At 39.0% G+C, this 234,375-nt stretch overlaps 17 protein-coding genes and 1 long non-coding RNA gene across 38 annotated transcripts in view; 9 read left to right on the top strand and 9 right to left on the bottom strand.

Moving 5' to 3' along the window:
* The first annotated feature begins 12,310 nt into the window (after positions 1 to 12,310).
* Positions 12,311 to 13,528, top strand: LOC103702033 (NDR1/HIN1-like protein 6). Its single transcript, XM_008784316.6, has one exon. It carries the CDS (start codon positions 12,501 to 12,503, stop codon positions 13,266 to 13,268), a length of 768 nt encoding a protein of 255 aa, XP_008782538.1. The 5' UTR covers positions 12,311 to 12,500; the 3' UTR covers positions 13,269 to 13,528.
* An 11,572-nt stretch (positions 13,529 to 25,100) lies between these two features.
* On the top strand, positions 25,101 to 26,600 carry LOC148703590 (uncharacterized). The gene has a single exon (XM_088723050.2). The coding sequence runs from the start codon at positions 25,146 to 25,148 to the stop codon at positions 25,674 to 25,676; it is 531 nt and encodes a 176-aa protein (XP_088579176.2). The 5' UTR covers positions 25,101 to 25,145; the 3' UTR covers positions 25,677 to 26,600.
* A 2,403-nt stretch (positions 26,601 to 29,003) lies between these two features.
* On the top strand, positions 29,004 to 43,327 carry LOC103702032 (putative sugar phosphate/phosphate translocator At3g17430). Of its 4 annotated transcripts, none has more exons than XM_008784315.6 (12): positions 29,004 to 29,313; positions 29,412 to 29,570; positions 30,540 to 30,862; positions 32,242 to 32,349; positions 36,334 to 36,365; positions 36,436 to 36,486; positions 37,134 to 37,195; positions 37,291 to 37,552; positions 39,910 to 40,175; positions 40,283 to 40,380; positions 42,846 to 43,010; positions 43,086 to 43,327. In XM_008784315.6, the coding sequence occupies exons 3-12, from the start codon at positions 30,779 to 30,781 to the stop codon at positions 43,092 to 43,094; spliced, it is 1,137 nt and encodes a 378-aa protein (XP_008782537.1). In that variant the 5' UTR covers positions 29,004 to 29,313; positions 29,412 to 29,570; positions 30,540 to 30,778; the 3' UTR covers positions 43,095 to 43,327. The 4 variants fall into 4 exon arrangements, with proteins under 4 accessions (XP_008782537.1, XP_008782535.1, XP_088578802.1 ...); XM_088722676.2 differs by having other exon boundaries at positions 29,114 to 29,313; positions 30,626 to 30,862; XM_008784313.6 differs by having other exon boundaries at positions 29,018 to 29,313; positions 42,846 to 43,270.
* An 8,154-nt stretch (positions 43,328 to 51,481) lies between these two features.
* LOC103702071 (putative mitochondrial adenine nucleotide transporter BTL3) lies at positions 51,482 to 55,050 on the top strand. The gene is made up of 4 exons (XM_008784358.6): positions 51,482 to 52,304; positions 53,214 to 53,517; positions 53,940 to 54,362; positions 54,848 to 55,050. The coding sequence occupies exons 1-4, from the start codon at positions 51,871 to 51,873 to the stop codon at positions 54,914 to 54,916; spliced, it is 1,230 nt and encodes a 409-aa protein (XP_008782580.6). The 5' UTR covers positions 51,482 to 51,870; the 3' UTR covers positions 54,917 to 55,050.
* A 200-nt stretch (positions 55,051 to 55,250) lies between these two features.
* Positions 55,251 to 58,205, bottom strand: LOC103702031 (zinc transporter 4, chloroplastic-like). Its single transcript, XM_008784312.6, has 3 exons — positions 57,486 to 58,205; positions 55,884 to 56,033; positions 55,251 to 55,790 (listed from the first exon to the last, which is right to left on the bottom strand). The coding sequence occupies exons 1-3, from the start codon at positions 58,038 to 58,040 to the stop codon at positions 55,485 to 55,487; spliced, it is 1,011 nt and encodes a 336-aa protein (XP_008782534.3). The 5' UTR covers positions 58,041 to 58,205; the 3' UTR covers positions 55,251 to 55,484.
* A 6,510-nt stretch (positions 58,206 to 64,715) lies between these two features.
* Positions 64,716 to 66,906, bottom strand: LOC103702030 (zinc transporter 4, chloroplastic-like). Its single transcript, XM_008784311.6, has 5 exons — positions 66,648 to 66,906; positions 66,481 to 66,538; positions 65,675 to 66,378; positions 65,429 to 65,578; positions 64,716 to 65,350 (listed from the first exon to the last, which is right to left on the bottom strand). The coding sequence occupies exons 1-5, from the start codon at positions 66,660 to 66,662 to the stop codon at positions 65,045 to 65,047; spliced, it is 1,233 nt and encodes a 410-aa protein (XP_008782533.4). The 5' UTR covers positions 66,663 to 66,906; the 3' UTR covers positions 64,716 to 65,044.
* Positions 66,907 to 78,511: 11,605 nt separating this feature from the next.
* On the top strand, positions 78,512 to 87,257 carry LOC103702029 (receptor-like serine/threonine-protein kinase ALE2). 3 transcript variants are annotated; one of them, XM_008784308.6, is made up of 15 exons: positions 78,512 to 79,201; positions 81,460 to 81,588; positions 81,682 to 81,819; positions 81,936 to 82,037; positions 82,111 to 82,245; positions 82,365 to 82,493; positions 82,569 to 82,790; positions 82,902 to 82,985; positions 83,066 to 83,137; positions 83,225 to 83,320; positions 83,471 to 83,842; positions 84,295 to 84,579; positions 85,283 to 85,669; positions 85,890 to 86,133; positions 86,216 to 87,257. In XM_008784308.6, the coding sequence occupies exons 1-15, from the start codon at positions 79,123 to 79,125 to the stop codon at positions 86,856 to 86,858; spliced, it is 3,117 nt and encodes a 1,038-aa protein (XP_008782530.3). In that variant the 5' UTR covers positions 78,512 to 79,122; the 3' UTR covers positions 86,859 to 87,257. The 3 variants fall into 3 exon arrangements, with proteins under 3 accessions (XP_008782530.3, XP_008782532.3, XP_026658399.2); XM_008784310.6 differs by having other exon boundaries at positions 78,536 to 79,201; positions 82,569 to 82,721; XM_026802598.4 differs by lacking the exon at positions 78,512 to 79,201 and having other exon boundaries at positions 81,908 to 82,037.
* A 2,670-nt stretch (positions 87,258 to 89,927) lies between these two features.
* Positions 89,928 to 100,312, bottom strand: LOC103702027 (heterogeneous nuclear ribonucleoprotein 1-like). 4 transcript variants are annotated; one of them, XM_008784306.4, is made up of 7 exons: positions 100,167 to 100,312; positions 99,749 to 100,043; positions 99,525 to 99,565; positions 92,701 to 92,864; positions 92,509 to 92,611; positions 92,269 to 92,438; positions 89,928 to 90,474 (listed from the first exon to the last, which is right to left on the bottom strand). In XM_008784306.4, exons 2-7 carry the CDS (start codon positions 100,015 to 100,017, stop codon positions 90,121 to 90,123), a joined length of 1,101 nt encoding a protein of 366 aa, XP_008782528.1. In that variant the 5' UTR covers positions 100,018 to 100,043; positions 100,167 to 100,312; the 3' UTR covers positions 89,928 to 90,120. The 4 variants fall into 4 exon arrangements, with proteins under 4 accessions (XP_008782528.1, XP_008782527.1, XP_008782526.1 ...); XM_008784305.5 differs by having other exon boundaries at positions 100,154 to 100,283; XM_008784304.5 differs by having other exon boundaries at positions 100,139 to 100,277.
* Positions 100,313 to 104,066: 3,754 nt separating this feature from the next.
* On the top strand, positions 104,067 to 115,531 carry LOC103702026 (uncharacterized). 4 transcript variants are annotated; one of them, XM_017841550.5, is made up of 8 exons: positions 104,067 to 104,706; positions 106,312 to 106,414; positions 106,495 to 106,560; positions 112,571 to 112,741; positions 112,824 to 112,920; positions 114,911 to 115,040; positions 115,129 to 115,197; positions 115,300 to 115,531. In XM_017841550.5, exons 1-6 carry the CDS (start codon positions 104,148 to 104,150, stop codon positions 115,028 to 115,030), a joined length of 1,116 nt encoding a protein of 371 aa, XP_017697039.2. In that variant the 5' UTR covers positions 104,067 to 104,147; the 3' UTR covers positions 115,031 to 115,040; positions 115,129 to 115,197; positions 115,300 to 115,531. The 4 variants fall into 4 exon arrangements, with proteins under 4 accessions (XP_017697039.2, XP_088578801.2, XP_017697040.2 ...); XM_017841551.5 differs by having other exon boundaries at positions 104,085 to 104,706; positions 115,297 to 115,531; XM_088722675.2 differs by lacking the exon at positions 112,824 to 112,920 and having other exon boundaries at positions 104,084 to 104,706.
* An 8,719-nt stretch (positions 115,532 to 124,250) lies between these two features.
* Positions 124,251 to 125,574, top strand: LOC149753566 (ethylene-responsive transcription factor ERF107-like). Its single transcript, XM_089923566.1, has 2 exons — positions 124,251 to 125,010; positions 125,531 to 125,574. The coding sequence occupies exons 1-2, from the start codon at positions 124,251 to 124,253 to the stop codon at positions 125,572 to 125,574; spliced, it is 804 nt and encodes a 267-aa protein (XP_089779692.1).
* A 1,540-nt stretch (positions 125,575 to 127,114) lies between these two features.
* Positions 127,115 to 127,837, bottom strand: LOC149753565 (uncharacterized). The gene is made up of 2 exons (XR_016413377.1): positions 127,719 to 127,837; positions 127,115 to 127,573 (listed from the first exon to the last, which is right to left on the bottom strand). It is a non-coding gene; the product is annotated as an uncharacterized LOC149753565 (long non-coding RNA).
* A 39-nt stretch (positions 127,838 to 127,876) lies between these two features.
* On the bottom strand, positions 127,877 to 132,250 carry LOC103702025 (zinc finger protein GAI-ASSOCIATED FACTOR 1-like). 2 transcript variants are annotated; one of them, XR_001879152.5, is made up of 5 exons: positions 131,900 to 132,248; positions 130,990 to 131,281; positions 130,476 to 130,872; positions 129,017 to 130,021; positions 127,877 to 128,064 (listed from the first exon to the last, which is right to left on the bottom strand). XR_001879152.5 is itself a non-coding variant. In XM_008784300.6 (4 exons), exons 2-4 carry the CDS (start codon positions 131,153 to 131,155, stop codon positions 129,085 to 129,087), a joined length of 1,500 nt encoding a protein of 499 aa, XP_008782522.4. In that variant the 5' UTR covers positions 131,156 to 131,281; positions 131,900 to 132,250; the 3' UTR covers positions 128,772 to 129,084. The 2 variants fall into 2 exon arrangements, 1 of the variants encoding a protein (XP_008782522.4); XM_008784300.6 differs by lacking the exon at positions 127,877 to 128,064 and having other exon boundaries at positions 128,772 to 130,021; positions 131,900 to 132,250.
* A 7,640-nt stretch (positions 132,251 to 139,890) lies between these two features.
* Positions 139,891 to 145,920, bottom strand: LOC103702024 (putative phospholipid-transporting ATPase 4). 2 transcript variants are annotated; one of them, XM_008784297.6, is made up of 12 exons: positions 145,731 to 145,920; positions 143,228 to 145,224; positions 143,009 to 143,119; positions 142,538 to 142,814; positions 142,372 to 142,460; positions 142,171 to 142,258; positions 141,861 to 142,070; positions 141,638 to 141,763; positions 141,389 to 141,487; positions 141,081 to 141,272; positions 140,778 to 140,824; positions 139,891 to 140,692 (listed from the first exon to the last, which is right to left on the bottom strand). In XM_008784297.6, the coding sequence occupies exons 2-12, from the start codon at positions 145,042 to 145,044 to the stop codon at positions 140,596 to 140,598; spliced, it is 3,153 nt and encodes a 1,050-aa protein (XP_008782519.4). In that variant the 5' UTR covers positions 145,045 to 145,224; positions 145,731 to 145,920; the 3' UTR covers positions 139,891 to 140,595. The 2 variants fall into 2 exon arrangements, with proteins under 2 accessions (XP_008782519.4, XP_008782517.4); XM_008784295.6 differs by having other exon boundaries at positions 139,891 to 140,824; positions 145,731 to 145,880.
* An 8,276-nt stretch (positions 145,921 to 154,196) lies between these two features.
* Positions 154,197 to 170,546, bottom strand: LOC103702023 (WPP domain-interacting tail-anchored protein 1). Of its 3 annotated transcripts, XM_088722672.2 has the most exons (6): positions 170,334 to 170,545; positions 166,706 to 170,132; positions 161,162 to 161,669; positions 159,886 to 161,063; positions 157,883 to 158,050; positions 154,197 to 154,587 (listed from the first exon to the last, which is right to left on the bottom strand). In XM_088722672.2, exons 2-6 carry the CDS (start codon positions 166,796 to 166,798, stop codon positions 154,372 to 154,374), a joined length of 2,163 nt encoding a protein of 720 aa, XP_088578798.2. In that variant the 5' UTR covers positions 166,799 to 170,132; positions 170,334 to 170,545; the 3' UTR covers positions 154,197 to 154,371. The 3 variants fall into 3 exon arrangements, with proteins under 3 accessions (XP_088578798.2, XP_089787097.1, XP_008782515.4); XM_089930971.1 differs by having other exon boundaries at positions 166,706 to 170,546; XM_008784293.6 differs by lacking the exons at positions 166,706 to 170,132; positions 170,334 to 170,545 and adding an exon at positions 161,889 to 162,257.
* Positions 170,547 to 175,311: 4,765 nt separating this feature from the next.
* LOC103702022 (glutaredoxin-C7-like) lies at positions 175,312 to 177,123 on the bottom strand. The gene has a single exon (XM_088722671.2). It carries the CDS (start codon positions 177,000 to 177,002, stop codon positions 176,586 to 176,588), a length of 417 nt encoding a protein of 138 aa, XP_088578797.1. The 5' UTR covers positions 177,003 to 177,123; the 3' UTR covers positions 175,312 to 176,585.
* Positions 177,124 to 197,728: 20,605 nt separating this feature from the next.
* On the top strand, positions 197,729 to 204,478 carry NPR1 (regulatory protein (NPR1)). 2 transcript variants are annotated; one of them, XR_003384666.4, is made up of 5 exons: positions 197,982 to 198,759; positions 200,197 to 200,944; positions 202,474 to 202,674; positions 203,150 to 203,919; positions 204,025 to 204,478. XR_003384666.4 is itself a non-coding variant. In XM_008784291.5 (4 exons), exons 1-4 carry the CDS (start codon positions 198,223 to 198,225, stop codon positions 203,374 to 203,376), a joined length of 1,713 nt encoding a protein of 570 aa, XP_008782513.3. In that variant the 5' UTR covers positions 197,729 to 198,222; the 3' UTR covers positions 203,377 to 204,478. The 2 variants fall into 2 exon arrangements, 1 of the variants encoding a protein (XP_008782513.3); XM_008784291.5 differs by having other exon boundaries at positions 197,729 to 198,759; positions 203,150 to 204,478.
* A 5,424-nt stretch (positions 204,479 to 209,902) lies between these two features.
* Positions 209,903 to 213,961, bottom strand: LOC103702020 (heat shock factor protein HSF30-like). Of its 5 annotated transcripts, XR_005513050.3 has the most exons (5): positions 213,424 to 213,887; positions 212,099 to 212,968; positions 211,932 to 211,992; positions 211,362 to 211,759; positions 209,903 to 211,259 (listed from the first exon to the last, which is right to left on the bottom strand). XR_005513050.3 is itself a non-coding variant. In XM_008784290.6 (2 exons), exons 1-2 carry the CDS (start codon positions 213,685 to 213,687, stop codon positions 212,180 to 212,182), a joined length of 1,053 nt encoding a protein of 350 aa, XP_008782512.2. In that variant the 5' UTR covers positions 213,688 to 213,961; the 3' UTR covers positions 211,800 to 212,179. The 5 variants fall into 5 exon arrangements, 1 of the variants encoding a protein (XP_008782512.2); XR_603243.6 differs by having other exon boundaries at positions 211,932 to 212,968; positions 213,424 to 213,886; XR_603242.6 differs by having other exon boundaries at positions 209,903 to 211,759; positions 211,932 to 212,968; positions 213,424 to 213,894.
* Positions 213,962 to 230,281: 16,320 nt separating this feature from the next.
* LOC103702019 (IQ domain-containing protein IQM4-like) overlaps positions 230,282 to 234,375 on the top strand; it is a 4,980-nt gene continuing 886 nt past the window's right edge. The window contains exons 1-9 of the mRNA XM_039129284.2: positions 230,282 to 230,729; positions 231,793 to 232,327; positions 232,427 to 232,541; positions 232,658 to 232,723; positions 233,041 to 233,129; positions 233,254 to 233,341; positions 233,483 to 233,620; positions 233,863 to 233,955; positions 234,130 to 234,231. Of these exons, the coding sequence (XP_038985212.2) occupies positions 231,972 to 232,327; positions 232,427 to 232,541; positions 232,658 to 232,723; positions 233,041 to 233,129; positions 233,254 to 233,341; positions 233,483 to 233,620; positions 233,863 to 233,955; positions 234,130 to 234,231 (1,047 nt within the window). The 5' untranslated portion in view covers positions 230,282 to 230,729; positions 231,793 to 231,971. The remainder of the gene's footprint in view (positions 230,730 to 231,792; positions 232,328 to 232,426; positions 232,542 to 232,657; positions 232,724 to 233,040; positions 233,130 to 233,253; positions 233,342 to 233,482; positions 233,621 to 233,862; positions 233,956 to 234,129; positions 234,232 to 234,375) is intronic.

Here is a 234,375-nt window from a genome sequence, read left to right as displayed (position 1 = left end):
AAAAGGAAGGTGAGGGTCTACCGTCCAAAGTGGTGCAACTTGAAGACGATTCTGGCACCGGAGCGTTCAAGGCTTCCAAGTGATCGGCCAGGTTTATTTTGTTGGAAGTTTGATTTTCCCTTTTGATATTGTCATCCAAGCAGTCTATATCCCCTGGATCCGGTATAATATGACATTATACATCAATGATTTTTATTTTTTGATGCTTTGGTCTGCTTATGTTGGAAAATGAAAGATAAATAAAAGAAAGTAAGAATAATGGTGAGTAGAGAGAAGAAAGCTTATCAATTGAGACATGCTCTATGATCCTATATTTTTTTTTAAAAAAAATTGCTTCCACAAAGTACGCAGGTTGCTTAGCAATTTTTTCCAAGAAAAACATCTCCATTGAACATGCAATAAATGGTACGTACGCAATATCCAAACAGTATTGCAGCAGTCACCTGGAACTTAGAAAAATGTTTTATAGAATGCAAAGAGAAGTTTCAAGGCTTCAATGAACATCTCATGGAGACGCCAATATTTGCTGAATGAAATTTTTATAATCAATCCTCGAGTTAAGTATCCACTCAAATAAAGAATAACTAGCTCTTAATAGAATAAATCACTGATAGATTGAGCCAATCATGCAAATATAATAATCCTATAGGAGTAAAAAAGATAAAACCATGTGATAAAGTCAAGTCAAATCTTATTTGTTAAATATTTTTAAAATCATAAATAAATAGGAAGATCCCAGTAGGGTACAGTGCATGGTTACTGGGACATGGAGAGCACAGATCTACATGCACCACGATATGCTATTCATATGGCCATATATTTTTAATTTCACCAACTCACCCCATATTATGCATCATACACAATGTGCATATGGGGTGGCGCATCTCAACAATTTCAAATTTCTTAAAACATCTATAAAATCCTTAACAAAATTGCAAAGATAACAAAAGGTTTTAATGATTTAATCACTTAATTTGTGGTGGTTTCTCACATTATCACAGGGAACTTACTTTAGACCAAGGCCTGCTAGGTTTAAAAAATTATTGGTCATAAAAAATTTAAATGACGTTACATTTCTCATAGATGCATTTGAAAGGATTTTTTACATTCTTGTTATATTATTTTTCTTAATTTTTGTTTATGCCTAGGTGTAAACACTGTCACAATCCCACAACAACGACCTTTTCATAAAACTGTTACGGGTTGGTGTTATAGTTATAGTAATCGTAATTTGTCCAAATCTGTCTCCGTGCTACAGTGGAATTGTTTGGAAATAAGATGCGACTATTATAAACATAACAACAAATGATGATGATAATAATAATAAAATATTATTTGCACAAATATTAGTCATTATATAAAATTTATTTTATTAGCTGGTACAAACATTTGAATTTAAAAAATCCTATTCACTTAATGTGACAAAAATGACAAAAATTTGAAGACTGCCATATTCTTCATTCTAAGCAAACATGTATGGCAACATGGCATGTTTTTTCTCATATACTTCAGAGAATATATTCTAAGATGCTAACTGAAGACTGAAGCATAAGCGAAATAGCTTCGTTCCTTTTTTTTTTTTTTTGACGTGCAATGGAGGAAGCAAATGTTGGAGTAGGCTCGCTGAAATCTTGTCTTATTATAACATTTTCGCGATCTAGTTTAAAATAATAAGTCATTACTTCCACCAACTTTGAAAAGTCATCCACACCACCTAATATATAAAAAGACTTCAAGTCACCGTCCCAAGTCTTCTGCTTGTGCCTTTGAGGTCCCATGAACGGGTTGCCGGCATGGAGCCGTCACTGTCTCTAACATCAACTTTTTCCCGGTTTGGTTCTTATCTTCAGCGTAAGATTGTACCTAGTCGTAGAAAGGGATTAAAACCAGAGAGAAATGATCACTTGGTAAATGGGAAACAGTACGGTGAACATTTCCCTCCGTCTTTGATGTCATTTGCAACTATTTCAAGTACATTGACGGAGTATATATATAATGATTGCCTTCCTACGTATAGCTGATGCACCTCCTCTTGCGTGATTGGATTTTTTTTTCAAATTCTGAGAACCTTAGCATGCAAGAATGGCGGTATTTCAGCAGAGATAGAAGCGAAAATACCAGTAGAAAAATGTCCGAAATAAATTATATTCTGCAGCAGAGAGGAGACAGGCGATGGACTCCTAGTCTCCGGGAAAGCGATAATGTTGGGGACGAGAGCGATGCCGCTCAGAGATGAATCCATACACGTAATGGCGGTCCCTGGAGCCAGCAATGCCCTGACGGTCACTCCAGTGTCGGGTTGCGCGTCAGTGGTTTCGTGCATCCTTCGCAAGTCGCAGCCAGACTGATACCTAAACGAGTGTTCTATTTTATTATTACAAAGAGGGAGGCAAAACTAGCTGGCAGAAAAATAGGATTTACAAAAATTATTTATAAAAAATTTGTAAAAAAATAAAATTAATAAATTAATAAATAAATTATATATGGTAATGATTTGTAAGTAGACATGTTAAACTATTCAACAAGAGAAAATGAGTGCCTTTTAAACACTAGAATGTAACTGAAAAAAGGGTCTATCTAGCCGAGGAATTTAAAGATATTTTCAGCTCGATCTACTTCTGAATGTCTTCGATATTGAAACTTGTAATGCTTATTTTTTTCTTCTGATGAATGGTGGGGGATAATTTTTTGCTCCCTCCCTCTTTGACCTTAAAAAAGAAAAAAGAAAAAAAAGAAATAGGCCTAAAAAAGCAACCAAACCAACTGATTATTTTATTAGTTTCTTGAATGTAAATTTATGCCCTTCTTTTTTTCTTTTTTTTTTTTTGAGAGGGGGGGGGGGGGGGGGGGGGGTAAATACATACGATAAAAATACTAGAAGATACAATATTGCAAACTCAAAGACTGGAGTCTTTGAACAAATGGAGGTTCTAGAATCTAGACTCGTACCCCAGGAGGATATGAATCACAAGAACTTGCATTTACCTGACCGGATCCAACTTAATAAATTGTAAGGGAATTTGAGTATTGGGTGCCAAAATATCTAATTACCAGTTTTCCAAGAGACTTGAAATTCCCTACCAACCATGTCTGTGCTACAAAGGTCCAGCCTAAAACTTAATCCATCCCATATACCATTTTTTTTCCCGATAATAATCTAGTTGGCTTAAATTGCAGAAGAATCCAAGAAAAGTATATAACAATTTGAATTGATCCACCAGTGTAGCATGCCGTTAGCCCAGAACACTCTTTTCAATTCGAACTGCAAGGTCATAAAAAATTGTTCGCTTGGTTGGTGTGGCTCCTCTCTTAAAAAAAAAAAAAAAAAAAAAAAAAAAAAAAAAAAAAACTTGCTCGGGGTGGAGATTCAGAATTCGAATCTTAGATATTATTTTTTTCAAAAAAAAAATCTCCGAGATCGGTCATCTAGTTCGAGACCACCATCTCATGTAGTTTTGTGGGTGTGTACTCTAAGATGCATTACAATGTTGGCTTTAAATTTGGTAACAAAGGATGGTACTCTAGGAAGACATTTTCACCATGCGATCTAAGATATAAAGGTGGAGGCACCTGTTAAGTTATAACAATACACTCACTTGTGATTTTGTTAGGTGATAGATGATATATTCAGGTGCCTTAGACTTATATAATATTATCATGATGAAAGCCTTCATATGTCTATTTACAGCCATGCGTGCGTGGAAAGTTCAGCCGAGAGAAAAAAGAAAGCTTGCAAATTTGCTTGGTTCACAGCGTTTTCATTTAAGTTTCTCCAAAGAAAGAAAGCTTTTGCACCCGAGGACCACAAGATGAAAGGCTAGTATTAGTAATTGATGGCTTGATGCCTCTCAAAGTGCTTTTCCCAATGTTCACTGCGTTTTTTTCCCTCATAATGGAGCTAAAAGGCATTCGATTGAGAAGCACAGAAGGGTGGGGCTTCCCTGTTCCAACCTCATAAAGACTAGCTACGGTACAAGGCAGGTCATGTTCGCAATAGAGAATCTCTTTCTACCTCGCATATGTTTGGAATGATGCTCCATATGATCGCAGACGAAGGGAGAAAGGCATATAATATCAATTAGAATATCCTAATGGATCATTCATGGCAGAAGGAAGGTGTTATGGGGCCGTGATGGCTATTTGATGGAAGAATATTAATCCTAACTCTATAAGAGAGCCAAGCCTATTGCAAGATTAGGATAACATGGAGACAAAACATTGAACGTCGGCATTGGCACTAGGCCAATTTCAAAGGCCATTTGGTTCTTTAACAAATATTTGCATTTTTACTTGGTCTTATCTCACTTATGAAACATTGATCCTCAGTGGATGGAATCTAGAATTTTTTAGGAACGAGACTGATGGTATGCAAGCCTGAATACTTCAGTATTTGGAAACCTTGTCATTTTGGGTAGCTAGTCAGTTTGTGTTTCTTTGATACCTCAATTTGAAGTTTGTTCTTTTGTGGGGTTTTTAATCAAGCATGTCCAAAAGATTGAACAGAACCATGCATTATATATATTTCTGGTCATCCTTTAGACCTAAATTTCATTTCAAGCATTAAATATCTAGGAGGCAGATGTAGACTATAATATGCATAGTGATGCTGGTGAAAATAGTAAACTTGCGTACCAGTTGAATGTCTAGCTCATTTCCAGTAGCACTATTACATGAAAAGTGGAAGTGGAATAAGAAATGACCTTTCAATTAAATGACAAGTAAAAATATTAATTTGGGTTGTGTTGGGGGAATAAGATTTTTCCCCCCAAGTGACACGAATGCCCCCAAGAAGCCGCACAATCGCCGACCCTGAACAGCCAAAGTCGGCGTCCGACCTCGGAACGCCCGACCTCAAGACATCCGACCTCGAGACCTCCGACCTAGGAAAATCCTGATGCTCAAGGTCTACCCTTGTCAGCCACCTACTACGGCCGTACTCCTCCGAGGTCCAACTGAGGACCATATCCTGCCGCTGCTTCAGCATTTATTGCGCATGGCTACTGTAAACCTCCAGTTCACTCAACAATCAATGCGGATCTCCGGCTTACTCCACAATTAATGCGGATCTCCGGCTTACTCCACAATTAATGCGGATCTCCGACTTACTCCACAATTAATGCGGATCTCCGGCTTACGCCACAATTAATGCGGATCTCCGGCTTAATCCACATTTAATGCGTATGGCTCCTGTCATCTACGGACTCTCAGCTCTCTACGGCAAGTTAGCCCAGCAGAGTCTGGTCAACCATGACAAGTCTCTGATCTCGGCCATACCTCCGACACCAATACAATGATTCGCATGGTAGCGTACTGGTTCGGGTCGTACGACGCCCTCACCGCCGACATCAGCACAATGATTCGCCTGACCGTGCGCCGACCTGAGCCACATGCCGAGCCGTACTATGGCCTCGCCCTGTTACATCACAGGTAAACCGACCCCCACCTATAAAAGGGAGCCTTGGCTTCTCAGGAGGGGGTTGGAAAATTCCGCGCCCTACAAACACTGTTTATCTCCTCTCTACACACTTTGCCCCCTCCCTGACTTGAGCGTCGGAGGGCCGGCGCCGGAAAACCCGGCCACCGGCTTGCCTGCAGGCACCCCAGACGGTGGACGCCGCCCGCTGACGGATCGCCGCCCCGCCGTGAGGACCCCCTGCTCCCTCTCTCCGACCACCCCAAACGGAGGACGCCGCCCGCCGACTGGTCGCTGCCCCGCCGTGGTGACCCGCAGCTCCCTCTCCCTCGACCGAAGATTGCCCCCGGGTCCAATTTCCAGCAACAGGTTGAATTTAATCTGGATTTTGCTTATCCAAGTGGAACAAGCACTCTTTCTCCCCTAGAGAAAGACGGAACAGGCATTCACAGGATCCAAATATATATTACTATGAATCTTGTAAGGACTATGGTACGCAAAACGGGCCCTGATAGCCTCCAGTTTCTTGGATCCGTATCCAGTATATATTTTACATTGGATTCAGGTTGAACATCGGCAGAACCAAAGCTATTTTCAGGCTTCATCAATGGTTTCGCCCTCACCTGGAGGCCTCAACTTATTTGCAAATAATTCTCGAATAGTTGTTACCGCAGGATCTAGACCGACATTGGAGCGTAGTTTGGATGACTTTGAGGTCCGCTGGAGGCGAGCTGAGCAAGCTGGTAGGACTGTCGGACAACATATGGTACTGGCAGTACGCCAAATGCAGTACTACCACAATGGCCAGTCACTGTCACGAGAGCCGATTGCTAGAACTGTCGGTTCTTGTCGGCACGTGTCGATAAGCTCTTCGGTCAGAGACAAAATCGTTTATCTCAGTTGGTCGGCTCCTTGACTGGGATTGAAGTTGTCCGAGATCGGCTTATGCCAAAATCACGGAGAGGTCGATCTTGTCCGAGTTCAAGTGCCCAATATTTTTTCTTGACAAATATGAAAAAGTATGTTTTCATGCAAGTGAAATATACGTGGACTTTGAGACGCGGCTGTTGAGAAGTACGTTACAGTTATGAAGCTATCTATGCATTTCAAGGTCCAGGTGTATCTCATGCTCATCAAACTCTCTAACATGCACAGCTAGCAAAAAAAAAAAAGGTAAAAGTTACATAGAGATAACAGTGGAGAAGATATAAATTGAACATATATCGATCACCGAATGACCCGTCTTGATTCTTTAGGAAAATGAACAAGGAAATCAGATCGAGTGGGCGAGCCTATTGGACGATGGCCTCCTCTGTTTCAATCCAAAGATTTGCATCCCGGCATTAAAAACTTTGCATTTATGAAAGAGTTGCATCCCAAAATGGCATCCACCGAAAACGGGACTTCTTCTGATGCCAGAAAAATTCCTGCCGCCTCAGTAATCTGTAATACTCTGCAAGCTTCCTTCTGAGATTATGTAGTTCGTCCTGATGCAAACTGCGCCATTTTATTCGCCAACTCTGTTGCCTCGTTGAATGTATTCCCTACAAAGGATTTCTTCCAATTTTGCAGTGTTTTCTTAGTGCTCTTCAACTTCTGAGTAGTTCTAAACATGTAGGAGACAAGTGCCATGCATGCAGATTAAACCACGTTCCTTGACTGAGCACACATCCAAATATTTTCAATCCTGAACGGAGTTTGGCCAGATTGAATTGCCTCGATAGAAAAAAGAGAAAGGAACGGTGATTCAAATTTGCTCGAGGTGAGTGTTTAACATAAGTTTCTGTGAAATTGTGTAATTTTTTGTTATCAAAAACTCCGGACGAACCTCGGCCCTGAAAATCCAAGATCAATTTCTGAATTATCACGTAGGAATGCTCTGAATTCAGTGATCTAGGATTACTAGGTGTTATAGGGTCCTTTAATGGGCTGACTCGCTAGGCTAATAATTGGCAGCCCATTATGCCTGTTCCCATGCAACACTTGTGAGCTCTAAGGAGAGCTTTGATGGGCTACACTCCACAAGGCCTTAATTCTGAGCGGGGAAGTTACTGGACCTGGGCATATAGCATAGAGCCCAATTCTCTGTACTCTGCATAACCAAAGAGATCAAATTCCTCTGAAAAGTGTTATTTCCTTTTTCTGCAGAGTCTCTTCCTTCCATTCTCTTATTTTTCAGCATCCCTTTTTCTTGTTGCGTTATAACTCACACACTGTTTGCATATGTTTTATTCTGGGTGATTGAAGAAGTCATTAAGTCTCTACCTCCACATGCTTGGGCTGCACTTGGAGACTGTTTGGATGACGCTGGGATCTGTTGTACCTTAGAAGCATCTTTGTGTCACTTGCATGAGAGACACAATCTTGTTCTTAGGGCAGTGCTTAACACTCATCCAGTCCCCACCATTTTACTAGATTCTTTTTTTTCTTGAGAACTTTCAAATGTTCATATTAAGTTTTTAAACATGATTTTCCAAAAAAATTCAATTTATAGTAATATTTATCTAACATCTCCAAGGTCTAGCTAGTAGCTAGGATGACAGCTATTTTATTTGATTGCATACCACGGCATTTTTTTTTGATTTTTTGGATGAAAAAGCATATCAATAAGTTGTTGCTTGTCTACTGAACAACTACTTTTTTTTTTTAATTAAGATTTGGTTATTTAGATAAAATATATGAAAAAATTAGCCAACACGTTGTATGCATGCTAAAAAATATCTTAAAGAAAGGAAAATCTACAACCACTGTAATTATTTAAGGGCTCGTTTGGTTCGCGGGAAGCATTTTTCTTCCTAGAAATATGATTCCTGGGAAACAAATTCCTAGGAAGAGGATGCCTAGGAAGTACTTTTGGCATGTTTGGTTGACCATGGGAAAGTGACAAATTTCCAAGATGCTTATGTTTGGTTGGCCATCCACTTTCCTAGGAAAGTTATATATAATTCCTATTATGCCCTTAATAAAAATTAGGTTTTTAATGCCTCTTTAATGTTTCTTTAATGCTGAAGGGACTTTTTGGAAAAAAGTAAAAATGGAGTGATTCCCGCCTCATGGGAAAGTAACTTTCCCATGTTTCTCATGGGAAAGGCTTTCCCATGAAATGTGGGAATCACATTCCCATGGAAATACAACTTTCCCTTCTCTCTCCTTTGAAAACTCCAACCAAACAAGAGGCATCTCATTACTTTCCCGTTGACCACACTTTCCCCCCTTCTTTTCCCGCGAACCAAACGAGCCCTAAGTAGGTTTTTGGAGATGCTTGATGAAGAATCAAATATAGGGCTTGTTGCTCCTAAATTTTAAACTAAAGTGGGAACATTGCTCGGCTCGCCTTAAGGTTGGTAAGAACCAAGCTGAATGAGGTCGAATGAGACCAAAGTGAGAAAAATTTGGTCGCCTTAGAGGCTAACCTGCAAGAAATCTACTTGCCGAAAAGTTTCCAACGAGGGATTCTCCATTGCTTAAGTTGGAAAATAGAGCAACAACATAAAAAAAAAAAAAAAAAAATTGTAGAGAGTAGTCTTCAAGATAAGCTTACCTTAGAATCTCCAAGCTATCCCTTTATATAGGATAGAATACTGATCTTATACCTGATTTGGTGTGATGTGCCTTAATTGTAAGGTAACGGTCGGTTGCACGTTAACAAGCAGATGACAACTACGTTAATCACGCATTGACTGCAGTATCATTATAACTGCCGGTCATTATTAACACGGATACAGTGACATCTCGATTATCACCGAAGTTGTTCACGGTTAATACCGAAGTCAAGAAGGTCGGTCTAAACCGAGGTCAAGATGTCTAATATTTTTTCCATCAAAACTATTAGTTGCTAAGTAAAAGAGTACAATCAGCAAAACGAGTCCAATTTCATGTTTTGTGAAATGAGATGCGCAACAATCCCCTATAGCAATTGATTCGCACCTTAAAAATCACTTAATGTGCATCTCAATAAAAGCTTGGCAACGTTCATGCCTGACATAGTGAACTGACTAAACAACCAAAACCAACGTACGGATCCGGTCTAACCCAACCCAACCCAACCCATAACTCGACCCAATGTGAGATTGGCAACTGATTACAAAAAGTTTCAACTCGAACACGGGCATACGACGGGCAATCTTGCACCTTTTACCTTCACCTCGCCGTCCTCCTCCTCGATTCCTCTTCCTCATCCTCACCCAGGACCCATCTGATCTCCAACCATGGGAAGGGTAAGGAGAGAGGGACGAGGAAACTACCAATTCGACACACTCCTTCCTCGTCGCTCTCTCCTGGTCCTCCACCTCGTAGTGGGTGGATTGGTGTGGGGATTAGAGGGCTCCTCCACGCTTTCCTACGACGAACCACGTACATAATGAATGGTGGAGATGAGGTGTCGGCTTGGGTCACTTGGAGGTGCAGAGGGTGAGAAGAGGCGAGGAGACAAAGGGTTTGTTTGTTTGCCTGCAATGCAAGTGCAGGGTGTAATTTAGTTTGTTATACTTGGAGCCATAGTTTCCAAAAGAGAAATCTTGTTTGGTTGTTCATAGTTGAAAACTATAGATGCAATTGCGGTTGTTTGATTATTTAATGTATAAAGAGATATGGTTACACTATAACTGAGCCAATAAAGTTATCCTTGAGAAATTATTCATATTTTTCATAATAATATAATACTTATCATATTATTTTTGATAATTATATGGAAAAATAATATCATGATAATTAGATATAATACTATAATCATAAACACATATATACATATTTATAATATGTGTTATAACAACTAGTAGTTATTTTATTATTTAATTTTTATATATTATTATATATAATAATATTATATTATAATAATAATAATGTCCTATAGTGTTATGATCATATTATATTATTGTTATAATATCATTGTAATATAATTATAATTAAAAGAACATTGTGGAGAAGGAGAATTGAAATGATTGAAGTGGTGAGGAGACTCAATCGAAGAACTTTTTCAATTATAAGTAATCTTGTAATTGAAACTACAACCAATTTTAGTTACCGGACTGATAATAAGTTTGGACCACTCTTTGTCATTGGACTCGTTCTCATACTTGCATATATTCAAACACTTTATTTAGATACCCATGATTTTATTGAAACCAACTACAAGTGCAGCTTGCCGCTTACAAGAAAATAAACAGCGGCATTGGTTTCTCAGCTGAATCAAGCATGAGTCACAATTTCTTTTTTTTTCTTTTTAGTCAAAAACGACTTTTTATTTCATATAACTCTAACGTAAGCATAATTAGCCAGATCAAGTGAAATTAAACAGGACAATGGGTGTGGAGTACAATTTACACTCGTTTAGAGAACCTCCTCGGAGTGTCGAGCTATATAAGAAGCAATCCAATCAGCTACGTTGTTCGTCTCCCGATACACATGAGCTATCTGACAAGAGGTCAGCTCCCTTACCAATCTGTGAGTATTCCGTATCAACGAATGGTCGTCTCCGTATTTATCTGCTCTCCGAAACCAATCAATCACCAAGAAGAAGTTCCTTTCAAGGCATTGACAGTCGGCTCCAGCACCTGCCTAACATACTAAATAATTTTTCAGGTTGCTCGTAGTTCCGCTTCCACTACGATCATATCTGGTGTACTCCGTTCTCCCACCACGGTCCTGAACACAATTCCTTCAGAGCTCAGCACCGGCATAGTATTACATTGGCATGTGCCATGTGAGCAAGGGTTAACCCTGGATGATGGGGCCGAGTGCAGAAACTTGGAGATGGCTACTTCTTATTTTAATATTTAATTTACGGAAGGTGGCTACCACTCGAATGTATTTAGAAAGGTTCGAGAAAAAAATTGATGACGATTGGGTTAGTTCAAGCATTCAATCATTTTATATATTAATTAATATTTAAAGAATAACATCATGATTGACGGCCGTAAAATGACCCGCGGGAGCTTGCCGGATCAAACCGAGCTTTCATGCGTCACTTTTTCACTTTTATTCTCTTTGGCCGTCAATGGAATTGGGGTTTAAGATAACACTACGAAACAAATTCAAATAAAATATTATATCCAATTATGATTCAATTATTGTACATTACAAATAGAAATAACTAAGACAGGATGACTATTTCACCCGATCGAGACACGGTATCTAACATGTTCATACTTAAGAATTTTTCATATAGAGGCGACGAAACGTATAACTGGTACAAATTTTTTCATTCCAATCCAATTCATTCGTTCGTAAAACTATTTATTCGATCGTAGATATTTCTGCACCACTTCTAATAAAAAATAAATAAATAATTTGGAAAGAACTTATTGTCATGCATATAATACTAACCTCAACAAAATAAGATCATGTTTATTCTATAAATGATCGGCATTAACCTGACGTGATAGGAAAATTTATTTTATTGATACGAGATTTAGATAAATAACATCATAAGTATCATATGAATGATTTTTAGTTCCCTCACGCTACAGGCTACAGCGATAAATAAAGGTCATTTTAATTACCACAACATAGCAGCCGGCTCCAGTGAATATTTGTTACAAATAGAACAACAGCCGCTATGCCTGATTTTGCTTATTAAACTACAAGGTTAAGTACACCAACAACTAAAATGTAGATGTCTGAACGGCCAGACTGAAGCCGGACCAAACTTGCCTCCTAATTTCCTTGTCCGCCCGTCGATAGATGATTGGCTAGAACACTTACCTGGCTAAGTAACATCCGAATCTGAGACAATCTCGCTTCCTGTTGTCCCGAAACTAAATCACTCACGACCCAAGGATCCATCAGCCACCATCTGATCAATATCGGATGAACATAAGCTGCTCTGAGTCGGTGCTCCCATATACGACCAAGGAATTCCTCTGAGGCTTATTTTAGTGGCGAACTTAAAAGAAGGAAGGGATAGGAGATGCCGAATTAGGTAGGAGGGAACCATCTCCGTAGGGTGAGGTGTTATTTTCTCCTCACCTCCCTTCATTCTTCTTCCTCTCCCCTCTCCTATAGATCCATCCACCTCTTCCTCCCCTCGCCAAATCCTAACCCTAGTTTTTCGTCGGAGAGTGGAGAGAGTAATAGAGTTGAGGGGGGAATGGCGGACAGAGTGTTTCCTTCCTCCAAGCCGAACCCTCAGCCGCCCCAGGCCGTCAACGGCAGCGGAGGGCCGCCGTCGTTTCCGACGACCAAGGCACAGGCGTATGGCGCCACGCGACCCCGCTACCGCCCCCAGCCCATGAAGCCTCGCCGCCGGAGCAGCCGGAGTTGCTGCTGCGCCTGCTGTCTCTGGCTCACTCTCATCCTTATCGCCCTCGTCCTCCTCGCCGCCATCGCTGGCGGCGTCTTCTACTTCCTCTACCGCCCCCGCCGCCCCGACTTCACCGTTTCCTCCCTCCGCCTCGCCGCGCTCAACGTCACCGCCTCCAACCATCTCGCCTCCCGCCTCGACCTCTCCGTCACCGCCCGCAATCCCAACAAGAAGCTCGTCTACCTCTACGACCCCATCTCCATCGCCGTCTCCTCCGGCGGCGTCGACGTCGGCGACGGGTCCTTCCCGGCTTTCGTCCACGACACCAAGAACACCACCATTCTCAAGACGACCGTGTCGAGTTCCGGCGAGAGCGTGGACCCGTCGGCGGCGGCGGATCTGAAGAAGAAGAGCAAGCTGCCGCTGGAGATCGATCTGGAGACGAAGGCCGGGGTGAAGATCGGGGGACTTAAGACCAAGAAGATCGGCATCAAGGTCCACTGCGAGGGTATCGACGTCGCCGTGCCCAAGGGGAAGACCGCCCCCTCCCCGTCTTCCCCTGACGTCATGTGTAAGGTCAAGCTGCGTATCAAGATCTGGAAGTGGACTTTCTAGACGAAATTTTTGCTTGGTTCCAAAGAGAATGCTGCAAAATGGAAATGGACAGTTTATGGTACTGGTGTGTAAAATTTAGGAAAAATTGGGGTAAACAAAGGTTTGATACTTGTTTTTGTTCAGTTAAATCCGGGCGGGGATATTATTTGTATTTCTTGTACTCCGACTGCGATGTAATTTTCTCTTCTTCTTTTCTGTTTATTTGTTGTGGAATTGTTGTGAGTTCTATAATAATAATGAGCCGAAGGAAACTTGGGACACTGTTGCCCTCCCTCCTCTCTCTCTCTCTCTCTCTCTCTCTCTCTCTCTCTCTCTCTCTCTCTCTCTTTTTTTTTTTTTTTTTTTTTTCAAAACAAGCATTTCATACATCATGGATACAAATACATCCAATAGAATCAGAAAACAAAAGGTCCTAAAGTGCTTCGGACAGCTCTCTCTCCCCAGACCATAAGGTACCTCCTGAGTCGGCCGCTCCGTTAGCCTCACGATATACATGCATGGCCTAGAATGTGACCTCCCTCGCCATCTCCCAAATGTCACGGAGCAGGGGATAAACTCTCCCATAGCTACTCGAGCCCTTTCGGACCCAGTTGATCACAATGGCCGAATCTTCCTTCAATAAGACTGAACTCGCCTGAAGCACTCGCCGCACATAACGCATACCCATTCAGGCCGCCTGTAACTCTGCCCCAGGAACCAAGGTGTTAAAAATCTGATTGCTCCTCTGCCGCCACCACACTAGAGCTCAGCCCCCTCCCTCTCTTTTACTAGCGGCGTCGTGCAGTGGAAGCTCCTAAATAGTTTTTTTTTTTATGATGGATAGTTCATACCAGATGAGTACAAATGCACTTAATAAAATTAACTTCTCATCTCCAGCCCACACGATACTACTGGAGTGATTGGCAACATAAGCGGTCATCCAGTCTGCAGCCCCATTAACTTTACGGAAGATATGTTTGGCCTGAAAAGCTGCTCCATCCTTTACCATTGCCCAGATATCTAGAGTGACTGACTACATAAGCAGCTACCTAACCCGCAGCTTCTAAATAGTTTTCGCTTTTTATTTAATGCCTGCCTGCTTGCTATCACACTTATAACGCCGAGCGGAAGGGTGGAGAACGGGAAATGGAGACGGGAAGGAAGAGAATTATGTTATAAGAGTTTTTTTATATGTCTTATTATTACAACGTGCGGTGGGTGTCGGTGTGCTGCGGAATGAGATCGTTTTTTTTTTTTTTTTTTGCTTCTCCCTCCTTTTCCGTTTCAACCACAATGGAGATTGGAGGCGGTGGAACACGATTCCAAAGAAAGGAGGCGGCGATAAAGGCGATGGAAATGGGCCAGGTCCAGCTGTGCGATCATATATTAATTGTTTGGAAAAGGAATCGCGTTCGCACGTGCGTAGCAAGTGGTGAAGGGTGGACTTTACTCAGGCTGGGCTGCATTAGTGGCACGCGTGTGATAAAAGTAGCGCAGGAGATGATTGCTCTGGCTCGGAGACTGGGAGCTGAGAGAGAAGGGGACAGACGGGCAGACGCGGTTTTGCCATGTGCAGTAGGCGATTGGAACCCAGAATCGCACGTCCGTGTCTCCGATCTCGCCCGCAGTAAACGCTCGCTAGATGTCCGGCGAGAACCAACGAGAGAAATGCAGACACAGCTAGTTGCTTGACACCTATGCTTCATCACACTAGCCTTTTATATTGATCTCTTCTTCTAAGTTTGTGTCGATTTGAGATTTGATTAGTTAATTATCAACAAGACACAAAGATAACTATGATACGATGAGATTTTATAACCCATGAACAAATCTCTGACCATTTATTTAAGCTGAAGCTACACTACTTCCCTGGCTCTAGCATTTAAAACAGGCGCTTAATCAAAGAAACGCGTTCGCATGTTTATAATTGGTGAGTTAAATTCGACGGTCTTAACTCCTCCTGCCCACAAATGCTGTTAGTTTGCAGGGGTCTGGCGAAGATGAAAGGAAGCACTTGCACGGTAGAGAAGACGCAACTACCGTGTGTATGTGTGAAGTTTTTGGGTTACAGCTAGGAAGCTTAGAACCAAAGGAAACGACAATAAAGCCAAAAAAACAAAAGAAGGAAGAGAGACGCTGCATAGCATAAACATTAAGTAAGACAACTTGGTGATTGAGACGCATAAGAATTAGGTCCCCGTTTCGGAATAGTTTCTTTACCTTTGGTTGATAGTGGCCTTCTCTCTTCCCTCCCTCTACTAAATTTCTCCCACTGAATTATGTCTCACGTTCAAAATGACAACCACTAGAATCATACTTTGCTGAAGCGGAACGCTATTACCCTATACCAATGCCCGTGAGATAACCAAATTGATAGGCAATGCTTGTGTAACAAAATAACCTCAGAAGTCTCCCAATCAGGCACGAATCTCGGGCATGAGCGACTCTGGGCCGTGAATTCTTCGCAACCCCGAACCGCTCTCTTTCTCCCTCTCATGGGCCCCCTCAGTAATGTGCGGCTCCACGTACGGAGTCGGTGGTCGGATGAGGTCGGCCCTACTTCGGGTTCTGGCCCATGATCGACCCCTTGAACACCCTCCCACTATTTTTGGGCCCGGTTCAGACATTGCCACCGCTATCTCTTCATCATGCTAAGAAATCATATGCCAGTTAGTAATTTCGAGATTATTTAATTGTCAAGCAAAGTTAGTAATCAGTAAGTTGAAAGGTAGGTTGAATTGACTAATTGGTTCTTTATTCTTAGGACGGAGGTTGGTTGTATCTTTGGAGCGAAAGAAGGATTCACCTTACTTCCAGCGAATCCGTCGTTGGATCGCTCAATAGTCACTTTGAGATTTATGCAGGTGGGTGAATGAAGAGTTTGTGGTGCTTGGCAATATGTGCGGATCACGATCCAACATCCGACGTCATGAAAGAAGATCAGTTATTCTTTGGCACGAAAGATACAGCTCAAAACCTTACTCTTAAGCCAGTTTGAACTTCTGGATCCTTGAGTAATGACAGTATCATCACAGTATTTCAACTTTGATATGGACTTTTCAAAGCACGAAGACCTACTCAATTACTAACAAATAAATAAACAGATAAAACTACTCACAACGGTCAATATGACTGCACGGATGTATTCATACATCCCTGAATCTTAATCATGTAGAGCGGGTATTCTATTGATTGAACATGAAATTGCTATAATTGTAGTCTAAAAAGGATCTGTAATTATATAATATCTATCATAGTTCTCCCTTCTTCTGAAAATGACCAGGATATAAGGGGGTCCAGAATGAGTCCCAAGTTAATAGCCAACTTTCATTAAGTTGGCTAAAGATCTACAACTTAAATTGAAATTGGAACAGAACAAACCCAAATCAAGCATATCAAAATTGTGTCAAAAATTTGGACCATGTTTCTCACTTATCGAAATCCTCTATGCTGCATGTTTTACATTATAGAGTGCTGTACAGATCTCGATCACCATCAATGACAGCAGATCAGGAGATAGACATCTATTTGGCATCCAATGGTGATGCACTATGCTTATCATGCAATGTGATGCATAATGTTTTCTATCCATCTCCATTATCAGATAATGTGGCGACATATACCGTATTCTGCAGTGCAAAACATGCACCAGAGAGAGAGAGAGAGAGAGAGGTTTAGATCTAATTTATTTTCATGGCCAGTTCAAGAGGGACCCAAACGCACTAGCAGCAATACCAGTAAGGAGCCACCTGAATCAGCACATGAAGCGCGAAAGATCAGCCCACGTATCAAGTCTGGAGGCTGGCCCAAGGCCTAAGAAATTGAAGTAGGAGAATATTTGGGCTCGAAGTGGGATCTCGACAAATGTAACGTGGACGTTTCTGAAATGGCCCGTCTAGATGAACTGCCTTAGGTCATCCTAGTTTGAGTCCAGTGAGTTCAACACTAGGCTTCTCTTATGTAGACTTGAGGACAGGCCAGTTCTACTCTGGCTCACGACAACTCTGTGAACTGGGTATTCATGGTTGGGATTTTTCCTTGTGAAATTTGTTCAAGGGAAAAAAAAAAACAAAAAAAGCCTTTGACCGCTAAAAGTTTATGCTTGCACATTGAAACCCTCAACTACAAAAATTTGCAATCTGATCCTTCGAGTTACTTGAGTAATCCACTATAACCCTACCATTCCATCTTCGTTAGCCAAATGTTAGAAGATAGCATCATGTTACAATTACATGATAGCTTACGAATACTTTTAAGACTAACATACCTTCTATAATTCAATGATCAAGGGAAAAATAAGTGGATTTGTATTCGCCCTCCCCCCGCCCGCCCCACCCAGAGCCCGACTTCTCCTCCGATAACTGCATGCCAATGATGGTGAACAAGATCAAGGAGGCCATGGAGAGGAATGATGTCCCGACTAAGATCGACGCTATGAAGAAGGCCATTATGCTCCTCAATGGTGAGACCCTCCCCATCTCTCTGTCACCATGGTGAGTTCTACTCATTTGCCAAAAAGGTCCACCATGTTGCTACAACAAGTTCCTCTGCCATTGACTTGAACAACATCCATCCTTGATTAATTAAGCTAGCATGATTGCAAGCTAATAAGATACTAACGAGAGTTGTATCTTTTGGCTCCAACCCTGCTTCTTTTACCTTTAAGAAGAGAAAGAAAGGTAGCTGCACCATCCCCATGCATCTCATAACCATCCATCATCTCAATCCACGTGGTTGGGTCCTTTTCTTTCAGCCACCAAACAGCTCTCTTGCAAGTTGATATGCTCCCAAATGTTGCAAACACGACTGTAAGAGAACTGCTTACAAACATGCTCTTCCTAATTGCAAGGATGCTGACATCGATATTAACATTGTTGCAGAGTCAGGCTTTATGTCCATTCGAAGCATTTACATATGTTTGCTTCGAACATAAAAGGATATCAGATTATTGCATGCTGCAACATTCCTTTATCCACCATCAAAGAGAGTAGTTGACATTTGTCTTCCATGCTACGACAGCCGACAAGTACATTAACACAAGGGCAGGATCCAAGAATTTGATTTCAATGGATGAATGCTAAAGAGATCGTTTCAAGAGGGAAGAACGGACACCACTGTAACTAAAGTAGGCCTTGTATCAGTACTATGCAAGAGTTGAAAACTTCAAAGGTTTCATCCCATTTCCCATTCCATCCATGGTAACATCCCAAACGACTAAATCCTTGATATGTAATTCAGACAAGTTCCCGATGGGTTTTCCTCTCATTTTCATCCAAAAAAACATATTGACAAAAGGTGCTCGAATAGGCAAGAAACCGTTCTCCTAAGTCATCTGGAGAACCTCAGATCGAAGCTTCTCGGCCAGACGTGTTTTGAACAGTATCCTGAAATCGGCATATCATCGAACACTCTGTGTGATATTTGTGGTATTGACAGAGAAGAGATTCTTCTATTTCAGGGTGTTTGGGCTGGTGATCAGCGGTAGAATACCGCCGGTGGACTACCGAGAGTAGAGGTGATAGGGGCCCATCTCCATATCAGCGGCATTTTTAAGTTAAGGCTTAGATTTGTGACAAAACCAGCCAGATCCACGTAGGATTAGGTTTTATCTCTGCCGACTTCTTAGTAAACCCGGTATTTGTATCGAGAAACTATTTTCCATACTTTTTCCTCTGTGTTTGTGAGGACTGTATTGGAGTAAGTTTAGCCCCATATTGGTTATGCAGTAAGTACATTTTGAGTAATTACATAGTATCATGAACCTAAATGATATTTTCTAGCTAGTTTTTTTAAATGAAATTCTAAATCGTTACAAATAGTATCAGGGTGAATTCAATTCATAGTCTATGCGGACCAGAGGCACTACAGTGTGAATTCATTTGAATTAACCGTATTGCAGTATGGGTCCATTTAAACCGATCACTAACTAATCAATGTATTTGTGATACTTATGATTAGATTTGAATGAATTTTAGATGCTTAGTATGGCGAGGATGCTATGGCATAAATGAAAAGAGTATGTGAAGAATTTGATATTTATACAAGGCCAATGAACCCAAATAATACTTTACGGCATTCATGGCCTCCTCCATTTACTTCGTTATGCTGTATTGTTTCTTTTAATGGTTTATTAGATTCTTCTACTGTTTTTTAAAATATTAAGGGGTACTTTTGGACTTTTGAACCACTAATAGTGTTATATCACATTCAATCAAATATCGAAGATCAGGAATATGATTGCAAAATTTTATAGTCAGAGGAACCTTGTGCACAGCAAATAAACTTTAAGAGGTCAAAGGGTACTTTTTTTCTTTTTCCGAATGTAGCAGCGAATATCATAATCAATGTAGCAGTTTTGGAGAGACATTTTGTTATGTTACATAGGCACCGGCACATATAATGCATAAGGTTGCTCTTTGGCCCTTTTTTTATTCAATAATTATTTCTTAGAAAAATATTTTTTTCTGAAATATATTGATTTCGATTTGTTTTTGTAATTAGGTTTTTTTCTCTCCCAGTTCCGTAGTTAGTTGCCATGATAGAGAATGCTGCTTTCGTACCTATTTCAAGTATTTCCAAGGACTTCATTTTGAGCAGCCGTGACTTGAAGGAAATCCTAGCTTTGTGATGAACTGGATATCGAAACGCCAGCACCTTATTCTTACCTTCAAGGTACCGTTTCCTTCAAATTTATTGGTGCAAGACAGCGAGTGCTGAATGTTTTTCATGAAAAAAAAGTGGCGGGTGATATAGCGATCATTAACCAGCAAAGTCCACCATATGATTGTGCGATTGTTTGGACTAAGTTTTCTGTGAAAAAGAAAGAAAAAACCTTGTTCACTAAGAAAACCGAAGCAGATGTTATATCCATTCTTTTGAAAAAGATGGTATTGGGGTGGGGTTCAAAAAATACAAATAAAAATAAAAATACATATACATTCCTCCGAGTTACGGTTATTTATATTTTGATCCCCAAAATTTGAAAAAATATTAATTAGTCACTTGATAACTAAGTTTTTATAAAATTTCAAAACTGCCATTCTCACTAATTTAGCATGGAAATTTTGTTTTGGCATGAATTGAAAGGGAGCATTTTGAGATCTATGCACATAGATGAATGATAGAGAATGGAGCGCTTTGAGATCTATGCAGATGGATGGACGATAGAGGATGAAGTGCTTTGAGATATGTACAGACGAAGGATGATAAAGAAAGAATTGAGTGCTTTGAAATCTGCACATATAGATGGATGTTAGAGAATGGAGCGCTTTGAGATCTGTGCGGGTGGATGGATGAGAAGATGGAGTGCTTTGAAATCTATATAGGTGGATGGATGATAGAATATGAAATAGTTTAAGATCTATGCAGATGGACGAATAACCTAGGATAGTATGCTTTAAGATTTGTGCAAGTACATTGATGATAGAGGATGGAGCGCTTTGAGATTTATGCGAGTGAACAGATGACAAATAAAGTGCTTTTAGATCTATGCAGGTGGATGAATGAAAAATGAGAGAGCGTTTTGAGATCATTGCAAGCATATTGATGATAAAGGATGGGACGCTTTGAGATATGTGCAGGGTGATTAGATGAAAGAGGACGGATCGTTTTGAGATATGAGCAGATGGAGCGTTTTAAGATCGGATAAATGATTAGGTTAGACAAAGTTTGATGGCTAATTGAAATTTTTTAAGCTTTTGAAGTTCAAATGTGTCGGGTTGAAATTTAAATGAATGTCTCTGTAACTTTTTCTACCATTAATGAAGAACTTTATAGTTGATGGAGCTTTTTTTTTTTGTAATATCGAAAGTTTGGTTGGCAAAAATGCATCATTTCTATCTTTCAAAAAAAAAAATTATTTGATACAACAGTTTCTATAAGTGCATTGTATAGATGATAGGCGTGTAACAATAACAGATACAAATATAAAACATATAGATCTATGGATCTATGTATAAAATTATTTAACCATATTTATAAAGGAAAGGAAGGGGAAAATTAAAAAAAATAATTAGAAAAAACCCAAAAAAATAGAATAATGTTATTTCTGAATTTCGAACGGTGGCGATAAAAAGAAGTAACATTTAGTTGTGAAAGCGACCTGAAACCGCAGGACCAGGCCGTCGGGAACAGTCTCGCGACGCGCCGACCGCCACCCTACGAAAAGATGAACAATAAGTGCTGGAGAGCTCCCAGAAATCCTTATATGCGGGGATTCGACCGGACCCCGACTTTGTCGTCATCCACAAAAGGTTGTCGCGGCGATGCCGGCACTCCTGCCGTGCGATCCGACTGCCACGTGGCACCGAGAAACGGCCACGCTACCAGAAAGCGATGGACGGATCTCCTGTGCCCCGTCCTTTTTCCGTTTTCTTCACCCCCGAGCCCCAGCGCAATTGACCCTCCACTCCCTGCCTATCTTCCTAAATTACACATATGACACTATTGGGCCTCGGAATTTCTTTAAGAGACGAGTCTCACGTTCTCCATTAAACATACTAGTTGTTGGGCTACCTGGCTAAAATAAACAAAGCCTACATTTTTCTTGGGGATTAAAGCGAAAGGATAGGAATCATGTTGAGTTTTTATCTCTATATATGTCGTCAGGTTGTTTATCACCAATTACTTGCAGGTTAAATGTGTATGAGAAGTTAAATGCAGCAATGAGTTATGTTATCTTGAGATTGAGGGTTTGAACATTAATGGTTTGTTGTCAAAAACGTCCCCTCGTAAAAAAAAAAGTATAGTAGCCAAAGATTTTTTTTTTAAAAAAAAGCTGCAAATAATAATGGGGGTTAATGCTTTACGGCACGCCACTTGCAGTGTATTATGCCCATGATTTTGTCTGCAATAATCATCTATTTATGACTTGCAATATAAATTTTTTGCTTTTCGTCTTCAATATCATGGCTATGACATGTAGTCATATTTGTCCATCTTTAAATACTTCTCAAAAGGAAAACACATTAAAGATGGTTTCTTTTTTTCTTTCTCATGATATGTCAAAAAATGATTATCTTATTTATTAAAGTAAAAGAGATTTTTATTACGAGATCCTAAAGACAATGAAACTTTGTTATTGGGGTGTGTGCGCGCGTGTTTAGATTAAGTCATTATGAATGTGGAATATCTCTACGACCGTTACTCTTTGGATACCTAATATCTTTGGACCTAATAGCATCATTATATCGCACACATTAAACTTTTTGCAACTTAAAATTTTGAAATAAAACTTTAATCCATAAATCAGTTGCCTGCAAGTTCGTTTATAAGAAATCGGCACTTTTGGCGGACTGAAGCTTGAGATATGCACGGGGCATTAGACAAGTTGTCGAGATTAAGTTCAACATAATCATCTTTGAAACTAGCTTGCTCATCCCTATATTTGTAATTAAGAAGGTTGAAAGAATTCCTTGAGGGATCAAAATATATATTATCGTTAACAAATCTTGATATAACAATTTAAGGAGTTTATGATTCAGATTACACACACATATACATGTATACATACATGCATACATACATATGTACATATATACGTACATGTGGAGAGAGACTTGGTTACTCTTGAGTGGATCCCTAAATTTGGTTGAGTTTATATTAGACAACATGGATCTCGCATCGATAATCCAAGCTCTTGGATGTGATCTACTATCGTTTAATAAAAATTGAACCTACGAATTGCCAATTAAGAGTTGAACACTTTAACCATTCAACCATAAATGCTTAACAGGGATCATCATATACCATGAATAACCAAATTCTAATTGAAATGATAACTTTAGGAGGAAGCGATGAAAGGACATCAATTCAAATCATGGATCTTTGAATTGAGAGATATATTGAGAGAGTTCAACAATTCTTGGCATTTCTTAGATTCACGAATCGAATTCAATTTATTGCAACCTTTCACTCACATTTTTTCCACCAAGAACCTCTAAATTTTTTACACACTAAAACCCATATGATTTGAAGACTCACCAGCACATGCATCAAGCAATAAAAATATATATTATTTTATAATATTTATTTATTTTTATCATATCAATATTGGTCTAGGGATCTCCAAATTACATGATTTTTACTATGTAAATAGTTAAGGGATAGTATCTTACATCCATCAACTTAGATCATCAATATGGGATAATATCTTATATTATATACCTGATCAAATCTGATTCGAAATCTACTTATGTGTAGCCAGGTCTAGCTATATGTATGTATATATAAAGAGATAAGTGGCGGGACCATTAATTGATTTGCAAATTTTGGAACAAAATATAAAATGGATGTGCATTAATCGATCTTAATGTTTTCTCAATTTTGTCAAAATTTAAGTTTTGACACTCTTGGTATGTTTTTGCAATGGCATGAAATCAATTGACTTTAGTTGAGATAGTCGTTTGCTCTTTATTCAGAGAAAAAAAGTGTTTCACCACTTGGTGCTAAATCACACACACATATATTATAACTTCAAAAATAGCTAATACGACAAAACTTGATACATAACCAAAATATCTACAATTAAATTATAATGCATAAAAACCAAATATGACTATCTCATTATCATGCGATTTCAATTTTTCACCATTTTTGAAATAAAATAGCTTGATTATATCTCCTCCAATGCTATGGGATTGTTAAGTTTTTAAGATGTAAAAATAAAATCGTATAAAAAAATGAATGTGAAGTAGCATGTCACTGATAATGTCAGTATTTAGTCTTTATACTTCGAGATCTACTAGTCGTTTGCAAGAACACGTTGATTGCCATTTTAAAATAGTATATCTTGTTCGTATTTCATGTATGATTTTATCGAAAAATTGTATTCATAACTTCAGTTTCACTTCAAAGAAAGAATGCATATAATTTGTGGATGCATAGTAGATTTTTATTGACAATAGCATGATCTACCATCTGCGCTTTGAGATTACACAATAGATAGCATAGATTCACTAATTTTTATTTTTTAAATAGTATATCATATCCGTATCTCGTATGATTCTATTGCAAGATTGCGTTCAAGCTTTATAGATTTACTTTAGATTCGTACTTGCTAGCTGTCGTAATATGAGAGTAGAAGCCAAAAAAAATCTAAATGGATAGATGTGCCATTCATATAAATTTCATCCATCTTTTTCTTTTTAATATTTTTTATGAATTTCATCCAAATTATAAATAAATAAATAAATCAAGATTGATAAAAAAATATAAGAAAATTAATAAAAATTACCATGCTAAAAAAAAAGAAAAAAAAAGGAAGACAAAGGAAGTAAAGGCGGCCAGCCTTAACCTGCAAGTAATTCCGGTATTTCCACGAATAAAAGATTTTTTTTATGAAAAAAAAAGGGCATGGAATGGAAGGCATGACGCTCGGGGGGATAGCCAGGCGCCTCAGGGACAGAAAGGTAAATTTGAGCAACAACGCTCTCCTCAAGATTCTAAAAGATTTCCTCACCATAAACGGCTTTCCAACGTAATCCTGAAAAGTGCGCAGGTCTTCGGACCGTCCGATGGGCCGTGGATCAGATCCAACGGCTAGATTAAATGCTCAGTCCTTGGCCAGGGCCCGGGGCTATTGGCGAGAGCCGTCCGATCTGATATAGACCCCCATCGGACGGTTTCGAGTACCTGCGAACCAAAACTGTATCCTGCCTTCCACTGTTTCCATACAAGTTCCCGCCTTTTCTGCCCCCTACGCCTCAACGCCACGTTACAGAAGAAGCTCACAGGCCTCACCCATTCACCGACCCCATCCTACGTGTCAACTCCGTACGCTCCACGTGGTCTTCCCCTCCCCCGCTATTTAAAACCCCTCCATCCCCTGTCCATCTCCATCCCTGCTCATCGAGCTCTCTCTCCGTTCCTCTCGTCTCTTCTGTTCAATCGATAGAATAGATGGAAGAAGAGGAGAACCGGCAGTGCCGAAAGAGAAAGGAGTGCGACGAGGATGATCTGGAGAAGTTCCTGAAGATCTCCGACGACGAGGACGGGGCATACGACGTGGAGAAGTTCCAGATAAGCGAGGAGGCGGTGACGGAGATGATGAGGTGGCTGCAGCAGGAGATCGGTCTCGGCGGCTCCTCCTCGCCATCGCCGTCCCAGGAGACGACCTTCGCGACCCTCAACGGCAACGAGGAGAGCTGCGGCTCCTCCTTCTCCGGCCCCGCCTCCACCGTGATGGCCAGCATAGACACGCGCGGCGTGGCCTGCGCGTCCTGCCTCATCGGAGGGCCCAGCGATCGGGCGCCGCTGTTCTGGCCCTGGCCCTGGCCCGTGAGCTCCGTGGAGGATGGAGGCTACTGGCTGGCGCCGGCGGGGACGGCGGGGCCCTCCGCCGCCGCCGCCGCCGCCACGAAGGAGGACGAGGAGGACTGGCTGGCGCGTGTCCTCGATGAGCCCGGGTTTGATTTCGAAGGCCTGCTGTAGTGAGAGAGTGTCGGCGAGCAGGACAGTGTGAGCAAAGAAGTTTTTGTCTTTTTATATAGAAGGGCAATTTGGTCTTTAATGGTTTTCTTCCTTGCGGATGGGGACAGGCTAGGTGTTTTGGGAGGAGCGAGGAAGTGTTACAACCTTTTCTTCTGTCCTTTTTCTTTTTCCAATAAGCCTTTTCTGTACCCTCTTCCCCTCTCGCGGCCGCGAGTTTTCTTCTCCACGTGTTCTCTCTGTTTTAAATTTTTTTAATCTTGAACCTCGTATTCGTTGAAATAGACGGCGGTGATCGAAGTATCGCGGCTTCATCTCGATTGCTGGATGCCGATAAAACGGTGATACGGTTCATGCACCGACTCCTGAAGCACTCAGCGCCTGACCCGTGTGGGCCCCTCATGCCAGCCAGCGACCGGACGTGGGAGGGAAGAGTAGCTCAGCCTCGGCCATCGGGGAGTACCAGCGGATCGGGAACCGCAGACTGGTACAACGAAGCAACCTTAAAACAGACTGGGATTTGAGAATATTAACCACCATGCCATTTCGGCGATGCGGGTTAGATTAGCAAATGACTCGGTGCACCTTTCCGATGCGGGCCAGCGAATCCTCAAGGCCACTTCTTGATTACTTTTCCATTTTAACTTATGGTAATTGATAAAATCTAGCCCGAGAATTTTTTTCCCCTTCCATAACTCGGACTGGTTGATAGCAGTGGGTCACGTTTGACTCGTCTGCTGACCTGGCATTTTAAAATAAAAAATATTTGATTTTTTTGGGTAAAAAAAAATCTTGAGTTTGATTTGCTTTCTAAATTCAGTAATATCCAAACTCCAGCGGAGGCGATAAAACAATTGGATATTACCTCTATATTTTGATTTTTTTTTTGAACAATGTTGCAGTTGTATTAATTTTTGTAACTTATTATTTCTTACCCCACCTCCTTCTCTCACACAAGAAAATTAATTATATAACGTTTGCAACTTGTGACGGACTCTATCCTCAAAGCCTCCCTCTTCTCTCCTCTTCCAAGGTGGTAGCACAGTTGGAACGGAATTTTGCTTCCATCGATGTAGTCCAAATTCGAAACGCACGAGCGTCGATTAAATATTGGGTATCGGATGCTCTTCGCTTGAATACGCTTGGTGGGAACGCTGTCTGGTGCAGGTGGCACTGGAATAACGTGTTGGGTGACCCACGGTCGGAGAGGATATGAGCAAAATTTCTACCTGTATCAAACATTTTTTTTGGTAGAAGGAGAGCTCAGTGGAAGCTGCTACACGAACGAGATTTTCACTTCCTCCTTCTATTTTTTTTTTTTTTAAAAAATTCATGATGATCAATCCCCACTGACAAGTGACATCATGGTTAGGTGCAACAATAATCCCTTATCCTCCCCCTCTCTCTTGTTCCCATTTATTGGTGAAAATAGTGGATACGGACGATTCTTATTTTTCTTTAGGACTTTCAGGTTTTTTTTTTTGGTAAAAGACTTTCAGGTTTTGGCTCTTCCATATATGTTCTTGTTCGGTGACAAGACATCATCACTTGAAAAGACAATAACTACATGACGCGGCAAGGAAGGGCAGGTGCAATGAGTTCTGAAAATTTTGACCATTCAATGCTGCACGGTAACATGTGCCATGTGGGGATGCATGGCAAAGCAAACTTGATAGGCATGTGCCATGTGCATTCTATGCATCATGGATATTGATGCAGCACGTGGCAATCAGTTAGCGCACTTATCATGTTTTTCAAAACCTACAGTTGTAGACAAAAGAGGCATTACAATTACGGGATTTATGGTTTCCAACTTAAATGAAGAGAATGTAGTTGTGGATGCACGAGAAGGATTAATGTCTTGAGATAACAGCAGATGTGGGCTTGGCTGGCGCTATAGCAACAAGTTGGGTCCCGTCGTTATAGTTTCAAGATCACAAATTAATCCGAACAAAAACTAGTAACTTTCTAACTCACTCCCCTTCCTAATATTGCTCTTCTAACAATTATTAAGTAATTACATGGAAAATGCTTTCTACTTCAATCTCAACCCAAGCTGCAAATCTACCTTTCTCTATGCCATAACCCAGCAAGAGGACTCCGGCTTCATCCCAAGTTCACCTCTTCTCTCTAGCTCTCTCTCTCTTCTTCTTCTTTTTATTTTTTTTCTTTTCTTTTTTTTTCTCTCCTGCATGAATACATGCACCCTTGCCAACCTGATCTCGTTAAATCTAAGCACACCACTGCACGTTCTCAACATCAAGTCCATCCTGCATAAGGCACATACACGTACAAATATAAACAAAAGTCATATGGGACGAGACTCATTTTTAGCCATGTTTCTTCCGGTGCCCAGCTTAAAGAGAAAATCCAAAAATCGAATAAGAATAAGACTCTTGCTACTAGCAGAATTCGTTAATTTTATAACTTAAAAAAAATATATACGAGTTGATTAATTACTTGATGTATATCACGCCGTATAGTGAGTACCAATAAAAATCTTATTCTAAAAACTGTAAATCGATTTGCTTGGAAATGTATATTGGATCACTGCTAAAAGTGTATCAGATAAGCTTGCAGTATGCATCACAAAGTCGACGTATGTATCGCTGGTCATGTAGTGTGTTGGTGAATATGATATTTTGGAAACTATGTATTAATTTATTTGAAAGTATGTATTAGGTTGCTAGATGACTAATTTGATAAGTATGTATTATCTGACTATGTACTATATACTAGTGAACACTATGTTCTAAAAATTATATATTGATTTATCTAAATGTGTGTATTGACTTGTTAAATAACTAATTTATTTGGTGTGTATTACTTGGCAATACAATATGTACTGTAATTTTTTTTTAATCACATAATTGACGACTAAGAAATTTATAATTTTTGGATTTTTTTTAAAAATACATACTAAAAAAAGTTGTAAAATAACAAGCTACTTTTTTTTTCTTTCTTTCTTTAGTGCCTGATCTCATATAATTTTTGTCCTACAAATAGTGCTTACGTCAACATTGTTGTCTTCGATTTATGTGAAAATCTCAGCATACTTCATTCTTTTCTTTTTATTGGTATCTAGCGGAGAAACTAATATTGATGGTTGGTAGAAAATACCTAAGGTATTAAGACACGGAAACTAGAGATTGCCATAGCCTTCTCCCGCCGAACCCTTAAACTATGGGAATTCCATTGAACATCTGGAACCTACTTAATTTACTCTGCATCATAACGCTAATAAAATTCTTGGAAACGTGCATTTAGGGTAAAAGGGGGAAATTATACTAATTTCTGGAATTATAATTCTAATTTCTCACGAGGAAGGCCGGTGTTTCGCCGACAACCAATGAGGAACGAGGAGGGTCTGGGTAACAGCGATGAGCGGATGAGTTGGATCCCTTCGGGCACGGATCTCTTTGGGTCCAGCAAATCCGTCTGACCAAACGCTCCGGAGTCATATTACTTGGAAAGTTCACTCCTTCAATCAGAGGGCGGCGCTCTGCTACGGGCTCCGGCTGTTCGGCACGGGCAAGGCCCTAGGTCCTCCCTTCTCCTCCGCTCCCCGCCGGCGTTGCCGCAGATCAACCCTTCTCTCCGCCTTCCTACGGCAACCGGACCCTCGTGTTCTCCGTCGCAGGTCCATCTCTCCTTCATCTCAGTTCTGTGAGTGGTTTCTTGGTGCCTCAAACCCTAATTCAAGATCTGTGATTTTCTTGACATCGGCTTCCTTGACAGATCCCTTCTTCTCTCCTCCTTCCGCGGCCTGGCCAATCTTTTTGTTCCCTCCTGACGGAGCCGCAAATTTGAGAAAAAAAGTGGTTATTTGTCTTTCTTCGTGGAGCCCTCTGTCGCTACAGCTCTTCCCAGGGGCGAAGATGCGAAGAAAGAGGACGGGTAAGGGTTACGAAGTTATTTTTGCCCGGATTCAAAAGTTAGTAATCCCTAGATCGGTATTTTCTTGGGGGGACAAAACGCAAGTATTCGAGGAAAATACGAATTTTGAACCGACATTTCATAGTTGAAAGCAGTTTCACGGATTAGGAGAAGTTCTGGAACCTGTAGCTGTTCAAGAACCCTTGTCTTTCTGAAAGACAGCATAGGCGGGAAGTAAATTATTAAGGCTTAATCAAAGTCAAGATATTAAACTGGACCGAGCTCAAGTATGGTATTTGAAGACACCAGAGTCTATGTTCAATCCCCTCTTTTAGCCCATTACCTGGTTTCAATTTCTTTGGCTGACAATTTGCTCGGCATAGTAATAAGAAGGTTCTTCTTGCTTGTCACCCTGGTGCTAAGTTATTCCTTATTGGCTGCTAGATTTTGGATTTGACTTATCTATTTAGCTTCTCTCTTGTTGGTTTGGTTTGTAGCCTGAAACAGGAACGTTTTCACAAAATTTTATTTTACATGCTGATTTATCCTAACTTTCGGTGTTAATGGTATATGTTCCACCAAGTGATAATTGTCTATCTTAGGCCACTTTCTGCTATCATTAGTTTAGGGGTTCAAGGCTATGTTTGATTGGTGTTGCATTACCATGGAACCGAGAAAGAGTTATATATGCAAACAAACAAGCCATGTCAGAGGATTCATATGAGATTTGTGGATAATAACAAGATATTGGCAAGCAAAGTAACAAGTGAAGATATTAATAATGAACAAAAACAATTAAAGAAGGAAATGCATGGACCAATAATCTTTCTTTTTGCTGACAATTTAGTAGCCTTCCATGAAAACCTTTCATATTGTTTTAAAAGGTTCCTGTAAATCATGCTATCACATGATACTTGCTGCTGTATTCTAAGCTGCAAGGTCTTCCCCGCATGTTGTGCTATTCTCTCTTACTCTCTTAATATTTTTCAGATACGCAATTGCCTTCTGGATTTTAAAAATACGACCAATCAACCTCAAGAATTGATATGAATTGTTGTGGATGCTGAGGCTTGCAGATAAACAAGATGAACTTGCTTTGTTGTGGGAAGAGAACTCATATTATTTTGATGTTTTTTATATCAAAATGGATAACTTCATCTGTTCGGATGGTTGATTAGTCACGTCTCAGAGATTGGAACAACATTATTCGTTAATAACAGGCAGGCACAATGATCAGCAAACAACTTTTGCTGACTTACTTTTATCTACTTATTTATGTTTGCCTCTCATCTGGAGTTATCTTGTATAACAAGGTAATACATCTTAATGATGTTTCATCAGTCTTTTTATTTTCTTGCTGCAGCAAATATTTTTAGTATTTCATTTTCATAAGCATATGGATTACTTATAGTTGTTTACTTTCTGGTGAAATCTGGATTATACTTTCTTTCTTTTCCGCTCTTTTTTTTTTTGAAATGTTATTATATTCATTGCCTGGTTGACTTGTACTATATTTTTATAAAAAATATTTGTGCTATTTGCTGATTAGATGCTTTTGAAATGTGATGTGCTGCCATTTTTTTCAGTACTCTTTGAGTCAACCAGTATTTTTTTAATAATTTGCTTCAAATATCTGCTTTAGAGTTCCTGCTTATCAAGAGCTTTTCATAATACCTGGGCTTTTACTTGGAACTGTGTTGGATGGTGCTACTTGAATAACAAAAATAGTTATATGATGGGTCAATTTTAGGTTATATCACACATCCATGATACTCATGCATTCTATTTAACTACAGGTCATGATTCCTGGGCACTCTTTATTGCTCAAATAATCTTTAGATTAGAAGTGCTTCCAAAATTCTAATTAGGGAAATATGGGAAATAGGCACATTTGCCGAAATGAGGAACTACTCTAGAGGAGCCTAGAGGTTTCACCCCAACCTGAAATTTTCTTAGCCAATCTGGGTTCTATCACTTTCCAAAATTTTCTTACAACTGTACCAAATTTACTCGTGACAGTTGAATGTAGTGTAAGGTGTTACGGCACTGTTAGGAGATCTGTAGACCCTGAAGAGAATTATGTAACAAAAAAGGCTACTTCTGCGGATGTCTAGTAAATTACTAATATATGAAAATACAAAAATAACAAAGTCGCTGCTGTTGCTGACTAATTGTAATTCTGATCTAACTGAAATTTTGATTGACTTAGATCAGTTTATGTACAAACAGTGCTGTAGGATAAAGTTTAAGATTTCATCTTTAGAGTGTGAGATCACTGAAGATGCCTTACTCCACTGTCCTTTTCAATGCCAAAGAAGAAGACAGCCGATGCTTTATAAAATTTCTTATGGTTCCATAACTTGGGGTGTTGGCTGGCAAAGTCATATTGGATAGATAGCAATGTTTGGCTCTGTAATATGATAAACAAAAGCTGTGATTGTCATATGCAATTGTGTTGTGAATATTCTGGGTTATGTTTTTTGAGCTTCTCTACAAAATCATTTGGTAATGCCTTTTAGAATGGTTATTATATGATATGGTAGTTTTTGTGTTTGTCAATCTGATATCCTGCATATTGGACCAGGTATTGTAGAAAAAATGATTACTTTATAGTCTGCTTTATAAGATCCAGACTTATGGATATCTGAGTAAAACAAGTCTGAGGATATTTTCTATTTTTGTCCTTTTGCAGTGGGTTCTATCTCCAAAATATTTCAAATTTCCCTTTCCTATCACTCTTACTATGATTCACATGGGATTTTCTGGTGTCGTAGCATTCTTTCTTATTCGTGTTTTTAAGGTATGCTTCTATAACTCTTTTGGCTGTCATGCAAACTTCTTTTTTTAATTTTTATTTTTCCGGCTTACATTATTTTTCTGTGTTACTAGCTTATTATTACACCTTCCATTGAACCAAAAATTGAATAAATGCATGAGACACAAAATTTATTTTTTCCTAAAATTTATTCCTTTTAAAGATTCAACATTCTAAAGCTTTGACTTCCTCGATGGCACATGATATGTTGAAAATACTAGAAAATTAACATTAACCACAATATAGGCTTAGGCAGGTTCACATGACCTGTATATTGCTTCTAGAATGTAGTTAACAATAGCAAGGGGAGGTGGTCTAGGGAAGGAGCCATGCGACACTATTACTCACTCATTGGGCGGGAGTGTAGATGCACGCAAGATGGAAGTCATCATAACGTATTGGTGCTAAAAGAGCATCATACCCCTGTTTTATGAACAGGTCTCTTTTCTTCTAATAATAGGAGCAAGTGGGGGAAATTTTTGTTGTACATAGAAGAGAAATCCCAACTTATATGCCTCCTGGCCAAAGTTTTAGCCACGTTTTTCCACATTCACTCATCAACCTCCTAAGCGTCAAGGCCTCTGCCACTTTTTTCTGCCTCAACGAAAAATCCACCATATCAATCAACAATGAACTTTCTTTATCTATCTATATGATACATCAATCCAAGGTAATTTCTAAGTAGTTCCGTTCACATTACAGGAAAGCTGAGTGTAAAACCACTGACGGCACCAGAGGTAGCACTCAACAACTCTTTATAGAGCCAGTCAGCTGGCTGATGGCTTCCTACATGTGAGGCCTACTTGGAGAGAGTGCCTGCAGGAAAATATCAACAATGCCCTCTGGTTGGTTGGTAGGATATATCTTTTATACAGGGGCTTAGTGGTGGCATACAATTTATCAAATAATCATCTCCACCTTTATGATTACTGCCCCTTGGATATGACACATTGTAAAGTTGATAATCGTCATTCACAGGCTTATTACTTGCCTGGTTAACTAGCTACATGGAGTTAAATTAGCTGAGGATCTCCAAGTATATAATAGTCATGATTAGGAAACACAAACATCCATAAGAAACTCATCTGTTTGTGCTTTTAAGAGCCTATTATGGAAGTTTCCAGTGCCTTACATGGTCATGATGGCACTGGAACCTTGAGTGTGATACCAAAAGTAAATGTAGCTAAGGACTAAGGCTATGTTTGGTAAAGCTTTTGGAGAGTCAGAAAGCACTTTCTGACCCTCCAAAAGCACTTTTGAATTGCATAGTGGTGTTTGGTAAAAATTTAGAAGCTATTTTGGCTTTTTTGCCAAAAAAGCTAAAAAAGTCTACTTGGGATAAGTTCTATTTAATGGAGCTTCTTCTTAAAAGCGTTCTCTAGCAAATGTCGGAAAGCTGTTTTAGCTTTGATTAAATTTTCATGGCAACCAAAATACATTATAATAATATAATAATACATTACTATATTATATCATATCATATTATTGTATTATAAATATAATATTATATTATACTAAAATACTATATGATATTTTATATCATATTATGTTATATTATTATTCTATAGTATGCAATATTATATTACACTATCTTATAATAATATTATATTATATTATATTACAATATCATATTACATTATATCATGTTATAATAATGTTTATTATATAATGATATATAATATTACATTGTATTATACTCTATTGTACAAATATTGTACAATATTTTTTATTGCCATTTTGTCATACCAAATGCGTTTTTCCAGTTTGGTTACCAAACACATGTTAAAATTTCATCGCATTTTAGAAATATAGTTACCAAACAACAAACAGGAAACAACTTTTTATAAAAGCTCTACTTCCTAAAAGCTCCAAAAGCTCTACAACTAATAGTAATCCCTGACAAGGCCTAAATAATATAAATATTCAAGCTCTTGTTAGATTGGAGGAAGGGTCATCCAAACTTCAAGGATTTAAGGTTTTGAAAATTATTGGGAAATTGTGAAAGACTAGTCTAAAGCTTAGATTCTCAAAGTAGATGGAAATTTTCTGCATGCTTGTTATTTTATATATGTTTAACCACCATCTCTCAAATATGAAGACATGACTATGTGGAAGGGTAATATTGTGGTTTGGGAATAGGAATGCAAAGGATGTTCATTGTTGATGATCTTGGGTAGATGCACAAATTGTTTAGGGTGGTAACCAGCAGAAGATTAGAAGTATATGTCTGGCAGAGTCATTTTTATGGGTTAACCCAGTCATCAACAAGAAGTTGAAGTTGTGACCATCAGTGATGAAGTTGCCACCCTCAGAAAAGAAAAGAAACAATTCTTTTGTTATAACTGCGACCTGGTTTGATACATATGAAGTTGGCAATTATACAGATCCTGAAACCCTACCATAACTCCTATTTTTATCAGTTTTTTTTCCTGAATACAAAAGAAAGAAAGAAAAGAAAGAAAATGCAGAAAACAGAGCTTGTTGCAGCACTTAAGGTGTCATAGTCTAAAAGAACATCGTTAGAGGTGTCTAGCCTCTTTTAAAACCAGAACTTATTCTTTCAAGAAACTCATTGATTTAAAAATTAAAGGAACTAGGAGTCAAGTCCCTGTCAGGACCAAGGACCTCAACCACCTTCATTTAATATATTCAATCACTTCTCCAATTTGGAGCCGAACACCTAAACTAAGCGAACATGCTGTCTTATTCTCACAAGGACCCAGCCACACTTCTTTCTCCATTTTCCTCATGCTGATTCCATATTAAAGAAAAGGTTTTTTTTGCATATTATTCCTTGAAATCTTCTTTATTTGCCTGTAGTCCTTTTTCCTCAAATTACATCCATGAGGAGATATTCCATGAATATTTATGTCAACCATGGTTCATCAGACCAGAAACAGTTATAGGCAATAAATTATATAATTTAGGGATCAATATGCAAATTTAAATAATTGAGAAATTAACATGCAAACTAAGAAAATTTGAAGCAGTGGTATCCCTAGGATTCCTGCCCCATATTGGTACTGCAGTCTTCCTTTTACTTTTTTTTTGACTTCTATCATTATCGTCGTCGTTATCAGATCATCTTCTCAGTGATATCCATATCTTCTTTTTTTCTCCTTTTTCAGAATTATAGGATCAGTTCCATTGAGACTCAAAAATACTTCCATATATTTTTTTCTTAAATCAACAACTTATTATTCCTAAGAAAAGGGAAGAAAGGCCGCAAATTCAACTTGAATTAAGTCTCCAACATGGATTTATGGGCCGTGATTTAAGAAATCCAACTTTGGATATTATAACATGATTCATTAAATAGATGGAAGCGGCTAATTTTGAGTTAAGAAGTCTGTGCAACTATGCAGTCATCAAAAAATGTTGCCTTTGGGCAGATGCCAACTGAACCATTTAATGAAACTACAAGCAATATTAACGTAACACCACACATATACTTTATGCGGTGATGTAGGCAACCGTGTATAACATATTTATCCATGAAAGATGAGTCAAGACTTTCTCATTGATAGATTTTCTTATTTCGCTATTTGCTTTCAAGTATCCTTGCAAATGCTACACTATTCATTCTTGACATATATGAGCTTTAATTGTGTCATTTTCTCCATTAACAGTGCCAATTTTTTTTTGTTGTTTGTTCTTTAATATTCATTTCCCCCTGCAGATATAATATATATGTTATCATACTAAATGAGGAGTTCCATATATTTTAGCATTAATAAGAAAATAAATATTGTTTTCATCCAGTGTAGAATATTACTATTTAAGATGATAAATATCTCTTTATTTACCACATGGACTCGATGCTGTTTTCTGGTGGCTATTTTCAGATATCAATTGCTGTACTGATAACCTAGAATCATGGCAAATTGTTTGCACTTTATATGATGCATTCTGCCTCTAAGAACAATAAATTTGACTTTTGTTTGATGGTGACATGATGTGGCTGTACAGGTTGTTGCACCTGTCAAGATGACTTTTCAGATGTAAGGGGTCTATTCTGATGTTTTTATTTTTTTAATCTATTCCTCAGTGTATAATTTGTATCTTTTGCAGATATGCAACATGTGTGATTCCCATTAGTGCGTTCTTTGCATCAAGTCTTTGGTAAACACCTTGGCATCATTGCTCTACTATTTTTATGTCAAATGATAAGTTCGTTTGAAATCCCAAATAATGTTGATTTGCTCTTAGGTATACTCAATTATATTTCCACACAATAAATATGCAGTAGAATTCATTGACAATATGATTTCCCTCTCTTAAAACCATTTTTAGAGGTTGTTCTATTTGCATAGTTGATTAGGCAGAAATTAATGCTTATCTTCTATTTCTCAAGGTCCTGCTTGGTTGAGGGATAAAGTTGGATGAACAGGATCAATCCACTTTTTTTTCCAGTGTAATCCACTTTATCCTACCAGATGCCTTTTTTGCTTCTAGAGCTTGCAAAAGTTGGCGGAGGGCAAAATGGAATCTTGGAAAAGTCTACCTTTTTTGACAAACTTTATGGTAACAATACACATATTCATAACTAGAAAAGCACTTTGCTGTTGGATATGTAATCAAATGTCTAGACTTTTTTTTTTATTAAGCTGACATCTATGATTCGCCTATTTAGTTGTTGTAAAGTTGAAGTGCAGACTTTCTTTTATGATGATCAGCGATGTAAAGTTAGGGTATTTGTTATTGTAGGCAAGTAAACCTTTTGTTTTATATCTTTAGAGTTTCTAACAAAGTATGGTCCACTATCGCAGGTTTGGCAACACAGCTTATTTGCATATATCAGTCGCTTTTATTCAGATGCTTAAGGCCTTAAGTGAGTCATCTTGTACATACTCCTACACCGGTTTTCCAGTAATCTTATTAAAAGCTACTAATTTTCTATATTTTTATGCACATGATCTGTAACAGTGCCTGTGGCAACGTTCCTCGTGGCTGTAATATGTGGCACTGACAAATTAAGGTGTGATGTCTTCTTGAACATGGTGCTGGTCAGTGTTGGGGTTGTAATTTCGTCATATGGAGAGATTCACTTTAATGTAATTGGAACAGCTTACCAGGTAACTGGTATATTTGCAGAAGCTTTAAGGCTGGTCTTAACTCAAGTCCTCCTTCAGCAAAAGGGCTTGACTCTAAATCCTGTCACCAGTCTATATTACATAGCCCCTTGCAGGTATTTTATATAGAAGACTCTGTCACTTCTTTTTTTTTGTAAGAAAAATCAACTTTAGTTCTCTTTTTAGTTTCTCCTTAAATTTATATGAAAAATTGTCATCTCATCATATATTGTAAAGTTATCACACTTGAATGCCGAGAAAAGAGACAAGATGCAGCTCAATGCAGTTTCAAGTTCTTCTGTGTTGCATATTTAATTATGGCAGCATTCATATATTTGATTATGAAAACAGCAATCACAGTTGTTAAAGTTTTTTCTTTTTAAAAATATAATGCAACCAGCTGGCATTTCTTGGCTCTAAGATTGAGTCTCTGTGATGTTTAACTTTCTATAGAACTACATTTTTGTTACACAATTGTTTTAGCTTCCCTTAGCCACTTTACTCAGAAGAAACTTTTAAGTTGCATGCTACATTCTTTTCTGTTTTCCTAGTTAGTTTATTTTTGGTAAAAAAGGATGTGGAGAGATTTTTCTTGCAAGGGTAAAGGAGTTGAAAAGAGGCAACCACTTTGTCAAGTGGAATGGGGTTTGTTGAGTAAAAAGAGAGGCAGGGTAAGGTTCCAGATACATTGAGATCTGAATCTGGCTTTACTGGGGACATCAGCTTGGGAGATTAAAGTCATTGCTGACAATGAATGGGGGCTTTGTCTAGGCAATTAGGGCCTGATTTTACAAGAGGTTCCCCTCTAGTTTGTCGAAAGGAATCTTGAAAGATCGAAGAGCTGTTACAATTCAGGTTATCTTTGTGCAGGGAAGGATGGAGGGTTTTTTTGTTGTACAAGGAAGGAGTTTAGAGTGTGGATTCGGATGCACTTTGAAGTGGTTTAGGTTAGAATCTTATTTGGACTTAGTTATTTGTTATATTTTGGATTTTATTTTTACCTAATTTGCTGTTTTATTGAGTCTTGGGAGTCCTTTACGTTAGACTTTGGAGAGAAAGGGTTAGTATTTCTATTTTCTTGTGATTTTGGTATTTGATATTAGGACAACTTATCTGTCGGGTTTTGGAGGTCTTATATTAGGAAAAATTAACATCATGTTAGGCCCAGGTGAAGTTATGATAAGGTTTTGTTTTTGGGGTTGTGATTTAACTTGATTTTGATGGCTTTCTAGATTGAGTTTTAGGAAGATAGAACTTTTGCTATTCTTTATAAGGATCTTATTTGTTTTCTTTATTTTCTTCTTCTTTATCAGGGAGAAAGTCTAGGGGAGTTGGATTTAGTTACCATCTTTAGCTACAGAAAGAATGGAGACAGAAGCTGATCGGGTTTTGATAATGTTGAAAGAAACTAAACTTTCTTCCCCCATTGTTTCCTCTCTTCTCATCTTCTTTCTTTGGGCAGGAGCCCCAGATCACAAAAACAATTGCCTTGGGGAGCATATACATATAATTGTTCCTTGTGCAGGTTTTCTGCGCACAAAATTTAAAGATATTTCAGATTTCATATTTTTTTGAGATCTGAAATTTTTATCAGATCCCCACATATAGCAAACTTGACATTTTGGATTGAATCTGCATTACCTTTGAAAGCTGAAGGTTGAAGTGCCCAATGTTTGAACATAATCTCAAGCTTGCGGAAAGGATGTCTATGAAATTGGAACAAATCCAAGTGGGATCAGATCAAAGTTTTGTACAGAACATTCAATCTGGAGTGGGAGAGGTCATGGTGGTTTTTCATAGTCATTCCTAGGATGTAATGGTGGAAATGGCTTTAATTCAGAGTCCCTTAGAGCAAAGAGGGACAAAATGGTTTTATGCCTGCTTGTATAAGGAAATCAGGGATGGGAATTCATGGAGTTGGATCCTGCTTTATTATTCTAAGATGTTACTCTCTATTGTGAAGTGCAGGGAATAGGGAAATGAGAAGCCAAGGGAAGATTCAAGGTGATGCTTTTCTTCCACAATTGATGGATCGTAGAAGTCAAATTTCTGAAAGTGACTTGAAAACCTTAAAACTTAAGGGAAATCCAAGCAATTTCCTAGTTAGTTGTCTGATAGTAGATCCGCACCCATACAAGGTCCAAATACTATAATGGTCTTATAGGATGAGTTTAATATATGTTCCTTTTTTTTCAATTTTTTGTATGCTCTTCGTGCTTTATCTCTGAACCTCTATATTTATATGGTGCAGTCCCACTTTACTTTATCCTGGCTAGGAGCCATACATATCTTTCCAAAGACTGATTTTGTGCGTCTTCAATGTCTTTGCTTGCAGATCTGTGTTTATACTTGGGCATCTTTTATACTGTATTTTTTTTGTTCCTCCTTTGTTTCTGATACTAGTTCTTCCCTTTCTGCAAGTATCCTGGTTCTATTTCTGTAAGATTCTTATCTTGGAATTTGCCTTATGCAGTTTCCTCTTTCTATTTGTACCTTGGTATCTATTGGAGAAACCAGGGATGGAGATTTCACAGATTCAGTTCAACTTGTCGATATTTTTCTCAAATGCACTATGTGCTTTAGCCTTGAATTTGTCTATATTTTTGGTAATTGGTAGAACTGGGGCAGTCACCATCCGTGTTGCTGGGGTACTCAAGGACTGGATATTAATTGCATTATCCACGATTGTATTTCCTGAATCTACTATTACCGGTCTTAATATAATTGGCTATGCAATTGGTAATTTTCTCAATGTTTTAGAGCAATCTTAGTCTACAACTACATTTTTTTTCCAAAGTATTCTCAATAAGCTTCAGTTGTTCATTTATGAGTATGCTTTGCTTCAGCTCTTTGTGGTGTTGTCATGTACAACTATTTGAAGGTTAAGGATGTCCGAGCGTCAAATCAACTTCCTGCAGATAGCATCCCTGAAAGATCTACAAAGGTGACAAATACTAAATCCCATTGATTTTAATCTTTCTATTGCTTCCAGCAGAACAAGTTAATTTGCCTACAAGTGTCAACTTTATCTGGAAACTTTGCCTTATTGTATTTGTCTATACTACACTGCCAATAGAATCGGATCATGTGCGCCCCCCACTCCGACCCAAAAAAAAAACCAATTTGTATTATCTAATCTAATTACTAAGCAGATGTAGCATTGAGAAAGAAAATGTTTTTAAATTTCCGCTTGGTTGAAGTTGAAATCTTCAAGTGTACCACAATTGGAGTTACCATACTTCTCGATATATGTCCTGCAGTGCTGACTGATCAGCATGAGGCTTTTAGATCCTTAACATTTTGGTTTTAAGATTTTGATTTAGTGGAGATTCTATGGAATCTATGGATTTTCTCCGAAGTGAGTTTTTTTATGTAAGTTTTCAGAAGAAAAGCTTTCTATTTTGATAAAAAAGACCAAAAAATTGTAACATGGAAATGGTTGGGCATGCAAAAAAATATTTTTAAAGTATTATAGAATATCAATAGAAAAGCTGATGGACACTTAAGTCTTGCTTCAAATTAAGGCATGGGCGGGTATGTTTGATTTTTGATCATATCTTCAATATTGTGGGCGCACCCAATCTCATTTACTACACATTCATTTTGTTTTGACTTTGTGTGAAAGTTTCACATTTTTCTGCCTGACAGCCGTCTTATGAAATAGTGTAGTCACCAAATCTCATTGGAATACTCCAGTTTAATATGCTTGTAAGTGTTATATCCTCAGATATGGTTCATCATAGAGATTTTTCCCTCGTGTGTAAAAGATGGTGTAAACAAAAACAAAGTTTTATTAAAATGCTTTAGTTAGTCAGCAAAACATTTTAAGAAAACATTTTTTGGTCTTGGTTTCAGAACTCCTCTTAACCCAGTTGCTTTCTAGTCTCTATCCAGGTGCGAGACTTCTTGTTAACTGGTGCTTAACTAGTATTTCAAATTTTTATAAAATAATCTTTTGATTAGTGACTATATTTTCTGTCCCTATATGTGCATGATTATCATAATTTTCTGAAAATATTATCCTTTAGTAAAATAACCAAGTTTTGCAGTTTTTTCCTCCATAGATTTTATAAGAATTTTATTGATCCTGTCCAACCTATTTGCTTAATTTGGTTGTTTACCATTTGCTTCTTCTGTAGTTGTTTGACTAGAAAGCAATACAAACAACATATAACCAAAGAACTAGAGGAACTCATTAACTGTTTTCGTAGAAAGATAACTAGGTAGGAAAGCCTTGTCCTGATTACATTGTTTTTAAAATTGTCCAAATAGTAACTAAATATCATTCTAACCAAGCACTGTTTTCTGATCATTCAATACAACCCAAGGCCTGTTTTCTATGAAGGCCTTCTCTAAATCTTTTTGTTGCAGAAGTGTGCCATTATAATAATAGGCCATCCATTACTGGGTATTCTCATACCTTTCAGATCTATACTTTAAACATGCTTATTTAGGCAATTCTCATTCTTTGTGCCCCCACTACATTCATCGTCCGATATTGGTAGCCTTTTTGCCTTCTTTACTGTGAATGTTATAAAAGAAGTCTACCATTAAGCAGTTAAAAAGCTTACCAGCCATATGATATCAGAGATTGTCCCATTGTTATCTAGGTGCCTGCGATAGCTTGCTGTCATTAAAGCTATGCTGAATGCCTTCTAATTCCTAATTAATCTACTAACATTTTGTGCCAACCGTGTAAATTGTACATGGCAGTTGATTCTATTCAATTATTTTTAGTGTTGCATCAGATGAAGGGGTACAATGGTAAGTTTTGATATAGGGGGTAGGCTTCATCTCAAAGCATAAATAAACTGAAAAGTGAAAACATACTTCGATACATCAATGAAAATATTCGTACCTGCATGAAGTGATGAGTTGCAATACACCAAGAACAAGGTGGGGTGGTGGCATACATGTTTCTTCTTTAACGTTATAAGGAATCGAGTCTTGTTCTGCTTTGGAGAACAGAATATCACATTGGTAATTATCAATCAGCTAGTTGGCATATGATTGCGCCATTCAGTTAAAATTGTTCTTTCAAACTTCGACGACTGCATATATACACTTTCAAGAACAAATGGTTCTTGGCAGGACACCCTATTGTTGCATGCACTTGAGCTAATGTAACCATTAAAGTTTGGTTGCTTATGAATTGATCATCTAAATTTATTTTTGGGACCAATTCATAGGGGACTAGGAAATTGAGAGCTTTTGACAGAATATTCACAAACAATGATGGATCCTGACTGCAAGTTTAATTGAGAGCTTTTGACAGAATATTCAAACTGTGATGTATCCTGATTGCAAGTTCTTAGTGTCTACAGTGTATGGACAAGTCTTGTTGGTTAAGAAAATATTGCGCGTCTTCTAATGCTTGCATTGGGTTTCATGGCTTCCAACTGTCTGCAGGAGTGGAAGTTGGATAAGAAGTCATTGGATATATATACTGATGATGGTAACAACAGCAACAATGTGGGAAACAAAGCTGGTTCTGCTGCTTCAGAGTCAATTGTGGTGGATGAAGAAGCACCCCTTCTTCCATCATCCAGATTGTCATACGTTGGTAGAAGCCAAGTGAGCAGCCACACTGCATAGTCCAATACATGGTCGTTTCCCCCCTCCCCCCTAAAAAATGCATTTTTTTTGCAGAGAAATTGAATCTAGGAGCAGAAGAATTGCATCCTGAAGTTTGATACTAAAATGATTCATCGGACATTTTAGTAGTTTTTTTTTTATTATTATTGGTTATGATTCAATAGAAACAGTGTGGGAGAACATAGGGAGTTTTTGGGCTCTATCATGTGAACAAGGGAGGTAGGCTCTGTTTGGGGTTACCGTTGGCAGTAGAGCTTTTGGAAGTCGAGTTTTTATAAAACTTATTTGCTGTTTGGTAATTACATTTTTAAAGTGTAACATATGTTTCGTAACTAAAATGAAAAAGTGCTTTTAAAATGATAAAGAATGTTACATAGTATTGCATAGTAAAGTATAATATAATATAATATAATATTACATATTATTACATTTTAAGATATTATTATTTTGTACAATATTATTATAATATAGTATAATATAATATTGAATACTATAGAATAACAATATAACATAATATACTATGATATGATATAATTTATTAGTACAATATTACTACAATATAATATAATTATGACATAATATAATATTATATTAGATAATAATATTATGATATAATATAATAATATAATTTAATAGATTAGAATCTAAACTAATAATAGATTGCAATATAATAGATTATGTTATATTCTTGTATAATATTATTATATTATTATTAAATTGTATTATTGTAATACAATAATATTATATTATATTATATTATATGTTTATATCATAATAATATAACATTATTATAATATAATCGTATAATATAATATATCTTGTTATTTTAATAATAGATGATGATGATATATTATATTATCATAACATAACTATTATTTTAATAATAATATAATATTATGATTGTAATAATGTCATTATGCTTATAATATAATATAAAATAGATTATATTATAATTATATATTACTACAATAATATAATATATTATTGTATTATAATATAAATAAAAAATAATATAATATTTTTATTAATTTATTATTATATTGTATTTATAGTCTAATAATATATTATGATATGATATAATATAAAATGTAATTACGAGATTTGTAGGTAGGCATTTTGGTCATAAAAAAATTTTATTAAAATCAAAACAGCTTTCCGACGTTGGCTAGAAAATACTTTTGGAGAGCTCCAAAATAGAGTTTTTTTTAAATAGACTTTTTCAGCTTTCAAACAGAGCTAAAACTGCTTGATATTTTATCAAGCACCACTATAAGTGCTTTCTAGCCCACTAAAAGTTTTGCTAAATGGGTCTTATTGATCATCCATAAAAGTTGTCCTTTTGTAAGTATACCAGATAATTTTTTACTTATCGGTTCATTTCTCTTTTTTCCATCGTGAAGGCGGTAGGCCTATAAACTAATTTTATCAAAAAAATTCAACTTTGTTTCAAGAATGAGCGGTTCAAATGAAGGTTCTACTTTGTCATGTTCCTTTGCTGGGTTCTTCTAATTTATGCTTGAGGAGTTTGTCAAGGTAGAACGAATTCAATTTTCTGTTTACTCATTTGGATTATAATGAATGCCGTTCTAATTTTATCATAATTTGAGTCATTTTTTCTCAATTTAAATCAAAGATTTCCAAAGCCGGCTCTTGCTAAGCAAGTCAGTTCACAATAAGAATGTTGACAAATTGCAATAATATCATAAGTTGCAATTATCAGAATGCAAGTAACCATTGATGCATAAAAATGTCAGATCAGAAATGAGCAGCACTAGTTTGCCAATCATATAAGCTGGCAGTTTTATGTACATGTATATCCACAATGGCCTGTCCAGAACTCTTAATATTGACAGAGAAAAATCACTTTTTATGAATCCAAGTAAATTCCTTAAGCTTACCATGTATTCTTTGATAAAATTTAAAATACGATTGCATATATTTTACTTGACTGTAATGTCAGACATTGGAATTCCAAGTTTCATTCTATTTATGCAGCTCAAGTGTACCATACATGATTGAATCTTACGAAACCTTTGTATTGCTGAAAAAACTTCACACTGTGTTGATGTTTACAACAACATTTAAGGTTGGGTCAAGTTGACTTATGACCCGACCCAACCTGATCCGTTTTGGAGGACCTATGAGGTCGGGTCGGATTCTAAAATTGGAAACGTTATATTTTCTAGGTCAGGCTTGGATTTATTGAATTCAGACTCGACTCGACTCATTTAAAATTTAAGTAATTTTAGATTTTCAATCTTATGATCCGATCCCACTTGAATCTTAATTATTTGTAGAAACAAAAGGGGTTGCATTATTATAAAAATAATTAAGCTGCTGATGACTAAACACCCGAGCATAACAGAAAAATTGTAACATATATAGCACGCTAATTAACAAAACAGTGGCAGAAATATCAGATATTAAAGGTCCTTGTAAACCAGCTTTTAAGGCATATGTGGCAGCCCAATGCTCCACTCGATTCTTTATGCTGGAGGTGCGAGAGGCTCGAATTGCAAAACAAGACTACGTCCAACACAAAATATCCTGCACCAGAGGAGAAGCCAAGCACCATATATATAGTTAGGTTCATTAAACATAGAGATAATAGCCATTAAATCCCCCTCGATCCAAATCTGCGAAGCTTGGAACTTCATTATAGCACATTTAAAACCTTCTCACAATCCCAGTAACTTTGCATATGGAACAAAACATTGAGGGGCCACCAAGATGGTAGCCTAGTGGTACTGGGCAGCAATTCTAACCACAAGGTCCCAAGTTCGAATCGCTGCGGCGACGATTAAATTGTGGACCGGAGCTCACTACTTTGGCCACTGCTTGGACTTGTGGTGTATGACCGCTCTTGAACCGCTAGTAGCCGGGGTGGTGCCGGGTGTGACGTACTCACACGTGGGACTCGAGCCAGAGCTCAGAGGAGTAGCTGAGCCGGGCCCATGGGTGGGGAGGGTATGAGTAAAACTGGTCGGGGTGCCCAACACACGGCCATTTCTACCCGCATCGAACATTTTCCTGGCGGGGCGGGGGCCCAGTGGGGGCTGCTACGCAGGGATGGGCTTGTCCCTTCCTCCCCCCTACCTTTTTCCTTAAGCAAAAAAAAAAAAAAAAACATTGAGGGAGGGGGCGTCCAGCCACCCACATCAGCCAGCTTGAATGATCTCATAGGATGAATCTTGCTGTTGCTGTCAAACCTCTTAGGGCTCCATCAAAATTCAGTTTCAAGACACCAAGGGGACTTGAAAACCACACTTACATTGCAAAGGAGAAGGGCCAACAAGTTCTATAATATTTTTCCTGTTCTTTGACTGTGTATGAACATAAACTTGAGCACTAGGGGAATCATCATTCAGCAAGTAACACAAAATATTCCTTCCCATTATTCATATATTCGCTGATGATGAAACCTCACATGTTGGCATGTCCCCACAGTTTACGAGGATGAGTACAATAAAAGTGCTAGCCTTTGATTTTGGAATAATAATTGTTATCATTACAATAATAGCTGTCATCTCTACAGATATTATGAAAATTTTTCGCCAAGACCCAAACCCGAACTGGACCCAAATCGGATCCGAATTTATTGGGTTGGGTCCGGGTTATACATGGACCCAACTAGATCTGAATGATCCGTTAGTTCAAAAATTGTAGCCATGGACCCGATCCGACCAGACCTGATTTTCTATTAGGTTGTGTCTGGGTCCAATATTAGGACCTAAACAAGAAACCAGATTGGGTCAAGGTCACTCATGACCTGGTCCGACCCGACCCATTTGCTTTCGTAGCTGGATTCCATTTTGATATTATCTACATCTGGAATGAAGGTTAGTTTGATGTATCGATACTTAGTACGTCCCCCGGACCATATATTGGTTCAACCAATACGATAGAGTACATCAGTACATATTTATATGGTTTACCATATAATTTAACTAAATCTCAATCCTAAACTAGTTATGATTGGCTACAAGAATGCTTTCCTCCCTTTGGAACTGTACTTTCTAAAAGATGTAGCAGCATCGAGTTTTTATTTCTAGTTCATCTTATATGATTTTTGGTCTATCTCAACTCTCTTTCTCTTATATACCTATCAAATTACTCTTTTATATTGGTACATCTCTCGGGTTGTAATGTACATGTCTAAGTTATTTAAGTTATGTTTCTTTTAATTTATTCTTAATTGGTATCATCTCTACTTTTCTTTGGATGACTTCATTCCTTGTTTTATTTTTCCTTGAATAATTACTTCCATCTCAACATTCTTATTTTCGTCACACTCATGTGTGCATATTATTTTCTAACGGCCGAACATTCCATACCATAAAGCATACTTAATCATGCCCGTCCTATAAATTTTTTCCTTCAACTTAACAACAAATATCCTACAATCATATAATATCCCAGCTGTGCTTCTCTATTTTATTTGACCCACTTTAAGTCTATAGATAACAGAGTTTTCACTCTCTCCTTTTTTATGATTATTGATCATAAATATTAAAAATAATCACTCTTAGAAGTTTTATGATTCTTGGATTTCCCTCCACCTTCATCGCTATTTTTAATTTTACTAAAACTACATTTAATATGTTTCATCTTGGTCATATTTAACCTACTATGTCACCTGTTGATAGTATACTTATTAATAATGAACTTAAAAATATTTTTATTTAGTGAAAATGGTGAACTGCTGATCACTCTTTCACCATAACTATAATTTTCCACCTGAATATTAGGTTGGTGATCATTCCTCTCTTGTAATCTAGGTTCAATTCTTGGTTTGTATTATCCCCATTCCCCCAACGTTCACTCCAAATATGAGCAATAATTCCCTCGATTGAAAATCTAAAATACGAGTCTCTATCTAGTCCATATATTTATATATCGGGTGAGGCTTCATCCCTAGTTTCATAGTTTTTATTGTTAGTAGTACCAGCAGCAACAGCAATACCAGTAGCAGTAGCTATCTTTCCCTTCCTTGTGATTGAACTTGGATAGAATACACATAAATTATTGTTGGGATGGAAGATCTTTAACCTCCCTGCAGTGCATGTATATTCTAGCAATGCACCAGCCTTCATGCATATAGACTACGGATCAGATAAGTTGATAACAGCCATTTTCTCTATCATGATGGCATATATATAATAAATTTTAAAGCTTAAATTATATGGGGGTATTGACATTTCTTGAAACATTGATCCAATAATGTAACGCACATGCAAAGCATATAAAGGCAAATGCATTCTTATTTGATTACAACCATTTTTATTTTTTATGTAATTCATAGATATTTTACTCGGGTCTTTGGAGGTATGCTCCTTCATTCTCTTGGAGCAACAATAAAGCTATAAATAGTAGTAATTATAAAAGTAGGAAAATCTCGAATTAGATCCAAAATTGACGGGTTGGCGTGAGCTTATCCATGCGATTATGCACTCTTCAAATAGGAATCAATTTTTTGGCCTAACTTTCACAAATAGGTACAAAAGCTTCTACAATCGCACCCTCTCAGCTAATTCGCAAGGGTCAGTATGGAGGTCCCACCTCAGGGCTAGCTACATGTTATTGCAAGGCGACAATGATTCCTTTCACGAGCTTCTCGATTTGAAAGAGATACCTGATATGAGATGCTTGTTTAGTTGTGTCCACATCGCACATTTTGCTTTCTAAAACAGCCAAAACGTATATTATCACAACTACCATCTATTTAACTCCAATCCACGTTCCATGAGAACTCTCTCAATTTCTCTTCATAAGACTGCGAGAGAACGAGTCAACAATTTATGCCTAACAACTAGTTACTAATATGTAGCTGTTGCATGATGGTAGCATGCACAGTTACAATCTTAATGAGAGGCTGGATATCGGGATGTTGATGCATTACATGGACCTTAAAATGGATAGAAAAGCTTGCATGAATCACACCATCACATAAGACAAATGTGTCCAACTTTCATATTAGTCATTGCACGTTTGTGAATGCTAGGCGCGTTTGTCACGCTCTGTGGTTAGATTGGCCGGCTTTTCAAACTTAGATCACTAGCCGAGCATCGGTGTCATGCTGATCCCAACGGCATGATTCATATTAGATTTCTCAAAAGTAAATTTAATAAAATTCTGAACTCCATTCAAATATTCTTTGTTGGATCTCGACTTATTTATCTAACTTTTGTCCATGCTATTAGAATACTGGTTGTAATGCAGCTTATCTAAAAAGAAACGACAAAATTAGTCACCAAGTGAAAAAGTGGAGGATAAGGAATATACAAATTCACCAAACATACTAGCCATTGATATCTCAAAGATTTAAATTTAATTATTTTTAATTATTTTTATAATATTTAACTTATATGCTTCAAGCTAAATGCAGGTAGTTGTTACATGGTTCATTCACGATAAATTCATCTATGGTAACTTTTGTTTATTGTTCTATGATTAACTATGCAGCCACTTTTGAGACACTAGGTCATGCAATTAGCAAGACATGATCACTGAACGTATGAGGATTCTTAGCTGGGTTTCGGCAATTTAGTTAAAGAAGAGTCTTCATGTCTCGTGACACAAGAAGACAATCAGCAATTCAAGCCCATATGGTGGATACCTTGGAGTACTGTGGTGTCTTGTTGTTCCTGCTGTTGTATCATTCAAGAGATGATGCCTAATCATTTAAATGGAGCCAGGTGTATATACTTGGTTTTTGAGAGCTGGATTGTCCATGGGGTCTCGGAAAATGCAATAAATACATCCCATTCCAAATGAAATCAGATACTATCTCAATGATTCAATTTGATATTAACCATTTTATTGTCAATGGATAACTCGCATGTAATCATGAGTAAAACCCTTCTCTTTTTCTTTGGCGTAAAGATCGAAAGACCAAAGCATCGCTTGTAGACACAAAAGCTAACTTGATTTTAAGATGTTGGATGCTAGAGCCATTTTGTGCTGTCAGATTAAGGGATTTTATTCTTGGCGACAAACAAGTTTGGTACCTGAGACATGTCTGACAACTTTGCAAGGACTAATTTATTTATTGCATTAAGGTTTTCTAAAATTCTAGGCAAAAATTTAAGTAAAGGCGAGACTCAAGCGACGGTCTTTTTGGAAACGTGTGAAACATCCATCCCCTATAGAAATTGTTTGCAGAAAATAGGACATAATAGGCAGTAAGAAAGATTGAAGATAAGGCACACCACAGTTTCATAGTCTTAATTAATCATGATACTAAAAACCGCTTTCTTATTTGATTTTTACTAATTTTAGAAAAATAGAATATTAGGGCATCAAGCAACAACTCAAAAGGAAAATATTCTGGAAATAGAAAATTACTAGCGTAGAGGAAGACCGGCTGAGATCCGCAATGAAAGAGGCAATCGATCAGAGGAGGGCGTTCGGCTGGATCTTTGAAGAACACCGCAGATTGGCGGTGAATACGGGCAATGAGAAGGAGGAGAAAAAGAAGGAAGTTAGCAAAGGAGGAGGGGGCGATGAAGAGGGGGAGGAGGAGAAGGAGATCTGCACGAAGAGGTGGAGGCGAAGCTTGACGGGTTAGTCGATCGATTTGGATGTTAGAGAGGAAAGGGGGCTGAAAGGAGGATGATAGGAATGCTGGGTCGGTCGGTCGATCGATTTGGGGAGATATATGGAATCCGATGATGTTTATAAGCGTCGTCTTCTTGTTAGCTTTGGACGATGCTTATTCGCATTGTCTTATTATTTGTTCCTAACGACACTTACCAAAAAGCATTGAAAAATCCTTTTTCTTCACTTTCGATGCTTTGTACCGATACTAGTAAAAAGCGTCGGCAAATTTTGACGCGGTAACTAAATTATCGATACTTCTTTCTAGCATCAGCAAATCACAGTCGCGAAATTCTATTTTTTCTATAGTGTGGGCATCAAAGCTTCCACAATCACGCCCCTCTCAGCTAATTCGCAAGGGTGAGTACTAGGTCCCACTTTAGGGCTACAAGGCGACAATGATTCCTTTCACGAGCTGATGTAGTTTCATGCTTCTAATTCTTCTCGATTTGAAAGAGATACCTGATATGACATGCTTGTTTGCGTCCATTTTTTTTGGGCACAATGTTTGTGTGCGCATGGCACATTCTGCTTTCTAAAACAGCCGAAACGTTCCATAAGAACTCTCTCAATTTCCCCTCATAAGACTGCGAGAGAACGACTCAACAATTTCGCATCTTAATGAGAGGTTGGATATCGGGATGTTGATGCACTGCATGGACCATAAAATGGATATAAAAGCTTGCATGAATCACACCATCACGTAAGACAAATGTGTCCAACTTTCACACTAGTCGTTGCGCGCTTGTGCATGCAAGGCGCGTGCCACGCTGTGTGGTCGTTGAGCGCTTAGGTTGGCGGCTTTCCAAACTTTTGATCACTGGCCGAGCATGGGTGTCACGCCAAGGCACCAGAAAGGGCAATAGGGGTATGCCTCCATCGGCGACTACTACCTGTTTGGCCCCAGTCTTTAACATTCCGTGAGGACTCCTCTTTCCCCGCAAGAGAATTCGAGGCCATAAGCACCTCTGAACGAGGCACCATCCTCCACCACAGAACTAGGATTCCCTCATTTCTAATGCCCACCACAAAGCTATTGATTCAGTTGAGTTGCTCCTGCTGAACTCGCTTACACAAGTAGAAGAGCCAAGGACATCTCATCCCTTCTCGGGCGCGAGTCTCTGTCTTATTCAACGGACGCTTGTCTACTCTTATCCGGACGCCCCTTGCATAGGTGAAAGCTAGAGCTAGACGATTGCAGGGGAACCAATCTACTCTCCTTGTCTTCCCATTGGAGGATAGCATGCAATATTGTTTTCAATCCACAAACACTTTCCACAAATATTTTCCAGGCCTTGGCCTGGGAAAAGATGCTCCCCTCCTCATAGAACCCCCATATGATCTCTTCTTCCCAAACTTCTCCATCTCCCTCTTGGCTTCTGAGATTCTTCAGCCCGATGCTTCCAAAAGAGCCAGTTGTTTGGTAGAACTGAATTGTTTATTCCATTTTAGGACCCTTGCTAGTAGAGCATCAGTTCCCACGACTCTGCAATTGGCTTGTATCCCGAGGATTGGAAGCGTACCAACTCACTTTGCGGATGCCAGTGAACAGAACGAAGAGGAGAAGTGCTGCAGTAAAAAATTGGCGTCTGAGGAAGGGAAAGCTAAAGGGAAGAATTCTTGGAATGATCTGCCTAAATTCCTCCTGGCAGGTGCAGTGTCCACAATCATTTCCAGGTCCATCTTCTTGTTCTTACACTATATTTTAAGGTTGTCAGTATTTGTAAGTTAATGAAACCTTATGGATGTTTGATGGATGGTGAGAAGTTTGAAATCCTTGCTGATCCATGTTAGGGTTGTGCACGGTTTAGAGTTATTTTTATAATTAAATTGATTTAAACTGCTTTCTTGACATTGAAACTGAAACCGAATCCGTTTATTAAAAAAAAATGTTCTAACAATCTAAAAAATTCGGTTCGGTTTATCAGATTGATGTTCAATAAGTTAGGCTATATAGATTGGGCAAGTTTAAATATAAAAATTTTAATTTATATAGAATTGATGTTCAATGAGCTAAACTAAATAAGTTGAATTAAGTCTAAGCATATATAGAAAAAATTAAAGTATATGTATACATAGTTTGAATTGGTTTTCTGAAAACTCAAATCCAAACGGAATCTCTTTTTTTTCGGCTCAAAATTTTATCAAACCAATACCAAATTAAAATTTAAAAAATCAATATAAACTGAATCAGAAAGACCGGGTTTAATTTAGGTTTACAGTTTGACCGATTTTTTACGCAGATCTATATTAAACTGCAGTTCTAAGGTGCATAGCAGAACAGGACTTTACAGAGTCAGCATTAGTATAGGTGGGGCCCCCAGGAAGACAGGACTCTTTTAGTATTATTGCGGCCGCTGCTGCCGCTGTTGTTACTCTTATCATCTATTATTATTATTATTAAGAGAAGGGCTCTTGTGGCGGGGGCCTAAAGCTCTACTCATTGGCAGAATTCAGGAAAACGATCCGAAGCACAAGATAACTTCAGAAAGATTTTCTAGTTAGAATTAATCAAACGATGTTCTTTTTATCCGACATTTTGAATTAGATCAATACTGACATCTACAAGCTCGTTGCTGCATTCAGGACATGCATTGCACCCTTGGAGAGGATAAAGCTGGAGTGCCTTGTCCATGGATCAAAGTATTCATGTGTGAAATTAATCAGATGGATCTGGGTTACTGAAGGATTCAGAGGATTTTGGAAGGGCAATGCTCTAAATCTCTTCCGCATGGTTCCCTTCAAATCAATCAACTTCATATCCTATGACATGTACCTGGCTCATCTCCTCAGCATCCCAGGAAAAGAAGGGATCACAAATCATGATAGACTCATTGGTGGCGGTCTATCGGGTGTTCTTGCGACTGTGCTCTGCATACCCATTGACACGGTACGTATTTATTGCCATATAATTTATTCTCTGGTATTGGAGCTAGTAAAGCTTTCATTTGTTTAGACGATACCTTTTCTCTATATAGTTATTATTTGGGGTTGACTGCTTTGGTCATGAGGGTGTGCCGCTGCCATGAGACTGCTTTATAGATTGTTTCCAACTTCCGACGGTAAACTAACTAAGGTTATATACCCTTTCGAAAAGTGCAAGTAGATCTTATTTTACGTATTGGAATTTATGGGTAACCAGTGTTTTTATGTTCAGCCGAAAACTGGATGATGGTTGGGCTGGAAAAACCTCAAATGAGAGCTTTGAAGCAAATGGGTCTAGTCATGGACAGAATAACTCGAAACTGAATGGCTATTTGCTTTTCTTGCTTTTCTTGTGCATTCATCTTGAGATTATTAGGCTTTTGACAGATTCGAACAAGACTGGTCGCTCCAGGTGGCAAAGTTCTCGGAGGCGTGGCAGGGTGCTTCTGTCATATGGTACAGAAAGAGGGCTTCCTTTCCCTCTACAAGGGCCTTACTCCGGCGCTCTTAAGCATGGGTCCGGCCAGTGCTGTCTTTTATACGGTCTATGACATCCTCAAGAGTTCCTATCTCTCTCATAGGAAGAAGATGAGTGGAGATGAGACTGAATTAGGACCTATAAGGACCTTAATTTACGGTGCCATCGCTGGGGCCTGTGCGGAGACAGTAACATACCCCTTGGAAGTCGTAAGGAGGCAGCTCCAGCTCCAACAGGCTACCAACTTGGGTCTGGCTTCAGTCTTCACTCAGCTGATGGAAAGAGATGGAGTCGGATCACTTTTTGCAGGCCTGTTTCCGAGCACGCTTCAGGTTCTGATCCTTCAGACTCTCTCATAATTCTTTTTTTTTTGTTTTTGCTAGATGACTCATAATTCTCCAATGAAACATTTTGTACCGTAGTACGAAAGTTGCTTCTCATTAGCTAAATTAGATTTGCCAACCTGTTACTGTGTGCGTTCTCCTTAGATAATAAGTTACTCAATGGGCCTCTCTGCTCAAGCCCTGGGTCTGGAGGCTGAGACCCATTATACGGCCCGAATTTTTGAGTTTTTATTTATTACATGTATGAGTTTCACCTGTCCTAGAGCTTTTAGTATTACACCTTTGATATATATACACACACACACACACATACATACATACATATACATGTATACACGTGTTTATACGTGTACGTATGTGTGTATACATGTATGTATGTGTAAAGATGTGTATATATATATATATATATTACTATTTGTTTGTCATCTCCATCATAATCATTTCTACTAATCAGTGGCCTTTTGTTTTAACAGGTATTGCCATCAGCAGCTTTCAGTTATTTCTTCTACGAGATGATGAAGTCAACTCTGAAAATCAACTAACTTCTTGCTCTTCTTGTGTAACATTCGTTTGTTTACCTTGTTACGCCTATTGATTGTTTGCAAAAACATTGCAGTGATTTTTTTTTCCTGATAATAAGGGAGGCCGTAAGCCACCCAAAGTTGCAGTGAAATTAGATGGTGTTAAAGATCATATTCGCCCATGCCAAGGTCAATACATGTCCTTCTCACCATCCAAAAGTATGCTTACTTATTCTCTGTCAATACATCATACTTGCAGGCGGAGTTTCCATTCCCTTTGTGCTTATATAACTGAACCCAATATTTAAAAATAAATTAACACTCTAATCATTTAGCGAAATACATATTCGATAGCGATCCATAGCTAAGCTAGCATGCCATGCATATAACAGCAGTTTTTAGTTATCCCCTCCAAAAACCGCAGCATTTTTTTTTCTTTGATCGAACGGGAGGATCTACCACCCTGCTTTTATTACTAGAGGAAAAAAAAAAAAACAAATCTGTTCGACCAAATGCTGGAAGCCATGATCCGGCCCAGAAGGGAAATTTTAGGCCTGGGTCTTTCAAAAACCGCAGCATCGCGTATCCTTCATGCCCATAAGGCCAAGAGAGACATGAGTCCGGCACCCAAGAAGAGGGCGACGTAGGAACCAACCCGGAGGGATGTGCTGCCGTTCTTGAGGCGGTCGAGGAAGTCGGCAGCGACCAAATCCACCAGCGCCATGTAGATCAGGATGCCTGCGGAGATCGAGTCCAGAAGGCCCTCCGCCGCCATGGCTGTCGGGCTGTCAGGATCGTAAAATGATGCCGCTGAGAGCCCCAGGCCGATCCCTCCAGGTGTTGTCAAGGCAAAGAAGCACGCCATCACCGCTTCCTTGAGACTGCTAAAACGAGCCTGCAGCAGATGATTACACACGAACAGAGGACCAGCTAAAACTATATATAAGTTGGTAGAGAATCTTAGCACGGTAATGACGATTAGTCTTACCTGAGAGATGTATGCTCCCAGCGCAAATCCCTCGAAGAACTGGTGGAAGGACAAGGCAGCTATTAGGGGCCTAATAGTGCATGGGTTTTGTGATACTCCCAAGGATAAGCCTATGGTCACTGAGTGCGAGACAATCCCAAGCTCCAGTATCTGAATAATATTAAAAAATCGGATTGTGAATATTAAAATGACAAATAACTTAGTTTAAGGATATGAGTTTGTCATTTATGATAATCACTGCTACGTAACATAATTCTGGCAGATTCAGGTCTTATTAGCTAGTGATGCTCAAAAGTTGAATCAGCTTCAGTCATTTTAAATTGACATATTAGTAATTGGTTTACCTTGTTACATGTTAAACAAACAGAGCATTGATTACCTCCCACCCGCCCCTCCAATCCATTTTTTTTCGGGAGAAAAAAAAAAAAGAAGAAAGGAGCTTTGCATACTCGATGACTTCAACTTGATCTTGCCGCAATGTGTGCGTGTGCGATTTCTTCTTGCCACAGAAACAGGGTGACTCCCAACTTCATTCAGTGACCTAACATTTAAAATATACCACATTCGAAATAAATATTAAATTGCCCGATTCAGCTCTGGATCACTTTCATCAAATTTGTTTTTGGATCCTTTCTTAAAGGATGTAAGCATGTAACGGATTAAATTTGTATATGGTTATATTCGATCACAATGACTCAATATTCAAAAATCAATTCAATAATTGTTAGCTTTCTTTTTTAAAAAAAATCAATAATAATTAGGTCACCAACATGACTTTAACGCATATGCCATAGCACATGATTTTATGCATTATAAAGATGTAAAAGACATAACACTTGTACTTAAAAAAAAAAAAAAAAAAAAAAAAGCGAAGAGATGATAATTTTCCAAAGAGTGAAAATGGTAATAAGTTAGGGAATGGAATTAACATTGAATCTTCTCAACATTATAAATTTATACTACCTACCAAGCAAAGTAAAAAGTAATTACTAATTCACGGCCTATTTAGTATTGCTTTTATTTTTTGTTGTTGCCTTCAGGAAGCGAAGAAGACAAAAGAACTCGATTGAACACTAGATATGTACGATGAAATATTTTTATTTTAAAAATCTAAAATTCTGATGAAAAGATATATTGTTTCTAAAAAAATGAAAATAAAAATAAAAAATAGCGAAAATTGTGTTCAGGTACTATTTTCAATATAATATTTTATAGATGTATAGAGAAACAAAACAGCCTGTTATTAATAGAATGTTTATCTATGCTCCGAACTTTTTATTTTCTGATGGAAAGGAGTTTAAGGCGCCATGAGCTCTTCAAGTCAAGCGATTTATTAACAGAAAAGTATATGCATCAGTATATAAGAAGGACTAAAATAACTGAGAACAAGAGTCTGAAAAAAAAAAAGAAGAAGAGAGAAGTACAAGATTTGAGCATGAAAAAGACGGCAACTGCAAAAGTGAAGACAGAAGCCCCTGAACTAAAGAAGAGAAAAGATAAGCGCATGCAACATCCCATATTTGATCGGGCTGTATTAAGCCCATAAACCCTAACCCTTTGTGATACAAGTACACCTCTGGAGTTAGTCGAGATTCACCGCACCTGAGATACGACGACGTGCCGCACGTGCGAAGATACCCCTCCGCCATCCACCTCCCCATGCGCCGCGGCGTGTGCGTGCACCCCGATGATGTGCATCGCGTCGTCGTTAAACTCGTCGCTCCCTGGTGAGGGTGACCAGACTCCAACCCTCTCCGCTTTCTGCTTCCCCTTCTCCGCCCCGTGCTTCCGCTCGTAGAACGTCGTTCCGATGAAGTCCAGCGCGAGCGTCCCGAGGGCGGCGACCATCGCCGCAAAGCCCGCGAATGGGAACTCAGTCCACGCCCGCGCTGGCATGGCGGCGTCCGCCAGCGACTCCTCCGCCTCGGGGAGCATGTGGACGAAGCCCGTCGCCAGGATCACGCCCGCTCCAAAGGCCTCGACGAAGGCGAACCCCCCACCGTCGGAGCGGAGGAACCGCTGTCGTCTCCCGGCGAGCGGAATCGCCACGCCGGCGATGCTGGCGACGAGGATCGCGGCGATCGCAACCAGTTTCAGGTGCATCGCCGCCTCTTCGTCACGGCATTCTCCATCGCCCGCCACCATGGGGACTTCCATAGCTTCTTCCTTTCTCCTTGAGATAAGAATATCGATAGATAAAACAAGGGGTAGAGGAAAGAAGTGGATGTCGTCATTTTGATCACAGAAAGGAAGGTTGAGCTCTGAGAATGTCGACACCTCCGTCGCCGCTCTCCAGAGAAGGTTGCTAAACGACGTTTTAGGCATCAAATTTTGTCTTCGTTTTTTTTTTTTAAATCCCTCCCCCGCCTCAGGTGAAAATGGTGGCCATTTTTAAACTTCACGGAATGCTGAGGGTAAGTTCTTCCCCTTGGACCCGTCGGTTAGATTTTTTTGGTTAAATAATGATTAAAAGTTTTTATACTTTAAAATATATATATATATATATATATATATATATATATATATATATATATATATATATTAAAATGAGAGTTTGGCTTAGTTGGTGTGCGCGATGCCCTCTTTTCCTAGAGACACGACCTCTCCTCGCGACACGCTTTCTTCCTAGGGACACGATCTCCTTTTTGCGACCGACCTCACATCTGCTGGCTCTACTAATGTTTTTTCAAACTTTCTTATCAATTTTGACCATTGGATTGATTTTTAGTCACGTCTATCCCGAAAAAGCCTATAAATAGATCTCTACGAATTAGACAGAGAAGAATCGAAAGCAGAGAACTTTTATTCTTCCTTTCTACTCTTTTTCTTTCAATCAACGGGCTTGCTGCATACTGATTCTGGGTTCGAAGGCTTCATCCATGCAAATCATTGAGGCAGAATGTGAGACCCTGGAACTGAGCTGGTCCAGTGGACCGGCAGCCCCAAGGTTTTGGCCTCACGTGCGTCGCACGTGAGGGGGCGTGAAGAAGGGGAGATCCGAAGAAGCCGGCATCTGGTTGTTTTTAGGGCTTCTCCTCCTCTCGTTGAAGCCATTGGAAGAGGAGCCGCAAACCCAAGTCCCTTCCTGGTTGGGGGTTCTTCTTCCTTGGGCTGCCGGCCGAGAGAGAGGGAGAGAGAGAAAGAGAGAGCCGAGCCATAGCACGGACGACCCTTTCCTCCTCTATTTGCCGCCAGAAAGAAGCCGTCGGACCATCGTCGGGGCCGAGGTAAGGACTCCCAATTTTCCTCCCTTCCTTTCGTGATGTTTAGCCATGATTTATTGTGGTTTTTGAGCCGATCAATCGCCGGAAATTGGGTTCAAAATGGGAGCTCTATTGGCCCGAGAACACTCGCCGCCGGCCGTGTTCGCTGCTGCTAGCCGCCGGGGGTGGTCGGTTTTGCTCCGCCACCTCCTGCCGCCGTCAAGGCCGGCCACCGTGGCCGCCTTTGGGATCGATCGAGGAGGGAAGAAGACGAAGAAGGGGGGTCACGGGCCCCTGTTTGGTCAAAGAAGAAAAGAAGAGACAAGTCGGGAGAAGAGGGAAAGAGAAGAAGAAAAAGAAAAGAAAAGAAAAGAAAAGAAAGAAAATGAAAAGAAAGAAAAAAAAGAAAAAAAAAAAGAGAAAGGGGGGTGGTTTACGGGTATGAACCCGAACCCAAACCCAAACTCAGGGTGCTAGGCACTTCTGCAGGGTCGGCCATGGGAAAATATTAAATTTAAGTTTTTATATACATTGTGATGAATTTTAAAAGAAAAATATGATTTTTGGATATTAGGTTCTGCGAGGAATTTGTGAGATTAATTGGATTTATTGGGAATTGCGTTTAATGTAAGTTATGAACTGCCTTCTCTAGACTCTTCATTTATATAATATTATTTTTGTATCAAATAAATTGTTAATGAATTTATATGTGATTTATGAATTTTACGAGATGATGATTTGAATGAAAATGGATATGTGAATTGGAATAACATTTTTTGGATATAATTACTGTTCTTGCATCGTATATGTATATTTAGATCGGATTATGATATATCTATTTGCTACAAAAGAATTTTGATGTTCATCAGATTTAGAACTCTCAGCCTGACTATGTTCTGGACCCTGCCAATTGGGGGTTATGCATTGGCAATTCTGGCCCCACCACAGGGTATAAGTGTGGTATTCTGGCCCACTCCGCAGGGTATAAGTGCGGTATTCTGTCCCATTCCGCAGGGTATAAGTGCGGTTCTGTTTCTGGCCTAGCCACAGGGTATAAGTGTGGTCGTAGTTAAAGGCTGATGAGATGAATGTGATTTGTTTCGAATCAGATTTATGATTATGTATATGGATATTTGAAAGATACATATTTCAATGAATTTGTGTTTGAAAATGAATTGATTATGTTATTATGTTGATTCATCGTAATTTGTGTTCATATTTTATGTTAGTATATGAATTGACTAGTTAAGGTGTTTATTACTTACTCGGCTGTCTAGTTCATTATACAATTTCTTGTTATTTTTGCAGATTCCGAGAACTAACCTATCAGGGATTTAAAATCGGAGAGCGACTAGAAGAACTGAAGCACAAGTTATCCTAGATTAGGCTTTATTTAAATTGATGTTTTATCTTTATTGTTCCGCTGCGTATTTAAAACTGTGAGACTATATAATTTGGATCAGTCAATGGAGTAAGATTGCATTTATTTCAGTTGAATTATTTTAGATATATATATATATATATATATATATATATATATATATATATAATTGAGATGTTTGGTTAAGATGCTTTGCATGCTCGTGGAGAGAATTTCCTACTGGTGTGCGGCGGTTGGCGTGGACCCCCGGCTCGCAATCTCGGGCCGGGGGCGTGACACAGAAGAAACTTTGCGAGAGGCTGTTGTATCTTAGGAGTAGAACGCTATCCAAGCCTAATTTAATATAAGGCGACGAAATCTACTTCAAGGAAAGTGACCAACATACCACGTCTCAGCATCTCGGGTTCCATTTTTCCACTTTCTCTATTTATTTTCTTTAAGCCTATTACTACCTATTATTTGTTGAAGTAGAATATTTTAGATTTTAATTTTCCTGAGGCAGAATTCCCAACACCGCCATGGCGCCATCTTAATGAAGGCTGAATTAGATTCCAGATTTAACAAGTCGGATTCTATATTTTTGTAACTGCAACTAAGATGGTTTCTAACAGGCCATTGAATTCTAAGAAAATAGCAGCTGGCCAGAGAATTCTTGAAAAAAAGAAAAATCATCATCAAATTTAACGGCTATATCCGAGAACTCAGAGATACTATTCCTCTGTTTCGATGAGCTATCGACCATGCGCCAGTAGCCCATGGGTTATCGCTCCCTGGCTGTACCTTGCCGTGGTTGCGCAGCTCGCACACTCGTATAACGTGCAAATAGACTTCCCTGTTTCCGTAATCAAAGAGATTTCGGAGTAGGGATGAAAAGCAGGGGAATCGCCAATCCTATTTCATTGTTTGAGACTGCCAATGAGATGGGGAAAAAAGAAAAAAAAATTCTCTATTCTAATTTTTAATTTAGCTGCTCATATATTAGAATACACCATCTAATATTATTTTATTTTTAATTGATATTTTTATTTTTACTTTTTTTGGTTATTATGACTAATAATTTTCTTACGCTGTTTGTTTTTAGTTTTGTCTCTTTATTAATTGATGTTTTGCTTTTCTTTGTAATTAGTATTGTATTTTATTTATTTAATTGTATTTCTTATTGTTAATTGGCATATATTATATTTTGATGTATATAATATTTAGTTAGATACACTCTACTCTTTATTTTTTTATTTTTATTTTATTTAATTTATTTATTATTTTAGTTGTTTTTCTTATATTTATGAAATATATATTTATTTTGATATTCAACACTATTATTTAATAATTTATATTTATTTTTTTTCATCAATTGCTTCGTTTAACATACATTATTGAATGCTCATTTATCAATATCTTACATAGTAAATCTTTAAATTATAATTGATATAATATTATAATATATATATATATATATATAACTTGATTTTTTATGCTTTTAGTAGAATACTAGTTTCATTTGAATATTAATTATATTATTTACCTTTTATTTTATACCACAGTTGTTGATAATTAACTAACATTAGATTATATTATTTGTTGCTTTTTTATATAATAAATATGACTAATTGATTCACTTTTAGAAATATTATTCATTTTCATTCTCATGAAAATAACCATTTTCCATTTAAGAGCAGGATCACCATCTTTATAATTGGAGAAGTAGTGCCTTCGAAGGTAATTTGATTCCTAAATATATTGTCATATCAAACATCTGTATTTGTTAAAGCTGGAATTTCTACCCCATTCTGGGAGGTACTTTCCACTCCATTCCATGAAACACCTATTCCAATGCACCAAATGCAGTCCCTTGATAATTTATGGATAAATCAAGGCATAGTTTTCGTAGGTCCTTGGCATCACAGATTCTTAGTCCACTCCAAAACTTTAAGTTATTGGAAGGAACACTAGCCTAGACTAATAAACCCATATAGCATCTCTTTTATTAGTTAATATGGGACCATGACAATCTCCTCCATATAATTTTGTAGTGCTTTTGTCACGATTGATACCTGCTTTAAAGAGTGAGGCCATCCGAGGCCCTAATCTTACCTGACCCTACCAAGTCTTCCTCAACCATGGTATCCTTTAGCGAGAAGTCCGTATGGTTAATAAAGATTGTGACGCATAATAGATTTGGCTCTAACACCTCTTATCACAGGCTCAAAGCTCAAAAATTTAGGCCGGCATTTCTTTCATTATTCAATATGGGATTATGACACTGGGCAGTCCTGCTGGCTCTGCCAGCCCCAAAGCTTACCAAGCTCTCCTTGGGCCAGTTATCTGCCAGGCCTGCGAATGAGGTATGAGCCCTTCTATGTTGGTTCAGTGCCCCTAGGTACATGCGTTCAGCTATCTATCGAAGACCCTTTGCAATGTTAGATGCTTGATGAGAACGGATCATGCGTGAAAGGCAAAACCACGAATACGTTCTATGCATCATCTATTTTAGTAACAAACTCAAAACACCAGAGTAGTACTTTGACCCGTAACTTTGCATGGTGTGCGCGTTTATCTTTACACTGATACAACTACTTTCTCTCAGACTACAGCACGGGTGTTTCTAATTAGTATCTCTTATTTGTATTTCATATCCCAAAATTTAATATATGCAAATGAATAAACCTGAGAGTTGAGTCCGAAAGCATATACAAGTGGATTAGCTAATAGCTAGGAAAGGAACTAGGGAATCGGATCATTAAAGCAACCTAGACAGCTCACCTTAGAGATAAAGAAAAAGTAGAGATGTGACAGCCTGAACGACCCCCACGAGAAGCGACACCAAAAATAATTGAATTTTGTTCAGCCGATGACCCTCCAAAAATTTAAATCAGGCAAAACTAATGTGGAACAACAGGAGGTTTAAAAATAGTGAAAACAAGAGTGTCCGCATGAGCGAGAGAACACAACAGAAATCAATAATATAGACGAGGGCCGGTATTCGTTGCAGAAGGAGGCAGATGTGTGCTTTAACTACTCGATAAGTAATAACCGTATGCACATAATATATGTTGCAGAGTTTAAATCATGCAAGTCGTGCAGTAATTGCTAGATCGCGCCGTGCCTTATAAGCATGTAGGATCATAGCTATTTTTTAAATAGGATTTAATCATCCCAAATATGCTTGAATTTGGATACACGTGACTTATTGCCACTGGTGGCAGCTTGGTCGATTGCTCGGATTGGTAGATTGGTATGAGTCGGCAAATCCATGCCGCATTAAGGGATTTGTTTATCTTATAAAATTTCTTTTTGGATAGAAGGATAGATCCGCTTCGAAGGCTAGCCTGGTTAAGTCACCGTGAAAAGATAATATCATGTTCCTTATATCCTAAGAAGATCAAGGGATTATGCGAAGTCGAAGCTTACCTTTACTTAAACAGGATCCAGTTCAAGTTAGTTTCGAATATCCCAAGGAGATGTGCTAAGTTCTTAGATCTTTATGCTTAGAAGTCTGCCATCACAGCAACACTTGGTACCACCAGAGACTTGAAATCACGACCATCTAAGGCAACTGTGAAGTGAAGGCGTTCACAGCTTACACTCCCTTTTTCGATTTTTCTTTTTCCCTTTGCTGGTTTTCTCGGTCATAGCTGATGCCGCACTTGAAAATTCCAACCCAATAAAGTCGTAAATTAAGGTCTTTGACATCCCTAACCACATGAGCGTTTGCACTCCGAGCCAATAAAGTTGTCCGTTAAGGTGTTTGCCATCCCCAACCACATGTATGTTTGTACTCCGAGCATGCATCTCCCATCTTGGAACAGAATCTAACATGGGGACAGGGGAGCAAAAGGGCTTTTCTAAGATTAGAAGTTTACCAGGGTGCTGCAGATACTGAACCAGTTTTTATAGGAAGCAGAAAGCTCATGGCACAGAACTACGGCTACGCCGTCGTTCCAAGTGCATTTTTAATTTAATATAATTAAATCTTTAAAATTTTAAATTCGGACCTGACTATGAATACGATCTGGCTACCATAACGAAATTGTCATAGGATTGCACGAGGCATCATCATTTTTCACGATATAAGCTAATCATGCAACGTAACAATTCCGTCCTAGGACGAAATTCATCGTCAGAATTTAAATCGAACGGTTCAATTTAAAAGTTCAACGATCTACTAAATTAAAGTTCGGAAAAAGAAAAAAAAATCTGTTGGCCTGAGAGCTCTGCTCCAGAAAAAGTTCCGCTTGCAAACTCATGAAATGCTCGACACACTGCAATTTATCTTTGCTCTCAATGCAATCCACATGCAGCCATTATAATGACTCACAACTACAGCTCCGTGGGATCGGGGCCATTGGGATTGTATAGTCTGTTTCTTCCCACAAAACAACTAAAATTTAAGAACAATCGTTAATTGAAAGCGAGCTCTAAAATATACATCATCCATTTCCGCTTTGAAGAGCAGAGGCTTTGTCCAGACGACCAGAGCCTTCTTCCAAAACCAAAAGCAGATAACGACATTTGTACGAGACCTGGCCGTCCCAGCTTTGTGAGTCAGTGAGCTAGCCTTCAGCCACCAGCATTACGAGTCACGCCCAGATTGCGAGGGCCGACATGGAGCCAGCGCCAAGAAAAAGCGCCATGTAAGACGCCACCTGAAGCCTAAGATTGCAGCTCATCCTCCTGCTCAGAAAATCCGCTGCAATTAGATCAACCAATGCCATGTAGATGAGAATGCCGGCCGAGATCGAGTCCAGTATCCCCTCCACCACCAGCGCCCTCGGGCTATTCGCATTGTAGAACGATGCAGCAGCCGCTCCAACGCCGATGCCGGTCGGCGTCGTGATCGCAAAGAAGCACGCCATCAGCGCCGCCGACAAGTTCCTGAATTGTGCCTGAAACAATACCAACAGCACCAAATGAGACCCATGCTTAGAAGAGCAAGACTAATTAACTACGTAGCAATTACCAACCTGGGAGATGCATCCTCCCAGTGCGAAGCCTTCGAAGAATTGGTGGAAGGATAGAGCAGCAATGAGAGGCCTTATGGTGCAGGGACTCTGCGATACCCCGAGTGACAACCCAATGATCACTGAGTGGGACACGATTCCGAGTTCCAGTATCTGACCACATCCAAGAATCAAATAAGCACACCCCTCCTTCCCAAAAGTTTTAAGATTTAGATGAAGGAAGGGATCAAAGATTGGAGTCCATCGAACCTGGGAGACGACCACGTGGCGCACGTGAGAAGAGACCTCGCCCTCGTCCTCGTGGGCGTGGCCAGGGCCGCCCTCCCGCCGCGCTGGGCCATCGCACGCCCCGTGCTCGTGCGGGTGGCTGTGCCGATGCGCCGCCGCGTGGGCGTGCATCCCGACAATGTGCATCGGGCTCTTGACGTTGTCGGCCGCCGCCGCCTCCGGCTCCGGCGCGATGGAGATGACGGTGATACCTTCCTCGGCCGCTGCCGCCGCCGCCGCAGCAGCAGCAGCCGCAGCGGCTGACTTGACCCCCATGGCCTCCTCCCGGTGCTTCCGCTCGTAGAACTGGGTGCCGACAAAGTCGACCACAAGGGTCCCGAGGGCCGCCGTCATCGCCACGAAGCCGGAGAACGGGAACCGCCGCCACGGCGACTCCGGGAGGCAGGGGTCCGTCAGCGCCGACTGGGCATCGTGGAGCATATGGACGAACCCCGTCGCGAGGATGACGCCGGCCGCGAAGGCCTTGGCGAAGACGAAGAGGCTGCCGTCGGTTCGCAGGAATCGCCGCTTGCGCCCCACCAGGGGGATCGCCACGCCGGTAATCCCCGCCACCAGGATCGCCACCATCGCCACCATCTTCAGCCGCAGCGCCGCCTCGTCGTCCCGGCACTCGTTCGCCGCGCGGTCGGTGCAGCTCGCCGTCGCCATCGATGCTAACATCGTTCCTTCCACACGACAAAAGATCGAACCAGATCAATACTTAGAAATACAAAATCATACATTCCCCAACCCAGAAAAAAGGAGAAAAAAAAGTCGAGAATCTTTACTAGAGAAACCGTTCAGTTGGTCGCGGAAGCGAGTAACGTAGAACCAGGGCTCAAGATCCTGACAATAAAACAATAGGTGATTGTTAAAAATTCGAAAAGCTTCGATCTTGTATTCGAATTAGGGATGCTACGAGCTTCCATTTTCGCCGGAAATTTTGGCATCCTACCTCGAAGAAAGACATCTCGATTTCTCTAGAAATCGTCGGAATTTCGAAAGCTCTCCGTTTTACCCTATTTCTTTCTCCCGGATGTCAGAGCGTGGCGCGATGCCGGGCCGCAGATGGAAGACAGAGACGGGGGCCGCAGGACCATGCCGCGTTCGAAATGAATGTCGTCATCGGGTCTCCAACCACGGGAGGAAGGATATCGCCTCTGTCACGTGCGGATCACGTGATAAATATCTGAACGCTTCCGTTATTTGATCGGACGGCTCCAAGCGAACCACAAAAGCATCTTAACTATAATTTCTCCATATGGGTCGGTTTCAGCCACTAAACATGCTCTCCTCGGCTTACGTCAGAGAGGGGTTGGAACCACTACGACCCACAACTTACGGGCCCACTAGTAGTGGGCCCGGAATTGGGCATCAGAAGGGTTTGGATCGTCGGATCGTGGTGAGGCGGTGGGCGGTGTCGTCAGGATGTCGACATAATGGTTGCGGACTAGTTCATGCCGGCTCGGTCTCCGGTGGACCCTCTTCCTAGAGTGCACTCGCGCATGCCGCCTCCTCCTCCTCTTCTTCTTTATTTATTTTTTTATTTTATTTTCTTATTTTTTAAATCACCATATCTGCCACAGGGCTGAGCAGGGACAGCTTGCGCTGGCATGAGTTATGCTCAGCAGGCGCTGCAGGCTAGAACTATACTGCTCGAGGGCAATTCGGTAATAGTCATTGATTGAATGCATTAGAGTGCGGGTGGAGTAGGTAGGTGATATCATCCGCTGCTTAGGAACATCCGAACTATGGCCAGTCGTGAAATGGACTTGTAGGTGAAGTATATGTATAGACAGATCCATGGGGCAGCAGATTGGATGGTATGTGGTCGAAATACTATTTGGGTGAAAAAGAGGAAGTTACTTGGTGCGCTCCAACGCCTATTATTTTTAAATTTTTTTTATTATATCCATACCCATGATACATGATCCATCCATTTTTGCAAAAAAAAATAATATCATATTAAATAAATAAATTAATAACAGGTGCGGTATTAGATTTTTTTTTTTTAAAAAAAAGAAAAACAATCTTCCTCCATGTGGGACGGTTCTGGGAGTCTGGAATCTGGATGTAACATTCGTGCCATTTGTTTGAGGATCCATGGGTCTTCACACCAAAATGAACCTGAACACGTCTCAAAGACGGTGGAGCACGACTTTCAACGATTTCTGCTAGGCTTATGGGCCTGTTTTATATTCAAAAGAAACGCAAGCCGTCTTGTCTAATTTCAAAGTCAAATCCAAGCTATTCACAAACACTTTGGTTAAAAGGTCGAGTGAGAAATGAGATCATGCAAGACATTCATTTATATAATTTAAAGTAATAATTTTGATTGTATTTTAATTCTATAATTGAAATAATAATATTTAAATAATCTATATTTTAATTCATGATAAATAATTATGAAATAATTATATTCCTAACTCTAGCTCAGCTAGATTCTTAACCGAGTTTGCCGAACTAGAGTCAACTCCAAACAACTTGCTTGTTTGCCGAACGTACACGCATCACAAATAAAATCCATGAGAATACGAATATATATTTTTAAAATAAATATTTTTGTTTTCTAGTTCAAATATTCTAAATACAACTGTCATGATCGGTTAAAAGAAAATAATAAAGCAGCCGAGAAGATAGTGGAGATAGAAAGCAATAGAATGGATGGCGACAATGGTATCGGCATTGATGGTGGTGGGGATCGGGATATTGATAGTTGTGGCAAAAGGCAACGATGATAACGATTATGGTGGGGTGATAATGGTGGTGTGGAGAAGATCATTGCGGGAATCTGTGCGGATGTGTGTACGTTTGGTCTTACTTTTACGTCGTTTATAAATTTTAGATACTTATATGAAAATAAAAAATTTATGTAATATGTTCTAATTATTATTTTTTGGATGAATTCTTAAGTTGTGATGAATGATATTAGAGTGAATTCGGCCCATCGTCTATGCGGATTAAAGAACACTACAACACAAGTTCATGGGTGCTGATCACGAGCCGATCATGATGTTTGTGATTAGATTTGGACATATTTATATTCTTAGTCTGACAAAGACGCTATGGCTTAAACAAAATGCATATATTTAGTCCTAGATTGGCTATGCATTGAGTAGATATTGGGTATTTATACAAGACCAAAGAAATCCAAATAACACCTTCTGACTTGTCTTTTTGGATAAGATCCTGAGTTGCAGCAATAGTGGTAATGGCATGATTGTGCGGGGGAAGGGGGGAGGCAATGGTGGTGAAGATGACAATGATGGTAGTGGTGGATGTACCAATGATGTGGCGAAGATGGCTATATTGATGGCAATGGTGGTAGTGTGGCACAAGCATTGATTGTGGTACAGGTGGTGGTATAAAAAAAATATCGAATTAGGGCCGCACACATACTATTGAAAAATAAAGAGTAAAATGGCCAAAACCAAGGGCTGATTTAACTAGACTATGGTTTCTTGATTTGTTTTAGAGCCTCTCTTTGATTAACTAAAGTGGATCCCACTCTTTGGCACGACCACCATACGGCATATTATAATAATGAGAGCCGATTTGCTTAAAGGATCGATGAAAACATACTCTCAGTGATCGTTTTGTGATTATATTATATTACTCAGAAAAGGATCTTATCTTAGCCATCCATGCAACAACACATGCATCGAAACATGTCTAATAATGACAAAAAGCGAAACTATGATATAAATTTTCAAGCATTACAAATGTTATCGAGAATTTGCTGTTGTCAATTATGGACGAGTTTTTCATGACATTATGATTTAATTTGTCAAGGTGGCATGCGCAAACAGTATCCTACTCTCTAATCAAGCACATAAATATATTTAAGAAATTAATTCAGTCATCCTTTTCTCTTCATCAACCATTATTGTCTACTCACTTGCTGTAAGGAAATATTGAAATGACATGTATTCTTTTACATCTTTTTATATGGTGTATGTTTTTTTTCTGGGAAAAGACAAGGATATTTAGCAATGCACGATTTAAATTTCGAATCTAGGACCCTTCATCACCAAAGCATAAGGATGTGATGATTGGGAGAAGCTCTAATTCACTTTTTGCATCAATGCTTGCAAAATAGAGCTTACATTTATTAGACAGTTAAAAACACTAGACAGTATTATATTCCACACTATTTACTTATGAAATCAAACTTATGTATAAATTATAATATCTCTAGTCGATTAAGAGCACTGCATGTTCTGTATGATGAGAAAACAAAGCGAGTTATTATATAGGTTACGGCTGCAATCTGCAACAATTACACTCGCGACAACAGTAGCAACAGTAATAATAAGAACACATAGTTATTGCTGTTAAGTGTCTCAACGTCACTATCATAATGCACAACATTAATTCTGAACACATTTCTGAAAACACGTAAAGGTAGATGGTAACACAAATTATATATTCAATGCGTTACAGGTTCACTGTTATCTCGTACACACAATCCTTTGCGAAAACATGTGCAGAACCAATAACTCTCCCATTTGGTTTACAGACAAAAAAAAAATTCTTGTTGAAATATGTTTCATGAGAAGATGATTACTAAAAATATAATATCTAAAAAAATAATTTTAGCATATTTAATTAATCATGTAAAGAAGACATGTCGCAGAGTGGCTTATATTTGGTTGAGCATCTAATTTTTTGAAAGAGTTGTATTAAATATATATTATATTCTTAATAAAAGAAAAAAGTTTACTCAGGCTTAAAAATATTTTTTTAAAAAAAAACTCAATTCACAACAGGTGAAAAAATAGTTTTTTCATATTTTTCATAGAATATTTTTTTCATGAAATATAAAAATTTTATTTTATAGAAATACTATTTTTTATTTTTCTTCTTTAAAAATTTCAACCAAATAAGAAATTTTTTTTTTTTTTTTTGTTGGCCACGCTTTTTCTCCGCCTTCTTTCGTGAACTAAATAAATCGTCGAAGAGAGAAGGGTATGTGAGGGTGCCGAGGAAGGGGGGATTGCCGGATTGCATTGCTTGCAAATATTTATTATTGCAATAGCAAACTATGGAACTAATTGCACTTCAGACGTCATTCAAATAACTCATCAAAAAGAAAGTCGTTTCAAGTCTAACCATCAGGGCGATGCTGTGACACCGAGGGCGAAGCCTGTGCAACCTGGGTACGCCGTTTGTATCCAAGCAGCAGGAAGGATTGAGTGTTCCAAATTTGCAGAATTTATTTGGGCTCCCTGTGCAAGTGGTGCAGGAGATTGTCTAATAATGAATCTCAAGATGCCACCAAAGTGGTAGCTCAGTAGAATTGGACGTAGTCTTCTAACTGCAGGGTTCCAAGTTTGAATCGCCCTGCGCGTCGATTAAAATGGGGTGACACTGCTTGAACTTGGTGTCTAGGAGCGCTTATTCGTCCGCTGGTGGTGCCAGATGTGATGTGCTCATCTTTGGATAGAGAGGGTATGAGTAAAACGGTGTCTACCCGTATCAAACATTCTTCTGGCGGGGCGGAGGCCCAGTGGGGGCTGCTACACGGGGGTGGGCTTGTCCCTTCATCCCCCGTACCCCTTTTGATGTACCAAAAAAAAAAAAATGAACCTCAGGACCTATGGTAGGAACTTGTTTGGTGCTTCTGTTATAATTGAAGACTGCCTCTCTGTGATAAGTTTCCTTCCTCCCTCAACCTCTCATGTTTGGAAAGGAGCCTATAAAGGTTGCACTACCATCGACATGTCTATCGACAGTGTCAAGCTCAAAGCTGTATGGAAGGGCATCACGCATATGAGGCATGTGTTGGGTGCGGATCACATTCTCCTCAAGAGGGATTCGGCCACGGTGATCGAGTAGGTTCAGGGTCGGAGATGCACTGCTGGCAGAAGGCTGCTGCTCCACGACATTCGCAGACTTCTGAAAAAGTGTTGGTCTTATCGAGCCATACATACCTACAAAAAAACGAATGGTATTGCTGACTGGATTATTTCATTTGTGGTGCAGTACTTCGGAGGCTTCATCTGAGAGAACTATGCGTTTGTGCCTCAGCCCTTGTGTGGTTTTTTTTTTTTTTTTTTTTTTTTTTTTGATTTTGTTGGCCATACTTACATTTCTCCGATGTGAGCTACCGTTGTACCCAAAAAAAAAAAAAAAAATTGCACTGCCATTTTTTGTTAGCTCCAATTTCATTGGAGTTCACCTTGGTCTCTGGACTTTAATCACATTAAATCTAACCCGTGACTTGGTGTGGCCTATTCAAAGTGACATGATCACTCAGCAATTTTATACTCAGAATCCGGCGTTATACCTTATCTGAAAAGGACGGCGGAATTGCTCAATTGAATGGAAAGAAAAAAAATAGAAAAAGGTGGCTTGAGTTTGTGTGTGGGGATTGCTTATTTAAGATGAGTTAAATGATACCACCGTATGGAATGAATTTTTCCTCTTTAAGGTACCTTATAGTAATTTATAACAAAATAATTATTAAAAGTATTAAATTATTTGTAACAAAATTATTAAATGATCATATCCTAAATATTTTTATTCATATCGCTGATGGGGGAGGGCTTGATCCAAGCTTGGCCACCATCCACGCTTTAATAAAGGCTTCTTTCAGAAAAATATAACAAAATGATTGTAGACCTGAGATGGAGGTCTTTTTTTTTGTTTAAGAAAAAAAAGAAAAACTCACCGAGGGAAAATTTTCCCTGGTTGCCAAGCATGTCACGTGGCACGAGGGGATTGGTACATTACAGCACCAACCTTCGTGTGAATGACTGACACTAAGAGTAATCTCATGCCGCACAGCATGCCAGAAGTGAATTTTGGATATGGGCTGGGCCTTATCATTCTTGCAATTGGCCCAGTTCGAGTTCATAGTTAGAGATTCATATGTGGGCCTAACTGCAAAGTCTCTGCGATGTTGAAACTTAGTAGCGGAGAGCACCGCAAGCCCAATGGTCTATCGTGGCCTTGGACTTAGAAAAGGCACTTCGCTTGTTAAACATTGGGCTTCTTGTCTCATGAATGATCGCTAATTGAAAAGTATGGTCATATACGGATTCATAATTGGAAGTCTCCGTGGAGTGAAATGGAGTTTAAGTATATGAGACATCTTCGTCAAGCTAAGAGAATATGTGCTGCAGTGTCTTCTAGTCTATATAGATTATGGGCCAGAGTTCGTTTTGATATCATTTGTAATAATTCAGGACCTCACCCAAAAAGACTAGTCGAAAAAAAATTATTTAGGTTCCTGGATATCATGTATAAGTATCCAAGATATACCCAACGAATAACCGATGTGGGACTAAACACACGCCCGCATAGATTCTCACAAAAAAAAAGCTTGGGTTCTCAGGCTAATCCCACTTCGTTCCTCATCTTGCTCGGTTCATCCATCTTGGTCTATGTTCTTTTACTCTTTTAACTTTTTATCCCATGCTCTCTTCTCTATGATTAGAGGGTCCCCCGCCACCCAAACAAAAAGTTCTTAAAAATTGTTCTCTTTGGATTGCCCTTTATTAAAGAACGAAACACCCTCTTTGGTCCCCTATTGTGGAGCGATTATTAGGTAAGTGTTGCTCTCGTACTACCATTTATGCTTCAGAAAGCTCCCTTGAAAGGTAGAATTAGAAGGCTATTGCAGTAGTCATGAGAGTCGAATATCCATTAGAGGGCATCTGCATGTCCTCTTTTGGTCTTTACAGCTTGTCGACGGAGCGAGCAAAAGCACAGAACAAATTACTTTGGGCTTACAGAATGACTGAGGAGGTGCGCTTGCACATGGCTGCCAGGTTGCAAAGAAGTTCCCTTTAGTTGGTCCACTTTCCTTTTATCCGAGAGTTGTATCCACCTTATTAGTTAAAAGCACCTCATTTATGGGCGATAGTCATCCGCTGCTAAGAGACATTCGGGCTATGATGTGTGGAGAGATGGCCGTTCAGACTAAGCATGTGTACTGTAAGGCCAATGAGATAGCAAATTGGCTAGCCTTTTACGTGGCTAACCATTCTGACGAGACTCTTTAGCTGGAGGAGGAGGACTTACCCAGAGCGCTCCGAAAATTATTATCTTTTAAATTTTTTCGGATGTATTCATACCTGCCATGTATGTTACCGCCGTTTTAGCGGGAAAAAAAAAAGGCACCTCATGGGTAGATTACAGGCTGCTAAGCTACACAAAATAGAGAAGTAGAAAGTTGAGTGGAAGACGGCAACATTGCAAGAAAGATGGGCCACATGAAATAATACGCCTTTTGATTTTTATGCAGTGGTACATCAGGGGACTATGGGGGCAGTTGGCTTCAGACAAAAGCTCACCTAAAGCTCGGAGTCTAGCGATCATGGAGCTGGCCCATGTTACTCTCTTTTCGTAAATCACGAGTTGCCTAGCTGTCAACTTCCCCATCCAAATGACTCCATTCCCAGGGACGCATGAAGGAGCTAGGACGGTTTTGGACCTCTTGTGAAGGAAGTTATCCGAGAGATGTCGGGGAAAGCTTAGAGTTCCACATGAGACTGACCTAAACTATACATCCTGCAGCATTACAATAACTTTGGTCCGAAAAACAAGATGGCAATGTGCAAGTCTTATTACCCAATAGCACTCTCTCATTTGCTTAGAATCGAGCGAAGGCTCGTGTATTACTTGCATATGAATGCCATAAGTTGACTAAATTATTCTATATTTTCTCAATCACCTCTTTAAGTAATAGCGAAGCATCTAATATTTTGCGAACATGAGTAATGAAGATCCAAGAAGTGAGCTCTGAAGATGTCCAAAGGGCCAGGAATATGAAGCATAATAACATGAATTGAAAATGTGATGATAATATTAATATGGCCGTTAACAGCAACAGAGCACCAAGAATGGGGCTCTGAACTAACTGGAAAATGCTATCACTTTTTTTTGAAAGGTCTGATTGCAAAATAGCAGCAATAATTTGTATCCATGACTGGTATGATTGAGATCGAGGAAAGCGGTTTTATCTTTCAGACGAATTTATCATTAAATCATCCACCGCACTCTTTGAATTCATCATACTCATCATTCATCCGCTTGCATAAATTTCGATGCGACCAACAGACGGTTTAATAGTGATTCACGCCAAAAATACAATCCGTACTACCCAATATGGGAGAGGACCTCTCGACATGTAACTATTTTTTACCTCTGCATCATTTTATTATTTAAATTTTTTTGGCTGTGCTAATACTAGATTTTTATAAGCAGCATTGTAAAGTAAAAAAAAAAAAAAACAATCCGTAGGGTGATGGAGACTTTTCCACCGCAGGCCAACGTACGGATCCATGCGTCGGTAGCGGTGCACGTCACGTAAATTTTGTACATCCCTAGTCCTCGATCCAGCCGAAGTGGGGCCGACGACCGCGGTGCGCACCGCTCGGAAGGCTCCCCGCGCCTTTACCGCCCGACCTTCTGGGACCCACGCCTTTGATCTCACCGAATCCTTAATCTTCGGATGCTAAATTCACCAGTATTACAGCAGCAGTTAAAAATTTCTTAACCGCACATAGTTGTTGAATTGTCCGACGTTGATTTCTCCTCTAACAACTGTTTTAATTGACTCCAATCTGTCTTGCCAAACTTACTGAAATAAAGAATTTTAAGTACCTCTTAAATAAGTCTTGGATCAGAGAAAACACTGTGTACGAATGCTCGAATCTTAATTACGGTATCTAATTGATGGGTCCGACAAGATCTGGTTGCTATCTTGCCTGGGCTCACTAGACGGTGAACAGTAGTACAGTGTGACCGTGACTCTAGTGAATATCGACGGTAGGACGTAAGAGCACTGGAGAAGAAACCATGGGACGGAAAGCTCAGAAATTGAAGGGCCAGGATATGAACTCAGAAGACATGGATGATCCAGATTGTCTGATTCTTCAGGGATCACCTAGAAACAGTCCCTTCGCAACTGTTTGGCGCCCCCCACTGAAGGCAGTAGGTAGGCTACAGACCAAGAATTTTCCAACCCAGCAAAACACCTTCCTTTCCAGCCCTTCGTGAGGATATTGCAGCATCTCATAATTCAAACAATAAAGAAAAAAATTTTATCTCTTGCCGCCCTCGAGTTTTATCCAAGTTCCACTTATCTCCCTTCCTGTTTAAAAGTTTTAATCAGATCCTTTAAGTTCATTAACTGATCGAATATAATTTCAAACCCCACCTGCCATCCAACATTGTGAAGATACCACCAAAAGTAACAAAATTACTGTTGCCGTCATTTTGATTTCTAATCATGACAGGCTCTAGTGCAATCGCATGGCTCCGAGGCCCCAACCTCTGAGCTTTGTATAGCATCGATGCCTCAAGGGTGCCGATGATTTCGTAAGTGATGTTTCTGGCCTCGCCATCCGATTTCCTGATGTAAATCCTAGGGAAGTTCTTAGTGGTGCTGATGCTTACTCTCTTTGTTGCTCAATCCATCAATAATGTCTTCCTCCATGGAGAATAGCAGCCACATCAACAATTCACTAGTGGTGGTGAGAAGGAGCTTCTCCCTTCTCTAGTGATCTTCTTTCATTTACCAGCAATAACAGCTGGGTAGTCGGTGCCACCGAGGGTCTTTGGCTCCTTGCTCTTCCATAGCCAGCTTACATAGTAGTTGCTGTTGGGCCAGGTGTAAATGTTGCTCCCCTTAAGAATGCCATTGGCCATTGTAGCGATTGCTGTTGACCTAGAAGAGAATCCTGCAGAGCCAGAGAGATATGGAGGAGGTCACCGGTCCTACTACCCGACTTGATAGTCTCTGTGCAGGATATGATTCAGATGCTGAGAGCTTCCATGCAGAGTCCCCAATCTACAGAGGCAGGGATTTTGATGGCATACCTGTCCTACCACATTTGGTTGGACAGGAATGCCGGCCTATTTGAGGGGAGCAGGTTGTCCCCGAGGAGGGTGGTGGATAAAGCTGCGCTATATGCGAGGAAGGTTATAGCGGCTATCGTTCGATTCTCTTCTGGGATAGTCAGGGACACCTGGGGTACTCTCCACGCTGCTTCAGCGCCCCGGTTTGCTCTTGTTTCTTGGGTACCCCCACCCCTTGACTATCTCAAAGTAAATTTCGACGGCAGTCGGTCGGTGGATGGTGCAGCTGGAGGGGTTGGATTTGTGATTAGGGACCACCTTGGCAGGTTGATAGCAGCAGGAGGGAGGCGCACGCCAGGACTCACAGTGGTTGGGGCAGAGCTGCAGGCAGCCTGGGAGGGTATATCCTATGCGTGGCAGGTACTTGGTGTGGAGCAGGTCTGCCTTGAGGGAGATTCATCTGTGGTTATCGACTGGCTCCGAGGGGCGGACCGGCTTGGGGATGGTCACCCCCTCATCCGAGAGATCCGTAGGGTGGTGCTGCTGTTGGGCGAGGTTCAGATAGGACATGTGTTCAGGAAGGCGAACAGGGCTACAGACTGGGTCGCCTCTTATGTTGCTCGGCATTCCGGAGATTTTACTTGGACGTCTGTTTCTGACGTTCACCCTTTTTTGCATCTTTTACTTTCCCGCGATTTAGCAGGTTGTACTCACGTTAGAGCTATATGAAATGAGTAACCGCTTTTACCAAAAAAAAAAAAAAGAGAATCCTGCAACGAAAGATGTGCACCCATTTTTCCACTTCTCGATGTGCACTCTTTTTTTTGTAGGAGTCCCTTTCATTTGGTGAACATCCTGAAACCCTCAGCAGGCACTCTGGAGACTTTGTCCACGATCGCTGATATTCTTATTTTTTTTGTATTTTTTTTTTTTGACTTAGCTGGCTGTACTCATTTAAGAGTTATATGAAACGCCGGATTTACCAAGAAAAAAAAACCCTTCGGTATTACTCCCCATAGCCACGAGAACTTCCTTTTCTCCGTAGCCTTCTCTTGCCACCATTCCACATCGTATATACACCCATTCGCCTACAAGTACTTCCCCTACTCAGCAAGTTCCCAACAAAATTCCCATCCATAGCACCACCTCTCCCACGACTCCGCCCTGACACCCACCACCTCCTATGATGGTGGTGGTGTGCTATAAAATATTTATTTCATGCAACAACTAAGTAAGTATCTAGGCCGTTCATAATAATTTCATAATTATTCTCTCTTTTTGACTAACTAGAAATTCTCTCACCATATCTCGATTGTCACTGCAGCCACTTACCTTCCTATTCCTCCTCCTCCTCCAATGTTTCGTATTGCCCTCGAATTTCTCTAGATCTCTATTCGAAACCTCTTTTACCTCCCAAAAAAGAGAGAGAAAGAAACGAAACCAAACTATAGGGAGGAACGGGACTACTTCGATTTCTAAATCTTAACTATATAAAAAATTATTTTATTAGCAGTTTATAATTTTTTTTGGCACATCGGCTGCTTACATTGCTCTCGCATGAGCACAGCCAGCTACATCACTATGAAAAACACTACATAATCTAGAAGGAACATATAACTGATGGGTCCACAAAAAATTCTCAGAATGATGAGTAACAAATAAGGCGATCAATCCGCAGCTTGGTTTGCTTCTCAAAAGATGTGTCTGGTCTGGGCAACACAGCACTCTCGCAGTATATGTCGTATGTCCCTCTTCCGACCTAGGCAACACAACACTCCCGCCGTTTACATTTTCATAGTTAAGAAATGCTACTAACCGGAGGATATGTTGGTTTTAAAACTGTCACGAGACAAGATCAAGCAAACAAAGATAAACAGTGGACCCTATTGGATTACTTAATGAATCTAAAAATTTAATTGAAAATTTTTAAACAAAACGAGGAGCTAATCGTAGGTCGATGAAATGTGAGGGGTCAAACCGTCAAAAGGGTATTTTATCCAGCAAAAGGCCAAACCCCGCGGGTCACGCCTCCTCCCGCTAAACAAACCCCAAATCCTTGCATAAATCAATGCTCCTTTCCTTCGGAATCTTTTCCTCCTACGGATCTGGTTTCTTGCCCTTACACTTCCCCTCTCTCTCTCACTCTCTCCGCACTGTGCCTCGGAGAGGAGGGACGAGCATTCTCCCTCTCTCTCACTCTCTCAGCACTGTGTCTCAGAGAAGAGAGGATGAGCATTCTCATTCAGGAGTTCTCTTTGAATAGTTTTAATTACAATGACCGGGGGAGCTATCCCTCTTGATTATAGTATTGCTCGCAAGCTGATTTCCTTCTCAAATAGCAGAAGGTCCCGTTCGCCGTTCTCCTGAAAACCCCTCTTTGAATTTTCCCCAAATCCAAGCATCCATTTTTCCAACATGGGGTTTGGTTAAGTTTGTCTCTTGTGGCACCGCCCAACTCTGATTCCCAATGGGCACGTCTTTTGTGTTGTTTTCTGGGTTCCTTTGTTCTTCTGAGGTGTGTTTGGGGATGAAAGGTTTGCTGTGTAACGAAAGATGCTAGCGCTTTGTGGGCTGTTCGATTTGGGGTTGGAAATCGGAATTTATGAAAGGAAAGCAGTAGGATGGGTCGGCGAGTCACGACTCTCCATCGGTGGATTCTCGGAACTGTGATTTTTTTTACAGCAATCTGGGGATCAAGAGGTAACAAATTTCAGTATTTAGGTGTTTATTTCTTCGTATGAAATAAAGCCTGCGCTTTTGATGTTTACTGAAATAATGGATCTTTTTCATATCTGGCTGTCCAATTTTTGGTTCGCAAAGTTGCAGCTCGTGTTGTTGGTTTTGATATGGCAAGAAATGTCTCATGGAAAGAAGAAAGAAGAAGAAAAGTAGAACTTTTTTTCACTGCAGATGGATCCAAAGATCTTGCGCACGATTCAATTTATTTTAACTTTTATTGACTTCATTTGATACATATTTGCTTTTTATGTGAATTCATGGAGTCTAATGGAAATGTTTAGTTGAACTCATTCTGGGAGAAATGTTTTACCGGCCCAAGGTTGAAAAATGTGACTTCTTTCAGGAATGCTCTTTTTGCCAAACCCTGTATCTTGCGCTGAGGCTTCCAACTTGTAAAAGTGGCGCATCATCCCCTTGACATATTTCCTATTTTGTGTTCAAGTGCTCTGGCTTGCTTAGGGAGCAGCATGCATTGGAGAATTAGGAAGCCCGCCCAATTATCAAGAGATGCAAGCTTTATTTCCTTTCAGAATCAAACTTGAGATTGCTGTGTCATCTTCAATTTACCTTAAAATTGGTGTAACCACTTTGCCTCAATTTGTTTAGGACTATGCGTTTGCTACAGTCTCTTCCCTGCGGCCTTAAATTCTTTGAGATGCCTTTTGTATATTCGTGCATGGGGTTATATTCTATCCTTTTTTTTTGAAGACTGGTTCATAGTTCATAATGTCTCCCATGAAAATGATAACTTGTCAAATAATTAAGGATGGCAATTATTTGGTGAAAACAGCGCTTACCTAGAGGTCCTTGTAGCCTTGGTCACAATCTTGCAGTCAATTGATGTTCATGAACTTGATCTAAAATGTGGATCTTGAATTGTTTAAATATGGCAGTGGTGACCAACAAAATATCTTCTTGTTATACCTCTCCTTGCTTAGCCATGTTTAGAGACAAAGAAACATACAGAAAAAGGCAAATATTCTTCCACAAGTGCAAAGAATATTGAGTTGCACATTAAAATTCCACCAAACATCCAATCCATTTCAATTGCATCTTTGGAGGATACCACCTTATTAGCACTAAATAACATAAGTGAATGGTATATGTATCTTGAAGATCAAAAACAAAAAAAAAATGACACCTTCGCAACAACAATGGAGGTTTCTCCAAAGTCAATAGTATGCTATTAGGCAGAGCCACAATCCACCAATCAAGCTCAATGATGCTCTTTCCAACCAAGCAAGGGAAATAGAGGAAGTTTTGTGATTATATTATTCACCAGTTACTCTCGTAGAACTCTTTAAAACTGTTCTATTTATTATCTCTGATGAATTGTCATTCCCTCAGACTATGCACTCATTCTGTTCATGGTGCCTGTAGTATTTGTTGGATTGCTTTTTCTAGATTGTAAAATTTCATGGTGAACAGTGAATTTGTTTGTTCTTAGTAGCTTTCCTGGAATTTCATTAATTTAGCCATGCTAGCATTTGCAAGTTTTGTGTGAAAATTTTATTAAGTACAAGTGATCAAGGTAGGAACGGCAAAAGAAGCTAGTCTCACCCCACTCCCTCCTTTGAAAAAGTTGATTTTGATAGCATCATCAGCTTTGCAAAAACAATTAGTCTTCCATTATTTAATATATGTTGTTGAAACCATATGATTAGTCCACCCAGATGAGAGGGCTGTCGAAGTCTTAAGTAGGGAGGAAGAAGGCGCTGAACTATGTCTAAACTCTAAAGCATGAGAATCTTCTAATATATTTTTTGTTCGCTTGAGATACTCTAAACTTTCAAAGAGTCAAGGAATTATGGCGCACAAGAAAAAAGGATATACCAATATTGACTTAGAGTTCCTGTCAGATTCTGCGGTGATTCTGTTGGATGAGTTCTTGGGAATGCTTGACCCAATATGCAGATGTATTTGGCACGAGGAAAACTGACTTTTTTAATTCTCATATTTGCACAATTGAATACACCTTTTTTCATAGTTTTTTTGAAGCTCACATTTATGAATTGATAATGTTCATGTAAGATCATCTGTTTAAAGGAATATTTTCAAAATATTATGCAGGATCATTCACTTAAATAGCACTATTAATGGTAATATCTGAATCAGCAAGCAACGCAATAAGCATGAACTTCAACCCTCAAGAGCTGTAGTCCCATCTATCCTTCAATGGATAACTTTGTGAATTTGTTGATAGTACTCTTTTCTTGCAGGGCTTGTTGTAGCTTTGTCTCCAGCCATACATGCTGATCCTCCACATATAAAAGAGAGAGCATACAGTCCTGTGTATCTTACCAAGTCACCAAGCACATATGCACCTAGTCCAGTAAGTCTCCCAAAAGGTAATGTTGATGCTATCATGAAGAATTGGCATTTCAACTTTTAAAACTCTTGTTCGTGGTAAAATGGAGTTTACGTTTTAGGATCTCTTTCAGATCCTCCTGCTGTATTGCCACCTACAATCAAGGTCGTGCCCCCTGCCATCCATGCGGAACCATCTCCGCAGCCTCCTCCTCTGTCTCATCATGTCAGCATGGAGCATAGATCTCCTAGAACAGTACCTCCTTCTATAGGTAATCAACCAGATGGTCCCATTGGATCAGCTACATCTCATTTTTGCGCACAACTCCAACAAACTTTTTGTTATGTTACTGATATCAGGATCCTTCCCTCCCCACTCATTTAACAGCCCATGACCTTTCTCCTTCCTATACATTTGCTCCACCCAAAGGTGGTGCTCATGGAAGAGCGCCTAACAGTAATTCTCCAGTCATATTGCCACATGCTCCAGGTATGTTGTCAATTAACAGCAGCTAGATGGGTGGATGTATGGTGGCGTTTCTAATTTTATGTTGTTACACCAGCTTCAGCTTCGCCAATACATATTCCAAACAATACCGCCAACAAACCACCAAGTATTGCAAGAATGGCTCCACCACCAATTGTTGCAAGAATAGCTCCATCAGCAGCACTTCCTCCTCCGAATAGAGATTTTTATCGTAAGCATAATAACATTACTTTTCATCTTGTAGGATCTCCTGTGGAATATATTATTTACTTTGTTTTATTTTCTGATCATGTTATCGATCTTGCTTGATCTTGGTTGTATAATGCGTAGGACCTGCAATTCGTCCAACTTTGAATATCTCCCCTGTCAGCCATGGGAAGAGGTATGGCATGCCAGTTGCTGCACCACCGCAAGATATACACAACCATATATCTCCTGTAACTAACAAACACTTCAAAGGTAAGTTGGTACGGCTTTTGAAGTCTTCTAGGCAGAATGTTAAGTGATGCATGCCATGACTAATCTTGCCTTCAGGTTCTTCTCCTGTGATCAGCCCTATGCCACATGAAGTTAAGGGGCCATCAAATACAACACAAGCTCCTATGATTTCACACCCCCGACCTCCTGCAGCACGAGTACCTCATGGCCCTGCATTTGCACCTGCAATTCCAAGTCGCCAGCAACAAGGTAGGAAAAGAGTAGGAAACCCTGCAACTGCTCCATTTTCCCTGTTTCCTCCACCATCATCCCAACCAGGTTGGATATTATAACTGGTCTTTTATAATTTTGATCAGTTGTCCACTTTTAACTGGACATCTGCTTGTAAGCTTTCAATAATCAAGCACTTTGGCTCATTTTGTGTTTTAGTTGAAAGCCCTGTGGTCTCTCCAGCTCCAACAGTGTTCCCAAAGAATAGGCGAAGGCATCATGCTCCTCTGCCCTATTTTCAAGGTCTCACATGTTAAATGTAAATTACTGGAAGGAAAAATTGGTAGTATTGTTTTAGCTTTTGACTCTCTTCTACTTTTCAGCCCCTTCTCGTCCTCCATTTCAAGCTCCAGCTCCTTCACCATCATCGCTAATTCCTTCGGGCCCAAATGAATGTATTGCTAGTCATTCTCCTTTTTTTTCAATCTTTTTTTCTTTTCTTCTGGTTTGAAATTTGAATGTGATTATGTTCATGTTTTCAGGGCCCAGCCCGTCTCCTTCTGTGTCTGTTTCTAAGGAGCCAAGGACACCATCGCCACAACCTGTGTGGTCTTTACCACCACCACCTCCTAATCTGGGTATGGACATACCCAGCGCATATGCCAGTCATTCAGTTGTCATCTTCTCTTCTAACTCGATCAGCAATTTTTAAGGAGAAGTCGATGGCTTATAAGATTTCCACTTTAGATATGCATGACCAATGACAACTTACTATTGTTTGCTTGCAGATTGTAGTTCTTTGACATGTACAGAGCCTTTAACAAATCCTGTTCCAAGATCGCCATGTTTCTGCGTTTTGCCAATTAAAGTTGGACTTCGTCTGAGTGTTGCATTATACACATTCTTTCCCTTGGTTTCTGAGTTTTCCCAAGAAGTTGCCTCTGGAATTTTTATGAAACAAAGCCAGGTCCGCATTATGGGAGCAAATGCAGCAAGTGAACAACTTGAGAAGACAGATATCCTTGTCGATCTGGTGCCATATGGAGACAAATTTGACAACACTACAGCACTTTTAACTTATAAGAAATTCTGGCTAAAGCAGGTTGTCATAAAAACATCACTTTTTGGGGATTATGATGTTTTATATGTTCTCTATCCAGGTTAGCATTTTTTTGTTCAATAATCATTTTTTGGATGGTCGGTACTTTGTTCTCAATAACACATGGCAAGAGGCCACCTGGCAGGTCCTTAAATGGAGGCTTAGGAACTTTTATTTTGCAATATATGCAAAATTGAAGATCTTCTCTCTACTTTCCCCCCCAATTTTGGACATTGCTGAAACATTCCATAAAGAAAGGATCTGATATAGGATGGCCATAAAAACCCTAGGGATTGAGATGCCACTTTTCACTAACAGGTTGCTGTCCATCCTTTTTGCAGTAACAGAAGTGGGAAAACCAAACCTATAGTCATTTGTATTGGAAACACAAATCACTTATTGCTTACACAGGATCCAGGAATAATGCATATCCCTATCAGTTGTGTGGTGGTTGAAATATCACTTAGTTGTTCTGGTGAATGTTATTCTTTTTGAATCTGCTGATTTATGCAGGGCTTCCTCCATCTCCACCAGCATCACCCGCAAACAATAATGTTGGCTATGGGACAATGGGCAGCAGTAATGCAAGGACAATAAAACCTCTAGGAGTTGATGTGAGAAAGCAAAACAAAAAACTTAGTGGCAGAATAGTTGCTGTTATAGTGCTATCATCTTTCATAGCTTTGATTTTATGTGTTGGAGCTGCGTGGCTTCTGTTGGTGAAACGAAGAGATCATACTTGTCTACCTGCAGCAAGAGTTCCACATACTTTGCTACCATATTTTGGAAAGCAATCAGGTATAGTAATTGCTTAATGTTTAGAGTGCTCATTTAAAAAGTCAATTGATGTATGAGGAAGAACCGTTAAGACTAAATTTTCTCTTGATAATGGAACATGGCCCTTTTTTCTCTTCTATTGTGGTAAATCCTTAATTTCTTCTGCAAGTCAGGTTGCTTTCAACCTTCATCTGTTAGCTGGAAAGGAAGCATTACTACAAATATTCCCCATCTCATCGAACTATCTATTTATTAGTTCATTAACAGGGTTGTTAAAGCATGCTCATATATTTCCTAATTCTTTTGAGTCCGTTGTCTGTATGGCCTTACCATTTAAATTGTACCGCTATGGCAACTTCTGAGGATAGTAGTTATGTAATTTAAAAGAGTAGATTGGAAATCAATTTGACTGTCAGTGGAATGTTCCAAGTCCGAGGACATGGATTTCTCCGTAGATATTTGTAGATAGGTAAAAGATTAAAGATTTTCAAGGATCCTATTATAGTATAATAAATATGTTTATCTTTTTGAGCAAAAAATGCAGACTGTCTTCTTTAGTAACAGAAAGCATTACTATTGCTAATATAAACACCCTGGGGGTTAAGGGTGGGTTATGAATGGCAGCTATGTTCTGTTTCTTAATGTCCTGTTGCCTTTGTTGATTTATAGTTCTTGTAATTTTCTTCTAAAATAAATGCTGCCTCCACCAACAAAAAAATTGCAGGAACTGGACATGTGATTCTTGGAAGCAGGTCTAGTTCAGCATCAGCTTCCTTCAATTCCAGCATCACATATAAAGGATCAGCACAAACATTCAGTATCGCTGAGATTGAAAGAGCTACAAACAGATTTGATAGTTCTAGAATAATTGGAGAAGGTGGTTTTGGGCGTGTATATCGGGGTGTGCTCGAGGATGGAACCAAGGTGGCTGTAAAGGTTCTCAAGAGAGATGACTTGCAAGGTGGAAGGGAATTTTTGGCAGAGGTTGAGATGCTTAGCCGTTTGCATCATAGGAACTTGGTCAAGTTGATAGGTATATGCACGGAGGAGCACATCCGTTGCCTGGTCTATGAACTTATTTCTAATGGCAGTCTGGAATCTCACTTGCATGGTAACTAAAAACAGACTTGATGTTGTTTGTCAGTAACCATTTTTTCAAATGCCTTTTTTTGTTTGGCTTCTATTTGGACTGTGGCCTATTTATGCAGCAACTTGTTGACCTGCGAGCTTAGAGATTACTGCCCTTGCTACTATTTGTACTCTTCAATTATGCAATTTCTGATGTTTTCATCCTCTTCCAGAATTGACTTCGATTTTCTGTTGGCTCCCAGGTGTAGACAAGGAAACTGCTCTCCTTGATTGGAACACCCGTTTGAAGATTGCACTTGGTGCAGCTCGAGGCCTAGCCTATCTTCATGAAGATTCAAGCCCTCCGGTAATACATCGGGATTTCAAGTCTAGCAACATTTTATTGGGGCATGATTATATGCCAAAAGTGTCTGATTTTGGCCTGGCCAGAACGGCTATGAAGGAGGGGAATGAGCATATCTCCACACGTGTTATGGGTACATTTGGGTAAGGACCTCGCAATCATTATTCTCTTTTTGTTTCGTAAAAACTGGATATCATCTTTAAAATGATCTCTTTCTATCTTTAGTTATGTGGCCCCTGAATATGCAATGACTGGGCATCTTCTTGTTAAGAGCGATGTCTATAGCTATGGTGTCGTTCTTCTTGAGCTCCTTACTGGAAGGAAGCCAGTGGACATGTCAAAACCCCCTGGGCAAGAAAACCTAGTTGCATGGGCTCGTCCACTTCTTACAAGCGTGGATGGTTTAGCGGCGATTATTGATCCAGCTCTTGGCACTAATATACCATTAGACACTCTGGCAAAAGTAGCAGCCATTGCATCAATGTGCGTTCAACCGGAAGTCTCTCACCGTCCATTTATGGGAGAGGTAGTTCAGGCCTTAAAATTAGTCTGCAACGAGTGCAATGAATATAGAGGACCTGAAAGCTGCAGCCAGGGGTCGTCGACTCAAGAGAAAGCAATCAAGGTCAGTAGGGGGTGGAGTCTGGAAGCAGAGAGAATTCTATTAGCATCTGACATATCCAGTATGCCAACAAGGTTAACCAGTGACGAGTCTGGTTCCTTTCAGGGGCACTCTAGTTCCGGTCCTTTGAAGACAAGCAGGAGAAGACAATTTTGGCAGAGACTAAGAAGTTTGTCAACAGGAAGCATGAGGGGCCATGGGGTTGCACTCAGGTATGAGACAGGTTCGGACAGAGGGTGCCCTTAGAGAATTGATCCCTGTTCATCTTTAGAGATGTATTTGGAAATCTGGCATGGCAACTCCAAGGCAAGTGAGACATGAAAGGTCCAAGGAGTTGGCTATGAACAACTTTTTCATCAACAATAGCAAAGTCTGCAAACTGTTGGGGAAATAAAAAGGGAAGCTTGGTGTGGGAATGCGGAATAAGATGGTGAACTACTGTTTTGAGCTTATTGAAGAGTGTTGCTTAAGCTCGTGGCTTGCTTGTGGGGCCTTAACAGAGAGCTGCAAGATTTGAAAAGGCTGCGTTTCTTATTCTGAACTCAAGAGTCATGTTCATGGAGCTCGTAATCAATTGTCAGTTTCCTCTAATCACCTTTTTTCAATAAAATTTGATACACAGGAGATCGTTCTTATCCCAGCAAATTTAGTTCGTGAGACTGTTGGATCTCTATTGTCTGATCAGTTTAGTCTATTGGCCAAATATTTCTATTTTTTCTTTTAAGATTAAGATCAAAAGCCTTGCAATTCATATATATTTTTTGATTTACCTCGCACATGAGGGATTGACAGATCTATTTAGTAGAGATGGGCATCCGGCCCGGCCTGGCCCAGGCCCACCAGGTCATAGACCAAATGGGCCATGCCTGGCCCGGCCTGTTACTAAACGGCACGGTCCGCTTAATCTAAAGGCTAAGCCCGGCACGGCCCTAGGCCCGTGGGGTGGCGGGCCATGCCGGGCCCGGCACGGGCCGTGCCAGGCACGAGTCCAAAAAAAATAGCCGTTACTCATTTTGCCCTTCTCAACAGCCATAAAATGGCTAATTTGAGGGGTATTTTGGGGAAAAAAATGGAGTCATATAAATACCTCTTTCCTCCCTCATTCTCATCATACCAAACCAACTCTTCTTTCCTTTTCTACTACTACTATTTCTCTCTTCTAGCAATATTTAGCAAGTGCTCTATTTGTCTCTTCTTTGCTGGCCCGCGGGCCGTCCGTGCTTGGCCCACGAATCGTGCCAGCTCAGGCCCTTATGGGTCGTGCCGGGTTCGGCCCGCGGGCCAGAAATTCTTAACCCAGCTCGGTCTCCTTTTATGAGCCGTGCCTAGCACGGCCCGTTACTGTAGCAAGCGGGTAGTGCCTGACACGGCCCACAGCTCGGCCCAATGCCTACCTTTACTATTTAGTCTATTAGCCAACGGAACTTTTTTCTTTTTTCTTTTTGCTTTTAAGGTCATAGGCATCGCAATGCATATATATTATTCGATTATGGGCTTTGATATAACAATCTGCCCTCTTTGCAACCCTTATCTTTTTCTAGCACTTCGCAATAATTTTTCTGGCACTATTTTCTTATTTGAATCAAGCAATCCGAATTTATTTATTAGTTTTATTGGAATAACCTACTTTATTCTGTGTAACAGATAATATATAGGCAGGCTGCTATGGTTTGAATTTCAATCATTCCCTATGGTAATCCATGATCCACTTAGATTTGTTAAGTCTTCATTTCTCAGTTATGAGAATATTTTCTTGGCTAATCAATCAACTGTATTATGTGGTCATGTTGTGACGATGTAATTATCAAGCATTTGTTGGGTTATCATTATCTAGGGCTCAAACAAGGAAGGGTAAAACATGCAAGCAATTCACCTTATGTGCCAACACAACCAGAAATGAGTCTGAAGGCATTGAAGCTTGAAATTCTCCGTAGTTACAAATTTTGTTCCCCCTTTGTGGCCTTTTTCATCACTAATCTGTTTAGAATCTTCAAAATTACCCCTTTGTTGTTAGGTTTAAACTATCTAAGCTTCCCCCCCTCCCCCATGCTCATCAAATTGTTACTTACAATTGTATGTTGTTTTGTCCTGGACTATGTCTTTCCTCAGTCCTGAATCAATCCCGCAGGATTTTTTGTTCCCCCTCTTAGCAGGCTGCTACCTGGCTTCCCAAAGGTGAGAACTAAGTTTTACTTAGGGCTCGTTTGGTTCGCGGAAAGCATTTTCCCTTTTAGGAATATGATTCTTGAGAAGAAGATTTCTAGGAAAAGAATACTTGAAAATATACTTTTGACATGTTTGGTTAAATATGGAAAAGTAACAGATTTTCCGAATGTTTATGTTTGGTTGACCATCCACTTTTCTAGAAAAGTTATGTGTAATTCCTATTATACCCTTAATAAAAATTAGGTCTTTAATGCCTCTTTAATATTGAAGAGTTTTTTTGAGAAAAAATAAGATGGAGTGATTTCCGCCTCATGAAAAAAATAACTTTTCCAAGTTTTTCATAAAAAAATGGAAATCATATTTTCATAAGAATACAACTTTTCCGTCTCTCTCTTTTGAAAACTTCAACCAAACAAGAGGCATCTCATTTTCCCTCATTTTTTTCCCGCGAACCAAACAAGCCCTTAATGAACACAAACAGTATGATTTTTGATGATATTCATTATCTACAACTGCTAAAACGCGACTTTGAGACATACGAAGCATAGAGCGCAGTATACCCCCCCTCCCCCTGCAAAAGAAAAAGTTGACAACGCTGATCCCGAAGCGAGGATCTCCAAAGCTATGCTGGGTTGATTTTTCCCAAACTACAAGATGGGATTGCAAAGGCCGCGCGTGGCACGGCACGTATTGCAGATACCAGATTAGTGGATCAAGAACTAAAACAATTTTACCAAGAGAAGATCCCCTCATTTTTTTTTTCCGAAAAAGATCTGGCTACTTAAAAATTGTTGATGAAAACCACCTTTTTCTTGACACTTGTTTTAAAGCAAACAAACTGAACAATAGCGATTGCCAGTATCTCAGCAGGCATGAATCTTATGCAACATTAATAATAGACCTCAAAGAATCACAATTATCAAACAGTTAGCTCTTCAGCTCGATAACAATTGGCACCAAATCCCGAGCATCCATCAGAACACCAAAAAGTCATGATTCCCAACGCTCCTGTACATCATGACTGGTTTGAAGGAAATATGCAAGTCCAGCAAGCGATCATAACTCATAATGCTAAGCCTGCATTATAACTTAATCACAGAGTACGGTATGTAGCCCTAAAAATGTTGGATCGAAGTACTACGGAGCAAGTAAAACACAGTAAAGAGCAGCTGAGAGAGAATTACATTTTCCGAATGCACCAAAATGTTATAGGCAACGTCATTCTACAGCGACAAGTTAATATGAGATGAAAAATAGTACCAGTTGATTTCAGCAAGTCGGGTGTGAATTGCACAGTAAACTGATTATAGTAAAACTTGGTTAACATGATTGTATCAAGATGTTATTTTCCATAGGGGTGGTATCTTCTCCCGTATCCCCTGCCACCATAACCACCGTATACCCCGTTGAAACCAGCTGGGCCACCATATGCAGTACCACTACCATATCGACCGCTTCCATACAAGCGTCCGCCGTAGCTAGAGCTGAAGCCTGCACCATAGCTACCAACCCCACCATAACCATAGTCATAATTTCCACCATAAAAGATGCCACCAGATCGATAACCACCTCCATATCCATAAGTGCCACCCCGATAGAAACCAGGTACAATGCCAACACCAGTGCCATGACCAACCCTCCCATTGTTTCCGGGATCTCCACCAGCTTTCTTCGGTTCAGCCCTCTTAATTTCAACCTGCAGCAGTCAGGAAGGCACTGTTACAAACAAGCCTCCACAAATCCAGGGCAATATCAGGAAATGGTTATTGTTCATCCCACAGGGGAGAAGCTGGGTGATGTGCTGTGGGTTGAGGAGGGAGAAGAGAGGTCCTGAGGCTCAATCACCATGGGAAAAAGGAGGACCTCTCTGCCTCTCCCTCAATGCTCTCTTTGGCCTATCCTGTCAGATTTTCCCTAACACTCTGACTGAAACAATGGAAATCAAATAAAACGACCAACACAAGGAACTGAGAAAGCCCAGGATGACATGGTGCATCCTGCGTGCAAGGTTGCGGAACACCCAAACGATGTCTCATGAAGCTTTACTCATTGTACATTTTATTGACAAAGACATGCACATGTTTTCTTTAGCATTGTGCTCAGTATGGAGGGCATTTGGTTTAGGGTGATAATTCAAAATCAAGAGTGATATGAATGGAGGTGATGAGAATACTGTATTTAGTTACACCATAGTGATCCCACATGGCAGTAATTCCAAATCACTCCCACTCAAATCACCGCCCAACCCGGTGATAAGAAACTCGTTCTTGAGGATGGATATCCAGGATCATCTCGGAACAGTGATCTCGGACTGAAATTTTGGGACAAAAATATCCATCAATTTAGTAGAAAAAATTAGTATATCAATATACTATTAATATATTATATCAATATTATATATTATATTATATCAATATTATATATTATATTATATTGATACTACATATATAGTATTTATGATATATTATATCATAATATATTATTAATCATATTATTGTCATATTATTATTCAATTATATTTTTAAATTATAATAGAAATATATTATTGCATTTTATATTTACAATAAGAAATTATTTAATATATTACTTTTATTCGCCTTATTTTCCTAAGCAAACTAAATATTAGTATTAAATTAATAATATATTAAAGATAGAAATGAAAATATTAATTCTATAATAGCAATTAATATATTTTTATAAGATTAATAATTTATAGGATCAATAAATATATATTTAGAATATAATAAATTAATATATTAATAATTTATTATAATATATATTTATATATGATTAGTAAATATATTTTTATGGAATATAGTTTTGGCATTATATGGTCAGTGATCTTGAATTTCTATAGAATACTAAATAGGTTACTTGTGGATACCCGACGATTTTTATCACTGGAAGATAGCATATCAAATGCAATGATCTTAGATCATCGGGGTCAAATTACCCCAAGATACGAATCTCCGGTGATCTAAGATCACCTTAGTGATCTTATTTGAGTCACGAAACGCCACCTATATTCTAATTCAAAAACAGCCGATAGGGCAAAATTAAGATAAAAAGTTAATAATTCGGATCTAGACTAATCTTACAATATTTCTAGTTTGCTAATTTGTTATCCATAAATGTTCAATCAATGTTTAAGTGTCGTACCATATCAAACATATAGCCAACATTCAAGCCCAAGCCCAAAGAGTTTGGTTCTTGCTCTCACTACAGGAATGAGGCGGTCACATCTAAAAATCTCAGTTGATTTTCTTTAAAGCTATTAACAATTATCCATTTTCTCAGCATTATCTCTATTCCAGAATTCATGATACGAGTATTTATTTATATTGTCTAGAGCTTTCTATATTTTCTCAATTGTTGGATATTGTTCTATACAAATAAACAGAACAAAGTCATGGAACATCAATGAAAACCTCAAAGCATGTGATCAAGAAAAAAGATCTGCAAGCATGGTCAAGCAAAAATTTTAATTCACCTGCTTCCCTCCGAGATTATGCATTCTGCCTTCTGAAATGATCTTTTTAACTGCTTCCTCATTTTCAAAGGTAACAAAACCAAAGCCTCGTGAACGCCCAGTACTATGGTCGAGCATTATCTGGTGCTCAATTACTTTACCATACGAGGCAAAGTGCTCCTTCAACTCATCTGAGAGATTTAAATTATAAAATTGCTTACCCAAGTGAGCAGATCATAAGTCTAAAAGTGCAGTTGCTACCTTCAGTTAAAGATAGAGGTATTCCACCCACAAAGATCTTCTTTGTCTTAAGCCCTGCTTTGGAAGGCAGATCTCCTCTTGGGACTGTCCTTTTGACTTCTACCTGAGTTCAGCAGCATCATAAGATTCCAACATTTCATTGAGGTCCTATAAAATGTATATAGCAAGCTGTACGACAAAAGCTAATCCTACCATCCTCCCATCAATAACATGCTCATCCTCCAAGACATTGTCAACAACAGAAGGGTCAGCAAATGTTACGAACCCAAATCCTCGAGGCATATGAGTATGCTTATCCTTCATTATCACAGAGTCTGTAATTTCCCCATACTTCTCAAAATGCTTGGAGAATGTCTCTGCAACACAAAAAACAAGCAGCATGGCGAACGAGCGGCCACTAAATATAACATATGGGCAAAAAAAAAGAACTTATAGGACAGCAATCTAGATAGAGAATGTAAGAAGACACAATTCCACTAATTTTATCACAAGAATTGTAACCTAACATTTATAGATCTATGTAACAATGCAGAGTTTGAAATGGGAAAACAATAGAATCAATGATGCTACCAAAATCAAAACTAGCCCCACCAATATATGTCTGAAAGCCACTGTAAGGATAACATCAATAAAATAAGAAATCCAATTTTCATTAATTGGGCATTCTTTTTTAAAATAATCATGTTTTCATGTATGTTTCAAACAGGTAACTAATTCAAACAAGTAGTTTCTGGCAAATTTTGTTGTTAAAACCAAACAGACCACCTAAAAGTTGGTTCATGCAGCAACCAGCATCTGACAACATTGCCAGCATGCTCCAGTTGAGACCTACTGCACACAATACACACTACTTCGCCAACCAGCATGTGTTCCTTGTCATCCATCCACTACTGAAGGGACTTGTAACCAAATCCCTCCATAGGGAGATGGGTGTGCTACGACTGAATAGCAACGCATGAACACACGACAAAGGATTCTAGCACCGGCGCCAGTGGGCATTCCAGCCATTGACTAGCATGTCACATGCTGTACCAGCACAGATGCTACATCATTCCCACCCCCAAAGAAAATATATATACACAGACACACACTTATTTAAAACTAAATATATATAAAAACATGCCATACCAACCCATGCCAGGTGACCGTATTTGCCCAGTACAGTACATGACTGCCGGCACATTACATGCTGGCCAGTGAAGGCCAGCATGTGAAACGTTGACAGGCATGCACATACCGACACGCATGGTGACCGTAGCCACTAGACAAATAAGGAGGTTTGAAAATATTCAAAACTCATACAAAGGACTCGCACCTCTCTAAGGTTGGCATCACCCCTGCTTAGAAAACAAAGAATAAACTAACTTGGACAAACTTTCTGTTTAAATAAAACCATCTAATAAAAAGTACTAGACCATTATATAGAAGAGGATGAACCTTGGTGCAATGATAAGATTGCTCCATTATGACCTGAAGGTCACGGGTTCAAAACATGAAAACAGCCTCTCCACATGAGAAGGTAAGGTTGCGACATCAGTTGGTTTTAACAAGCCACATTACCTAGAACTTCCAGTGAATATCCCCCTTCTGCTGTGACTAAGAAAATCACAACATGGTACCTTTATAGATAAAATTATTTCCAAAGTTCATCCGTATATCTTGCATTAATTTAACAACCATCAAACATTAAAAAAAAAGAACATTACATAAAAAACAAAATCAGCATCATAGTCACAAACAACAAGCCTCCTCCTAGATTAGTCCTATTTTTATCAAAATGAACATCATCCACCTAGTAATTTATTGCAGCTTTAATTGTTACTTGTATGCTCAATTTCAAGATACCATTGCTGAAATGTCAATTTCTCCATGATTTGTAGTTCTTTAAATACCAAAGGAAACAAAAGCATTCTTGATGGCTGACACAAATAGACAAGCATTTGACCATTGTTGATACACTAAGAGTAACAAACTCAAGATTGATTGCACTATGGCTTGAGAGACATGCCACTTTCCACTTTGTCATCTGGAGGCACATTAAAAAGTTATTGGCTATTTTTAAAAAGAAAAGTATACTGAGATATTTAACATGATCTCTGCATTAAACAACAGTGCACTATAAGACCAAATCCACCTGTAAATTCTTAGAACAGATGCATCTGTTTTCTAATGAGAAAGTCTGCAAACCACAATTGCACTTGAACCAAACCTTCTCAGCACATGCCCCCTGGAGTACATCTTCTAATACCAAACACCCATTGAAACAGGGAAATTGTCTTTCAGCAACATTTTAAACTTCATGTAGGCAGGCCAGTATTTTATAGAGGGACATAAAAAACATTTTTTTAATCCATTCATTCAACATAGTCTCCTCGACAACATCATTTGTTAAACAAGTCAGCTATTCCATCATTTACATAATTTAATTGGTAACCATCCAGCCCCAGTGTCTTTTTCACTGGCAAAGTGTATTATACTAATCAAATTAGTGCAACTGATATACCACCATCATCTCTATGTATCAATTTACATATTACACCATCTGCACTCCCCAAAAACAACTTCTAGAAGTAAATACCCAAATAACCATTCACTCGCTGCTGTTGATATATTCTTTACCATCCTTAATCCTCAAGCATCCATTCTGATCTAAAGCCTCACTTTTTCTCTCACCGTTCTGACTATAGTCGGTTAGACCTGAAGTTAGGTTAGGCCTGATGTTAGAATAATGCTGTCTGAATCTGATAAATGTATTTTTCTTAGCAATTTATACCATTCAGTATGCTATACTGAATTGAAAAAAAAATGCACAGCAATCTTATGCAAAAATAGCTTGGTCACACAATCAGAATGATTAGGGAAAATGTTTCAAACAAGAAGAAGGCAGTCAGTAAACTTGATGCCAGAGGAATTATCCAAACTAGTTGATCTCACAAATATTCTGCTACTATGGAATATTCTCGAGTTGACTTCTTCATCTCACAAATGTTCCGCTATTAGGGAATATTCTCAAGTTGACTTCTCTCTCATGTCTGCAATTTGTTGTTCTCTATTGCCATTTTTCTCGGGTATCTGCTCTATATCAATCCAATCTTTCAAATGTGATGTTTCCAGTTTCCAGCTTGACTTTTCTGCCCACATCGCACCAAACACATAAGCTCAAAATGGCTCCATTTATAATACATAGATGTCTACTGAAATGAGATATCTTCTCACACATGGATTTTGATCTGACATATTTATTCTCAAAATCTAAATGAGGAAATCATAGATAGGCTTAGGCATATAAACTATTACTACAAAATCAGCTCCCTACTATGCAGTAAAGTAGTTCTGAATATAGAATTAGAACAGCATCCCATCCTCTTCAAGTACAATCTATCAATTTTCGCTGAAATTAATATACAATACAGAAGCATTCCAAAAGCAGATGAAAAAGTAAATACAATAAAACAGTGCTACAGAGGTGAACAGTATCATGGATGTCTGCTCTATTGGTCATTTCCTCACACAGAATGTTTGTCTTGGTGTTCAACCATGAGTGTTGTATTGTGACATTAACATGGCATTTCAATCAGCTTTACAGATTCTGATTTGCCACTCATTACAGTCAAAATTGAAAACTCTTCCTATATTCTTAAGAAAAATAAAATGCGCTCACAATCCACACATTATTCAGATTTACTGAGTACCTTCCCTCCTCTTTTTGAAACCTTCAACACAAGCCCAACCTCCCTCCTTATTGTTTGGGACTTTGTTGTGCCTCGGTACACCATCTGAATCAGTTCTCAAACTTCGAGGTTGCGCCTGCTTCAGAGATATCATGGATTACAGGGTAGAATAGCCCCTTAATTATGCTCAACAACCATTAGCAACCAAGTTAAACCCAATTTAAGCCAGAAACAAATAGGGCATTACACAGAATACTTGAACATCCTTGTAGTGTAACCATCTAAAATAAGATAATCACTCTGCCAGAAAGGTAAAGGAGGTCTATTGTACTTTACCCAGAATTATGCTATAAAATCATTCTTGTTAACCCAGTTAACTAGTTTATTCATTCTGCATAATTCTTCAGTTCCCATAGTATCAATATTGCTAGAGTCATTCTAAGTTTCCTCATTCTGCCCAAATCCACCATAGCATAGGAAGCCTCATATCTTTATGATCATCTTGAACATTATATAGAGGTTTTCTGGTTCATCCACAGAAAAATTATTTATGATCACAACCGCCAACACGCAAATGTCAGTGGGAGAATTTCAGCAACGTGACATTGAGAACTGAATAAATTCAGACAAAACAAACAATTTTGTCATGAAAAAGGTAATCAGCTAGTAAGTTGAGCCTGTAAAATCATAAGAAAAAATAGCTTAGCAATAAAGGGCAATAGACAGGAAAGCATATTGTGGCTGCTTATCTTGGGTCCAACTAAAGGAAAGCACATAACTAAGCAGATGCTTGTATAAAAAAAAATTAAGAAACCGCATTTAAAATAGGTTGAAGAAAACCTAAAACCTATCCACTAGATATGCTAAGATCTGAAGAAAGACTGCAACGAAGAATGTATGGTTATGTTGAACATATAGTATTATTATTCATAGGATTTTACACCAATAGCCAAGAGAACTGAGCAAGCAACAAATTCAAGAACCCTCTGGAAACAAATATGTAGCTGAAAACTCTACAGCACTTGCATCCGTTTACAACAAGGTGAATAGCAAATCAACATATGCAGCAATGAAATTGTACAATATGTGAAATGGCAGGATGCTTTGTCAATCAGATAGATCTTTAAATGAATTCTAACTCATTACCGACTGGTGGTATATTCTCTATGCATGTATAGAATACACTGGTTAACTACAACATAGCATGTTTAACAAATTGAACAAGGGTAACCATATGAATTCATGTTGATGACATGGCATACATGCTGGCTTTGGGAAGATGTATGGCCCCACACAACGAGACTTATGTCTGAAATGAAAGCTATTAATTAAGACAGAGGTCGTGAATAAAATATAACTAACAAGCCTCGCCATTTTTATTTTTGGTTTGTAATGCAGATCCTACTTTGCATTGGTTAGCACATCAGAACATTTCCTAAAATGAAGAAGCTTATAAAAGATTGGAACATTATCTCTATGCATCCTTCAGCATACCCCAACAAGACATGTTATTCCAACTAGATATTTGCTGGCGTCTGACCGTCCAAAAGGCAGTTCTCTCCCTTAATAACCTCTTTTGCAGCCCCCTCTTCAAAGGCAAAGGAAGATAGAACAAGATACTCCTGCACCCTTACGCTCTCAAACATGAAACTAAAATTACTCCTAATTTTCAACTTAACTGAAAATCTACCCCTAATTTTTGGCCCCCTAAATTTCTTGACCATCAAGTCAAGCGCCTATCTCTATATGATTGTTAAAGTTCTAGATTGCATATATTACATGTTTGCAGTTTAAACTCACTTAGCCACTGCAGTAGATCCATAACCAAAAATCATATTCTAAGACCAAATAATCTGACTAGAGTAAAGCTACTTATTCAAAAGCGACACATAAAATCAAGTTGATATTATCAAATGCCAAACACAGGTGCATTATGGAAATTCAGAGAAGCCTTTAGCCACACTTTTATGTTAAACAAGATCCAGGAATAACAGCCTTTCCTTACTATTTGTTTTGCACAATGAAACTAATGCTAGCACGACTTATTTTTCTAATGATTTTGCAAAACTCATTTTGTAACATTTATAGTCCCACCTTTTCTGGAGGAAGGTTAGTGCATCTTGTTATTGTGATGTTCATCTTATCAAGCACACAGCCATGCATTGAAGCAACAAATCTCCATGTGACATAAGAGCAAGTAAGAAAAAAAAATGCAGGCATTGCTTGTACTATATCTTGCTTCTTTGGAAACATTCAAAGCTCTTTGGGGCAGCATTTGTTTGGTGTTTATCCTGCCGAGTCAAGACTTGGGAAGTCAAGCCCTAATTTTTTTCAGGACATTCAGATAATACTGTAATTTAAGTGTTGATGATAATTTATGTGATAAAATTTGTTAATACTAGTCGATCTTCTTCACTTATTAACAATATGAAACACAAGATTTTTTCTGCCACACTTTTTATATAAGAAAAAGAAAATTTATGTGGTATGTGAAAGTTTCCCATAAATCTACAGCTCAACTTAAAAAATAAATCACAGGGGCACATATAGTACAACTTCTTAACTATGTCCTGAGATACATCATCTTTGCATTGCATATAAAGTGCTAATTGCTTAGAGATAAACATGTGGCAATGTTTTCATAGTCCATTTAAATCAAAGCCATGTGACCTCAAGCTGGAGCATACATAGAGTTGGCTACAGTTCAAACTTCAAACTAACCAACCCAATAACAAAACCGAGTTCAAATTACAATGCATATATGGAGTTAACTAAAGTTAACATATAAAATCGGCATCTATAACGCATGATCAGGATTACTCTAGCTCCAACATAAAGAATCATTCATGAAAATGATTGTCGAGCCTCTGAGTTCATAAAATGCCAAACAGATTGCAGTCTGGAAACTTGGGCACTCCTTTGAGACTCATCATGTGCTTCCTTCATGCACTATGGAGTGATCTAATGTACTGCTGAAAAGACTGTTAAATTTCATGACATAGCAATTACACAAAAATATTTAGAGTATAGAAAATACGCAATAAGCAAACATCAAGAAGTTTAAGCTGACTGACTCTATGCGCAACTGCCCATTAAACAAGAAGCTCAGCTCCGCAGAATATATTCTCATCAGATAATTTATGGTGCCTCATGTATTAGCATCAGACAACAAGCCACATATGCACAAATCTTAGCAAGCATGAATTATTCAATCACAAAACGGAGCTTGTGAAGATACATAAAAAAAAGAAACAAAAAAATGCAGGAACATAGTGAATCTCTGTTCTTAACAAAAAAAAAAACGCAGAAGGGGAACACGAATTTAAATAGAGAAATGGCACATACCCTCAGTTGTGTCCCACGCGACTCCTCCAACGAAGATTTTTCTATCACACAAGAAAAAATTAGGGTTATCTTCTGTTTCCCCGAATCACCCCAGCGGCATTTGATTGGGCCAACATGCGAGCCCGACCAACCGCTAACCCTAGATCCAGGAATATCAAAATCTAACACAAGCTCAAACATTCAATCCAAAAAATCTACAAGAAACCTATGACCTCACTACTAACCCTGACGAAAAGGAACTGCTATCCGGCTGTATCTCCTCGCCAACACTATCTACCATTTCTATCCCCCTTCCCAGAGGCTCTCCTCCTCCTTGTTCTCCTTCCTCTCCCCCTCCTTCCTTTGTTTTTCCTTCTCCACCACCACGTCCCTCTTCTTCTTCTTCCTCCTCCTCCTCCTCGACCTCTACCTCCTCCTCAACCTCTTCTTCTACCTCCTCCTCTACCTCATCCACGCCGCTAATGGCGTTCGGCATGTCCTCCGCGACCTCCATGGGCCTCTTTCCTCTACCTACCAGACCTGCAAAGGAGCAAAGGTTATTCCGCTAAACCCTAGCGGCGATCTAAGCCTCAGGAAATCAAAACCCTAGAGAAATTGATGCCCGATCGAAATACCTTCCCCTTATCTACCTAAGGTTTATACCACGATTTGGAGATGGATCGATTTGGAGGTGGGATCTCGATTCCTTTTCCTCGGAGAGAATTCTTGGCGTGATGGAAGACAAAGCCAAGACGATGACATGCTGCGGCCTGCGGGCGGAGGCCCCTGCTTTAAAATGCGGTGGGGTGTGTGACGTGTCACGGTGTGAGAGAAGGAGGTTAATCTGTACCGCGTCACCGTTTTAACTTACACGAGCCTTCACCGACTTAGCTAAGGATTTCGCCCCAGCTCATCAATCTTGGCCGTCGGCGCTCGTAGGCTGCTAAAGCCGGGGAAGATATTTTATTATGTTCCGAACCTCCTAGGTGGCCTCGATAATACCATCGCGCGGAACCAAAAAAAAAAAAAAACGGAAGAAGGACAAGAAAAAGGAAAAAAAAAAAAAGAAAAAAGAGAGAGAAAACATTAATCAGTGTAACTGAGAAAGTTATAACACCCCTTACGTTATGCACTATCACCTTTCAAAACAGAGACACACTTCCATCTGCCCTCTTTAGCATGTATACTTGCAAATCAACCATAATACATTGTAAAACTTAGTTACAAAAAGAATTAATTATTAAAGATCCTCAATTTATTATTGTTTTTGACATTGTTTTTTTTGTCCTTTCACAACTTCATCTCATATTAGAGAATTCAATTTAGGTAACTAGGGAGGGAGAGTCGCCTCTTACAAGCAACTTTGCTCGCAAAGTTGAGATATTCATTTAAGCTACATTGTTCATATAATCTACTCTATGCGAGACAAGGATTAGATTTGATTGTTAGTTTTTCCATTCAAGGTTTGCATGCATAGAGGCACCTATCAAGTTATCTAGATCATTGAATCCCTACTAACCATATGGAAAACCGAAGGATATTTTGCTTTCTTCCAAGCCTACTAGGAATAGAGTGAAAATGCCTTCTTGTTACCATCTATTCAAAGTATATTCTCAATCGGTGAAGTCTCAATGCATTGAAAGCGGGTACTTCTATCCAGTGAAGCTTAGGTTCGAAAACTTTCGGGATATTAGGGGATGGGATGGTTTCCCCTCCCCCGAACCCCCTCCGCTTCCTTTGGTTATGGAACTTTTCCCTCCCAAAGCCCCTCTCGGGAGGATTAGGTTTTAGGTTAACAACCGGATTCGAAAGGCAGAGTCAGGGGGCTCCACCCCCCGAACCTCCGGTGTTCTCAAACGGCGAAGACTTAAACTTTTTGCCTTGCTGAAGATAAGGACGTCATCAATGTAGGCAATTGCAAAATAGGCTAGGGGCTTTATTATCTCATCCATGGCTCTCTGGAACTCAAAGAGATGGTATCCTGTGCAATATAAGGAAGTTAAGGATTAAATACCCCCACCCAGAAAGACGTGTTTTCCATTTTTTAAATAAGGCATGTCAGCCTCTTTGTCCCTCCCGGTTCGGCAGCATAAGCATTATCAGTTGCGCAGGTCCCGTACTTTTTTGATTAATCGCCTGCTCACTTCGAATATCGGGGAATCTCTATGACGCTTGTTAAACGGCTGAAGAGCGGCTACGGTGGGGGAATCAGACTTATCCATGGTTAGTCAACATAATTGCATAGGCCCATAAGCCCAGGTAGCTCGGCATGGGAGGAAAGGAAGATCTCGGAACTATTGGTCGGTCGCTTACTCTATAATGCTAAGTTAAGCCCTAATGTTATGTATTTATGGCATTTGCATTTGCACATCCTGAAGAGGCAGAATGATTATGCAATGCCTCGTTTATTGTCACCAATCTCATTAACAAATTATGTAATCTCTAATAATAATTTAAAAAGATCACCAAACTCAATATGGATTATTTTGGCTATTATAAAAAGCAGTAAACAAGATGTAGGAGTGAGCTCCATCACATAGAGAGGTTAGAATAAAAGATCTAGGAGCGTGCCAAATTTTCAGAGGCTTAACTTGGCCGTATGATGATTCATTGAGATGATATTATTTTTTTTAAAAAAAGATAACTTTTTGAGCTCTGCAATGTGATGGGGAGCACTGAGTTAATAGGGGTAAATTCTGTCGTTTGCAAGTCGACATAAGCTAATCAACCAAAATTTGCTTTTTCAGGAAAGATTTTGACCGAATTTATCTTTTAATCTGAGAAGAATTGAATAAAGTGACTAAAAGATAAAGTCAATATAGAAGTCGAGATTTACCTCCTATATATTTTTTACTTTTTTTCGTATATATTCCCATTGCTCATATCCATTTTAGAAAAGTCATGTCCTTTTTGAACTAAAATGAATTCAATCTAAAATATGCAAGAGCAAATACTGCTAGTATAAATAGAGGTCATGCATCTCAATTTGTGATTCATCAATTAAAAAAAAGAAAGACCAAGACCATACTTTGCCTAACTTTTTGCTATTTTTAAATTTAATTGAAAAATTTGAGTTGACAGATTGAGAGTTTTACTCTTTTTTTTTTTTCTAATCAAATCAAATGTCAAATAAAAGTTACTACATCTCTATTTGCCTTATATTTTTCAATTCATGCCCTTCTTTCTTCTTGGTCAAGTAGTGCATGGGTGTAAGCGAGAGAGAGAGAGAGAGAGAGAGAAGGAAGGGAGGGGAGATGAGAAAGTTTTTCACCCATGTAACACCGATTGTCCTTGTCGGAGCCCTTCTTTCCATACTCTCAAGTTATTTGTCAAGTATATTGCTTTTCACAATTGACAATGAGGGTTGGCGATAAGAATCATGAACTCTACTGTAGAAAGGAAAGAGAAGCTTAAAAACTTGTTCATTTATTTGACACCAATTGATTATCAATCTTTACATTGTTAGTCGTTTTGTTCAATCTTTTGCATGGTAAAAGTATTTGTTATAATCATGTAAATCCTATTTTACATGGCCATGTCTTACATATACATTATGGACCAAATATAGAAAAGCGATCAAATAAAGTCGATTCACGCACTCACATATGGAAAAAAAAAATATAATCAACATCAATTAAACTTATAAAGACTTTTATGTTGCCTCATTGCGCTTCTCTTTTTATCATTTTTTATCCATCTCATGGCCACCACTTGGTTTCCTAACAACCGCCTCTGCATCCTTGTTGTCATCATTTTCATCCTCTTCCTCACCTATTCTTCACATCCAAAAAGTTGTACCTCTTCTATTTTTTGCTGTGAATGCCAAAGAGGAAAGAACTCAACCTTAAGAGCATCTAAAAAAAAAGAAACACAAACATACCTATTCCCCTTGTGATGATGTACAGTTTGAAAAACGGTTAGTGGTGTTGAAGGAGAGGAGTTTTTTTTTTTTTTTTTTTTACTCTGTTGGTTGCACTCAAGCTAGATTGATGTGAGCAAGTATTTTATCAAAAAAAATTATCGAGTAATTAATAAGGAAAGGAAGGAGATGCAAGCTTGATGAAGAGGATAAAATTGATAGCCATAAGGTAAATTAGGTTTAAAGAAAAAAATTGATACGGTGTTGGTAGTCGCCATCAGTCAAACAAATTCAAAAAGGACGGATGCGGTTCCCTGTGCCTCGTATTTAGAAGCGTGTGGTACTAGAATGGATCGAAGAACAATAGATCGTGGACTGAAATCCACGTGAAAGAGGACTGTTCTTTTAATTTGCGTCACGTCAAGGATCGGTAGGTAAATTTCTCTGCAGTTTCTTTATCTTTTCCGTTAGGATACGGCGCTGGCTTTCCGTCTCTCGTCCCGTTAGCTGACGGGGTAAGCCAGCTTGACGCCCACGTTACACGTGCCGTCTCCACGTGCGCCGCGAGTGGATATAAATTCTCAAGTGACTCGAACACGATCGTTGGATCTCCTGTTGCGTGCATCGCAATCTACCTGCGTTTCGCAGACGCCAGCTAAGGAAAACCGCGTACCATCCACCGCCTATCGTTTTTTTTTTGTTTTAAATAATTCAAGTCCACATCCTTCCTTGTTCCGTCTCCCTACCAAAATTAAAAGAAGGGCGAGAGGTGGAGGCAAGGAGCGATGGGAAAGTCCTCCGTCCCCGTAGCTCTGATCTACGTCACCGTAGCTATCCTCCTCCTCGTCCTCCTTTCTCTGGCCCCTAGCCGCCCTCACCGCCCTCACCGCCGCCTCAAGCTTCGGTCCTCGTTCTCCTTCTCCGCCCCGCCCGCTGCCCACGACCGCCGGATCCCCTTCGACCCCATCATCGTGGGCATCGAGCGCCGCCGGGAGGACCGCGAGTGGGAGCGGGCCTACTTGTCCCCCCACAGCGGTGGCGGCGATTCCGCCCCGGCCATGGAGGCCCAACCGGAGTGGGAGGACTTCGTCGACGCCGAGGACTACATCGACGAGGACCGTTTCAACATCACACATCGCATCATCGATCTCTTCCCCAAGATTGACGTTGGCCCCGCCGACGGCTTCGTGAGCTCCGACGAGCTCACCCAGTGGAACCTCAAGCAGGCGGAGAGGGAGGTGATGCACCGGACGGAGCGGGACATGGAGCTCCATGACAAGAACCGCGATGGATTCATCTCGTTCCATGAGTACGAGCCCCCCAGCTGGGCCCACCGGTTCCATGGTCAGTAAGAATCGATCCCTAAATACGGTTGTTTCCTGAATTGAAAAGTATCCGCATTCCAAGTTATTCATTTTTCCCTAAATACTGCAGTTTCTTGAATTGAAAAGTCATCGCATTCCAAGTTATTTATTTTTCCTCAACTCCTTTTTTCCCCTTTGTTGTTGTTGTTGTGCCTGCCGCTGCTCGCAAGTCATGGTTTGTAGAACTCTAAGTGTTTTTTCTTGAAAAAACATTTCTTCTTGATTTAGTTTCCGAGTTACCAAAGCAAACCCAAATTTTGCCTTTTCTTTTTATTTTTCATTTCTTGATTTAATTGAATATTTTAGAGCGCTAGGGTCATGTTGGTACTTGGGATCGCAGCACAGGGACAACTGGGGCTAGTGGCAAATCTACCTGCATTAATTGTCACTGTTGTTGTTGGCGTACTTTAAAAATTTCAGCCTGAGTAATAGGTTCAAAGGTTTTTAAGCTTCTTGGACAAGAAATGGGATTAACTTTAAAAAATATTTTTTGAGGTCGGAAAAGATGGAAGAGAAAGATTCAGAAACATGACGATGATAATACAAGGGTCCTGTTAATGGATGCCCTAGGCATTTATTATGAACAATGTCATGCTTATCCTAGTAATCTGTCGGAATCTGATTGGAGTTCAAAATGTGCTTAACGGATTATACTTCTTAAGCTGTATATGAACCCTTTATTTCCTACTTCCTGCTTCAAGAAACAGATTTCAGCCACTTGTACGGTGATAAAAGAGGAATGAGTGTGATTTAAAGTAGTGATTAGTGGAAAAATTATGGTGGTTTTGTAGGGAAAATCATTAGAAAATATCTGACGCCCAAGGATTTAGTTAACCATAGCTAGATGCCCAAATGAAAACGAAACATATTACTACTTAAAACCAAAAAATACAGGTAATTATCCATTGGCATTTCTCTAAATGTGAGAAATTGGCGATACTGTACATGAGATGCCAAAACTTTTGAAACATAAGTTGCATTTATTCTTGATATTATAACTACTTAATGTCCTTTAATTTGATAACCAATGCCTTGATAAAGCATTGATGAAAATGCTCACATTATTTTTTGTATAAAGAATAAAACTTATTGGCTAAATATCTAAACAACAATGGATGCTTCCTTTCTCCCTCTCTAAACCTTCTAACATTTTTTCATGTAAATTGTTGCTTCTAATTCATGCTAAAAATCATATTCAAGTTGTTGGCCCTTCTACCCCTCTCTTGGGGTTTCCTTATTTACTTTTTTTAATTAAAAAAAAAAAATCCATGCAAAGTACTCACAGCAGTCTCCTCCAAAATTATCCGCACTTTTATTTTAATATTGATTTTACCTCTAGGCAAGGCTTTTATTGTTATTTTTGACCCAATCCTATTATTATTTTTAAATGAAGAAAATGCATGTGGCCCTTGTTACATGAAAATGTTGGGGTTGGGACAACATTTATGCATTCGAGGTTCTATATCCAAACCTACGTACAATTTATAGGAACCTCCAGGAACTCTTATGCAGATAGGACACGTATGTAATTGGTTCCACTTTAGACAACCTTATTTATGTGCCATCATTTCCAATTTCTTGCCAGATAGCAATTCGACTGATGATAAAGTGGGTTGGTGGAAAGAGGACCACTTCAATGCTTCAGATGTAGATGAAAATGGTCTTCTAAATCTAACTGAGTTCAATGAGTATGTTCTCTGCTTATGTTTATCTGTGATTTCCGCCTCTTAGCTTTTGCACTGATATTTCTGGATTCTGTTCCTTTTAGCTTCCTACATCCAGCGGACAGTAGCAACCCAAAGCTGATGCACTGGTTGTGTACAGAAGAAATAAGGTGCAATTTAATGCCTAATCTCAACATATTTTGGGATGTGGGATGAAATTATGTATTACTGACAAATGGTACTTCAAGCTCGATCTTGCATGCTTGTTTATATATGCTTGGAGATATAGTTATTTTTATATATTTAACCTCAGTAAAACTTATGCATATGTACATCTTATTATCTCTCTATATACAAATGTGAGCATTATTTATAGATAACTTACGAATAAATTTAGTATTTGAAAATTTGATGACCATGTTTGTCGAGTATGTTTATCCAATTTGTTCTTGATTATCAATGAATTTGTTTAGCTTTTCATATTTGAGTTTATAATGCATGCCTACATATTCGCAACTAAGGCAATAGAATATATGCATAGATCTGCTAGATAGTCTTTTTGTACACTCATCTCACTCAAACGTAGATTTAAGAAATTGTGGGGTTAGGTGAGGTTCAGGCTGGGTCATAGATCAACATCAAGCTAGATCTTCAGCTAGCTCAATCTGACTTTAGGCCTGAAATTTAAAGGCTAATGTTGGCCTAAGATTAGACCATAAGGCTCGAGCCCCACTTAACTTGACTTGACCATGCTCTTTCCTCCTTCATGCCACCATCTCTAGCCTCCCCATTTCTTCCTCGATTCTTGTTTCTTACTCCCTTTATGGGCCAACTTCCAATACCATGCAAAACCAAAAGCCCGGTCAACCCTAGTCTTTCCAATAGCCTCCACTAGAATAAACAGCTTGTCTAATGAACATCTTTGTCAGTATTCGTAAATACTTAACCCTGGTCCATCTTGCAATTGAAAGGGAAAGGAGAGATGGAAAAATAATGAGATGGAGGATTTAGGGTTGGTGGGTCAGTGCCTTGATGCCTTTGCAAGTAGGGGACTTCATGATGCTCGGCGATTATCAAGAGGACAAAGGTGGGGAAGGGGAAACGAGATTAGATAACAGAGGCTTCAAAGTAGGAACAGAATCACGGATGAACCATCAAAGATAAAAATATTGTCTAATACATTTCATCAAATCATCAAACTAGGTTAGGTTGGGCTTATTTTTATTAGACTTGGATATGCTTAAAAGTTGATCACATCTAGAAATCTGGGTTTGGTGTGGCCTTTTTGGCTTGGAATGCCTACCCAAGCTTGCCGGAATTTGGCCAGATAGGTTGGGTTGAGCTAGACATGCTTAGGTCTTAGCAAGTTTAGCTAACTTATCTTTAGACTTAGTCTAATTCACGTAAACCCACAATGCAATTCTTTGTTTTGGATGAAAGAGCTAAGTGTTCTGTAGAGATCTAGATCTAGAATGTCTAGGGTGTTGCATTGTTTGGTGCATGGTCTGCCGTACCGGTCCGGCCTGGGACCGGTACCAGATCAGCGTGGAATCCGGTACCGATAGTTTACTATTGAAGAACCGGTTCGGGACCGGTACGGGACCGGTTCGGACCGGTACGCCACCGGTACGGACCGGTACGCCACCGGTTTCATACCGATCCGGGCTGCCACTGGTACGCCGACCGGTACCGGTACGGCGGACCTTGGTTTGGTGTAGCTTCAATGGTTGTTTGGGTGGGGGAGTGGTTACTTTCAAGGATTGCTTTAGTAGGCGGAGCTATAAAATTAAAAAGTTTTAGGAGGGTAGGCAGAAATTAAGAAGATAAAGATGTTTTGTCTAAGGATATAACAAAGTCGCAGAACTTGTTTTATTCTAGTTTTAAAATGGGTCAAGCTCAACATAGATGTATTTTCTCAAACATTGGAATTGCATTAACCTACAACATTGAAGAATCGATTGATCATTAACTGATTTATTTTTTAATTATCCCTAACACCATCATTAGAGGTCGAGAAAGCCATTAGGTCAGTTTTGAAATGACCGCTTGCTTATGCATAGAAGGCTACACGATAACAAAAACACTTGATTTGGTTCAAATCTAGAATAATCCAAATGAAGTCTCTACTTTTTGACATTCAAATTTGAATTTAAAGAGGTTTGCTTATGCTATAGTAGAGATCAAGATCCGCAGTACCGAAATCGACATGCATGCCGGTAGGCCGGCGGTACGGTATGGTACGATATTGTGTTGTGCCGTCCCCGTTTGTATCGATGAAGGAAAATTGGAAAGGAAGGGAGAGAGGGAGAAGGAGAGGGAGGAAAAGAGAGAGAGGGGGGGGGGAGGAGAAGGGAGGGAGGGGGAGAGCGATGCTGAGAGAGGGAGATAGAGGGGGCTTGGAAGCCCTCCTCTCCTCGTTTGCTCGAGCAGCTTGGTGGTGCCCCTGTTTCGAACAATATAGAGCCTCGAGGTGAAGAGAGAGAGAGGGAGGAGAGAAAGGGAGAATCAGGGGAGTGTGAGGGATGCCAGGAGAGGGTGAGAGAGGGGTCGAAAGCCCTCCTCTCCTTGGGCGCTGGGAACAGGGGCTTTGCCCCAATTTTCAATTTATTTTTATTTCTTTGAGTGAAGTCAGCACAGAGCTTGCCAACTTCACTGAAAGAACAGGGAAAAAAATTTCGACGTCATTTAATGGCAAACCCTATGCTGACTTCATTTAAAGAAGTGAAACAAATTTAAATTGGGGTCGAGTCCCTGTAGCAAAACAGGGGCTCCACCCATCGCCCCTTGCGGACGAGCAGAAGAGGAGAGGAGGGCTTCTGAGCCCCCCCCTCACTCTCTCCTAGTTTCTCTCTTGCTCCCCTTCTCTCTCCCTCCCTCCCCCTTTTTCTTTCCTTCCTTCTCCCTCTCTCCTTCCCTCGTCAATTTCTCAAATCGAGGGTCGGAACTGTGCCAATCAGCCCTCGGTACGGCTCGGTACGCGCCGGACCGGATAGTTTGGGGTGGTACGTTGGTCCTTGGCAAAGATGATTTAGAGTAGTGCAAGAATTTAAATATAAAAGAATAGCAAATTGTAAAGAAGAAAAATAGGAGAAATAGATGGGAGAGAGGAAGAGGAGAAAGTTAGGAGGGTTGCGGCCTTCCTATAACCAATGTCCACAAAACTGCTATCAGAAAGTGTATCGATACATTACTGGTATGGTATGGTTGATACAAATGATACACACAGACATTGAGATAGGCTCTCAACACTTTTTTTCTCATTCCTAGCTATGATACCATTAAAAGCCAGGCAATATGGGTAAAAATGAGCAGTATGGGATGGTTCTGCCTCGTTCAAATAGGGACAAGCTGCTTCAACTCACATAATAGGTATTGTACCGTTATGGTATGATATAGTACATAGTAGCACAAGTCAGTATGTCAGACCTTAGTCAAAACCTTTCAAAAAATAAGACTTCTCTAATGGAGTTAACTAGCTAACAACACTATATGGACTGACTAGACGCCATGTTGACTGACAATGGGACTCTAAAAACTCTACAAATTAATCTTAAAAAAATGACGAGAAAACTATCACAAAAATAGAAAAAAAATACCTAAAAAAAACTTTTGTATCATCCTTAAATTTTTGAGTGCATCAACATGGAACTTCAAACAAAGGGTTGGTTATAGAGCAATACTCAAAACTAAGAAAGCTCTATTAGAAATGGAGCAGATATTTGAGTAGTTTTTATTCCTAGCCTAAATCCTAAAGAATGGAAAACTGGCAATAGAGGGGCCTTGAATGAAGCTCATATGGCTAGTTGCCTTTGGCAGGGAACAAGATCTATTCCCTTGGTCGCAATTTAAGCTCATGTAATCAAGATAAAAGTTTCCATGGTTCCCCTAAACTTGCAAAAAGTGTAGATGAAAGAGAGGGGGGGGGGGGGGGTGTTGTAACATGTAAGAGGTAAAAGAAACACAATCCCAATAAGTATCTCCAAAACAACTTGAAACTTTTCAAAAATGCATGAAAAGCAGATGGAATGCCTTTTGGATAATAAAATTTCCATGGTTCAATGATATGATCACGTAGAAACCAACTGGATTGACCAAATGTTCATACCCTTGAGACCGTTACCTGCTCTATCTTATGTACTGTTATATCGTTGTGCATGTCCATTAAATTGCTTAGGTTGCTACTAGATGTTGATTACCTTAGTTTGAGCACTTTTTTGGATTCAAGGTTTCAAAACGTGGCCCCTGCATTTTTATTGGACAGCACTGCATAGTTCTTACATGGTATGGTAGTTGCTTCTATTTTTTATTTAAAATATTAAAAAAATTCATCCAGACTAGACATAAGAATAGAAACATAGAAATAGCCAAATAAAAAATAGAAAAATGAGAAAAAATAGAAGAGTCAAAGAGTTGCATATTTAGGGCTTGGGCTGATGTAGTTCACTTGAGCACCTAAATACGGCCTGTCCACATAGAGTGGCAGGCAGCCTAGGCACTATGAGAGGCAGTTAAAGGGCCATATTTGAATGTGCATTTGCATAGACCACTTTTTGAACACTTCCCCTCGAATAAGGATCTTCCTAATATGTTGCAGATAGCTAGGTATTTGTGAAGTGAAGGTTAGCGATGGTTGTATCTCCGTAACTTCTACTCAATCCTCACTCATGTTAATGAATCCCACGTGGTAAATATTGTACTCGCTTGTTTAAGTCCTATACGATCAAGAAAATTTCCTTTTGGTACCTTCATTTCAATGAGGCATGCTGAGTGCAAAATAGCTGATGAGGTAAATGTCAAAAAGCTTTATGTCTTCTCTGACTTTTCAGGGGTCTTAATCATTAATGAGGAAGGCTCATATAAGTCGAGTGGGGTTCCTCATTGATGTTCTTAAACACATCTATGAACTGCTAACACATTATATCTTCATCCTTCTGGAAGTAATCTGAAGTTTTTCTTCTCCTCTGTGGATTGCTTCTTAAGAATGGAACCAAAGTCACTCCATGTAGGATGAGATGCCTTGATGCTGGACCAAATAAGTGCAGTTTATTCATATGCCGTCACCATTGGTTTGTACTTCTTTCCACGAGAATCACACAATAATGCAATGACCTAGATTCTGATACTATCTAAACCTAGTGTAGGTTTAGTGGGGAATTAGATTGCAAAGATGATGAAAATACAAGGCATTGGAGGGAAGGTATAAGATACTATGTATAAAAAGAGTTGTCAAAAGGATTTATTCATTAAATCCAGCACACATAGAAACAAACCTCTTTATGAAAAAAATCCCTGAAAATAATTGTCAATGCTACATTTTTATGTTGCTTTTGCATAACGTTATAAAAGTACAACCATAAAATCTTTTTTTTTTAATCCTCAAGAACTTGTAGTTTAACCATGATTCTTTGTGTATAATTCAACTGAAATTATGTTCCAATTTTTTGAACTTTGCTATTATTAAGAACTTTACTAGAATAACAACCTTTGAATGGTATCCTAGTCAGACTAAAGTATGATGACTTAGTTCACTCGACTACTCTAGTCAACAGACTTTGTTCCATGTTTTTGAAACCAGAAAGACACTATCTGCTAAAAGCTGTGAACATCTTCAGAGCTATAATCTTGCTTCAACATAGGCCTGAAACAAATTTACGCATGAATTTGTGACTTTATAGAGGTAACTGGCTCATTTATTACTTTTCTGATTTTCTATGAGCGGGCAATGCGAATAGGTCAATTTCTCCATCATTCACTAATTCCATCCACAATGATCATTGGTTCTCCACATCTAGTCTATCCACAGGATACTAATGCTTCCACAAGCCTCTAGCATCTATTAGGCAAAGCCTTCATGTTCCAGGACAAGTTTATGAAGAAATAGGAAGTTTTACAGACTAGGAATCATGTATGATTTTATTGCATATAAATTTTTATGGTTGTTCTTATGTTCTAGGTTATTTTACAAATGCTGTATATGCAAGCATGGCCTATTTGTCATGTAGCCTTTGGCCATTGGTCCCATTAGTGGATTTATAATGCGTGAAAAACTTCTAGATCATTGCCCTCAAGTTGCTTTTTCATAGTATTGTAACTTGAGATTCTGTAGAAGACAGTAGTTAAGCATACAGTAAGAGCATCATTTATGATGGGTTTGCTAACTGGGCTTGCTTTTCTTTTCAGGGAAAGAGATAAAGACAGGGATGGAAAACTAAATTTTCAAGAATATTTTAAGGGGTTATTTGACTCAATTCGAAATTATGATGAAGTTTACATTCCTACAGATCAGTCTGATACTTCAGTGGAGGCACCGGCTAAGAAATTATTCTCAAAGCTTGACCAAGACAATGATGGGTATGCTTCAAGAGACCTGTATTTGCTATCTTAAATAGGGTGTCGAGCTTATTTGGCATATTCAAGCTTGATTTCTTTTCAGATTATTGTCGGAAGATGAACTACTACCTGTAATTGGCAATCTTCACCCATCAGAACATTACTATGCAAAACAACAAGCTGATTATGTTCTGATGCAGGTAATGGTTAACTATGTATGTATATTTTTTAATTGTTATATTTTGCTCTCTGCTTACAAATAGCAAACGAAATACTGGTGATCGTCTTCATTAGCATGTATATCATCTCCTAGGAACAAACGAGTAATTTTTTTTTTCAATTAGCAAAAAAAAAAGGTCAAACGTGTTCTCTTTGCCATAGCAATGCTCTCTCTAGTGCTAGAGATCAACTACCACTATTGTAGTGAAACAAATGTCGAAATTTGTTTATAGTTCATTCAATTCTATCACATGTTTGCCCAAGTCCAAGGCCTGTGATGCTAATAGTGTGACAATACAACGTCAGTTGTTTGGATTATTCTGTCATTATATGCTGCTATATTTGAGAGTTTATAATAACTTTCAGATATATGGCTACTCTTTTTTGTTTTTTCTTTCTCCACTCAATTGCCCGAGCTTCAGATCTGAAGAACTAGAATATGTGTTAGCTTTTCAAAATTTGTGTTCCTTATCTTCCTCAACTTCTTTGCATGGTATATATTTCTAGTTTTGTTTGTTATAATTCTACAAGTATACCTGATTGAGAGTGTGATTTTAGAGGACTTACTGGGGCGAGTGTGTACTTCCCAAGGCTAGGCAGTGGGCAATAACTAAGTGGTTAAATTTCAGAAGTACCATTATGGTTCTGGGTGTCAGCTTAGTCATACATCTCTATGTCAAAGCATCATGTAGTCATTAGAAGTATAACACTATGTTTGGTTCATAGAATGAGGGCCGGAATCAGAATCCCAGCTTTGGCCCCATTGTAATGTTTGCTTAATGCAACAAGTAATGAATCACGATTTCTTCAAATAGAGGAACTGGAATTTGATTTCACTGTTAAATGGGCGGAACTGTCTCTTGATTGGATTTCGTCCCATGAACAATTTGTAGATATTCTGATCAAGTGCTCGTCTTCACAACATTATTGGCTTCTCAAACCAAATTGTTTGGTAATAATTAGGTCTATTCAGCCAGAGAGCACTAGAAGGAAAAAGAAACAAGTTGTCTTGTCCTTGCTCAGCATCCTTCAAGACTTGATTTGCAAGCGTTGCATGCATGGTCTGCCGTACCGGTCGGTACGGGCCGGTACCGGACGGAACCGGTACAGTACAACTATATTTTTCGGTTCCGACTATTTGCAACCCGTACCGGTTGGTACCGGCCGGTACCGACCGGCTCGTACTGACTTCAAATTTTTTTTGGCTTTTGGCCCAAACCAGCCGATCTGGTACAGTACCGGCTCGATTCGGTATGGTACCGGTACCGGTGCCCACCGGTACGTCGGTATTGTCGGTACAGCGGACCTTGGTTGCATGTTTCCCCTCTTTCTAAGCTGTGCATCTCTAGTCCCTTTCTGCTACTTCTGCCTCTGATGCCGTGATCAAATTAACATCCACTCATAGCTTCTTCTTCTTCTTTCTTTCAGGGGATTCTTGAAATTAATGAAGCACTTTAATTTTATTTGCCATAATTCGACTTTTGTGAATCATACTAATATGGTTAGCCTTATTCTTCTATTACAATTTCTATGCGTTAATATTGCTGTTAGCGTTTAAGAAGATCAATTGTATTGGAAAAGGCGATTGATTTTTTTTTTTTTCTGATGGATTACTGGATCTGGGAACCGGGTTTTTTTTTTCCATGTAAGCAATTGTGTTCTACACTTCTTCAGTTATGAAATATTAGATATGTGATTTGAGTGGGTAAAGTTTTTTTTATTCGCATCTATTGGTTTTCCATGTTATTAAGGTTTTTGCTTTTGAGGTAGGAATACGATCTTATTTTCAGACTAGTGAGATTTTATAATCAAAAGCTCATAGTTGTACTATTATGTGGAGTGGTAGGTCTGGTATATGCAAGCTCCTTAACTAGTCTTTAAGCTTCAGATTTTACTTCCATAGTTCATATAATGCTTCCAAGCTCTTTTTCAGAGATTCAGTAATGAGTCTAATGACTGGCACCTCTGCAGGCGGATACAGATAAAGATGGGCGCTTAAGTTTGAGAGAAATGATTGAAAACCCTTACGTATTCTACAGCGCTATTTTCAGTGAGGAAGATGAGGAGGGATTTCATGATGAGTTCCGTTAGTCATCTCCAGGTCTGTGGTGGAATTAATAGTTTACTAAGTACAGTGCTTTGGTTTTGATTGACTATATTTGTGGATCCATCTATTTCTTTGTACACAGGTTGGAAGACTGTATATTAATTATGTCATACAAGTAGTCAAAATAAGCTTTGTACTATTCTATTTCTATGTGAGTCCCTTGTACATCTTCTACTATTTATTATAAGAAACCCGTATAACTTTTAATCTTCTAATAATTTATATTCATGATGAACACCTTTTGTTTTAGCAGGTCTGCATCTGAGCTAACCCTTGAGCATAGCAGCACAGGGACAATGACACCTGGATTTTCCATGATTAGCTACATGGCTGATTCTTTTTATTTTTTTTTTTGTGCCAGAAGATCAACGTGTTCCACATCTAATTGCACATATGTAGAATAGAATGGCCAGTAATGTGTATTACATTGTAATCTTCTCCCCCTCAATTTTATTTGCCAGATTGTATTGTCTTCTTTTCCAGCATGATGATGGACTCAGCAGATATGTTTTCGGATGTATTGAAATTTGCTCTTGACTACCTTAGACTGATCAGAGCTGCTCTCCATAGTCCATACAATTACTTAACTCACCTCCGAGTCAGACTTGCAGCATGAGGTTTTCTTTCACCTATTTCTTGAGTCATCACATGGGAGCCGCATCCTTTGCCACCCCGGATCTTTAAATTGTGCTGCTACTCCATTCAAAAATACGAGACGAATATTATTCATGCAAATTTTGAAGAAAATTTTCCGTGGTGAATGGTTTGTGATGTTTGGGTAATGGCAGCTGACTTGGTGGCGAAAGCGAAAGTATTTTCTGGCCGTGGAAGAGCAACAAGAAGTGGAAGCACGAGGGAACAAGAAGGTGCAAACAAATGAAGCAAAGGAAACAGCTGCAAACCACTGGTCTTTCTGGGTCACAGCAGAGAGCACGACCAAAGTCAGAGCAGCTTCAAAACAATTAAACGCCAACGAGTCCTGGTTACTGTATCCAGAACACAAACCCATTACGTTCTTAGAATTGGAAGTGTATAACCTGACATATTTGTTTAGTTTGTTTGGACTCTCCTGACCGTTGGAGTTTAGTCTCTCTGACTATTAGGGCTTTAAACCAGAACCTTCCCGTAAGTAGGCCAACTTCTGCCCAACATTTTTTAAGCACGGCAGAGTTTAGGCCTTTGATACGGATTTCAGAGTCCTTTTAATGGGCCTTTCTAGATCATCCAAGTCTGTTCCTCGTTTCCTTTTTCAGAGTTCTTTTAATGAGCATTTAAGATAATGACATCGGCCAGGACTTAGCTGTGAAGCCAAAAAAATTGAAGTACCCCCTAGCCCCCGTTTTTCTTCAGGAAATGTCTATCCTATATTAAATCTTGTCCTTGCTCGCAAGTCCGTGTAATAACTGATAATGTAGCCAAACATCCTGTTTTAAGTTCCTGTTTAATTATTTTGAGCACTTATCTTTTCCTCATCTTCTTATAACCTATATTAGCATTGGAATATGTACTTTTAAACATGGGTGAAAGTGAATGACTTTATAAATCTGAACTATGCTTAGCTACAATGTTATACATGCATATATATACGTACCTATACAAATACAACATCCATACCTACATATGTATGTATGTATATATGTGTGTGTGTGTATGGAGTACTTATTGTTAAACTTGGTGAAAGTGGATTACTATTTAAATCTTTTAACCTTGACATGGTTCTTTCTTCAGTTACAATGTTATACATGCGTGTGCGCATTTAGTGAGAGGGAAAGAGATGGACTAAACCCTGCCTATTAGACTCTAACTCAGATTTGGTCAAGTTTAAGTAGAGGATGGAGGATGCACACCGATATTTTAAGCCGTCGGATGCGATCAAGTACTTCTAAGTTGTATATACGTTAAAAACATTATTGAATTTAAGAATCCTTGGTCTATGTATCAAATAGTTAAAAAATAAATACTTTAAATAACATGAAATAATGCAAATTTTTGCCACATGATTTATAGGCTAGGGATCTCTAAGGTACATGTGCGTACATGCGTATATATACACATACATATAGATACACACACATTACATATATACAAACATACACACACAAATGTGCGTGGTTGCATACGCGCGTGTGTGAGCGTGTGCAATATAGGAATATCTATATGCACCCATATGTGTTTTTTTGTGTGTGTATAAGAACTATCAACTGCAAAAATTGTACTTAGAATTTATTTTTATTTCATGTTCATTTTCAAAATGTTATTCAACAACCGGATGGATTTGGAAAATTAGCTAATTTCTGTCACCCATGCCGATCATTTTCATGTAGTATCTTACAGGAGGAAGGCTTTGGTCAAAGAGGGTGAGCTGAGAACTTGGACTTCGTGCTCCCCCTTGATAGTTAAGGAATATTTTAAACATTAAAAAGAAGAAGAAGAAGAAGAAGATGATAGTTACCTATGCCATTTGTGAAGTCATGTCTCAGCCTATTGTTGTGAGGAAGGTAATAATTAAGTCCAACACTACAACCCATATAGTTAAAAGCTTTCAAAATAAAGCATGAGGCAACCTTCACGGAAATAAAGAACATTGAACGATCAGTCCTAGATGCTTCCAATAATGTTATCATTCATCTGTATCCCTCCAAGAAAATGCTGGCATTTGCCCATGGAAGAAAGTGGAGTTTGGTGAAAGCCTAAAGATAGTAGCATGACGCCACCATTATTGCTCTCAGTCACCATTATTCCGGATGTTACTTGTAGGGCTAAAATATCCTCGTGACTTCACCTGTCCTGCTTCTCATAACCTCTCTCAAAAGGTAGGGCAATTGCCTTGGATCTTTCCTGCTTGCTTTCCTCCTTTCTGAGTGCAACTTCGTGAATTGGTCTCCCAGCTTATTTGGATGCGATAACGATGTCTTCAAATCAAGTGGGAAAAAATTCCATACGCTCATATCATTACAGAGGCTCCGTGTGCAGGGTTTTACGTAGCATGGCACTACATCAGCAAAATCGTAGCATCAAACTCTCTTGCGATTTCAAATAAGAGTACGTAGAGCAGTATTGCAACCTCAGCCTTGATGCCTGCCGGCTAAGGGCCAAGGTCAGTCTGCACGCAGCCCAATACATTGTTGTTAGAATTATCTATTTGAAGATTAGCTCGGTAAAACTTGGACTTGCCCAAGTCTCCAACTCAGCAGGCTACCTTCATTTAGTCTTAAGCCATGTTTGGTGTATGAAGGACACCCAAAATTAACCATGTGTTCATTTCACATTTCGATCAAATATAGCCGATCAGCGGATCTTCTTTGAGAGAATTAATGCTTATTTGGAGAATTTGATGCACCCCTCACATTTTGATCAAGTATAGTCGATTATACGATAGCTTTCCTGGAAATACATCATCTAGGAATTGATTAAGAAACTCTTATTGTTAAGACCTTGTTTGGCGGAGCTTTTGACAGGCCAGAAAATACTTTCTGACCCTCTAAAAGTACTTTTGAATGGAATATGAGTGTTTGGTAAAAAAATCGGAAAACTGTTTTAGCTTTGCCAAAAAGCTAAAACAGTTTTTTGGAAAAAGCTCCAAAATAGAACTTTCTCGGAAAAGCACTTTTAGCCTATGTCAGAAAGCTATTTTAATTTATATTTTTTTATTTTAGACCAAAATATCCATAATAAAATATTATAATTATAGAAAATATAATATTTTATACCTTTATTATTGTATTATACTATAAATATAATATTATATTATTTTATATGATAATACATTGATATGTTATATTATATAATATCAAATTATGTTATAGTATTATGCTATAGTATATAATATTATATTACTATATTATAACAATATTATATTACATTATAGTAATATTATACGATATCATATATTTATGCATTAATACATATTATATTTTATTATGCTCTATTATTTAATACTATACAATATTCTTTATGGTTATTTTGTCATACCAAAAGTACTTTCTCAGTTTATTTACCAAACACATATTAAAGTTCCACAGCACTTTAAAAATGTACTTACCAAACTGCAAATAGCTTTTTATAAAAGCTTTACTTCAAAAAGTTTTCCTCTAAAACGCTTTACTTTCAAAAGCTTTACTATCAACAGTTCTGTGACTTCTGTCAAACGGAGCCTAAGCAGTAGATCATTATGGGCTCTCGGTGATGTTGCAGTATTATATGCAGTCCACTGTGCACCATCACGATCAAGAGGAATAACCATAGAGAAAATTCTACCATCCAAGGGCCTATAAAAATTGACCACTCATCATGCTCTCATGCCAACCCACTCTAATCGTCAACACCTAACCTGCTTTTGCTATATACGGAGGGTCCATCAAAAATTTGGTGCCTTGGATTTCTTCCTTGCAAAGATTTGATGCATGGGTTGGACCAAACAACAGCTGGCTGACAGGTCCAACTGGTCCCTAGCTTGGTGTCAGCCGGCCCATGCATGGATGGCTTCCTCACGTCCCTCCCGTACACATGCCATGAGCCCGACCATCTGTCATGCCCTCCATCCATGCATTAAGCCAGAAAAAAGTGCAACGCTGCTGATCACATGATGATGGGTCATGAGAACATTGCACATGCCATGTCGACGGACCCAACTCACGAACCCTATCAGCTTATTATGCCGAGTCCATGATCTCGTAATGGCAAGCCCACCTCAGACTCTGGTCATGCCTTCCTACGTTGTGTTCCTACTGGCTAGCGTCGGAGAAAAGAGACACAGAGAGAGAGAGAGAGAGAGAGAGAGAGAGAGGAGAAAGAGAGGAAGAGGATATGGTGGTTGGAATCCTGCCATGATGAGTCCTTGTCAAAAGCTTAATTCTAGCTGCACAGGACATTGGATCTACTACCTGTGATTCTACGGCTATAGGTGTCACGAGAGAGAAAGAAGGGGTGGGTGCGGGAACACATGTGAATAAGAGCAGATCGATATGATGAACCGTGAACAGCTTTTTTTTTTATTATTTTGTTTGTTTTTTTGGGGGGGAATGAAAGGAGAGAAGAGATGAGACGCAACGAGGGCAGCAAAACTCAGGGAATCCTAAGCCTTGTTCCCCTCCTGACAGAGAGGACAAGCAGATGCGCATATTGTAGGCCCTCGCTTCGCTTGAGCCTAAAAATATCTACCATCCAGGGAATTTCCGTCTCTTTTGGAACCCACCTGGAGAAACATGTTAAGAAATTAAGAAACCTAGTTGGTTGAAGTTGAATATATGTCACCTAGTAGTAAATTCAAAGTTGGATGCTTAGTTTAATTTTTCAGAACGCTTTCGGATTTATTCCACCGTGCACTCATGAACAACTGCATATATGTATGTATATATATATGTATGGTTGTATGAAATATTAATTAGTACGAGCGTACATACAACATGCATTATTTGAGAACTTCTGACTTTATGGGATGTATTCATATATACTAGACGTGTAGGATTTGTCCGACTTATCAAAAAAAAGAAAAAAGGTAGAACGAATAAAAAAAAAGTGGGGTGAATTTAAGTGAAACTAGGTAAATGACATTATATCTATGATGCAAATTGCATTAGCTTATCTGAATATCAATGTTTTGATATTGATTTGGGATAAACATATGACAGCTAGCTGTAATTTTGAGAGTGAAACTTTAACCAAGGTTTGAAACTTGGACTTCTTCCAAGTTGAGAGAAATGCCAACAACCTGAGTTAGCAGTTGCGTATCCCACACATCCTTCTCCCAAGAAATTGCTAATCTACTTCATAAAATAAAAAACTTTGAAAGGATTTGGTTGGGCTATTAATCCCTAGATCATTTATTTGCCCTCGAACCCATCCTTTTTTGGCTAGAGGTTGAATGGTCTAGGGACAAAATCACGAGCAACAGTTGGCTGAAAAATTACAATGCTAAACATAAAGATAGTAGCCCATGTAATAAAATTTTAGTATAATAAAGTTAAATGACTCTAAAATTGATCCGATCGAAGAGAATAAAATTTTCTTCAACCTGCTCAACTTAACTATCTCAAAATATAAAATTAAAAAGAAGAAGAAGATGGATTTAGGTCTCTCTTTGTTCATCAATGGTAATACAACTCAATTATAAAACATGTATTTATACTAGTAAAAGTCCGTCCTTGCTCAATCCGAGTCAAATTCTTCTTATATTGAGAAGAGATTACAACATTCCCAAATTAGCTATGACTAGTAAAAATACTCATAAAAAGGCTAAAATTTTGAGAAACTAAATCTTAACTTGTACATCAACTTTATATGCAGCCAGTTTGCCAAATTATTCTTAGATTGAGAGATATGCCTAATTATGACCTTTGATTGGAAGAAAACTTGTTACTTATATCAGCGTGTTTTAAAGGCAATTGGACTTCAAAAGTCAAATTAGGGTGACGCCCAATTTGAATTTCCAATATGGTAAATGTTAGTCCTATATATCCTCTATTGTAGCCAGAGCGGTCCACATAGATTGTGGTGGTCCTTCTGGATGGCTAGATTAAAATTGCGTGTGGGTCTCAAACCTTGACTCTACCGGCCAGTTTGACCAAAAAGGAGCTCATGAATTTTAAGGTAGAACTGTATTATAAATATTAAACTTTGAAACCCCAGGCATACGCAATGTCTTGCATTTCCGTGTCATTTAGTTCAATACAGCTATAACTACTTGATTAAAAAATAAAACATATAATATTTATTTCTTCTTAAAGAATATAATATTTGCTTCTTAATTTCAGAGGGAGAGAAATAAAAGAAGTGTGCGTCTTATAGAGAAAGAGATCGAGAGAGAGATGGCTAGCTGTTTTCTGTATCAAAACTCGACATGTAAATTTACAATGGTTAAAATTGTATATTTAACAGTTTAACAAGTCCGGCCAGTAATGATTCCAAGAAGAATAAAAGGAGTACGAGTGGACCTCATTCCCCCACAGTGACCGAGCATGAAAGATCGGAAAGCATGCATGAGAGGCAGCCATGAAAGAGGGGCCCAGAGAGAGAGAGAGAGAGAAAGAGAGGAGGGGGGATGAGACTGTGTGTGTGAGAGAGAGGGAGGGTGTGTGAGAGGAAGAGAGAGAGAGAGAGAGGGAGGGAGGGAGGGAGCGGGGGGTTAGCGAGAGTTCTCATATCCAGTGTACTTAGTGAAAGTGGGATTTTTATTTTAAGATCAAATTTCTAATAGTTGAGAAGATTTACAGACACTTGTTACTTATCTATCAAGCAGATCAGGTAGTTAGCAAGGAAAAGCTCAGTTGTTTGCATCACAAATATGAATAGCTCGGACAAAAGATATACCAAAGGTCCAAAGCAAAACTTATCTAAATCATAGAAGAATTTACTAAACTGAAGGATTACATCTCAAGTCTAACAACACGTCTACTCTGCCGGTCACGCGGGGACAGAAGTGTGAATTCATCAAGAAAACAGTGGTAGTGTCGCATTTGCGGGCATGGAGTTCGATGAGTGAATTCAGGGCTTCAGGCTGCAGTAGCTGCAATAATTTGGCTCCAAAAGCTCAATTGGAGAGCAGTCGGGTTGCAGAGGTTATTTATTCTTTATTCCTATGGCCCTTGTGCCTTGAGGACCAAAGTGTGGAGCCTTTTCTTTATTCCCAAGCCCTCACAGTCCCAACCAAAGGTTTGTTTATGTCAAACATAGCTGGATCATCAGCTGGACCACGTAAATACATGACGGCGTACTTCGGCTTACGCTTGCCTGACATGTAGCTTGATTCAGTTTTGGTTTGCATCCCTCCATGTTTAGGTCAATCCTAAGTTGGCGATGGATACAGAGTTACAAGCCCTGGGGTTTTAAGTTCCTCTGAGAACCATTTATCTTCTTTAATTACCTTATAATCGCATCCATGCCAATGTTTCAGAACAAGTATAATAATTACTTGGAAAGAGTCTCAAGGCCTTGAGGGTCCCGACCATTCAAGTTTTATATGAGGAATTGCATCATGTTGAAGGCTTTGGTTCATCTATGCATGCCGTTTTCAACCCTTGTATGGTTTGCACAGTTGGCTTTTTTAGATTTTAGTCGTGGTTGAAGTGTTGATTGGGTTTTCCATAAGATGACCTCACAAAATTCTCTTCCCTCAGACATGGCTTCAAGACGTCGCATCCCAATAATCTTGCACTATTGACACGGCTGCGTACATCTAAACTACATCTCGGCTCAAACATGAAACAAAGAAATCTCCATTGCTGATATATTAGTAGAAGGAAGGAGGGGGGGGGGGGGGGGGGGGGGGGGGGGGGGGGGGGGGGGGGGGGGGCACTACAAGAAGAAGGAGCTTTCCCGACTTTTGTCTGCCGACGCTAAGTAGAAGCGTCGGTAATTTTTTTGGAAGTCTGGCTTCCGCCGACGCTTATAAGCGTCGTCGCAACCCGTGGCTTGGGCCGACGCTTTTAAGCGTCGGCGGAAGCAAAAATCATTTTTTTTTTAATTTTTTCCTCCCATAAAAGCGTCGGCGGAAGCAAAAATCATTTTTTTTTTAATTTTTTCCTCCCAACGACGCTTTAGAAAACGTCGTCGGAGGCCATTATCCCCTCCTCCCTGCAAATTCCTCCCGATATTTTTCCTCCCAACGGCGCCCCCCTCCCCTTCTCTCTCCGCCGCTCGCCCCCTCCCCCTGCAAAGGTGGGAGATCATCTGCCACAATCACCACTGACTCTACCGCTGCTCCGAAAGCCTAAAGTCATCAGCTGCAGTCTTCCTATTTCAGCGTTCTCGTCGCCACAATCTGGTTCAGCTGCAACGAAGAGCTTCAAGAAATGGAGAATTCCAGCACAAACAGCCCCACCCTGCTTTCCACTCCTTGGCTCGCCAGCGATCCACAAGTCTTGTGGTGAGGGGAGATCTTCTGCGCCATCAGATGAGTTCGACATTCTTAGAAGTCCCGGCATGAAGCTGCCTGAAAATGGAGTTCCTCTGCAAGTGTAAGGACTCTGAAGAGCTTGATCCTCGAGCGGAAGAAAACTTCAAATGCGGGGTATTGTGCTTGTTTTTGCCCGCTTTCTCGAAGAAGAAACAAGTAGAAGCTAGCCGAGATGAGCAAGGAGAGCAGAGAAGCACCGTGTCAATCCCCTCCCCTCTCCCGATCCCTCAAACCCCCTCCCTTACAAATCTCTTTTTATCAATATTGGCTCTTCTATCTTATCTCTCTTCTTGCTTTGCCGGATTCTTATCATGGCGTCCATCGTCGACGATGACTCCACCCTCGACCTGATCCGCGAGCATCTCCTCGGAGACCTGCCCCTCTCCCCTCTTCCCCCGCCCTCCGCCCCCCACGGCATCGCCGTCTCCGACTACCTTGACACCACCCAGCCCTTCTCCGGCAGCGGCCGCATCAATCCCTACGGAGTGCTGGAAGCTTACCGCTTCGCCGAGCCGGTCGACCCCATGATCCGGTTCGGCGGCGACTCGCAGCAGGCCTCCGACCTCTGCCTCCCGTCGCTCACCATCTCCCTACCTCCGGTCCGAAAGTTCGAGATCGAGTGGACGGAGGCGGCAGCAGCCGTAGGGCCGGCGGAGCACAACGACGGGCGGCGGTACCGGGGGGTGCGAAAGCGGCCGTGGGGGAAGTTCGCGGCGGAGATCCGGGATCCCAACCGGCGGGGATCCAGGATATGGCTCGGGACTTTCGACACCGCCGTCGAGGCCGCGAAGGCCTACGACCGCGCCGCTTTCCAGATGCGCGGCTGCAAGGCTATCCTCAACTTCCCCAACGAGATCGGCAGCTCCGGCCGCTGCATCCCGCCCCCTCCACCGCCGCTCGCGACGGCGGGGAAGAGGAAGAGGGCGCCGGCCGCGGCGGAGGAGGCGAAGGAAGGTGAGATGAGGCCGATCAAGAAGGAGAGGTCTCCGGAGATGGAGGAGTCGGCGGAGGAGAATATTCCGTCGGTTTGCCCCTTGACGCCGTCGATTTGGAACGGGCGTGCAGCGAGGAGTTCCTCTGCAACGAGGAAACCGTTCTTTTTTCTTTTTTTTTTACAGGGGACAGCAAGGTTTTCTTGGGTATTTTTATATTTTTTTTCCATAAAAATAATTTATGACGACGCTTTAAAGCGTCGCTAAAAATAACCTTTAACGACGCTTTTCAAACGCGTCAGTAATTTTTTTTCCACTCCGACATAGCCGACGCTTTGGTGACGCTTTTAAAAGCGTCGGGAAGAAAATTACCGACGCTTATAAGCGTCGGTAAAAGCCTCAAAAAGCGTCGCCAAAGCTCCTTTTTCTTGTAGTGGGGGAGGGGGGGTGTACGTGGATGAAGATTTTTTTGCAAATTAATTCCCAAACTATTTTGATATTTATATGTTAATTCTTGTTTCTCTGTATTAATCCATAGAAGCTTATGACTCATTGCCCATACATCCCTACTCAAGTTAAGTTAGCTAGAAAACAATGGAATATTCTTACCTATATCCCCCTAATAATGTTAAATTCATATGTTTTGGACATCTAAGCAGGTCCTAAGGGAGAAGAGGCCGATGAAGTGAGCGAGAAGAGGTAGAGTTCTGTTCCTCATTTACTATTAAACCAAGGTCATTTTTATCCTTCTAGAATCTTAATTAATTAACCTTAACCAGGGATTGATCAATGAGAACTAGTAGAAGAACAAATTTGTACAGATAAAAAAATTTAGAATGATTAATAAAGATAGGGATTCACATCATAAGGTTCCAAGACTAGTTTTTGGCAAAGTAGTCTTATGACATATAGTACATATAGACCATGACCAAAACATAGATGTTAAACCAATCCATGCTTCCATCGACCAACTTTTAAGCCAATTTGACTTATATTAGAGTACTAAAAGTTGTAAAGGTTCATTGTAAGACAAACTTAGAGATAGATCTTTCCATCCTTAATCCAAATAAAAAATTGAGCTGAAGCTTATAATATAAAGCTATTGTTACAATGAGCTTCTATTTCATAATTTATAGAGGTCTTGACATTAACCCCAATTTTCTCACCAAAAGCAGAAAAGACATTAGCCCCAAATTCTAAACGCCTGATTATAATTACATCAACATTAAGAGGTTTCTTCTTCTTCGCTTCTTATTAGACTATAAATCTACTGGTAGATACATCGGTCCAGAACCAAAGAAGGGAGGCCTCCACTTGAAGGTCTTGACTACGAAACTAGGCGGCAATTTTACTTCTGACTACGAAAACAAATTGAGGACGGTCGATCTCATCGAATTCTAGGTCTCATCTAGCTATCAAACTTACAAGTCAGAAATCCATGTTTGAAATTAATTAGGTTGCGTAGGTTGACCAGTTGGTGATCTCAAACCTAACACGTCCCAATTGTAGGAATACTACATGCAGATAGCGTGCATGGAGTCCATGGTCCATGCTACTATATATCATTTCCTAATTGATTCCTAAGGAAAAACTTACAGGCTCATAATCTTTAGCATTAACAAGCGTTCTTTTACACGGAATCCTCCCATGTCAACCGTACCTTGGACCTCCACAGTCTAAGACTTCGTGCCTCCCCTCCCCTTTTGTTCTTTTTAAGATATAGACAAAAGTAAAGCCCCTCCCCCCTCATGCCATTGTCATTCCCCTCTCTCTCGTTTTCTTTTTTTCTTTTTTCTTTTTTAGATTTTGGTTTGGCTCACTAACGGAGCCTCCTCCATTAGAGGTCTTTTCATACTATCTGTGAAAGTGCTCTAGGATGTGTGAAAGGACGATGGGGGAGAGCAACGAGAGCCTTCCCAGTTCCCACATGATTTGCCGTGGCCAGCGTAGGATTTTTATCCGGATAAGAGCGTGCAGTCCTTCGCCAAACCTCGTGATGGCTGCTGCTGTCTCTGCTGCCTCGGCATCAGCAACGCTACCACCACCCACGCACAGACGTGACAAAAGCTCAAAAAGGATAAAAACAGTGCCTGAGAGTGCGAGAGATTCTCCCATTTCTCTCCCCAGCACTCCCTCTCGCTCCATATATATATATATATATATATATATATATATACACACACACACACACCATGTCCCCATGTGTGTCTGCGCGTAGTTTTGACCAATAAAGTGCTCTCGTCTTTGTCACAGGGCCGTTGACAACATAAAAACAAAAGCAGCACCAAAAAGATCACGTCCCACAAGCTCAGAGGCTTGCCAATTAGTTTGTCTCTCACCTCTCTCTCTCTCTTCTCTTTTCTCTCAATATGACATACTAGTTTGTTACGCGAAGTGGGTCAGCTTTTGTACTGGTGAATGAAGCGAGTGTAGGCTTCGCAGTGCAGCATGAATGGAGCATAGCTGCATGTCCTGGGCTTCCAGCTTTATTTCTTGGTTGGTGTGCCGAGATAAGGTACTCTTTAAATATTACTTAAAAGCGGTGCAAGTGATCCATGATTGATGTACATACGTACGATTGATGCTGCAAATCGACTGCAACGCGAGCAAACGCCCAATCCTAGCTCCACTTCTCGAGGTTCTCGTGAAACTATGTACTCTCGGAGACCACATATTTAGGTAGCTGAACCAAGTCCCCCTTGCTGCAGTTTGAACGAAAGATTGGCCAAATGTAACTTAACTACCCTCTTTTATTGATTTATTTGTTAAAATATATTTTGGCAGCAATTCTAACTACATTCTGAATAGATAATAATTAATTCTACGCGGTTCAAATATAGGAGTTACCTTAAAATTTGCAGATAAAAGTTATATGGTACTTTTCTCTTCACAACTTTGTCGATCTCCTCTCCTCTAAAATCAGTTTATATGCTAGTAGTACTGCTTGAAGTAGCTCGTAGCGAAGGGGGGGGGGGAGAGAGAGAGAGAGAGAGAGAGCAAAGAAAGGATCAGAATTTAGGCTATGGTCTTATTTTATCAGGCCAAAGGAAAGCCTCACACTGAAACTATCTTACAGCATGGAGACTGAAATGCCAAGCGTATGACTGAACGACGTCTAAAGATATGAGGCCACCGGCGCGCCTCGTCATTCTTCACACGTGCCCAATCTGTCACGGGACTTGGCCGGCAAGACCTGCATAGAGAAAGAAGAAGGGCATATCCCACAGTCACCTCTCCAATCATTGACTTCTTTTTTCATACTGCAAACCCTTTTTTCCATGATCATCTCAAAAGCATACCCTGGCGATCCATCTATATGTCCTATTTGCGGGCCTTTCAATTTCTTTTGCATTTACGCGAGCCAAATGATGATAAGAGACAAAAACGTACAAAAAGGGAGGAGCAGAATAAATAATAACATGCCATAATGCAGCTTTGGTACTAAACATAATCGAGTATTCCTTTTGCTCAAAAATAATTAATGGTATCTACAAATTCAGAGGTTTTTTTCTTTCTATTTAACGCGAAATGCACCTTGAGAAGATGTAAAGCTCTCTCACCTTGAGTGTATGATGGATGTGGTGTGGTTGCATATGATCAGTGTTATTAGGGTTCTAAATACTGTTCTGGACGCTCTTCAACAACAAAAAAGCATGAAGATTATGAAAGATGTGCTTATCGGGTACGACGTGGACGGATTGAAAAGTTTCCTCCTCCTAAGCTATGGAGGCTCGCAATAAAGGGAGCAAAAAAATAATACAAGAGAAAAAGAAAAGAAGGAAAGAAGGAAACGTGATACATACTAATTAAAATTTTGATCAATGATGACCACTAAATATGAGAGGAAAGCGAGTAAATCTAATATATTTTTTTGTACCTCTATAGTCAACTCTATTTCAGTTTGAGTTAAAAATTTCCATTATTCCATACTGATTCCAAGGAGGTTCTACCTTCAATAGAGGAGCACATGAGAATTAGGATTATTACAAGAACAAAGATAATAACATTCATGCAACAACAAATCTAGAGTGCCATAGCAACCTCAACTTATGAGTGAATTCTACAGCAAAAATAGAGATGCGGGACAAGCTTTCCTCCCTCGGTTTCGAGAGAGAAAAGATTAGATCTAGATAAAGAATAGTTACCATTGTTTTTTTTTTCCCTTCAAAAGTCTGAAGTTTGGAGCCCATTCGTACCACTTTCCTTGGAGTAGCTAACCATGCCATGGTTGCTTATTTTGTTGGGGCTGCTCATATGAGGAAGAACTCATGCAAGAGTTGAGCCCAGCCATGTTTATGAAATCCCTGTGGGAAAATGCTCTCAGCCCCAAGAAGTCTCTAGTCAACCCATCATTTCCACCACCACTTCCGCCTTCCTCATTCCTTCCATGACTTCTTGCAATGCCTTCCATTCTACTGTTCTCTTCCCTTTTGGCTCCAAGCATCCCCCCAAAAGCCTCCTCGAAAGACCCACTAAAGCAAGGAGCCGAGGGGAGGGAATTCAACATCATGTCTTGGAGAAGAGAAGGCGCTGACCCATGTCCAAAACCACCACCACCACCCCCAGCCATCTCTTGGCCAAAGCCAGCAGTAGTATTCGCAACAGAAGCATTGGCCGTGTGAGTTGCCATTTGATCGTGGCGTGGAGGTCTGCTCATGGTTGCACCCATCTGAGCTGCCTTTTGCAGCAATGCAGTGGCTGACATGTGAGAAGAGGCAGCACCTGAGGGGCCTTGGAAAGGTGGAGGGAGAGGTGGAGGAGGGCCGGCTGGGTTTTCACGAGAGTACTGCTGTTCTAATCTTGTGGAGTAGATCGAGGAATGGAGGTCTAATGGGTTCAGAGAAGTGGGGCCCTGGCAAGCCAGCCATGGTGGGATATCTGTTCTCATGCTAAAGTGTTGCTCTCTTTTCGGTGACAGCTCTTGCAACCCATGAGTGCCTATGATGTTGGTGTTGGCCTCTGTGGCTCTCATCAGCTGGGGGAACTGGGCTTGGAGGGCAGTGTGTGGAAGTGGAGAGGGGTCATGGGATGATGTGGGCTGAGAGAATAGCAGCGTGGGGTGGTTAGCCAGAGGATTTGCGGTCATGGCCCTTGCACTCTCTTCCGCCAATGCATCACAGAAGGCCCTGTGGGTGATAAAGCTATCCCTCCTGCAATCAAGAACAGTAACCAACAAGAAAAGGCAAACCAAAAACATAAAAAGAACAAGAATCACAAAGGGAAGCCATCATTCAAAAAAGCTCACATAACTCCAAAAAGACACCATGGTGAAAAAGGGAAAGATATGAGAACAAATCGAATGGGGAAAAATATCATGCCTTCGGTATCTGGGTCTCTGAATCCATGGGGACATTTTGCTGATATGTTTTCATTCTCATGCTATCCACCATGACCCAAACCCAATAGAAGTGGCTATGACTACCATAGCAGCCTGCTAGCCAGCACTTTTGGATTGCTAACATTTCATGCTTGATGTTTTTTTTGTTTTGCTTTTTGAGTTATGAAACCTAGCTTCAAGTATTCCTTTTCCAGTGCTAGCTTTTTGTTTCATATCTAAGCAATTACTGTTATTAAATCTAAAAGTTACTTTAGTTTTATTGCTACCTTGAGAAGAGAGTACCACAGTCACATCTGTATTCCCTTGTGCCACAGATCTTGGAGTGGGCCTTCCAATCGGATTGAACAGCATACTTCTTGGAGCACTTGTCACACTTCCACTTCTTCTCCCCATGTTTCCTGCTGAAGTGTTTCTTGATGCCAGTAAGGTCCCCAAGAGCCCTAGAGGGATCATGGTGCACGCATGTCACCTCCGGGCAGATGTACACCTTCTTCTTCACCTCCTTGCTGCTTCTCTGCTTCAGCTTCCATGGGAGGTTATGGCCCCTCCTGTGGAGCTGCAGGTTCTGATCCCTCTGAAACCCTTTGTTGCAGATCTCGCACACAAACCTGTTGGTAGCCATCAGGGTCTTGGGAGACAGCGCCATCACCTCAGCATCTGGATCTGAGATCCGATTCCCAAGAAAAAAAAACAAACAAGAAAATGAAATTTTCCGGTATATATTTAGTGACTGGATTAAGACAAAAACATGATATCTAGCACTAGGTTGAGTTTCAAGACCTGGGTTTCCTGGGAGGTTCCTCTTTTTCTTCACTGGGGCTGGGTGTGGGGAGGCAAAGGAGGACTGCTGGTTGGAAGTGACACTGGCTTCCCCGGAGGCTGAAGTTAGATTGGACATGTTCTCCTCCATCAGCTGGTGCTGCTGAATTGTGAGCCCTTTAATCATCTCCGTCTACTGTTGAGTGGAGAACCCTCAAACAATTATTGGAAAGAAAGAAAGGCTGAGGCTGAAGAATAGCTCAAGTCCTGAAGGCAGATCTATCTGTTTCCTCTCATCCGATGCAAAGAAACCCTGTGGATTCCAAAGTTTACAAAAAGGAACATCATCATTTACTGGTCTGACATGCATTTCCAAGGCTTATCCCAAGTTCCACATGTCATTCAAATATAATTTATCAAGTAGAGAGAGAGAGAGAGAGAGAGAGAGAGAGAGCTCTAGGATGATGACTTTCCATCAGATTTAAAACATAGAACCATAAAAGTTCTCAAACCAAAACTCCAGCAAGCGAAAACTAAAACAAAGAGGGGAAGAAAACTTTATGACACTAGCAGACGGAACTGCACCAAACCCTTCATCAGCACATCAAATAGGGGAAAAGAAATTAAGACAAAAACAACATATGCTTTCCTACCTCAAACGAAGAACATCTGAAACTTACATCAAGGTGTCAATAAATGAACAAATAAAGCAAAACCAACTGCCCAAAGACTAGAGGACTGACTAAGCGGATACGATACTACTGCTACCCAAAAAAAAAATCCATATAAACCGGAATGAAGAGAGCAAATCAAAAGGAAAGAAATTGAGGAGAATTTCTTCCCAAAGATAGAGAGATGAGGAGGAGAAGGGGGGTCTATGTGGATGAGGGAAGCAAGCAAACATTCAATCCTCCACTCATTCAATACTCACCCTACAGGCTAATGTGACGTTGCACTTTCTGTCTTTTGCTTTGCTCCCTACGCATATCTAGAAATTCCCTCCCCTTCCCCTTCCCCTTCCCCTTCCCCTTCCCCTTCCTCTTTCTATAATATAATCTCTAACATACTGTATATCACCAAGTCTCTTTCTTATCATCATAAATATCTCAGGGGGAGAACAATACACACAATGTATGGATAGCTTGCGCACATGCAATCATGCGATGTTGATACACAGAAGATGATGCAGTGGCCACCACAAAATCCATACCTCGTGGTGGACTAGCTTCCTTCGTGGCCTGGGTTTCGTATCTTATAAATATGCTAGCTCGTAGGCGGCTATTAGATTAATGAAGAGAGCTTTTGTCTTAAAAGGACAAAGGTGGTGAAAAGGAGGGGATGATTTCGGGGAACTGATGGGCTCGTGATTTATATTTCTCGATGGGAAAGCATTGGGAGTGGTGGTAAAGCAAGGCACCAGCTTTTTTACATTTACACTAAAATGATTGGGTCATTGATTGAGTTCACATGCTCATGTCTTATTATTTTTTCTTAAATGAAGATCCTTCTTTTATTTTTATTTTTTTGAAAAGTAAGCCAGTTTTATGGAGTGGTGATTACGTCGATTTCTTCATGCACGGGCCCACCTGTTGAAATCAGGAACCATAAAACGTAGGGCTCGTATTACTCTTTGTTTCTGATTAAGCAAATGAAATCAAATGGCAGTCTGGCACCCACCATGCTCGGGTTGACTCGAAATAATATATATGAGGATTTATACAAGCATGTGTTTAATTCGACATCGAATAGATTTTAAATATTTATATAGAATCAAAAAATTAAAATAATACTTTTTAACTAATCATTTTAGGTGAGATTTTGGATTGAATTCATATGAATTTCATAGTAAACTTATTAAATTCTCGGAGATTTAGAACACAGAGAAAATAAAACATGGTGTAAATAAAATAGGTGCTTTAGCAAATAATCAGGCTTAAAAACGAATGAATGAAGCATATCAAACATCAATTGAACAGAAATCTCGTGGGCAAGCGGATTTGTTGAAATTTTTTTGGCCCTTGTTTCCTCACAATCCAAGGAAGGAATAGACTATTATTTTTTATAATGCTTTCTCTTGTCATTTCCTGCCCCTTTCATCTTCCCATGTAATTATTTATCGCCATATGGGGGGGAGTACAGACAAGCCATCCCTGCTCCTCCGAGACCATTTCAAAACTGGAGGCATATTTTTAATTCCTCCCGGAAGGTTACCGATAGGAATGTCTTATAAATGCTGCAAACGGATACGGGAATCGAAGGGGGGTGGGTACTAGAAATTCGGATGTCCGCTGTCGGAATCCGATGACGGCTATTTGTTGCATTCTCCCCAAAAAATGCCCAAAACTTCAACTTGGAGCATTTGGTTGCTTCGTGGTTGATGCGAGGAACATAGTAGTACAACTAAAAAAATTCTCTTGAACGTGGATGTTTGTCGTCTCTAAAACCGGCTGGAGATGCTGGCGACTTTGTCATACCTAGAGATAATATCAAAAGGTGGTGTAGCTATCAATCAGTCTAGACCATAGACCCTAATGATAATGATAATAATAAACTATTATTATTATTATTGCTATCATGCATGTATACATACGTATACTATTAGTAAAAATATCCTTTTAATAACATAATTTTATTAAAAAATATTATGCGGAAGTATACTTTTATTATTAGTTTGCATTGTGCTTTGGAACTTGTAGCAATTGCTTACATTGGTGGCAACAATTTGAACTTGATCATGGCCACAAGACTTCACGTGAACTCTTCATTAATTCATATAGAAAGCTTTATTTATTTGAAATATCGATCAAAATCCTTGTAGTGCTCGTCCTAGACTAGGGCTTACTATTTAAGTTTCACCATGCAAAGACATGTTTAATCTTTCTTGCAGCCGCTCAGTCCATTCTTGAAAAGAAAAAGCACAGGGGCAATTGCTGAAACAATATGTCCTCTTTAATAATTCCAAAAAAATATCACTTGCTTCTCCTTGTATTTTCTTATGTCTGTTTTTCTTTAAAAAAGTTCATCCTTTATTTACCAAAAAGATTCATCCTTTCCTATGCTGAACTTCTATTATTTTGGGCATGATCGTATTAAGGTTAAAGGAATGGATCATGATCATTCATATGATACCTGGTGCAAGTGTACACAATACCATTCAAGACCTCGTGTGAAGCACTTGATAGCGAAGAAGTTATTGTTTTGAGTTATTTTGATATTTGTTGCATCATATGTCTCTTTATAAATCAATTTCCTTCTTTCATCTGATTTTATGTCAAATATTTCTATAGATTTGTAATAATCAAGAACCTTATCTAAAAAAGCTAGCTAGCTGAAAAGGTATTATTTGGATTTATTGGCGCTATATAAGTAACTAAGATTTATTTGGTATATAGCCGATGTGTGACTAAATACATACTTGCTCAGGTCCTCACATATTTTTTTGTTTAAATTTTGACGTTCTTACCATACTAAAGATCCAAATCGATTCACAAGCACCACAAATCTTAATCACAAGCATCATGATCAGTTCTATAGTCAGCCCAAATGGGTTTGTAATATAGCGTCCCCTAGTCCATATAGACTATAGGCTAAGTCAGCTCCGATACTATTTATAACAATTTAGAACTTCACCCCAAAAAAGCTAGCTGAAGGATGTTATTTGAATTTTTTGATTTTGTATAAGTATTCAAAATCTATGTAATACATAATTGATGTGTGACAAAAAATTGCATTTATATTTATAAAAAATCATTGGCAGTGAGCCTCTCATATACGTGGAAAAGTCTATTCCTACCATTAATTAAAGTCCCTTTCTACCATTATAATGTGATATTTTTCAGTTCAGTTCTACTTTTCAAATTGTCTAAAATCAACTCTCCAACTCTCCATCTTATAACCAACTCCCTAACTCATTTTTTTTGTTCTTCCCATCATGAAACTTAAAAATGGTTAAAGAAAATTAAAACAACCTTCGCATAACATGGGATTTGGTGCACTGGGTGCACCTACAAATAACTTTGCCAACTTGGTAAATAGTATATATTTATCATAAATAATTGTTTTTTCATTTTTTTTTTTTTTTTTGAACTGCATCAAGCCATTACCTATTGCGCCAAGTGCTGCTTACTCAACCAGTTATCCTTATACCATATGGGAGCACATTGCATGTAATTTAAGTAACAATTTCATTTTACCGATGCATGGGAGATGGATTAATTATATAGAAATCAGTAGTATAATTAGATGCTGCCACCATTTTGTAGATTTTGTATTTATTCCTGACTAGGTATTTGTCGATTATGATCACCGACGGATGTGCACTAAAATTAAAAATAATTGTTAATAATTTATAATTTAGAAGATATATAATTTGTTGAAGTCATCTTATTTTTTGTAAAAAAATTAAGTGTAACAGACTAGCTTATAAGCATCATAATCTGCTGCACCAATACCATCTAAAACCCCACTCCAATGCATGATATGCTTATAATAGATATGTGTCAAGTGAAAACCACTCATGGAGCTCCATCTTTCTTTCCATGCATGCCCTCTTTTTTAACTTTCTAGGGTTTCTCTTCCAATCATGACCATGGTGATCGAATGCAGCTCACCACGAGCGCATGGGGCACCGCATCTCGTCGGATTATAGGAGCTTCATTCGATCACCGTCATTGCATCGATCACGAACGGCCGTGATTGAAATACAGACCCTCTTCCGCCCGAGCTCGGATCGGAGAGGATCCGCATCCCGCCATTGTCCGTTCTCCCGAGCGTGAGAGAGAGAGAGAGAGAGAGAGAGGGAGAGGAGGACGCCCCGGCTCTCAGAATTTCGAAGAACGAAACGTGGGGCCCACTGACTTTGAGGCCCACAAACGAATCCGGAGGCCCATCCCACCCTCTCTCTCTCTCTCTCTTCCTCCTCGGGGACGGCAAGCTCACGCATCCGGATAAACAAATACATAAATAAATAAGTAATGATCTCTGACCGGAAGCTGCCGGTTCCGGCAGGCAGCAAGCGCGGAAACCAGTAGGTGGACGTGACCATTGGTCTTCCACCGCCACGTGTCAATAGCTTTTGAATCTGGAGCCGGACATCGTGGGTCGCGATCCGTCAAAGATGTCATCGTCACGACACTCGGGCACGTAGAATAATCAGCGGACCAGCGATGCCAACGTTGAGATTTCCGCGTGATTAGTCTACATTCCGATGCAAGTCATTGGAATTTTGTTTCGTAGTCTTAGAATCTTATTCGGACTTCAAGGGACGTTACATTTCAAACTATAATTAAGATATTACCCTCCATATTTCAATTAATATCATCAAGGTTGTCTGTCACCCGGTCTAGCTAAGCCCCATTTGTATGCTCGTATTTACATGTAAAGTACATTTCTTTATAGGAGATATTCTATTTTTTTTGTACTCTTTACTTTCTCGTGATTTGGCAGGTTGTTATACTCAAGTTAAAGTTATATAAATTGCCGCATTTACTATTAAAAAAAAAAAAAAGTCTCTTCAGAGGGCAGCACGGAACACTAGAACTCTGTAACAATATAGTTTTTCTTTCTATTATTGCTGTAGTTCTGCTGCTTTGCTTCTTAAAAAGAAAACTAGAGCTTTGTTGATCCATACATGGCGGGGAGCCCTTCTCCTGCTTTTCTTTCATGGCAGCAAGTATGGGTTACTGCTGCTCTTTGTAGCTCTCTGAGCTTATAAAAGCTTCCCCAGCATGCTTGAAGCGTTGCTTGTGGACAATGGAAATGCTTGTATCTTAGGGCTTGTTTGCTTGCATACAACTATGCATCCGGAGTCGGAAATATAGCTGAAGTTTGCTCTTAAAATGACCTTAAAAAAGAGATTTCAATCTATGAGAGTTGGACCCACTTCAATGAAACGGGTCCAATTCGAACTACTTGTAGCCAAACCAAGCAGGAACTTGGCAACGAGAGGACAAGCAACTGATGGCGTCTTTATAGTTTGCAGTTCTCATTATGGGCCCCTCTGCAGTCCGGGGACACTTGTACCACGGTTTACAGGAGGGCATTTTTCTCAAGCAGAACCTTAAGCTGTCCTAGGAGAATATCGCCAAACAGGGCTTACCTAGTTCGACAATACATTTGACCAGCCGAGATCTGTAAAAGTTTCTGGCCAAACTAGTTTAGCGAACAATGAAATCTCTGTAACAAACTGGATCTCATTTGGCCACTTCAACAAAATCTGGACTTAATTTAATGTATAGCTGTAATCGTAAGTGTGAATCACAGTCAGTCTAATTGATTAGTCCAACGGTTGCGAAAAGGTGGTACACAACATTAAAATCCATGGCAAGTCAGCAGTAGATTATAACAAAGGGATTTAATTTTGGTCCAGAACATGTTTGGATAATTGAGCTGAAAATTTTATTATATTTGTTAATTGAGCCAATACAACCAACAAGATCAGATGATTATGGGCTGGACTAGACGTATATTCATAAGTACCATGAAATAGCTTTGCAGTGGACTGGCCTGAATTCTGAGATATGGGGTTTTTTTTTTCTCTCTGTGGAATTTGGAACGGTCTATTCCAAAGCTATTCATGGGTACTTATGAATATAGGCCTAGCCCAGCCTGTAATCCTATAATCTTGTTAGTTATAATGACTTAATCCATGAATCCAATAGAATTTTTAATCCGCCGTCCAAACAAACCCTTAATGATATTTATTTTGCAAAGCGGGATATATTTCAATTGCTACAGAAGCTGGATGATCAGCTTATCCATGGACTAACAAAAAAAAAAAAAAAAAAACAAGCCAAAGACACTTCATGAATATCCCATCTAATAATTAGTGTTGTCATTTGTTGGATTGGGGCAGCATTACAAAATCTTGAATCTGCTGTCCCATGATGCAGCCCAAGATAATTTACAATAATGCCAGAAGATTGGCCTGTTGATATCACTAATGTAATTTATGCATAAATTTGACAGTTCAGCGAGAAATGATTTGCTTCCCCCCTCAGATTTGCAAGAAAATAGAGTTCAAGATAAATAGAGAAATCATAACCTCGATGCACAAGATAGCTCCTACATAACCCGTATATCTTTCCATGCACCATAATCTGTTATAATTTCCAAATGGTCGCAAGCATAACCTTCACTAGAAAGTAGATTCTGAGCAAAATTCAGAGCTATAAACACCCAGCTTTAGTCAATCATGTAACTCTGAATTTTTCACAAGCTTGAATGGTTTGGGCACCTGTCATCATTTCTGAATCATGAAGACACTAAATGGTAGCAGACTAGTACAAAATTTTAGAGTTCTTCCAAACATGTAAACAGGAACCTGAACCGCCTGCCTGTCAATGATCATGGCAAAAAAAAAAAAAAATGCATTCAATTCGACACCAGCAATAGAGACTGATAAAATTTTACGAATGACCTATAGTCTTTCCAAGCTGATATTGTGATAACAGTTGAGAAATAAGAGACCAGAGTTTAAGAAGATGAGTCTTACTAGCAAGTGGAGGATGTCAGTGGAGTTTCAAAGGTTGCACGAGTAAATCAGTTACCTGATATTCATTCGGCAAGAGACAGAAAATCAGATGCTGATCAAAGATCTCAACAAGGAATGACGTTCAAAAGGAGACCCCAAATGATTAACCTTTTGTTCCTTGATTACACTTGATTGTCATCAAGGAAGAGAAAATACAGAATTAGAGTAAACATGAACTTATGCGAAACGAGGTGATGACTCACCACTAACTTGTTCGATGCTAAATAAAACCTGATAATGATCCTTACTACTAATGTTAATATCAAGAAATTCCAACAAAAATAATTGTGCCTGGTGAAATTGGTCATTGGATCATACTGCCAGAGCTAGGCTACTAAGTGGCATTAACATTTTGCAGGTGCAGCACCTGGCATCACTTGGCATCCCAAGCTCAAAGTACTGCAAAGTGCAACTGAAAAGGAAAAGAACTTAGACATCCAGGACTGAAATACCCAAAAATATGAAAAGGAAAAGAACTTAGTATTAGGTGTTGATGCTGTGGGTGAGAACATGGAGGGCATAGACAATCTTGAGGAAAAAAATATGAAGAAAAATATGAAAGATTATGTACGCACAACAGATTTGGGTATCCCAAAATATCAAAAAATACCTGTTCGCAACCCTTATGCTAGATTATGTAAATAAATATTAACAGTATTAACCCTGAAGAAATCCTAATCCTGACAGTTTCTAACTAAAGAACTCCTAATATGGCTAAAAATACCCAAAAACAAGAACTTCTAAAGAAGGCCACTAGCTATCATCTGATATTAACCAGGTTCCCTCAAGTGACTTGACTTAAAATCGAACTTCTAGAGAAGGCCAGTATAACTCTGTATAGATCAGGTCCTTGTTTCTGTCACAACTACATAGCTGGATTACCTCTCTGTCAACATGGCTGAAACCACTTGGAAGTAAACATTCAACTTCAACTTGCCGTCAAGTTGTGGTCAGAGCCATTAAATTCCTTTGACTACTGCAGCATCACGTTAGAGCATCCCTTTTTTCTTTCATCCTGATAACTGCTGGATCACATTTCTATATTTCCTTCCGCAGGTGCTACATATAGAGCTCTTGGCCTAGCACCAAGTCCAATCAATTAGCTCTATGAGCCTCCATACTGTGTGCATTGCATTGGGAACGCCTCTAGCAGCATCACTGGAGCTTAAGCCCTGATAAGAATCCAGTTGCAATCCAGTGTTGATTGGAGGCATTTGCTTAAAAGACTACCAGCAACCAATTTGTTGAGATGTACCGACTAGCAAGCCATTACAATGACAAAAAGCAGCCATTAACAGCAGTCTCCAATTTGGTCTCCTCCAAGAAATGTTAACACATAAAGGAAGAGTGATTACTGAAAAATAAAAAGCAGCAACACACTATAGAGCCAATAGCCAAGAAACAAAACTGTATCTATACACACATCTCAACTATTTGCACAAGACTTCAGTTCAACACGGACATTAAGCATTGTACAAAGGCCGACTCTCTATAATGGGGGAAACTATGGAACCTCCCATATGTAGATTGCTACGAAATGGAACTGGTGAAATGAAAAGGTGAGAAAATTAAGCCTCGGCCAAAAAAAAATCCTAACGAGGCAAAAAAGGAAAAAAAATAAGAGAAAGAATAAAAAAGACCAGTGATAGGCTCTGACAGATGTTATGACACCGTTTGAATGCTCAATGTTGATGATTTCTTCTGCAACTTCCCTTTCAGCTGCCTGATCTTGGCATCCACCCGTGCTGTAAAACCAATCTTAGTTTCTTGCCTTGCTTTGGACCGCTCCCTCTTCCACATATGCTGATCCTCCAAATCTTTCTTATAGTATTTGATCTCTTGGATCACATGGTGATCCAGAGGATTGAATGCCCTCTGGAAGGAGATGTGGGCCAGATATGGGATATTGCATGAAGCAGTTACTATAAGTGTTGCAACCCAATATACAGGAGCTGGTCCAAGGGCTTCCAGGAGTATCTGATAGGCATTCCCAGAGATCAATGGCGATGACATTCCATATGCAACCAGAAAGACGTACCATGTAGCAATGCTGCCCCACACAAAGAGGTGCTGGATCCATGTGAAGTGGCTCATTGTTAGGGCAATTTGCATGTTGACAGCCCAGATGATGCAGGTGAACATGGCAGTTCCAACAACGGCCATGTCAGCAGTCTGCCCCCCTGCACGGAATGCCTGCTCATAGAAAATGTTGATGTTCAGAAAGAATATAATTAGGGATGAGTAGAGACCATTGCCCATCCAGCCAATTATCCTATACCAATCAAAGAAAAGGTTCTTCGGTCCTTGCTGGTACAATGCTGGAAACTGCAGAGGAAAGAGTTCAGTTTATCATATCAAATCAATCTAAGTTCACAATCTACGTGCACAATAATAAATTCAAATCCAATGTTAAAAATAAAAATGCTGCTAGTTTATGCTGAAGAGAGCACAGATCGATGCACAATCTGTGATAGATGACAAGCATTTGTTTACTTTGAAAAGTTTACCAAGAATCGTGACTGAATGCTAATCATTGCAAGTATTGCTCTTGTACAAAGCCCAAATATTATAGCAAGCATACCTGTAAGCAGACTTCAGAAGAAACATCTTGCTCAAATACTCCCAATGATATTACAGGCAACGACGTGAGAATGACATTGAATAGTAGCATATACCAGTCATCATACACTGACTGCCCAGAGAAGCCAGTATATGCCTCGAAGTAGAATAGTGTGAGGCCAAAGGCTATATTTTTGTAGAAGAAATAACAGACCTGAAAGCAGTCCAGCAGAGTCCCAAGGAATCATTAATTAAGTTACATACATATTTATAACAGATTACTACAAACAAGTGCAAAAAACACTAATGAAAGTGTTCGTTAATTTGTACCATCTGGGCAATCCTCTTATAACACCAATGTCCATGGACAACAAGAAGCCTCTCTAGAAATCGAAACTGGGCGATGGAAAAATCACTAGCCATCACAGCCTGCACAAGGTCAAATTGCTAAATAATTAACTGCTCACTTATTTCAACCTTAGAGGTGATTTCGGCATCCTCTGAAACAGCTATAAGCCTCGATATCAGATGTCTAAGTTTGATTCGAACATCAAACGTCCATTGCCTATTATTACCAACCTGCATTCCTTCTACTCCACTGATACCAACACCAATATCAGCCTCCTGAATCATGCCCACATCATTTGCACCATCACCTACTGCCAAAGTAGTCTTGCCTGTACCTTCTTTCACCAACCGAGTCACCTAAAGCAAGAAATACAACATGATTAACTGAATTGTGTAGCTTAGCATTTTGTGCGGATGAGAAACAACAATAGTGATCCAATATAATGAACATTACCAGTGCTTTCTGCTTTGGGGAGACTCGGCAGCATATGACAGAAGCACAATCAACCGCTAAACTCAAAAACCGGTTCTTCATATCATCCTCCAAGGCATAGGACAAAGTTTTTCCATCAATGATTAAAGCAAATGCTGCATGAGGATCCTTTTCCAGCTTGATCATTTGTGCAGCATTAGTGATTTGCATCAAAATATTCTCTTTTGCAGCCTGATCAGTCATCAAACATAAACCAACACCTACCATGAATCCAATTCCAGCACAGAACAAAACCAAGGGCAGTTCAGAAGGTAAATTAATAAAAAGATACCTTTTTAGCATCCCGCGTTACCAAATCACAGTTGATTGTGGATATACAAATTTGTTTCATGCCTTGCCTAAGTAAACTGCAGGAAAATCTGCAGATACAAATAGATTTTTACCAGATATCCAACACAGAGAACAGGAAGCAGATCCATTTCGATTCCAATGATATCCTTCTTGTGTAAAGTGATTGATTTTAGAGCCATACCCTATGTTGATGGCAGTTTCCATCTTATCACCTGTCAGAACCCAGATCTTAAGACCAGCCTGTGCTAATTTATCTATGCACTGTGGGACCTATACAGGAGGACGAAATAGTCAAAGGACTGAAAGAAGCAACAGTTCGATAGTAAAAGAAAGCTGCAATAGCTCACTCCTTTCTGTAATTTGTCCTCTGCAGCAGTTGCACCAACAAGAATCAAATCCCTTTCAATCATATCAGCAACTTGCTCAAGTTGAGCTTCTCTATCAGGCCCTATAGTGGTTTTTGCTTTAATAAATTCAGTATTCCAAGCAGAATACTCAGATTCCTCAAGCATCCTGTATGCTAGTGCCAACGTCCGCAAACCTGCTTCTCCATATTCATTTAGATGCTTACTAGTATCCTTCTCATACATTCTTCCATTTTTTGACAGTCTTTCAAAAATTATGCTGTTCATTTCACGAAAAAGAAAACTTTCTTGTAGGCATAAAGGCAATGGAAGATGAAACAAAATGGATCGCATTTGAATTAATGGATGAGATGACTCAAGAAAATTAATAAACAGATAACATTTAATAGAAACTGTAAATCTACAAGTCACCAAAGTATTGCGGCCAATGGTAACAATAGGATTATATCATACCTGTCTGCACCTTTACACAGAAGATTAATCTGCCCCCTCTCATCCCGCACAATCACTGACATCCTCTTCCTTTTGCTGTTGAACTCCAATAAATTGAGAATCTTGAACTCCCTATTGAAATTTGAAGGGGAAAAAACTCGCAGATTAAGATAGCAAGACTTTACGAGAGACACAAATAAAAGCAACAAGGATGTCATACAGATTGCTTTATGCTATGACCTTTCTATATGGTTCTCGGAAGAAGAATCTCTCTCCCGGACAAACACGCTTGATTGAGTCCTCTTACAGAACTCAAATCCAAATTCCCTGGCTGCAACAAGAAATGCCCCCTCATCTGGTGATTCCGTTTCATAGGTAAAACCTCCAGCTTCCACATTTGGCTCAGGAATTCCCGTGTGGCAGAGAGCGAGTATCCTCAAGAACAGAAGAATGGTACCTGCATTGGGCTCCTTTGTCCAATTTCCGAGCATGAGACGATCATCTTCAAAACTGAAACCCTTAATTCTAGGCTTTTGTGGCTTTTCAATTGCACAATTGATCCCACTTTCCAGCTCAATTCCTGAAGATCCAAAACCACCTCTACCATCCTCCCAGAAATCCTGACTGCTGCTATGCTGCTCTGGTGCATTGGAAGCTTCTGACGCCATCTGCTTGGCTGCAGCCATTTCCACCTCGCTAGAACCCACACCATACGAAACTCCCGCAATGGAACACTTTAAGAAATCCATCTGGTTGCAGGTCAAAGTGCCAGTTTTGTCTGATAAAATTGTATCAACTTGCCCAAGCTCCTCATTTAAATTTGAGGTCCGGGCTTGTGCTGGAATTCCTGTCTCCTCATCATACATGTAAAGGTCTTGGTTGATGAACATGGCTTGCAAGAATCTGACAAGTTCAATTGATACATAGAGCGAAATTGGTATTAAATATCCATATAAAATAAGAGCTGTAACAAGATGGAAGATGCCAGATAGCTGAGGCCTCGATGGGTCATACAGGTTAGTGGTATTATGTGGTTGCAAGTACCACCAATCTGGCATCTCAGACTCTGTCTTCGCTGCAAACCCAATTGAGCTGATCAGCGAAATCAATACAAGAAGTGTGAATAGGATGTATATGATCTTATTCATCTTCTTTTCAATTCTGCTTCTTTTAGAAGGCGATTTTGTTGCATTCTGCATAGCTTTGCTGTCATGACCAGCGAAAATGACAACTCCGTAGACATAGTTAGTGTTTCTAAGCTTTGAATCTCTGAGAAGAATCTGACATGGATCAAGAGGGTAGACCTGCTGCTCATATTCAAAATTACCAACAAAAGTGTAGAGACTAGGATTTGGGTCTTCACACCGTATGACGGCCCTAAAATCCTTGAAAGCCTCATCATCATCCAAGGGCAGAGTTACCTCCAAAGATCTTTTGACCTTCAAATTTGTCTCCCCATCCAAATTCATAGTCTCGACATAGCATATCCCATCTTCATAGCTAGATGACAACAGAAGCAAGTCGGCAGGGAAGAATTGGTCCTTCTCTACTTTGACGACATCTCCAACCCAAATCTTTTGCCAATGCTTGTAACCAAACTGCCCCTCCCCCTTATGGATGCTGACCTTCCGGCTATTAACTTCCATGTCCTGCATAAACCTTCGCCAGTCTTCTAATGCCTCTTTTGCCATACTAAGCCCAACAACAAAAGCCAGAGGAGCAATCATGCTCACGGGGTGGAAGGGGGTGACAGAGGTGAGGGATAGCATGGCGGCAAGGAGGAAGTACAGGTTGGCAACTCGCCGGAACTGCTCAAAGATGGCTTTCGGAAGGAAGGTGATGGCATTGTACTTGGTGGTCGAGATGCAGTTGGTAGGGTATTTGAGAGGCTTCTTGCGGTGGACTCGGGGTTGGTTGCAGTAGACAATACGAGAGTACCCAGGACCTTGGAGAGAATGGGGAGCCTCACCATCTAATAGCACGGAGGGACGGATGCAAGAGAAAGAGTAGAGCTTGCTCCACCGGAGCCGCTCCCTTAACCTCCCCGTCCGTGCCATCCTCCTCTTTTTAGGGTTTTCTACACCTCAGCTTGAACTAAATCACTCCCAAAATCTAATCACTCGAGGGTTTTGAACTCCAACTAGAATTCGTCGTTGCTTTCCCTTTATGCCGAGTGGTTTCAGCAATCAAGACCGGATACTAAAAATCTCGGATTGATAAAAGCTCCCCGGAATTATCTGAAAATTTTTATGAAGTTACGGAATTAATTCAACTCCAAGATGCATTGAGTTCGTGAAATAGGGATTGCACCAGATGGATGCTAGATTTATTAACCAAGTCATTCTCAAAGTAAGGCTGAATTCTGAAAGGCATTACTGATTTCTTGAATCTAATTTACATTCGATTTTCAGGAGAAAAAGAGATTGGCGAAAAAAACAAGCAATGACATTCTTTATAACGCTCCAATCCGATATCTTTACTCGAAGAAACTATAACAACTGAACAGCTCAAAAATCGAAAAGAAAAATCAGCCACACTACTTCCGGATCGGCATATTACGCTGCAACGCGATAGATACAATAAAAAGAACAAGATTCAAACTGATCTTAGACAGCTCCGGTCATGACTTTTAGCCATCAAAACCCGAGAAAACGGATAAAAGAGTCCGCAAAAAAAGAACCAGAAGCAAAGAAGCGAACCAAAAAGAAGCAAGTAGAAAAGGAAGTTTCAGCAGAAAACCTACACTGGAATCATGGCGAAAACCCAAGAAGATTAACCCGACCGTCTCATCGACGTCGACACTCGACGGTCGCGCACCAGGCTCTATAAACGGGGCGGGGGAGAGGGGCTTTGCGCCTCGGTTTCTTCGTCCGAACAAACGCCAAGAAATTCCGGCCTTTACCGGCCGGCTTTTTTTAAAATTGTTTTTTTCTGAAACCTTATTTAATCTTTCTTCTCTTTATTGCGTCAAATGCCCATTAGACGAGGATTATCTTTAAAAAAGAAGACAATAATCTTAATGGTGAGCTGGATCGCAGAGCTTGCCTTTTCCGGTAACCGCAGGAGGCAGGACGCGCCCCCTTGACTTCGGAGTTCTGCGGTACGGTACCTCTGGCTGCAGGACCATTCGTACAGGAGTTTAAACGCTGGACACGTGTCGAACCGTTGCGAGACAAAACCAGCTCGGTGTTGGCCGGAAAACAAGAGATCAGATCTAATTCCAACCAATTGTCCGACGTGTCAATCATCGAGTGGCTTAATTGTGCCCCGTTAAGGGGACGGGTGTTTAATGACCATGAGCTAGTAATTACGGAAGGGAGCAAGCGTTACGCCTCTGTCGCCGAGAGGATTCCCAATTAGCGCCGGGATCGCGGAACAACCAAAAAGCCCAGGCTGTGAGTTTAATCCTCACGGCGAAATTAATCCAACACTAGATTTTTTCTATAGGGCTCGTTTGGTTCGCGGGAAAAGAAGGAGGAAAAGTGTGGTCAACGGGAAAGTAATGAGATGCCTCTTGTTTGGTTGGAGTTTTCAAAGGAGAGAGAATGGAAAGTTATATTCCCATGGGAATGTGATTCCCACATTTCATGGGAAAGTCTTTCCCATGAGAAACATGGAAAAGTTACTTTCCCATGAGGTGGGAATCACTCCATTTTTACTTTTTTCCGAAAAGTCCTTTCAGCATTAAAGAAGCATTAAAGAGGCATTAAAAACCTAATTTTTATTAAGGGCATAATAGGAATTATATATAACTTTCCTAATAAAGTGGATGGCCAACCAAACATAAGTACCTTGGAAATTTGTCACTTTCCCATGGTCAATCAAACATGCCAAAATTACTTTCCTAGGCATCCTCTTCCTAGGAATTTGTTTTTCAGGAATCATATTCCTAGGAAGGAAAATGCTTCTCGCGAACCAAACGAGCCCATAAGGAGGAGTGGACAAAAAGTTATTGATTAGATGAGATCTACCAACTCATTGATGGACCAGTTCGGCCATAAAAGACAATCCATATTTCTTCATTTCTTTTTTTCCATGTTTATGCATGATCGTTTATGGTTGAATTGGTGATGAATATGATTCAACCAATAATTTTTTAGAGTGAACGGAATCATAAAGCTATAATTATTTTTTGGAATCTTTGAGGGTTGGCTATAGATCTTGTAATATAAAAGGTTATTAGAAGAAAATTACATTTTGACACCTCAACTTTATCTGAGTTTGTTTTTGTTTTTTTTTTTTGGTGCTAAATAGATAATTCATATAGTTCTAATACAGATACATTCAAAAATATCGAAAAACAACAAATTTCAAAATGCTCTAGACAACTCTCTCTCCTGCAGACTTGATAGCGTCGTAGGTATGTGGCTATACATATTTTTTTAGTTTCAAATTTTTTAATATTAAATCTCTTTTACGTGGGCATCATCTTAAGCTCCAAACATGTAGATAACTTACAAAATGGATGCACTATTACCTTCCTCTGGAACACCATCCTTGTAGGAAGATGCTCTCAACACCACATTAAACGAGAAGAGGTGGTTGATTCCATGGAGGTTGTCCTTGCATTTACCCATGTACTTCGACCTCCGCACCTCCTAATGCCATTAATGGCCAATAGCAACTAACAAAAATGCCCTCCCTCTTGTCATCATCCTTTTCCCATCATGCACCAAGATGCCTACGCTTACCATGACCTCCGTCCATGCTGTCATTGCTGCCTGTCATGCTACCTACAAAGTGGCTTGGCCGGCATCATCCTTATTCTCATCGTCATAGGCGATGGTATCCATGGAGTGGCCGAGCTGCCAACTTTCTTCCCCCCCTCCTCTGTTATCACTCGGCCATTTCACTACCTTGGTCGCTATCTTCTCAAGAGAATCTCTTGCTCTCGTCGTCATCATCATCTCATCCCGTTTTCAATCGATTGGGATCCACATTCTATCTTGCTCTCTGGAATTCGTTGTCAGCTTACTCATTTGATTGCTTCGAATGTAACGCCATTTTAACCTTAGTGGAATGCTGGAAATTGGAACCGGGGGCGACCGTCCGCTAAGAGGGAGGAGCTCCGGTGCTGGAACGGCAGGATAGGAGGCGGTCCGTCGGCGGGCGGCGTCCTCCGGAGGACCTGTAAGAAGCCGGTGGCCGGAGTTTCCGGCGCCGGCCCTCCGATGCTTAAGTCAGAGGAGGCTAATGTGTAAGGGGAGAGAGGAGATATGCTTTTCTGAGTTTTTGAGTCCAACCCCCTCTAAGGTGGAGGGGTTTCCCTTTTATAGAGGGGTATTGTATTACCTGTGAAGTGATGGGGCAAATGGTTCTTTCTTGGTCATAATTGAACACGATCGTGTGCATTAATACAGTGTCGTGGGAGATCAGACCAGAGTCAGTGAGTCGTTATGGCGGATCGGACGTGGCGGAGTAGTTCAACTGCCTGCCATGGAGGGCTTGAGATCCGTAGATAACACGCGCATTGATTGTTGAGTGAACCAGAGATCAGCAGAAGCCATATGCTTTAATGGTTGAGTGAACCAGAGTTCAGCAGTAGTCATACGCTTTAATGGTTGAGTAAATCGGAGATTAGAACAGGTCATGCGCATTAATTATTGACGGCGAAGCAGGGTATGGTCTCCGGTTGAGCTGCGGAAGGGCGTGACTTTAGTAGGTGAGCGGTGAGGTTGGGCTTTTGAAACTAGGCTCCCGAAGGAGCTTAGACCGAGGTCGGATGTTATGACGGGGCATCTCGGGGTCCAGCATCTGGCCGGGCGCCGAGCTGAGCTAGTCGCCTTCAGGTTGGGCGCCTCCGAGTCGGGCGTCTTCTGGTCGGGCGCCCGAAGGTCGGGTGCCCGAAGGTCGGGTGCTTTCCGGTCGGGCGCCTTCTGGTCGGACGCCTTCTGGTCGGGCGCCTCCTTGTCGGGCGCCCGCAGGTTGTTCTGAGATAACTTAGTTTTTCCCTTGACAGAATCCATGTACGACCAAGAAACTTCTTGCGTAAAGAGGGAATAGCTAAATCTTTACAAAATTAATCCCGTGCAAAACAGAGTGGAAGCCAAATCTGGCGAACTCATGGTTACCGATAGTTATTCGAGAATTCATCATCGTAAGAGGAAGGTTCCAATTAAAAGTTGTAATATAGATTAATTGGTCGATCATGGACCTTTGTTGGGAAAGAAAGAAAGTATGCAAATCCAATGCTATCTTGGCAGATCAGATGTCTGATAAAATGCCCTTCTGTAAGTGGTTCAAAGGATGTTGAATGATAAGATATCGTCAAAAGAATCAGCAAAAATAAAAAAAACATAACTTTCCCAAATCCATAGAAAAACAAGGATCCGTAAGTTCATGGTATGGATCTCTAGAACTGGGCAGCTCTGCCGCCGAAATCTGGTCTGCAACCGAGGCTAGTGCCGCTGACAGATTAAACTCTCTTAGTCTATGACTCCATGCCTCGTAGAAAAGCTCGGAAGAGTTCCTATTTTTAATTGGCAAATCCTAGCCATCCAAGTCTCTACTCTCAAAGCCATGCTTAACCTTGAAAAAAGATTAGGGCATTTTAGTCTTAAAATTTAAAAATAGTTTAAAGTGATCAAGAGAAATGGATCGAAGGATCACATTGCAACAAAATATAGTATAAAAAGTTTAGGTTAAACTAGAACAAAGTTAAGGGACCGAAAGTAATTTTTCTGGAATTAGAGTGATATTTTGTTTTAGATTTTTTTTTGCATGAATATCCTTCTAAATATCGAATTTTATATAAATATTTTTCAAAATTGATATTTGCATATATAGCCTCGTAAAACACTTGTTGTGCTATTATACCTTTTTTTTTTTTTTTGCATATGTACTTACACCATCTAATACCGTTAAAAAATTAATGGTTTCAAATTAAAATAACTAAAATATCCTCAATGGGTAGATATGCAAAAAGAAATATTAATAAAATGATCGCAATGGGAGATAAAAAAGTAATTTTAAAATTTTATTTTATTTTTAATTAAAATAAATATGGTTATTAATCATATTAGAAAAACCGTTATACTAGGGGCATTTATGCAAAAACAACGTTTTATGAGGGTACAGAAATAAATATAAATTTTAAGAGGCTATTCACATAAATTCAAATTTTTAGAAGGATATTCATATAAATTTATTATTATTATTATTATTATTTGGTATTGTCATAGAAATCCTATTATGACATGGGAGATAATTACGGCCGGTAGTCTATAGTTTTCTGCAGATGAACATAAGGATGTTACTTGAGGGGATATATTAATCAATAGTCTTAACAAATAAAAGAATTATACAAGTGATCATATGAAAAAATAATATTTATAACACCTTTACGAGAAACCGCATTGAGATCGTATTTTGGCCCCATGTCTTGGTGGCAAACCTTTTATGACAACCAATGAGCTTGGAAAAAGCAATGATCCACTTCATATGCCGACATGACATTACACATCTTTCCTCTTTGACATGGCTTGTGTTGATGAGATCCGCTTCAGCAATCCCAGATTTTATTATCCAATGTTGAATGTCAAATGAAAACTTTAGAATTGAATGAACCATCTTTGTACCAATGCTAAACGATTCTTGATTTTTCTAATGCGACACTATGCTCTCATGCCTTTTCTATTTTATCTTTTTCATTGCTCACATATTTAATATTTTACGATAGCGTTAATTGCAAAGAAAGCTTGTTTGTCTAATTTTACCTTGTCTCATGCATATGAATTTCTTCACGCACCATCTTTAGCTATGTGAGAAATTTATTTTCATATCATTTGCTTTATGTTATAATTATTAATGGAACGTACCTATATGAGAGCTTTATTTTCATGTTATTATTGTAGAATACACTCCATCCATTTTGCAAAAGATAGGAATGTTTAGTTCAAATTTGAAAAAATTATTTCCTACACTGCATGCGACGGTGCATGCTACCAATCACAGCCGCTCATGTTTATACATTTTATTCATCGCATCTTGATGCATCATTGCAGAAGCTAGGGGGTTGTGATTAGTGGCGTGCAGGGCCTAAGCTTAGAAAATAATTTCTCTTCCCAGCATGGTTAGGTTTTAAATGATTCATTTATTAATTCATTCTTTTGATTTTTCTATTAAATCTTTTTGCAAGGTATCCCACGTTTACAAGTGACCGCTACTTTGAACCAAATATAAAATAGGTGGGCCCTATGAGGTGACATGACAGCTCAGCTCACTAGTCCGAACCTTTTCAAATGGAAATGTGCATGGAATGGTGCCGTGATGGTGTCTGAAGTGTGGCCGATTAACTTTGCCCCTTAAATAGGACCACATATCTTAAAAAAAAGAGAAAAAAAAAAAGAAGCAAGTTAGAAGAACATATTTAGGGAAGCCGGCCGTATAAAGATTTTCTAGTACCCTATTTGAATCGATTTTCTTTGCATAGGATCCAAGGTGGGATAAAAAATTTGTGCCACTTTATCCTTTTATGGGCAAGAAACTAGCCAGCAACTGATCCTTCAATATCTACAGTCATGGCTATAAGTTTTACTTAAAACAATTATAAAAAAAATCCAAATTGAACGAGTTTTATCAAAACAATTGTTTGATTATTTTTATAAAGTTTATTTTGCCAAAATTGACTGGGCATAAAACTTGAAAAATAGTTTTCTGAAAAAAAGGTCTCTACCCATTTTTCATGGAGCCTGTTTTATAGAGATTCAGGTTTTATCGATATTTGTTTTAGCAAAAGTTGCTTGCAACCAAATAATCTCTTGGGATGGCTGCAGCCATGCCAGGGGATTTAGTTTGCAACGTATGCATGAGTATCTAGGAAACTATCTAGCCAAATGTGATAAAGAGGCAAAACTTTGCAAGTCTTTGTTTTAAAAAAAAGGCAATAAAAAAACACAAAAGAAAAAACAAACATGACGTTGAAACTTCATTCGGAGCCAAAATAGTTGTGGATTGAGTTGCAGCAATTGATGCTAGAAACCAAAGATGCTTGAAATGTGTACCATTATGTATCAAAATATAAAGCAATCTTTTAGACATTTGTCACAAAACTCAAAGTTTTGAAAATGATAATGGATGAAAAAAAGGAAAGAAAAAAAAAAGAGATCTTGTGCTAACAATGAAGTTAATCATAAACTCAACGGTGAGCCTTCATAAGGACAACTTTCTTTGTCCATGTAGATGTGGGAACACTCTCATCACGGCCAATTCTTTCACATGTGTACCCTTTAATTAAGGAAATGCCAACCACCATATCCTCCAACATTGGAATTAGATTCATCTCATTATAAAATGAGAAAATGCTTGTTAGACTCATATCACTGAGTATATACCTCGTTGCGCGATGCCAAGATTATTTGGTGAACTAGCAACTATGGTCTGCAGATTGAGACCCCACCTAAAGTTAAAAAAAGGGTGGATATGACTCTAGAATCCACATAATATTATTCTTTCTGGCATTACATTGGAACTTTTTACTCACCATAAGATGTGAAATGGTGGGTGGTGGGGAGCTTTAAATAAGAACAAGCATCCTTTCACCTTTTACTTTTTTAGAATTTTTACTGAAATATTTTTTTGAAAAGTTGATGTCTGGATATATGATGTACAGGAAAATAGTTTCTGCATGTGTGGTTAATCATGAAAAAATAGTATATTCCGAATGAATTATATTTGATTGAGTATCTATTTTTTTAAAAAAAATTGTATAAAATATAGATTATATTCTTAATAAAGATTTTTTTTCTCATTTTAATTAAAATTTAAGTGTATCTTCATATGACCGTTAGAATTAGCATCATAGGAACGGTTTATAAAATAGTGAACAAACTTTGAGAGAGAGAGAGAGAGGGTTTATAAAATAGTGAACAAACTTTGAGTAGACACAGCAGACAGAGAGCTGGGGCGGGCGGCGCAAAGTACATGGCAGGGACCCAACTGGGTTTTAGTCTAGTTTGCCTGAAAGGAATGGCTCGCGCACCTTCACGGAAACTTGGGGCATTATTGCAGGCTCGTACAAGGGAGGGCAGCGTGATTCTTTGAGATAGAGTAATCATCAAGTACTCTTCTGAGCTTTAGCTCTCGGATTGTTGGGATTGGAGTACTACATGATTGTATTTTGAGTGCATTTCCGCTTGTTCACTGTTACTCTTTGTCTATTATGGCATCGACTCCTATGAATCAACTGTAGTGGTCTGCCAATCCTTCCTCTTGGAATGGTTGTTGAAGTAAAAACACTGATTACCAAAAAAAAGACAAACATAAAAACGTACAAGTCATCCAAGATAATCAAAAGAGAGAGATCTTAACCATCTACAATATTTCAGTAATTTTAACAGATATCATGCCATTAAAAAATTAATTAACAGAATCAAGAAGACTAATTAAGGACCCCTTCAGTGTCGCCTTTGTTTTATATTTTTGTCTTCAAAAATCGAAAAAAAAAAAGTAAGCTGAATTCGACAACATGTATGGTTGAGTCTATTTTTTACAAAAAAAAAAAGTGTTTTTTTTTTCAAAATAGTAAAAGTAAAGATAAGAATTAGCAAAAATTTTCTGCAACTGCTATAATCCAACAAAAATACCAAGCAGTCCCTGAGAGCATGTGGTGCTTCGACTCGAGTGAATCATGTCTTAAAGTTGGGCCTCAAGAGTGCCACATAAATAGGCAAAGCATCTTCTATTGGTTATCTATCAATTGAAAAAAAAAATGTCATGATAACAAGTACACTACAGCCATTTTAAAAGAAAAGTAGACAGACTGAAATTATATTCTAGAACATAACAAAATAAAATTTGAAAATATTTTCCCTAAGTACACCACCTTCTATTAAGCAACTTTTTTTTAGTTTTTGAGAACTACTATAATGGTTTGTTTGCATATTTCCGTAAAATTAAGCTGAAAATTCTACAAACGTCAAGCATATCGGCCTATTCAACTCACATCTTCCAACAGCCTCCCAAATCCCAGCTTATGGGCTTGTTGGGCTGCAAAAAGAAAAGGAAAAAGACTCAGAAGATATCTTTATTCTTCCCACAGAATTTGATCTAAGAGATGTTTTTGTTGATAGAGCCATACTAAAAATGGGCAGCCCAATCCGCAAACCCAGTAGAAATTTAGCTCAATCTTACTGGATCACAAACAGACCTTCTAGGTTGGAACCACGACTTATTATTAACTAAGTGCATGAGATGAGAATAACACTGAATATGATGAAGGTGTGTCTTTGAATAACCCTGAAGTTAGTTTCAGTTCATTGTCCGTTCAAGCTTAGGCGACATATATTTAAAGTTGCGATCCTGAAACACACAGGAAATGGCATCTCGAGTAAAAAGCCCACATGAAATTGGAGCACTAATGTTGTGAGGGAATACATGAAAAACTTTTAAGCATCACTACTGTCTTGTTGATACACATAGAATGTAAGAACAGAGACCAGCAAGACAAGAAAAGCCATGATTAGAAACTTCGGAGTAAGCTGTGTCGCTTCTATGGTCCTCACAGTCTCAATCTTAGATTCTGCACCCGTGGAATCCTCTGCTGAAACAGTTGTCTCCATGCCTGTATCATGGACGGGCACAGCTCCAGATGACTTCTTAACCTGATAACAAAGAGTTGGAAATTTACTATAATTCCCAAAGAAATCCTTTGAACTTAAAACATGAAAAAATTTACTGCAATATGCAACCATGATTTCATGTCAGTGAACCTGGCATGCCTGAATCTTGTAAATGAAAGTATCATATTCAATTATAGTTAGAGGTGGTTTCATAATGTTGTCAAGTCATTATGGAGCTACAATGGGTATTCAGTGCATCATGTGATGGGTATCAATTGCATTTATAAATAATTCTTTCAAGAGCTCATATTTTGTCAATCTTTGGTTATAACAGATATGGTCCATGTGGCAGACAAACTCTAGCAACCATAGGTAGATGCATAGCTCTTGCTTATGAAAAGAATATGGTTCAGTTCAAAACAAATAAACAAACATCAAAAATATTGACTCGATAAGGAGCAAGCCATGAAGCCAAACTCCTGAAAAAGGCTCCGTTGAAAACAAATAAACAAATATTAAAATATTGAATGAATAAGGAGTAAGCCATGAAGCCAAACTCCTGAAAAAGGCTCCATACATTGACTAGGTAGATACTTTTCAATTGACCATTAACTTGATGTCAGCTATCCAAAGAAATGAGCCAAAATTCAAAGGTTATCCTAACCAGTGCTTAGAGGTCGGGCCACCTATATACCAATACACAGCCAACTGTTATCATAATCTTCTTTTTTTTTTAATTCCTCAAACTGTTGCAAATAGTTGACTGTTGTATTGGCAGTTTAAGGACAAAGATGGAGGCTTCACTTTACAAGGTGAATGATCCAAAGTGAATTGATTATTTGCTCAAGTGCATTTGGTAGAGCTCAATGCATGAAGTGCATTATTTATTTTTATTTTTTTTTTAAAAAAAAGAGTTAGGGCAATTCTGTGTGTGACAGGACTCACATAATGACAGAAGATGTTCTTGTGAGGCAAAATACTGCCACTAGCCATGGTCCGTAAACCAGTTCTAAAGGTTGCATTGCCATTGCCATTCAAGCCTGGCAACCCTCGGACTATATCTGATCCCTCAGAGGATGTCGTCCGAAGTGATAATCTTTCTGGCATGACCCTCTGTCACAAGACACACAGCCTTACCCTCCCATAGACAAAAGGTTGCCAAACCCCCATGTTCGATGGCCCGTGTCTGATCTGATCCCAGGCTCTAACGGACCCGTAAGTTCAGACACACTACCAGCCTAGCGCAGTTGGCCTTGGTCACCTACTCCATCGCCATCATCTCGGTGCAGAGGTCGGCTCACAAGGAGATGTCAGCTACCAAGGCAATGTTGTTAGCTGTCGTCTAATCCCATTGCTCCAACGGCAATGATAACCACAGTCTTAATAGACTCCGCTGTCGGGAAAAAGTTCGGCTTCCAGGTCTCAAATGCAAGAACCTGGCCGATGACCAACCATGGTCCCAAGCGCCAAACCTTAAAAGCATATCTCCTGAATGAAAACAGAAACCAAAGAATTCCTCAGGTGCCTCCAATAATCGAAACTCGTGCTCAAGCTGCCATTTTAACTTAAGCTCATGCACAATGAGCACCAGTGATGGACTGATGGTCCGTGACCAAGAAACCTCGCAACGAGGCAATACCTCCACGGTTAACTTAGGCACTCTAGTTCAGCATCATCAATGATGATGTTCTTCTTAAACCAAGTTCGCAAGCACTCCACATCAACCAAGGTAAGAGGATGAGTCTCCCACTGCCGGAGGGTCCTCCTCGTGGTACATCAACCCCAGCTCGGTAAGGCTCAAATCAAAAAGTACATATATAAAGTTTAGACAATGGCCATCGGATCTTAGATCAATGTTCCACAATATTAAGATCATCTCAAGATTGAATTTTTGTGTAATTTTTGAATCCATTCAATGTTAATTCAGATTTGAACCAAGCTTCAATCAAGCTTTAATTCAAGCTTGAACTTAGCCTGGTTCAAGCTTGAATTGATTTCTAGCTTTAATTGATTCCATCAATTAGGCTTGTGTTTGGCTTGGTTTGATTAAGCTTGAATCGAGCATGATATAGTGGCAAACAAATCAAGCTTGATCTCAACTTTCAAGTCATCACAAGATCTTATCTATTCAATGAACAAGATACCATGACATATATTTGGCACTAATTCATTGCATATCCATGCTAAGAAAAAAAGTACAATGATATGCATCATTATTAACTTTCTCAAGTCACATGGGGTTTGTCTTTACCTCTTGATAGCTGTTGACCTGCTATATACTGGAAATTGATGATGTGGTCAATGGTATGGTTCCAAAAAGTGGTTGGTGAAGTTGGGCATCTCAAAATAGATAATCAAATTAATTGGAAAAATAAAACAAGATATAATTCTACTCTAACCGGATCTGAAAGTGGTTGCTGTGGTTAGCTTTCTTTCAAGAAGGGAGAAATGACAATCCTACACTACTATCCAAGTCCAACTGAAATGTCCAGCTAATAAATAAGTCTGAAGGGTCAAAGGGAAAGGAAAATCTTAGAGACTCCTACCCAGAGATCCAATTGAAATGCCTGAAAAATTTAAAGATTTAAAGGCAAAGACTCAAAAGTTATAGAAAAGATATAATGGACTACAGGTTGATCTAGTGGCCTCCATTGGGTGCATAACATGACTCTGTTTGAAAATGGAGTAGCGCTCCATAACTAACATCTCTGAAGATTTGAGTGCACTCCAATATTCATTTTAGCCAATTAACAAGAGTAGCAGTCAAAGATAACTGGAAATCCAGTGCAATTTTTCCCTCAGCTAATATCTACATCAAATGCTTGAGATCTAGCAGCATATGTAAGAAACATCATTGTGGAAAATTATATTCAAGAAATAGAAAAGCATTCCACTTCATTCTGGTATTGTTAGAAGTACAATTAAAGATTCTTCTGCAGAATCTTTATCTTATTCTGAGAGAACCAAAGTTCATTCATCCAATATTTCTTCTGTTGCAGAATATTTTGCATACACAAACAGTACTTGAGTACCAATGTGTAGCATGCAACTCTATTGAGTTGTAAAGGGAAAAAAAAAAATATTGCTTTCAACTTGACTTCCATGATAACAAATTCGTGCATGAAAACATGCACATAAAGTGGGTTTCTTAGTCCTTGTTGGACCCCTGGAATAAGTCAAGGAAAAAGATATATATTGTTTTCAACTTGACTACCATGACAACAAATTCCTTTAAAAACAGTGATAATATAAAATGTCAATAAAAAAATACTTAAACTTCTCATGGCTTCCATATCTGGAGCTTATTTCATCTAAGAAACATATAGAGAACAACTACCTGAAAATTTGTAGTTGAAGATTCTGTTAATGCTTCCTCCGAATGTTTGAGGATACTAAATTCATTCTCGTCATCATCATTCCCCTTGTGACTCGAAATAATTCGAGTACGATCCTTTGTTCTGCATCTCTCTGCCAGGATTTTGTTTTTCTTTCTTAATGCAGATATCTGCAAATAAAAAGAATATGCACTTTTAAAGAATGTAGCCTTTTGCATATATATATATTATGTGTTAGTCTAAACAGGGTGACCTGACAATCAAATCCTTTCCATAAATGCATATATTTTGCTGCAATCGAAACTTTCAGCAAATCACATACAACCAAAGTTGCTTTCAAAGAATGTAGCCTTTTGCATATATTATGTGTTAGTCTAAACAGGGTGACCTGACAATCAAATCCTTTCCATAAATGCATATATTTTGCTGCATCCGAAGCTTTCAGCAAATCACATACAGCCAAAGTTGTCAGTAGTAAAACTTTTCAATCAAGTCCAAGAACATAAAGATAGCTCTGCACATGTTACTTTTGAATAGTTTGAATAGATCTATATTAGGTACAACTTCATTTATGGTTCACCGACGAATATCTGCTATGTCCAACACCCAGTGTTGAAAACAGAATAACCATAACTGACAACTCCATCCCCTCTGTAGGCCGACTTGTATAAATGTTTTGTGATTTGAATATTTGTCAAAGGTTAATTTTCCAGTTAAAGAAACCTTGCAGATGCTTCCACAGTATTAAGATCAAAGTCTGCTCTTATGTTTCTATTTCTGATCCTTTACAAACCAGAGCACATCTCCTTACTGGGGTCTAAGAGATAATGAATGTTTTCATTGGACAAAAGAGATATGGAATGAATTTGCATACCAATTTCCACTGAATGTGCCCAAAACATGTAACGCTGCAATAGGAGCTTGCAAGTTCTATGACACATAGGCTTATCCTGTAAAACCTTTTCCCATAACATTGATGTACACAGACAAATGCATGCAAGCAGATGTCCGTGTGGGGGTGGGGGGAGAGGTTTTCATAGGCTAAAAGAGTTATGGAATGAACCTGCATACCAATTTCCCCTACGAATGTCCCAAAAATATGTAATGCTGCTATATAAGAGCTTGCAAGTTCCATGACATCTTGGCTACTGTAAATCTTTTCCAATAACATTGATGAACACAGGTACATGCATGCAAGCACGCACACAAATGTCAAGAGAGCAAGAGCGCGCGCGCGAGAGAGAGAGAGAGTCCCATCTATCCTATTGATGCTGATGGGCCCTCTAAATAAAAGATTCGCATTATTAATTCATAATGTACAACATTAAAATAGCTAAAACCAGAAAATGTATGTTATGGATGTTCCTTGCCTACGCATCAGACTATTGATCTGGGAGCAATACATAAAGGAATAGCTAGATTATTTCCACAACGCTGCACAAGCAAACAGAATAAAGGATAGCACTAATTTGTATTGTCATTTTTCTAAAGATGGCCACCTGGGCTGCCTAGACAGTCTGCCTAGGAGGGGCTACCTAGCAGGGCTGCCTAAGTACATGACATTTTGGTTTCTGTTAGAGCACATAGGATCAAGGACGGGAATGATTTATAAATTAGCATTAGATGTCGCCTAGTTGATAGTTACCATTACCATCTTATGAAATATTTGTTTACCTTTTTTTTCCTTTTAGTTATTATTTGTTTATAGTCTATCATTTTTTTGGCCACCTCGACCTCTGGGCACCAGCCTAGGACCTTGGTGCGAGGCAGCCCCCTAGCCACCCATCTGCTGACTACAATCTTCCAATATGTTGCCTATGATGCCCCCATACAGAAAAAAATTCAAAAGCTAGCTTAAGTATAAGATTGATGGCCAGAAAGGAGATTCATGCCTCTTCCACTGAAGCTACAGTACAAAATCAAGAAACTATCTACATAATCTAAACAAGCTAATGAAAATCATAAACAAAATGTGCAAAAGAAAAGGGAAATAATAAGAGCATACCTGCAATTGAAGGCGCTCTCTCTCCAAGGCTAGTTTCATAACCAGGTCAGTGATGATTTTACTCCTGATACCAATGTCTTTCGCAGTGGTTATTTTTGCAACATCTGCTTGATGCAAAGATGTCTCTAAACATTCCAATTTGCTTCTTACAACACCCAGCTCTTCATTTAGTTCCAAATTGGTTTCAGTTAACAGAGTACACTTAGCTTCAGCATTCTCAGCCCTCGTCTCGGCTTTTGCAACCTTTCTCTTAAGATCCTCAATAATATTTTCCATATCACTAAGTGCAGCATATAACATAATCTGCTGCTCTTCAATTGCTTCAACAGATGCTTTTGCATGTTCTAACTGCGTATCTGATTCCTTGAGCTTTCTCTCTAGAAAGATTGCCTTCTCTGATCCACTGTTTCTAAGTAAACCTAGCTCTTCATTGAGTTCCATGTTAGCTTTAGTTAATTCTGCACACCTAGCTTCTGCACCTTCAGCCCTGCTTTCTGTTTTCAGCACATTTTCCTTAAGACCCTCAATTACATTCTCCAACTGACAGAGTTCAGAACGTAACAAACTCTGCTGCTCCTGACTATCTCCAAGAGAGGCCTTTGCCACCAGCAAATGGATATCAGATTCACCTAACTGCTCCTCAAGTGCTCTTACCTTTTCCCTTAAAGTCAAAACCTCAGAACCAGCAAGCATGCATTTATCATCAGCTTCCTTAAGGCCGGTTTTTAGACCATTCTGTTGCAACACAAGGATGTTATCAGGTTCTGCACAACTAGTTTTCAGCTTCTCAAAAGCACCTTCTTCAGCGGATAACTTCATCACACCTTTCTGCAACTTGGATTTCATTTTGCATTCTCTATGCATCGATGCATTTAGGTTTAGCTGGACACCCTGGAGTTTTCCCATTAATTCTTTTGAGATGCCCAGAAGGAGCTCAGCAGCGTTTTCTGCCTCGAACAGCTTCTCCAAAATCATTTCTATCGGTTTTTCCATGAAGTAGGACTCCCATTCTGCATTGTGCAGTTTCAACTTGAGGTCCTCTTCGAGAGATCTTGAGTCTGACAACTTCTTTTCAAGATCCAGCTCCCTGGCCAAAGATTTCTCCAGCATCTGCAAAACATGTCTTTGCTGATCCACTGTCTGGAGTTTCCACTTGCTATCCACTGTCTGGAGTTTCCCTGTCAAAAAGCACTCATTACACTAGAAACTCGATCCATCTTCATTCTAATATCAGCAAAAGAAAATGATTTTGACTTGGAAAATGATTTTCACTTACAGGGTTCGTAATGTGCGAAAGCTAAGGTTCTTTCAAACTTTGCTGATTGCATTCTAATATCAGCAATTTGATCTTGAAACTGCTTCAAGGACTCTTGAGCATCATGAAACTTCCCTTCTATTTCTATTGTAGATTCTTCAAGGTGGTCGCTATGAGAAAGCTTCTGGTGGGCATCCATGATTTCCATCTGGAGCGAAGACATGAAGCTGTCTAGTTCTTTGACCTCTGTGTTCAAAATTCCAGACAAGGCATCAAATTCAAAGGCCTTCTCGATGGACTCGTTCGAGATGTCCTCCAAATACTCGGTGATCGGAGCGTCAATATCACTCGCTCTGCTTGACACTTGCAGGAAAAGCATCTCCAAGTTCAGTAATTTTTCAGAAGAATATGCTAGGTCAAGTTCTACTCTCGTTAAAACCTCCATGGCAGATTCTTTGCTCACTCTCTCCCCGCTTGCAGTAATTTCCATCATGATTAATATTAGCAGCCCTGGCACGATTCTTCTTCCCTGAACATAGCAAAGATTGAGGGCAGAAATCCGTGAGATACGAAGGTGGTGAATAAAAGCTTGTTTCTTTCAGCAAAAAAAATAAAAGCTTGTTTCAGAAAATAATCCTAACAAGAAAAAAAAAAGCGAGAATATAAAACGATTTCCAAATCTATCACACAAAAAAGAAGAAACAAACGAATTATAGAAGATAGTTCAAGAAATCGGTTGAAAGCGTGCCTCCGAGCCATGGATCTCGAATCCTCCGCCGCGATTAATGACTAAACCGCCTCCATCGGTAGATGGATCAAGAGAAAGAAAAGAACCCTAAACGAAAACCTAATCGGCAAATTTCTTTTCCGCCAGAGAGGAAGATAGATGCCGTTTCGCATGAAGGGATCCGGACGGTATGTTATCCTATACGGTCCCCGATTAGGACTGCGACAGCGAATCCCAAACATGCTCATTCAACTTACCCGCTGTCGGATCCAGGTAGCAACTTAGGATCCAATCTGTCAAACCCGACCAGCGAACAACCCATAAGATTTAGATTTGACTTAAATAGATTTAAATCGTAAATAGGTCAACTTATCTAAATAAATAGGTTTAATTTTAATTTAATTTTTTGACCTATTTAATTTATTTTGATCTATTTAGTAATTGAATGAGATTATAACACAATTCATTTAATCTATTTAACCTATTTGAAACATATTTAATCTATTTAACCCAACATGCATGTTTAAACCTATTTAACCTATTAAAAATTCATTTAACTCATTCAACCTAAATTAACCTGTTCGGATCGAATTATCTTTTAACCTATTTAATAAATAGATCATATTTTGATTGATGAATTTTAATCTGACCCGCATCCAACCGGATTACCACCTCTAGTCAGATCTACTGCGCTCTCTCCCCCGTGGCTTTTGGTTCGGCCACAGGATGAAATTAATAACACTGCTCTAGCAGGTATATCATACAGTTGGCATTGTTGCCTGCAGTCAATTTGTCTCCATTCATCAGGGGCGAGGAGAAATATTGACCGTTGGATGATTGCTAATAATCTGATATACAATCATCATGAGATTGAAAATCATCCAATTGTCCAGTCTAGATCCAATTCGGCAGTCACGAGTTCAAAGCGCATCTCTGGTATGATTTTTACTATTGAGATCAAGAAGAGAGTTGAGTTGAGAACTTACAAAGATTCCTCCATTCCTTTTGCTTAGATTATAAGTCGATAAGATCAATGAATAATCTCTATTAGCATCAAAACATTAAGAAGCCGAATGTTAAAGCATATCATACAGTTTTAAAGTTACGGTGAGTAATCACCCGTGACCTAAAAAGATGAATCAGTAACGAGTATCGAAGAAGGCAGGAAAGGAATGCAACAAGTATGAATTACAACATTGTTGATCGCCACCAAGAAAACGATGCTCCAGACAAAAATAAAGAAACATGATCAGGAGGAGTTCCCGCTGTAAAATATATCTACAATAATATTAATATAAATAAGCAAAATGATTGCTTTCCATGAACAAAGTTCAACCTTTTCATCAGGCTCAGATTTTCCTATAAATCTGCAGTGGGTGCCTTGTGAATAAGAATAGAAATAATCTATAAAAAAAAATCAAATAGATATCAACCAGCCCCAATGGATTGACCATCATTGAGCCAATTAGCCAAAACCCTGCAAGAACAATTTTTTTAGCAAAAAGGTGACCGTGTGAATAAAGAAACGAGGGAGCCACACATTAACAAATACCACATTTGAAAAACCAAATAATAAAAAGGAACTAGCAGCAAATGCATATGGCGTAAAGAATAACAACATCATCAGAAAGAAACAATGGTGTATGAGCTAATTCTGGGTGTTGAGGGGGAATATTCCTATACTCTGAAATCCGGTTTCACGGAATTTCAGCTTTCTTGGTGGGGTAATCAATTTGTAGGTGAATGGAAAGGTGCACACACAAAAAAATAATAATAAAGGAGAAAAAAGAGTTAGTATTACCCCTCTGAAGAATACAAATCTTGCAATTTACAAAATAGATAGGTCAAAAGACAGAGACAGACACATAGGCATCCAAGGTTTCAATAATTTGTGATCTACTGATAATGGAGTCCCTAAAAGACAATTATTTAGCTATATGGTGGTAATAAATTGATATTTACCCTCAAATCCATAAGATTTGTACTTCATTGGCAATAGACATGTAGATAGATGAAGAAGATAAAGAACAGCATCATTTGGGACTGTCAGTGAGTCAAGAAAGCCCGAGTGATCTGAGCAACATGATAATTTCTCAAAAAAGGGGGGTCAGCCTTAATTTTTGGCCCCGAAACCTACTAGAGCCCAAAACAAGATGAGCCTAATTCTCTACACCAGTCAAAAATGAACTGTGGCTGGATTTGGGTATGGCCTGACCCAAAAAAAAATCACTGAGTCAGTATCATGTCTTTAAGAGTTCATAGCTGATTTGAAAAGCAGAGATCGTGGTAGCATTCGATCCCAATAAAATCACCAAGAAGAATAATATGAAAACATGCAGGAAACTTCAGTATACCATTATTCTATTCATCCAAAATGTTTTCAGACACTCTAAAGAGTCTAGAAGCTATAGTTCTTATTGCTGCTTATATGCTGCGTTGCTTAAAAACACCACAGCATTCAATAATACAATGACAAGATGGAAAAAGATATCAATGTCTTCAAATCAATTGAACAATAAAACAAAATTCAAACAGAAATCACAGAATGAGAGCAATGAAGAAATTCAAAAAAAGAGAGGAGAATATACTCCCTTAGAGAGAGAAGCTTCAGCCCTACAAATACATCTGATGACAGTATATCTTGATCTTCACTTGATTAGCTGCAACATAAGCCCATCAAATAGAACTAATTAACTCTGATCAGTGCAATTATTGGCCTATGGCCAATATATTATGAGGCCTACGTGTTTTCATTTGATCTCAAAATCCCTGAGTTTGAGACTACTTAATTGGTTTAAACAATAAATTACCAAGAAAACATTTCCACATTACTACAAGATTTGGGTGATGAATTCTTTATATTTCTTTTCTTGTTTCATATAATTGGGCATATAGATATTAAAGCAGTATGATATTTTAGCACATTCACCTATCATTACTTTGAGATCATTTGGTCGCTCAAAATAGACTAACAATTAAACATAGGCATACCTCAAGATCAGCATATTTTGCTCTTGGAGCTGCCTTCCATCTGCTCATCAAAATTCAAGATTGAAGCTATCTGTTCTCCTTGGCTCTTGGTCAAGGCACAGAAACTACAAGTGATCTCCATGAGTGAGCACTCCATCTTTAACTTAATGACTTGTTTCCCATTCCTCACTGCAACCTCCCAGTTCACTATTTTTAAGACATTGTTGCGCCATAGCAGTCACAGTCCTTATATTCTTTATCATCAAAATCCTTGTTCCCAGGCTAGTGTTCAACAATCCAAATGATGCGGCCAGCCTGTCACAATGGTTGCAAAGCAAACTCTCCTTCACTTACTCCTTGAGATCATGGAACACAAACTCTTTGGTACGTAATGCAGTTTTCTCATTCACCAGACCAAAAGTTATTTTTTAACAGTAAATCATTTCGATTTAACACAAACCATTTCCGCCATTTGCTCTCAAAGCTTCAACCTTTTCTGATTGTTACAACCAGAGAGAAGAACAACCCAAACTACAATCCCTGGCTTGATAACCATTGACTTGATGAGTTCACGGGCTTCTTCAAGATGACCTGCACAAACCAAAAGATCCACCATACAAGCATAGAGCTTCTCATCCAGAACAAACTCCAAACTTATCTAGCATGAGATTAAAACAAGTAGTGTCCTTCTGAGCAAGACCTATAACTGAAACCCAAAAAAAGGGTGAAGTAAAAATGGCATGGTCAGGTTCCTGCTGCATATTTATAAGAAATTTCATCATGTCAATGCTGTAATTTATGTTAACAATTATCCAACAACTTTTCATGATTCATCTCAAATAGACTGGTATTCGGAAAAAAAAAAGGCAGTTCAAACTATAAATTGATATGTAGAAGCTGTGAATATTGACTACACAAGGCTTATATGTCTTGTTAAGGGTCATCAAGTCATCAAACCAAACATCTTTCAAGCTCAGTACGGTCATAATCAATTGATCCTAATAGGGATACGCGAATATGTGGCTCCCTCTATCAGACTCTTCAAACTTCAAATCTAAATAATCTAACCCACCATATTTCCTCTCTTTCTTTTAGTTTTCGCCAAATCCATTTCTATCATTCTTAAACAAGCATTTGCATGATATATTTTATTACAGGTTCATCATATCTCTCAGTCAAAAAGAAAAATTATATCCATTAACTCTTATACAATCTAATTCAAATTAGTTATCTACACCAAAATCAACACCATGTTCACAAGTGCATCTATGGCCAGCTAGGGCCATATAGATAGTATCAAGTGAGATTAGGACCTGAAACATTTAATAGCATACGGTAGTCAGGGCAAGTTCTATTGGAGATACTTTAGCATGCTAAAGAATAAACCTACTAGTATTTTGGCATCTCTACTCCATACCTAAATATTTCTACTCTACAATACAAATTACTTATTCTATACCCAAAAAAAAAGATTAACAATCAATTCAAAAATCTGTAACAATCTCACTCCGCTCATAGCTTTTCTATCAGTCATTTCTACAAAAACGATTTATGTTGCGTTGTTGACATGCCTCTTATTCTCACCTTTTGCTCCAAATGAGAGGAACAAAAACAGACTAGAATGCAAGCTTATTACTGGACATGAATGAAAACAATTCTTAACTAAGTTCAGTGATAAGTGGCAAGATGATCAAAATGTTGCTATTGAGGAGCGTCAAGCATCAGCAAGAAAGTAAGAATAGACCATTTTGAGGAAAGCTATAATATTTATACAGGCTAGAGAACTTAAAGATTTGTTACATAAAACTAGATGTCTTAAGATAGTTTGTAAGCTTCTATCAACAGATGAGAACACGACAAATTCAAACCTTATTTGCAGAAGGGGTGATAGGAATTTGAATGTTCAGCAGGCAACTTTGCTGGAGAACTCCCTCCTCATTGTCCCTGAAAACCAACCGCATCCTTGAAATTACTTTCTAGAATTTCATCTTTCTTCATAGCTAAATTCAACAAACTCCGCTATGAAAATGGCGGTGTAGTACCTGAATTTGTTGAGATAGACTCACAGAACAGCATATATATTCTAAGAAAAGAAGATTACACATCTAGCAACTTCCAAGAGCAGCACAAATTCATCACAAAATAATTTGTTGTAAGATTATAAACAACATAATACAAATAATCTGAAAATTCAATATAAGCTAGTAGCTATCAATAAATATAGCACAGGCAGAAAGAATAACAAGCAAAGTAAAAAGAGTCAAAGCATAAAGTGTTTCAAGTTTAAACAAGAAAAAGCTACCGCACTGCAACACAAAATTACAATAACAAAGAAGTGAATTGAAAGTCTTACAAGAATAAAAGTAATTGGGTAAGGTATGGCAAGTGAAAGAATAAGAGGAATAGCAGAGAAACACTATGAGCATCAGATAATAAAAGACACATCGCAGTGGTGTGATGCAATTATTCAAAGGTCAAAAGAGGCAATTCACATAACAGGTTCATTATTACTAGCAAGCAACAAATTACAAAAAGCATGAGAAAGATATTTAACACCTAAAAACAATAGGGAGAAAAATGGATACGGATCAGATGAATGCATGACAGATGAGAATAGTAAAGTACTGCTGAAGAAGAATGAAATGTTTTAAAGGAGTGGATACGTCTTCAAAAGATTGAAAGTGAAGAAAACACATGGAACATAAAGTTACAGAGATCCACACAATATCGACAGGCATAAATATAACAGACACTGAAGAAAATGAATACCATAAGTAAACTATAATCTCCACCATTCTTAAAAATACATATAGGTTCTGGCGCAACCAATAAAACAATACCTTCAATAAAGATAAACAGACACAATCAGCAGGAGGTCCAATTGCAATTACAACATAATAAGCAAAAGGATTGCCCTTCATCTATAAAGCCTAACTTTTTCATTATGTTTACATTTCCTATATTACACTCAATTGCATTTTTATGTAAATATATCTCTGTAAGAAATAATCTGGCAAAACAAAGCCGTAACTTAATAGTAAGGGTAAAGCAACAAGAATCTTGCAACACCGTTGGAATGTTATCTCACAAGATAACAAAATTAACAGAAAGAAACTAAGGAAAAACCTCACTGGAAAATAAAGCAAGCCTGATGTCGAAGTTCCAACTAGCAAGTTAGTAACCAAAAAAAATGAAAATAGAGGAAATCAAAAGAAAAAGGATAAGCTAGCAAACGAAAAGCTGGATTTTCATGAGAGATGGCAAGCCTCCATACAACCACATGTAAATTGATAGGGTAAATCAAGTTATTTGTAATGTGAACTTTATAATGTTATATAACAATCTCTAAACAGGGAAATCCATATTAAAAATAGGCACTATTCAATATTTACAATAAATCTAAGTGATAGAAAAGTTATGCTGCATACTAAAGCCTCTCTACGTCCAGGAACTGTACCTCAGTAGAAATTGTGAGAATTTCAATACGTATTCCAAACAGAAGAGGCCTGCCTATATAAAACTTTTACAAGAAGGAAATGTGAAAGGTCCAAAATCCAACCTAGTTCAGAGCTGTATAATAAATGAAGCAGGTCTAATGTCCAACCTAGTTCAGAATTGTAGAAAGGATAAGGCACACAATAGAATCAAAGAAGAAATTTTGATAAGCTGCTAAAGACATTCAGGGACCGCATGATAAAACAAAGCGCGGAGTTTTAACATGACAAAGAAATTGAGGAAATCAATATTAACAAGCACCAAGCATGTAGAAACATCTTGTCAGCCCAAGACAGGGTAGTAGTGTTGATAGGTGGCCAAACTACAGGAAAGCAAATGATAACACCAGCATCCTTGAATGTCATGACCACAATTTGACCCACTTTCAGTTCCACTGATAACCAAAAAGATGAACTAAGATTTGGGAGTCATTAGTATACAAAAAGGTAGAAAAGAAATAAAATAACTACAATCTCTGTGCATTCTTAAAGATGCATACAATGCTGGTCACCATGCTCGAGACAAAGATAAAGAGACGCAATCAGCAGGACTTCCCACTACAAAATGTATGAAAAATTACGATATAGTAAGCAAAAAGATTGCCCTCCATAAATAAAGCTTAACTTTTCCATTCAGGTTTGCATTTCCTGTATTACAAGCAATTGCATTTTCATGTAAGCACATCTCTGAAAGATATGGTGCTGGGAAACCAAGTCGTGACTTACTAGTCAGGGCAAAACAACAGGGACCTTGCAACAGGGACCAGACTAACAAAAGATGCCTAAAAGAAACAGAGTAAAAAAATCATTGACTAGGAGAATACAGCAGGCCCTAATGTCGAAGTTCCAGCTTGCAAATCACCGAACTAGAAAAAAGAAACAAAACTTTCAAGGCCTATCAGAAGACCTCAAAAACCAAATTTGAAAATGGAAAAATCAAAACAAAAAGGATAAACCAGGAAAACCGAAAAGCAAAAGGCCACTAACAACAGAATATAAAACATGAAAACGTCCAAATTGATACCCAATGAACCACAACCTGTGCCCTGACCCAGAACAAAATATTTCAGAAGGCGGTACCGATGGAAATTGGGGACGGATGCAAAATAGAAAATAAGCATAAAGAATAACATGATTTTCAGAAAGAACAGAAACAGAACTAGACAAGGGACCCAGAACAGCCCTAAGTCAAAATTAGCACTTACAAGAAACCCAACTAGAAAAAGAAACGAAACCGGTTGAAAAAAAGAAAGCCTGGATAATTCAAAAACCGATCTGAAAGGGGAAAAATAAGAAAAAGCCAATGAAACAACCAGATAAATATCCAGAAACCACAATTTGTGGCCTTGGGGATACGAAATAGTTAAAACCCCACAAAAGACGATTAAAAAAAATGAAAGTGGGGAATGCCAAGAAAATATAAGTTAACCAACGCAAACACTCCACCCAATAAGAAAGGGAGACAAAAGATACCAAGCAAAGAACTAAAATTTATTAGGTACCATAGAGGTAAGAATTGATCCACGATACCAAGCAATTCCTGACGTTAACCTCCAACTTACGAAATGCCAGAATCGGAAAAGGAACAAAATTCAACAAAAAGAACACCAGAAGACCTCAAAAATCCAACTAGAAAAAGATAATACAGAAATAGGAACAAAAAAGACAGACCAAGAAAGACAATGACCCGTAAAGATTCACGAACTACTCAGACGGACAAGAGGAAAGAACCCATCCACAACGAGAACAGAGCACGTCTTGATGTCAACTTTGCAAGATTCTCCAGAAGAACGCCGAAACACTATACCAAGCAAAAGAGATGAAGATCAAAAAATCAGAAAGAAAAAAAAGTCCAAAGAACACCAGAAGATTTAAGTAATCCGAACTAAAAAGAAAAAAAGATCGAAACAAGAAAAGGGGAAAAGCAACCAAGAGATAAACCCGTTGACAAAAACCGTACTAAGAAAATGTAATAAAACATAATAAAGAGGGAGGAGAGAACCACGTCACGAATCGGGAGCAAAAGACAAACAAGGAATTGTAAGCCCATCGGCATTGGTCGCAAGAACTGCAGGCTTCGATCCAGCCGAGTGTGCGGAGGCCTCTTCGGAGGCTTCGGCCGCGTCTTCGGCCGCCTCGGCTTCGTGGTCACCCCACGGAGGATTGGATGGAAGGCGAACGGAAGACGGAGAGGGGAGAAACCTCAAGAAAATATACGGAAGGGTTCTGGGGACGGGAGGAGGGAGTTAATTAATCGAAAAGGTGTCGGTCCAGTTGCCGATATATCGGACGGATGGCGATTTACCCCGCCTCCTGATCATTATCCCTTTTTTTTAATTCTTTTACTGCTACTGCAGGTGAAATATCCCATAACAAAAAAAAAATTACGTATATATTAATATTTTAAATATTAATATATATATATATAATATTTATTTTGTATATATATATATATATTTTTGTATACATAGCTGCACTATCTAATACCGTTAAGAAATTAGCGATTTAAAATTAAAAATAACTGAAATATACTTAATAGGTAGATATACAGAAAAAAATATTTACAATGATATAATGCAAATAATATTTTGCATGAGTATTCATTCAATTTTATATATTTAAAAGGATTTATATATTTAAAAAAATTATTTTATTTTTTTAATTTTAATCTATTTTAACACTCGAATTTGTCTAGTATTTTTTTCTCAATGTTATTTATTTTTTTATTAATTTTATGGGGAGCAAGCTATACGCAAGCACCTAATAGGTCCCGTGGTTCCAGAAAGATGAAGGATTTTTTAAAAAATCGATGCTATTAAAAGTATGGTTGAATGTGGCCTTATAGAGACGAAGAAAGAAAGCTTTCGGCCTTAAAAATAAAAATAAAAAAAAACTTTTCTGATGTTGAGAATCGCGAGATTTTCTTTCATCTACATATGAAAAAAAAATATATATATATTTGGGGTGCAAAAATAATATGTTAACGGGCCAGTTCCACAAACATTGTCCTTCTAATTTGATCTCCTCGTTTCTTTTCTTATTTTTTTTTTCTCTTCTTTTCCTTTGTGTGCATGCCCACATATTTTAAATAATTTTTACTTGCTAAAATGACAGCCATTTTCTTCTCAAAAATAAAATGATGTACTCACTTGATATGGAGATAGGCTTTCCCGTGATACAGGAAAGATATTTCTTGCTACTGTAAATTATTCATGACTGGTTCATGGGTAGGAACTATAATTGTGCTGGGTTGGACGAGACTTCCAAGAAATCGGGGCCCGCTTGCAGAATCTTTTCAGCCAGGCCCATCTTGGAAAACCTTTTCGGGCTTCGGCTTCGCCCAAGTTCGAAAAAGAAAATTCCGGGCTCTAGGCTATCTCACCCAAGCTTAAACTCAAGCCCAAGTTTGTATGCAATCAACATTCTGACTAAGTCCAAACAACTCTAAACAGGCTCTTGATTATATGTTTCAACATCCATCATTTCAAGGGTGTCTTCATGGGCATATGCCTTTGGATTTAATTGTAACCAATCATAACACAGCTCTCTCTCTCTGCTGCACTTGTATATTTGCACCATTTTTTCTGAAAACAAATGTTGGGATTATAGCCATCCATCTTGCTCCCTCTAGGTGTATATTTTGCTCTAGAAAGTCAGTACCATGATATTGAATCTAACATGTCTTTATATATATATATATATATATATATATATATATATATATATATATATCACCTATACAATAAGTTGGCCATGATATGAACATTGAGTTTATGGATGCGGATACGACATAGATTAAAAAATGAATTCAAGCCCATGCTAGGTTAGCACTATAATCCTAGTCAAGGTTACTTGTAATGTTATATCTAGATAAGAGAAGCATGCATATTCATCTTCTAGATTTCTCCAAATTTAGCAGCATTACGAGATTGTCATTCACATACACCAACAGGTAAGAGGAAGTACAAAATGGCAAAAGCAACCGAACTTAAAGCAAGGAAGATGAAAACTCTGAGAGATGCGAAGGAGTTCAATGAAGACTCGGCTGAACCATCTTATGAAATTTTAGGCCCAAATACATGGTCTGAACGTCTGACAAATTACTATATTAGTTATATAAAACACTAATTTTATCATATATTTTCAATTTCTCAACTCTTTACATGTGAAATCTAACATTATTCTCTGGTGGTTGATGGATGTAAATAATCACATATGCTTTTGCACCTCAAGCTTCTGATTGTCTTCTCAAATTTCCGTGACCGAAACCAGCCCGGCCTGTTGAGCAACTTGCCGGATCCAAGAGAATCTGCTAGTTTTTTCATTTCACTGTAGGAAGAATTGACGACGCACAGGTATAATTAGAGCCATCTCTGATTTGGAAACTCGGTTTTCATGCTAGCCGCGATCCTGATTGACCCAGACATGCTGATGAATTGATTGGATATGGATCCAAAATCAAACTTACTATGGAAATATAGGGTCTCGAACTTAACCCCACATCGGCTAGGTAGCGGAAAGGTTTGCCTCAATAACTCTAGCCGACCAACAAAAAGTCTCTTGCAATACTCGCCATACTGATGTCAAATTTCCGATGCCTTCTCTTGGCATCAGTCGTTCACTTGTCTTCCTCCCATTCTCTTTCATGTATGCTGTGAGTTTGACATGCCAAGATTCACTGATGCTTCTTCAAAAGCAAATTTAGTAGTTGAACGTAGAAAAACACCACCATACATCAGTTTAAACAATGATAAAGAGATACACAGTACAATGATAGTTGTAATATGGCTTATCGTGATGCTTGGTCAAAAGAAGTTGAAATTTGGAGGTGCCGGAAGCAAGTGCTGAAGCAGCAAAAGCAGAATAACCGATCAGCAGGCAAGTTTCTCACCAAAACAACTTATGGAAAAATTCAGAGCAACTAAAAATTAATTAAAAAACTTTGGAACAAGGAAGTGTGATTCCAGGCATGACTTTATTAGTTTAATAAAATCTAGACTACAAAAAATGTGTTTTTCTTGTATGATGAGATGCGTTTTCAAATTTTACATAAAGTACTGCTGAAGGAGAATGAGATGTTTCAAAGGAGTGGATACGTCTTCAAAAGATTGAAAGTGAAGAAAACACATGGTACATAAAGTTACAGAGATCCACACAACATTGACAGGCATAAATATAACAACACTGAAGAAGATGACACAGTAGAGCTTTCACCCATTGTACTTTTTATTTTCTTCTGATTTAGCAGGATGTATTCATGTTAAAGCTATATAAATTGCCGTTTTCACAAAAAAAAAAAAGAAAAAAAAAAAATGAGACTAGAATCGGGCTTGGGTACAAGCCAAGCCTGGGCTGGGCCAAGTAGTAACATGAACCCAGCCTGGAGTCAAATCAGGCCTCGATTTTATACCGAAGGCCGACCCGGACATTCTTGGGCTGGGCCCAAGGCCTGACCCTATGTCGGTCCGGTTTTTCCTCCAATCGGACCCTAAACCCGGACCGGCTCAGCCCGCTGGATCGCTTGAGCCTAGTCTTGGGCTGGCCAGAACTGACTTCCAGCCCCAGTCATAGGTATAAAGCTATGAAAGATTTCCTTGGACCTCGGGGTAGGTCCAAAAGTGTCGACTAAGCTATATAAGGAATCAAGTGGTGCCAATAAAGGCCTAATTGAAGCTAAAGTTTGGCTCCACAACTTGAATGCGAGCAATCAACCTTCTGAAGGTCCAAAAAACTCTAAACAAGCTCTTGATTATATGTTTCAACATCCGTCATTTCAAGGGCGTTTTCATGGGCATATGCCTTTCGCTTTAATTGTAACCCATCATAACACTGCGGCACTTGTATATTTGCACCATTTTTCTGAAAAAATATTGGGATTATAGCCATCCATCTTGCTCCCTTTGGGTGTATCTTTTGCTCTAGGAAGTCAGTACCATGAACTTCTTATTTAGATGTTGTAGCTGTTTGATAAGTTTCCTCATCCTAGAATAGCATAAAGAAACTAACCAGGCATTCGAAAATGAAAACATTTTCCAAGGATAATGCAAAAGCTTCTATGTTAAGCAAAGCATATGCTTTTCAACATAAAACTAATACATCCAGACCAAATCATAGAATAACTATGAAAGAATTGATGAAAAAGTTACTGGATGTTAGTAGGGTTCTGTTAATCTATTACCCCACAGTTTTCTTTTTATTATAAGACTAGGTAAAATAATTGATAATCTTGTTAAACTTATTTACTTTTTATCTTGTTAAAATTATTTACTTTTTCATATAATGGTCAGCTAAATTTTATCTTATCCACCGAGCACCCTTGCTCAATTCCAAAGTAATTCTTATGGTGCATCCATCAAAACTCTTATCTTTTCTAGTCTTCTCCAATATAATAACATTTGATTGGCCCTACCACTATGTAGCCAACTAGCAAGCACTAATTCGCTATTATTAGTCCTTTATAAGCACACATTGGATGAACAAGAAGGTTTCTCCTCCACCCAGGTAACTAGTTAGATTTGTTACTACATTACAAGTATCAAATTTGCAATTCAAGTAATTACCGCTCAAAAATATAATTGAAAACAAGCAGATTGAGATAAAATATTCAAGGATAGATGAGAGATTTTGTTTAAGTGGCCTAAGCACGACTATTTAGAGCAATGGGTGTTGCTTCATGAGATCGGTTCAAGTTGTATCTTCCATGCAAAAGAATGATTGATCTTCTTTTGCGCATCGCCCGTTGGATTATGCCCTACACAGTTCTCAAAGTAGTCTGAACTCTATCGTTCCTTAGGTTGCATGGATCTCGAAACGATGATAGGGCGATCCATCAGTGGATTCGCGCAAAAAAAAGTGAACCCTTCTTTTGTTGGAAAGATACAACTCCTGTCCTCATGTTACTGTACTCCTCCACCCTACTTCCATGACCAAAAGGATTGCTAGTGTAGCTGCATGCAAGTTTCCACGAAAAAAAAAAAATCTTCTGGTCAAAACGTTATTTCATTCATATACCTCTAACTTGAGTACACCATGGCACCAGAAAAGATCTTCAAAACAAGCTTGCAAGACATCACCAATGTCCCCATTTGTACACCATGGCACCAAATAGCTAGCTGATGTTGGGACAAAGCAAGGGCCGTAATTGGCAATTACATTTGGGCACCATGGTACATGACCTCAGTGTCAAAGGCGGAGGGGAATCATGTTTCACCCTCCACACAGGAAGCATCCTACCACAAGAGGCGACAGTCACTGACTTCTCCCCATCAGCAATGGCATCATACCTCCCTCTTTTAGGCGACAACAAAAAGGTCAAGACCAGTTTGTCTTACTCTCTTCCCCAATCCATCACCAATCATTCAAAATGAAACGAATCCATCTAATGAGATGCGCAGAATAAAATCCCAAGCAAAAGAAAAAAAAAAACTTCATACTTACTTTAAAACGTTTTTTTGCTACTGCAATATATCTAATTAGGTGGATATAATCAAATCATTGGCAAATTCTAAACATTTATGTATATACATCCGATAACTTTTAATCTTAATGACCTATATCCAACAAATGTTAGAAGCTTCAATTAGTCAAAATTTGATAGATTTTATAAAAAATATTAGACCTCTTATAAACAAGTCACTTGTAAAGATAAATTAGCTAGTCAACGGATGAACAGGTAAATGTTCAGGAATAATATGGGATATTCGTTTGGCCAACTTTGTTGCTCCATGACTGATCATATAATAAGCTTGATAAGCAAAAAAACAAAAACAACGGTAATAATTGGTATTAAAAAATAAAAAGATCCAGCCATGACGTGGGGCGTCGCCAGTTGAAAAGAGCGATCCAAGCTCATCGTTGCCACCTTTCTTCCTCCGGCCGCAACGACATGACATGACGTTTCCTCCATTATGTATCCATCCATCCATCCCATTTTAACATCCTATCGGCCTTAAAATAATCCATCAAATCGCAGTAAAAACAAAAGTGGAACCGGAAAAAAATAAAAAAAAACGTAATAATTGCAGCCAAACTTTTTTTTTAAAACACTTTTCTTTCCCTTTTTACCCTTCCCTCCTTTAATGATATGGTTTATTTACAAACGCCATGGGGAACTCCTCCAACCTCGACTCAAATCTTTCCAATCCCCGAAATAAGTAGGTAAAAAAAAAAATAAAATAAAACCATAAGAGAGTGACGACAAACGTGCTATAAAATTACAATTTTACCCTCCTGGAATCGCTGGAATTTAGAAATTCTACCCGCAGAAGGCTCCAACCTCCTGGAGCCTGGGGACGAGGAGGCCGCTGAGGTGAAGCCGCATCAGCCCCTCCAGGCCCCCCACCGGAGACCCGCCGATGAAGAGCGCAGGAAGCCCCACAGCAGCCGAGGCCGCCGCCGCCGCCTCCTCCGCCTCATCTAATTCGATCACCGTCGGGTGGACCCCCACCGTAGCGAGGAGGCGCTTCATGACGTGGCACATGCAGCAACCCCGCCGGCTGAAGATCACTACCGGGTTCTCCCCTATCAGCCGCTCGATCCACTTTTCTGGCGGCTCCGCCCCGTCGATGGACAGCGCCGCCCCCCTCCTCTTCCCCCCCGACGCCGCCGCTGCCACCGCCACCACCTCCCCGCCAGCCGGCGGCCGGCACCTCACCTCCTGCATCGCCGCCATTTTTCCCCGAAAGATCGACGAGATCCGAGACCGTGAGAGCGAGAGAGACAAGAAGAAGGGGAGCGATCAAGAGGCGAGAGCGAGTTCGATGGGAAGAAGGGAAGAGAGGGGATTTATAAAATTTTTTTGAAGGGGGGAGGAGGACGGTGCTCACATGGGGGTGCGGGGGAGGGTGACGTCACCGTGACGGTGACGGGAAACTGTGGGCCTGCGCTTGCGTCACGTGGCCGGGGGGACGGGGCTGGCGTCACCTCCCACCACGCGCCACCATCCGTCCTTCCGTCCGTCCGGCGTCACGTCATGATCAGGACACGTGGACAAAATCTATCCGCTCGGCAAACTCCTACGGCTGATGGGGTCCATAAGAGATCAGCCAGTGGTGCACGTGGCAGTCTCAGCACCGTCGACGTCTCTTAGCCATCGGGCTCTAGTGGACCGTCCAATTTCGACAACCGCACGTCATGGCGTGGGGATAAACTAAAACTATGGCCCGGACGTCACCTCGTCCTATCGCATGATTCCTTGATGGTGCATTCGAATCTAAGGAGTGCCATGGCATTGTTGTAGATAAAACTAAACTAGGAGGGCGTTATCGGGAATGGGGCCAAGCTGACGCAGATATGTCTGGCCTGGGAGAGCGTTGATGAGGATAAGATGGGCCCGATGCTTTAGGTGCAAACAAGGTCGAGCCAATAAGAGGTTCCCACGTTTGGGAAACAGATCCATACGGGGAGGGCGTTGACGTGGCATCCCAAGTGCCATGCTGGCAACAGTGCTTCGCACTCAATGAAAAAAAAAAAGAAGAGGAGAAATTAGACCTTCTCCCTTCCTTTCTTAATAAAGGGCATCTAATAATAGAAGAGAGAGTTGTCTTAGCCTCTTTTTAAGCTTAGGTGATGACGTTAGCTCTTTCGTTATTCTGCTAGTGGAGGGAGTTTCATTGTGGTGCTAAAGTTTTGTCTGCCATGCATCCCGAATGAAGGCTGCCTCCCTCCCACAGTGCGTAAGAAGAATTGACAAGTAAAAATTTATAAGAAAACAAGGTAAAGTTAGGAACTGGCACATGCCAGTAGCGATTCTACCGGACAACCCAAGAGACACCTGGAGGGATACATGGTATAAATCATATTATATGGAGCTCCATTATTCAAGCAACTAGTCATAACAATTGAGATGTGGAAATGAATTGCATGTATGTATATATGGTATATTTTCTACTTATTCTTTTTTTTTCCAATAATTATTTGTTACATGATGCAAAATCAAGCTATTCCTTATCTCCCCAACTTGCAGTTGCACCACCACCACCCCTGAGGGTGGTGAGGTGAGGCATAACTTGTACCGAGGCGCATTGCAACTACAAGCCTTACACTTGTGGGAAGACTGTGTTAATGCGTAACATGCACCACAGCTTGAAAGACCAAGTCAATGTGGTTCTAGCTTTGCCAATGGAGCTGTAATGATTAAGGTGTTATAATATGTTGTAATATGCCGAAGTGAAGTTGTTCATGCACCATATATACGAGGGTAAGGGTGTGAATTGAGGGAAGGAAAAAGGAAAAACAAAATCTCTGTACAATGATACTTGCAGAAGTGTGGGGTCTACTTTTAACTCAGGGTGCCCAGAGATGGAAGCAGATGTTTCCATGGGGCAAGTGGAGCAGCTGATCCTGTCTCCCTCCCGAGGGACTACGTGGCAGAAGATCCACGTTTTGCTGGCCGTGGACAGGGACCTGTACCCGCCGTTGACCACATGACTACTGGTGACGACAGCCAGCAGGAGGAGTTGTGTCAGCGACGTCCGGCTTTGTCCACTTTGTGGATCTTTGTCGGGGTCCAAGGTAACTCGCCTCCCCTCCTGGACCACACGGCGACGACGAACATCGTGACGAACAAACTTCACACCTTTCCGCTTCCGGGAGAGCCGTCAAACCCGCTTCGCCCTCCTGGCCTGGGGACCACCATTAGGTCATAATTCATTGCTAACTCTGGAAAATTTTGTGGATTCTGTGCTGCGGTAATATATTGCTCAACTTGTACTCCCCGGAGTCTTTTGCTCCAATCCATGCCGTGATTACCGGGTCACACGTGCCGAGATGGTACTCTACTACTGTTGCACGAGTTGGCAGTGTCGCGGAGCAGATCAGTTAGGTTTTTTTATTGTCTGTCGTGATCAATGCCCAAGGATTCCCGTCCCCTCGCACTACTCCACCGTCGGATCATCCACTGGTCGCTTTAATATCTGTGCGAACGAGTGAAGTTGGAGTGCCTTGCGTTATTGTGCGGTGGGTGATCCAATGATGGACTCTTACACCGGTTGACAAGAATATTAGTTTTAGTTATATATAATTAAGAATACGAATGGGACGAATATTCGGATATTTTATCTATGCCTCGAACCAAACAAAACAGTTTAAATTCAAATTAAATAGGCATCGTTTTGATAATGGTTTAAAAATCAAAAACTATTTGGTTTTAATTTTTGTAGATTTGTCCATCCAAAATTGAATCCGGCACCTAACGCAAAATTTAACCTGAAACCAAATATATTCGATATTTGATACCCTTAATATTTTTAATTTTAGTGCAAATCCAAGTTACTAACTCGATAAAAAAATTATATTATTATTTTTTGATATATTTATTAGATGGGTCGATATGAATTGTGCCATAAAAATTATGGATGGTACTTTAATTTCATGATTTATATGTTAGAATTTTAAATAAATAAAAAAAGTTAGACGGTTTTCAGTTTTTTAGTTTCGATTCTAATTTTGCAATTTTTTTGGTTACAATTATGATTTTTTGTTTCTAAAATTGTCCAATTCCGACTTCAGTTTTTAGGAGGTGGTAATGAATTTGCATTTGAGTTTCGATTTTTTTTTGCTAAACTCACTGAATCCACCCTATTGACATCCTTATCTATAACTATCCTGGACATGCATGTTGATGCATTTCAAAATGAATGCAATTTTTTCTAATATATTTAAAATAATTTATTGCATATTCAACTTGCACCATAGTACGTATTTGAAGCAAGTTTTGCCTATTTACTTTTCTTGGTAGGTGGAGTTAACTCGTGTCATTAGCTTTATTAAGCGAACTTGGATATTATTAATTAGATTTTTCAAAGCTCAACAAGAATATTATCTCAAGTTCTATCAAATTTGAATTGGTAGAGTTGCTTAAGGATATTGTGAGCACGCTTCAAATCCATTTTAGATGTATGAAAGCAAAGACGATGATGTTAGGGACCAGAAGCAATCTCTATCACTTATATCTCAGCATACAACTATATTGTTGGGATATCCTTGGCGAATCGGTGCCCTCTAAAACCACGTTCACTTGTTATCGCTAGTGCACCAATACACATAAATTCACTTTGGGCACCTCATCACCTTCTTTGGTTTTTGACAAATATGTGTAACATCACCGTTGCTTCTATATTTTCCAACTCCTTATGCTTTTGTATTAAATTTACAAGCACCAGGCACATGTGACACATATATATATATATATATATATATATATATATATATATATATAAACTTTTACATTTTCTCTCCGTTCCCTTCGTCAGCCATATTGTACAGTCGGGTCTGGTCTGCGTAAAAGATTCGCAAGCTCATGAGCATATAGTTTGCGTTATAATATGAGATAGCATAAATTTCATACAAAGATATCAGCTATTTCTTATTTGAAGAATAGAAATCCCTGCAGTCAACGTCCTTTCATCCCTTCCAAAAGCCATCTAGTTTGCGCATGGGCGAGGATGACATGAGGATTGGCAGAATTTCCGTGGGAGGCTTGGAGCCAACGGACCAATTCTTACAGATCATCTGCCGATGGTCGGGTACGCCATTGTTACACCAAAAGGCTGTCAGAGCGATCTGCACAATCTATCAGATTTGGCTAGTAAGAAATGCTTGAACTTTTGGTGAATACAGAATGTCGCCGAAGCTCGTGATGGAAAGCGCTTAGGCGCAGGCGGCAGAAATTAGTCATATTTCATCCTTAGATGGGCCTTTGACAGCTTGGAATATCTGGAGTTTCCATTCTGCTCAGGCAGTATTCCATACGGTGTTCTTCACTTAAGAGCTTCCACCTTCGAGTTTTCTCAAGGTCAATTTTGATGAAGTCGTCTCTGACGGAGGTATGAAGGGAGGCACGGTTTTTATTATTAGAGGCCCGGACGCCAGGATGTTGGCAAGAGGCGGTTGTCGACATCTCTGTGTCCGGTGCGGAGCTAAAGGCTGCCTAGGTAGGCCTTCGACATGCCCAATTTAAGTTACGAGCCAACTCAGTCATCTTGGAAGATGACTCGACCATGGTTATCAATTGGATTCAGGTGGGTTCGAGGGGTGCCGGTGGCAACCATCCATTGCTTCGAGAAATCTGGGCAATGACGAGGGATGAAGAAGCCTTTCAGGCTAAACATATATTTCGTAAAGCCGACGGGGCTGCGGATTGAAGGGCCGCCTATATGCGGGTAGCACCTTGTAAATTGGGGATAGGAAGTTGCTTCGGGCACTCCGAGATATTTTGTTTCTGATTTTATTTGATGTATTCGTACTCGTCAGATATGATTTGCGCATTCTAGCAAAAAAAAAAAAAAAAAAAAAAAAAGCCCATCCAGTTTAATTTTATTTGTATTACAAGCCAGTTTGTCATGGACTTCTTCTAAGTGATTAATATTATCACCATTTTAGCATCATCTCTGCATCAGGGTGGTACCGGAAGCAAGGTGGCCGGAGATACATAGATGGACGCCCGGCTACCGGAAGCTAAATAAGTCCGGGGTGTCTCGACGGATTAAGACATGGCATTGATGGCAGTTGCCATTTTGTCCTTTCGCCAGAACCATTTAAAACAGGCCGTGTTTCGTCAATTCTTACGTTGTCCTTGACCCTCGAACCATCAAAGATGATTTTGTCGTGCACCGACGAATGACATCTGGGGCCCGGTTGATGGCACCCATGACGTACGTCATAAGAAGCTTTATCAGTGAGATCAACCTTCGGAGCAGTTCGGGTGCCAAAGAATGATCATTTTTTCTTTTATTTTTTGGTGATATCAACCTTTAGATCGCACGGTCACTACTTCAAGATGGATGCAGATAGATGAAAGAGAGAGAATTAAAATGTTTTGAGATTTATGTAAAAAATAATTTAATTGATGTTGCAAAAGAAGGATACTCATTTCTGGTTTTCTTTTTTATAAAAAAATATTAATCCTCCACAATCTTGCTTTCTTTTCTAATATTTTAAAGTTGTTCAAAAATCACTGTAACCAAGAAAGGAACATATTGTAAGCTTCATTACGGTTTTTACATCACAACTCAGATTTTGTTGAAATAACGTAATATTCTTAGCTCTATTTATGAATTAGCCTAAACAATATTCTTTTTTTTTTTTTTGCAACCAACACTTTTTGTTAGTTGGTTCCTTCTTCAATTAACCATGGCCCTTAATTAAGGTAACAGAAAGATGATAAATGCATGGTTACAACTAACTAGGTTCCAATAAACAGTAAGAAAGAAATCATCTTCGAGCAGCTTGATCTTTAAGATTTATTTAGTTTAGACAAGCTACCTAATTTGGAACCATGAGATGAACCCATTTCTCCATCATTTCTAATCTCTACATATCCTTCTTACCTCTCGATCTCTACTCCCTCCTCTCCACCGCCCTTTCTCCAATGAACAGTGAACACGTTACCAATTTGCGAAACAAGTGCCTCCAGCCTCATCACTATGCAAGAGCTTCGGCAGAATGGTCACTGTTTGTCCTCTTCAAGCACAGTGGGGGATTGGTGAAACCTGAATCTACTGCTCTATCATTGAGGCCACCCCCTCTCGTTCGTTCTAGCCTCTACAATTCCCTCCGCACCAACCTGCCTTGCAAGTCCTTGAGATTCTCCTCCTACTCCTTCGGCATCTGCCACCACAGCAACAACAACAATGAAGGGGATTCCAATCATCACAAGCTAGGTGTTGTGGTACATGGAGCATTTCGCCTAGGATTTCAATCTCTATGAGCTAGTCCGGTTTATGATCCAAATGGAGAGGGAGGAAAATGCCTAAGATCAAAAAATCAATTGACGAGAATGGCACCAAAGATCCCTAATACTCGGTGTCGGGCACAATCAAAACCCTAAATTTATGCTTCAATTCTAGGAAATGGGAGGGATTTGGGCCTGAAATTAGACCGTGGATGGGTCTACAAACCCAGGCGAGCGGCACAGGGCTTTTATGGATCTTAGCCGGCTATTCACGCATTTGAGACCGAAGGAGAAAAAGGACAACAGCGACAGAGATTTTACCCTCTATGGAATTAATAAATGTTAAAAATAAGCTATGGATCTAACGATGAATCTAGGGATTATTTTGGTCATAAGATGCCCACTAACGCCCGCATTAACAGTTTCTTTATAGCTTGTTGACGGAATCTTAATCCAAGATTCTCCTTACAAATTAAATTATAAATACTACACAACAATAATATACCACCCCAAGTTTTGCGTTCCAGATGCATACAACCCATAACAATAATATATTTCCCCCAGAAACCACGGAACTCGAGGACGGGGACGCCTCAAGAAGCCCCATCCGGACGGGTTCGGAGACAGCCGGCCGACGAAGCGGAGGGCGGCGACTCCGGCGAGGAATCCAGTATCTCCTCGAAGTGATTGGGAAGAATCCCATCTTGGTTTTTAGCAGCGGTGGCGGTGACAAAAGGGTCTACGGGAATTCAGGGAACGGCGAGCTCGGAGCCGGGAATCGGATCTTCTTGTCCCTGAAGAATCCTTCTTTCTTGGCGGCGGACTTGGAGAGGAGGGAGAGGAGAACACTAGGGAGGAGAAAGGAGAAGGAGAGGAGAATCAGATTTAAGTAGGTCCTGTTTCTAGGTAGGACTGCTGAAGGAGAGATGCACAGGTCTACTTGAGATCCTCTCTCTGTGTTTTCTTCTTTTTGATGGAAGGCGAGGCTTGGTCCCCCAAAAATATGTACCATGACAGAGCTTGTGTTGAAGAGACAAAGAATGTACATAGATCTAGATTTCAGATCCAACGGGAAAGAGGAAGTACGAAATGGCAAGAGCAACCGAACTTGAAGCAAGGAAGATGAAAACTCTGAAGGTCTTTGAAAGCAGCGGCATGAGAGATGTGAAGGAGTTCGATGAAGGCTTAGCCCACCCATCTTATGAAATTTTAGGCCCAAATACATGGTCTTAACGTCTGACAAATTACTATATTAGTTATATAGAACACTAATTTTATCATATATTTTCAATTTATCAACTCTTTACATGTGAAATCTAACATTATTCTCTGGTGGTTGATGGATGTAAATAATAACATATGCTTTTGCACCTCAAGCTTCTGATTGTCTTCTCAAATTTCCGTGACCGAAACCAGCCCGGCCTCTTTACGGTAAAATATGAGCAAATTAGAGCCATCTCCGATATGAAAACTCGGTTTTCAAGCTAAGCCCGATTCAGAGTGACCAAGACATGCTGATGAATTGGTTGGATATGGATCCAAAATCAGGCTCATCGAAAATTGTTGAGTGAATTTTAAATTTGAGGATTTTAGATTTGAGTTAATGGGATAGAACAAAAACAATCACATGTTAGAACATATTCAAGTATTTACACATGATGTTACATTAAGTTCTATCAATCCTTAATATATTAACTATCAAGTGTCAGTTGTGCTTGTCGGTCCTCATTCAATTTAAAAAGTATATTATTGAATATCTTCTTAATAACTTTTGGCAATGCTTGCAGTTAGGTTAATAGTTCAAGATATATAATTTGATACCTGAAAGAAACTTAGATCTGATAGGTTTTATAAAATATTTATGTCACTCGAACCTACATTTAAACCTAATGGCCCTAAATGATAGCACCTTCACATGGCCCTGGGTTGGAGTTAATTTTGAAATTGAAAGTTGAGACCAAGCTTGATTTGTTTATTACACTTCAAGCTAGATTGAAATTTAATTTTAAATGAAGCCAAAAATGAGCCATTATGATCAGAATGAAAATTATAAATCAAGCTAAGTTAATTCAAGCTTGAATCAAAGGTGGAATTTAAGTTTGCCAGCTTTTCGAATTAGCATGTAATGACTTCAGAAACTAAAAAAAAATCAAGGTTGAGAAACAAATTATATATCAGGTTTTGTTGCTTGGAGGAGACCGAAAAATCATTCAAATACTTAGGCGAGTTATTCCGTTTAATATTGTCTTAATAATCTCAAATTCCTATTTATCTTGTCAATTGTAAATACTCTTTTGGCAGAAGACTTGCATGGGGAATCAGGAGTTTTTCATGTGCCCTTGAGATTTTGTTGGAGAAGAACTTTACAAAGATCAAAAAAAAGTCCCAGCAAAAGATTTTTTTTCTCATATGGCAGATTTTAGTTTCAACATTTTTTTCCAAAAAAAATCTTGGGAGCTTGTAATTATTTTTTTGTGTTCTATTTCTTATTCTGTTCATTATTAAGGAATTATAAGGTCGAAGGGTTTAGTTCCAATGTTTTTTTTAAACAAAAAATATTTTATTAGAAAGGAGAAAATTGTCTGAACTTTTATCAGAGGTTCTATGCCATAAAAATCAATTAATACATAATTCAGAGGACCCTGATATTTTTGAAGTATCAGGACGGTCCAGAACCAATTCATGTTGTGCAATTATCAAATAATAGACCAAAAGTAATTTTGATTTAGACAAATCTCTTGCTGGATGATTGATTGGCTTTACTACAGATTGCCAATTCGTTAATATAATCTCCAGCTTCACGCAATAAAAGGATTTTGATCTACAAGGTGATACTACTAGCCCAGAGTCGCCAGCAGGCCATTTTGGTGAACTACACAATCTGGCCTTGATTTATCTTATTTCTGTGGTTCCCGTCTGGCATCTATCCTTGTGAGTTCTGGAAGAATTTTTTAGCTGAATTTTAATTCTCGGATTTGGTTTTGCTGAATTTGGATTCTTGGTGAGGGGTCATGAATCTGATAATTTTCCAAAGCAAAAGATTCGTCCCGTTGAAGATTGGAATTGGTTCCTGGAGGATCCAAGAGGGGTTAGTGATGATGATGAGCTTTCGGAGGAAACAAGCAGCCCGAGGGGGGAGGTCAGGGGGAGAAAGAAGCAAAGAGGTGAGGAAGAGAAGGTATTAGCTCGCACCTTTTATAGCTTTGTGATGCTGATGAAGGATTGGAGAATTTCATGGGAGTATTAGATATATAAGCATGTTCATGTCTTAATTTATGGTTTCATAATGTGTAATCAGATCCATTTATGACCAAGTCCTAGTTTCCTTTTATAAGATTGAATGGATTGACATGCAGGTACATCTGAAGATAATTGTATTTATTATGTGAAACTGAGTTCCAGTTTATTAACAGGCCTTGGTTTCAGCTACATTTTTTCTGAAGTTTTATGTACTTGTGCATGTGTAGGTGTTAGAAACTTGGTTTAAATGTGAAACTGAATCTATGTATTTGAGGATGGCTCTTATTTCATTTTCTAAGATTGAATATTGACATGTAAATATATAAGGAGGGCTTAATTTAAGTCCAGCTTTCTTAAATCTATGTACACTTGCAGTAACTAGTGTTGAGATAGCTGTTTTATAATGTGAAATTAATCCATTTTCAGATTTTTTCCGGTCAAAATTGATACGTGTCGGCATTATCCTTCATCCTCTTTGCTTTGAAAAAAAGTCAGGCCCCATTATCACTTTACAAAAGAGTCTTGGCAAAATTGATACTCGTCGGCATTAGCCTTCATCCTCTTTGTTTTGAAAAAAGTCAGGTCCCATTGTCACTTTGCAAAAGAGTCTTGGCAAAGCATATCAAAATTGATACTTGTCGGTATTATCCACAAAGTTTACTCTTGTGAGCAATTGTCATCCTGTAATTTCTGAACCAAAAGGTAATGCTTTGATGGAGCAATCATTTCATGAGAATATAATCGATGTAAAATTGTTAAAAAAAAAGTCTATTAATTACAGCAGGATGAAAAATAACAAAGATACAGAATATGAAAACCCAAACAAGGGCCTTTTGGATGACACCATGAGGTCCTCAAATTACAAGGCCCATAGGAACTAATAATTTGGAGCTGCTCCCTTGCATTATTACTAGCTCTGCCCTCTCCAGACCTATACCGTCCAAAAGAGTTGTAACTTGCCTTCATTCTCAATAGAATGGTTATTCTTCTAACATAAGAAGGATTCACCAATCCACATCTAGTTTATCAACCGGGTCTATGATGGCTTTCTCATTCTTTTGAAAGAAGATTTCATGCAAAAGAAAAAAAGAAAAAAGAACGAAAGAAGATTGAATGGCCGCAGAAGGAAATCGAGAAATTAGAATCTCTTGGTTTTCTGGGTGGCCTAGCCTCTCTTTCAATTAAAAAAAACAACAAAATAAGAATCTCTCTGGCACAAGATTCTCCATTGCTTTGTCGCCAAAATCAGTGGAGTCCCTTTTTTGCAGCATCTAATCTATGACTTGTGTCTACACACCGCATGAACGCGTGCATGAATATGAAAAATTACGACGTAACAGATGATAGCGACACTTTTTGTTCATCTTATTAGAAGAAAGAAGAGCCATGATGCCAATTTAGTAGTCTGATAGCAACCATATATCCATAGAACATGACCATTATAACTGAAAAATGACAACTTTAGAAGTGTTTATCATTCGGATGCCAAAGTAACTAAAATTCCACTGGAAAAGGCCCTGCAGTCAATAAATTCTCAAATATTACATAAAAGAGTTGAATTTTATGCAAAGGATTTAATAGCTTCTAATCCCAAGCAATCTTAGCTCTTCCAAAGCAATAGTAGGCCGGCCCATGCTCATTTTGGCTTCCATGTCTGTTTGAGTGGAGCTCAATACGCATATGCAATATTGTACGACATCAGGGAGTTATATGTAAAACTATTTATCTTTAATTTTAACTTTGAACTACTCCCGGCATGCCACTTGCTGGACTTTTGGCAAACTAACCATTAGCATTTTTACATGTCAACCCTTAGGCCAATATTAAAGTTGGTCCTACATGAAAGCATCTATGTGTCTTCATGAGGATACTAGATGAAAGCAAAGACGAAACTTTTTTCACAGATAACCACATACATGACCTAAAAGAATACGTCCATTTCGTTAATTATCCTACCAAAGCCATTCTGCGTGATAGGTATTTGTCACGAAAAAGGAACGATCGTTTCTCTTCCACTTACTCTAGTTCAACCTGTTGGACGCTTTGATCCGAAATTTTTTGGGGGATTTATTAATAGAAATTTAATCATTTCGAGATTATTTCTACTTTATTGAAGATGAAACTTTTGTAGTTTTTCTTCTACCCATTACCAGGAGCTCTAGATTTGTTATACATCCTAGCACACTCATGTGACAATTCAGGACCCCACCCAAAAAGTTTAGTCAGAAGATATTATTTAGGTTCTTTAATCATGTATAAGTATTCAAGATCTACCTAGCAAATAACCGATGTAGGATTAAACACATGCCCGCACGGATCCTTACATACTCCCCCCATTAGCACCACGATTGGCTCGTGGTCAGCCTCAATAAGCCTGAGCTACAGTGTCCCTAGTCTACATGGACCGTAGGCTGGTCCGCTCTAATATCATTTGCAACAACTTAGAACCTCACTTAAAAAAGCTAGTTAGAAGATATTATTTGGGCTCCTTGAACCTGTATAAATACCTAATATCTACTTTGCGAATAACCGATATGGGACCAAACACATGCTTACACGGGTCCTCATATGTTCCCTCCGTTTAAGCCTTAGCGACCTTGCTAGGCTAAGGGTTCAAATTCATTTAAATCTAGTCACTAGTCACATGATCGGCTCGTGGTTGGTCTCCGTGAACCCATGTTGTAGTGTCTCCTAGCTAGTCCATATAGATCATGAGCCAGTTTCGCTCTAATACTGCTCTGTCACGCCTTCGACCCAAGTTCACGAACTGGAAGTCGTATCAACCGCCGCATACTCATAGGGAACCCTCTCCACAAGCATGCAAAGCATCTCAACATGATATCATAAATATGTAGCAAACCAATTTAAATAATAATATGCAAACTTTATTTTAATAACTGGCTCAACATTTAAATGTCTCACGATTAACAATATTTTAGGGTAGTATAATCTGTGCCAAAGTTCTGCTAGTTGCTCTTCCATATTAAAAACCCTGATTAAGCTAGTTATCTGAATTTATAAAAAAAAAAAAGAAAAATCTTATAATGAGCTAAACAACCCAGTAAGCAATAATCACTTTAGCTAAACAAATTAGGCAATAAATAGATAATAATTTATAGAAAATAAACATATAGGCAATACTAATATATGAATTAAATCTTTCTTAAAATATTTAATTTTTTATTTATAGATTCAAATTCTTTCAAATATTCAATTCATCTTATCAATCCTCAGTTATAATTACATCCTTCCTGTGGCAGGGTCATAATACCGACTAATCCTCTTGCAGTAAGCTGCGCATCTTCTTGCAGCAAAATCCTTCCATGTATCTATTTATTAGTATGTCACTCATCATCTTGGACATAACTTTCAGAACAAATCATGTGCCAACGTATTAATCCCATTGACAGGATCCTCAACATGATTAGGTTGAAATTCAAATAATTCTTAGTTTCATATTTCAGTTTTAAAATCATGCAGTGCAATAATCAATCAATAATATTCATAATAAGATCATATATCATGATAATATTTTAAAATAATATATTACATGATAGTATACCATCCATCAAATTCATGCAGCATGAGTAATACCACTCAAAAATTATGCATATAGTAATTTTATAAATTACTAATTAATTTAAAAAATGAAAAAGTCATGCGGAGCTCTGTAATGAATCGATCCATTAATTTCGGCTAACGAGCTGGATGGACCATTAATAAAGGTTGGATTTCGTGCGCTAAGATTGTCAGTTTGGTCGGGTGATCCGTCCATATCAATCCAGCGTCAACCTGTTGTTTTATGTACCTGTAAGCGATTATAAATTCTGCCAACGCAAAGCGTCCTTCTTTCTCCGTTTTTTGTTTTTGTTTTTTATTGTTTTCTTTATTTTATTGAAACAGTATTTCATTTACAATAAATCAAAATTAAATACATACTGTCAAAGAAAAAACGACTGCTAGATTAGTCCAGATGATGTCTCCAAAATGACGAACCATATAGTATAGAGAAACTAGTACAAAACCAATACAAAATGGTTGATCGAACGGCTATAGAAAAACTGATTTGTCTAAATAAAGAATTTAGATGTTTCAATAAGCTGTCATCCGTTTGGTGTTTGGAGTCTCAGGTTATATAAAGACTCTGAGGTAAAACATATAAACCGAATTCTTGGTTCTTCTTCTATACACATTAAAACGTGTAGTGACTTATTCCGGACGCTAGGTTTCAACCAAATGCACTTTAATAACGGTCTCTTCTTGCTCCATTCATTAGGAAATTAATAAACTTAGATGGCATTCTTGACCATTTATCGCTGAGCTCGTTTTACTCCCATTTCAATTCTCCTCTATTGTGTCTTAATTATAAATTGAACATTCTCTCTCCATAATTATGTGTTAATTACTTGATTTCTTATTAAGGTATTTTTTTTGGGTTAAATAGGGAGCAAGTTCAAAAAAAATCAGAAAAGGAATACAAAGCAAAAACTGAGAGAGTCTCTGCGTGAAGCTAAGAGTTGAGTTGAACTGGAATTGAAGAGTCTTTCATGTAATCCAAATCTCTCAACATTCCTCTGTTAGGTAGCCAATCTGCTGATTGGCTGCTTTCATGAAATATATGAGTAGCCTTACAAATCTGAACAATTTCTTTAATTTTTCATGTCTTTATTGAGGTACTCAATTGGATCGAGCTAGCTAACTCTTGGTTGGTTCTTTTCACCATCTTGTCATCCCACCTAGCTAGCTGGAGGCACAATAGAGCACATCGCTTTCCAAAACCATCAGCCTCTTGTCACCCATCCATATATGATATAATATGGCACCAGAGATGATTAAGATAACTACGGAGTGTGACAAATTACGTAATTTACAAACGCGGAGCAAAGGCAGGCTATTTGAGTTTCTCCACCACCTTTGAAAGTTTTCCAAAATTTTTAGTCTTAGATTTAGGGGTGCAAATGAGTTGGATCAGATCGGATCATAAGTGATCCCGTTTCGATCCGATTTTTTGTTCGGATTCTAATTTTGAATCCAGATTCGATTCGATTGAAGATCGGATCGGGTTGGATCGGATCGAGTTCGAGTTAGATCCGGATTGGGTTCGGATTTGGGACAGATCTTATTCGAATTCGAATCGGATCCATTTTGGGAAAGAGCTTGGGTAAATCTAATATGGTCATATCATAATTACGAGGTGCTGGGTGATCCAGGACTTGAAAGACTTGCAATTGACCTTCAGTCAGAACAGATGACCCATTGACTTACTAACTAAGTCGGTCTACAAGCTAAATTTCATATCACACTATTTTTTATCTATATGACTAATTGGACGGAACTTGGTGTCTCCCAGCTCCCCTCTCACGAGGACAAAAAAAATCCCAGACTTCTTCCAAAATCCAATTCCATTGCAGAAAACCGGCACATGACCCATATTCAGTTGTGTTCCCTCACTTTCTCAGTTCAAAAGTTAAAAGAAACAAAAACCAAAAAACGGAAGGAAAAAAAAAAAGAAAAGAAAAACTAGCTACAGACTTTTGACATATGGATATGGATATAAGCACATGAGCTGCACATATGAAGATTTTGAATAGAATGATCACGTGCAGAGATTCTTCAGGCAGGGTTAGATTACAGACTTTGGACAGCTCGGGACACCTGGGGTGCCCACATTGCTTCGGCAGCTCCTTATACAGTTTTCTTTACTTAGGAGCTCCCACCCCCGAATTTTTTCAAGATCAATTTTGATGGCTCTATCATGGACGGAAGTAGGAGGGGAGGGGCCGGTTTTGTCATCAGAGGGCCGAGTTCGAGTGTGGTGGCAGTGGGGGGTGTCAGATCTTCGACACCTCGGTTCCAGAAGCAGAGTTACGGGCGGCTTGGATGTGATTGCGTTATGTACGACACGTGTTTTAGGTGACTTCCATCCTCTTGGAGGGTGATAAGGCCACAGTGATCAGCTAGGTCCGACGGGGCATGAGCAGGGATGGAAGTGTTCATCCCTGCTCTGTGATATTTGGTTGATGATCAGGGAGAGCATTACATTTCAAGCTATGTATGTATATCGTGAGGCTAACGGGGCAGCATATTGGGTGGCGGCATATGTAGCGAGCCACTCAGGAGGCATCTTGTGGGATGGAGAGGATGAGATGCCTGTTGCATTACGAGACCTTTTGTTTGCCGATTTTATTAGGTGTGTTCATATCCGTGATGTATGAAATGCCCGTTTCAGCAAAAAAAAAAGAATGATCACGTGTCGTGGTGGGACCATTCCCTACTCCGAGATATTTGGGCTATGGGTAGAGATGGGGACGCCTTCCTGGCCAGGCATATTTATAGGGAGGTTAATGGGGCCGCAGATTGGGTGACCTCTTACGTGGCCAGTTACTGAGGCGGCACTTTGTGGATGAAGAGGGGAGAGCTGCGCACGGCTCTCCGTGATATAAATTATTTTCTGACTTTATTGGATGTCTCCATACTCGTGTACTGCGAGACACCCACCTAAGCAAAAAAGAAGAATGATCACTAATTTGTTGGCATATGTGGAAAGCAATTTTTTTTTGAAAAAATGGTGTTATCAAATATATCGACTAAGTTGGATTGCTGATATACGCATAGATACTTCGGATGTAAATTTAGTAGTTCTTGCGGCAATATCTTTTGCGGCTTTTGGCACTCCATCTAATATATCGATAATTCGATGCTACTTTTATCTATCAAAAAATTAATATTAAGCGATAATTTTAGATCTGTTGTTTACAGCTTAATGATGCTATGGGATCCACTTTGGTGCATGCTTTGCACTATAACTATACATATTTGGATAGCCACCATACCATCCATTTTAGAGACAGACAATTATCATCCAACACATAATCAGGGGCGGCCCAATGCATTTCGGGGCCTAAGGCGAATTCACTAAGAGGGACTTTTTTTTTAAAAAAATAATTTTTTTTAAAAATAAGTACAAAATACTTTAAAATTTTATTTAAAAATAATTCATCTATCTTTTTGAGAAGCAAAATTACTAATCAAACTTGATTTCTTTTTCCTTTTTTCCATTCTTTTGTTTTTTCCTTTTTCTTCTTCTTTCCTTCCTCTCTTTTCTTTCATTTCCTTTTTTTTCCCTCCCTTCTTTTCTTTCCTCTTTATTGTTCTTTCCTATGTGGGTTTCTCAGTCCCAACCCCATCCCGATTTCTATTTTCTCACAAGAACAAAATGATTTGGTCATTAAGAGACACCCCCATCACACTATGATTTAAAACCATAGTTGCAACAGCTCCATAAAACATAAATTTGAATAAACAGTATATTGTACTTTACGGTGTGAACACATATCAAATTTAAATTACTTGGACATACCAGCGGATTTAAAAATAGTGCTAGCATAAAATAAGATGTCATTGATTCTACTTAGCTGCTGCAATACAAGTAGGCCGATTTCTATCTGTACAATTACAAGACATGATTCCTCTTTAGAAGAAAGTTTTTGCTGTCAAAGATTGATGAATTAAACTGTAAGTGGAAAGCACACAAAATTACCATAAGAGGAAGCTCTGTCTTCATGAAGATCTGAAATTATCACACACTTAAGAGTTTGACATTTTTGAAAGAGCTACAATTCTACAAGCCTTGGTATATTCATCTTAGATTATATAAAACTCAAAACAGTAGTATTTAAATGATTACACACCCAGCTTAGTCCCAACCAGAATAATTGGAACATTTGGTGCAAAGTGACGAAGTTCAGGCATCCACTGGTCGACAAACAAAATAGTAAGATTGCAAGCATTTATTGAAAGCACTAGCAGATGTATAAATAACAAGGACTCTTAAGACATGAAGAATTAAGGATTCCGTTGTCATATGAAATTAAAACATATACTTGAACATCATAGAAAAAGCATGGTAAGAACATGTACGAGTAAAAAAAGGGAATAAAAGAGCAGGTGGTCAAAATCCGATCGAGATTTCACAATAACTGTGAGGATCCGTGCGGGCGTGTGTTTAGTCCTACATCGGTTATTCGCTGGGTAGATCTTGGGTACTTATACAGGATCAAGAAACCCAAATAATATCTTCCGGCTAGCCATTTTGGGTGAGGTCCTGAGTTGTTACAAATAGTATCAGAGCGGACCCGGCCCATAACCTATGTGGACTCGGAGATACTGTAGCACGGATTCATTGGGGCTGACCACGAGCCAATCGTGGTGTTTGTGATTATATTTGAATAGATATAAACTCTTAGCCTGACGAGGACGTCAGGGCTTGAACGGGGGGAGTATGTGAGGATCCGTGCAGGCGTATGTTTAGTTCCACATCGGTTATTCGCTGGATAGATTTTGGGTACTTATACAGAATTAAGGAACCCAAATAATACCTTTCGGCTAGCCATTTTGGGTGAGATCCTGGGTTGTTACAATAACACTTCAAAATTAAACTTGCACTTTTGTTTCAAACATGGTGAAAGCATATCCAACAAAACTGTAACAATCTAAGACTTCACCCTGCTGATTAAAGGGAAAGCTAAAACAAATATGTCTGCACTCTGCACCCCTATAACTCAGTGGTCTCAGTCTGCTATAGTCTTCTTGTCCTATAAAGGCAAACATGGAAACCGGAAAGTTAAAGCTTTATTAAATAATAGAAATCTAGCATGCAAAACCAAATCGAAAAAAATAAAAGACTTATTACCTGCAGTGTCCCACAATCCCAAGTTGACAATGCTCCCATCCACAGAAACATTAGCGTTGAAGTTATCAAAGACAGTGGGATTTGGGAATATAATCCTCCCCAAAAGTCACATTCTAGTGGATGTAAGATCTAAATCACGGCCATATCGATAATTATTTCGTCTGGAGCTTACGACAAACAAAATTCTCAGGACAAGCAAATGGCATAAAGAGATCTATGTTTGAAATTGAGAATGATTCTTTCCATCTAGGATTCTGGTCCTTCAGAGAAAACTAAGAACTTAAGGAACTAGAATAGGTCAAAAGTTGGAGAGGAGATCCGGCCGGCGGAGCCGAGGATGGCGAGGAGAGCTGGAGAGGACTTTCGGACTCCGAAGCAGGGGCAGCCCAAGAGATGGAGAGTAGATCCGGCCGGCGGCTCGCCACTCGCCGGATCTTCCGTTCTTGCCTTCGTGGAGCCGGAGGAGGGGCACGGTGGACGGAAGGAGGCCGGACTCCGGAGCCCGAAGGTCAGAGGATGGGAGGAGCCGAGGACGGCGTCGTCGGTAAGGAAAGCTGGAGTCTGGAGAGGAGATCCGGACTCCGGATTACGGAGCAGGGGCGGTTCAAGAGTTGGAGAGGAGATCCGGCCGGCCGGAAAATCGGAGCCCGAAGGTCGGAGCCTTGGAGGAGTTGAGGACGGTGAGGAGAGCTGGAGCGGTGGAGCTTGGAGAGGACTCCAGAGTAGCCGAGCAGGGGCGGTCCAACTATCCAAGAACTGAAAGGGGGGAGACAGTGCCAGAGAACTGAAGAAACCGAGCTGCCGAGAACCGGAGAAGGTTCATCAATAAAAAAGAAAGCACCGACAGAGAAGGAGGGAGAGAACTCAGAGAAGGAGGGAGAAAATGCCAGTTGCTTGTCATTTGATTGTCGTAGCCGGTAGCCGTTGCCCAGGGCCTAACCTGTCTCAAATATCTGTTGTCGGGGAGACACCGAAGGGGACGCACTGTAGCGGCGTAGCCCGTAGCCATCGCCCACTGCCACTGCCCAGCTAGCTTTTCGCCTTTCGCATGTGAAAGGCTGAAAGCTGTGCATTAATTAAGCAAAAAAAAAAAAGCTGGGCTCCGAGCAGTGGGGGCCTTCTCTGGGCCGAGGGCCTTAGGCGACCGCCTCAATCGCCTAAAGCTCGAGCCGGCACTGTACATAATGTACCGTGTTGGACGCCAAATGTGTCGTATTTAGTTCTAGAGATGAATGACAGCTATCCATATCCAAGACGAAAAGAGCTTATTGCCTAAAGTAGAAGATCCTTATCTTATCCAATTTGGCCACGGGCATGCGAAATCATTTTGCTAGCTATGTCTTGTATAATCCTAGCCATGAGAAAAAGCAGATGGCAAATCATCATGCTTTGACATGCAACGAAGACAAATATAGTATTTTCTTCTACATATTACAGTGCTGACGAGACTCCCTCACTTCTTTCCCCCAGTCTCACTCTAAAAATAAAGAAGGGCTTGATCAGGGAACTACCTCAAATGGTGCCACTTTTGCTGTTGTAGTCATGATGCTCTTAAGTGATCTCCAGGGGATTGTAAAGAAAAGGATTGCGAACTATTCAAACAACACCTGCTATTAAAAGACGATTTCCTATACTATCTATTCAAAATGATGAGCTAACATGTTTGCCTGTTCCTCCTCCTAAATTCGTGCCCCTGCATTTCATAACTTTTTATCTTAGAAAGTGGTCTCTTGCCCTCGCTAGAATCCAAATCTCGCAGGCCTGGTTCCTAACTTTTTGAGGGGAAAAAAAAAAATCTTAGGACGGCGTGACAAAGCCATGCAAGATTTCCATAAAAGAAGACAGGCAAACGCCAGGCGGGGACCGGCACCACGTAATCAGACATCACGAGCCCCACCGAACTCGATGTTCTACGGCGTCGCAGGACTAGGATCCTCCCTGGCCCAACTTAGATGATTACGGTGATCGAATAGGAACCACATGCCCGCTGTCTGTACTGTGATGGGCATCTAATCACATCAATCATGGGCATCTAATCACATCATTCCATCAATCATGAAGGTCATGATTAGATGAAGGCATAATCCTCTCAACTCGAAATCGGGCACTAAATCGCGATCCTCCATAACACAGGATCCCCAGGCCGGCCATTGAAGAAAAGCCTTCTCAAACCTATCAGTAGTTTTAGTCTTATTCGAAGGAAAAGCCTTTTTGGTCTATTCCCAACCGAAAGTGCCTGGGTTCCTGGTATTTCGTGATCATGAGATGACCGACTCATTTGGCTTCAGCTTTTCATAAAAGCTAAGCTGGGATCCTTTGTGACATCTGGGACCTAATAGGGATGGGCCTACTTGATGTTAAAATGGTGGTAGGCTGTTGTGGGAGGTGGATCTAAAAATTTATAGAATGATTATTTGGGTGAGTCATCTTGAGTGTTTGAGTAGTTCTTCTTCAATTTAGTTCCAATTGCTATAGAAATATCACCCACAACGACTTTCATATATACTTTATTTCATCAAAAAAAAAGAAATTGCATATATTACCAAATATATCCATCACCACAAACTTTTACCTCTTATATAAAAGATCTCCTCTTACATTCCCATCCATGCATGTTCACACACACACACAAAAAAAAATTCGTAGAATCTCTTTATTGCTTATAATCACGATCAACAACTTGGGATATCATTTAAATCAATACCATGATCATCCAATCAAACTTCATGGAAGTGCAAATCAACATCACCACTAGTAACATATCTATTATCTATTCCAATCTCCTACGTGTCAATGAAACATAATGGATTGGTGTCACCAATAGCTTACTAAGTTGCGTATTTTAAAATTTTATATTTCTTAGCTTTTTTTTTTTTCTTTTAGAATGCTGGATATGCAGTAGTGAGTGCACTCTTTTGTGGACAAGGAGGCTAGCCTAAGTCCTAAGCTTCACCTCCGAGACTATATTTTTATCTTAAACTTATTTATTAGCCAGGAAAGATGCCATGTTGTTTTATAACTATTGATTGGAGTGCGTGCATTACATAGGTTCGTCCGAGGAACACCAAAACCGCCGTAAAATGATCACTTGGCTCCAAGAGCCCCTTCGTGCTTTAATCGGTTCTCTGGAATAAAAAGGACTCGATCGTTTCCTTTCTTTACCCTTTTCTTTTCGTCCGACCAAATCCAAGTGTCTCCCGTCCTCCTCCTCCTCCTCCGTCCCCAACCTCTCACCCTTTCCGTTAGCTTCCATCCCGACCAAATCCACTTCTGTATAGGCGCGGGGACATGGAAGCGAGCCAGCTCACCGTCGCGACGGCATTCTCGGACTCGGACAACGGCAGCAGCGTCTGCTTCGGCGACGCCGTCCCCGCACCGGCGGACTCCGCGGCCGCCGACTTGGAGGCCTTCCGCCGCCTCTCCGACAACCTGGGCTCCGTCTTCCAGTCGCCGGACTTTGAATTCTGCGCCGACGCCCGCATCGCCGTCGCCGGCAGCCCCCCGCGCGAGGTCGGCGCACACCGCTGCGTGCTCTCCGCCCGGAGCCCCTTCTTCCGCGAGGTGTTCGCGAAGCGGGAGAAGGGGGCGCCGGCGAAGCTGGAGCTCAGGGAGCTGGTGAGGGACTTCGAGGTCGGGTACGAGGCCCTGGTGGCGGTCGTGGGGTACCTCTACAGCGGGAGGGTGGGACCGCTCCCGAGAGTGGTCTGCACGTGCGTCGACGAGGAGTGTTCTCACGGCGGCTGCCGGCCCGCCGTTGATTTCACGCTCGAGGTGCTCTATGCTTCCTTCACCTTCCAGATCTCCGAGCTGGTCAACCTCTTCCAGGTGAGGACATGCAAGTAGTCTCATCTTTCTCTGTTTTCGTTTTCTTGAGGTTTTGGATGGTTTTGAGCAACGGGCTGGCTTAAAGATGAGTTCTTGGTTGGGTACAGAGTATATTTGGAGGTGGGTTCTCTTGAAATCTGCTCTTTAGTTCTTGTTTTCTTTCTTGAGGTTCATGGACGGCATTAAGTAATGGATTGCTTAGAAATGAGTTCTTAATTTAACTTAGTTTTTTTTTTCTCTCGAGGTATTGCGTGGTTTTAACTTTTAAAAAAATGGGTTTCCTAAATTCTAAAAGATGCTTTCTTTGTTGGCTTTGAAACGACTTTTGGAGTTTCATTCTCTAAAGTTTAATGACCTTTGGTTTTCTCTTTTCTTTAGTTCTTATTTCTTTGTGTTTTGGACGGTTCAAGTAATGATTGTTAGAGAATGAGTTCTTGTTTGGTTTTGATTCGGTATCAGTTGCTTTTGGAGGTGGGTTGTCTGGAATCTGATCTTTTGCTGGCTTGCTGTTTACTTCTCCCTTGTTTTCTTGATGTGTTAGTAGTTTTAAGCAATAGGTTGGCTTAAAAAATGAGTTCTGAAAGGTGGTTAATTGGAAAATTTTGTCCTTCTCTTGATTGGGTTTGAATAAACCGTATTTGGATTAAAGATGATCTATTTACATCTTTGAGGATAGAAAGAAGGAGGTGGACGTTGACTAAAAAACTTTATGAGGAATTGGAGAATGAACTTTATAGGTAGTTAAATGTGTTTGATCTTTCCAATTGCTTCATCATTTATACAATCGCACCCTTAGAACTAAAGGCTTATGAAACTGGCGTCGTGGTTCTGTGAATTTTCCTGAGATATTTGCTCTGTTATGGCTAACTTCTTCACACTTTCTTACTCAAAACTTGTATTTTTCTTGGGTCTTCTCTTTCTTGACCCTTCTATATCCGAACCCCTTATCATTCTGCTTCCTCCTCATATTAATTGATCAGTGCATTCAGTTATGAAGCTTACCACCACCTTTGCATATCTGTTCAACATGAGAATATTGTCACTGCTGAACTTAAGCTTGCTCTCAAGGCGAGCTTTGCAAACTCCAAACGATCAAATATGTCATGCTTTAAATGGTGTCCTTGAGCTCATATAAGTGAAAATTATGCTAGGAATGCATTATGAGATATTGAAGTGAAGTTGCGATGCACTTTAAGCAATTATATGGAAACTGCAAGGTTGGTTTTGACTAATAGGTCCAAGGTCAGGAAGTCATGTGTCGGGCCACCCTGGTGGGGTTAACCCTATTCTTCGAACCTTGGTTTCTTAATTGATTCCATTATACTAGTTAACAATTCTTCAAAGTAAATAAATTTGGGTACTGGTTTCTCTTTTTGATTGTTGTTGAGGACTCTGTGAAGATGGTAAGCCATCATTTTTTTTTTGGTTTCATTGCAGCGACACCTTCTTGATATTCTTGAAAAGGTGGCTATAGATGACATACCGGCGATTCTAAATGTTGCAAAACTATGCAGCAAGTCTTGTGCCAAATTGCTTACCAAATGCATTGAAATAATAGTGAAGTCAGACCTGGACACTGTGACACTTGACAAGGCATTGCCTCCAGATATTGTCAAGCAAATAATAGATTCACGGTTAAGTTTTGGATTAGTTGGACCTGAAAGCAGGGACTTTCCTGATAAACATGCAAAGAGAATACACAGAGCTCTTGATTCAGATGATGTTGAATTAGTTAGAATGTTGCTAAAGGAGGGGCACACCTCCTTAGATGATTCATATGCACTGCATTATGCTGTAGCACATTGTGACTCAAAAATCACTACAGAGCTTCTGGATCTTGGACTTGCAGATGTTAATCACAGAAATCCAAGGGGTTATACTGTACTTCACATAGCTGCGATGCGTAAAGAACCAAAAATTATTGTTTCCCTTCTAACAAAGGGAGCTAGACCATCTGATCTAACATTAGATGGAAGAAAAGCACTTCAAATCTCGAAGAGACTTACCAAGTCTGTGGATTACAATAGGTATACTGAAGAAGGAAAAGCCTCTCCCAAGGATCGGTTGTGCATTGAAATATTAGAGCAAGCTGAAAGAAGGTACCCACAAATAGGAGAAGCCTCTGTTTCTCTTGCAATAGCGGGTGATGACCTGCGTGGAAGATTGTTATACCTTGAGAACCGAGGTAATTTATTTCTCTTCCTACAAAAATTGTTTTTTTGCATGTTAATCTTTTCGAGAGGAGTTTTGCATTTTGATCTTATAACAACAAAGTTATGTTTGGATTGGAGTCTGTTAAACTGATATGCATAAAACCATGTAGTTAGCTTTACATTGCATGTCATTGAGGATCTAGTATCTTTAATTTCTCATCTGTATGATTCTGCAGATTAGTTAGCCAGATATGTTAGCTCTGTTTTCAGGTTGTTTTTGCATACACCGATAACTGAGGATGGTGTGCAGTCTTTAATCCTTGCAAGGTATGTGGGCAAGCCCCCACACTAAACTATACTCTAAACGAATAACAAGTTATTATTAAATCATTTCCTGGGGTCAAATTATGAAGTCTGACTCCACTATGTATAGAAAATTGATGACTAACTAAAACAATATTATATATATATATATATATATATTGTATGAATGTGAAAAAGTAGTGAAGCAGAACGATGGTTAACAATGAAACTTATGTTGTTTTCCTGCTTTTCATTGATTAATGAGGCATTTGATAATGTTTGTATAATTAGTTTGCTAATAAAATGCCTATGTGCTAATGATTTGTGTAGGAAATAGATGTCAAATGTGGGGGTTAAGAGTGATAATAGACATGCTTTTATTAGGGAAAAGTGTAAAGGATCGCACCCTTAAGCTTTTGGCTTTGGTGTTTGGGCCAATGATCTTGAGTGAAACATTTTATTTCTATGAACTTTGTGCACTGCAGACTAAATCTGAGAATAACAACGAGATCATTTTCATACGCATAGTCAAAAAAATCAGATTTTGAAGAAAAAACTGGCATGTTGTGTAATAAACATATGGTACATAGGATCGCTATGGGTTGGGCTGGTAGGCCAAGCTACGTTTGAATGGAGTTGATCTCCCATACAAATTAATCACATGCTTAATCCAAACCTGACCCAACCCACTAGTAGGTTAACTCTTTCTGTCATGGACATCTAATTGTCCATGAAGACTTAGCTGATCCATCTGTATCGAGCAGACTTAATCCATAGTTAAAACTTTAAAGAATTAACATGATACTAAGGAGTAGAAATCTTATATTGTCCTATGATTCAGTATAATACAAACAGAAAGAAATTTAGAACAAAACACAAAGCAGTTTATGCTTAAAATCAAGCGAACAAGCTCCTGTTTAATAATTATAGAAGAATACCAGTAATATCGAACATCTTTCTGAAGCATAATATGGGAGAAGAATGGGGGGATCCTTCACTAGATTTGTCACCAAAATGGCATCATGGAACTACATGATGTGATGTGACTAGGGGTGGAGCATTAAAGTCCACGGCAAAACGAGAAAAAGAGAAGAGTGTGGGCAATATTTAAGAGAAAAGAAATGAAAATACCAAACTTACTGCTTGAATTAATCACCGTTGCAGAATTCCCTACGCACATAAAGAGTTCTGCTATCATCTGCCATTTTAGGAATCCAATTTTGTGATATTTTTTGATGTTTATTGCATCACTGTGCAGTTGCTCTGGCAAAGGTTTTATTCCCCACGGAGGCAAAAGTTGCCATGGACATTGCTCAAGTGGATGGGACTTTGGAGTTTACCCTAGGTTGTACTCCAAACCGTTCAACCACAAACCAGAAGACATCAGTGGATTTGAACGAAACACCTTTCAAGATCAAGGACGAGCATCTTGCTCGAATGCGAGCACTCTCTAGAACAGGTACTCAACATCTCTTTCCTTTATTCAATATTCTTTCTGGTTTCATTCCTAGAAAGCAAATGAAATTGGCAGTTAATGAAATTGGTTCGTATTATTCTTCGACCGTCGACCAATGAAATAGGCACAGGCAAACACAAATATGAAATGCATACGCGCATGGACACACATATATATTTATATGCATACGTATATGTGTTATAGTGTATTGTGTTTGTTTATTTCCATTACATAAATTTACACCATGCTTTTATTCCAACATTTCGGTACCCGTAGTAGATTCCTTTTGGTGGTAGGATTGCATTTGATACTGCAGTTTGTGCTTGGGGACATACTGTTCTTAATGTAAATGCAGAGAAAAAATAATTGTTCCTGGTCAAACAGTCTTTGTAGATTGCTTAAAAGTTTTAACTGAGGAATAGAGGAAGAAAAAACTCCATGGACAAACTAACACGAAGTTAAAAATGACATTTGCCAGTGGAACTCGGTAAGCGTTTCTTCCCACGGTGCTCAGAGGTCCTCAACAAGATCATGGATGATGACTATTCAGAGCTCACTTCTCTTGGGCAAGATGCCTCAGAAGAGAAGAGGAAGAGATACCTCGAGCTGCAAGATGTGCTGACGAAAGCATTTAGCGAGGACAAGGAGGAATTTGATAGGTCTACCATGTCATCCTCATCGTCAACATCGCGGTCAAGAAAATGAAGTTCGCATCCAGTGGTGTTTTTGTTTGTTATATTTGTAGTGTTCTCCTTTCCCTGCTTTTCTTCTCTGAAGTTCTCTTTGTTCACTGGCTTGTTCTCCTAAAGCTGCACTTGGGTGGTTGACGGATGCAAGTAATTGCCTATGCTCGTGCCCCTCCACTTTGTGATTGCCTTCTCAAATTAAAAAAATCGGAGAATCAGATTTAAGTAGGTCCTGTTTCTAGGTAGGACTGCTGAAGGAGAGATGCACAGGCCTACTTGAGATCCTCTCTCTGTGTTTTCTTCTTTTTGATGGAAGGGGAGGCTTGGTCCCCCAAAAATATGTACCATGACAGAGCTTGTGTTGAAGAGACAAAGAATGCACATAGATCTAGATTTCAGATCCAACAGGAAAGAGGAAGTACGAAATGGCAAGAGCAACCGAACCTGAAGCAAGGAAGATGAAAACTCTGAAGGTGTTTGAAAGCAGCGGCATGAGAGATGCGAAGGAATTCGATGAAGACTCGGCTGAACCATCTTAAGAAATTTTAGGCCCAAATAAATGGTCTGAACGTCTGACAAATTACTATATTAGTTATATATAATACTAATTTTATCATATATTTTCAATTTCTCAACTCTGACACGTGAAATCTAACATTATTCTCAGGTGGTTGATGGATGTAAATAATCACGTACACTTTTGCACCACAAGCTTCTGATTGTCTTCTCAAATTTCCGTGACCGAAACCAGCCCGGCCTCTTTACGGTAATATATAAGCAACTTGCTGGATCCAAGAGAATCTACTAGTTTTTGTCATTTCACTGTAGGAAGAATTGACGACGCACAGCTATAATTAAAGCCATCTCCGATTTGGAAACTCGGTTTTCATGCTAACCGCGATCCTGATTGACCCAGACATGCTGATGAATTCGTTGGATATGGATCCAAAATCAGACTCATCGAAAATTGTTGAGTGGATTTTAAATTTGAGGATTTTAGATATGAGTTAATGGGATAGAACAAAAACAATCACATGTTAGAACATATTCAATTATTTACACATGATGTTAGATTAAGTTCAACCAATCCTTAATATATTAACTATCAAGTGTTTGTTGTGCTTGTCGGTCCTTATTCAATTTAAAAAGCATATTATTGAATGTTTTCTTAATTAAATTTTTGCAAAGTATGGATGCTTGTAATTTGGTTAATAGTTCAAGGTGTATAACTTGATACCTGAAAGGAACTTAGATATGATAAGTTTTATAAAATATTTATGTCACTCCAACCTAGATCTAAACCCGTCCTTCGATTGGACTCCAAAACCTAATAGCCCTAAATGACAGCACCTTCACATAGCCCTAAGTTGGAGTTAATTTTGAAATTGAAAGTTGAGACCAAGCTTGATTTGTTCATCACACTTCAAGCTAGATTGAAATTTAATTTTAAATGAAGCCAAAAATGAGCCATTATGATCAGATTGAAAATTATAAATCAAGCTAAAAATTAATTCAAGCTTGAATCAAAGGTGGATTTTAAGTTTGCCAGCTTTTTGAATTAGCATTGAATGACTTCAGAAACTAAAAAAAAATTCAAGCTTGAGAAACAAACATAATATTATCGGTCTTGGGATTTGGAATGCAGCAATGACTATCTAAGCATATATATACGTAAATGTATATGTGTATGTATACATATGCATACCTATATAAGCTAATTGTTCAAAGTTGGATTGAGTCGAGTTGGTTTTGAGCCTGGGATGCAAGCTCTTGTTTGGCTTGTTTAGCTCGATCCTGACTCCGAATCAAGTTTTTAGAGATGAGAAAAAGGATGTTGGAGCTATTCAGATCATTTTCCACCCTATCTATCACCTTGAAATATTTGCCTGACATGTTCTTTTATTCTTTACTGCAAATATTAAAATTAAAACCAAATGTTGTTAGTTTTCAATAACTTTGCTTTTGACTCTACTACTGATCTGCAACTAGACTTTTTCAGCAAACAGAAAATAAAGAAACAAGATAGTAAATTTCAGCCGAAATTGAGTTTATTGAGATAGGCAGATGGAGCATACATTGTTTCAAGATTTCAATTTGTTACTAATTCTGCTTAAACATAGCAAAACTTGGATATTTTGGGTTAAGGCTCCTAAGAACATTCAGATCAATTTTTTTTTGTATCAATCCACTTTTCTCGGAGAAGGTGATGAGATTATTTGACCTAGGCCTCTAGGATCCTTGGGGATGATTCAAAATCCATTTGCAGCCCATGGTGATGGTGGTGACACAATCGGGTTGGGGCCTGTAGGAACCTTGCGATTAATTTCGTATCCATGGGTGTATCCAACTCCATTTTCTGCCTCCGGTGTTCCTGGTGATGTAATTGGATTGGGGCCTGTAGGAACCTTGCGATTAATTTCGTATCCATGGATGTATCCAACTCCATTTTCTGCCTCCGGTGTTCCTGGTGATATTATTGGGTTGGGGCCTGTAGGAACCTTGCGATTAATTTCGTATCCATGGGTGTATCCAACTCCATTTTCTGCCTCCGGTGTTCCTGGTGATGTAATTGGGTTGGGGCCTGTAGGAACCTTGCGATTAATTTCGTATCCATGGGTGTATCCAACTCCATTTTCTGCCTCCGGTGTTCCTGGTGATGTAATTGGGTTGGGGCCTGTAGGAACCTTGCGATTAATTTCGTATCCATGGGTGTATCCAACTCCATTTTCTGCCTCCGGTGTTCCTGGTGATGTAATTGGGTTGGGGCCTGTAGGAACCTTGCGATTAATTTCGTATCCATGGGTGTATCCAACTCCATTTTCTGCCTCCGGTGTTCCTGGTGATGTAATTGGATTGGGGCCTGTAGGAACCTTGCGATTAATTTCGTATCCATGGGTGTCTCCAACTCCATTGCTAGCCCATGGCGATGGTGGTGACACAATTGGGTTGGGGCCTTTCGGAACCTGGCGATCGATTTCGTATCTATTTTCAAATATAGTTGAAAACCCTCCAATTCTTGCTCCAAAAGCTTTGTCTAGAGATGACACGAGCAACACCACAACAAAAAGAGCTACTTTTTGAGCCATTTGTCTTGTAGCTTAGGTGAAGGTTGAATTTTTAGATTGGGAATTATACAAATTTATAGAATTGGGTTTCCCCAAGGATATGGAGAAAGGCCAACCATTTAAAACAAAATCATCATTCTCTGCAAAGATCTAATGGATTAAATAGCTACCATTTTCTAAGAAAGAGAATGTAATAGCTTTGAATTGCAATAATGTGAATTTAATGACTTACATATATAATGGGATTTTCTTTTCTTTCATTTTTGGTATGGATTGGATTCCACCAAGGATATATACCAAATACATCCATTTAAGATATACTCTTGATTGTCTGCAACATTCTGATGGATTAAATGACTTTCATATTCTAGGAAAGGGAATATAATTACTTCCAATTTTGTGATCTGCTGAGGTAATGTGAATTTAATGACTTTCATATATGAGACAAAAGACAACCATTTAAAACAAAATCATGATTCTCTACAAAGATCTAATGAATCAAATAGCTGCCATTTTCTAAGAAAGAGTCTGCAATAGCTTTGAATTGCAATAATGTGAATTTAATGACTTAAGATCTTTTTTATTTCCTACTCACCTGGACCTATATCCTTACTTTTCTATCAATTTCTAATTCCGATCTGCCACCTCCACCCGCGAAAAAAAAATCTAATATTATAGCACCGGTGTAGACAGAAATTAAATTCCATTATTGTCCAATTCTAAATGGTAGTAAATACCGAAAGTTTGCAATATTTGATTGATCACAATTCTTTATATTCCATTTACTATAAAGGTTCCTAGGAAATTCATTAGAAGAATATTTTCAATAAAAATGGTTTGTTCTTGCATATCTCTACCGGTTATATATGGGATTTTCTTTTCTTTCATTTTTGGTATGGATTGGATTCCACCAAGGATATATACTAAATGCATCCATTTAAGATATACTCTTGATTGTCCCCAAAGACCCGATGGATTAAATGACTTTCACATTCTAAGAAAGAGAATTTAATTACTTCCAATTTTATGATCTGCTGAGATAATGTAAATTTAATGAATTTCATTTATGAGAGATTTTCTGCTCCTTCATATGTGGAAAAGTTCACATAATTAGGGAGACACACCAGCCATATCAATTGTTTTTTTTTTTTTTAAACTTCGGCGGCTCACACCTTACGACTGTGAAGACGGCCAACAAAATCAGAAAACAAAATGCTGTGCAAAGACATAGGCACAGCCCTGTGGTCTATCCAGAAAAAGCCTCCTGAGTGATGAGCCGCGAAGGAAGTAACCCAATCTGCAGTACCGTTTGCCTCCCGATATACGTGCGTGGCCTGGTAGAAGTCAACCTCCCCCAAATCTCTGCGGATATCGTGGAGCAGCGGCCGGTCCTCAACTGAGCACTTCACTTTCCGGATCCACTCAATTATCGTGGTTTAGTCCTCCTCGAAAAGGATGTGACCCACACCTGCTAAACCTTTTTAATTAGAGTGCAGCTAAAGCTTTTTATGTTGCAATTGAAGAGTGACATAGGTAATTAGTATATAAATTTTTACACTTTTATGGTGTATATTTTACATACATAACAAATATTTTTTAATATAATACAAAAGCTGGTTAGTTCAATGATTGAGACCGTTTGATGTCCTTTCCTATTTTGATAGATCTAAAAGGGACTAATCTAATATGCAATGTGCACATGTATTGAGGCTAATTGATCAAAGTTTGATTGTGTTGAGTCTGTTTTGAGCCTAAGATGCAAGACATATTTGGTTTGTTTAACTTGAAGCTGACTCAACATCGAGTTTTTGGAGCGGAGCAGAAGGTTGCTTGAGCTATTCGAGTTTTTTACATGCATACCCTCCAAAATATATAAAATTACATAAATATCCTTGTAAAATTGTTATTTGTATGTATACCATTATTAAATACTTATTTTACTTGTATACCTTTATATATATACACACACATACCCATACCATCTAACGTCATTAAAAAATAAACTATTTAAATTTAAAATGATTGAAATATCCAGACAGATAGACGCACAAAAAGAAAAAGTTTATAAGAATACATATACAAATAGCAACTTTGCAAAGGTATTCATACAATTACGCATATTTAGAAAAGTATACACTAAAAAAAATCTAAATCTAATAAAAATGATCAAAATTCAGTTATTCTTAATAAAAAAAGGGCAAAAAATATTATCATGTCACATAATCTCATATTAATATCAATTTTTATAGAATATATCATGTTGAATTTACGAAATTCTCGCCTCAAAATCAGGCAATAACTCAATATTTATAAATCACTAAAAAATATTTTACTAATCTAAGCTTCTATAATTAATTTAAAATTGATATACTTCAATCTTTTAAAAATAATGAAAAATATATAGATGTCAAAGATTCAATAATGATAATCATATCAAAATTAAATAGAGAATAGTATTACCAAAATGATCACCTATACTTGACTGAGTTATGATCCTAAAAAAAAATGACAATGCGGCTCAATCTTTTTTTGACTTGTCAATTCAATTTAATCATAAAAGACTTAAAAAAAAATTAGCTAAGTTTTGATCTTTTTTTAATAAATTTTTTGAATGTATACCCTTCTAAATATGAGAAATTGCATGAATACCCTCATAAAGTTGCTAGTTGCGTATATATCCTTATAATTTTTTTTTAATATCTACCTATAAAGCTATTTCGGTCATTTTAGTTTTAAGATGTTTATTTTTTAACGATGTTATGGATACATATGCAAATATATATATATATATATATATATATATATATATATATACACACATATAAATAGTAATTTTACGAGAGTATTTATATAATTCTACATATTTAGAAAGCTATGTATGCAAAAAAAATTCTATAAAATATATTGAGCTGATGCTCCGGGCCATATTGTCATCTCTTGTCCATTTGTTGGATGCTTTTGGGCAGCTTTTGGACGCTTTTGGACTTTTGAAGACAGAATTGGTCGAGGAGAGCAGCCACCACCACCACCAAGAGTTTTCATAATTTCTTTTTATTTTTCAAACTTATATAAGGAATCGGGAGTTTTTCATGTGCCCTTGAGATTTTGTGGAGAAGAACTTTACAAAGATCGAAAAAAAGTCCAAGCGAAAGATTTTTTATCTGGTACGGCAGATTTTAGTTTCAAGAATTTTTTTTCAAAAAAATTCTTCAGAGCCTGTAATTATGTTTTTGCGTTCTATTTCTTATAATGTTCATTATTAATGAATTCTAAGGTGGAAAGGTTTAGTTCCAATGATTATTTTTTTAAAACAATATATTTTATTAGAAAGAAAAAAAATGTCTAAACTTTTATCAGAGGTTCTATGCCATAAAAATCAGTTAATAAATAATTCAGAGAACCCTGATATTTTTGATGGATCAGGACGGGATAGAACCAATTCATGTTGTTCAATCTTATCAAATAATAGACAAAAAGTAATTTTGATTTAGACAAATGTCTTGCTGGATAATTGATTGGCTTTGCTAAATGATTGCTAGTTATAAGCTTCATCAAAATTAACTGTTACAGATTTGCCAATTCGTTAATATAATCTCCGGTTTCACGCAATAAAAGGATTTAGATCTACAAGGTGATACTACTAGTCCAGAGTAGCCAGCAGGCCATTTTGGTGAACTACCCCAATCTGGCCTTGATGAACACCAGGCTTAAAGGTCATTTAGGAACACTTCAAAACTCTGAGATTATACAGAAGGCCGCCATTCCGGTGAACTAGCTTGCTGCAAATTTTATGGAGACCATTACTGGCTCAATCGTTTTATCTATGGCTTCTAGTAACTCCAGTACCATTTCTTTGCCTTCAGTTTTTCCGCACTACTCGCTGCAAAAACTTCAAAGAAAGAACCCGAACAGAGTTGAATAACCCAAGTCAAAAAGCAGAGCTTTAGTGACCAACAAGCAAATGGAGTTAAAGAACCCAAATTTACAACAGAAAATACCCAGTCATCCCTGAATTAATCATTCTGAATGCTTGCAGATTTTGCTTTGGAACAGTCCGTAGGAAGTATGTAACCACAACTCCGGATATCTTATTTGAGACATTGAAGGACGACGAAGGCAAACTTCAGAAGAGCTGTCGATGACTGCACAGACACTAGGAGGATAGAAGTGTCGCTTCACGCAAGGAAGCCGAGACAATGACATCAAGTTTGATTGGATTACATCATGCAAGGAATGATTGCATGTTCCCTTCTTCTGTTTCAATCTGCATTTCTGATGCACAGAGCTTTACAGCGCCACGCATGCACAAAATAGCTCAAGATCTGCTGCACCAAAGCTGGAGTGGAACACTAGTACACTACTAAGAAAAATTGACCATCATGCATCTGCATCAATGGATCAATTTTGCCAACCCAAACTGATACATGCTTCAGCCTGAACACTACTACCAAAAATTGTAGCAGAAACCTAAATAACAGCTGCCCTTCCCTGCCCTAGCCAGTCACAGCAGCAGTTGATATAGGTGCTCAATAACTCTAGCCGACCAACAAAAGTCTCTTGCAATACTCTCCAAACTGATGTCAAATTCCGATGCCTTCTCTTGGCATCAGTCGTTCACTTGTCTTCCTCCCATTCTCTTTCGTGTATGCTGTGAATTTGGCATGTCAAGATTCACTGATGCTTCTTCAGAATCAAATTTAGTAGTTGAACGTAGAAAAACTCCACCGTACATCAGTTTACACAATGATAAGCGATACACAGTACAATGATAGTTGTTATATGGCTTATCGTGATGCTTGGTCAAAGAAGTTGAAATTGGGGGTGCCGGAAGCAAGTGCTGAAGCAGCAAAAGCAGAATAACCGATCAGTAGGCCATCACAGGTAGAACATTCCAACAAGCAGGTTAAAATAAGCTAATTTTGATGAAAAGGTGATCGACCTTCTCTTGGAGGCATTTTGGTAATCCTAACTGAGAACCATCATAGGCTAGAAAAGGATTGCTCGAATTCTCTTTTATCTTGGCCAGCCATTCACTGGCATATCTTTATCAGCTTCATCTAATTCAAGAACACCTAAAGTTTTTGACACCTGCGGGCCTGCGGCTCCTCGAGCATTGCAAAAAGTTCCCCAAAGTTTTGAAATCCATTAACTATTCTGTACCATTAACCCCTCCATTTTTTTTACCTCCCTTGACACTCCTAAGCACTCAAACTCAGTCCTGCACCTGCACCCAAAGCAGATAAGAAACTCTGCTTTGTTTACTTGCAAGAGTAGTCTCCTCTGCAGACTCTTGAAATGTCTTCATCAATCAAACCACGACTGCAATTTTCAATCAACCTACAAAATAGGGAAAACAAAGAAGAGGAACGGCAAAAAATACAGAAAAGAGAACACTAATCAGCTTCGATAAAAGATAAACTCGAACACAACAACAACTAGTAAAAGGGACAAGAGGAAAAAAAAAAGAAAAGGGGGGAGGGGGCAACGAGACACAGGAAACCAGACGTACATAGAAGACCCATGTAGAAGACATCTCTCCTGGATTGCTTCTTCCTTTCTTCAACTACTGCCTGCAGGTCAAGAGATGCCATTATTCAGCAACACTTCGCGCGAAGCACTAAGACACGTTTACTGCAACAAAGAACCTACGCTAAGTGCGGACACAAGGATACCCACTGGACAATGATGGCGGAGGTGGCAGACTCGGACCGGACCAACCAAGAACTAACAAAGCACCGACACAAATCTAAATACAATCTAAGGCTCTGGAGATGAAGCCAAGTAGCCCATCTGATCCACCAAGTCCTGCACCTCGTCGCCCCACTCAATTTGCTCTGCCGCCAGTTCCTCCGGCGCGACTTCCATCCCCGGCTGCTCTCCTTGCGCTGCCTCATTCCCTACAAGCAGACTCTCGTTCAGCAGCAGATCCTCCCATATCAGATCGGTGATCGCGCCCGAGCTCTGATCCATAGCGTCGAACGTCTGTTCATTCTTCCGGCCGATGCTCGAGCCGCCCACGCCGCTGTCCAGGGCAGACAGCAGACTCTCCATCTCCGATTGGATGGCCGATTCGTCTTCTTCACCTGCTCGCAGATTCTCCGAGCTCGGAGTCGCCGGGAGTCTCCGCTTCCTGCCTGCTCCTGGCAGTTGTTTCATCTGCTGGCTTCGAACCAGAAGCTGCCGGATGAACAGCGGGTTCTTGAGAGCTCGAGCCAGGAACGCCATGGTCCGCTGCTGCTTCCGCTCGGTGCCCTGCATTCGCCGTTCCATTTCGAGGAGCAGGGACCGGGAGCTCTGCTGCTGCTGCCTGAGCTTCACAATCTCCAGCATCAGAACGTTCCGGTCTCTTCTCAGTCGATCCACTTCAGCTTCGAGCCCGAATTTCCCCAATTCCACGCACGCGCCGCCACCCTGCTGCTGCTGCTGCTGATTGGAGCTCTGGCCGACGTTACGCCGCCTCTTGATGTTCCTGAGGAGCTGCTTCTGGCCTCCCAGGAAGCCCCCGTTCGCGAATTCCCATCGGTCCGGATCCACTTTTCGAAAGCCCTGCATCCATGGTCGTCACTGTCAGACATCAGGTCCATCGACCCCACATCCACCTTTTTTTTTTTTTTTTTTAATTGTTCTCAAAGCGTAAGGGTTGCTCTAGATGCTTCCAGCGCTGTCTCGGTGTCCCGATTGCTCTAGATGCTTCCAGTAGTGTCTCGGTGTTACGGTTGATCTAGACGCTTCCGGTACCCTCTCGGTCGGTGGTCAGTTTCCATCCGCTTTAGAATATAATAATTTAAAAAACTTCAGGATGCTTCAACTAGTTTTGGCGGAATCAAACTTTAATCTCAACATATCATATTATAACACAAAACAAATATTAAAATTTCATACCTCAACACAGACTATCCACAAGTAAAAACAGCCGGGAAGAACTGGAAAACGCTAAGAAAAAAAAGGGGGGGAATGAAACGGTTAACGAGTTAGCCATGGAAGAATTGCCGAGTACTTACGTAAGTGTTAAGCTGGCGAATGAAGCTGGAGAAGTTGTTGTGCTTGAAGTACCTGGGGAGGAGAGTGGTGGCGAACCTATGCGAGTCCCAAACAACGAAGCTATTCCGAGCTCTACTCCACGACACCACCGCGTCCGTCTCCGGGTCCTCCACCATCTCGAACGTCTTCGTCAGGAATGGCGGCGGCCCGATCTCGTGCAGCCCCGGCATCGGCTGAGGGACCTCCATCTCCTCCTCGTCCTTCACCACCACGACGCGCTCCATGAGCACCCAACTGGATTGCTCACTGTGAAAAGACTAAATTAATTGAGAGCTATGGTGAGCTTGGCGTTGGGGCGGGGTTTTGCTGTTATCGGATATGGGCAAGGAGCCGAAGCGGGCCGAGCGGAGTGGGGTATTTATGAACTACGTACAGAAGTTTCTGGAAGGGGAAACAGAGAGCGGTGCTTCGGCGGATATCTTGAGCAAAGCTTTCTACCGAGTTTCTCACTCGCACTGAGGACGAAGGGGAACACAGGGGGGTCCACGTGTCACTGGGAGGGCACGGATAGAGATGGGTCCTACAAGTATTTATCTAATTCCCGGAAGCCTGATTTCTAGAAAGTTCTCCGAGTATGAAATATTGATATTCATATATAAAACAATTACGTTGGCGAGGTGGAGGATGATCTGGCGCACATGGTGCCCATGTGTCAACTCCACATGGATTTATAAATAAATAAATAACTCGACTGTCCGTACCTTCCCACTTGGCTCTTATCTTCCGGAAACTTCTAAACGGTGTAACTCGCCCACCATTCTCGAAGCATGAGAACATTCTCGAAGCATTACGGCATGCGCATGGAGAAACCCGCAAATATAAATTTTATATTATATTATTTTATTGCAGGGAGGAGGTCACCTTATCCATCAAGCTGACGATATCCATGTAGCGGATATATCTGAGTAAGAATAGGCTCCCACATCCACGTAATGTGGCCAGATATTTAGACATGCATACATATACATATACACGTATATTTTAGACTCGATACATTTGTTACTTTTATTTTACAAAAATTATTAATTTAAATTGTCGAATTATATGACCTTCAAAATTTTGGACCCTGTGTTACTATTATTTTTTAATTGATTTGATTAAAATATATTAAAATATTTATAGAAGAAAAGAAAAATGAGAAAAAAAAGAGTGGTAAAAAATTTTATTTTTCTATTTTATCATTTTCGGTGCGTCTCAAAAATTATATATATTTGTATACATAATTCATATAAAAAAATATAAGTTGATATATAACCAGGCCAACAAAAAAAAGATATATATTGTTATGTGATCCCCATAATCATTCTAACAACATTATGCTAAAAAAAATAATATTGGTTGATATAGGATTACGCTAATAAAAAAAATATTATGGGTGATGCAGGCTTTACATGATCTCTAAAATTATGCGAACATCCCTTCTCAAACTTAAAATGATATTATAAGTGTCAGCTTGAATTTGGAAACTGAACCATAAAAGTACCGAAAAACTGATGTACTAGATCAAGAACTGAACTAGCAACTCAGAAGCTGACATGATAGACTAGAAGCTAACACAGCAGCTTAGAGATTGATGTGGCATCACAAAGCCTGATGTGGCAGAATACGAGCTATTATAACAACTCAGAAATTGATGTAACAAATTACAGGTTAACATAGCAACTCAGAAGCTGATATGATAACGTAGAATGCATAATAGAAGCTCACATAACAATTTAGAAACTGATGCAGCAAATCAGAAAACTAACGTAGCAAATTGACTAATATGGTAGACTGACAAGGTAGACAATGTGCCCACCAATATTACTAACTAACGTAGCAAACTGGTATCTCTCAAAGTATCTAACTAACGTGACAGACTTATGTATCTTCCGATGTCGCTGATTGACTTGTCTGATGATGTGGCAGTGAGAAGATACATAGAAAATAACAGTTGCAACGATGACGGAACTTAAAGAGAAAGCAACCAAAGGTCGATAATTCTCGTAGACAAATACATCGTGAAATAGGAGCAAGAATCCTCGAAGTGGATGATGGAAGAGTTAGAGGTAACAAATAAAAATGAAAAAGGAGAGAAAGAGACCGAGCGGAAGTGAGGAGGGAAGAAGGGAGTCCATGTGTTCGTGGGAGGGCACGGATACAGATGGTCCTACAAGTGTTTAGCTAATTTCGTATATTCTAATAAGGAAGCATGATTTCTAGAAAGTTCTCTAAGTATTTTTAAACCGCTTATTATTCTCGAAGCTTTGAGAATGTCGACGTTCGTATATAACACAATTATATTGGCGAGGTGGAGGATGATCTAGCGCACATGGTGCCCATGTGTAACTCTAGGTGGATTTATAAATAAATAAATAAATAACTCGACTGTCCGTACTTTCCCACTTGGCCCTTGATCTTCCGGAAACTTCTAAACGGTGTAAGTCGCCTTCCATTCTCGAAACATGAGAACATTCTCGAAGCATTACAACATACACATGGAGAAAACTTGCGAATATAAATTTTATCTTATATTATTATGCTTGCAGGGAGGATGTCACCATATCCATCTAGTTGACCATATCGATATAGTGGATATAACTGAGAATCAGGCTCTGGTATTCACGTAATGTGGTAGGATACTTAAGAAATGCATACATATTCAAGTAACATGACTAACTATTGTAATAAACTAGTAATATGTTTGAGTGATGTGGCATACTAACATATCTACCAATGTAGTTCATTGACTTACCTGATGATGTGGCAGTGAAAAGATATATAAAAAATAGCAGTTGCACTGAGAATAGAGCTTAAAAAGAAAAACATAATCAAAGGTCGTCAATTCTTACAGATGGAGGCATCATGAAAGAAGAGTAAGAGATCTCGAACTGGATGGTGAAGAAGCTGGAGGCAGCAAATAAAACTAAAGTTGGAAAGAAAAGGGTCTGGGCGACGGTGAAGAGAAACGACCTGAAGGTGAAGAAAATATGGTAGAAAAGAGCTGTGGATGCATAAAAAACAAAGGTATTAATATATTAGAAATAGAGAATATGTTGATTCACTAGAAAATAAAAAATTTGTGGGGAAATAGGGAATATACGGATCCACTGAAAAATTGAGGAACTTTGGGTGTTGATTCATCCTAGAACAGATATCGATAGATCGGCAATGGAGGTTTTCAAAACTTCTAAACGTGGCCATCACGGCCACAATAATGACGCAAGGGATAATGGCGGTAGATTAGGTGATCGGTAGCTCTGATACCATATTAAAATATTTGCAGAAGAAGAGAAAAACAAAAGAAAAAGAAAGAGATAAAGAATTTTATTTTTCTATTCCATCACATTCAGTAAATCTTAAGAGTTATATGTACTTGTGTACAGATTTTATATAAAAAAAATAATATATGTTAATATATGATCATACTACCAAAAAAATTATTATGGATGATACATGTTATTACGTGATACCTAGAATTACTCTAATAAGATCATACTAACAAATGATAATTATATAGGTTGATACAGGATAATGCTAATAAAAAAAAATATTGTGGATGATATAATTTGTATGTGATCCCTAAAATTATGCCAACAAAATATAAATAATTTTTTTTCTCATAATTTTTTTATTGTCAATCAACTTAGACATTGCACAACTAATTGGTAGTACATTTTTCAGTTTAAAGGGCATATCATGGGTTTGTTTGAAAAGCAATTGAAGTAAAGTGCTTTAGAAAGCAACTGAGCTTTTATCTCATACTCTACATAAAAATATACACTTTGAGCTTCCATTTGGATCTATAAATCTCCATCTAGTCGGCGAGTACCTCTAATATATGCAGAGTGCAAACTAGAAGAAGTCGGACTCACCTTTTCCGTCCCCACCTTTGGCTCACATATTAATTTCCAAGATGGATCTTGCAAGCGTTTACTTTGTCTTCTACCTTTATTCTATACAAGGTATATTTACTACTTTTTATATTTTTAATATCTTTTTATAAAACAGGAGTATACGAGAGCAACCAAAGAGTCCTAAGAATAAAAATGTCCCTCTACTCTGATTAAGCTGTAGACATTCTTTGAAGGTGAGCCCATACCTGGCTCATAAAATTTAAACCGACAAAAATATTTAATATTAGGTCTAAGTGTTTTTGAAAAAAGCATTGTGCTATGGTACTTTTTTTTGTATGGAATGGTCGTCCTAAGATCAAATAACTATATTTGATTGTACCACGGTGATTTATGACAGTGATCTCAAATCACCAACACTCCTCAAATCACCACTCAACCCAATGATGGAATATCCATCCTTGAAGTCAGGTATCCAAAATCACTCTATAACAGCGATCTTGGGATAAAATTTGAGGACAAAAATACCACTCAATTCAGCAGAAAAATTTATATATCAATATACCATAAATATATTGTATCAATATTATATGTATTATATTATATTATATTATATATAAGATATATATTATTTTATTGATATTATTAATTATATTATTGTCATCTTATTATTCAAGAAGAATTTTAAATTATAGTCGAAATATGGTATTGTACTCCATATTTATATAATAAAATTATTTAATACATTGCTTTTATTTATCTTATTTTCCTCATCCAAATAAATATTAGTATTAAAAATATTTAACTATAAATAAAAATATTAATTCCATAACAACAATCAATGTATCTTTATAGGATTAATAATTTATAGAACTAATAAATGTATTTTAATAAAATATATCAATAATTCATATATTAATATTTTATTAGGAGTAGTTTTGGTATTATATGGTAAGTAATTTTAAATTTTCTTATAATACCGAATAGGTTATTCGTGGATATCCGAAAATATTTAATCACTATAATACAATATGCTAAATATGATGATCTTCCATTATCAAAAATTAAATTATTTCTTAATTTAAGATCAACTCGATGCGATCCTATTTGGATCATCAAATGTCAATCTTAAGATCCCTCGGCAAAACTAATCCCACATCAATGTATGTGGGTGTAAGTGCATGTGGTAGGATGGCGAATTCTGGACCCGTTAAACTGGCGACGTGATCCCGGGCTCGCCCTCCCGTGAAATAATATATCCTGGCGAATCCACTGCCTGGGGGTGCGAAACACGTATAACAATGGAGCCTGTAGACGTTTCTAGCAGGATTGGACGTGGAAAAACTATCCAACCCAATCCGTGAAGTCCACATTTATCAAATTCTATTCCATCATAATTTCTTCAGCATCATTTTAGACACTTATTTCCAAAGTTTACAGGATTATTTTGTTCAGACTTTATTCATACTTATATATTATTTTTGTCGTGATGTTATTTTCATATTAAAAATTTTTGGATAAAAACAAGTAGGAACCAAAAAGCGCATAAAACATCTCTCTCTCTCTCTCTCTCTACTTCTACTTAATGGCAGTGGGAGTAGCCACTATTTTGAGTTCTAGTTTCTCAAATAAAAAGATGAATAATGAGTATTGGAAAGTACCAAAAAACTGAGCTCGTTACACAAAATACATTAATTCAAATTCAATGTTCATCATGAAATGAGTTTTTCTTAGTGATTGCGCATCTCCAGTTATTTTAGATTCGATTCTTAGATGATGCACCGTCAAAGATCAGAACTCGAGCGGCTAAAATGCTCGCGGTCTCCCTCCTTTCTTTCTTTTTTTTTAAATTTCCTTAACAATCATATTTCACTAAGTGATATGCTACTGTAAATTAGTAATGATGGAGGATGTATAGCGGTGTTATATCAGAGTCGAGCAAATGAGTTCCAATGTATAGATTATTAGCATCAAATAGAATATAACTCATTATTTGGAAACTCCTTAACAATTAGCTTGTAAAGGTGTTAACTAGCAGGCAGGATGGTTGTATTAGAGATTGGGGTATGACCTGCCACTTCCCCAAGTTCATCAAACCGAAACAAAAGAAGCAAAGAAACGTTGTGAGAAGGAAAGGTTGCCGCCAGGCCCAAGAAGTTACTGCAGCTGGCCCAGCCATCAATAGAAGGCCAGAAAGGGGAAGCCCATGGGCTGCTGGTTAGACCACCTCTGGCCTCCTTTCATAATTTTGTTAAGAGTTTGGGCTGGGACCGGTACTAGTGGCCATGCGATTAGCCCTGGACATTCCTTAACTCGTGGTTTAATTTAACAGCCGTTATTTCGATCTGAAAGGTATTTTTATCTCCTCATCGCATACTCCCTCTATGGCTATGGGTTGACTTCGCTCTAATATCATCTGTAACAATGCAGGACCTTACATAAAATAGCTAGTCGGAAAGTTATTTTTTGGGTTCCTTAATTCTGTATAAGTACTCAAAATCTCCTCAGCGAATAACTGATGTGGAACTAAACACACGCTCGCACGGATCCTCACATAAGGTATGCTCGGCATTGCTCGAGAAAAAAAAAGTTGCTTTTATGTCTTTCAACACAAAACTTCAAGAACGAAAAAAAGAATAAAAAACTTTGACAAACATTATACAATTTTTTTAAAAATATAATTTTAGGAAAAGCTAGAAAAAACCAGCTTCTAGTTTCTCCATAATAGTAAGTCCTATTTTCTCTTATTCATATCATCCGATTAAACCAGTATATTTAAATTCAAATCTTTATATTGAATGAAAATAAATTTTATTCTTCAAAATGTTATATAGTCCGACGGAGAAAATATTATTTAGGGGGTGACTAAGTAGTTTATTCGTCGTGGCATAAGAAATTTGAGTTGATTTGTTGTCGCTTATTTTATGATATCCTTTTCCTATCCTATTTGCTGAAACCACTTGCTCAAAGCTCCATATAAATAGATACACTCTCCTCACATTCTATGGGGGTGCAAGAATATATTCCCAAACTAGTACAACGTATTTATTGAAGAAGTTAAAATTTTATATCTAAAATTTATTTATTAAACAGATCGAATCAAATTAAATAGATTTTTAATCGATTAAACATGTTTAGCAGACTAGGTTAAACCGGTCCAAAACAGACTAAGCAGGTTTTAAATATGTTAAAGAGGTTAAATAGGCTGAATAATAATTCGATCCAATTATTAAACATGTTAGAACAAATTAAATGGATTAAAGGCCTAAATCTGAATCCAGCCCATAAGTTTAAATAGGGGCGATCCATTTATGATTGAAATTGATTTATTTCAAACTCAAATATATTAGTAGGTTGGATTAATAGATCGGATCACACATTATTATTTTCAGCTGTAATTTGTTTGTAAAATTTATTATTATTGTCTGGTTTAATTTGCTGTGGTTGCATGAAACGCCACCGTTACCTGGCCGCACCACCAATACCACGCGCAGCAGGCGGTGCATCATCTTTCCAGGGCGAGTCATGGGATATCGTGATTTGTTTATCAGAAAAAAAAACAGAGGCTTTCATGGTGCCATTTTTCCCTCCTCCCGTCGCCTCTCGAGTCGCCAATACTAAGCTGGGTTCTTATTTCCATCTGCAGGGCATCTTTCAGCGGGCTTCGTCTGCATCAGGCTCAGCACTTTGGCTGGTGTGCACTTGGCTCGGTCATATCTCCCCGAGATGCTCCTCGCCGGTTGCTGATGCGAGCCCTCCCTCGCAACGTGGAGCAGCCATCCATCCATCCATCCATCCATCCAAAGAGAATGCCTGAGCAGAGATTTAACCGGATGGTAAGTACAAGGCCTCTTCAGTAGAATTGAAATGGTTGGACCCTGGATTCGACTGCTTGAAGTGAATGGAAGACTGTGCATTCTTGAACCTTGGGACAAATTTATATTGGTATTTGGAATCACCATCAAGAAGAATGGACTTGCTGGTTAAGAATGCTTCCTGGACTGCAATGTGGCCCCACTTCTTCTTTTTTTTCTTTTTGAGAGTTTGGAAGACAAGACCTAGAGATGTTAAAGATTGAGAGGCACTGCGAGAAGGAAGAGAGTTTTATGAGGGAGGATCAATATTGTGAAATTTCTGTATCACATCACGGTTTCTGTGAGGCTGTTCACCATCACCAAACAAAAAGAGAAATAAAAGAAAAAGGACCGAGGTGACCGAAGTTCATCTCTTAAGCATTAAATACTGTAGGATCCTACCACCACTTTGACGTGGGCTATTTTCGGGTACCGGATTGCTGCTGCTGGAGAGGTCTCTCAGGCTCTGCAGTCAAGGGAGCCTAGGAGTACCATCTCTTAAGTTCCCTAAAGCCTAGGATTGCATAGGCTAGGAACCATTCTTCGATGGCGAGCTTTGTCTTGGTGCCCTCGAGGGAGGACCACCTGAAAGTGGTATAAATTACGGATGATGTGTTGAGACTGGTGACAACTCAGAGGGAAACAGGGAGAAGGAAAAGGCCTTTGCCTGCGACAGCAGGAGGGGAAGAAAGGGGCAGAAGAAATAGACTTTATCATATGGGTTTTTGATGGAAGGTGCTGGAAATCCTTGGAGAGAAATAAGAGTTCAGGAAAGAGGGAGCAGGATAGTTGAGAGGGATTGGATGAGAAATATTGTGGAGGTCTGTTGCACTGCCTGAAATCACCTTTTCTTTTTGCTATCATTTCTTCTTCAGTCTCTTCTGTCATAACACCATGATGTTGGGTGGGCAACACAAGAGAGTGTGGGTTATTCTACTACTTAGCATTGCGCATATCATGAGCAAGGCAGCAGCAGCAGGAAGACCTTTTCCACATGAGGCTCGAGGTAATTTTTTCTTGGGTCTTCCATCTTGTCCTCTTGTTTCTTCGAGCAATGACTCGAAAATGTTACGCAGCTCTCTTGCACCATCCACCTTGCTTCGTTATATGAAACAATTCGCAGTGCTAATTCAAATGGGGCAACGAGAACATAACACACCAGCTGATGGAGAGTTGCAAATTTGATTTACTAAAGCTTTTTCTTCTTCTTTTTTTTTTTTCGTAGACTTGTGTTTTTTCTGATTTAATCGTGCTTCTTCTCCAGTAGAACGCAGCAAGAATCTTTGGTTACTTCGTGTGCTAATACTTTCCTTGCCTGTCAATGTTCTTGAACCCTGCTAAAATCCTTCTGTTTGCTCGCGCAGGCCAAGTTGCAAGCCATTTCCGGGTGGAGTGGGAAGCCACAAAGGTCCCCCTCTCTCTCTCTCTCTCTCTCTCCCGTTTAGTCCCATATTAGCTTATGCATTTAGATAGATTTTAGTTATTTTTTTGGCTTTTTTTTTTGATGAGATGCTGATTGTGGCAGTGTGTGAGGTGCAAACTATTTCTTTTAAGGGTAGAAGTAGAACTATCGTTATTGATTCGCTCTTATTTGTTAATGATTTGATTTATTTAGGGAGTACGTAAAGAAGAAGGGAGAGGTGAAGGCATGGTACGTGAAGATGGGCTCAAAGGGGCGAGCCCGCTGGGATCGAGGCCGCCGAGCTGCGAGCACAAGTGCGGGGGCTGCGAGCCGTGCGCGGCCATCCAGGTGCCGACCACCACGGACCATTTCAGGACTCAATTCACCAACTACGAGCCCGAGGGATGGAAGTGCAAGTGTGGCTCCTCCTTGTTTAACCCCTAGTTTTGACGTCCCACGATGCTTTGATATCACGATATGGCTGATGACCGTTCCGTGTACCAAATTCCAGATGCTGAAATCCTCCGATCGAACGATGAAAGATCGTCTTATCATGTCAAGTTTCATGAACTGGATCTCAGCTCTGAAGGCCTAATTGCAACAATGAAAGGTAGCAGTTGACATCAGCGGTCGTCTCTTGACATATTTTTTCCTTTTGACTGGGTTGAGACATTTTTATATTTCTTCTTTAAAAGAAAGGTTTTGATATGGTCAAGAGGCCGTAAACAAAAAGGGCCCAGAAAAAACCGGGCCGCCCAACTGGAGCAGCAGAGGCCCAACATCCCATGTCAATGGAATGAGGACTAATCTATAGGGAAAATTCTCCCAAACTTAATTTCCATGAGAAGATTCAACCTTGATTATGTTGGTATTTACATAATATTTTTTTTGAACTTAAAGAAAAACTTAAACTCTCCTTTTGTTATAGAAAAAGAAATATTATTGCAATTGAATTGAATGCTGAATAATGGATGTGGTAAGCAACGGTCAAAATTTTGATTATTGTGGATTTATACATCAAAATATCGTGAATATTCTTGAAATAATTAATACCATGAACTGTCAAAGATCAACAATATAGTCCACCCAAGTGTGAACATGGTACAATTACGCGCCTGCATGTGGTGGACTCAAAGAAACTTGGGTCGTACTCAATCCTGCAAGCACTCTCACAAGTTCATGTGTGTTGACTTGTGGTCAAAATGGAAACTTGTTCCTAATTACTTATTACCCAGCCGGGCAAAGTCTAAACCGCGTTTGAGCGTGACCGGCTCTCACTCACTCTCTCTCTCTCTCTCGATTCACCAAACCAAACTTGTTGCAGAAGAAAGTGTTCGTCTTGGCTCGTGGCACGAGCACCGTTGCCGCGGTCCCAACTAACACCCATTCGTATCGCAGGAGTCCACCGAAAGCAGTCACAAAACCAATCCAATAAAGTTTTTTTTTTCTTTCTTGACGTAATTTTATTAATAATAGAAGGTTAGAAGAAAGTTACATCTACGTGGAGGAACTTGTTCTCGTACTTATTCTCCAAAAGAATTAAACCATCCGAGAGCTACGTTTCTCTCGTTACATGTACACGCTCTCTCATACGACTCCCATGAAGAAAAACAACTTAAAAATATTTACGTCAAGAAAGACTGCTATCACAACTTGACTAACCAATGGCTACCAACAAGACAGAGACAAAACTGCATGCTATTTTCATAGTACGTACCACATGCGAACGTACGTAGCTCTCTCATATATCCATTGCATGAATAAAAGGGCATGACAAAAGAGAGTAGGTTTATTGCAAATTTGAAATCAAGTTCCCATTGCTCCAAGGTGATGTCTTTTGCTTGGTTGGTAGTTTGTACTACTATATATATACCGTGTCGACATGGTCATTTAGGTTTGATTTTTTTTTTAGCTGGCCCCTTTTTTTTTCAAGGAATTCGGCAAGCTTCTTTGTCCTTGCCTTGGTGGCAGTATTTGACAACGAATCGAATAAATTATACAACGGAGATTTGTTTTCGGAGGGATAAGTTTCCAGTTAGCACAATTTCTAATTCATTGCAGCTACTTTTGAGGAGGGAAACGGCAATATATGCTGTGGTGTTTGGTACATGCAAATGCATGCATTATTGACTTATTCATAGCTGTGAGATTTCTCTAAGCTCATGAACACTTCAACATTTCATGTGAATTGCTTTTAGGTACTGTAGACTTTGAACCAGCCCCATGTTGAATCACTAGGGTGTTCCAAATGGGTAAGGTTAGCATTTCAGTTTGACATCTTAGAATTCTTTTGTAATGCAAACTGAGTCTTGTATAGGGCTTGCCAGATAGTTTTCTAACCAGCTGAATGGATCAAATTATGAAAAACAAAAGGTTTATGTGCAACCAATTATAATTCACAACCTTAATTGAAACCCACTCTACTTTTCTGGAAAGTTGTGGGGAAAATAAAAATGGAACAAGAGCACCCTCCTATTACAAAATGGTGGGAGCTAAATTACTATGGGTTTGCTTATAACTGTAAATTGTATTAGCATTCAAAAGCATAATCATGTTTGTAATATAAATTTTAGGAGGAGTTAATGGAAAACTGGAAAGTCCAATATATGGTTGGATCTGAGCAACTCTTTTTTATCAAATGGAAAGATAAGGTTATTATCTAAAACTAATAATGATGGAGTAACGTGAAAATTACTATGCATTATTTACATATTTACTACTGAAGCTGCCCACATCAAGTGGTTAGTTATTAATACAAATTTATTATATTTGCATTATCTAATAATATTGTTACAATTTTTGAATCAATGTAGTGCTTTTCAAAAAAACATCTATGTGCGGCAAATAATAACATGAGAATTCATGTGAAGATCAGATATGGTATATGAACAGCTAAGATCAAATACATTGATATTTAAAAGAGGCATAAATAAAGTATGCCTTGCAAAGTATCGATGCACCTATCAGATATGGTCATACGATGCTCGATTGAGATGATATTTTTTTAAAAAATTGATTTTTTTTCGAGACCTACAACTTTGGGCCAACCTGCTAGGAGGTTGGATCGGGCCAAAATTCTATCATTTAGGCTCCGAAACGGATTGGTCAAATTAAAACTTTCCTCTTTAAGTAAAATTTTGACTGAGCGTAGCTCTCCATTCGAAAATAATTAGGCGGAGTGACAGAAGGCAGAGTCGATGTAGAAGTTGAGATCTATCTCCTTAAAAATTTTAGCTTTTTCTAGAATATTTTTATTAATCATATTTATTTTAGGATATCTAGTACTATTCAAACTAGAAGCGAAAACCAACCCAAATTATAAAAGAGGGGACCTCACTAGTATTATAAATAGTGAGATGTAAAGGATTAATAAAAAAAAAGGAGACTTCAAGTCCGAAATTTTTCCAACTTCTTCTAGTTTTATTTTAAGATATTCAAGTAGAGCAAATTGAAGAAAATCTTCCTTCTTTCTGATCTGATCGCACATTCAACAAAATATGATATATATTTGCTATAGAGGGGTACAAATTAATATGTTCCTTTTAGTTAATACGTTATCTATGCTAGAATTCTTATCCAAAAAAGCTATTTGCATTCATGTGGTATGTTTTATTATGTGTACAGACGGATATTATAGTTGACACAATGTCGACACGATCCCTTTCTCCACAACTTTGATAATTAGTTATGTATATGTTTGGATCATCTAGCCTAGTCTGTTTCATGCGATCTTTAATTATTTTTTACAATGCTTCATGCCTCCTAATTCGGGGAGACGCCCACACATGAGCCTCGATAATATCCATGATACCTACGTGTTTATTGAACCTTATCTGATTTGAATGGCTGCCAGGTTAATGCGTACCGTATAAGATGAAAAAGTCGCTTTAAGAGACCTTTTCTTTCCCTGTTCAATGGAGTGGTGATCTCATTCCGATGTCTCAAGTTCACAGAAGCAGGGAGCGAAGCTCAAGAATTTGTATGCTTCCAACCTGATCGACGAGAACAAAATCAAGCAATTATCAAGACATTCCCAAATCACCCTCCCTTTTTCCAGAATTATCTAGAGGGTCCACCTCGTAGCCTTTTTCTTGCTCCACACCCTCACCTAAAGTTCTTCCTTGAATAAAATATTGATCTCTGTTCTCCCGCACCTTAAGCTGGTATATTCGAAAATCCTAGGAATAAGCTGACGTGGCATCTTGTTATTGGTCATAACACCGCAAAATGGATTGAAGTCAAGTCAAACCAAGGCTGCTAGTTTACCTAATATCATATTATAATAAAGCATTATAACACCTATGCAGCATAGATGCTAGATTTTGCTCAAAATTTTGAGGCGGCATTTGGTGGCCTACCTAGTATCATTAAGATGATCTTAAATCATTGATGATTTTATTCTAAATAAAATAAATTGAAGATCACCGTTTTTGAATATATTATATTTCAGTGATTAAATTTTCTTCATTTTGGTATTCAATGGGAATTCAATATCACTGGCCATATAATACCAAAACTACTTTCGATATATTCCATATTCCATATATATATATATATAATCGTATAAAATATATCTATAATAAAATATTAATATATTTCATAAAAATATATTTATTATTATTTTAGAATTAATATTTTTATTTATACTTATAACACGTTATTTCTTTAATACTAATATTTATTTTATAGGAAAAAAAAGTAAATAGAAGCAATATATTAAACAATTTCATCATATAAATATAAAGTATAATAATATATTTCTATTATAATTTAAATATATATTAAAATATAATATTATATATTATTGATGTGATTTATTAATGGTATATTGATATATCATTTTTTTTTTGTTAAACTGAAGGTTATTTTTATCCACAAAGTTCAACTCTACATCACTGCTTCAGGATGATCTTGAATTCCTGACCTCAGGAATGGGTATTCCATCGCCGGGCTGAATAGTGATTTGAAAAATGAAGATAATTTAGGATCCTACGAAGGATCATTGTAGTACAACCAAATACAGTAATCTGATGACATATGCCTATATCATCCTTGATTTTGGGATGCACATCCCATACCAAAAGCCCTCCTAATTATATGGGCGATTATATCATCGTATTACAGCAGCAATGAGCTTAATCCTATGGTGATGTAAGGGAACATCTCATCCATGCGTGACCAACTGAGCCTAACTTATTTTAGTGCGTTGAATGGTAGCTTTCTTTCCTCGCTAAGGGTGGCATGTCAGCAAATATGTCACCCAGCTCATTACACCGGAGCAGCTACACCTCGAATCACCAGAATACCCTCAAGACATCAACAAAATTACACTTTGGCTCCGAGCGCCTTCTCTGGTCAAAATGACGATTATACCCCGAAAATAAAAGTTTGTACCATACCGTGGATCGCCGGTGAGTCACCAGCCCAAGCCGCGTGCGTTCAACGGCGGACCGGGAGTCAACGGTCAACATATTGCCGTTACTGCGGGGTTTTGACTTGTTGCGCAGTTTAGACGGGAAAGCTCATCCCGTGTACTGCCAGGATCAAACGGCATTGGCTGCTTCGCAAATCTTTACTGTAATTGTTTTTCTCTAAATACCAAAATCTTAGATCTCTTTACTCAGCACGCAAAAAGAACTTCGCAGATCATATTTTCTAGTAATCCATTTTATTCACATTAAATTTTCTATCATCATGTGGTGTAAGGTGATAGAAATTTGAGAGAATTGGTGCAGATTTGCACCGTTGATGGTTGGTTAATTGGTAAGTTATTAAAGAATTATAATGAGAGCTAAGGAAATTTTTGCATGGATTCCAGTGGATTACTAAAATCATTTTCTCACATCCTATAGTAGTCAAAATTGGTGCGATATATATATATATATATATATATATATAACAGAGTTGAAAGCGCATTTAATCCTTGTCAATGAGATCGGATCATGTTTTTGAATTATTTGTGATGAGATTTGGTCAGCAAGGGAATGTAGTTTTGAAATATGACAAAAATTACAGTCAAAATAATTTATGATGGTCAATATAGAAGAATTTGCTGCTTCCTCGCATTTTAATGCAACAAACATCAAAGTTTAAGATTTTTTACCAACAGAGAAGGTTATAGGATGCAGTTTATGGCCGTCATTAATGGACTAAGAAAAATAAAATAATAATCTATACTTTAATGACTGTATCAGGATTTTAATAAAAAATGCCATGTTATTTATTATTTTTTTTGAACTGAGAAAATGGTTGAATAACTATTGTGATATTATTATCATTTCCTCTCATCACAATGCTTGACACCAGCCAGAAAGCTGGATAAGCGGATAAGGATCACTATATTACATTATAATTGTTGATTATAGTATCCTCCGATGGCTGTTTAATACTATAACTGATTAAAGGGCATTATAATTATAACCTTCCCTGAAAGCAAAATATAGTAGATGAAACTCCCAGGCTTCAGCCCCGGGGTAACCTACATGGCATCAATGGCTCTCTACGTCTCTTCCTCTCTAAGGCTGGTTTTAATAAGATTTATGGCGATGACCTGCTCGACTTGGCAGGATGTCAAGCTCAAGGGCTTATCCGTTTGAGAAACGAACATGGATTAAGACTTGTTGTTTGGATGGATCGAACGAGATTGTTTGCCGGACGTCCTGTCGGAAAATGGCAGGGCATGAACGTGTGTCGATGGTTCCTAGATTTTATTGGTAGCGATCTTTGGCTGGTGCCCAATAGTTTTGCTACTTGTGCTGTAGGAAAATATTCCGACAGGGGAACTGAGCTAACTTTGAAAGCATTTTGTTTGTTATATGGCTCATTTTATACGTTTTCCATAGATGTTGATCTTTCCATAACCTTTTCACAGCATCTCTTTTATCCATGTCTTAACCATTCATCTCATGGGGCAGTTAATATGGATTTTGTTTTATACCAATAAGTTTGAACAAATAAAAACTCAGTGTCTGCTTGCTTCTATGGATTTGTTTTTATCTTTTATAACTAAAATTAAAGGATACAAAAAAATTATAGTTGATATTTTAATCTTCAACAAATATATAAGAATCATACTGTTAAAGTACGACTTGTATAGCTCTACTAGTACTTTTTTTTTGATATTAGAAAAACCCCGATATACTTGGTGAGTATAGTCTCACTTCGCTCTGATTAATAGATAGGACCATATTGTAGTTGATTTTTTCAAATATATATTATATTGATTAAGAGGTATTAAACGAACCAAAAGTTGCATGGATTTGTTATTTTTCATTTCTCCTCCATTCTTTATTTTTTATCCTTTTTTTTAAATACTTCCGAAAATATGAGAATGCAACTTTATACTTCCAAACTCGAATCATACCTTATATCTTGAAGCTGGAAGCTTAATGGAGTTTTGCACGGTAGTAATAAAGCAAAGCCGAATGTATGTTCCAACTAATATTATTCAGGAGGGTTATCAGAAAATAAAAAAATAATCAAGTGTGACACAAAATGTTGGCATATCTAATTATCCTTACCACTTATTTTTATGTTCCAAAGAAAAAAATTAATAGCTCTTGTGATAATTATGGACAAAGAGAGGAGGAAAATCTGACTTATAATAATTTAATTTGATGGGCGATTGACCTTCTCTAAAAGGGCACCCCAGGGCACTCCCTCGGCGGCACGCCCAAGGGCAAATTTGTAACTCTGAATTTCTTGGGGAGGTGGGAACCTGAAAAACGGCGAGAAATCCAGCACCGTCTCTGAGTGGAAAGCCCCTGCGCACTCCAAGCTCTTTATTTTGACCATTGCCTCCCTCCCTCTGTCTCTCTCTGATCGAAATGTTGAATCCTTCAGTGATTCAAAGACTCGCGTGGATTTGTTCTCTGTTCTTCCCACCAAGAAAATTACCTCCTTGACAACCACCTCATTCTTTAATTCGGACCTGAGGAACTCGAACCATTAGATTTGTAGGAAATTCTTTTGACGCTTACCAAATTTACCGCCTGTTTCCTTGAAGTTGAAGGGCCCAAAAGACTTGCTTCCTCTTGGCCCACCCTCGGATTTGGGCGTATATATAGGAAGGGTCTGCCGCCTGGCGGAGCATCCTGTTTCCTTCATCTTTGGTGCGCTTCTTTGATAACGCTTTCTCTTCCTCCCCGATTGCTAGGTTTCTCTTTTGGGAGTGCCAGGTACGAAGAAAGGAACTCTTTTCCCTCCAAAAGATCCGATTTTTGTCTCTTTTTCATCCAAAAGATTGGCTTTTTGTTGCTTTCTGTTTTGTTTCCTTAGGTTCTTTCGTTGATATCACTCGTTCTGGAGTTCTTGTTTCGGTTATGTTTGGTGGTTGCCTCTACTCTTGCTGTTTGTAGGTTAATGATTTTGGTTGTGGATGTTAGATATGTTCCCATTTTTGTTTTCCTCTGTGGTGTTTGGTTTCGAAACGATTATATCTGGCACCATTGATCTCCGAGTCTTTGATATGGAAAATTCAAACTTACGATCTTTGAAAATGTCCATAGTTTGGGTAAAAATTTGGTTATCTCGATTGCTTTAGAATGGATTGCGGTGAAAAGATTCATGATTTTATGGGTTGGATGAGAAGTGGTCTTTGTTTTAGAATTAATCATAGATTCCATCAAACCAAATCCATATCTGCTTATGAACTAAATGTTTCAGATGTTCTAATTACTCTTCGAGAAAGAAATGCTGTATGTGTTTATCAATGCCTATTACGACCGTTATCTGCCACCTAATGTCTTCTATAGAAAAAGGTTGAAATCAGTATTGTTTGAGATGTAAAAAATACCGATGCTGATTAGGTTCAATTCCATGCTGTATGTCCATGAATGCCTTATAAAAACAGCAATCCAGCCATAACATAGGATCACCATCTCGGTGGTTGATGCCAGGTTTATAGAGCTGTCTGTCTAATAGGTACTATCGTCAGCTAATATGGAATGCTTCTCGATGATGTTTAATTGTTGCTGAACTTGCATGATATGAATTGGGAGTTTATAAATTAATGGGGATTACTGTCATGATAATCATCCACTTAATTCTGCTTGACTGTTTCTTATCTTATTTTTTGGTCTGTTGACTGAAAACTTCAAACTTCTTTACAGAATTTTGTTACTCTCTGGGGAGAGGATTAAGCTATTCTTTTGAAAACTCATATACACTCGAGGCATTAATTTAAATTTATGTTGGAGTTATTAAAACTTGGTGATTTGACATGATGGCTATATTTGGCAGGATATATCTTTTGATTTCAATTCAAGAATCTAAGAGCAGGGGTCACTTCTATTGGTATATCTCTCTCGTTGCATTCTTGGGCATAAGTTGAGGTCGTGAGGAGCAAGTTTGTGGGTTTGACAAGAGAATCAGAAGATATTTTGGTAAGATCTTTTATCATTGTTGAGAAGGATATCAAGATGACTTTGAGATCAGTCGGTTTCAAGAGAAGTTATTCAGGAACCAAGACGACCTGTAATGGTTCCAGTAAACCAGTCTTAAAAGGGTCGTTAAGCTTTAAAAATTGGGAATATAAGAAAATTAAGCTGGAAATCGCTGCTACTTCCGAGGTTCAGGGCTCTGAAAATTGTAAGATGGAACCTAGTTCTATGAAGAGCACAGGGGTTGGTAAAGTTGCTGGACTGAACCCACCCATGTCCTCGCCGAGGCCTAAGTGTGAGCTTGATGCCGCAGCTGTTAAGCTTCAAAAAGTGTATAAGAGTTACCGAACTCGAAGAAATCTGGCAGATTGTGCGGTTGTTGTTGAGGAATTATGGTTAGTCTCTGGATTTCTGTTTCCTGATTACAAGTATGATACCGATTTATCATCAAATACCAAATTATCAACAAGTCTTTGGTCTTATTTCAACTGCAGGTGGAAGGCATTGGATTTTGCATCCCTCAAACACAGCTCAATTTCTTTTTTCAATGTAGAAAAACCGGAGACAGCTGTTTCACGCTGGGCAAGGGCACGAACAAGAGCAGCCAAGGTAATATTAACGGGTTAAAATTTTGATAACTATGAATGAGTTACAATGAGTTTGACAGATGTTTAAAGTTTGTAGTTTCGTAATTGCTCAACTGTTGATTTTCTTCTTTTGTGCAGGTTGGCAAGGGTTTGTCCAAAAACAGTAAGGCTCGGAAGCTGGCATTGCAACACTGGCTTGAAGCAGTATGTCATCTTCTCTATTGTAATGAATTTGCATGTTATTTCTGTCAAAATATCAAGTCCCCAACCACCATCATAACATGCAGAACCTCCCAACTATTACTTCTATGTATGCATAGGATAGAGGATTTATCTTTATAGATGCATTAAGACATAAACCAAATGCGAGAAAAGGAAAATAGTGGAACATGGAGGATCTTCTCTCACTAGATCAAATAGATAGTATAGATAAGATGCTGTAAATTGTAGGACTACATTGTGAGATATACCTGATGGTTAATCATCTGTCCTCATTATTTTTTCTCTATCATGGTGTACAGATTGATCCACGCCATAGATATGGGCATAATCTACATTTCTACTATGTTGTCTGGTTTAAGAGTGAGAGTACACAGCCATTCTTCTACTGGTAAGTGTATCTCATTTGCACCTGCTTTCTCTTGTTGTTATTGTTGTAGTTGTAGTAGTAGTAGTTGTTTCGAAATCAGGGAATCTTACATATGCAACAATGTTCTTTGTGGGTGAAAATGAAGGTTGGATGTTGGTGAAGGCAAGGAAGTGAATCTTGAGAAGTGCCCAAGAAATAAACTTCAACAGCAATGCATCAAATACCTTGGACCGGTATAATCCTTAATTCTTAACTAGTTGAAAATTTAAATTAGGACCTCAACTATTCAGAAATTAAGCTCTGTGCATTTTAGTTCAATATATTATATGCTATCGAAATGTTGATTCATTCATATCTTCTTATTTCTCTTGCAGAAGGAGAGGGAGGCATATGAAACCATTGTCGAGGACGGCAAGTTCGTCTATAAGCAAAGCGGAGTGCTTGTGAACACTGTTGGAGGTTCTAAGTGGATATTTGTTCTCAGCACGTCAAGGGCCTTATATGTGGGACAGGTGAATATCCTAACCCAAGTTCTAAAGTTCTATCTTATAAAGCAACCATGCTTCATGCTGATCGTATGCAAGTTGCACGTATGTGCGTGCTTGCATGTCTGGCTTGGACAAGTGCCTCCTTTCTTGTATCCTGTTAATTATGTATTTGATCATAACAGGAGCGCAGGTTAAAAGCCTTTTGTTATATTGCATCATGTTTCAATTTATCACATCTCTTATTTTTTGTTTTTTCTCATGAGCAGAAGAAGAAAGGCTCATTTCAACACTCAAGTTTTCTGGCTGGAGGAGCTACAACAGCTGCTGGGAGATTGGTTGTGACAGAGGGGATCTTGAAGGTACAATATGTCTAATATTCTCTAAGACGAAACTATTGCTAATTCAACAAAATGTTTTACTTTCCTTGATAAGTACGATGCCATTACAAATATTTAGCATACTTCTCATGGCGAAAGACGCTTTTGCCTCTTTTTTTCTTTCTGTTTTTAACGAATTACATGTATATTTTTCAGGCTATATGGCCATACAGTGGTCATTACCTCCCAACTGAAGAGAACTTTAAGGAGTTCATCAACTTTCTTCAAGAAAACAATGTAGACCTCACTGATGTCAAGGTATAATTGTCAGTCTTCTTCTACTGCTGACTCATCTACGATACTAGAATCTGGCAGCAGCATGCATTAGTCTAACCACAAAAATAGCTGGAAGGACTCACCAATAAGCATAAAAGAACTTCTCTAGATGTACAGATGTCATAA

Source organism: Phoenix dactylifera, chromosome 5, assembly GCF_051530095.1.
Source record: "Phoenix dactylifera cultivar Ajwa chromosome 5, Ajwa_hap1_PhDact_Kaust_v1.1, whole genome shotgun sequence".
NCBI lineage: Eukaryota > Viridiplantae > Streptophyta > Magnoliopsida > Arecales > Arecaceae > Phoenix > Phoenix dactylifera.
The sequence above is the reverse complement of the archived record's forward strand: the minus strand, read 5'-3'. Positions and strand labels throughout refer to the sequence as shown.

Coding starts and splice junctions, on each gene's coding strand:
- LOC103702031 (XM_008784312.6), bottom strand. CDS start 58,040: ATGGAAGTCCCCATGGTGGCGGGCGATGGAGAATGCCGTGACGAAGAG. Junction 56,034..57,485: donor GGCACGTCGTCGTATCTCAG/GTGCGGTGAATC, acceptor AATATTATTCAG/ATACTGGAGCTTGGGATTGT. Junction 55,791..55,883: donor TGGGAGCATACATCTCTCAG/GTAAGACTAATC, acceptor CATCTGCTGCAG/GCTCGTTTTAGCAGTCTCAA.
- LOC103702020 (XM_008784290.6), bottom strand. CDS start 213,687: ATGGAGCGCGTCGTGGTGGTGAAGGACGAGGAGGAGATGGAGGTCCCT. Junction 212,969..213,423: donor TTCGCCAGCTTAACACTTAC/GTAAGTACTCGG, acceptor CCATGGATGCAG/GGCTTTCGAAAAGTGGATCC.
- LOC103702033 (XM_008784316.6), top strand. CDS start 12,501: ATGGCGGACAGAGTGTTTCCTTCCTCCAAGCCGAACCCTCAGCCGCCC.
- LOC103702029 (XM_008784308.6), top strand. CDS start 79,123: ATGGGTCGGCGAGTCACGACTCTCCATCGGTGGATTCTCGGAACTGTG. Junction 82,038..82,110: donor CATATTGCCACATGCTCCAG/GTATGTTGTCAA, acceptor TTGTTACACCAG/CTTCAGCTTCGCCAATACAT. Junction 84,580..85,282: donor ATATTTTGGAAAGCAATCAG/GTATAGTAATTG, acceptor AAAAAATTGCAG/GAACTGGACATGTGATTCTT.
- LOC103702030 (XM_008784311.6), bottom strand. Junction 65,579..65,674: donor GCCACGTGGTCGTCTCCCAG/GTTCGATGGACT, acceptor GGATGTGGTCAG/ATACTGGAACTCGGAATCGT. Junction 65,351..65,428: donor TGGGAGGATGCATCTCCCAG/GTTGGTAATTGC, acceptor GTATTGTTTCAG/GCACAATTCAGGAACTTGTC.
- LOC103702071 (XM_008784358.6), top strand. CDS start 51,871: ATGCAATATTGTTTTCAATCCACAAACACTTTCCACAAATATTTTCCA. Junction 53,518..53,939: donor TCTGCATACCCATTGACACG/GTACGTATTTAT, acceptor GGCTTTTGACAG/ATTCGAACAAGACTGGTCGC. Junction 54,363..54,847: donor TGTTTCCGAGCACGCTTCAG/GTTCTGATCCTT, acceptor TTGTTTTAACAG/GTATTGCCATCAGCAGCTTT.
- LOC103702025 (XM_008784300.6), bottom strand. CDS start 131,155: ATGATTAAAGGGCTCACAATTCAGCAGCACCAGCTGATGGAGGAGAAC. Junction 130,873..130,989: donor GAACCTCCCAGGAAACCCAG/GTCTTGAAACTC, acceptor ATCGGATCTCAG/ATCCAGATGCTGAGGTGATG. Junction 130,022..130,475: donor TGTGGTACTCTCTTCTCAAG/GTAGCAATAAAA, acceptor TCTTGATTGCAG/GAGGGATAGCTTTATCACCC.
- LOC103702024 (XM_008784295.6), bottom strand. CDS start 145,044: ATGGCACGGACGGGGAGGTTAAGGGAGCGGCTCCGGTGGAGCAAGCTC. Junction 142,815..143,008: donor CTGTGTAAAGGTGCAGACAG/GTATGATATAAT, acceptor TGAAATGAACAG/CATAATTTTTGAAAGACTGT. Junction 140,825..141,080: donor CTTCTGAAGTCTGCTTACAG/GTATGCTTGCTA, acceptor TTTCCTCTGCAG/TTTCCAGCATTGTACCAGCA.
- LOC103702032 (XM_008784313.6), top strand. CDS start 30,779: ATGATCAGCAAACAACTTTTGCTGACTTACTTTTATCTACTTATTTAT. Junction 36,487..37,133: donor TTCTTTGCATCAAGTCTTTG/GTAAACACCTTG, acceptor CCACTATCGCAG/GTTTGGCAACACAGCTTATT. Junction 40,176..40,282: donor TATAATTGGCTATGCAATTG/GTAATTTTCTCA, acceptor GCTTTGCTTCAG/CTCTTTGTGGTGTTGTCATG.
- LOC149753566 (XM_089923566.1), top strand. CDS start 124,251: ATGGCGTCCATCGTCGACGATGACTCCACCCTCGACCTGATCCGCGAG. Junction 125,011..125,530: donor GAACGGGCGTGCAGCGAGGA/GTTCCTCTGCAA, acceptor ACATCTAAGCAG/GTCCTAAGGGAGAAGAGGCC.
- LOC103702026 (XM_017841550.5), top strand. CDS start 104,148: ATGGGAAAGTCCTCCGTCCCCGTAGCTCTGATCTACGTCACCGTAGCT. Junction 106,415..106,494: donor AATCTAACTGAGTTCAATGA/GTATGTTCTCTG, acceptor TGTTCCTTTTAG/CTTCCTACATCCAGCGGACA. Junction 112,921..114,910: donor CTGATTATGTTCTGATGCAG/GTAATGGTTAAC, acceptor GCACCTCTGCAG/GCGGATACAGATAAAGATGG.
- LOC103702022 (XM_088722671.2), bottom strand. CDS start 177,002: ATGGCGGCGATGCAGGAGGTGAGGTGCCGGCCGCCGGCTGGCGGGGAG.
- NPR1 (XM_008784291.5), top strand. CDS start 198,223: ATGGAAGCGAGCCAGCTCACCGTCGCGACGGCATTCTCGGACTCGGAC. Junction 198,760..200,196: donor AGCTGGTCAACCTCTTCCAG/GTGAGGACATGC, acceptor GTTTCATTGCAG/CGACACCTTCTTGATATTCT. Junction 200,945..202,473: donor GTTATACCTTGAGAACCGAG/GTAATTTATTTC, acceptor ATCACTGTGCAG/TTGCTCTGGCAAAGGTTTTA.
- LOC103702027 (XM_008784306.4), bottom strand. CDS start 100,017: ATGGAGGTCGCGGAGGACATGCCGAACGCCATTAGCGGCGTGGATGAG. Junction 92,865..99,524: donor CGCGTGGGACACAACTGAGG/GTATGTGCCATT, acceptor TTTGTGTTGCAG/AGACATTCTCCAAGCATTTT. Junction 90,475..92,268: donor ATAATCTCGGAGGGAAGCAG/GTGAATTAAAAT, acceptor TGACTGCTGCAG/GTTGAAATTAAGAGGGCTGA.
- LOC103702023 (XM_089930971.1), bottom strand. CDS start 166,798: ATGCGGTTGGTTTTCAGGGACAATGAGGAGGGAGTTCTCCAGCAAAGT. Junction 161,670..166,705: donor TCACCCCTTCTGCAAATAAG/GTTTGAATTTGT, acceptor TGCTATGTTCAG/GGAAGAAGAATCGTGCCAGG. Junction 161,064..161,161: donor TTTCGCACATTACGAACCCT/GTAAGTGAAAAT, acceptor GCTTTTTGACAG/GGAAACTCCAGACAGTGGAT.
- LOC148703590 (XM_088723050.2), top strand. CDS start 25,146: ATGGAAGAAGAGGAGAACCGGCAGTGCCGAAAGAGAAAGGAGTGCGAC.